Here is a 272,754-nt window from a genome sequence, read left to right as displayed (position 1 = left end):
AACAAGACTCCCAGGTAATTCTGATTCTTGAGACCTAGAGAAAAAAATGGTGAAGGGCAATTTAGTCATAGATGGAACTCAGGGCTCAAGGGATGGCCAGGCTGGTCTATAGGAGATGAGGCTGGAGAGGTTGACAGGGTCTCAGTTTCTGCTGAGAAATCAGCTGTTAATCTTATGGGAGTTCCCTTGTATGTTATTTGTCATTTTTCCCTTGCTGCTTTCAATAATTTTTCTTTGTCTTTAATTTTTGCCAGTTTGATTACTACGTGTCTTGGCGTGTTTCTCCTTGGGTTTATCCTGTATGGGACTCGCTGCGCTTCCTGGACTTGGGTGGCTATTTCCTTTCCCATGTTAGGGAAGTTTTCGACTATAATCTCTTCAAATATTTTCTCTGGTCCTTTCTCTCTCTCTCCTCCTTCTGGGACCCCTATAATGCGAATGTTGTTGTGTTTAATGTTGTCCCAGAGGTCTCTTAGGCTGTCTTCATTTCTTTTCATTCTTTTTTCTTTATTCTGTTCCACACCAGTGAATTCCACCATTCTGTCTTCCAGGTCATTTATCCGTTCTTCTGCCTCAGTTATTCTGCTATTGATTCCTTCTAGTGTAGTTTTCATTTCAGTTATTGTATTGTTCATCTCTGTTTGTTTGTTCTTTAATTCTTCTAGGTCTTTGTTAAACATTTCTTGCATCTTCTTGATCTTTGCCTCCATCCTTTTTCCGAGATCCTGGATCATATTCACTATCATTATTCTGAATTCTTTTTCTGGAAGGTTGCCTATCTCCACTTCATTTAGTTGTTTTTCTGGGGTTTTATCTTGTTCCTTCATCTGGTACATAACCCTCTGCCTTTTCATCTTGTCTGTCTTTCTGTGAATGTGGTTTTTGTTCCACAGGCTGCAGGATTGTAGTTCTTCTTGCTTCTGTCTGCCCTCTGGTGGATGAGGCTATCTAAGAGGCTTGTGCCAGTTTCCTGGTGGGAGGGACTGGTGGTGGGTAGAGCTGGCTGTTGCTCTGGTGGGCAGAGCTTAATCCCTCATTCTTTTTAATAATTTCCAAAGTTTGGACTTCCCTCGTGGTCCAGTGGTCAAGACTCTGCACTTCCACTGCAGGGGGCATGGGTTCGATCCCTGGTGGGGAACTAAGATCCCGCATGCTGCACGGCATGGTCATTCATTTCCAGAGTATGAATACCATATCAATTACATTATTAGAGAAAAGCAACCCTTGCACTGGGCCATGTAGGCTAAGATCAGGATTTATTTAAAAGAAGAAGGTAATTCCTAGCTGGGGTAATATTATGGTTTACAGAGTTCTTAAAGGCTGGTGGTAGGGAGTTCCCTGGTGGCCTAGTGTTGGGATTCCGGACCTTTGGTGCTGTGGCCCAGGTTCAGTCCCTGGTCAGGGAACTGAGATCCTCTAAGCCACACAGCACAGCCTAAAAAAAAAAAAGGCTAGTGGTGAGACTCAACAAGATCTAGTGATTTGCCAAGGGTCATAGAGAGTAGGAACTTGAACACGGTTTATCTTAACTTTAAATCCCATATTTTCCTTCCGGTTGCTTTTGCCTAAACCAAATCGAAAATAAAATACTATAATTCATTGAGTATCTACTGGGTATCTACTCTGTTCTAGGTACTGTATGTAAATATTTAATCCTCGTAACACTCTTAAAAAGGAAATGGGATTATTCCTGTCTAAAGGATAAAGAGGGACTTCCCTGGTGGCACAGTGGTTAAGAATCCTGCCAGTGCAGGGGACGGGGGTTCAAGCCCTGGTCTGGGAAGATCCCACATGCTGCGGAGCAACTAAGCCTGTGCGCCACAACTACTGAGCCTGCGCTCTAGAGCCCGCGGGCCACACTGCTGAGTCCGTGCGCCACAACTACTGAAGCCTGCGTGCCTAGAGCCTGTGCTCCACAACAAGAGAAGCCACTGCAATGAGAAGCCTACGCGCCACAGTGAAGAGTAGCCCCCGCTCTCCACAGCTAGAGAAAGCTTGCGTGCAACAACGAATTCCCAACGCAGCCAAAAATAAATTAAATTAAATTAAAAACTGAGGCTCAAGGAATTAAGTACCAGAGCCTTGATTTGGACCTTGCTCAGTCTGTCTCCAAGGTCCATGCTCCTTCCACTATACCATGTGGTCACAAGACCTCTGGGACTAGAGCAATTTCATTCAAGGAGTGATTTGTGATAGGGTCAGGTAGACCCAAAAGGACATATTCCAGAGCTCAGAAACATTGAGTCCTAGGAGGTCGAGGTGGAACCTCCAGGAAGTCAGACTAACAAAAAAGGATGAGGAAGAATATAGCTGAGTTCACACAAGTATGTCTCTGAGTTCCCATTCCAGGACTCGTTCTCCTCCATTGCCATCATATTTACAAGCCCCTTTTCACAGGTCTCCAGAGTTGATATCCTCCTGATTGTGATAGATGCAGTAACCCTTGACAGCTGTCCTGAAGTCCAGACCCAAACAGGAGAAGAGGCTAGCTCTCAGGTACCCCAAAGCCTTATCTACTGTGAATGGAATCATCCCCAGTTTGCAGCAGACAAAGGTTTTTTTTCCTTTTGGGTTGAGGAATGCATTCTGGGTAAGGAAGGGTTGACAACCCCCATCTGCAGCACGGCAGGCCCAGGGAAGCTCTGTGCTAGACCTTGTTTCTTGGCTTTCAGATGCCCCCTTGTGACTTCTTGTGAGAATTGCCTCTATTTCTCAGTCCTGGAAAGTTGGCAGTGGCAGCAGCTATTGAGCATATACTGTGTGCCAGGCACAGTCCTCACAATAGCGTTGCAAAGCAAAGGTTTATTTTTCTTGAACAAGTCTCTTTGTGGATATATTTTATATATTTTTCTAATTTACTTTTTATTCTGAAATAACTTCAAACTTGCAGAAAAGCTGTAAGAATAGTTCAGAGGATTCCAGTATATCCCTACCCAGATCTCCCAGTTGTTAACCTCTTATGTTTGCTTTATCATCCTCTCTCTCCCTCTCTCTTTATATATATATATATAGATTTTTTTTTTTTTTTTTTTTTTTTTTTTAATGTGGTACGCGGGCCCCTCGCTGTTGTGGCCTCTCCCATTGCGGAGCACAGGCTCCGGACGCGCAGGCTCAGCGGCCATGGCTCACGGGCCCAGCCGCTCCGTGGCATGTGGGATCCCCCCGGACCAGGGCACGAACCTGGGTCCCCTGCATTGGCAGGCAGACTTTCAACCACTGCGCCACCAGGGGAGCCCTATAGATATATTTTTTACACAGGTTATGTATGCTGTATATATTTTTTCTGAATCACTTGTGAGTAATACACAAATTTCATGTCCTCTTTCCTTTAAATACTTCAGTATGCATTTGCAGAAATCAAGGACACTCCTGCATAACCACAGTACATCTGTCAAAACAAGGAAACCTCACTGATACTATACTATCCTCCAGTTTGCCAGCCCCATTCAAATTTTGCTGGTTGTCCCAACAATGTCCTTTATAATCACTCTTTCCTTTGTGGTCCAGGGTCTAATCCAGGATCATACGCTGCATTTATATGCCTTCTGTCTGGAGTACTTCCTCAGTATTTCCTTTTATAACCCTGATATTTTTGCGGTACTCGGGCCTCTCCCGTTGCGGAGCACAGGCTCCGGATATGCAGGCTCAGCGGCCATGGCTTACAGGCCCAGCCGCTCCATGGCACGTGGGATCTTCCCGGACCGGGGCACAAACCTGTGTTCCCTGCATCGGCAGGCGGACTCTCAACCACTGCGCCACCAGGGAAGCCCAGCCCTGATATCTTTGAAATGTAGGCCACTTTGGGTTTGTCTGGTGTTTCCTCATGATTAGATTTAGGTTATGTATTTAGGCAAGAATACTCCCGATGTGATTTTCCATCCTAAGAGCATGGTATTGGGAGCCACACAATGTCAACTTGTCTCATTACTGGTGATGTTAACCTTTTGTTTTGTTTTGTTTTTTGAGATATAATTCACAAACCATAAAATTCACCCTTTTAAAGTATGCAATTTGGTGGTTTTTAGTATATTCACAAAGTCATGTAGCCATCACCACCAATGCCAGAACATTTCATCACCCCAGAAAGAAACACCATATACTTCCAACAGTCGCTCCCCATGCCCCAGCCCTGGCAACCACTAATCAACTGACTCTCTGTCTCTGTGGATTTGCCTATTCTGGATGTTTTATTTAAATGGAATCATATTATATGTGGCCTTTTGTGTCTGGCTTCTTTCACTTAGCATAAAGTTTTCAAGGTTCATCCATGTTGTAGCATGCATCAGTACGTCATTCTTTTTTGTTGCCAAGTAATAGCCCACTTGTGATGGTTCATTTTATTTGTCGGGCTTCCCTGGTGGCTCAGTGGTTAAGAATCCGCCTGCCAATGCAGGGGACACGGGTTTGAGCCCTGGTCTGGGAGGATCCCACATGCCGCGGAGCAACTAAGCCCGTGTGCCACAACTACTGAGTCTGCGCTCTAGAGCCCGCGAGCCACAACTACTGAGCCCATGTGCCACAACTACTGAAGCCCGCGTGCCTAGAGCCCATGCTCCACAGCAGGGGAAGACACTGCAATGAGAAGCCAGCGCACCGCGGCCAAGGGTAGCCCCCCCCTTGCTGAAACTAGGGAAAGCCCACGTGCAGCAACAAAGACCCAATGCAGCCAAAAATAAATATAGATAAATAAATTTATTAAAAAAATTTTATTTGTCAACGTGACTGAGCCATGTTGCCCAGATATTTGGTCAAACATTCTGGATGTTTCTGTGTTTTTTGGATGACACTGACATTTAAATCAGTGGACTTTGAGTAAAGCAGATTGCCTTCCATAATGTGAGGCCTCATCCAATCAGTTGAAGGCCTTAATAGAGAAAGACTGACCTCCCCCAAGCAAGAATTCTACCAAAGGATTGCCTTTGGACTCAAACTGCAACTGTTCCCTGGGTCTCCTGCTGTACCACAGGCCTACCCTGCAGATTTTGTACTCTTCAAGTCTCCATAATTGCATGAGCCAATTCCTTAAAATAAATTTCTACACACACACACAGTGCACACACACACACACACATCTTATTGTCTCTGTTTCCCTGGAGAACCCTAATACACCATTGTATGGATATACTACAGTTTTTTAATCCATTCATCAGATATGATAGACTTTGGATTGTTTTCACTTTTTAGCTATTATGGATAATGCTGCTGTGAACATTCGTGTACAGGTTTTTTGTGAACATATATTTTTAGTTCTATTGGGTACATACTTAACAGTGGAACTGCTTGGTCATATGGTAACTCTAGGTTTAATGTTTTGAAAGACTGCCAACTATTTTCCAAAGTGGCTGCACCATTTTACATTCCCACCAGCAACGTATAAGTGTTCTGCTTTCTCCATGTCCTTGCCAATGCTTGTTTTTGTCCATCCTTTTTATTTTAGTCAGGCAATGTTAACTCAGTTCAAATGGTATCTACCAGGTTTCTCCACAGCAAAGTTATTAAGTATTTTGGGGGGAGCTACTTTGAGAGTATATAAATATCCCATTCCTCATCAATCTTGTATGAACTAATTTTAGCATTCTTCAATGATTTCTGTCTGAATCTGTTATTCCTATGATAATTGCCAAATGGTGATTTTCTAATTCCATTATTCTTTTTACATTTATAATCAGCATTCTACTGTAAGGAAGAACTTTCCCTTCTCCCTCACTTATACATTCATTCACTCATTCACTCGTCAGATATATTATTATAGATTACTCATGGATTCATCTTTTATTCTATGGATTATAATCCGTTATTACTATTATTTATTTTGCTATTTAGAGTGTCCCATTTGGGCCAATGGGGGCTCCTTCAAGCTGGGTCCTGTGTCCTTTTGACATGTTTCCATCATTCTTTGAGCACTTCCATATTCTCTGGTACCACAAGATATTCAAGCCTCAACTTATACTTTCCAATCCCAGCCCTGGAATCAGTTGTTTGTCTAAATAGCCCTGGTTCCTTTTAGTGGAGAATAGTATTCAGAAACCAAAACCTGGGCAATAATATGCTCTTTACTAGTGGAGTATTATTGCTTCTTGGCCCTATCAGTAGATAGTACGTATACACATCCCTCCTTCTGCATCCATCATTCTATATATATATTAAAAATCATGCATTCACACTGATGTCACCAATTCTAATCCAGCTCCACCTTTTACATATTTACCTCCTTTCTCCAACAATGAGAAGCTTCACTCTCATAATTCTTAGTATATTCACTTATTTGCTCAATACTGCTGTGAGTAACCAATCTTCCAGCCACAGAGGCCACACAGGCCATCTCCTCCCCTTTTACTATGGCCCTTGCACACCTGGTGTCCCTCAGATAGAGTCTCCTCCTTCCTCTCCATTCACCTCAGCCAGTCCCAGACTAAGCAAGGCCTTCCCCCAACGCTCTGAGTTTAATTTTTTTTTTTTTTTTTTTTTTTTTTTGGCGATACGCGGGCCTCTCACTGTTGTGGCCTCTCCCGTTGCGGAGCACAGGCTCCAGACGCGCAGGCTCAATGGCCATGGCTCACGGGCCTAGGCGCTCCGCGGCATGTGGGATCTTCCCAGACTGGGGCACAAACCCGTGTCCGCTGCATCGGCAGGCGGACTCTGAACCACTGCGCCATCAGGGAAGCCCTGAGTTTAATTTTTAACAACACTTTTTTCTGGCAATAAGAGTAAAACAGGTAATTCTCTGGCAGTCCAGTGGTTAGGATTCGGCACTTTCACCGCGGGGGGCCCGGGTTCGATCCCCGGTTGGGGAACTAAGATCCTGCAAGCTGTGTGGCTAAAAAAAAAAAAAGAGAGAGAGAGTAAAACAAATGACCAATACACAAGAAAAAATGTTAAATTTAAGTAATTAAATAAAAATGCAAATTAAATACATAAGAAAGCTCAGAAATGCAAAAAAATATAAAGAGTAATTCCATATTTTCATTTTATAACTAGGCAATTGTAGCTAAGAAATAACTGTTTTAAGGCCATAAAACTAGTAGCTAACAGATAGGATTTGGCTCTGAGTCTACTGCCTCAGTGCTGAGGGAGCATCTTCTATGTGATGCATGCTTTGTATAGTTTTATTTAATATATTTTCACACCAACCCTGTGGTAAAGTTCATGTTAATCCCATTTGTTCAAGGAAACTTAGACTTGAGGCCATTAAGTAAACTTGCTTCAGGTCGCACAAATGGCATGTGAATACAGCAACATCAAGATATGGTCACTCTGGGGCTTCCCTGGTGGCGCAGTGGTTGAGAGTCCGCCTGCCGATGCAGGGGATGCAGGTTTGTGCCCCGGTCCGGGAAGATCCCACATGCCACGTAGCGCCTAGGCCCGTGAGCCATGGCCGCTGAGCCTGCGCGTCCGGAGCCTGTGCTCCGCAACGGGAGAGGCCGCAACAGTGAGAGGCCCACGTACCGCAAAAAAAAAAGATATGGTCACTCTGGAATGGATAAAGAAGATGTGGTACATATATACAATGGAATATTACTCAGCCATAAGAAGGAACTAAATTGGGTCATTTATAGAGAAGTGGATGGATCTAGAGACTCATACAGAGTGAAGTAAGTCAGAAAGAGAAAAACAAATACCACATATATGTGTAATCTAGAAAAATGGTACAGATGAACCAGTTTGCAGGGCAGAAATAGAGACACAGATGTAGAGAACAAATGTTATGGACACCAAGGGGGGAAAGTGGCGGGGTGGTGGTGGTGGTGGTGTGATGAATTGGGAGACTGGGATTGACATGTATACACTGATGTGTATAAAATGGATAACTAATAACCTGATGTATAAAAAAATAAGATAAAATAATTTAAAAAAAAAAAAGGTAGGGTCAGCTCACCCAAAACCTACACTTTACTTCTTAGCTTTTTTTTTTTTTTTTTTTTGTGCTGTATGCGGGCCTCTCACTGTTGTGGCCTCTCCCGTTGCAGAGCACAGGCTCCGGACACGTAGGCTCAGCAGCCATGGCTCACGGGCCCAGCTGCTCCGCGGCATGTGGGATCTTCCTGGACCGGGGCACGAACCCGTGTCCCCTGCATCGGCAGGCGGACTCTCAATCACTGCGCCACCAGGGAAGCCCTACTTCTTAGCTTTGTAATTGATTTCTGTGTCCTTTGGCCCAATTCCAAAAGTGTGTTTTACCACTTCCAGATATACCTAAATATAACTAAAATAGATCTTTTGCCTCAAATAATATGAAAGATCTACTTTAAGGCAGGCCCTCCTCTGTAATAGTGTGGCTTCAGAGGACCCAGGGAAGTTCTTAAATATCTCAGTCGTTAGTATCTGAAGTGCCATCAGGGAACTCTCAAGATTTTCCATCCACAATTAGAGATGAGGTTTAAAATGTAGCACCCCCTTTTCCCTGTACGACTGATACTTGATCCTTTCTTAAGAATACGTTTCCGCAAAAAAAAAAAAAAAAAAAAAAAAAGAATACGTTTCCATTTGAGAGGAGTAAGAAGCTAAGTACTTAGAGAAGATACTCCTGAGGAAGAAGGAGGAGGAGAGGAAGAGCTGTAGTGTGGCGCTGGCCCAGGGATCGACCAGTGGAACAATAGTCCAGATACAAACCCATGCATATATGTAACATTTGTATATAACACAGCAGTCATACAGATTTGTGGGGAAACAATGGACTGTTGAATAAATGGTTCTGGGATAGTGGGATGTCTAAAAGAAAAAAACAATACCTACCTGGCACCATAAACAGAAAAATAAGTTCTAGGTGGATTAAAGATTTTAAAGTAAAATGGACTTTTGGAAGAATATGTAGGTGAAGATCTTTATGACCTTGTATAGGGAATATTTCTTAAACTAGATACAAAAAGATAACCAAAAAGGAACAGATTGATAAATTTGACCCCAGTTAAAAAAATGATAAAAAGACAAGCTCCAAGGTGGAAGGGGTTTGTATTTTATATTATCAACAAAGAAACATAAAGAGTCACAAATCAATTTGTAAAAAAAGAATAGCCCAATAGAAAAATGGACAAAAGATGTAACTAGGCATTTCACAACGAGGAAAAATAATTTCAAATAAAAATGAAAAGACCTCCACCAAGAAATGCAAATTAAAATCCACAATGAGATGCTATTTCACACCTACATTGGCAACCATTTAAAAATTTGACACCAAGAATTGGTGAGAATGTGGAGCAAAAAGGAACTCTCACACACCGCTATTTTGCCGTTGTAAATTAGAATCACCACATCAGAAAACTGTCTGATACTACCTTGCAGAGTTGACACACATGCCCAAATGTTCAGGATCAACAGAGAATGCGATACAACCTCTGTGAAGACAAGTCACCCCCACACCCCCCACACACACATGCACAAACACATACCGTTTGCATAAATGATACCATTTATATAAAGTTTAAAAATATGAAAAGGTCAATATGTTGTTTTGGATACATGCAGTGGTATGTGGAGCTGGCTGTGCCAACTTGGGAGAAATTGGCAAATGCTACAAATCAGAGCTATTTTTTTCCTTCTGGTGAGCCTGTTAAACATTTAGCAGTACACCATCAGATGCATGCATAGTAGTAAAATGATAAAGAAACACAAGAGAATAATAAACAGGTAGGGAGGGGCACACAGGGGCAGCAGTCCTTCAATGACAATTGTTCAAATGCTGCTCTTTCTTGCATGTAAACTATTTCATAAGAAAAACAAGAATGAGTAGGAGTTAGCTGGGCCAAGCAAGGGTTGGTGGTGGGTTTGGTGGGGAGGGTCTGGGTAGAGGTGGCAGCATAGGTGAATGGGAGAGAATGGTTAGCTGGGCATCTGCAAGTGCTGTAGTGAATTCTGACGAGCGGGTGAAGTGTGAGAAGTGAGAGCAGACAGGAGAGAGCAGATCACTGAGCACCTGTGTGCCAGGATAAACGGCCTGCATTAACTCTGGGCAGTGTTACGGAGCCCAAGCTTGCTCTGCTCGCCACAGGACAGGCCAATAAATGGGGAGACCAGTTGTTGGGGCAGGAATAACGACTTTACTTGGAAAGCCAGCAGACCGAGAAGATGGCAGACTAGTGTCTCTTTTACGCAGAGGAAGGGGAGAGTGGGGGCCCACTGCGATGCCTACCAGTGGTTGAGCGGGACTGCTATTGGTCGCGCCTGCCCGGCCCTTATTACAAGTGGAGTGAGGTCTCGGCAGGGTAGAGACAAGGTGGCAGGACAGTGAGGAAGTCGTGGTGACCTTGCTGAAAGATGAAAGCCCAAACAAGGCCATGGCTAGGAGGAGGATGAGCAGGGGAGGAGCCTGAGAGACGTCTAGGAGGTAAAATGGTCTGAGCTTGGTGACTGGGTATAGGATGTGAGTGGAAAACCACGCTGCTGCCCTCAAGGAGGTGGAGTGGAACTCCCCACTCTTTAAGGGTGGACTGTGAAATGACTTCCTTCGAAAGAGTACAATCCAGAAATGGGGAAATTAAAGTAACTTTATAGGGGAGAAATCTGACAAACACTACCTCAGCAGGTGATCAAGGTCAACCTTGACAGTGATGAGTCATGGTGATGGTACCTTTGACCTGATGGCATGAGGATGACACTTTACCTCTGTGGTCTTCCTTCCAAAGCACCCCAACCCCAATCTAAATCATAAGAAAAACATCAAACAATCCCAGTTGAGAGACAGTCTACAAAATACCTGACCAGTACTCCTTAAACTGTCAAAGTCATCAAAAACATGGAAAGTTTGAGAAACAGCTGTAGCCAAGAGGAGCCTCGGGAGACATGACAACTAAGTTTATTTTTTTTATTTATTTATTTTATTGGCTGCGGTATGTGGGGTCTTAGTTCCCTGACCAGGGATCGAACCCGCACCCCCTGCTTTGGGAGTGCGGAGTCTTAACCACTGGACTGCCAGGGAAATCCCCACAACTAAGTTTAATGTGATATCCTGGATCGGATCCTGAAACAGGGAAAAACAAAACAACACAAAACAAAATACGGCATTAGGGGCTTCCCTGGTGGTGCGGTGGTTAAGAATCCGCCTGCCAATGCAGGGGACCTGGGCTTGCAAGCGACACGGGTTCGAGCCCTGGTCCAGGAAGATCCCACATGCCGCAGAGCATCTAAGCCCATGTGCCACTACTACTGAGCCTGCGTGCCATAACAACTGAAGCCCGCACACCTAGAGCCCGTGCTGCACAACAAGAGAAGCCACCTCAATGAGAAGCCCACGCACCGCAGTGAAGGGTAGCTCCCCCTTGCTCACTATAACTAGAGGAAGCCCACGCGCAGCAGCAAAGACCCAACACAGCGAAAAATAAGTAAATAAATTTATTTAAAAAAACAAAACAAACAAAAGGCATTAGGGTAAAAACTAGGAAATCTGAATAAAGGATGGAGTTATGTTATAAATGATGTGCCGATATTGGTTATTATTTGTGATAAACGTACCATACTCATGTAACGTGTTAATGATAGGGGAAACCTGGTGTGGGGCATACAAGAGCTCTACTATCTTCACACCTTTTCTGAAAATCTAAAAGCATTCTAAAGTATTTATTTTTTAAAATTAGCCAAATCTATTTGTCTGAAAACTTAATTAAAACCAATTGCTACTCTCCTTAAAAACTGTTTTCTTTTTTTAAATTTACTTATTTTTTCTGAATTTTATTTTATTTTTTTATACAGCAGGTTCTTATTAGTTATCTATTTTATGCATATTAGTGTGTGTATGTCAATCCCCATCTCCCAATTCATCCCACCACCACGCCCCCGCCACTTTCCCCCCCTTGGTGTCCATACGAAAAACTCTGTTTTCTGAGTTGAGTGATCCTTAGGCTCACAGAATCAGTCCCAGTTTTCTCAATCCCTCTTCTACAGCACAGCTGAGAAGGCAGTTTGCTTAGGCAGGAAGGATTACAACTCCCAGAGTGCCCCTGTGCGGTTGTCAGGAGCAACCACGGAATGCAGACTAACAGATCCGCTGGAGTCAGGACTATCCACCGACTGACAACCAGCCAGCCATGGGCCAGGATTATTACTCTGTGCTCCAGATCACTCGCAATTCAGAAGATACCCAGATCAAGAATGCGTGAGTGGGGGCAGGAGCGAGGCTTTTGGGTTGTGCTGGGACAGGCCCACCCTCATCTCTTCCAAACTGAGCTTTCCTGCACAGCTTAGGGCAGGCAGGGTAGACCTTGTTCCTTTTCTTGCTTCTTGCACACCTACTTCCAGGCTTTGGGCTGGGTCAGGGTTCCCAATCCATCATCCTTTACTCTCTATGCCCTGTCTGCTCTCCTGGGTACCCTGGTTTTCCTAGCAATAAAATGGGAACAAAGGAGACTTTATGCTTAATATTATGGAGACCCAAAGTATTGTGAACAGGAGAGTGACCTGACCAGATGGATATATTACATATTTTATCCTGGCTGTCCACGTGGGGTTTTGGCATTGAATAAATTACATCTCTGAATAGTTCCATCAAGTCTTGGGGACTTTGTGGTGTGTCTAAGACAGGAATCAGCACATTTTTCTGAAAAAATATTTTTTGACGAATATTTACTGAGCGCCTACTTATATGGGTTCGGTGCAGTCTCAGCAGCTAGAGATATCGTGATGTGCAGCTTAACTTTGTTGGTGGATACAGATGTTGAGTAAGTCACAGCAAGCTTGATGAATGTTACAAAAGGGGATGTACAGGACATGTGGAAGCTATCTTGGAAGGAGAGAGACCCCTTCAGAAGCTGTCAGGATAATCAAGGCAAAAGATGAGGCTTGAAGCAGGGCAGTGGGCTGGAGAGAGAAGAGAGAATGGACTTTGAATTGTGCAGATGCTGCTCTGAGAACATTCCATCATTATTTCACTTAATCCTCACAACAGCCCTGAGAGGTAGGTACCATTATTATCCCAAGTAACCGGCAGAGCCAGTATTCAGACACCTTGCCTGCTCTAATTGCCTACCACGGGCCAAGTCCCATAGGGGATCTCAGTGGGGTAAGTGGAGAGAGTCTATAGTGTGGCTGGTGAAACAAGACACAAACCCGTTAATCAGAGAACAATTCGGGACAGTGTGTGATGTCACCCACTGTTCATAGCATTTCATTGGCCAGTGAGACCTGTCTAGGGAAAGGTCTCAAGGAGGGAGGGCAGTTGGAATGCAGAAAGATAAGCCCAACCTAAGCACTGGAAAGAGCCAGGTCTGAACCTAGGTTCTCCTATCTGCTAGCTGTGTGACCTGGGCAAATTGCTTAACCTTTTTGAGCCTCAGTTTTCACATCTCTTAAAAAAAATAAAATGAAAAATAAGAATTGTTGTGGTATTGAAATAGAATTATATGAGGTAATGAGCATGAAAATGCCCAGCAATCATTTGCGTCTGAAACCATGTCTTATAAAGAGTGATTAAAAGAGCCATATATGTTCCAAACAACAGTCCTTAACCTTTCTCCCCTGAAACAACTCTTTTTTAAAAAAAATTATTTATTTATTTATTTATTTTTGGCTGCATTGGTTCTTCATTGCTGAACGCGGGTTTTCTCTAGTTGCGGCAAGCAGGGGCTACTCTTTGTTGCGGTGCGCGGGCTTCTCTTGTTGCAGAGCACGGGCTCTAGGCATGTGGAATTCAGTAGTTGTGGCATGCAGACTCACTAGTTTGGCTCCCGGGCTCTAGAGCTCAGGCTCAGTAGTTGTGGCGCACGGGCTTAGTTGCTCCACAGCATGTGGAATCTTCCTGAACCAGGGCTCGAACCCATGTCCCCTGCGTTGGCAGGCGGATTCTTAACCACTGCGCCACCAGGGAAGTCCCCCTGAAACAACTCTTAAGGCATGAGTCACATGTTTGACACACTCTCCCATGGGAGTACCTAGATTTTTGACCCCTCCCCCCCAAAAAGGCTAAACTTATATAATGAACACAAGCACCACGATGATTCATAGTCGCCCAGCTATTAACTTCTCTCTCACTCATTCATCCGAGGCTGCCACATCTGGGCTGTGACTTCACCCCTTTCTCTCCCACCCAAGAAAGCAGGTGAATGAGAATGATGTTACTGCAGAGCTTAAAACCACTCAAGTTCATATGGAAAACTGAACTCTTCTCAAACCTCCTTACTTTTACTCACTGTTAGAGTTTTCCTGCAATTCTCACACCTGACTCCAACCTTTGTAATTGAGAAGGGCTGGTTTAGAAGTCTCAGGGAGGGTGTGAAAATTGCCTTCAAGTCTGTCAAGGTAGACAGAGCAGATTCTGTCTGTGAGGCCCCGCAGGGCAGAGCCAGGACCAGGACCCTCGTGGATGGAGGCAGAGTCGCAGGACAGCAGACCCAGCTCAGTAAGAGAAAGCTTTGCCTAAAAGTCAGACTGGCCCCATAGTGCAATGGGCTGCCTTGTGGGACAGTGATTTCACAACGTTTACTCGCTGCACTTGGTGCTAGGCACTGAGGACACAGAGAACTGGACACAGCAACTGGAGGGACTCACTCACAGGCTGGTGGGAGAGACAGATCCATCAGACACCTGTGGCACCACGTGCTAAGTACGAGGATCAAAGGCACTTGGGGATGTGGGAAAGAGTATCTCATCTAGACTGGAAACTGCAGTCAGGGAAGACATGCTGGAGGAGTTGACCCCTGAGTTGAATGTGGAAAGATGAATAAATATTTGCCAGGAGGAGATGAAAGGGGCTGGAGAGGGGTGAGCATTCCAGGTAAAGGGAGGAGAATGTCAAAGCCATGAGCAGTGCAGAGTGTGGAGTTTGGAGCCTGGAGAGAAGGACAGGAGAGGTCGTGGGAGCAGGGAGGGAGAGCTGTGAGTGAGAAGGGCAGAGAGAGAAGCGGAAGTTGAATCTCAGAGACATTTGAATTTTATGCTGAAGACAAAGGGGGAACCAGTAAAGGGTTCAGGCAGGAGAGTGACTTGGTCAGGGAGCATTTTAAAAACATCAGATTAACAAAAGAGAGAGAGAGAGATCAAACTGGTGGCAGCACACAGAATAGACTGGAGAGGGGGAAACTGGAAACAGGAAGACATGGTTCTGCAATGGTTGTAGGGATGAAGAAGCAGCAAGAAAACATTATTTAGAAGGAAAAGCTGATGTGCCTTGGTGACTGATGAGATGGGGGTGGAGGGGACGAAGGAGAACTTGGAGTGGAAGATACTCAGCTTTTCCACTTCAGGGTCTGGACAAATGCGGAAAAGTTTAGGGAATGAAAATGTGTGCACGTTTGGGCTCATTGAGGTTGTGGGGCCCGTGAGACACTGGAGAGGAGGTACTGAGTAGGCAGCTAGGTACAGAGGTCTGGAGCCAAGGGAGCGAACTGGTTTGAGATAGAGATTTGGGAATCATCAGCGTGTAGCTGGTGCTCAAAGCCGTCGGCCAGCTGAGCTTGTCCACGGAGTGTGTGTGGAGTGGAGTAAGAAGCACGGCAGAGCGCTGGGGTCACCGGCATGGAAGGTGTGAGCAGGGCTGAGGAGACGCCCTGTGACCCGGCGGACCGTGTGTGGGACCACGTGTACTGAGTGACTGAGGAGGCTGTGCGGATGCCCTCCTTTTGCTCCTGCAGACCCCCGCCCCACCTTTCTGCACCCTGCTCTCTGCTCTGGGAGACTGGCCCATATGAACTGCATCAGTAGACCTCCTGGCCCTCAGGCTTTCAGATGCATCCTGCAAAAGGAGCACAAGGCAGGAGATTGGGAGGGAGGAGGGTGGGGCAGGGGCATTTATTCCCAGCTCCCTTCTTATGGGATCTCTTCAGGTTGGCTATGGCCCTGAATCAAAGATCACAGCTTTTACCAAGGCCCTGTCCACACACTCTCTCCTGTGGGATTTCAGTAACCTCTCCCTCCCCTCACTGCTACAGGCTCATGGGTGGTCAGGGCACCTCAGGACTCGTAGCCTCAAGGGATTGTGCTGTCCCTTGTGGTTTCCTGCCCCACCTCTCACAGCTTGGTGTGTGGTCCATTATTAAACTCTCCACAAATCACCAGCTCGTGCCACGTCTTTCCTCCTGGGATGTAATGATACAGATCCCCAGATGCTGCAGGTGTGGCATTACTGTGTGGTAGGATTGGGCAGACACATAAATGGAGGAAAGAGGGACTTCCCTGGTGGTCCAGTGGTTAAGAATCCACCTTCCAATGCAGGGGATGCGGGTTCGATCCCTGGTCAGGAAACTAAGATCCCACATGCTGCGAGGCAATTAAGCCCACGTGCTGCAACTGCTGAGCCTGCACACTCTGGAACCTGCCACAACAAGAGAGAAGCCTGAGCACCGCAACAAAAGATCCTGCATGCTGCAGCGAAGATCCCACATGCCACAACTAAGACCTGACTGACACAGGCAAATAAATAAACAAACAAATAAATAAATAAAAAAGAAATAGGGGAAAGAATGAGCACAGAGGGGGAGACAGTGAGATGACCTGATCTGTGCTGAGTGCCTCTCTGTGCCAGGCCCACTGACACCTTATTTTACCTAATCTTCCCAAGAAGCCTGTGTGTCAGTTCAGACACCAAGACAGAATTAGATGTGCAAGAAGTGTTTCAGGGAAACAACTGTGAGGATGAAGCGGGACTAGGAATGTGCCGGGAAGCCTTCAGACCATAGTGCAGGTCTGATGCTTGTGAAAGGCTAGAGGGAAGGAAGGGCTGGGTAGGGAGGGCTGCAGTGTCGTCCAGAGAAAATCTCAGCCAGGCTGATGGGGAGGCCTCAAGCAGAGGTTGGGCATTGGAGGAGGCTTGGGTCCTGTAGGGCTGGCCCAGCACTGATACCCCAACAAGCATAGGCATAGGTTGGGAGCAGCTTGGGGCCAGTGCAGCCTCAGCACAAATGGCCAGTGGCGCAGCTACTGGGACTGTCAGTCAACCATGCTTCCGACACTGGGTTCTCTTCCAGGGGATCTGAGTGTTGTGCCTCCCTGGCCACCACAGCCCTGATTTATAGCTGGAACATCAAAGCTCCGAGAGACCACCAGGCAGCAGACAGCAGAGCCAGCTCTGAACCTTGGTCTGTGCCTCAGGATATTAACCCTCCTTGCTCTAGGTACCGGAAACTTGCCCTTAAGAACCACCCATTGAGGTCCACTGAGCCATCCGCAGCGGAGGCATTCAGGCAAATAGCAGAGGCCTACGATGTGCTGAGCGACCGTGAGTGACTGGGACTGAGCATGGAGGGTGGCTCCTCTGTCCCGCGTCTCTGGTAATGTCATCCTCATGTCTCTGAGCGTTGGGCTTTCTGAGGGGGCCTGACAGAGAGTAAGCATTCCTCTTCCCTGCCCAGAATCTAAACTAATTGAGAAAGAAAACATAATGAACTGCCTTTCTCAGTAGACACAAGCTAAGGTGGAGGACGTGGTGTGGAGAGCCCCCAGATTAGGCTGACGTGCTCCCCTAGTCTCAGCAGTGCAGGACCTGGGTCAGGGCCCCCCGCCCCCGCAACATGCCCCATGCCCGACCCGTCCCCTGCAGGACTGCAGAGTGAGATGCTTGCTGCCCAGGAAAGAAGGCTAAGGCTGAGGCAGACACGCCCAGTTATTCCCTGATTACCAGCAAGCTAAATCTCCATCTCCCCGAGGACAGCATATGTACAAAGGGACAGAGAGGGGTCTGTGATTAGGAAATCTCTCTCCTATGGAAAACTGAAGCCTAGGGAAAGAGATCCCCCGCCCCTGCCCGAGGCAATGCCCACATGGGTTCCCTAAGGGCTTGCCCTGGAGTCTGTAATCATGGATACTGTGCAGAAGAATGGCCAGACACTAATGTTTCTCCAGCCCCAAGTTTTCAGGACTTCGGACTCTAAGATTTCAAAGCTCTAGAATTTGGAAGGTCTAGAGTTCTTACATCCTACAATCTCAAGGCTCTAGGATTCTATTTACACCACAAAGGACAGTAGCTGTGATGACTGAGTTAAGCCAAACCCCAGGATGAGAGCCCGACCCTCAGTCTCTCACTGTCTTCTCCAATTCCCACCCCTCCCGCAGCAAGTTTCAGTCTTTGTCATCTCTCCTCTGGGCCATGGAATCATACCTAGGTCCACCCAAGATGAAATGAAATCCCTAACTTCTAGAGTCTGCCAGACAGCAGGCACCTTAGAAATGAGGCTGTTTTCGCCCCGCCCCTTCCTCTCTGCCCCATATCCTTCTGCTTCCCAGCCCTCCAGCTCTCTTAGCCCCTATGCTGGATCCCTCCTCAAGGTGACACTTATCCACAGCTGTGAAAAGAGGCATCTATGACAAGTTCGGAGAGGAAGGCCTGAAGGGCGGAATTCCTCTGGAGTTTGGATCGCAGACCCCGTGGACAACTGGTTACGTCTTCCACGGCAACCCGGAAAAGGTTTTCCATGAGTTCTTCGGGGGAGATAACCCCTTTAATGGTAAGAGGTCCTGCCTGCCCCTTTGCCTTACTGGGAAGGACATAGCTATAGACGATGCTTTTCTCTGAGTAGTCTTGTTTACTTTAAGAAATATATAGTCCATGGTAAAAAAAAAAAAAAAATTTTTGTAAAAGATATTCCAGTCCTCCATTCCTTCCCCAGAAGCAGCCACTCACTGTTAACAGTGTTTGTATCCTTCTAGAAATATTCTATGGATTTATGAGCTTATATTTATTTTTACATAGCCTTTTATTTTGTTAAGGAAATGGGACCACATTATATACACTGATTTTTTTTTCACTTATATCTTGGAGATTATCTTATTATACATTATATTGTAAACAGATCTACTTTATTCATTTTAATGGCTGCATAAGATTTCAATGTACAAGCGTGTGTTAGTGAGATGAATACAGGGATGGATGTGTGAATGATCCCAGGTTTGAGGCAAACTGACAAAAAGAGTTGATTTCCAAGGCTCCGAATCATCATGCAAGGACAGTTCACCTTCAGACCTGTCTTCCTGGCTCCAGTTAAACAACTCACAGAGTCTAGATTTTCATTGCCTGGCTCCCGCAGCCCCTTCTCCCTGGCTATACTACAGCTTGTCTGCATTTCAAAGGTTTCCTCTTCCTCTTCTCCACATTGATATGTTAAGTGGGCTACAGCCTGCTCAGAGGCCCCTCCTACTGTGCATTGCCTTCACCTGTCTGCCAGAGGAAGCTGAGTTTATAAACTCCAGGTGAAACTGGAAAAGCAAGGGACTTGGAGTCAGAGGGCCTGTTTCAAACCCATGCACCACTGCTTATGAGCTGTGTGATTCTGGACAAATCTCTTCACCTCTCTGAAACCTCAGCTTCCTCACTGTTAAACAGCCAGTTCCTCACAGGTCATTATCAAATGAGATGATCTTTATGAAAATGGGCTTTGGAGTCAGAAAAATGCCATACAATGGGCCTATCTCTCCCAGGGACAGGTGCATGGAGAAGAAGCTATTCAGAGGAGCGAAACCAGAGCTTACAGGGGCATTGCTCATTAGGGAAGGTCAAATTCATGGTATGGGGGTCCCTCAGGCAGTGCCCAGGAGTTATACTGCTATAGTGCTTCACCGTAGGGGTTCTTGTGTCCCATCTCCCTGCAGAATTGAGGGGCTTGGCTTCCTGTGACCTGGCTTTTGGGGTGTCTGAGACCTGGCACACCATAGGTGCTGGGAGAACAAATGAATTCAACCATGCAAGAGGGGACCCGGTAATTCACAGGCCTCTTGATGACCCATCACATCTTTTTTTTTTGAATTTTATTTTATTTTTTATACAGCAGGTTCTTATTAGTTATCTGTTTTATACATATTAGCGTATATATGTCAATCCCAATCTCCCAATTCATCACACCACCACCACCCACCACTTTCCCCCCTTGATGTCCATACGTTTGTTCTCTACATCTGTGTCGATGACTCATCACATCTTAAGGGGACAGAGTGTGACACCACCTTGCCCTCCCTAGCCTAAGGTCATTCTAGCCTGCAAAGTTCTTTTTGTGATATTAACCAGGAGGGGCAGAGTACAGAAAATCTTAATTATGATAGTGATCCCTGCAGTTTACAAAGGGCTTCATTAACCATAGTGGTTAAGGGCACAGGTTCTGTAGTCAAATCCTCCTGTGTTCACATCCCAACTCTAATACCACTAGCTGTGGGACTGTGAGCATTTTGTTTGACCTCTCTGGGCCAATAAGATAATATCGCAAAGAGTTGAGAACAGCACCTGACACATAGTAAGCTCTCAGTGAGTTTTGTTTTTAGTTATTTTTTTTAAAGATTTTTTTTTGATGTGGACCATTTTTAAAGTCTTTATTGAATTTGTTACAATATTGCTTCCGTATTATGTTTTGGTTTTTTTGGCTGCGAGGCACGTGGGATCTTAGCTCCCTGACCAGGAATCGAACTGGCACCCCCTGCATTGCAAGGCAAAGTCTTAGCCACTGAACCACCAGGGAGGTCCCTCTGAGCTAGTTTTAGTTCATCATCATCTTGTTATCTGATCCTAATGGTGGAAGGCAGGTCAAGCATGTTACCCCATCCCACAGGCTGAGAAACTGAAGCCCGGACGATTGCAGTGCACCTCAAGGGCAGGGGCTCTTTGCACTAGGATGGAAGGTGGGGCAGCAAGAGGGGTTATGGGTGTAGAGCTGGGAAGGGCTAGAAGAAGTTGAGGAAAGAGGAGTTTGGGAACATGTTGGTGACATCTCTAATTTGTTAGGAACCCTGTCTCTCCCCATCTCAGCTGCTGACTTCATAGAAATTTGAGTCTGGGGTCTCTAGTGGTCTTGGGCTGGGCTGAACAGGGAGGACAATGGAGCCTGGGGAAGGGTGGGGAGGACTGGCATGCTGTGACCCTCCTCCATAAAAGCTAACAGCACATCATTTCTGGCACTACCAGCCACTGCCACCAGAGGACACTGCTCTCTCCTCTGAGGCAGCCAGAGTTGAGGAGCACTTCCCCAGAGGTAGGGGTGGGGTGGGGGAGGGAGGTAGGGAAGTGTGGGTGAAGGGAGTCCAAAGTGGGGGATGAAGCATTAGAGGGCATCAAGAGATGGTAATCCTTGGATCTACAGTTGAGAATGTTACTGAGTCCAAGCTTCTACTGCTTGCTGCAGGACAGGCCAATAAATTGAGAGATGAGTTGTTGGGGGCAAGAAATAGTGACTATATTTGAAAAGCCAGCAAACCAAGAAGATGTGGACTCATGTCCCAAAGGACCATCTTGCCTGAGTTAGAATTCAGGCTTCCTTTATACCAAAAGAGGAGGGGGTAAAGTCACATTTCCTAGCTCCAGTCAGCCTCAGGAGGGGAGGTGTTAATTTCTTCCTCCCTGCAGTCATTCACAGGTGAGCCTGGTCAGGATGTTTCCTGTGAGCTAAACAAGGGTATTTTAGCTTAATGCTCATTACCTGGGAGGTAGGGTTCCCAGAGATGGGCCATTACGTATAATTTAAGCTTATAGGTAACATCCGTTTAGTGATTAACTTGTAATAGAATACAAAGGTTCTTCCCTATTACAAGGACAGCTCGTTGGCCCGGCCAAACAGTCTGAGTCTGCGAGGTGGGAATGGGAGTCTGGGTATTACACTTGGGGACTGAAGAGGTCGGAGGATTGTCTATGAATCCGAGTTTCTGGACACAATTTCTCCTACTCCTCGCCTCTCCCCACCTCCTGCAGAGTTTTTTGATGCAGAAGGAAATGAGGTGGACTTGAACTTTGGGGGACTCCGGGGCCGAGGGGTCAAGAAACAGGACCCCCCAGTCGAACGAGACCTCTACCTGTCCCTGGAGGACTTATTCTTTGGCTGCACCAAGAAAATTAAGATCTCCCGAAGGGTGAGTACTTGGGAGCCACCTTCTATCCCCTCCAACCCTACTGGTCACCTCCTCCCTGACCTTAACTGGAGACCTCAGGTATGGTCTCTCACAGAATCATGGAATCTTAGATTTGGAGATGGTAGAATTCTAAAGTCTGAAGTTTGGAAGGGACAATTGAGGGTATTAGCCTGGTTCTTTCCTAGTGCAGGAATCCCCTCTATGTGCTTCTAACTGGGACGAGGCTGTTCTTCTCAGTTCAGCCCCATCCCTGAGGGAAGAGGGAGGGCTGTGGGTGGGAGGAGTCTCCTGTGAATTCTCTCTGGGCATTACCAGACCATACCCTCTGGGTTTCATCTGGGTGTCTGCCTCATGAGTAAGAAGGAGCTGTGTGGGCATGGGGGGTGGGCTGGGGGACAGTTCCCAAGGGGACTGGTTGAAGAAGACCCTCAGTGCCCCAGGGTCCAGACCCTGCATTGGCCCTGTCCCATGGTCCAGCCCTGTGCTAGGCACATGAGCGAGGCCACCTCACACTTTGCCCAACAGAGGAGGTGCCAGTTGTAGCCATGCTTTCCACAGATGGCATCCATCTGGGTACATGATTGGAGAATAGATGGATGACATAACAGAGGAATGCTTTGGGTGAGGCTGAGATATGTTGCCCTCTGTGGTCTTTCTCCCTTCGGGATTAAGAGACCTGCCAGAGGCTCAGGGCCAAAGCCTCTAGGGTGGGAGAGGAAGTGAGTGCATGTTCACCGTATGTCTGTTAGAAGCCAGGGCCACATGATTTCTAGGGCTGGAGTTGTGGCCTTGATCGACTCATGGTGACTGCTTGGCACCTCAGGCCCTAACCCCATGACACGCCATGCCATCCTGGAATCATGAGCTCTTGGTTCCAGTGGAATAGGGTGGGAGTGGGGATGGCTCAGGGCAAGTTCTCCCCATTGCTAGAGAACTGAGCTGAGCACAGATCCCATGGAGCATCCCTCACGTGTGTAAAGGCCAGCTGGGAAATCCTGAGCAAATCTCCCTCCCCTGTCATCTCGCTACAGGTGCTGAACGAGGATGGGTACTCCTCTACCATCAAGGACAAGATCCTCACAATTGACGTGAAACCTGGTTGGAGGCAGGGCACACGTATCACCTTCGAGAAGGAAGGGGACCAGGTGAGAAGAAGGGAAGCTGCCTAGGGACAGTCACATGGGTTCATGTCGTGGGAAGACTGAGGGGGAAGGAGGCAATGCTTTTTCTTGCCCCTATGAGCCCTGGTCTGGAAGGGAGACCGGTCTGCAGCGTGGGTGAGCTGATCCCTAATGCCCCTTCCGAGGGACAGAGCCTCGCACGATGCCTCGGGGATTGGGTAGCCCAGGGCTTCTCCCCATTTTGCAGAGTGAGAAGCTGAGGCCTAGAGAGGGAAGGGACTTTCCCTGGGCAAGAGCACCAGAACTGAAAGGAGAATCCAGTCCTAACATCAGTGTTCTTCCTGATTTTCTTTAGTGTTTCTCTGAGTAAAGCCCAACTATAGGAGCTACGCAGAAACCATTTATTTATAATAATTTTAAATTAAATACTTACTTAAATAAAAATATAAAATTATTGTCCAAGGCATGCCGAATCCTCAAGTCCTGAGAAGAGGCAGGATGATGGTGTCTTTGGAGCCAGAGTGATGAATTCCTCTGCCTGTACTTCTTGCCCCCTTTCTCACTTATGAAACACCTACTTTCGAAAAACCCTCTTCAAGACCCAGTTCCAATGCTCTGGGCATCCTTCCCTGACCTCCCCTCTGGGTCAGTGCCTTTCTGAGCTCCTGCCTCTGGGTTCCCTTTATCACATTCTTGAGCCTGCTGAGGATTCACTGTGTGCCTGTTTCCTCCACTAGACTGGAAGCCCTTGGGGGTGGTGGCCAGTCTGATCCCTCTGTCCCCAGTGGCCAGAAGAGACCCAGCAGCAGAGCTCTGGAACTTAATGAAGCTTGGCAGGATAGACTTGCAGGCAGTTCTCTGTCCCCAGTACAGTGTTCTGCCCTCCAGCTGCGTGCGTCTACTTGGGCTGCTCAGTAGAGGACAGTAATGGGGATAGAGCAGGATTCTTTGGGGTAGGCTTCTCAGAGGAGGGGCTATGAAGCCAGACTGGAAAGGCCCTTCCAGAAAACCTGGTCTAATCTCCTCATTGTTCAGAGGAAGACATGGGGACAATAGAGGCAGAAACTTGGCCAAAGTCACACAGCCAATTAGGCCTTGTCATCCCTTGGCTCACCCTGTCCAGGGTCCCAACATCATCCCAGCCGACGTCACCTTCATCATAAAGGAGAAGCTACACCCTCGCTTCCGCAGGGAGAACGACAACCTCTTTTTTGTGAACTCCATCCCCTTGGGCAAGGTGAGTGGGCAAAGTGGAGGAACAAGGGGTGGGCAGATCAGAGCGAGGCCCCCCCACCCCGTGGGAGGCCCCGAGGCAAGCAGGCCTCACTCCCCTCTCCCCCTGGTGCATGGCGCAGGCCTTCAGAACGTGATACGTGCCACACAAAACCTTTGTGGCTGTCTTCACTCCTGAGCGTGAGTGACCCCTCTGCGCCCTCACAACACAAGCAAGAAATTGGCACCAGCCTAGACTTTGCCACCCCTCCCCGACCCCACCTGCGGTCAGGCACTGAGTCCTGTTAATTCCACCTCCAAATCTCTTTCCACTTGGTCCACTTCTGTTCAGCCCCACTGTCCAGGTCTGTGCATCTGGGTGTGTGCAGCAGCCCTCTCAGTGGCCTTCCTGCCTTTCTTCTCATCTCCTTCAGGCACTTCCCCACCAGGGTCTTTCCACAAAGTCATCTGACCCTGCCACACTCCTGTCTAAACATCTTTGCATGGCATTCAAGGCCCTCTGCTGTCTGGCCCCTGCTGACCTCATCCCCTGCACTCCAGCCACTGCCACTTAGAGCTCCTGCCCATTGGGTGCATTCTTTTTCACACTCTCGTTCTCTTGCTTATGCTGGGCCCTCTGCCTGGAGTGCTGTCTGCCCACCTTGTCTAACTGGTAGGCTCCTCCTCACCCTTTGAGGCCTTCATCAACTGCTACCACCACTATGGAGCCCTCCTGCCCCACCCCAGAATGGTTTGGTGGACCCGCCACCTTGGCTCCCACCGACCTCTTTACTTCCCTCTGTCATAACATGTATCAACATCACTCTTATCTCCCAGACTGTGAACTCCTTGAGGGCAGGTAATAGCCTGGCTCACTCACCTATTAGTCCTTGAACATCCTTCTGTCTCCAGTGTGTAGGGCCTGGCACTGAATAGTCTCATAAAGTGCCTTCAAAAGAGAGTGGACATGGGGACCTCCCCCACTCCCACCTTTGGCCTTAATGTCCTCTAGGCTCTGACCTGCTGCACCGTGGAGGTGAAGACCCTAGATGACCGTCTGCTCAACATCCCCATCAATGACATCATCCAGTGAGTCCATCTGCTTGGGCCCCAATACGCAGAAGGGCTGCCTGGTCCTTAGAGGGTGTGTCGGACAGGCTGGCCTGGTATAGTTGTTCAGGTTGTACCCAGCACAAAGGGGTGAGAGAGACTGAAATCCAGCCCCCTCTCTGGCCAAGCTGCGGACCACATTCACTTGGCAAATGAAGTGCCTTTTTCTAACTTGCATGAAGCCATTGTGGAGGCCAGAGGCCCCCTGTGTTGGGAAATCCTTGTTGCCTTCATCCTCTAGAAGTTCTAGAGTTCTGAGTTGCATCTCCTAAGCCCTCTTCCAAGCAAGGCCCTCTGCATGGGAATCTCAGCAGCCCAGCACTCCCCCACCCCAACCCAGGGTCTGCTGCTTGTCCTGTTTCCCATCTAAAATGGGATTCCTGGAATCCACCATCAGAGCCTCAGTGTAAACGGTTTTCAGGGAGCAAGTTGTCTGGAAGAAGCCAGTCTCCTCTCCCCTCCCACTGGTTCTAGAAGCTGCTGACTGCCCCACACCTGAGGTTTTCTGGGCAGGGGCGGGTGTGCTGCTCTGGGGTGCCCTCTGAGCCCCCTTCTTTCATCTTCCCGTCTCAGCCCCAAGTACTTCAAGAAGGTGCCAGGTGAGGGGATGCCGTTGCCAGAGGACCCCACCAAGAAGGGGGACCTCTTCATTTTCTTCGACATCCAGTTCCCCACCCGCCTCACACCCCAGAAGAAGCAGATGCTGCGCCAGGCATTGCTGACATAACTCTGGTGGGCTGGGGACGGGAGTAGGGGGAAGAGAAGGCTAGCTGGGCCTGACCCCACCCCTACCCCCAGCACGGGAGCCAGCCCACTGCACAGGCATGACGTGAGGACCGGATGGCATGGGGTTTTAAACTGATACAATAAAGTTTTATTTTCTATCCTCCAGCTACACCCAAGAGAGTGTGTGTTGGAGGGAGAAGAGCTTCATACAGCCCTTCTTGTGGAGCAAGGGGAAGGGCAGGGCTCAAGAAGCTGAGGACCTGGGACCCTGTCCTGGCTGTGTGAGCCTGGCCAGGTCCCTGAGGGTTCAGAGCCTCTGTGCTCCCACCTTGATAGCGTGGGGCAATGCTGCATCGTCTCTGAGGGTCCCCAGTTCTATTTCTCATGACACACGATCTTTGGAAGGGCAGTCTCTAGTGTGATACAGTCACATTGTACTCAGGAAAGCAAAGCACAAAGAGAACAAAACACTTGTCTCAGGTCACACAGGGCTCAGTGGCAAAGCTGAGAACCTTGAAGGCCACTTCCCACAGCCTCACTCTGCTTAGATTAGAGGCGGCACGAGGGACACAAGTGCTGGAAATGACTTTGGCTTCTGCCTTGCCTGGGCGACCTCTAGGCAGGTCTTAGAACTGGGCTCCCAATCCCGCCGCTCACCCTTTGGATGTTATTATCCATCTTGTTAGTAAAGCAGAACCCATAACCCTCCTCAGGCAGCTCATTGGTGTGAGTGCTTAGTGAACTCACTGCTTAGATTATCAGGGTTACAGTATTGCTACCAGTGTGGCCTGGGGGAGTGCCAGCCTCCAAGCCCAGCTGGGCCTTTGCAGACCACACCTGCTTCCCCAGCCTGCCTTCCATCGACAGTGCAGCACGCACCTCTTCCGTGCCAGGGGAGGTGCCCTTCACTTGAGTCTGGACTTGGGCTAAGAGACATCCAAGCTGACAGAGAGGGTGGCCACTCTTGTGAAGTGACTTAAGAGGTGCCAGAGGGAATTCCCTGGTGGTCCACTGGTTAGGACTCCACGCTTTCACTGCTGAGGGCCTGGGTTCAATCTCTGGTCAGGGAACTAAGATCCTGCAAGCCACATGGAGCAGCACCTGCCCCCAAAAGAAAAAAAAAAAAAGAGGTGCCTGAAAAGGGCCCCATAATATCCATACTGCTTGGATTCCACCATTCAAAGCTTTTTTTTTTTTTTTTCTGTACGTGGGCCTCTCGCTGTTGTGGCCTCTCTCGTTGTGGAGCACAGGCTCCGGACGCGCAGGCTCAGCGGCCATGGCTCACAGGCCCAGCCGCTCCGCAGCATGTGGGATCTTCCCGGACCGGGGCACGAACCCGTGTCCCTTGCATCGGCAGGCGGACTCAACCACTGCGCCACCAGGGAAGCCCCAAAGCATCATATTAGCTTAAGGTTTTTTCCTTAAATGGGGGCTCAGTAGCACCAGTCAGCCATTTTTAAACCATCAGGGAGAAAGCAGCAGACCTTGAGACAGAGTCTGACCCAGGGTTCACTAAGAAATGGGGGCTTTGGAGTTAGATGCACCTCAGATGTTCTACTTAACCAGCTGTGTACCCTTGGGCAAATCGCTTCACCTCTGAGGCTATTTACAATCCCTATCTTGCAGGGCTGTGGAAACCAGAAGAGTGAAGCAGACTCTGCCCTGAGGCAGGACCCAGGTGGAGAGGTGGTGGTAGGTGCCCTGTTCTGAGAGCAAGCAAGTGGGTCAGGGCCTGCCTTGTGAAACTCTGGTGCTCCAGCTCTCCTCTAGGGCAGCAGCAAGGCCTGCTCTTAACCTTTTCCTCATGGTGAGACTCTCAGGCCTGTGAGAGCCATTTATGAGATTGTTGTTATTACCTCAGTGTGGTCTTCAGTGCTACCTTGTGAGTCATGTATTTTATAGGCATTAAGGGTTGAGGAGTTACTGAGGCCTCCTGGTATGCTGTCCAGTGGTTCCTGCCACCTTTCCCAGCCCCTCATTGTCTCAGGGTCATGCCTAGAACTGTGATGAAGTCTGGTGGCCTCATGTCCATGCCAGTGTCTGAAACACAAGGCTGGTGAATGAGCCAGCTGACAATGCCTAAGGCAACAAATTGCCCCTCAGTTTTCTCTGGTGCAAAACAAATCCTGCCTCAGAGGATTAATGTGAGAATTAAGGTGCATTAAGTACATTGACCGGGTCCTCCACTTATGCCGACTCCCTGCCACCTTCACCCTGGCTTGACTCAGGGCACCCAACCCTGTCCCTCTTGGGGACTATGAGACCTCAGCTCAAAAGTAAGGTGAGGTTGTAAGTCAACTATACTTATAAAAATAAAAATAAAAAGTAAGGTGAGGAATCCTGGGCCCTCTTTCCTTCTCTACAACCCTAATATCCTGGACCCCTTGCCCAAGCACTGAAGGGCCCAGCCTCCAGCTCTGACCAGTGGGGAAGGCACAGTAGCACCAGCTGACTTAAACAGGAAGGTCATGTTCTCTGGGCTTGGCTCCACAGCTGCCCAACAGGATTCCTGAAGGACCCCAGCCCCTAGGGGAAAAGTGCACAGGGCGAGGGAGGAATCTGAGTCCTAGTCCCAGTTCAGCTGCTGATTTCCTATGTGTCCTTGCCTGCATGACCTGTCTCAGCCTTCAGCTTCTTCAGACATCTATAAAATGGGCCTGGATGGCTTAATTCTAAGGGCCCAGCCCTTCACGAGATGCCTTGGGATTCTGGAACCTCAGAGTCCCCTAACCCTTGAAACAGAAGTAGCCCTGCCCACCTGCTTTCCTGACTGGAGACAGATGGTAGGAAGAGGGACAGGGAGGCTGACACCCCTGGTTTGTCACCACCTCCCTGGGTGAGGGTGAGACTCTAAATGGAAAGACTCCGGCTGAGGCTGGGTGTCTGCTCTACAGCCTGTCCCACCCAATGCAGTTATACCGCCTCCTAAGGGTATGACTGTGGAGGATGGGAAGCAACCTGACTTGCCCTCACTAAGCCTGGGACTTGGGGGAGGTGGATTTCCCATTTGTAAAATGGAATAAAATAAGCCTACAGCATCTAAGGTTCCTAAGTTCCTCTAAATCTTCCAAGCAGCACAGGAGAAGCAGGGCAAACAGGAACACTCATTTTGCAGATTAACAGGCCCAGGGCCAGCTGGGGAGTTGGAAAGGCAGGTACTGGAGTACCAGACACTGGTGAGTGAAAGCTCAAGTGGTCTGGCGAGAGAGCAAGACCACTGCTGACTCCAGGCTGCTCCTTTACTTGCCACCTCAGCCCTGGCCTGGTCTGGAAAGAGAAGCAGACCAGATGACCTCCACCCAGATTGCTGGAGGAAGATGGGTCACACCCCCCTTTCCAAGTCAGGTGGCTCCTCCCCTGCCTACCACGTGCCAAAAGGGCCCATTAGACCAAGACCTCTGGTAACAGAGAGGGAGGAGACCCCAAGGTTGAGCTTGTTTTATGGGTGATGTGCTAGTCAGGCTCAGGGGCAGGAGGCAGGACGAAGAGTCAGGCTGAACTTCTCAAGGGACTGAGGGCTTGAGATGCTGGCTTGTCCAGGCTTCCCACAGTGTCAGCTGGGGTCAACTCCATCAGGACTGTGAGAGGCAACGGGGAGCTGAGGGGTGAAAATGTGGGGAGAGGGAAGGGAGGTGGTGGGAAAGGGAGCAGAGGGAAGGGGTGGGGAGAGAGGGAAGGGAATGAGGGGAGGAGGAAAAGGGAAGCAGGGCCAGGCTGCAGCCAAAGCCAGAGGTGATCAGCAGGGGAGGCTCAAAAGGGAGCATCCTGGCAAGCACAGGCGGCCACGAGGGCCCGTTTTAGCTGCTCGTAGGTGACGAACATCACCACGTTCCAGGAACCCAATCGGAGAAAGGAGGGCATGAACCTAGAGGGGAGAAAACACAGGTCATCTCTTTCACCCTGCTGGGCCCTGGCATCCAATCCAACCCAGATGCTCTGTTCCAAAGGAAGCTGGGAGGGCCCAGGGAATGGAGCTGTGGCCTGTGAGCAAGAGTCCCCTGTGAGTCTCCATTTTAACACCCACAAAGTAGGCATGATAGCAACTCTGAGAGGAAGGAGTTAAGAGGATGAGAATGCCAGGACCAGGATCAGAAATAGTTTGACACGTGGTTGCCACGGCAACCACTCAGTTCTGGGTGGTTCTCTCCCACCTGTGTGATAGGTACAGATGGCCAGGAGGCCTAGAATTGGGTGGGGTGGATCAGAGGCTCACCCTTTGTAGAAGGCTTGGGGACCCTCCTTCTGGAGCATGGTGAGGGCGCAGTGGCCAGCACTGCGGTACTGGCATGGGGCAGAGTTCATGTATCTCGTCTTGACCACGTCGACAGGGGAGGCGATGATGGTGGCGCAGAAGCCCGCCCCGAAAGCGGAAGTGAAGTGGCAAGGGAGGTCATCTGCCAAGAAGGAGGAGCAGGGGAAGCAGTCAGGACTCCTCACCCCATAATTCCAGAAGGAAAGAGATGATTTAAGTAGCTAAGGTCTCGTGGTTGTAGAGACACAGAGACTGCAGCTGGGACCTCTCCCAGTGTCTCTGAGAGTCACTCTGCCAGTCTAGCCTCAGCGCCTCAACGTGCAGAGTGGAAACTTCACCCCAGTTGGCTTCAATTCAGTGAAAGAGAAATTCACTCCATAAGCAAAGGGGAAATGGGATGAAAAGATGTGGTCTCCAGGTATACCCATACTGGCTCCCGGTTTGGGGGAAGGTGAGACCCAGCATCATCTACCCTAACTCACCTGTCATTAGGTTGGCCTTCAGGAGAGTGTCCTTGATGAGGTCGTAGGTCACCAGCTCAGCACAGTTGACAACAGCATTACGAGCGACATTGGGAGAGGTCCCTGCAGAAAGAAAGGGTGCCTATGTGAGACCAAGGAATAGGGGAAGAGGAGGACGGGGAAGGGAAAACACTTGGTACACACCTTTCCAGAGTCCCCGAAACCCCTCCTCTCGGGCAATGGTTTTGTAGGCCTCAATAGTGCTTTGGTACCTCGGGCCACCTCCAGCCCGGGCCTGCGCTTGGAATCGGACCTTTACCACATCCGTTGGCTGGGCCACGGCCACAGCCAAGGCACCTGTGGTGCTGCCTGCCAGGAGGTGGCTCCCGATGCCGGCATCTGCGGGAGAACCATGGGGGTCAGTGGCCAGCTGGGTTTATACTCATTTCCCACCCCTCCTCACCAAAACCACGTCACTGTCATTTCCTGTCTTCACTGTAACCTCTCGGTAATAAGACCCAGACTAGCTCTGCTCTAAGAACTTTTTGCATCATACAATATATCACTGGGAGTGTCTACTACGTGCTGGGCACTGGGACAGAGTGAGGAGCAGGACAAAATGGGACTTAATGCTTTTGTTCACAAAGCATTTTCATTCACTACATTTTACCTACTCAACAGCCCCGAGAAATCAGAATCTTTTGTGTTTTTTTTTTTGGCAGCACTGTGTGGCTTCTGGGATCTTAGTTCCTGACCAGGGATCAAACCTGGGCCCTGGCAGTGAAAGTCCTAACCACTGGACTGCCAGGGAATTCCCAAGTATCATTTCCATTTGACAAATATGAAAGGCTCCGAGAGAAGTGGCTTTTCTCAAGGACTGGGGTTCATAGGACTTGGGTTCTCATCCCTGATCTACTCCTCCCTGCCGTGTGATCTTGGGAAAAGTCAACCTTTTGATCTGGGTTCTCATTTTCCTCACGTGTAAAATGGAGGGTGGGCATGGCATGCTAAAAGGTGAAATGGAAGAGTGCTGGCCTTGGAGGCACAAGTCCTAAGTGTGTTTTCTTTCTGGCTCCCCATTATGTGCCCTTGGCCAAGTCCCTCCCGCCCGAGCAAGCCTCGGCCTCTTCATCTGTAACACGGGGATGATACCACCTGCTCCCGAGGTGGTTGCGAGGGCTGTCATGAGACGATGCCCTACTCAGAGCCTGGCACAGCCCAGGTGTTCAGGAATCATTAGAAGAATCAGGGACCCTTCTAGTTCTCAGTTCCTCTGATCTGAAATTCCTCCTAGAGGTCTTGGGGCCTAAAGGAACTGTGCAGCTAAAAGAACGAGGATCAACCATCACTGAGAAGAGGCCAAGAGGCCTATGGCCCAGCTCCACACTCACGCTCAGAGCCCTTGGTGTAGAACTGCTTGACAGAGTCGTACAGGCCGATGCGGATGGAGGCGAAGCTCATCTGGCGCTGCAGGCCGGCGACCAGCCCTTTGTAGAGGCTGCGGGGGCCCTCGGTGCGCACCATGGTCAGGATGGTGCCCAGCACCCCGCGGTACTGGGCACTGGCCGCAGCCTGCACTGGCCCCTGCCTTTCTCCTTGGATCTGCAAGGCCAAGGCAGGTGGTTGCCCTCCCCATCTCCTTCCATCCCTATGCTCTTAAATTTATAGCCTCCAAAAACCCCACTGGCCCTTGAGGAGTCTGTGTCTTGGGGAGGGAGCAGACTAGCCACCATCAGAACCCCAGGCTTCATCTCCTCACCTGTAGCCGGACTTTAGCAGTATCCAGGGGAAAGGTGATGAGATCTGCAATGCAGGCAGCTGTGCCAGCCCCCAGGAACTTCACAGTGGCAGTAGGGGGCACATCTGTGGCCTTGAACCCAACCATAATGCCAATTCCTGCTACCTCCCAGGAGATGAAGAAAAAAGAAGGGGGCACCTTCAATCAGCAACAAGATGAGACAGAGGAACTCTGCTGGAATCTAAGCCAAGGAGAGAGAAGGTCCATCAGAAGCCGAAGCTCCAGACCCCCCTCCTCACTACCCCACCACACTTTCCCTGATAGCACCACCTCCCTAAGCAAGGACCCAGAGCTGCCCCTGGAGGGCAAATAGGAGTGAGCTCCACAGGCACTCAAACAGGGGCTGGAGAAGCAATTCATTCCTGAGAAGTCCTCCCTTTCACCACAGGCAGTGTCTGGATCACAGCTATCCTAGTGCTACCTCACAGGCACTGGCCCAGCCCTGTGTCTGCTGGGTGCAGAAATTTCACTGATGCCCACGTTCCTGATTCTGCAGATCTGTTTAGAGGGCAGACAGAAGTGGGGAAAAGGTTTCAGCTAGACCAAGACCTGACAGGCACAAACCCACAGGCTTATGCCCTGGATGTCTTAAGCAGGAGAGGTTCCTATGGGTGTTGAACTAAGTCTAGAAGAAAAGGAGTGAACAAGACCTATTCAGCTCCTTCAATTCAGTCTAGTTCTCTTCCCCACCAGCCCGCACACAGCTTGGGCTCTCTAGAGTCACTCTTCCAAGGAGTCTGCTTTGCTGGGCACTGGCTCACTGAGGCGCAGGAGACAGTATCTACCCTAGAGGGTGGCTTATTGTCTGGCACAGGGGATGGACAGGTGATTCAAGCTGCATTTGGGGCTTGCAGAACATAGTCTCAAAGTGCAAAGGAGGGAACATCCAACTCCACTGGGAGAGAAGAAAGGGTGGGTAATCAGAAAAGACTTAGAAAAGGTAGCATTTAGCTGGGCCTTGAAGGATACTGAGCAATTCTCAGGGCTGAGAGTAAGTGCATAAGGTGCTGTACCCACCCCCACCCCGGGCCTACTGTGTAATGCAGGGAAAACTATTCCCTCTCTGGCCAGTTTCCCCTCTTATAGAGGGATCCACATCTTCATGAGAGGTGGGGATGCGGAAGTGCAGGTCAGAGCTATAGTGACAAAGGGATCCACTTCTTCATGAGAGGTGGGGATGCGGAAGTGCAGGTCAGAGTTATAGTGACAAAGGAAACCAAAACCTCCATTTTGTTCTCAGAATTGGAACAACACCTTCCTCCCCCGCCTTGGGAGGAAGTGAGCCCAGCACCCCAGTGGAGGAGGGTGACCTGCTTCTCTCCCCTGAGTTTCTTTCTTTCACTACATAGGAGTGGCTGCTCTGAGCCTCACCTAATTGGCTGCCCCCATTGCTGGGGCCGGGAGGAAAGAGCTGGCCAGCAGAGGAATGATGTGGTGGCAGTCAGTTGTGAACACAGACCCATGGAAACAAAATGCTCAGCAGGCTTCTTCCTCCTGGGCTTCTCATCCCAGGTGGCTGGGCAAACAGGGAAGTCTAAAGGCTACTCACCACTCAGTTCCTGGCCTTATTCATGCTTCCCTGGATCCTGGCCCACATGAGGCTCAGTGAAGACTGGCACTCAAGCAGCAGAAGGGGTTGATGAAGGTGTTCCAGAACCCCCAGCGTCCCTGCCCTGACATCCTCGTTCCCCAGGAACTGCTCCACACCTTTCTTCCCCCCTCTGCCTGGCACATTCTATTAGCTCACTTACTTGTCAGTGCAGCCCTGTAAAGTGGCCGCCCTTACTTCCATGTTTCAGAACAGGGAACTTAGTAAGCGTCCTGTCTGCAGGCTCCAAAGCTTATGCTATTTGGTTTGCACTGTGCCCAGCTCATTTCTTTCCTGCTGTTTTCTCAGCCCCAGGCCTTTCACGAGGAGGTCCAACACCGAAGTTCTCTCATGACAATGTGACAGTTCTGAGAAGGTTCAGGCAAACGGCATTCCCTTCTCTGGGCATCAGAGACACGATGACATGAGTCAATCATGTCCTGACCTTGATCTGGGTTGCAACGTGTTGTGAGGGCCAGAGAAGAATAAGGCCCAGCCCCTGCCCACCTCAGAGACAAGTGCAAAGGCTAAGTTGCCATTTTGAATGTTGCCTTGGGTTTGCCATAAGTCAGGTCCTTCAGAGGCATGGGTATGAAGGCAGAGGTCTCCGTGCTAAAGACCATACTAAGAAGATTAAACTCAGGCCTAACGAGAAAGAGTTAATAATATATTACAATCCCCAGCAAATAACCAGTTTCACCTGATTACTAATTGCAATCTTAAGGACAGTCAAAAGCTTGAGTCAACAATATGTAGTTAGAACAACAGGGTCCTGTCCTAACTCTGCTGCTGACTCCTAGGGTGACCTGGGGCTAATCACTGTCCCACCTGGGCCTCAATATCCTCCTTTGTAAAATGGGGATTACCATCCTTGGATTGTCAGGTCAACTTAAGGGCCAGAATGAGACCAGGGATATATGCAAGTGCTTTGTGAACGCTAAGAGTGACTTTACTGGGATGGTGGTGCTAGTTATTTGTGTTAATGTCCTGCTAAACCTGCCCCCAGACCACAGGGCTGAGGCAGTAGAAGACCCCTCCCTTAGAATGGACTCTTACCTGGCTCTCTTAGCTCTCACACTGAGGCCTTCAAGATCAAGCTTCTCTAAAAGCATCCCATTCTTCAAAGCTGCCAGTGGCTATCATGGCCTGATCCCTTTGGTTTTCCATAGAAAATGGCTGAGAGATGAAACACCTAATGGTCATACTATGTGTCCTGTAGGTGAGGGCAAAGGAGGCGAGTTTAGAAAGGGAAATGGACCTTAAAGGACCACACCCCAGCAAGGAAAGGGCCATCTGTCCAAGGCACATAAGCCCACTCAATCCTTATCAGGGGGGTGTGAGGGTAGGGAACAGGGTCCATTTCCCACAGGGCAGCTGGCGACTAATTAAGTGCACACACTGGAGGAGGGGGACACACTGGAGGAGAGGATGAACCCAGGAGTCCTCCCTCCCCCGTCTGCTCTCTTAGTATCACACATTGCTCTGTTGCAGATTTCTCCTTTAGTGGAACTCAGTATTCTGGAGAAGCGTCCCGCAACACAGTGGACTCTAGTGAGTGGGAGTGGGGCGGGGGGGGTGTCATGATGGGTCAGAGACTCGCTGAGTCAACTAGGGACCAGAGAGGGGCTGCGAGGAGGTTAGAGGGGCTGCAGCGGGCCCTGCTGAGGCTGCATCAAGCAGCTCAAAGCCTTCTGCCAGCAGAAAGAGCCCCAGGAATGGCCTGGGGCCGCCTGGAGTGGCAGAGGTCATCCTGGTCTTCGCTGAAGGTCCCCCACCCCGGCCGAGGAGAGGAAGTGGAAGGGTGAAGGCTTATATTACAGCCATTTGAACGCGAGAGGTAAAGAACAAAAGCAAGAATGAAAAGAGTGAAAGAAGAGAGATAAAGAAAAACAACAAAAGGTAAAATACAAAATAGGGTGGGAGGTGAGGAGTGAAATTAAAGGTGGCGCGCGGGTTCCTTCCGCCGGGGTAGCGGGAGTAGGGCCGGTATAGCGGGCGCAGGGCTGGGGCGGGCCGGGGCCGGGCTCACCGGGCCGCAGGGAGAACAAGCGAGTACAGGCAGATATGTCAGTCGGCGGGCGGAGCGCGCATCCACGGAGAGCAGACTGTACCCGACCCAAAGGCGCGGCCAGCCGAGCTTGCAGAGAGGTAGGCAGAGGGTGCGGCGCGACTTCGATCTATGGGGCGGGGCCTGCTGGGCGGGGGCGGGACCTGCGGGCTCCGAGGGCTGGGAGGCGGCCCTTTAGTTGCCGCATTTCCGCAGAGACCGCCACGCCCAGAGTTTTCTCCGCGCCTTCCTCCACTTCCATTTTCGGGAGCCGATCCCAGCGTCTGCCCCTTCGTTCCCCCATAGGGTTACCCCTCGCCCCGCCAACTTCATTGTGAAGATGGCAAGACGGACTCCCGGAAAGAAGCAGAGGCTGCCCAGGGTCGTACACGCCTCTGGCCCCTAGCCAGGGCTCTTTTTAACAGCGCCCAGGGGCTCGGGTAGAAGAGCACTCTCTCCTTTCAGGGACGCAGTCCGCTAGTCCCAACTCAGCCACCCGTGATTCCGCAAACCGCCCGCTCTACCCAGGTGCCAGCGCGGGACCCCCGCGGGGCGGGGCCTCCCTACCGGCCTCGCTGGCGATTGGTTAAGGGAGCCGTGGGGCCAGAGGAAAGAGCCAATCTGGGCTGCAGCAGCAGGTGGCCGATCACCGCCAACGCCGTTGGGTGCGGCTGGGTTTCCTCTGCCTCCGGGTCCTGTCCTGGGCTCTCCGGGGACTTCAGGACGGGGAGGGGTCACGAAGCGTGACGCTCCCGCCCCCACTTACGGAAGAGCCAATTGTCTGGAGCCTCTCGAATGAGAAGGCCGAACAGGGCGTGGACCTGCTGCGTGTCTAGGCCCCGGCATGAGAAAGGGATGGTAGGTGAACCGGGACTGGGTCACCCTCAGGTTGTTGGTGGTCTTATGGGGGTGACAGACACGTAAACGACCGGTAATTGTGTCCTGTGGCTGGACAAACACGTGCACGTGGAGTGTAGAAGCAGATAGTCTATGTTCGCCCTTGGGCTCTATGTCCCTACTTTTGTGTACCTTCTGACCCCCTCTACCTCTTTTCAGTCTTGTCGACTGTCTGGGACTGTTGTAAGAATTCGTGGAGGTCGTGGAAACCATATCGTTGACTACACTGTAAGCTCTTCTAGAGCAGGAAGCTATTTCCTATATTTTTAGTATCACAACCCTCTAAGGCCCGCTTTAGATGTGGACAGGGACCATTGCCTGCCATTCTAGTAAACAAAGAATGTTGCCCACCATTCCAGTTCTATAAGGATCTGGCCATTAGTCACTGCAGCCTTCCACCCACAGTGAGCCCTGAAAGGAATTCAGAGTGGAGAAAAACAGGAAGTATTCTGTGCTTTGGATTCTGTTGGCCCTAGATAGTTAAGATGCATACCTAAGGAATAATTTAAATGAACCCAGATTCTTGCATCTTCCCACATACAGAAAAGCACTAAAATCATTAATTTGAGATGTCTCTTCTTTGTGATTGACAGTAATCTTTTGATGTTCAACTACATTTTTTTTTCCAGCAAAAAACTCGTATTTATCCTGGCTTCTCTCTTACCTCTTCCGAGCTGTTCCTTAAAGCTATCTGAGAGGCCGTCTCCTGGGCTATTGTCTTCAGTAAGATCCCCAAATAAAACTTAACTCGCTACTTTTAGGTCGTGTGTTTTTCTTCAGTTGACATATAGTAGAGGCTCAATGCATGCTGTTTGGGCTGCTGTTGAAAGTGCCCTTGGGAAGTGTAATGGGAGGATCTGGGAAGATGAACATATAGTGAGTGCAGTTACTACGTTCAGGTTCAGTGTGGATACTTCACATAACCCTGTGAGGCTGGTATTAACCTCTGATCTACAGATGCGTGCCAAAGAGGTTAAATCATCTGCCTAATGTCACACGGTTAGGAATGGTGCGCCATGACTTAAGCCCTGGTTAATCAGCTCAGTGTGTGTATTTTTTGTCCACAAGCAGAAGGAATTGTCAGCCAGGAGACTATAGCTGGAATGGGACTGGATAATTATAGCAAAAAAGAAAAACACACTGAGCATATGATCCTGGCAGAAACAAAGTGGAAACTGAGAAATCAAGCCAAAAATTTATTTCTGGCACTGTGGAGTCTCCCATTCACTTCTGGCCTAGCTTTTGTACGTAAGCTTCTGTCTTTGGCTGTGATGAACGGATTCCCAGGATACTCAGCAAGTTTGTGGTGAGACTACTGAACTGGTCGGTGATCTTTGAGGAGACATGAAAAATAGAGTAAAACAAAGGCTTGGAAATAAATGTGTTGCCCTGATTGCCAAAACAGGGAAGAATCTGGATTTCAAAGACTATATACCTGTGAAATGTTTGTTCATCCCTAGCAAAATTCAAGGGACTGTTAAAAGGATGATGTGTGGATACTAAAAAGAGAAGTAGATATCATCAGGATTCAACATGGATTTCTTAAGAAGTCCTGTTAAATTCTCTTTTTCTTAGGATGGAGCCAGGCAGATCAGGGTGATGCTACAGACACTGTACCTCTGGATTTTTAGAGGTACAGCTCATCCAAATCATAAGATGTCTTATGCAGAAAGTGAAGAATGTTTGGTGTCAACTGAAAAAAACACACAACCTGAAAGTTGAGAATTATATTTTATTTGGGGCATTACTGAGGCCTTAAGCCCAGGATACAGCCTCTCAGATACCTCTGAAGGACTGTTCTGAAGAGGTAGGGGAGGAGCCAGGGTATATAGGAGTTTCTGCAAAAACACCAGGTAGCTGAATATCAAAAGATTACTGCTAATTAAAGAAAAACCAGATATCTCAAGTTAATGAATTTAGCACTCTTCTGTGTATGGGAAGATGCAAGAGTCTGGGCTTAATAAAATTATATCCTGTTTTTCTCCATCATGAATCCCCTTAGGGTGCACCACTGGGGGTGGCTGCAGTGGCTGATGGACTGATAGTCTCAACATCCTTTGTTTACTGATACGGCAGGCAGACATTCTTTGTCCACAATGGGTACAGATAAGTGCATTTTACAAACCTGTTTCACATCTAGTTCACTGAAAAAAATATATATGTATATATATATATATATATATATATATATATATATATATCTGTACTTATGGTTTTGGAACTTTAAAATTTTAAAAACGTTGTTTGAAACAATGAAAATGAAAAAGACACAAGAAAGACACTGATTTTTTTTGTTGTAAATTTATTTATTTTATTTTATTTTTGGCTGCGTTGGGTCTTCGTTGCTGTGCGCGGGCTTTCTCTGGTTGCAGCGAGCGGGGGCTACTCTTCGTTGCGGTTCCTGGGCTTCTCATTCGGTGGCTTCTCTTGTTGTGGAGCACAAGCTCTAGGCATGAGGACTTCAGTAGTTGTGGCTTGCGGGCTCTAGAGCCAGGCTCAGTAGTTGTGGCACACGCGCTAAGTAGTTGTGGCTCGTGGGCTCTAGAGCGCAGGGTCAGTAGTTGTGGCGCACAGGCTTAGTTGCTCCGCGGCATGTGGCTCTTCCCGGACCAGGGCTCGAACCTGTGTGCCCTGCATTGGCAGGCGGATTCTTAACCACTGTGCCACCAGGGAAGCCCCACCCCTGTCCATATCTTTTTGTTGTTTGTTCTTCTCTTTCTTGATTTCTTAAAAAAAAAGGCGGGGGGGAATGGCCATCCAACACGAGGTAGAATTACTTTGAACATTTGCAACAACAAAACTGGATTAAAATCTTTAATGAATCTTTGTTGTCAAGTAAGAAACCCTGCATTTTAAATATTTAATTGGGGGGTTCCCTGGTGGCGCAGTGGTTGAGAATCCGCCTGCCAATGCAGGGGACACGGGTTCGTGCCCCGGTCCGGGAAGATCCCACATGCCGCGGAGCGGCTGGGCCCGTGAGCCATGGCCACTGAGCCTGCGCGTCTGGAGCCTGTGCTCCGCAACGGGAGAGGCCACAACAGTGAGAGGCCCATGTACCGCAAAAACAAAACAAAACAAAACAAAACAAAAGGGGCTTCCCTGGTGGCGCAGTGGTTGAGAGTCCGCCTGCCGATGCAGGGGACACGGGTTCGTGCCCCGGTCCGGGAGGATCCCACATGCCGCGGAGCAGCTGGGCCCATGAACCATGGCCACTGAGCCTGCGCGTCTGGAGCCTGTGCTCCACAACGGGAGAGGCCACAACAGTGAGAAGCCCGTGTACCGCAAAAACAAAACAAAACAAAAATATTAAATTGGGAAAACAATGTTAAGAGTTAAAAGATGCTTCTTTGTGTGAATTAATGTGTGATTGAAATAAAGCTCAGTTCATAAAGCAGAGCATGAACATAGCAGTTGTTCACATTTTGCTCATAGCTCTGAAAATGCAAGTTCTCCCCCAGTTTCTTTACAGCATGATAGGCCTTCAGCTGGTGATCAGATGGCTAACATTTCCATTTTCATATAAGAAACAACTTGATCACATGGTTTTTCAGTGCCTTCCCTAAAATCCATGATTGTTAATAGATTCTATTTTTTCCTCCATTATTTCTGAAAGGAAATATAGCAGCAAATTCATTCACTGCCAACCATTACAAATATTCAGTCCTTTATTAAGGTACATAACATTACAGTAGACTTAGAGTGCTAATACATAGATAATAAAATAACTATAGCTAGTAAAACAAAGCAAATGAAAAGAAAATTAAAGAGCCTTTATCAAATGGAATACTTACAACTTTCAATTGAAACACTGTAGAAATTATATATTGAAAAGCACTAGGAATATACAATAATTCAGTAACAATTATTGAGGGAATAAATGAAAGAATCACAGTGATTAGAACTTATTTTCACATTAATATGTATATTAGGGGGTTCTCCAGAGAAACAGAGCCAACAGGATACGTGTGTATATGTAAAGAGAGATTTTTGGGTGAGGGGAGGCATGCTGCGTGGCTTTCGGGATGTTAGTTCCCCGACCAGGGATTGAGCCCTGGCCATGGCAGTGAAAGCACTGAGTCCTAACCATTGGATCGCCATAAAGAGAGATTTTTTAAAAGGAGTTGGCTTGTGCAATTATGGAGGATTAACAAGCCCAAAATATATAGCATAGACCTGCATATGTAGTTAGAGACCCAAGGAAGAGTTGCAGTTCAAGTCCAAATACAGTCCTCTGGTAGAATTCCTTCTTGTTTGGGGGAGGTCAGTCTGTTCTGTTCAAGCCTTCAACTGATTGGATGAGGCCCACTTAGGTATGGGGGTGGGGGTAACGTGCCTTTACTCAGAGTATTGGATGAGGCCCACTTAGGTATGGGGGTGGGGGTAACGTGCTTTACTCAAAGTCCACTGATTTAAATGTTAATCTCATCCAAAAAACACCTTCACAGAAACATCCAGAATGTTTGGCCAAGTTTCTGGGCAGTGTGACCCAGCCAAGTTGACACAAAATTATCCATCACAGTATGTATTAGTTTTCCTTATATAGATAAGATAGCATATATTTAGTTTCTAGTTCATGTAAGACAAATTAGAAAACTAAACATTATTACATTTACTCCAAGTACAGCACTGACTGAGCCACAGGTAACTTGGTCTAAAATGTTTTTTTGGTTTTTTTTTGCGGTACGCGGGCCTCTCACTGTTGTGGCCTCTCCCATTGCGGAGCACAGGCTCCGGACGCGCAGACTCAGCAGCCATGGCTCATGGGCCCAGCCGCTCCACGGCATGTGGGATCTTCCCGGACCGGGGCACGAACCCGTGTCCCCTGCATCGGCAGGCGGACTCTCAACCACTGCGCCACCAGGGAAGCCCGGTCTAAAACTTTTAATCCTATAAATAGGCCATAGTATTGAACACATGGTTGTGTTAACAGTTCAAAGAAAGACATATTTCTAGAAGTAAGTTAAATGCACATATAGTTTTATAAAGAACAAAAAACCATCAGTAAAAATATTTAGGTTATAATATTCCCAGAGTCTATTTTCCACATTCTTGTTTAGTTAATTTGGTCACAATTTTAAACTGTAAAAAATTACCCTTTAGAGGAACTAAACTATAACATGACATAAACTTCCTAAGGAAGGTAACTTGAAAAATATAAAAAGTGATTCCAATTTTTCTAAGTAACATTTGAGATACTACAAGAGCAAATTAATTAAGAAAACCTTTGAAATTATTCAATTATCTTTAAAATTATACTGGCATAATTTAATATCTAGAATGCCTAAAATAATGTTTTCATAGTAGATTTATCACTAGAGTATTTTGATCTTGAAAGCCTCAGTGCTTCTTTCTTTTTTTTGGCTGCATTGGGTCTTCGTTGCTGTGCGCGGGCCTTCTCTAGTTGTGGCGAGTGGAGGCAACTCTTCGTTGTGGTGCTCGGGCTTCTCATTGTGGTGGCTTCTCTTATTGTGAAGCACGGGCTCTAGGTGTGCAGGTTTCGGTAGTTGCAACATCTGGGCTCAGTAGTTGTAGCACGCGGGCTCAGTAGTTGCAGCGCACGGGTTCAGTAGTTGTGGCTCATGGGCTCTAGAGCGCAGGCTCAGTAGTTGTGGTGCACGGGCTTAGTTGCTCCATGGCATGTGCGATATTCCTGGACCAGGGATCGAACCTGTGTCCCCTGCATGGGCAGGAGGATTCTTAACCACTGCGCCACCAGGGAAGTCCAGCCTCAGAGCTTCTAATGTGTAGCTTTAACCTGAAATCATAATCCTTGGTTTGCAAACATCAAATTCAATTTTATGTTAGTTGATATAGAAACTAAACAAAAAATTCTTAAATCAAGGTGATAGCATGCAGCAACCATTGCTACCAAAATGGAAAAGTTCTATTTTTCCTTAGAGATTCTATGAAAAGAAAACCCACAGTGAGTGACAAAGTCTACACATAAACATTGCTTAAAAATAGGATGTTTGGGCTTCCCTGGTGGTGCAGTGGTTGAGAGTCCGCCTGCCGATGCAGGGGACACGAGTTCGTGCCCTGGTCCGGGAGGATCCCACATGCCGCGGAGCGGCTGGGCCCGTGAGCCATGGCCGCTGAGCCTGCACGTCCGGAGCCTGTGCTCCGCAACGGGGGAGGCCACGGCAGTGAGAGGCCCACATACCAGAAAAAAAAAAAAAAAAAAAAAGAAACAACCTAAGGATCAATTTAAAAAAAATAAAAAGCAGCTCTTTGTTGCGTTAGGATGTGCTATAATGAGCAAGACTCAAGAAAAAATTAAATGTTTGCCAAACTACAATACAACACACTTTTAATATCATCCAAACTACAATACAACACACTTTTAACATCATTAAGTGTAAGTTATATTGCACTAGCAGAATAGTTTTTTTGACTGGCACTATAAAGCTAACTTTAAGAAAGAAAAAAAGACACCAAGTGTGAATAACAAATGGTGTAACTAAATTACGAAAAAGTTGGCCTCAGTGTGAATATCCAGTGTTGAAGCACCTTCCCTGAATGAGTGAACAAAGTTAATGACATGTAGAGAGAATTTTATGCTGGAATGTCAGAGCCTTTGATGGCTTTCTTCTCTGCAAAAGTTGTATGTAGCAGTTTTCCTACAAACTTCTCATTTAATTCAGAGCTAAATAGTGGAATTTCAAAGCACAGCTTAAGAGAAAGCCAGTCACTTTTGTTGTGGCAACATCAGAGTTGTGTTTTGTTGTTGAATCCGTTGTTGCTTCCTCAATGACCATTTCACAGGATTCTTCATTTGCTCTGAGCCAGAAGTTAAATACGGTAAGTCAGGTTCTCCCTTCTCATCAGAAGCATCACCAAGTTTTCTGTTTACACGTTGACTAGAAGCTTAGATATGGTGACACATTTGCAGAAATCCCTGCAAGCCCACTTTATTCCTTAATATTTGCAGTGTTTCATGAACATCCATATTGATACAGCAAACCTTCCTTATATTTCTGTTTTAATCAAATGGAAAAGGTTTTTCTCATCCCATCATTTAACATCTGAGCTAATCTGAAGTAGGAATTACTTCAGGATTATGACTCCAAAACATTATTAATATTCAGTATTAGCTCTGAAATATATCTGATGGTTTTTGAAGCCTTCTACCTTTGGCCAGTAAAAGAAATAGGGATCTGACTTCCGAGCAGTGGCTTCTGGATAACTGGTCTAATATTCTGAGGAGTACTGTTGCTGATGGGCTGTATTCATAAATGAGAGGAGCCGGGCTTCCCTGGTGGCGCAGTGGTTGAGAGTCCGCCTGCCGATGCAGGGGACGCAGGTTCGTGCCCTGGTCGGGGAAGATCCCACATGCCACAGAGCGGCTGGGCCCGTGAGCCATGGCCGCTGAGCCTGCACGTTCGGAGCCTGTACTCCGCAACGGGAGAGTCCACAACAGTGAGAGGCCCGCGTAACGCAAAAAATATAAAAATAAAAATAAAATAAAACAAATGAGAGGAGCCATGGAAACAAGCCATGTGTAATTTTGTTTAGAACTCTGATGCAAGTCACAGGGTCCGAATCAAGAAGGCTCTCACACCTTATAAGAGATCCAGAAGAAAACCATAATTGATTGTTCTGGCTGTGTAGCTCTGTGACTGTATCATTATTATAATGCAGAGACAGTATGGTGTTTCTCAGAGTGAGTGCCTTATCAAAATATCTCTGCAGTCTGCATTTTTTCTTCATCAGTGTTTTGAACCTTTTCTAGTTCTGTAAAGAAGCTGTCCAGAGACTTACGTGAAAGTCTGCCAACTTTTGGTATAAGATTTCTCATCATTACAAAGGAAAGTGTTGAGTCAAATAGGAAAGCAGTATGCTTTGTGAGTCCTGTAGACAGATCCAAATTGCTTATACTGGCTGTGTCAGCTGGATCTTGACTATTTCTATCAGTACCAGAGCTGACAAAACTTCTTTTCAGGACTCCTACTTTCCTTGACATCTTTTTTTTTTAAATTAAAATTAATTAATTTATTTATTTTGGTTGCATCGGGTCTTAGTTGTGGCACGTGGGATCTTTGGTGAGGCCCGCGGGATCTTCCGTTGCAGCGCACAGGCTTCTCTCTAGTTGTGGCGTGCAGGTTTTCTCTCTCCAGTTGTGGCCCGCGGGCTCCAGGGCATGTGGGCTCTGTAGTTTGTGGCATGTAGGCTCTCTCGTTGAAGCGCGTGAGCTCAGTAGTTGTGGTGCGTGGGTTTAGTTGCCCTGCGGCACGTGGGATCTTAGTTCCCCGATCAGGGATTGAACCCACATCCCCTGCATTGGAAGGTGGATTCTTTACCACTGGACCACCAGGGGAGTCCCTTTCATTGCCATCTTATATCGAATAAAAAGAATATCTTTTGTGGATGGAAAGTACTTTTAAATCTTTTTGCAGATGGAACATTGCACCTTGATGAACGTACTTGCTGCACATTTATTACTTATGTCTCTTCTTAGGGGCAGAGCCCAAGCAGCAATACATGGAAACATTCTTAGCCAGTGATATGTCTATCTCAAGGACATTTGCAAGCTCTGCAACATTAGTATGCTCATCTATTGAAAGAAATCTAAAGTTTCAAAGTAATCACCTAGTCATCTTGAACTCAATTCATTACAAAACCTTCAGGAGAATAAAATTCAGATATTGACACGTTCAAATAAATCCTTTGTTGTATAAACTATGTAGCATATTGTAATATAGGGATTCAGAGAGTTGAGTATATTTCTCAGGCAAAATGCACATCTTTATGTCATTTTTGAGATCTGACCAGCCTATACTACTCACCATGCCTCTTTGGCAGTTTCCACTGGCTTTATTGGTAGAAGATGTGACCATTCCTCAAATTTCAAAAAGAAAAAGTTTGATGATCTACACTGATTCATAATATCAATGTACTGCTCTCTTTTTATTGCCAAGAAAACTTAGACAGTCAGCCCTAATAAAATTGGGCAATGAAGCATAACTTTTTTTATGGCCACGCCAGGCGATTTGTGGGATTTCAGTTCCCAGACCAGGGACTGAACCTGGGCCACGGCAGTGAAAGCCCACAACCCTAACCACTAGGCAACCAGGGAACTCCTAATGCATAACTTTTCTCATTGTTCATAATGTCCTCTATAATCTCAGTATAATATGATAATGGTGTTATCCTCAGACCCTTTACCATAATACCCAATAAATGGTAAATATACAGCGTGAAATAATCTCGACTGTAATAGTTCCTCAAAGTATTTGCATTCAATCTTTCTTGACGTGTTTAAGTTATATTTCTGTATCATAACTGACTGTGGGTATGTAGAGGACAATCTGCTTTGCATATTTCCTCTGTGAATTTCCAAGACCCTATCACGTGTTGGTGGGCAGCCTGTTCCGTGAGTGGCTGTGCCTGATGTGGAACTTCCTATCCATGGTGCGAGGGCCCTGGTTCAGCTGGTGGGGAGCCTGCAGGAGGCCTGGTGCCTTACACTTTAGAATGCCCAGGCTGCCCCATGGTGAGGGCTCCAGACAGCTCAGCATGGCAGAGAACAGTGTCAGGGGTGCATCAGAGGATCTCAGTTTCTTCATTAAATTATACTTTAAGGAAAAAAGAGCTTTTAAAATTAAAATCATCATTCTTGTAAATAATTATGCAGGTTCACTAATCTACTCTCATATGTCACTGTTCCTCAAATTTCAATGAAAGGGGCTTCCCTGGTGGCGCAGTGGTTGAGAGTCCGCCTGCTGATGCAGGGGACACAGGTTCGTGCCCCGGTCTGGGAGGATCCCACATGCTGCGGAGCGGTTGGGCCCATGAGCCATGGCAGCTGAGCCTGCGCGTCTGGAGCCTGTGCTCCGCAGCGGGAGAGGCCACAGCGGTGAGAGGCCCGCGTACTGCAAAAATAAATAAATAAATAAATAAATAAATAAATAAAAAATAAAAACTTCAGTGAAAGGATTCGAGAATGCCTTCATTTTGCTTCTCTCCATTTCAAAATTCTTGCCTATGTGACTCTTTTATTTCTAGGTTTACCATATCCTTTCCAGAGTGATCCCTCCTGCCTGCACCCATTATTCTATGCTCTTCTATTTTCTCGAGGACCTTTCCTCCTATCTTGTCTTTCCTTTCTTCTACTGTGTGTGTGTGTGTGTGTGTGTGTGTAAATTAAAAGATACCCTCAGGACTTTCCTACTCTTTTTACAGTGGCTATTTTTTCTCCTTTCTTTCTCTGCCAAACTTTCTGAACAGTTGGCTGTCCTCTGACATCTCAGCTTCTGGCACAACTCTTACATATCTGATGAATGAATAAATGAATGATCTCACATTCATCTCTTCATTCACTTTAGGCCAGCCACACAGGTCTTTTTTCTGTTCTTTGAACATGCCAAGCTCCTTCCCATAGGACCTGTGGACTGCTTGTTCCCTTTTCCCGGAACACTTTTCCTCAGATCTTTACGTGGCTAGCACCTCTCATCATCCCTACAGACACACACACACACACACTTCTTGGAAATCACCAGTGGTCCCTTCTTCAAGTTGAGTGCACTTTTTTTTTTAATTTATTTTATTTATTTGTGGCTGAGTTGTGTCTGTTACTGTGCACATGCTTTCTCTAGTTGCAGCGAGTGGGGGCTACTCTTTGTTGCAGAGCACGGGCTCTAAGCGTGCAGGCTTCATTAGTTGTGGCTCGCGGGCTCTAGAGAGCAGGCTCAGTAGTTGTGGCACATGGGCTTAGTTGCTCCGCAGCATGTGGGATCTTCCCCGACCAAGGCTCGAACCCGGTCCCCTGCATCGGCAAGTGGATTCTTAACCACTGCGCCACCAGGTAAGCCCTGAGTGCACTTTTAAAATTTTAATAGAAGTATAACATACATATTAAACAGTGCACAAATCATAAGTGTACAGCTTGATAAACTTTCATATAGTGAATGCCTCTATATAATTTGCACTCATCAAGAAACATTAACATTATTTGTGAATTATTCTTCAATAAAGCTAAAACATTTTAAAAAGAAACATTATTAACACCGCAGAAACAACCTCTCATGTCCCTTCTCAGTCACTATTTTCCCAGAGAATAACTACTATACTGATTTTTAAAAATATATTTATTTATTTATTTGGCTGCATCAGATTTTAGTTGTGGCATGCAGGATCTTTTTTTTTTTTTTTTTAGTTGCAGCACGTGGGATCTAGTTCCCTGACCAGGGATTGAACCTGGGCCCCCTGCATTGGGAGCGTGGAGTCTTAGCCACTGGACCACCAGGGAAGTCCCTATACTGATTTTTAACATCAAATATTTGTTTTGCCTGTTCTTAAACATCATATACATGGAATTGTGCTATTTTCTGTCTTTCACTCAACATTAAATTTGTGAGATTCAGCCAAGTTACATGAAGTTGTAGATCTTTAATTATCGTTGCTGTATAGTCTCTACTGTATGAGTATATCCAGCGTATTCACTCTACTGTTGATGGGACATTTCAGTTGTGTCCACTTTTTGTCTATTACAGTTAGTACTGCCATGAACTGTCATAACCTTTTGCACTTTTAATAGCCTTACTGAGGTACAACTTAAATACCATACAATTCACTCATTGCTAAGCGTATGATTTAATTAATTCTTAGTAAATTTATACAGTTGTGCAGTAAAGACCACAATCCAGTTTTAAAACACTTCCATCACCCCCAAAAGTTGTGTTGTGTCTGTTTGCAGTCATTTCCTTCTCTCACCTCAGCCCTGGATGACCACTGATCTACTTTCTGTCTCTACAGCTTTGCATTTTCTAAAATTTTCATATAAGTGCAATGTAGTCTTTGGTGTCTGGCTTCTTTCGCTTAACATAATGTTTTTTGAGGTTCATCCATGTTGATGCATGAATCAGCAGTCTGGTCCTTTTTTATTGCTGAGTAGTGTTCCATCACAGTGATATAGAACATTTTGTTTGTGTACTCACCAGTTGATGGGCATTTGGATTACATATTTCCAGTTTGGGGCTATTATGAATAATGCTGTTATTGACATTCATGTACAAATCTTTGTGTGGACATATGATTTCATTTCTCTTGGGTAAATACCTAAAAGTAGGATGGCTGGATCAGATGGTAAATATATATTTAATATTTTAAAAAATTCAAAAATTTCCAAAGTGGCTCTACCATCTTACATTTCCACCAACAATGCATGAGGAATCTAGTTTGTTTCCTACAAAGTTTACCACTTTTAGTTGACAAAGCTGTGGATTTTTGCTCTCTGTCAAATTACTATCCATGTTTTATAGGTAAATAAACTGAGGCTTAAGGAGACCAAGAATTTGACCATTCACATAGCTAATAAGTATCAGAATGGGGATTCTAACTTTGGTTTTTGTTACAAGGTTCATACTCATTCCATTGACATGAATTGAGATGTATACTTGAATACTCAAGAGATCCCCACCCCCTCTGCAAAAATAGATTATTCATTGTTTTTTACTCTCAAAGGCAAAGCTCTATTTTAGGAAGGGGTTTTCTTTAGCTCTTAAAAATTTATTTATTTTAGAGAGAACTTGGATCCTTACCTAACATCATACACACAAATAAACTCAAATGGATCAAAGACCTAAATATAAGATCTAGAGAACTATATGGACTTCCCTGGTGGTCCAGTGGTTAAGACTCTGCGCTTCTAATGCAGGGGGCATGGGTTTGATCCCTGGTTGGGGAAATTCCTCATGCCTCGTGACCAAAAAAAACCCCACAAACCCCAAAAACCTATAAAACTCTTAGAAGAAAACACAGGATAAAAGCTTCATACCATTGTATTTGGCAATGATTTCTTAAATGTGATACCGAAGACACAGGCAACAAAAGAAAACATAGGGACTTCCCTGGTGGCATGATGGTTAAGAATTCACCTGCCCATACAGGGGACACGGGTTCGAGCCCTGGTCCGGGAAGATCCCACATGCCACAGAGCAACTAAGTCTGTGCGCCACAACTACCGAGCCTGCCCTCTAGAGCCCACGAGCCACAATTGCTGAGCCCGCGTGCCACAACTACTGAAGCCCGTGTGCCTAGAGCCTGTGCTCTGCAACAAGAGAAGCCACCGCAGTGAGAAGCCCGTGCACCAAAACAAAGAGTAGCCCCCGCTCGCCACAGCTAGAGAAAGCCTGTATGCAGCAATGAAGACCCAACACAGCCAAATATAAATAAATAAATAAATTAATTTTAAAAAAAGAAAACAGACAAATTGGAGCTCATGAAAATTAAAAACTTTTGTGCATCAAAGGATACAATCGACAGAGTAAAAAGACAACCTACAGAATGGTAGAAAATATTTGCAAATCACATATCTCATAAGAGGTTAATATCCAGAGTATATAGAGGACTACTAAAACTCAAAAACAACAACAAAAACCCAATTCAAAGTTGGGCAAAGGACTTGAATCGACATTTTTCCGAGGAAGATATACAGATGGCCAATAAGCAAATGAAAAGATGCTCAATATCACTAATCATCAGGGCAATGCAAATCAAAACCACAAGATACCACTTCACACTCATTAGGATGGTTATTATTTTTTTTAATGGAAAATAAGTGTTGGTGAGGATGTGGAGAAACTGGAACACTGTGCACTCTTGGTGGGAATGTAGAGTGGTACAGCTGCCATGGAAAACAGTATGGCAGTCCCTCAAAAATTGAAAAACAGAATGATCCAGCAATTCCACTTCTGGGTATATACCCAAAATAATGGAAAGCAGGGTCTTGGAGAGATATTTGTACACCGGTGTTCATAGCAGCATTATTCACAATAGCCAAAAGGTAGGCGCAACCTAAGTATATCCATTGATGGAAGAATGGATAAGCGAAATGTGGTATACAGATATATATATATATATAAAATGGAATATTTTTCATCCTTTTAAAAGAAGGAAATTCTGACACATGCTATAGGATGAACCTTGAGGACATTATGCTAAGTGAAATAAGCCAGTCACAAAAAGATAAATTCTATATGATTCCACTTATATGAGGTACCTAGAACAGTAAAATTGAAAGACAGAATGTATAATGGTGGTTGCCAGGGGCTTCCTGGGAGAGGGAAATGGGGAGTTATTGTTTCATGGGTATGGAATTTCGGTTTTGCAAGATGAAACAAGTTCTCGGGATGGATGATTGCACGACATTATAAATGAACTTAATGTCACTGAACACATAAAAACAGTTAAGATGGTAAATTTTATGTTGTGACTTTTACTACAATTTTAAAAAATTAAAACATTCATTCATTCACTCATTAAGTTTGCAATATTCCAGGCACTCTACTAAGGGCGAGGGATACAAATGTAAACAATACCCTGTTCATGCCTGCAAGGAACTTATAGGCTAGTGTGACCATCAGACAGGTGGGCACAGTGTGACCAGGGTTGTGGGAGCCTGTCGGAGGGGCACCTTAGTCCCCTATGTATGTCAGACCCAGCATATGTTTAACAAATAACAGAAGTTGGCAAAGCAATAAATGCTACAAGATCTGTGCCTTTGATTCATTATCAGAAAACTCTCTCCTAGGCAGAGCTGGAGATGGTGAGTCTGCTACTACCCAAGTGGTTTGGTTCAGAGGCCAAAAAATGATTTGCTGGGAATATTACTGAGGGTATTTCTAAGTTACTTAGAACATGTGAGCATCGTCCTTTTTTCTCACTACTCCTTCCAGATGGAATCTTCTATTGATTTTATTACTATTCTATTCACTCAACTCCCACTTCCAATACTCTTGTCTGGGTTATGACAACAGCTTCATCTTCCTATGACCAGAGTCCACTCCACTAATTCATTCTCTGCACTGCAGTCAGTCATCCCTACTTAAAACACTTCAGTGGCTCCACATTACCCTCAGAATACTCCAGACTCCTTAGTGTGGTGTCTTAGCTCAGGCTGCCATAACAATATATCACAGACCTGGTGGCTTTAGCAACAGGAGTTTATTTCTCATTAAGGTCTGGAAGCTGGGAAGTAAGATCAAGGTGCCCATCCATTAGGTTCCCTGGTGGGGGCCCTCTTCCTGCCTTGCAGACAGCCTTCCCACTGTGTCCTCACATGGTGGAGAGAGAGCACTTTGGTCTTTCTTCCTCTTCTTATAAGGACCCTAATCCCATCATGGGGGTGCTACCCTCATGACCTCATCTAAACCTAATTACCTCTCAAAGGCCCAAACTCCAAATACCATCACATTGGGTGTTGGGGCTTCAACATATGAATTTTGGGGGCACAAATATTCAGTCCATAATATGTGGCTTCTCCAGCCTTTCAGGGCCCCTGTTTTCCTCTTTATCCCCATCTCTCTCACTGCTTCCCTTTAGTCTGCAACCTAGCCATGCTGATAGCTGGCAATACTTGAATGCCCCTTGTTCTTGCTTCTTTCTAGGCCTTTGTACAAGCCATTCCCTCTACCTAGAATGATTTTTCCCCTCTTTTGCTAGGATAACTCCTATTTGTACTTTAGGTGTCCTCTGCAAAGAAGCTTCCTGGGCCCCAAACCAGGTCGGGTGTCCCTCATCTTGGTTTCTGCTCTTGAGCGCCTTGTGCATTTCCCTGCGGTGGCTCTCATCACACTGCATCGTTGTCTCTCCTGCCCCACCATCCACCACCCCAGTGAACTCCCTGAAGGCAGGACAGGCCTCGTTCACCTCAGCACCTAGTACAATGTGTGGCTAACGATGTATGTACAATGAATACTTTGGTTTGTATAGCGCTCTGTACTTTTCAGTGTCGTGACACAAATTAACTCATCTATAGAGGTATAATTATATTTCCTTACTTAACATTCATTCCTCCTGAATAAAATATTCCTTTAAAAATATTACTTTTACAAACAAGATTTCTGTGAAGTCAGTAATCCACTATGTCACTAATGTGACTGAGTCAGGGGTCAAACTGTCTCATTTTTCCTGATTATACTAGAAGAGTTTGTGAAAAAGCAGATTTCTTTCTATAACCCAGCAGGACCCTATGGGGCCTTCCTGGGACAGACCCCTCTCCTGTAGTCTCTGCTTTAGCTCCTCTGTGAATTATCTAGATAATCGTATCTGATGCACATTTCCTGAGTAGTTTTACAGATGTTAAAACTCCCACCAAATGGAAGAAATTAACTACTTGATGATGATGAGCCCATAGCCCCCAGACCTACTGGCGCCTAAGGATTGATAATGTTACCCCTGTGACATTGTCCTGTTACCTCACCATCAACCAATCAGAGAATTGTGCACAAGCTGTTCACAGACCCTGGGATGCCCCTCCCTCACTTTGCCTTTAAAAATGCTTTGCTGGGACTTCCCTGGTGGTCTATTGGGTAAGACTCTGTGCTTCCACTGCAGGGGGCACTGGTTCAATCCCTGGTGTGTAGGGGGGACTTCCCTAGTGGTCCCTGGTGGTTAAGAATCCGCCTTCTAATGCAGGGGATGCGGGTTCGATCCTTGGTCGGGGAACTAAGATCCCACATGCCACAGGGAAACTAAGCCCGTGCGCTGTAGCTAGAGAGCCCATGCACTGCAACTACTGAGCCTGTGTGCCACAACTAAAGACAAGCCCGTGCACCACAACTAGAGAGAAGCTTGTGCGCTGCGACGAAGGATCCAGCGTGTCACAACTAAGACTCGACCCAGACAAAAACAAACAAACAAACAAAACAAAACAAAACAAGCCATTAGGGAGTTTGCGTGTTTTGAGGACTAGCTTTCCTGAACTCCTTGCTTGGTGCCCTGCAATAAGTGCGGTACTTTCCTTCACCACAACCCAGTGTCCGTAGATCAGCTTTACTGTGTGTGGGCGAGAGGCTTCAAGTTTGGTTCGGTAACATTTTTATTTTTTATTTTTTTGCAGCACGCGGGCCTCTCACTGTTGTGGCCTCTCCCGTTGCGGAGTACAGGCTCTGGATGCTCAGGCTTAGCGGCCATGGCTCACGGGCCCAGCTGCTCCGCGGCATGTGGGATCTTCCAGGACTGGGGCACGAACCGTGTCCCCTGCATCAGCAGGCGGACTCTCAACCACTGCGCCACCAGGGAAGCCCGGTTTGGTAACATTTTGAATGACTTGATGGAGGTAGGTGTCTGTGAGGGTGCAGTGGGGGAATGGGTATTGGCTCAGCTGGTGATCTGACCTTAGGAGTTTGCATCCCTGGCTTCCTGGTGGCAGAAATTGGGAGGCAGGACTAGGAAGGGAATGCCTGTGGCTTGGAGGAAGCTCTTAGTTCTTAGAATCACAGAACTTTAGTCTTAGGTCATTTGGTTCAACCTCTGCCTTGAAGAAGTGGGGAAAGAGATCTAGTATTTTGCCCAGAAAAACCTCAGAAGACCTCCCACCAATCTTGTTTTCTCTCTCCCAAAAGCCTGAAGTTGGAGGTCACTAGGCTTCTGATCTCAATCAAAATATCTCTCAGAAGCATTTATCCCCTCTCTTTCACCAGCAGCATCCGAATAGTATGCTCTGGATAGATGATGGGTTAATATTGCTACATAGAAACTCATGGAAGGCATAGTCCTTGGCCTCTAGGAACTTACAAATCAAGACCAAGTGTATAAAAATGATTTGCACATGCCGTCAAGTCAAAAGAAAGTTTTAACTATAGCTTTTATTTGAAAGCTGAACCAGACATTAAATCAAAATAATTTTTATTTTTTTTGCTTTTGCTTGGACTTTCCACTTCGTATATGTAGATGCTCAAAAATTATGATTTGGATTTAGGAAAGTGCTGATTTCGGAAAGTGGATGTTGGTTTTTCCCCAGGGTGCAGAGGAGTCAGAGTAGGGAAGGAAGGATGACATCACTGAGCACCTCCTGCACAGTGAGGATTGTCATTCCCACTTCTCTGTAGGACTCTGAGGTACAAGGATTCCCCACGGTTAGGTTGCTAATAGTTGTGTGTGTGTGTGTCTGTGGTTTGAACCCAGTTCTGTCATCAGAGCCACACAGGCTGCTAAGAAGCAGAAAGTCTGGCATTCTGGGTCCCAATTATCAATGTGAAATAAGGCCAGTTAAGTTCAGAAGGAGGTTATCTGGTTCAAGCCTGCCTTTTACATATGGAGGCACCGAACCCCTAAATGACAGAGCAGCCAGCCTGCAGCAGGGCAGAAGGCAGTGTATGTGTGTGGGCTAGGTGTGGCCCAGCGCTGACACACAGGAAGCCTGAAGTGAGAAAGGATGATTCCATCCAAGAAAGAGAAGCAGAAAAATGGCTATTCTCATCCCCACACTCAAGGTGTGAATTCCTTTCTTGAGTCATAGTAATTTTCCAAAAATTCTGATTCCTGGTACTTTAGGCTCTCAGCCCAGTATTTATCTTTGTCCCCGAACTCCACACCCTTCAAGGTGCCTCACAGTCCAGCACGGAGTGGGGGGCTCCCGCAGCTGCACATCATTCTCTGTCACCCCTGGCCCCCAAACCCAGGGGTCTCACCTCTAGACAACTGTGTCTTTCAAAAACTTCTTCACTGGCACTTCCTCACTGACTGATAAAATCTTTCCCAAGGCATGGTCCTTATATTTACCTTTGTACACAGCTTTTGCTTTTATAATGTGCTTTCTTGCCCACCTTCTCACTTGATCCTCATAAACACCCCAAGTGAGGTAGGAGGAAAGGGATTATTACTCCCATTTTACAGGAAAGAGACTGAGGCTGCCCTCCTGATTCTCCAGTGTCATCAGCAAACATTTATGGGTCTAAGCCTCACACTGGCTCAGCAGTGCTCCTTTGACACAGGTTCTAGGTTTTCTCCTTTTCTTCTCACGTTTCCTGGAATCCCAGTGGGTTTTACACAGCAGGCACGCTACAAATATAGCTGATGATCCATGGCTAACCGAAGGCTGCAGTCAAAAGCTTTGTGTTGCTTTGGCAGTGCCCCTGTAGACTCCTTAGCTGATTTCCAAGTGAATCGCATGCCACTCCTGTCCCTTTCCTGTTTATAATTCATCGTCTAATCAGATTTTTCAGGGGACGTAAGTTTGCAAACTTCCATTTTATCCAAATGGCTCTGTTTTGTTTTTCCTTGCCTAAATGTTAGGCATCCAACCTGATGGGTTTCACAAATTAATGTAATTTATTTTCCATTTTGTCAGTGCAAAACAAAGGTGTTCTTAAGACAAAGCACTGAAGACCACAGTCCTTCCTCCTCTTCTATTTCTTGAGTCAGCAGCAAGTAAACAGTTCTGTAAACATGTGTGGGTCTATGTCCTTGTGTGTGTGGACCCGCTGCTTTTTTCCATCCTTAACTGGTTTTGTCCTAGTTAAGTACCAAGTGGCCTTGTCTTAGTCAAAATGGAGATTCCCGTAGCATCTGGACTTTCATCAAGGCCCGTTTCAGTTGCTCGTAGGTGACGAACATCACCACATTCCAGGCTCCCAAACGCAAAAATGAGGGTGTAAATCTGATGAGAGAAACAACCACATGGTCAGGTGGGTGGACTGGAGTCCCACAGGGATCTATGTGCTCTCCCACTCGGTGCTGGTGCCAAAGGACTAGCCTTCTGTTAGTCACGAGCATTTTCTGAGATTGTTCAGTCATTTTCTTCTCTACTGAAGGCATTTAGGCAGAAGCTGGAGTTGGGAAAGGAAAGAAAACTCACATTTTGAGCCGTGTTACTGTGTCAGGCAGTTAATTCTCACAGTTCTATCAGGTAGCTATGATTGTTGCCAGTTTTTTCTCTTCAGAAACCGAGGTTAAGTAGCTCCGTTAAACCACCTGACTCCATTCTGCTGCTGGGTGTTTCTGGGCTCATTTACAACCTGATTGGCCACCCCTGCGGAGACCTCAGCCTCCAGCTGGAGGCCCCCCAGGGCAAAAACAACGTGACACCAAATATAGCTACTCCTCTCCGGAGCGCCTGCGGTAGGTAGCGCGGCTGGGCGAGAGCCACCGCTCGGCTGTGCTTCGCAGACTCAGGGAGCGGCCCGGCCCCTGCCTCTTCCTCAGCCTCTCTCTCCGCTAATCCTCTCCTGGTCCTCTCAGCTCCTGCCAGACGCTTCCTCCCACACCTTTGCCCATGTTGCGCCTTCTGCTTGGAATATCTCCTTCTCTCCTCGCCGGGCTGTTCGCTCTTGGCTCCTTGGGACTCAGCTTGGGCACCAGAACCTCCCACCAAGGCCTCTCCTGAATCCTCAGCCTGGGCCCCTCACAGGGCGTATAGCACGGGGACAACGAATGTGAACTCTGGCATTAGACCTGGATTCACATCCTAGCTTGACCAGCTTCTTTTTTTTTTTTTTTTTTTTTTACGGTACGCGGGCCTCTCACTGCTGTGGCCTCTCCCGCCGCGGAGCACAGGCTCCGGACGCGCAGGCTCAGTGGCCATGGCTCACGGGCCCAGACACTCCGCGGCATGTGGGATCCTTCCGGACCGGGGCACAAACCTGTGTCCCCTGCATTGGCAGGCGGACTCTCAACCACTGCGCCAGCAGGGAAGCCCCTGACCAGCTTCTTGAACGTAATCTTTCTCAGCCTCAGCTTACTTATCTGTAACATGAGGACAGCAACACCTACCGCACGGAGTTGTCGAGAGGATTAAATGAGTTAAGGTACAGCACATAGCACAAGGCTCGGTATTAGTAAATCCTCAATAAATGTCCCTTACTGGTTGGCTGCTCTTCAAAGGAAGCACAGCACAGGGCCCAGCACCCGCAAGATGCTCAGTGAATGTTTGCCAAGTGAAAGTACAAACCGAGACAAGTGGCTACAGCTGAAGAGTGAAATGATGGAGGCACTTACAGGAAAAGGACTGTCAGCTGGAACTCAGTTTTGTGACGTCATCCCAGGGTCGAGAACATGGTTGCTTGTTGGGCCCAATCTAACGCTGGGCGCCGGAAAACTGTCCTCAGTGGTGGAGGTAAGAGGGCCAAGCAAAGAGCTTAGCGTGGGATGGACGATGTGCATGGTATCTGATGGTCAGGGTTTGAGCCGTGGCTCTGCCGTTCAAACTTTGTGAGTTGGGACAAGTTCCGTGACCCTTCTGAGCCTCAGTCTCTTCCCCAGTAAATGTGGAGAGCACGGCCCAGTTCAGGGGGGTGAGATAGTATTTGTGAAGTGCTTAGCAAAAGCCCTCATACTTAGGGACTTAGCAGTCATGGTGATTGTTAATGACTACACTATAGAGTGCTGCCTTGGTGCTGGGGACTCTGGGATATGGAAGATGTATACAGTTGACCGTTGAACAACACAGGTTTGAACCGTGAGGGTCCACTTATACACAGATCTTTTTTCAATATTAAATACTACAGTACTGTATGATCTGCAGTTGGTTGGATCCGTGGTTGGTTGAATCTGTGGATGTGGAACCAGGGATATGGAGGGACCATGGCGACGGAGGAGCCTCATGTATGGAGGGCCGACTATAAATTGTCCACGTATTTTCAACTGCATGGGGTCCGTGCCCCTGACCCTCGCATTGTTCAAGGGTCAACTGTAAAAGCCACAGTCCTTGGCTGCAAGGAGCCTGCACTCTAGCATGGGGGATAATTTAAACTTACAAATACTATAATATTGATACAAAGTAGGAAGTGGTAAATCCCATAAAAATGGTGTGGAGGAAGGATCACTGAAGTTCTCAGAGGGGGAAAATTCACCCCTGAGAGTGTTAGGGAGGAGGTGGCATTTGAACTAGTCTTGAAGGACAGCTAAGATGTAGAGCATGTGGATGGCACAGGAAGGGCATTCCATGCAGAGGGACCAGTAAATGCCAAGGCAGAGCAGCAAGAAAACATGAAGCACATCGGGCACTAGGGCTGCCGACTGTGGTATCCACGGTGACGGTGGTGGGTCGGGGAAAAGTCTCAGGATTACCAACCACCTTTCCCTCCTCCTCCCCTGCCCAGGACGTTTGGGAATGGCACTTTGACCTATGCCTAGACTCCTTTTGCTCAGATAAGCCTCCCTGACTCTCCAAATCAGACCTGGTCCACTCTTCCTAAAAATCATTTCCGTAGGTCTTTATACTTGTCCTTTGTGGCATTTACACCTGTGCTGTTCACTAGTGTGTTTCCAGGTGGACCCATGGTAAACACAGTCCACATGGGGGGAAGGGAGGTGGGGAGGGAGGCCTGCTTCTCTAGGAGGGGGGACTGGCAGCAGGAGGGGAGGCTCACCCCTTATAGAAGGCTGTGGGGCCCTCCTGGGTCACCATCTTCAGCATACAGTCGAAGGGGCTGCGGTACTGGCCTGGGGGTGAGTTCATATACCGGGTCTTCACCACATCCACTGGGGAGGCCACCACTGTGGCACAGAAGCCAGCTCCAAAGGCAGAGACGAAGTGGCAGGGGAAGTTGTCTGTCGCAGGTTAGGGAAGAGCAAATACTGGGCTGTGAGATGGGGAGTGCCCTTGCTTTCTGTTTCATGTGTGTCCACTGTTTGTCCCTCATGAAATTGTGAACTCCCTGAGTGTAAGGATAGTGTTTTCCAAATCTCTCACAGTGCCCAGGGCGGAGCTCTTGGTAAGGACTCGTAAAACAGAACTGGGCTGTCCCAGAGTTGGAAGGTAATCCAGTCCAACCACCTAGTTGGAGGAAACTGTAGTCAGAGAAGGTGACCCTTGCTTAAAGGTGCACGGGGACAGGTGGCATGGGGCTGGAAGCCAGGTCTCAGGCCTCCTGTCCGGGGTTCTTTCCTACTCATCATCATCATGTGCTGGGCACTTTTTGCTGGGCTCTGCGCCTCCCTCTACTTCTAAAGCCCAGTTGCCTGTGGGTAGTGCCCACTCTCTGGTGTCCCAGGTTCCCTCTCTGCTATGGGAGGGCCGTCTGCCTGGAGCCCAGGGCCTCACCGGTGAGCAGGTGGTAGTCTAGCAGCTTCTCCTTGATGATGTCGTAGGTCACCATCTCAGCACAGTTGATGATGGCGTTCCTCGTGATGTTGGGCAGAGTTCCTGTCAGGGAGCGGGTGGGGCTGATGAGTGGGGAAGAGGAGAAATGGAACCCCTGGCTGCAAGGCCCCAGGCCCCAGTTGGGGGGACATGGTGCCCCATTCCAGGGGTCTCAGAGGAGCCCACCTCAGGTGGGCAGATTCCATACCTTCCTTTCTGATGTTTAAAAACTCTCAGGTTATCCATGTCCATCTTAGAGACAAAAAACAGAGAGGCCCTCTTGTGTTTGTTTGGACCACAGTTCAGAGGATAATCTTCAATATCTATCAGAATTAAAATATGCCTCCCTGAGACCTGGCTAGAGGCAGAAAAGGAAGCCTTTCTTTGTAAGAGGGAGGCTAGGCTCTTGGAACAGCGACAGGATGTAGCCCTGGCGGGGCCTGTGGAGAGCGTCAAGACCATCCCCCTGGTTGCACAGATGAGGGCCGGGCTCCAGGAAGGCACACAGCAAGTGAGGCTGTGACCCAGGTGTCCTGCCTTTAACCTTCACTGGGTCACTGTTTCCTCTGCCAGATTCACGTGAGCCCCGGCCACATGTGGGAGAGACAACAGCATTTGTCAAGGTGGCCACCACTCAGACACGTAGGGAACCCTAAAGCCTTGTTCCCAAGGAAGCCCCCTCCTCATGGCTGCTTCCCCCAGTGGCCTCTGTTTCTTCTCCATGCCCTGCAGTCACCCTCGTCGGCCTTTGCTGGGGAGGCCCTTCCTTCCCTCTCTGCTGAGCCGGTTCAGCCTTGGAGGCCCAGATGGTGCATCACCTCCCCCCGCCCCAGCCCCCAGCCCACATGGCTCCTCCTGCCACCGGCCCTGCCCCTGCCCCTGCGCGTGCACCCAGCACATCCTGCCCCGTGGAATACCTGCTCCTTGACATGTTCCCTCTCCTCTGTGTGACTGTGAGAGCCACGAGGATGTCTTCTATTCATTTCTCTCTCCCTCACAGTCCTGCACGTGGTGAAGAGTTGGCAAACTGAACTGAATTTGGGTCAGGGTAGCGGGTCAGCTGGGATGTTGCAATGGTTGGGATGTTCCTTTAGAGTCGCGGGAATACATGTGCCGGGAGCTCCCCCCGGCCCAGTTCCCTGCTCCAGCCCTAGGGTAGGGAAATCACTGCCCAAGACCCCCTGAACCTGGAGTCCAGACCTACCTTTCCACAGGCCCCGAACCCCTTCCTCCCTGGCGATGGTCCTGTAGGCATCCATTGTCCCGCTGTACTTCCTATTGCTCCCGGGCCCAGTGTGCACGCTGGCCTGAAATCGGATCTTCACCACATCCGTGGGCTGGGCACAGGTTACTGCCATGGCCCCGGTGGTGCAGCCCGCCAAAATCCGGATAGTGATGCTGCAGTCTGGAGAGGAGGAGAGTGAGTGGACCAGTGTTCCGCCACCCAGCACCTCTCTGGGCCTGATGCTGATCTCTGGGGGCTTCCCCTGCTCGATGCCTTACTCTCTTGGGCCAAGGTTCCAGAGCCTCTATAACGGAGGCTCAGAGTCTTCTCGTGAGCATGTTACCAACTTCTCGCGCCCCAGCTCTGCCTCTGAGTCTGCACTGCCCTGGTCTTCTGACCCACAGCCTAGATTCTGCTTCCGCCCACCCCCTCAGCACTCACGGTCCGATCCCTTGGGGGTGTAGAACTGCTTGACGGAGTCGTAGAGGCCGATGCGGACGGAGGCGAAGCTCATCTGGCGCTGCAGGCCGGCGACCAGCCCTTTGTAGGGGCTGCAGGGGCCCTCGGTGCGCACCATGGTCAGGATGGTGCCCAGCACCCCGCGGTACTGCACGCTCCGGGCTGCCTGGTTCTCCCCCTGGATCTGAGGGACACCCCGCAGCGGTGTGAGGAGCTGGGTGGGGGGTGGACGGGGCTGTGTGCAGGGGGGCCTGCTTGGGGCTGGACCTCAGAACAAGCATGATCACAGCGTCACATCCCGGGAAAAATGACAGTTTTGTGTAGCAGTTTCCAGCCCACAAACTGTTGTACACAGTGTGGTGTTGGATCCTTAGGGAAAACAGGGTGGATTGTTTTTCTTGGTACAAGTTGTCAGTGACTTGCCCAAGCTCACCCAGTAATTCCTTACTTCTACTTCTCACTTTTTGGCTTACAAAGTAGGGCAAGGCCATGAAGGGCCCTGGCACGTCCTGCCAAGGAATTAAGATCTTTTGGTCTTGGGTGATGGTGATGGGGAGGTGGCGATGCAGGGTCGTGGGCAGTGGGGTGAGTGGCCTGCTCAGGGTCCGCTGTGAGGAAGAGCGAGCGGGCAGACACTGCAGGTGCCCCGGTGGAGAACTCAGCCCCTCCGCTGATGGGAATAATGACCCTCGGCCAAAGGGCGCCTACCTGCAGGCGGACCTTGGCCGTGTCCAGTGGAAAGGTGAGGAGGTCAGCAAAGCAGGCCGCTGTGCCTGCCCCCAGGAACTTCACAGCCGTTGTGGGAGGCACCTCTGAAGGCTTCAGTCCAACCATGGTCCCAGGGGCTCTGCCCGGTCCCTCCCGGGCCCAGCGGAGGTCCAAGGAGAGAGGCTGCTGCACAGCCCTGGGCTTCAGTGCATGGAGGAGGCTGCAGGAGACAGGCCAGAGGAGGGGATAGAACCCATGCCCTCTGGGCCAATCCCCAGCCCCCCCTCAGAGTCAGGAGGGTGTTTATAAGGGAAAAGCCTGTGCATGGCTGTGCTTAGCTGTGTGGATTTGACTTATACGAACAGGTCACTTTCCTCCCTTATGTCTTGCCATCCTCACCCTGCCCCCTCTCCCCTCCCGGTTGGAGGTGGGTCTTCACTGTATAAAGGCTCAGGCAGGGACAGGCAACCCCCCAACCCCGTTCTCCTTCCCCAGCCTCAGGCTGCTTCCTGAGGTGTATGGAGAGAGAGTCTGCCAAGTCTCAGCGCTTTAGGCCCTGCCATCCCAAATCAACAAAATAAATGTGCCTCATGGCTCAGTTAGACTGCTAGCCATCTTGGATGAGGGGTTGTAGTTGTTGTTTCCTCCAAGCCTGCCTGAATGTACTCTTCTTTACTTAAAACAAACACAGTCCTTCTCAGCCTGTGATTGCTTCTCTGTCACCAAAGACATTTAGCCTGTGACTAGAGATGTTTCCTCCCAACACTGTAGGACTCCCGGGCTGGTGGTCTGCTGTGGAGGGACGGGGTAGGGGGGGCAGTGACTGACTCTGGGCCCCTCTGCTGCTCGGCCTCCCCAGGGCTCTGAGGGGGACTGTGCCCCCTCCCTGCCCCCAGGGGTACACTTGTGCCTGCACCCATCTTACTGCTGGTGGACCACGGGCATGTGTACATGAGGGTCCTGGTTTAGCCTTGGTTACCTTGGGAAGCTGGCACAGGCCTTTGGTGCTGATGCCATCTCTTAGCAGTTCATACCCATGGGCACCCCAACTCACACACTCGGTGCCCCGCAGTGTGCTGGGATCCTGGACCCTTCAGCATTGTCACCCCTGGAGCCAGGGCCAGTCCCACAGAGTTAGCTGTTAAGTGGGCAGACTGTGTGCCCCCTTGTCTATGGTAATAGAAAAACTCTGGTCCTGTGGTGAGGAAACCTGAGTTCCTGCCCTGTCTTCATGGCTTACTAATGGGTGAGGGACATTAGATACATTATTTAACCTCTGTTGGGTAAATGGGAATGATATATTACCTATTCACCAGTGGTGAAATGGATTCCAAAAGATAGGGGTGACCACTTGAGGCTTCTTTCAGGACTGTGGTCTACAACTCTGGTTCTCCCTGTCCTGTCTCTTCAACTCACATGGCTCCCTGGACTCTAATGCTTGCTGTTACCTTTCCCTAGAAAAGTCTGTTCTTAAGGAGCTGATGTTTCTAATTCATGCTAAGGTGTAAGTGACTATCTTAATGATCAGCTATTTCTTGACCACTGTGGCAGGTACTAGGGGAGGAAAGATATGGAATGAATCATGTTTGGCCCTTGCCCCCAAGGAGCTTACATTCAGAAACACAGATAGGTGTAGAATTATCCAAAGGGAATGAAGGAGGTGAGATGGAGGATGGGTTGAGATGGGAGCTCACCAGCCACTGGATCCCAGTCTGGAAGCCTGGGTCATAGTGTGGAGGGATGGCTTTTGAATCCTGCCCCGGGGAAGGGGGTGCTTTTATTTTGATCTCTCCCAGCATGAAGTTGCACTTAACATTTTACTTTTATTTTTAAAACTTTTAAAATTGAGATATAGCTTACATATAAGGATTGTATGCATTTTGACGGTTACTGAGTCATAAAGGGAATTGTGCACCGATTCTGGAATGTTAGGCCTGGACAGCAAATGCAGGAGGAGATTTTCTGGATGGGGACCTCACCTAGTGTTCAAGCATAATTCAGATCATGTCACTCCCCTGTTTTAAAGCTCTCCAACCGCCCCCGCCCCGCCTAGTTATTCAGAACAAAGCCCAAAGTCCTTGTCGTGGCCTATGAACCTCCTTAAGACCCAGCTCATGCTAAGTTCTGTGCTTGGCGCTCCAGGAAATCTGGAGATGAGTAAAAACAGTCTGTGTGACTTGCCCGTGGGGAACTCTCAAGGAGTCTTCTGGGGGCATTAGACACACCCACACGTAACTGCAGTGCAAGATGGGCTGGATCAATGTTGGAAGGAAGGAACCATCAAGAAGGGACCCAAAGGAGGGAGAAACCCTCTCTCTTGTTTGTGAGGTAGAATTAGGACAGTTTCATGGTGGGGGGTGGGAGGAGGGCCTTGAAAGGTGGGCAGAATTTCAGCAGCTGGAGAAGTGGGAGGGGGGTTCCAGGTGCAGGGAAGGGCGTGCGCTCGTGCGAGAGTCCAGGGCACCGCTTAGGGTAGGAGGAGGGAATGGCTATGGGGTGTGAGGCTCTTGCAGTGGAGCTTTACACACAATCTCACTGAATTCTCGCAACTTTCCTGAGAGGTAGGCTCCCCCTTCCTCTCCCTGCGTTTGGATGAGCAAATGGAGGCTCAGAGATGTCGGCTTGCTCAGTGTTACCAGCCACCAGTGTCAGAGCCTGGTTCACTCTGCTCTACTAGGCTTGAAACAGCCCTGGAAAGAGGGCAGGACAGCATTTAAATCCATTTTACAGGTGAGAAAAGAGAGGCTTTAAGATGGAAAGAGACTTCCTCAAATTCACAGAACTCCAACCAGGTTCTTGTGGAGGCAATAAGGCCCCCTTCACCGTTCATTCCACTCAGGGGCCCCAGTGGACGTGGTAGTGTGGAGATCCACCATCTTGCTTTTTTGTTGAGGGCATTCAAAGCCCTTTAAATTACATGCAAAACCCCTCTCTAGGGAATTAAGTGCTAAGCACATAGAACAAGAGCTTGGCGAGGAGGGCTGGGTGGGTGGGCATTGGTGTCCAGTTTGGCAGTGGAAGAAAATGTGCCCAGAGAGGCTGAGACCAGCGCACGGCACACAGTCAGGCCTCAGGCTCCCTCTGCAGTGCTCCTCCCACAGCCTGTCTGCCTGCCTTTCTGTGTTGCCTCCCTGAGACGGTCCAAGGAGGATCTGGCCCCTTGGGAGGCTGGCGTGGAGCTGAGCCTGGCTGAGAGGACAGCACTGCAGGCGTGCGGGGGGGACACTGTCCTCCTTCCCCTTCGCCCTGCAGAAGCCCAGCAGCTGCCAGGCAGGCTCAGTCCTCGGCAGGGAGGCTCTGGCTCCTCTGTCTGGGGTTGGGATCAAAGTGCCTGGTTGTGTGTGGGAACAGCTGCCAGTGCCTGCATCCTGTCAGCCTCTCTTCCCTCAAGCCCTGGCCTTTCCCCTCCTCTGGCAGGAGCTGTGCTGCTGGGAACCTCGGCTTCAGGAATGTGAGGGCCCGACTCTCAGGGCGGGGAGGCCCTTGGGAGGTGTGTTCTCTAGTGTCTCTTGCTGGTTGTACAAGTGTCCCTTTTTCAAAACCTTGGTGGCCACCCAGGCTCTAATAGAAGAATCCTGCAAGTTAGGTATTTTAATTCCACTTTCAGAGTTAGGAACTGAGGAGCAGAGGTGGGATCCCCCCCAGGGCTGTGTGACTCAGTGCATTCCCTGCCATTGGCCCCTGGCGTGGAGTGTTTGCGATGGGCCAGGCCCTGCAGGGAGCACTTGGTGGGCTTTGCCTCATAGGCTGGGTCTGTCTCCCAGGGGGAGCCTGTGTCCTCTGGCCAGAGGGGCTGAACCATCAGGCACGGCTTCCCTTCTGAACCTCCTTTGTCCTCAACTGCCTCTGTCCCACACCTTCTTTAGAATTAGCTCTGGGTTTTTTTTTTTGTTTGTTTGTTTTGGCCATGCTGCACGGCATGCGGGATCTTAGTTGCTCAACCAGGGATCAAACCTGTGCCGCCTGCAGTGGAAGCGTGGAGTGTTAACCACCGGACCGCCAGAGAAGTCCCTAGAATTAACTCATTAATTGCAATGGTTTCCTGCCTAGATGGGGGCGTCCCAAAGCAGGGACTGGGGCTACTTATCTTGGTTCTCTGTGCAGCCTGGTACAGGGACGGCCCAGGGCCAGAGGGGTCCAGGGAGGACCAGTTGACCAAGGGACCCCACTTGCTGAGGTGGGGAAATGGGCAACAAGATCTGAGATGCCTACAGTGTTCTTTGGTGGAGGGCCTCAAATGCCACAGCTGTACTTAATCTAGTGAGAGTGGGGACTGGTTGGTGTTTTCAAGTTGAGAAATGACACCATCAGACCTGTGTTTGGATCAGGCTGGCGCAGGTGTCAAGGATGGCTGGAGGCTCAGAGACAAGTGAGGTTGAAGGGATGGTGTAGCAAGAGGTGTTGGAGCCTGAACTTGGTCAAGAGCAGCGGCCAAGGGTGAAGCTGGAGCCCATTCCAGAGGCTGTCCTTAGCCCCCCACGGGAGGGTGGAGTGGATGGGGGGCGTGGACTCAGGTGGGGAGGGCTCTAGACTTTCACTGGTCAGGTGGGGGCAGGGCAGGGGGGAGGCCACAGTGGTGGGCACAGGCAGGGGCCCTGAGGCCTGTGCTCCTTAACCTCCTTCCCCCTTTACTCCAGCCTCCTGAATTGGTACCCAGGGAGCCCTAGCAGCCAGCAGAGCTTTCCCACTGGCAGAGGTGAAGCGCAGAGCAGACCCTCCTTCCTGTGCTCTGCTGGGGCACGTGAGGGATGGGGCATTTCAGCCTGCACGCCCAGAGTCGTGGTGCCCCATTAACATCGGCTGAGTGCTTCCTGCACCAGGCACCGTGCTGAGGGCTTTACAGGCATTGACTAATTCACCCCCTTTATAAGGCATACAAGGTAGTTGCTATGATTTGTCCTCATAAACAAGGGCCCTGGGGCTTTGGGGGCTTCAGCTAATTGTAAGGCTAATGGGATGGAGCTGGGATTAGAGCCCAGGTCTGTCTAGTACCTGTTCCTGTTCCACCACACAGAGTCTTAGACTTCAGGGAGAGCTCAGGATCCCTGAGCTGCTTGTTTACAGAGTGGATTCTTGGCCCTCTGCCCCGGAGATTCAGGTCTGAGCTGGGGCCTGGGAATCTGCATTAGAAACAAGTTCTCTGTGGTGGCTCTGAAGCAGGGATCAGAAGCCCCTTTTCTGAGATACACTGCCTGACTCCACCCTCCTGGCAAAGCCTCTACTGCATCCCTGCTGAGGAAGCTGTCTGAGCAGAGCTGGGGTGGCCCCCCTACTCAGGAGAGGGGGGCCTCATGGGGAAAGGGCTTTATGCTCTGGGGGAATCCTGGGGACTCTGGGTCAGACTAAGGAGAAAGCCACCTCTTTATCTATGGGGATTTGCAAAATCACAGCAGAGGCAGCCAGCAGGGCAAGGGGGAAGTGAGTCCTGGGTGAGTGACACAGGAGCTGGGGTGGAGTCCCAGCCCCGCCATAGTGCCCTCATCAGGGCTGCAGTTCCCTCATCTTGACTCAACCTCTACCGGCTCTGTCCTGCTATGGTTAGCGACCCCTGACAGCTCCTGGCTGCTATCCGTAGGCTGCTGCGAGGGGAGAACTTGGAGGAGGAAGGTGGGGTGGAGAGTGGGGTCTTACCTGTGAGTCCGGCCGAAGTGGGGGAAGCATAGGGTCTCTTTAAGGCTCCTCAGGGCTCCATCCCAGGAGGTGGCAGCAGGGACCTGATCACCCCTGTCATTTGCTGTCGTCCCTGCAGCCTCTGGCTCGGCACCTGTCTTTATACACTCTGGCTGACCTGAAACCTTATCCTGGAGAAGCTAGTTGACAGCCTGGTCACTTGACCAGAGGCGGCTGGTGAGGGGCAGGGAGGTGAGGGGGAAGGTCGGAGTTCCAGATCTGCTTCAGCTCCCTTGACTTGGAGTTCTTTAAACTAGCCCTTTCCAGCTGATGAAAGAAGAGCTCCCTCGGGTGATGAGGTTATATACGGGGTGGGGGGTTTGGACTTGTCACTTTTGAGAGTCCAAAGGTCAAGGCTTCCACGATAGGCTGGGCAGGGCTCTCCTGGGCCTCCTCTTAATAGTAACAGTGATGATAACTCACTTCTTGGTGCCTACCACGTGCTAGAAACTTTACATACATTATTTCTATCTCTTCACAACACCATGAGGTAGGTACAATTAGGAGTCTAAGTTTTTTTTTTAAAAGCTTTATTGAGATATAATTCCCATACCATACAATTTACCTATATAACTGGTACAATTCAACGGTTTTTAGTGTGTTCACAGTTATGCAACCATCAGTTTTAGAACTTTCATTACCCTCCCCAATATTCCCGAACACATCAACAGTGTCACTTCCTTTCTCCCCTCCCCACAACCCCAGGCAATCACTAATCTACTTTGTCTCTATAGATTTGCTGATTCTGAACATTTTGTATAAATAGAACCACACAATATGTGACCTTTTGTGACTGGCCTCTTTGACTTAGCACAATGTTTTCCGAGTTCATCCATGTTGGAGCATGTGTCAGCACTTCATTCCTTTCTATGGCTGAGGATCCATGCATTTTAATGCTTAGGTTACAGAGGGGAAAACAGAGTCTTAGGGAGGGACAGTGACTCACCCAGGTCGCAGTACGTGGCAGGGCCTGACTTCCAGGCTGCAAACTGTAATGTACGTTGGCCATCTGCTGTTGACCACTGTTCTTTATGATATGACACTTGGGGGCTTCAGCATGGACACCCCTGAAGCCAAAGGGCTCTGGGGAGGGTGTGAGGGGTGGGGCGGGAAGGGTCCCTCACAGCAGCCGCTGAGGCCCTGTTGGTAGACACGGAGGGTAAGGGGTGGGCGAATCTGAACCTGGGATCCAGGTGACTGAGGAAAGAGGAGGGAGGGGCAGGGGGCAGGGGAGGAGAGAAGAAGAGAGGTGGGAAGGGAAGGGAGGTGACTGGGTGGGGCAGAGGGGCAGGCAGAGGCCACTTCTAGACCTGGGCACAGAGCCACGGCCACGGTCACAAGTCCAGACACTCAAGTGCAAAGGTCCTCCTCTTTGGAGCAGTCCCTGTGCCAATGTCAGCAGAACAGGCAGTTGGGTTAGTCCTACGAAGGGAAGGGGCTGCTAGGGCTGCTGAGGTGGGGAGCGTTCTGGAAGTAGGTTCTTGGCTCCAGCTGAAAATGGCAGTCTGGAGGTGGTGGGTGAATTGCAGCCGGGAGGTGGGGAGGGGTAAATAGTCGGAACCCAAACAAGGGGGCAGTGGGCCCTGGAGAGACCCAGAGGGAGGGCAGCTTAGCTCATGTGGGCCTGGGAGCTCTTCGAGGGCAGGGCCAGGTCTGTCTGCTTTGGCTCCGTGTCCCCAGAATCCAGTCTGTGCTAGAAGTTCCAAAGCTGGCTGCCATGGGCTGAGATCAGCCAACCTCTGGGTGATCAGAAGCACCCATTTTCAGGGCTCTGTGGAGGGAGTGCTGAAAGGGAAGTAGGGAGACGCTGGCTAGTTCTGTTGGTGGTGGTGGAACAAACATGTACCTCATGCCCTTACCCGGTGCTGCATGCTTGGCAGGACGTTTCTCGTCTGAGCTGTTACTGCAAAATAGATCCAACTTCTGGGGAGAAGACACTGGTAAATAACACACTCTGTAAGTGTAGGGGGAGGTTTTCAAACCCTCAGGGTGCCTCTGTGTTATCAGAGGCTGCCCTCAGCCTGGTTAGGAGTCATGCATGTCCTTATCCTAACTCGACCCCATCAAGTTATTTACAGGAGCTGGAGCAGGATTGGGAAGGGATATTCTTCACCTGAGGCTTAACCCTTCAGGCCTGGGCCCTTAGCTTCTCTGTGGCCTCAAGGGAGGCGGAGACCTGTGCCTTGAAAGCTCCTGGCAGACAGGCGGCTGGTGAGCTGAGAAGGAGACACTGGGGAGGAGGTGAGCTGGCAGGCCGAAGGTTAGGGGGCCGAGACAAACAGATGAAGGGGGACATGCTGGTCTGAGTGCACTTGACCGATGAGGAGGGCACCCTGCATCACCCTGTACCCTCTGGGGCATGTCCTGCCTCACAGTTAGTGGTGAGCCTGCCTATCTACTGACTTGCTCTGGGTCAGTGGGGGAGGGGTGGGTGGGGCAGACATTTCCTACGCTTCCATTAAGTGCCAATTGCTGGCAAAGCACTTTCACAAACGTCATCTCATTTAATCTTCTCAACAACCCAGTGAAGCTGGGCTTGTTATCTTGCTTTACAGATGAGGCAACAGAGGCTCAGATAGAGGCTCTTGCAGTCAAGCCGGAGGCGTGGCCCGCATGCCCTGCTGGTTCCTCCCTGGTCTCACCCCCAGACTTAGCTCTTCAAGGAAGCCTTCTCTGACTGCTCCAGCCCACGTGGTTTCCTCCATGAACTCCCGGAATTCAAAGCACTTAACTGGCTGTATCCTGGGCACAGAAGCCTTGTGCCATGTCTGGAGGTGTCTTGTGTGATCTGCTTCCTAAGTATGTGAACAGAGGCAAGTCACTTAACTTCGTTGAGCTTCAGTTTAACTATAAGATGGGAATCATAAGATGTGGGTTATAGAGTTGTTCTGAGGACTGAGATGACCTATGCTTGGGGGTGGAAAGCAGGGCCCTCCATGTAGTTCCCTCCCAGCCACTCTGCACATTTCTGCCCCCTTCTCATGCTCCCCACAGGCCCTTTCTATGGTAGCTGCTCGAATGTTTGGAGTCTGACAGTCTAAGCCAGAGCTGTGTACTCCTCCCAGAGAGATGGGGCCTTCTGAGCGGGCCTGTGCCGTGAGCCCCATTACTGTGCTGACAGATCTGAGGTACCAGCAAAGGAAATACTAGGTGTCACCCTGATCTGGATCAACCTAATCTTTGGAGGAGTCAGAAGTCTCATGGTGACCCTGGACCCCCCGTTCCAGATGAGCTTCTCCAAGGGATTGTATGGTCGCAAAGCTTTCTCTCTGGCTGTCAGAGCACAGGCAAATTTCTGACACTGCAGTCCAGTGGCCAACTCAGGAAACAGTTGTGCACAGAATACAAATACCAATATGATTTTATTCAAACACAGGCAGGAACAATGACCTTCAGAGCTGGGTAAAAACAATAAGTTAAAAGCATGGTTAGAGTTTCAGACAATCAGATAAAAAGTTTGAAGGAGGTAATTTCCCCCTCCTCTCCTAGTGATTATTTCAACACAGCATAAAAATAATTTTATCTATAAAATACCCTTGTCCCCAAGCAAATGAACTGGAGGTCGGCCCTATGATTTCCCTGGCTATGCAGATGCACAAAATCTCCACCCACCCTCCCCAACCCTCTTAAGGCAAAAGGGCCTATCATATTCAGGCAGAGGGTAGGCTCATGTCAGCAGGAGGCTCTGGTCAAGGACATTGGGAGGAGTTTCCCAGCCGAAAGATGCCCGCTTGGGTCCCTTGGTCAAAAGACGGGTGGGCCACTTGGGCACTGGAATCCACCATTTCTAGCCTTTGCCTCACCATCAGAGGAGGAAGCTGAAGTCCTGGCAGGTGGACACTGGGCTGGTCTGTGACGCTCCTCTAGTCTGGGCTGACTGGTGTCCAGGGACAAGGCTGGTGGTGGTTTCAGGGCTTTCACAGCCCTGAGGGAAGCCAGACAAAGCTGAGGGTGAGTGGGTAGGTGGTCCTTCCCTCAGTCTCTTGGGCTGCATTAGTCTTTCTGGGAGTATCGGGAAGAAAATATCCGTGCAATCCTGCGAGTTTCTTCCTCAGACAGGCTGGGAGGCAGCGAGTTAGGTCTGGGACGACAAGGCCTTTGGGACAGGGCTCCCCTGGTGGTCTCGCTCTTGCCCTGGAGAGGAGGAGGTCAGCTAGGTTAGCACTGCGCACATGGCACTGCCTAAAGATGACTTTGACTCTTCTTGTCTTTTGGTCCTTTGGCTGATACTGGTATAGAGCTGACTGATTTACAAAGCACTTTACATACGTGAGTGTGTTTAACCCTCACCTCGACCCCACAGGTTGGTACCTGGTTCCCATGTCATGGATGAGGCAACTAAAGTTCAGGTGAAATAACCTCAAGGTCCCACAGCTCGGAGTAGCAGACCTAAGATGTAAACCCCTGTTCAGATTCCTTCTGTGCCTCTGGAGAAGGAGGGGCAGTCTCCTCCAGGACATCCCTTCTCTTGCTGCATGTGTCTAGACAAGTCATTTGTCCTCGGAGTGTGACTGTCCTGTGTGTGACCCTGACAGGGAGAAGATGCTGGTGAAAAATACGCGCTCTCCGTATGGCCCTGGGGAGTTCCTGGAGCTTCCAGGTGACATGAAGCACACACCCACAGCTCTGCTACCAAACATCTCCCTGTCTTGGGCTGACTGGGTATCACGAATTTCCCCTTTAAGGTGCATGCATTTGGGTTATGACATTGTGGTCCTCTGGACTCCTCTATGACTCACCCATTTGCTCCTCCAACCCTTTTGTTTGCTTGTTTCTGTGCTTACTCTGTGCCAGGTTCCTGCCCCGAAGGAGCTCAAAGGATACAGGAAAGCCACCCCAGGCAGATGGCTGACAGCAAGGCCCCAGGGAAGAGGTGGAGGCCTGGCAGAGGAAGAGGTAGTGCTGAAAGGACATGGGAGTTCCCCCGACAGGCAAGCTTGGCTGACTCCGCAGCGTGCAGCCTGTCCCCAAATACTGAAAGCACACGCACCACTCCCTAGGCCCCAAGAATCAGCTTGGTGGAGACCCCAGAGATTAAGACTACTTCCTTGCCCCTTAGTAATTCTGCTAATGGGAAACTGAGGCCCATTGCTTGTGGGAGTAGATTTGCTTGTGGGATCAGTAATATTCAGTAATTCCTTCTTTCCTTTACTTCTTTAACCTTCTTACTGCCTACTGTGAGAGGGAGATAGAGATGAACAGTTCTCGATCTCCATAGCTCAGAGTTAAGCTGCGGAGACAGAGAGAGCTATTCAAAGAATTAGAATAGCAGCCAGGAAGTGATAGGGGGAATGGAAGTCAGGCAACCTTGAGGGTCCCTGCCAATCTGGAATTCTAAATGCCAAGGGAGTGCACACAACCTGACAAGCTCTCAGCACTGACAGCCCACAGGCAGGTTCTCTTTGCTGGAGAACCAAGAGCAAAGCGGAACTAGGGGCTGGACATGCCCAGCAGAGGTGAGTACATACAGCTCCCCATCTTCCAGGCATGCCTAGGCTAAAAGGGGAGAAAGGAAACCCACTCTGTGCTGGTGTTTATAGTTCTTCCTTTCAAAACATGGGAGGCACCTGCACCCCATAATGCCTCAGGCTGGGGAGGACAGCCACCCAGCCACTGCCTGAGGCCCTCTCCCTCCAGACTGGATGCTCCTGCAGGGCATGGCCTGTCTCTGATGCTTGTGACTCCCACTGAGACAGGTCCAGGATGGGAGCTTGGTAGCTGACAGACCAGTGAATGGGTCAAGCCACGGTGACCAGAGGCTTAAATTAATTGGGGAGGAGACTGCCTCTTGGAGCAAATATCTCATTCAGTCATTCTTTCATTCATTCCAGAACTAGTGATTGCTCAAGCTAGAGGGGAGACGAATGCTGACCTACCCAGCAATCCCAAAGAGGAAGCTTAGAGCCCGGGAGCACAGAGAAGGAGCAATTCATGACAGCTGGGAAGGACAGGGCGGCTTCATGCAGAGGTGGGATCGGAGACGCGCAGGGTTTCAGCAGAGCTGTGTGTGGGGTGAGGTCACTGCACTGGGGGGCAGCGTGAGCACACGCCTGCACCTGCTAGCTGGGCTGACATCTGTGAACCAGCCACAGCCAACCTCCCAGTACCCACACCTGGGCCCAGCCACCTAGGGGGCTTTATCTGCATGGCCCAGGGACAGGACGGGGTTTGGCACTGGGTACTGGGCAGGGCAGAGCTGTGGAAGGTCAGCAGCCTGTGGCTTTTGTTGACCTCAAAAGGGTCTAAAAACCATCTTGACTAGTAGTAAAGTCTCTTCGTCAGGGTTGCTATCCCGAGACATACAGCCTTGGCGGGGCTGGGCAGAGGTGTAGCTGCCCACGCAGGGACACCCCTCCATGTACCCACCACTCCTCTGAAAATACTCCCATGCTCCTGCTGGAGCTCTGGGGGCACCAGCAAACTGTCACCATAGCTTATGGTTTGAGGAGCCTCAGCCTTCCTGGGGAGGCAGGAGGAGCCCACATCGAAGCAGGACCATCAGACTGAGGGGCTGCAGGGGCCTTGGAGTCTGGACAGTGGGTGTCATACATGGGGTGAAGTCCCTGGAAGGGTACTTTCAAGAAGATGGACTTGAAACAACATGAAGGTGGAATCTGAACAAAGAATATGAGAGAGGATGTTCCAGGTAGAGACTAGCTTGAGCAAAGGTGCAGAGAAGGAATTTATTTGCTGGGAAAGCCAAGGGGATGGAACTGGCTGACTGCAGGTATGGAGAGCAGAAGACAGACCCAGCAAGGGAGGGGCTCAAGTTCCTGAATGTCTGGGGAGGAACTGACCATATTCCTCTTGGACTTTCCAATGATCCGGGGGCATGGGGCTGACCCCTGTCCTGGGGTGAAGGACAGAACAGGCTTTACTGTGATCTGGGTGTTAAGCCTGGCAGGACATGAGGGGCTCTGATTGATTGTCCCATTAAATCCATCCAGCTCTCCTATTAACTTCTCCCACTTCCAAATATGGGGACCTGCTCTTTTCTGGGCACCTGGACACCCAGGCTTCTCGGCCTCTTGTTTGAGACAGATGTCTCAAAGGAGCCTTCAATATCAAAGGCAGAACTCCACCAGGGAGAAAATACAGCATCAGGGGAGGAGTAAGGAGCAGTGGTGGCAGGAAAACATGGGGCTTCCAGGGGTTCCTCACTCCAAGAGGCTAACCCTGGTGGGGGAGCGCTTCTAGTCCTGGCTCTGCCACTTAGCCAAGTGGCTTTGGGCAAGTCACTTCCTCTCTGGGCCTTGGTTTCCTCATCTGAAAACAGATCAGGCTGAGCAGGTAATACAGGAGGCGGTGCTCTGTAACCCAGGGACTTAGCCCGGCCCGCGGCTCCCTCTTTGGCCAGCTCCGTGTGATAACATCTTCTCCAAACGCTCTCTTAGGAGGCCCCAGCCCTCTTCTTTGGCCTCGAAATGTGAGCTGATTCAAGCCACTGTGTTCTGGGTTCCCTCCATTTAGTCCCCAGAAGGATATCCCTACATAGGCCACGTGTTTCCAGGAGGGTGGTAGGTGCAGGCACCCCCATTTACCCCTGCTTCTGGGTGTCCCTGGGACTTTGTCAGAGGGGAGGCAGTGGGGTGGAGTGGAAGGAACACTGGTCTGTGGCCCAGCCCAACTGCCCCACTTGCTTGAGGCCAAGACACGTTGTCTTTCTGGGTCTCAGTATCTTCATTACCAAGTGGAGCTGAGAACCTGTTTGCCTCCTTGCCCCAGGTCTACCGTGAAGCTGAAATACAATTCAGATGTGACCAAGGCTCTGGCCAGATACAAAAGCACAGGGGCTAAATAAGCTGGAGACACCAGCTGCGGAGAGCAAAATGAAGCCCTGCTGTTCTGAGACCTCACTTCAGCTGGAGTAGAAGTGGGGTACAGCACCCCCAAAGGGATGCCCAGGGCTAGGCCAGGACTGGCCATGCTCTCCCCCTACCATTGCCCCCCACCCATTAAGCCCCTGGGCCTGGCATCAGGACTGAAGTTTTGTTTTTTTCCCCAGAGCAGATCCCTTACAATGACATAAACACTGCCTCAGGGGCTGGAAGCAAAACTTTCCAAAGAAAACAGCCGGCTGGTTCTGGCCGGCTAGGATAGGGCTGCCAACAGATTGTTGCTTGGGAGATGAGTGAGGCTCAGTAGAGCCGCCTGCCTTGTTCAACTTTCATCTCCTCGGCTGGCTGCCTTCCCCTGTCGTGGCTCCCAGAGTCCTCTCCAAAGGCTGGGACTAGGACTTCCCTGTGCTAAAGAGAGTAGCAGACTCAGCAGCTGCAACTAGGAGCAGCGGGGAAGCGAGGACAAGACACGCAGACCAGGGGCCCGGCCTTGAGAGGCCAATCCTAAATCTGACCACCTAGCCCAGCCGCAGTGTGGCTGGGCTCCACGCTCTGAGCTCACCCTCCACTCCTGCCTTAGAGCTCTGGTCATGTGGTTCTCACTACCTACATGCTGCCTCTGTTCCTCCCCACCCCCCATGCCTCCCTTTCCTTCCTCCGAGAAGGCTTCCCTGACAACCAGCCTGTTCCGCAGGGCCTGGGTCGCCCCCCAGCCTGGGCCGCAGTCTCCCAGTCTGCACCGTGAAGACGCCAGACTAGATTGAGACTCTTCAACCTCTGAACCCACTCCCTGCCAGTGAGAGGGAAGGGTTAAAGTGACACTCTTGGAATTCTTGGCTCCTCCCAGACTCTGGCCTCAGCGCTCAGGCCACTTGAGCCTAGCAGCTGCCCAGCAGACCCGTAGGCCCTTTCCCTCGCGGTGCCGGCCAAACTGCATCTGGGCCAAGGTGGGAACCAGCCAATTCTGGCTGCTACCCCTGACTTCTGTACACCCTTGGCCAGAGAGCTCATCTCCTCCTCAAAGCTTTGTGTGGCCTTAATCAGAAGCTCTTTGACCTTTGGGACTCCTGGGGCTCTGCAGAGGGCTAGGGACTTGGTAGCTAAAAGAGGTGACATAACAGGTCAGGGCTTCTTGCCCCAAGATGGGCAGCTCAGCCATCAGGCCTGGACCACAGGCTGAGAAGAGGACACCAGGCTCAGGAACTTCTCTTGGACTCCAACCACCTGGTCTGGTGATTTTGTGGAGGACTGGGCTCCTCTACCAAGACTGTGTTTCTCTTAGATGGCTCTGGGCTTGGGGAAGGGAAACCAAGGGACAGAAGAATTCTTTGGGCTCCTGGGAGAAAAGCAGCAGCCTCAGGCCTCAAAGGCAGGCAGGCCACGGACTTCTGAGGCTAGGGCTCTACCACCCTTAGGTGGGGGCAGTGGGTCATCCTGGGCCTCTAACTCAGGGTCTGAACTGAGCACAGGATCAACTGCTAGGGCCCTGAGCAATGCTCTCCATCCTTCTGGGGCTGCCCTGTGGGGTCTAACTTCCCGGGTCTCTGCGGCTCCCTGCACCTGGTGCTAAGCTTTTGATGATGTCTCTATCCCTTAGCATTTTTTTCCTACTAGTTCCCCCAGAATGTAACAGCACAAGAGGGGAAGTTGTCTCAATAATAATGATGATAAAAATAACAATAGTTAACATTCATATAGTTCCCACTATGTCATGTGCTAAAAACTGCTCTAAGCACTTAACATCTTACTCAGTTAACCCTACACAAGCTCTAGGAGGCAGGTACTGTTTCACATTTTTCAGATAAAGGAACTGAAGCACAGAAAAGGTAGGTAACTTGCACTAGGTTACACAGCTAGAAAGTGGCAAAACTGAGCTCTGAACTTAGGCTGTCTGGATTCAGAGGCCATGTGCCTAACCTCTATACAAAACTGCCTGGTAGGAGAGAAGAGGGACGTATAGCCACAAATTACGTCCGTGTTGCCTCCTCAGACCTTGCTCAGCACCTCAGAAGGCCAGCAGCAGAGCCAGGGCAAGAAACCAGGTTTGGGCTTCCCTGGTGGCGCAGTGGTTAAGAATCCACCTGCCAATGCAGGGGACACAGGTTCGAGCCCCGGTCCGGGAAGATCCCACATGCCACGGAGCAACTAAGCCCGTGTGCCACAACTACTGAGCCTGCGTGCCACAACTACTGAAGCCCGTGCACCTAGAGCCCATGCTCTGCAATGAGAGAAGCCACTGCAATGAGAAGCCCACGCACCACAACCAGAGGGGCCCCCACTTGGCGCAGCTAGAGAAAGCCCGCGCGCAGTAACGAAGACCGAACGCAGCCATAAAAAAAAAAAGAAACCAGGTTTGCTGACTCAGCTCCCCAGCTGCCTGGAGTGCCTCGATCCCGATGATGTCTGAAACACTGTGGTCTGGCCAAGTGGAGGTGAGAACTCTAAGGTGGGGGGGTGGGCGGGTTGGACAACTCAAGGCTTTCAAGGGGACACTCGTGCCTGGCCTTGTTGCCGACCTCCCACCTCCTACACACACTCCTCATGAACAGCAGCATCTGGCCCCCGGCCTGTGGTTAGTCCAGGAGCTCGGATGACAGGTTGATTCTTGCTCTTTACTTCTGATTCCTATCCTGACTGCTTTGGTCCAGGCTGATCTCTCCCCAGCTCTGACCTCCTCTCTAGCACATACTGTTTGTACTTCCCAGTTACCACATTCTGTTGATCCTCGGAGAGGTTTCTTTTCTCCAAATCCACAGCCTTCAAAGCCTTTCCTTCATCTTTGCTGAATTCTACTCATGCCACCCTACATGGCTCTGTCTTCCTTTCCCTGTATGCATTCTCTTTGTTTTGTTTTACTTAAGTGTTAATATAGGCTAATGTCATTTGAGAAAGTTAGTGAGTGGTTTGGTGGCCAGTGCCTCGTAAGGAACTGTGACCTCCCTGAAGAGGGTCCACGGCACCACGTCTAGCACTTTAAGCACGACGGGCGCTTGGTGGAGTTGGTGGAACTTACATATAAAGCTTGGTCCCCTGGGGAACTTTGAGCTTTGGCGGGGGAAGGGACCACAGCTCCTTCTCTGTCTACTTCTGCACCTAGCTCAGGACTATGGTTTTGTAATTTGCTGAAAGATATACATTTCAAGTTTGAGGCCCAAACTACTTTCCTACTCTCTGGCCTGCCTGTCCTCAGACCCACCTCGGGCCCTCCTAGTCATCGATGGAAAGTTACTGGAGGGTTCTGAGTGGAGAAGTCACATGATTTATTTGATGATTTACTTAACGTCTTAAAAACTTAACAGGATACTGTATGGGGAATGGGGGCAAGGGTAGAAGCAGAAAGGCAAGTTAGGAGGCTCCTGCAACAATCTAGGCGAGAGATGATGACAGTTTAGACCAGGTAATGGTGGGAGTGGTGAGCAGTGGATGGATCTGAATTTAGAGGTAGAGCTGCCAGAATTTCCTGGTGGATTGGAAATCAAGGCATCAGAGAGGATTCCAAGGGTTTTGGCAGGAATAAGTAAACTAGAAGGATAGAATATCTATTAACTGAGATGGGGAAGACTGAGGAACAGAGCTGAGGAATAAAATCTGGAGTTGAGTTTGGATATATTGAGTAGGCAGCTGGACATATGAGCCTAGAGTTAGAGGAGAGGCCTGGGCTGAGATGATCATTATGAGTCTTCGGCATATACAGGGGATTTAAAGCCTGAGATGAGACAGGATCATCTAGAAAGTAAGTGTAAATAGAGAAGTCTAAGGACCACACCCTGGTCACCCCTATTAACAAGCAGGGGAAATGAAGGAGAACCAGCAAAGGCGGCTGAGCAGGAGCTGCCAACAAGGGAAGAAGAGAACCAAGAAGCACTGATGCCTTAGAAACAAGTGAAGAAAATGTTTACAGGAGAGAGATCAACTGTGTCACATGCTGCTGAGAGATCAAAGAAACTGGGCACTCAGTCAATAACTGGTTTAGGAATATGGAGGGTTTTTTTGGATTTTGACAACCTTGAAGAGTCCCTCCCTCCTCCGGTGGTAGAGTGGGGGTAAGAGTCAGATTACAGTGGCCAATCACACTGGCTTCAGTATGGAGACGCATGGTGGTGGGAAAGTGTGGTTTTGAGTAAGCGTAGTTAGAAACAGCTATGGGGGAGACGACTGGGGCTAGATAATGAAATGGTGAGAAGTGAGTGGATTCAAAGGTATTTAGGGGACAGAATTCACAGGCCTTGGTGATGGTGGGTTGTGGGGGATAAAGGTGTAGGAGGAGGGGAAGACGACACACATGCTCTGGCAGGAGTAACTACATGACCGTGGTCGTGTTTACTGAGATAAGGAATGCCGGCGGTAGAGGGGGTGTGCAGAGGAAGATGACAAGCTCAAGGTCTGGATGTGCTGAATTGTTTGTAACATCAAGTAAAGACTTCTAGGATGTAGGTGGATCCACGTGGCCTTGTCTGCAGCATGGCAGAGAAGTCTGGACTGAAGATAAGGATTTGAGAGTCATCAAACTGTAATAATAACTGAAATAATTGAAGTGGTTGAAATCTTCCCAAAGAAACATCTACAAGAGCAGAAGACATAAGTCTGCGGAAAACAACATGTACGTTAGTGCTGTCTCATCCTCTACCTCCCCTCTTAGAGAAGTTGATAAAACTAGTTTGCCCCTGGCAGCTAAGCAAACAGAATCAGAAGTTACTATAAATAAAACCAGGGAGCTGTCCCACTGAAGAGTTACTTTATCACAAAGAGGAAAGAGAAAGCAAAAGCAGCAAAACCTGACTGATTCATAAGGAATTTCAAATGTGCCACTGGATGGCTGTTCGATGGTCCTGCTAGACCCGCCATCCTCCTCCCTCCTTTGCTTCTTGAAGAGGTGACAACCAGAAGATGCAACAGTCATGAGGAAGGGGGCCTGAGAGCTGGCCTCTATACCCTATCTGTGTGACACCTGGTGCTCTTCAGTGCAACCATTCTTTGAGGCCTGATAACCCCATCTGACAGATGACACAGACTCAGAAAAATCGGAAGACTTGACGAAGGTCACACAGAGAACTGTATCCACTATACTGTGGGGAAAACACCTGTTTCACAAATGGTAGAAATGGAGATTGGGAGGTCCCTGGGTTCAGGTGCATTTTTTCAGTGTGGCTGAAGGATCAGGCCTTCCCTTAGATCTTGTGGTAGAGCCAGGTGAGCTAAGTATAGCTGTCCCAGGACACTGGGTGAGAAGAGTCAGCCTCTCAAAATGCTCCTCTACAGCCTTCAGAGCCTTAGGAAGAGGCAAAATAGATGGAATCCTCAGGTTGGGGGTACAGGACAAGGCTCCTGCCCTCCCCTGCCTACCTCTCACTTGAGCTGTTGACTCTGCCTGAAACATAACCACAAATAGAAGACAGAAGAGAAAACAGGGACTTCCCTGGTAGTCCAGTGGTTAGGACTCTGTGCTTCCAATGCCAGGGGTGTGGGTTCAATCCCTGGTCAGGCAACTAGGATATCGAATGCCAAATGGCATGGCCAAAATAAATAAATAAATAAATAAATGGACATAAGAGAAAATAGAAGCTTCCATCAAATGGGAAACTCTATCACCAAATCTAATCCTATCTGCTTTAGCACCCATCTTCTCTGTCTGCCTGTATGCTTGTATGCTATAGGGTGAGTTTTCTTTTTCTTCTCAACAGGCTAATATCTCCACATGTGCTCTGGATCCAGGGACTAGTCTTTCTATTCTCTCCCTCTCCTGCATCTTCCCCTTCTTCTTTTCTCTACTGGTCACTGCACTGCCATACAGAAAAAGCTGAAGGCTTTCCCATATAAAAAAAAAACAGAACAAAAACCCCAAAAAAGTACCTTATCTCAGATGCTACCCCACCCGCTATCCTATACTTCTGATCCATATGCACAGCCAAATCTATGGAAGGACTTGGTGTCTCCATTTTGTCACCATTCAATCATTCTTAAAATTTAAATTACATATGATTTTGTGATTTCATGGTGTAATATACCAAAGAATACTAACATATTTAAATTATGAAGCATGATAAAAATGAACATCAATAAACCCACAACCCAACCTAAGAACAAAAACATTGTTAATACTGTTGAATAGACCTATGTGCTCTTCCTCCCCCATCCTATTCCCTGTCTCTACAACTGTGAACATTGTAGTCAAACTGTTGAAAACCAAAGAAAAAAATCTTAAAGGTAGCCAAAGAACAAAGGTCACATAACATTCTGGGCAACAACAATAAGAATGATAGCTGCTTCTCATCAGAAACAATGGAGGTCAGTAGAATGTGGAGTGATAGTTCTAAAATACTAAAACAGGTAATACCCTGGCCGTCCAGTAGTTAGGATGTGGAGCTTTCATTGCTGAGGCCCAGGGTTCAATCCCTGGTCAGGGAACTAAGATCCCACAAGCTGCATGGCGTGCCCCAAATTAAAAATGAATGAATGAATGAATGAATAAATAAAATGCTAAAACAAACACAATTCAAGTTAGAATTCTATATCCAGTGAAAAAATATCTTTGAAAAATGAAGGCAAAATACATTTCAGCCAATTGAAGCTGAGAGCATCAGTTCCCAGTATGTCTGGACTACATGAAATTCTAAAGGAAGTTCTTCATGCTGAAGGGAAATGGTAATAAACTGAGACCAGGGTGTGAAGAAGGAATGAAGCCAAGAGCATAAGTTGCAGAAAACGTGCTGCTACAAACACATCAGGTAGTGAGAAAGGCTCATCACCAGTGAGGACGATGAACACCCTGATGTTTCCTGGATCGTGGGACTTTCAATGCTGAAAATGAGACAGCTCTGGGTGAACTGTGATGACTGGCTACCCTAACTAGGACCCAGAATAAGGCCCCGAGGAGGGAGGTGTTCCTGAGAGCAGCAGACAAACAATGGAGTTTTGCTGTGGGCAAGAAAGAAAAAAGGCTACAAAGTATATGAGACTTTATCTTCTCAAAACTAGACTTGCCCTTTAACTGAAGTAAACATTATTACATCCCTCTCCCACCCTTTGTATCTTATGTTTAATAGATCAAAGATAATAAGTCCCCCCAGGAGCTGGCACATCATAAAGTCAGAAACACAAAAGCAGGAACAGCTGTTCCCTTTGGCAGTTGAGAGTTGACAGCTCAGACACAACGACTCACAGACCTCCCTTCCTACAAGGCACATCTCACTCACATTTCACCCACTTGGCTGGGAGGGGAAGAGGGAAAGGAAACTAACAGTGTCTGCTTTTTTCCTCTAGGGTAATTCTTGTCATCCTCTTATTAGGTAAGAATTCTATTAGCCTGATGTTGCTTTAAAAAAAACCAAGACTCAGAAAGGTCAAGTCACTTGCCCAAGATCACTTAGCCACGTAGCAGATTCAGTATTTCATGTCATAGATGTCTTGTTCAAAAGCTTGTGCTTGGTGCTGGACACAGCCCTGCTACCCTAGCGTAAGTGCTGACGTGAATACATGGGGCATGCAAGGGAAGATGCAGAGTAGAAGGAGATGAACTGGTGACCTGAACCAGAGTAGAAATAAGGCCACGGAAATGCAGAGCTTCTGGTGGGGACTGGCACCTCTCCTCCTCTAGGACAGGAATACAAATTTGATAAAAACTGAGATATGTGGGAATTTAGACTTATCAATGTGCCAAAGAAATGAGGTGTCCTCAAAATGGTGCTGGGGAAGCTGAGGGAGAAGTGGGGAAGGAAACCAGTAAAAGAACTAGACATCTTATGGCTTCTCTTTAGGACTATACCCCTAGGTTCCCAGGATACTTCTGGACTGACCCCATCTGTCATTAAAGTAGGCTCTGGAAGAGCATAAAAAAAGTTTAAACATTAACTGCAAAATGAAACCTATATAAAGAAGGCAAATTAGCTAGAAAAATATACCATAAGCCAAGTGTCATGATTTTAAAGTGGTGCAATGGAAAGCACAGAGTTTGGAGTCATACTGGTTGGGAGACCCTGGGTAGGTGACAACCTACTTAACCTTTATGTGTCTCAGTTTCTACAGAACAGAAACTATAATACCTTGTAAGTCTGTATGGGAAGTTCTGTATGGGAACCTCAGTTTTCTCATCTATTAAATGGGGATAACAATAGTACCCCTCTTATTGGGTTCTTGGGAGAATTAAATCAGTTTACACATGTAAAATGCTTGGAATAATGTCTAGTGCACGGTAAGCGTTACATAGGGGTTGGCTATTATAATTAACAAATATGCTAATACATTTTGCTCATAGCATGTATTATTCTCTGAAATTGTTTTTTTCAAAGCTCCACAATCCACCTCCTAGGGTAATGAAAATAAAACAAAAATAAACAAATGGGACCTAATTAAACTTAAAAGCTTTTGCACAGCAAAGGAAACCATAAACAAAACGAAAAGACAACCCACAGAATGGGAGAAAATGTTTGCAAATGAAGTGACCGACAAGGGATTAATATCCAAAATATACAAACAGCTCATGCAGCTCAACATCAAAAAAACCAAACAACCCAATCAAAAAATGGGCAGAAGATCTAAATAGACATTTCTCCAAAGAACACATACAGATGGCCAAGAAGCACATGAAAAGATGCTCAACATGGCTAATTATTAGAGAAATGCAAATCAAAACCACAATGAGATATCAACCTTACAGCGGTCAGGATGGCCATCATCAAGAAGTCTATAAACAACAAATGCTGGCGAGGGTGTAGAGAAAAGGGAACCCTCCTACACTGTTGGTGGGAATGTATGTTGGTGGGAATGTAAATTGGTATAACCACTATGGAGAACAGTATGGAGGCTCCTTAAGAAACTAAAAATAGAACTACCATGTGATCCAGTAATCCCACTCCTGGATATATATATATATGTATGTATGTGTGTATGTATGTATGTGTGTATGTATGTATGTATGTATGTGTGTATGTATGTGTGTGTATGTGTGTATGTATGTATGTATGTAGGTATGTGTGTATGTATGTATGTATGTATGTGTGTATGTATGTGTGTATGTATGTATGTAGGTATGTGTGTATGTATGTATGTGTGTATGTATGTATGTGTGTGTGTGTGTGTGTGTGTGTGTGTGTAAGTAGTGCTGCAGTGAACACTGGGTTGCGTGTATCCTTTCGGATTTCGGTTTTCTCTGGAGATATATATCAATATATAGTGCAACGGTACCTCGTGCTGCAATATATATATATATACTGTAGCACTACTTACAGGAGCCAAGACATGGAAGCAGCCGAAACATCGATCGACAGAGGAACGGATGAAGAAGATGTGGTACATATGTACCATGGAATATTACCCAGCCATAAAAAAGAGTGAAATAATGCCATTTGCAGCAACATGGATGGACCTAGAGATTATCATACTAAGTGAAGTAACTCAGACAAAGACAAATATCATATGATGTCACTTACATGTGGAATCTAAAAAAACCCAATACAAATGAAGTTATTTATAAAACAGAATTAGATTCACAGACTTCAAAAACAAATTTATGAGTCCCAAAGGGGAAAGGTGGCAGGGGCAGGGGTAAATTAGGAGTTTGGGATTAACATACACACACTACTATATATAAAATGGATAATCGGGACTTCCCTGGTGATCCAGTGGCTAAGACTCTGTGCTCCCAATGCAGGGGGCCCAGATTCAATCCCTGGTCAGGGAACTAGACCCCACATGCCACAACTAAAAGTTCACATGCCACAACTAAAGATCCCACATGCCTCAACTAAAAGATCCTGCACACAGCAACAAAGATCCTGTGTGCTGCAACTAAGACCTGGCACAGCCAAATAAATGAATAAATATTAAAAAAACCCCAAAAATGGATAATCAATAAGGATCTACTGTATAGCACAGGGAACTCTACTCAATATTCTATAATAACCAATATGGGAAAAGAATCTGAAAAAATATGGATATGTGTATATATGTATTACTGGATCAGTTTGCTGTACACCTGAAACTAACATTTTAAATCAACAATACTTCAATATAAGATAAAAATTAAATAAAAAGAAAAAAGTCTTCATTGGACTGTTGGTGAGATGAGATAAGCCTAACCATCGCAACTGTACAACCAATAGAAATTTACTCCAAGATTTCATTTACTCTTATAAACTGCGTGCCCAAATAATAAAAAGGGGAATTAAAAATAAAATAAAATAAAATAAAAGCTCCATGAGGCAGGGGCTTTGTGTCTTCTCCTCAGTATAGCACAGTAGTTAGAAACACAGATTTTGAAACCAGACTGCTTGGGTTCCAATTCTGGTTCTACCACTTAACTACCTGTGTGAGGCAAGTTACTTAATTGCTTTGTGCCTCAGTTTTCTCATCTTAAAATAGGGATAAAAGTGTGTACTTCATCAGGTTGCTGAATTAAAGGAGTTAACCTAAAGTGCTTCAAACAGTGCTGGGTACCTGGCAAGCACCACCATGATCATTTTCAGCTTAAACACTGCCTCCTCAGGGAAAGCCTGTTCTTTCTCAGAGCATCTAGGACTCATCACAATTTGTAATTATTTTTTGTTTACTGTTTGTACTCTGTTAAGACAGGGAATTTGCCTTATTTACTACTGCATGCTCAGCACCTAGCACAATGCCTGATACAGCACAGGTACTCAGTAAATATATGCTGAATGATTAGAGAAGCAGATATTATTTCCGAGCCACCTGCGAGAAAGGTCCGGTGCTGCGTCAAGGCAGAAGAGAGCACAGCTAGGATTTGCGCCAAGGTTCCAACCACCTAACTCAGCTGCATGACTAATAGTTATGAGGTATTCTGTAAACAACAAATAGGTCTAACACTCTGTTACTCTCTTCATCCAGACCTTACTCATCTGCTACGGTCTCCCGAGGTGGCATCTCCTGTTTGAAGCTTCCTCCATTCAAACCCATCCTTGTTTAGTTGGAGCTCCCACAGCGCTCAGTATGCGTTTCTTAGCTGAGTCCTGTTTTTACCCTTCTGTGCTATTTCTTCTACCTGTCATCTCAGCTGATGATGCCCTTGCTCTTAACACATTTGCTCTTCCTCACTTTTCCTGAGCTCCTCCCACTGCTGGGCCCACAGGATACGCTCAGCACAAGCTTGGAGAGTGACCACTGCTGCTGCCTTTCCAGGAGCATGGCCGGGGCCACTGCATTCTGCATGCTTTCATGAAAGAGATGATGACTCTATAGGAAACAGGAGGTCGGCCAGGTGTCCTCTTACCTGATCTGCTGTGGCTGGTGGTGGCAAAGCTGTAGAGAGAGAGAGCATCCGCAGGGAAGCCTCCAACTGCTGGGGAGGTAAAAAGAAGTTGGGCACCACAATGGGCTCTGGGCTATAAAGGTAGTTAAGGGACACAAATACCTAGAAATCTTCCCCAGACCAGCATCTCCTCTGACCTCTACCAGCCCTTTGTTTCCCTCCAACTTATTCCTGCCAAGAATCCTTTGCTCAAGTGGTTCCCTCTGCCTGGAAGGCCCTGCAACTCCTAACAAATTGGTCTATACTTTATGGGTCACTTCAGATCCCGCCTCCTCCCGGAAGCCTCCTCTAAATCTCAGCCACAGTGACCCCTCCTTTCCTAGTCTAGAGCCCAGCCTGAAACACCGGCTAGTGCTTTTATTTATTTATTTATTTTAAATTTTGTTTTGGCTACGTTGGATTTTCGTTGTTGCGCGTAGGCTTTCTCTAGTTGTGGCGAGCGGGGGCTACTCTTTGTTGCGGTGAGCAGGCTTCTCATTGTGGTGGCTTCTCTTGTGTGGAGCACGGGCTCTAGGCGTGCGGGCTTCAATAGTTGTGGCACGTGGGCTCAGTAGTTGTGGTTCACGGGCTCTAGAGCGCAGGCTCAGTAGTTGCGGTGCATGAGCTTAGTTGCTCCGCAGCATGTGGGATCTTCACGGACCAGGGCTCGAACCCATGTCCCCTGCATTGGCAAGCGGATTCTTAATCACTGCGCCAACAGGGAAGCCCGGCTAATGCTTATTTAGTCTGATATGATTCTCAGTTTGTTTCCCTCAATATTCCCTAAGCTTCTCAAAGGCAAAGGCGGTGTGTTTCCTTCAGTCACCTCACTACTTCCCCAGAGCCCCATGAGGCTGGCAGGTAGCAAGCACTGGATGATACTTGCCGAGGGCCTGCTGGCCAAAACCTGACAGACAGGGTAGGGGTGGGAAGGTGGCTCCAGGGCAGCATCTTAGGCTGGAAGGTGCTGCCTGGCATTGAAGGAGGGCCTGTCCTCCTGGGTGTTCTGTGCTCACATCCAGAAATGAGGGCTCTGTATAAGTAGGCACAGCTGATCCACCACCTGGACGTGAGCCCTAGAAGTCAGGCGCTGTATCTTGCACTTCTCCATATCCTCTGGAGGTACCCAGTACTGTGTTGAGAACACAGTGTTCCACAAATTTTTTCAGTCAAAGCAGTGATTCAGTTTGGGAGGGGAAGGAGGGGACTATTTTGATGGTCTATTTGTTTCTGTTCAATAAGCTAAGTATGGTTCTGATGCAAATTGGTCTATCACTGTTCTTCCATGCTAGACTTCGAACTCGAGGAGGGCAAAGATGAGCTCTTTTTCATACTATATTCCTGTCACCTAGCATAGTACCTGAGACACAATAAATGTTCAATAAATATCTACTGAATGAATGAAATTCATCATTTCCTGCTTTGGCTCAAGTCCCTGATTTTTCTACAGAGAGGTGGGGACGGAGTTGGAGATCCTGAAGGGAAAGAGCCCTTTGACCTCAGCCTTCCTCAGAGGCCCTGGTGAGGTAGGGCCTATTTGCTGTTGCACTCTGACTACTGAGGACTCTCAGCCTGACAGTCAGCTGGGCTGTGAGGTGCCCAGGGTGTGCTGGAACACCGAACTCCCCTGCTCAGCCCAGCACCACCTGTCTTTCTAAGGGTCCTGCTCCAACAGTAACCTCTGTCACTTATTAGATGGTACCTTCACAAAGGTTCACACTTTGTGCCTGTTTCTTCACCTGTAAGATGGATATAATAATTGTACCTTTTGAGAATTAAATGACATTATATATACAAAGTGCTTAGAATGGTGCCTGACACATAGCATGTACTCAGTAAATGTCAGCCCTTCCTGTCTCCCCAGTTGAGGGGGAAGTCACCACTGGTTCCCTCACACCTACTGAAATCTGCTTTCCATCCCCACCTCCGCACTGTCCTCCTACTGCTAAGGCCAGCGAATACGTGTCAGTCCACATTGTGCTGGACTTGTCTTAAGCATCAGGGTGCTGACCACCACTCCCTGAAACCCTGCTGCTCCCATCTCTCTCGCCGGCCCTCCTCCACCTCCGCTGTGGGCACGTCTGCTCCCCCTGCCCTCCTATATTGGTGATCCTCAGGGCTCTGTCTTGTGTGGCTCTCCCTTTCCCTGTCTCCTTGCTGTTCTTGTCTGTTTCCAGAGATATCTACCTTTATGGCTGATCTCATCCTGAACTCCAGGGCTGCATTTCCTCCTGGACGTCTCACAGGCACATGTGCAAAATAGAAATCTGCCTCTTCCCTCCAAACTGTCTGTCTTTATGTGCTATTTCCTACCTAGTAAATGACCTAACTTGTGACAGAAATCTCTCAGTCATACTTTCTTTTTTCCTCTTATCCCCTGCCCCTATGTAATCCTCTCAGATCCCTCCTCCTTTTCCTCATCATAAAGCAGTCTATGCTTTAGGTCAGACTTTCTTCATCTTTCATTATTACTGCAAGTTTCCTACCTGGTCTCCTTGCTTCTGGTCTCCCCTGACCTAATCCACCCTCTACAAGGCACTGGGAGAATTTTCTAATATGTAAATCTGACCAATCATATGCTTGCTTAACATTTACTGAACACTATTTACGTACCAGGCACTATGCTAGGTAGTTTACATTGTTAATTTAATTTTCACAACAACCCCACAAGAAAACTACTGTTATTACGTATTTATTTAAAGATAAGGAAACTGAGGTTTAATCTGCTAACAAGACAGAGTCCAAGTACCTTAGCCAGATATAAAAGGCCCCTTAAGATCCAGCCCAGCTTCACCCCTCACCACCCCTCTTATCTGGGGGCTCTAACCACAGTGACTCCTGCCCACAGGCCAGGCTCCTTCAAGTGGCTACGCCTCTGCGCACACAGTTTGCTGTGACTAGAATGTTCTTGTCCCTGCCTACAGAATGGCTATTCACCTTTGAGGTCCAGCTCTATTGTCTCTTTCTGGGGTACCTCCAAACAGTTATGGCAGTTTCCTCCTCTTGTTCCCTAGCATTTTGTCCATGCCTTAGAAAAATAAAGGCTATTTATCACTGCCTATTTACTGTTACTGTCATTACCTGTCTCCTACCTCACAATGGGAACTTCTTGAGGTAAGGTCTGATTCAAATCTCTGCCCTCGTTACACAGCACCGGGCCTGGCAATACTCACTTTTTGGAAGAATGAGCAGTTGGGAAGGCCCGAATTAAAGCAGTGCCCTTAGGACCTGGCACATGTGACGGCTCCTCCACTGACCATAAATTCTGAGCACAACTAAATCGACTGTAGAAGCAGAAACATCAGAAGCCAGGAAGAATGAGGCCAGGAAAGAACACTGAGGCACTCTGCTTTCAGTGCTCAGCCTCTAGCCATTTCACGCTTTAAGCCTCTCCTGAGCCCATACCCCCTACCCTCAGGTTTCTCTCTGCCTTGCATCAAGAATCACGTCTGTGTGGTATGTACAAATGTTCCCACTCATTTGATTTTCTCAAGAATCCTGTGAAACTGATAGCTCATTTCAATCTATATTTACTGATCCTTTCTGTGTGCCATGTCTGGGGACATGGAGAAAGACGAGGTCCTTGACCTGCCTGGCAATGTACAGTCTGGTGGGTAAGGGATTATTACCTCCATCTTATAGGTGAAGAAATCGAGGCTCAGAAAGGTTAAACTATACGCTTGATGTTACACAAGAAGTAAGAGCTGGGTCCGAATGGTCGAAGTCAGGCCCCCCGATTTCTAGTGGAGAAAGAACTGCAAAGCACCACAAAGGCAGCCTGCTTCACCCACCAGCCCTGCAATAACCCCTGCTTGTTGTTGGGATATCAGGTGAGCTGATGTGATCAGCTGGTTAGGCTACAGATGTGAGGGCTACTGATGGTCCCAAGTGGTTTCCTTTCCCCATAACATGCCCATCTGCATTTCAAAGGAGGAAGAGGGGGAATGTCAGATGCCCCTCTCCCCATCAACACTGCCATCCTGGGGGGGCTTGGGTAAGACCATTTCAACAGTGCCCACTTTCCCCTTCCCTTGGACCCATCACTTGCCTTTAAAAAAAATTAATTAGGCAAGTCACTAAAACTCTGAGTCTCCATTTCGTTACATGCAAAATAGAAATGATACCAACTTTAAAGACTTGTGTGACTGAATGCAAAATGTACGTAAAGTACCTGGCACATGGTAAATGCTCAATTCGTGGTAGGACTCTTCTTTCTCTATACCCTCCCCTGAAATTTCAACTGAGATTAATGGTCTCATTCCTTAGATGCAGAACTTTGCCTTCAGGTGTAAAATACCCAGAGATTAATCAGATAAATCAGGCTAAGAGAGGCTAATGAATGTACTACCAACATCTAAACCCAGTTCAAAGCATTATGCTTCAGAGGCCTGATGATAATGGTAGAATCATAGCACCTGATCAGTACAGATGAGTCTTCAGCAGGAAGGGGCTCCCCACACCCCTGAGTGCATTCTATGAGGGGGGACACTGCTCACGCTCATGCGGCTGGCCTAAGCACCAGCACCCAAAATGCCTAGAGATGGCTTAAGGGGCTACCTGGGGGAAACACCAAAGGATACAGGAGGATGCTCTGCTTCGTGGACACCTCTGACCCAGATGTCTGCTGCTTCTGCCTGATGTCAGGGCAGTTGATGGGTGGCTGTGTATGGTTTTCCCTTCTGCTCTGGGAGGCTGGGTGTAGAGGGAGCTTCTCAGAGCTATCAGCAGAGTCACTTAGCTCATCGGAGACCACCTCCTTCTCAGCCTGGGCCTCTGGCTTGGGCTTCTGGTCCTGGCCTGCCTTTGGTGAGTGCCACCCAACACAGGTTTTGCTCTGTTGGGCTCCTGAGAGTGTCACATGGGAGCTGAGCTGAGGGCCTGCTGTGGTGGGCTCTCCAACCCTGGCCTTACAGGCCACGCCCTCACAAGGAACACTCCTTTGGCTAGGAGAGCCCTGCCTGTGCAAGTGGGGGCCAACAGTCCTTTCCGGGCTGGACAGAAAGCTACCTCTGACCTTGAGCTCCTCTCCGGGCAAAGGCTCTGAAGGACAAGAGGGGCCTTCCCTCTGCCCCTCATCAGGCTGAGGGCTGATGATCTCACTTGCATCTGACATGAAACTGGACCAAGGGCTAGTTTTGTCTGTCACGGTGGTGATCTCATTGAGGGCCCTGGGCTCAATGATGTCTTCTTCATAGTCCTCATCACTGTAGGCCGGGCCTGCCTCGGTGTCCTCACTGCTCTGCATTCTTGTGGTGGGTACCGTGTGCCCCAGGGCCTCATGAAGCATTCCTCTTCCACTTGAAGTCTCCTCAAGAGTAGAGGGAGGTGGGGAGTTTCTGCCCTCATCTGGAGCTCTTGCCAATGGCAGGTCTGGAGTTATGCTTCGTCCTTGCGTGGCTACTGTGTCCTGAGCATCTGGGAGGGTGGTGACTTCTCTGCTTCTACTCCTCGCTTGGTGAGAATACAAAGATCCTTGAGAGTTCCGGGTGATAGTCTGCAGATCTAAACAGTAACAGATATCACTCTTACTACAAGGTAGGGCCACAGACCACTCAACTTTCCCACATTAGCTACTAGTTTCAGATGTAGTCTTGCAATCAGACCTTTGAACAAACCTTAAAGATAATAGTTAATTTGCCCCCAAGAGTCAGTGAAACTATATTCAAGGCAGTACAATTTCTAGCATTTTATTCTAATATCAGAGGACCAAAATCTAATCCATTTATAGCTGTGGAAACACTTTCAGAGACTATCTGCTCATGCTCAGGAATTCTTGGGAGCTGGGAGTCCTGGTGGGAATGTTCATGCTTCCATTTACTTCAGTAATTACCTATATTAAAAACCAAAATAAGAATCCACTTATTTACCTATTTGATGACAGTTATTAGAACTATTTTATTTGGAAAATAAAAGCAAAGAAATACCCATCACCCAAATGATAAGGCTGTGGAGATTTGTGAAGAAAATGGAGGCAGCATGGTGTGCTGGAAAGAGCACAGGCTTTGGAGCCAGTCAGTCTTGGGTTCAAATCTCTACTGTCACTTGTCAATTTTGTGGTTATGAGCAAACTATCCTGTGTCTGTTTATCTTTAAAATGTGATAAAACACCACCTTTTTCACAGCGTTATGGTGAAAAATATATGAGATAAATGGGCATACATTGTGTAGCACATATATAGGCATTCAGTAACTCCTTTCAAAATTCATCCTCTCCTTGTGAAAATCAGTTCTCCTTCTGTCATCCCCTTGCTTACAACTCCCCTTTTTCTTCCAGGATAAAGATTAAACTCCTAAGCTTGCCTTCAAGGCCCTTCGGCTTCAAGCCTTTGACTCTCCTCACTCTCCTCTTTTAATATGACCTTTAAAGGGATTCTCCTTATCCACTCTCACCTCCACCCCAAACAAGCCTCCCTCTGTTTTGCTCTTATGCTTTCGTTTTGGAGGGGCAGTTTCTTTGGTTGACTAGAGAATGCATGCTTGATGAAAGCACAGACAATGCCTGTCTTGTCCACCACTCTATCCTGCCAGAACTAGTGACACAATAATGCCTGGCACAGTTGGTGCTCAATAAACAGTAAGTGGAAGCCAAACACAGAGTACACTTCTGTGGTCCTGGCTACCAACAGGTTAGGTGTCTGGGAGAAGAGGGTAGGAAGGTTTGTGTCTAATATCAACCATGGTGGCTTTTTTTCCCTTTAAAGAGAAAAAACTGAACTTATTCATCCCTGTGTAGAATCTATACATTCTGCTTGAGAAAAATGATCCCGGGAATTCCCTGGCAGTCCAGTGGTTAGAACTCCGTGCTTTCACTGCTGAGGGCCCGGGTTCAATCCCTGGTCGGGGAGCTAAGATTGCGGTGTGGCCAAGGAAAAAAAAAAACCTCCCTCAATGATATCAATACAGTCAAAGTGAGAACCACCACTTAAGGGGGCTTTTCAAAGGGTAGACTATGGACCACTAACACCTAGAATCATCTGGGGTGCTTGCCAAAAATGCAGTCTTCTGGCCTCTGAGAATTAAAATCTGAAATATGTTTGTAGCTGAGTTTTTCTGAAAATAGAGCGGCACGAGTTTACAAACTGCCACTGAAGAACTCATCTAATCCATTCCCCTCTTTTTCTGGTTGGGGAAACTGAAGCTCAAGAAGGGAAAGGGTATGCTCAGAGTCAAACAGTTAAGTCTGTGCCACAAACCCACCAAGGACTCGACTTGGGTCCCCTGCCTCTCAGTCCCATGTTCTTTCCATTGCACGTGTCCCAGTGCCACGCTGCTATGTCTCTCCTTTCAAAAGGAAGACAGTAAATAAATAAGTAAGAAAGATGGTGAAAGCTGTTGGTCTCTATTTGCCATAAAGACTCGTCTGAAGGCACACATTCAAATGCTTTTTGAATAAGCACCCATGACCATAACTCCTCAACAAGAGTGGCCCTGAGCCATACCTGTGATTAAGGAGCTGACTTGCAACACCAGGTTATTGGATTTCTCCAGGATGCAATGGCTTTTGGGGTCTAGGCTGCTGGCTCCTGGCCGAAGATGGTCCCTCTGACTCTCTTGGCACTGCGAGATGGCAGTATGGGTCTGAGGACTGAGGGGAAGTAAAGGCTTGGTGAGCTTCTGGCTGAAGTACCGCTGGATCTGATCTAGCTCACTCATATTCCTCCTGCAAAAGAAGGGGAGAAGAAAAAAGGGTCATTCACTGGGATTATGAGCATCTTTTATGTTCCCCTGACTTTCCATTGCTTGAGCTAGGACCTTAGCATCTCTCACTTGGTCTATTAACAGCAGGGCCCCTCTCTCTCCAATCCACCAATTCATCCTTCACCTCTCTGACTACAATCCCACTGCCGGGGACAACATTTTCCCCCTCTGTCTGGCTAATGGGATTCCTCTTCTGATGTCCGGCAAGTATTCTACCTCCTTATAGGGAACCATTCTTATCATCATTCCAATCCTCACTTCACCTTACTCTGGGCTAGCACTGACCTCTGCTATCTTTTAACCATTCCTGATGGAATGGTTCAAGCAAGTGACCTTCAAGCAAGTGACCTCTTCCAGCAAGCCTTCCCTGACTCTCTGTGTTGGTTTAAGGGCCGCTCCTCTGCGCTCTAGTCTTTCTGTACTCTTCAACCATATCATCTGTTTGTTTCACATCCATTTCCCCTGATGTGATGTGAACTCTGTGCTGATTCCTTTATATCTACTGCACCCAGCACAGTGCGTGGCACAAAATAAATGAATGCTGAATGGATAAATAGACATGAATAAATGAGCTTTAAAAAAATCTTCTGTTCAAAAACCTTTAATGGGGGCACATTCATTCTTACTACTCCGAAGAGAAATCACACCAACTATTACCACCTTCACTTGCATAGGATTTTACGTTTTATGCTTTCAAACACATTACCTTGTTTAATTCTCATCCAACCAGCTGAGATCAGTAATTACTGTTTTACAAATAAGGAATGTGAGGGTCAGAGAATTTAAGTGATTTGTCTAGGGTAAGTAGTAGCATGCAGCTACTCGGAAACTGGAACTCCAAGACTTATGCTTTTTCCATTATAGTAGATGGGCTCTGTCCCAACTGGGTTCATTTCTGCCTCACACCCCTGCAGGCTAGAACCCGAGTTCAAGCTGCTCCCTGCTCTGTCCCTGTCCTATTCACTTTTTAAGGTGCAGCTCATATTTCTCCTTTTCAAAGTCCACTGCCCCAAGTCATTAGGCCACCTCTCCCTTAAACTCCTTCACTCTTGGCATCTAACCTTCTGCCTTAGCTTTTCCCTTAGTTTTCTCATTATGTGTTAGTTTAGTTTCCCTAACTAGGCCATGCGCGTCTGGTAATAGAAGATAACATCTCAAACTTCTCTATTTCTCTAGTATACTCAGTGTGCCTGGCACAACTTGCACAACACAGACACTAAATAACTGTGAAGTAAACAGAAAGTCTTTCTATCCTTTTGTTAAGAACAGTCTGCATATCTTAGAGTCAAACGTAAATTAAATGAGAGGACAAAGCTGATCCTTATTCTATCACTAGAAGCCACAACTCTATCAAATCATAGTGGATTTACTTAGGTGTCTATATCTGGGTTTATGCCACATAGATAAATACCTGTAGCAGGAACATGCAGAAAAATGTCAACTTGGCGAAACTTTAGAAAATATGCAAACCCAACTGGCCTTGTCAGAGATTCTGGGTATAGAACCTATTAACACCTAGCTGCAAATTCCTCATTTGTGGGAAAAGTTTGGTAATACTTGCCCTGCAGGCCTCACAGGATTGCTGTGACTCAAATGAAACACTGCTTTAGGGCTCCATGAACCCAAGGAAGTAATGCAAAATTGACATTATCTTGTTTCATCTCTGTTTCGTAGAGAATTTGTCTACGGCAGTGGTTCTCAAAACCTGGCTCTAGGACTGGCAGCATCAGCATCACCTGAGAAGTTGTTAGAAATGCAAATTCTCAGGCCCTATCCTAGACCTACTGAATCAAGAACTGTATGGGTGGGTCCCAGCAATAACTATTTTAATAAGCTCTTCATGTGATTCTGACACACACTAAATTCTGAGAACCACTCCTCCAGGGCAGTGGTTTTCAGCCTGATGGTTTTAGCTCCAACGGGACATTGGGCAGTGCATGGACACATTTTTGGCTGTCACAGCTGGGAGAGGGGTGTTGCTGCTATTTAGTGAATAGAGACCAGGGATGCTGCTAAATATCCTACGATGCGCAGGACAGGCCCCCACAGGCAAAATATCTGGCCCAAATGTCAACAGTGCTGAGGTTGAGAGAAACTGCTCTAGGGTGAAGGAGAGTTTCTTTCTCTCTTTCCTCAGTGGGTGCTAAAGTATGTCATGTGAATGGACCAATAAAATGCAGCCACACTGTTGATGGTTTTACTTAGCCTCCAATCTCCAGCATCTTCCTAGAATGAGAATCTGAACATATTACTTCCTTATAAGTTTGAGCAATTTCCCAGTCTATAGCATGACTGCTCAGTCCTTTCTAACCCATGTCCCACCAAAAAAGATTTTGCCAATCTTTCATTCTGAGCTTGTTTTATGAAATCAAATAATAGATTAGTTTTTTCAAAAAATAAAATCCTTTTTTATTTGTTTCCTCAAACTTTACACATTCTCTTCCTCCCGACCCCATCACTTTCCATTTGAGAATCACTGTTGTAAAAGTGCAAACTCTTGGCCTGACATTCAAGGCCCTTCAAGAACTGACTCCCACACAGCTTGCCCTGCTCCTTACATCTTACGCTCAGCCTCACCCTAACTGCACTGCTGGTATCTCCCCAAACTGGGCTTATTGTTTCATGCTCCTGGGCCTTAGCACATATTTTTCCTCCACATAATGCCCTTCATAGTTGTTGACTTGTTCCTTTAAAGACCAGTTCAAATGTGACTTCTTTATATCTTTCCATGACCAACCTAGAATGTTACTCATTCCTCCATGTACCCTTGGCCAGGAAACCTGGAACTCTTATCATACATGGTTATAATTATAATGGCAACATGGCTGTCTCCTCTGCTGGGAATGGCAGAGCCAGGATTGGAAATCAAGTCTATCTGACTCTGGAGCCAAGTCCTTTCCACTGCACCACACTTCTTATTAGGTAATCCAGGGGCTGATCCAAATGATCTCTAATGGTCCTTTCAATTCTCACAGTGCTTTTCTGGCTCAGATGCTGACTAAACTAAGAAAGAGATAGGGAAGCATTAACAGGTCAGATGCTGGTCTGGAAGAATCCAGTGGTTGTGAGGATAAAGATGGTGAGACAGCAGGCAGGATCAGGCTCCGTAAGTTGTAGAGTAGATGTGAGGGTGGTTATTATTAAGTTTGATGACCAATCTAAAGTTTCTATATTTATAGGTGGACCAGAAATATAGCCCCCTGAAAGACTGGAAGCCCTCAAGCTGAGACAGATTCATCTGTGAGGACTCCTGTGAGGCTCCAGGTCCACTTCGAAGCTAACATACACGAAAGCCCTTGCTAAACATCCCGGAGCAGTGGTAGCTGATAGAAAGCAGTACTGCAGGTTGCCTTTGCCCCTTCACCTTGCGCTCCACTATGGTTCCCTGTGTGTCTTTACTCAGCACAGAGCCTCACCTGAGAGAAGTCAGAATGGAAGTATGGGAGGACAAGGGTGATGTGGTCAGTTTGTCATCACTTGGCAAGATTGCCTCTCCCTGCTGCAGGGATTCATGGAATCGGCGGATGTTCTGCACATGCTCTTCATGGCGTGATGCCTTGCTTCTTGTGGTACTGCTTCTATCAGGAATAAATGGGGGCAAAAAAAATTCCCAACCAATGAGAAAACAAACAATAAATTTGTGACAACAAACGAATCACCCTCCTGACATGGTACTGCAAATCCATCCCCACTACCACAGTTTTAGCTTCATCGACTCAATTGCTTGGATTATAATTATCTCCTGAATAATTCTGTCTTCAGTCTTATTCATTCCCCTTTTTTAAATTCTCTACATTATAGCCCCAGTGATTTCTTAAAGACACAGAACTGAAATAACAATAACAACAACATGTATGGAGTCCTTATTATGTGCCAAGCACTGTTCTAAGCATTCAACATATACTAACCTATTCAATTACTATCATTCCTTTCTAGCTTTGGCTGCTCTTTTTTTATCTTTAGAACAAATTTCAAGTTCCTTAGCATGGTATTCAAGAACTTGATCCCAGCAATAATCATCTTCTTTTTGCTTTTTAATTAATTAATTATTATTATTATTTATTTATTTAAAATTAATTAATTTATTTTTGGCTTAGTTGGGTCTTAGTTGTGGCACACGGGATCTTTCGTTGTGGCGCACGGGCTCTTCATTGCAGCGCACAGGCTTCTCTCTAGCTGTGGCGCGTGTGGGCTCCAGAGTGCATGGGCTCTCTTGTCGTGGTGCGTGGGCTTAATTGTCCCGTGGCATGTGGGATCTTAGTTCTCCAACCAGGGATCAAACCTGCGTCCCCTGCATTGGAAGGCGGATTCTTAACCACTGGACCACCAGGAAAGTCCCTTCTTTTTAAATAACAGCTTCATTGAGATATAATTCACAAACCAAAGAATTCACCCATTTAAAGTGTACAATTCAATGGATTTTAATATATTCAGAGCTGTGCAACCATCAGCACAATTAATTTTAGAATATTTTCATCACTCTAAAAAGAAATCCTACACATAACAGCCATTACTCCATACTTCCTCCTCTCCCCTGACCCTCCACCCAAACCTCCCAGCCCTACGAAACTGCTAATCCACTTCCTGTCTCTATAGATTTGCCTAATCCAGATATTTTATATTAATGGAATCATACATATGTGATGTTTTGTGACTAGTTTCTTCCATTTAGCATAGTGTTTTCAAGCTTAATCTATGTGGTAGCATATATCAGTACTTCATTCCTTTTCATGGCTGAAGAATTTTCCATTGTATAGATATATCACATTTTGTTTATCTGCTTATCAGTTGATAGACATTTGGGTTATTTCTATTTTTTGGTTATTAGGAATAATGCTGCCACAAACAATCATGTACAAGTTTTTGTGTGGACATATGTTTTCATTTCTCTTGGGTATATACATAGGAGTGAAAGTACTGGATCATATGGTTACTCTATGTTTAACCTTTTAAGGAGCTGCCAGACTGTTTTCCAAAACAGCTGCACCATTCTACATTCCCACAAGCCATGTATGAGGATTCCAATTTCTCCATATCCTCCCCAACACTTGTGATATTTGTCTTTTTGATTACAGCCGTCCTAGTGGATGTGAAGTGGTATGTCATTATAGTTTTCATTTATATTTCCCTGATGGCTAATGACATCCATCACCTTTCATGTGCTTATCGGCCATTTGTATATCTTCTTTAGAGATATATCTATTCAGATCATTTGCTTATTTTTTTTATTTTTTATTTTTTTGCGGTACGCGGGCCTCTCACTGTTGTGGCCTCTCCCGTTGCAGAGCACAGGCTCCGGACGCGCAGGCGCAGTGGCCATGGCTCACGGGCCCAGCCGCTCCACGGCATGTGGGATCTTCCCAGACTGGGGCATGAACCCGCGTCCCCTGCATCGGCAGGCGGACTCTCAACCACTGTGCCACCAGGGAAGCCCCATTTGCTTATTTTTAATTGAGTTATTTGCTTTATATTATTAAGTTGTAAGAACTCTTTATATATTCTGGATACAAGTCTCTTATCAGATCTATGATTTGCAAATATTTTCTCACATTCTGTGGGTTGTCTTTTTACTTTCTTGGTATCGTTTGTAGAAGGAAAGTTTTAAATTTTGATGAATCCATTTTTTCCTTTGTTGCTTCTACTTCTGGTGTCATATCTAAGGAATCATTGCCTAATCGAAGGTTATAAAAATTTACTATGTTTTCTTCTAAGAGTTTTTATAGTTTTAGCTCTTATAATTAGATATATGACCCATTTGGAGTTAGTTTTGTACCTGGTCTGAGGAAGGGGGTCCCACTTCAGTCTTCTGCTTGTGGATATCCAGTTGTTCCAACACATTTCTTGAAAAAAGACTATTCTTATTATTAAACCATCTTGGCACCTTTGACATCTTGGCACATGGGTTTATTTCTGGACTCTCAATTCTATTCTGTTGATCTTTATTTCTATCCTTATACCAGTACTGTATTGTTTACTGTAGCTTTGTAGTAAGTTTTGAAATAGGGAATGTTTTTCTTCCTTTTTAAGATTGTTTTGCTTATTCTGTGTCCCTTAAGTTTCCATATGAATTTTAGGACTAGCTTGCCCATTTCCATAAGGAATCCAGCAGGGACTGTGATATAGGGAGTATGTTGAATCTACAGATCAATTTGGGGAACTGATCTTAACAATATTAATTCTTCCAATCCATGAACATGGGATATTTTTCCATTTATTTATAACTTCTTTAATTTATTTCAATGGTTTATAGTTTTCAGAGAACAAGTTCTGTACTTTTTTGGTTAAATTTATTCTTAAGTATTTTATTCTTTTTGATGCTATTGTAAATGGAATCTTTTCAATTTCATTTTGGATTATTCATTCTGATGTACAGAAACACAACTGATTTTGTATATTTTGTTTTAAAAGTTTCTCAGTTTGGCGGGGGTTGCAGGGAGGGATAAGTTAGAAGGTTGGGATTATAACATATACACACTACTATATATAAAACAGAAAACCGGGAATTCCCTGGTGGTCCAGCAGTTAGGACTCTGTGCTTCCAATGCAGGGGGCACAGGTTTGATCCCTGGTTTGGAGACTAAGATCTTGCATGCTGCACAGCACGGCCGAAAAAATTAAAAAATTAAAAAAAAAAAAGATAACCAACAAGGACCTACTGTATAGCACAGGGAACTATACTCAATATTTTGTAATAACCTATAAGGGAAAAGAATCTGCAAAGGAATATATATATATATATAAAATCACTGAATTGGGCCTCCCTGGTGGCGCAGTGGTTGAGAGTCCGCCTGCCGATGCAGGGGATACGGGTTCGTGCCCCGGTCTGGGAGGATCCCATGTGCCGCGGAGCGGCTGGGCCCGTGAGCCATGGCCGCTGGGCCTGCGCGTCCGGAGCCTGTGCTCCGCAACGGGAGAGGCCGCAACGGTGAGAGGCCCGCATATCGCAAAAAGAAAAAAAAAAAAAAAAAAAAAAATCACTGAATTACTGTGCTGTACACCTGAAACTAACATGTATTATAAATCAACTCTACTTCAATAAAAATAAAAATAAAAAAATTGTAAGAAATTAAAAAGTATCCCCATTTAAATTTCTAATATGGTAAAAACTGATAGCTATAACCTACAGAAACAAACCTCTTGGAGGTCATCAATAATTTTTAAGAGTATAAGGGGGTTCTGAAGTGGAAATGTTTGAGAACCACTGCTTTATTAAAGTATAACCGGTATATAATAAACTTCACATATTTAAAGTGTGCAATATGTATTTTGACATATATGTACCTCTAAGGAAACCATTACCACACACATTAATGAACATATCCATCACCCCTAAAAGTTTCCTCCTGTCCTTTGTAATTCCTCCCTCTTTCCCGCTCCATTCATCCTGCCTTATCCCTAGGCAACCACTGATTTTCTTTGTCACTATAGATTAGTACACATTTTCTAGAATTTTATATAAATGGAATCATATACAATGTACTCTTTGTCTAGCTTCTCTCTCTCAGCATAATTATTCTCTCTCTCAGCATAATTATTCTGAGATTCCTTTGATTGTCTCACTGATTGGCTATGGTCAACGTAACACCTATAAAATAGATATTGGGATCTAGGATTTCACATACACATGGGCTCCCTTTATGCAGAGGGCAGAGGCTCTCTTCTTGTGGTAGGAAAGCTACATAGCACTGAAATGGGTCTTTGAGTGGCTAAGCAGTATTAGAGTATCTTTCTTGGAATAAAGGGTCTACTCAGTAACTGCTGCTGTAGGAGTGGCTCGTATAAGATCCCTTGCCTTCTCCCTGAGGTGGAGAGAGAGCCAAGGAAAAGACTGATGGAGGCAGGGGGATGCCAAATGACACTAGGGCCTGAGGGGAATGGGGTGGGTGGAATGAAACAATCTTAGTCTTAGATTCTACCCTTTGACAGGATGGAATATGCTCTAGTCCTGATATCCATATGCATATCCACAGTTGGCTAGGTGAAAAGGGTGGGCCAACTGCTTTTCACAAAATAACCTGGCCTGTAGGTTTGGGAGGGGAAAGGTCATGATATGTTTCTCACACAGCTGATGACTGATTTTAGGGCTGAAGGTTAAAGGCCTCTGAGGAAAAGAGAAAAGAGTCCCTTGCACTGAAGCTACCCTTTTGATAGCAGTAAAACTTCCCTTTTTTAAAAAAATATTTATTTATTTATTTTTGGCTGCGATGGGTCTTATTTGCAGCATGCGGGATCTTTCATTGCGGCATGCAGGCTCTCTAGTTGTGGCGTGTGGGCTCCAGAGCACGTGGGCTCTGTAGTTGCTGCGCACAGGCTCAGTTGCTCTGCAGCACGTGGGATCTTAGCTCCCCGACCACAGATCGAGCCTGTGTCCCCTGCATTGGAAGGCAGATTCTTAACCACTGTACCACCAGGGAAGTCCCTAGTTTCTATCTTATAAAAACTGTTTTCAGGGCTTCCCTGGTGGTGCAGTGGTTGAGAGTTCGCCTGCCGATGCAGGGGACACGGGTTCGTGCCCTGGTCTGGGAGGATCCCACATGCCGCGGAGCAGCTGGGCCCGTGAGCCATGGCCGCTGAGTCTGCACGTCTGGAGCCTGTGCTCCGGAACGGGAGAGGCCACAACAGTTAGAGGCCCGCATATCGCAAAAAAACAAACAAACAAAAAACGGTTTTCATAGGATCTTGGGGTTCCCAGGGGTTATGAAAGAAGGTCAATTGTCTTTCCCTGTCTCTCATTTCTTCCTCTAATAAAGGAAAGAGAGAAATGAAAAGCTAGTTTGCACATTTCCACTCTTGACCCCATTTCCTTCTATCATAAAGAAATCACTCACCTCTCAGGAGAGGAGAAATCAACTTCCTTTGATGAGGTGTGAACAAGTTGTTCTGGAGTCTGTCCTGCAATGCAGCCAGGGAATGCACCATACATATCAGAGGCAGGGAAGGAAAAGGTACTGTATACTGGGATCTGTAGAAGCAAAGTGAAAAATGGCACACTTGTTGCCACAAATCCTTTTGGAAAAAAGCAGTACAAATAAATTTGTAAAATTTATTGTATGGGGCTTCCCTGGTGGCGCAGTGGTTGAGAATCTGCCTGCCAATGCAGGGGACACAGGTTCGAGCCCTGGTCTGGGAAGATCCCACATGCTGCGGAGCAACTGGGCGCATGAGCCACAACTACTGAGCCTGCGCGTCTGGAGCCTGTGCTCCGCAACAAGAGAGGCCGCGACAGTGAGAGGCCCGCGCACCGCGATGAAGAGGGGCCCCCACTTGCCGCAACTAGAGAAAGCCCTCGCACAGAAACGAAGACCCAACACAGCCAAAAATAAATGAATAAATAAATAAATTAAAAAAAAAAAAATTTATTGTATGCATATAATTTATTATTTTCTGTGTATTGAACACTGTACTAAGCAAGGTACATGCATTTTCTCATTTAAACATCACAATCTTATGAGGTAGCTACTATTATTATCCCCATTTTACAGACTACATTATCAGACTTTTTTTAATTTTTAAAAAACATTTAATTAATTAATTAATTAATTTTTGCCTGCATTTGGGTTTTCGTTGCTGCGCGTGGGCTTTCTCTAGTTGCGGCAAGCGGGGGCTACTCTTCATTTCAGTGCGCGGGCTTCTCATTGTCGTGGCTTCTCTTGTTGCGGAGCGCGGGCTCTAGGCACGCAGGCCTCAGTAGCTGTGGCTCGTGGGCTCAGTAGTTGTGGCTCATGGGCTCTACAGCTCATGCTCAGTAGTTGTGGTGCACAGGCTTAGCTGCTCCACGGCATGTGGGATCTTCCTGGACCAGGGATCAAACCCGTGTCCCCTGCATTGGCAGGCGGATTCCCAACTGCTGCGCCACGAGGAAGCCCTCAGACTGCTTTTAAAAGGCTGCTTTATTTTTATTTATGCTCTTGTTTCCTCCACTAGTTTGTGAACTCCTGGCTGGACATCTTACATTTTCCTTACATGTGAGGATAATCTGGCTGTGATATTTCTTGTCTCATGATTACCAGGGTTGATGTAAAGAAGAGACCCTCCTATATGGGGACTATTTAAACTCTTTGTCATTTTCTCACGCATGCATTTATTCACTCATTCATTCATTTGATATTTACTGATGCTCACTTTACCAAACCCTGGGCCAGGCATGCGTGACAGACAGATGAGTAAAACACGGTCTTTGCCTTGATAGAGTTCTCCTATCTGGGACAGCCTGGAAAAGTCTTCTTTCCTTTACAGTTAAACTCTCTGAAAGAGTTGTCTGTACTTACTACCATCAATTCCCCTCTTCCCATTCTTTTTTAATTTTTAATAGACCAATGATTTTAATGTAAGAGTTTTTTTTTAAAAAAGTTCATCCAATGTGGTTTCAGATTCCACACTGCAACTAATCTTACTTTATTTAAAAATTGAGATTTAATTCACGTATTATAAAATTCACCCTTTGAAAGTGTTCAATTCAGTGGTTTTCAGTATATTCAGAATTGTGCATCCATCACCACCATGTAATTCCAGAACATTTTCACCCCAAAAAAGTCATGAGGTCATTATGAGACACAAATGTATTCTGTATGCTGGAAAGTACCAAACACATGTAAATTATCTTCTTATAGGTTTTGCTCAGTAGAACCCTTATTGGTTAAGGATGTGAATCAGGATACATACCAGTGATCCTGAGGTCTCCATCCTACGTCTTGCTTGCCTTTCTTCTCTGAAGTGCATCAAACTCTCCAAAGGGGAGATGGCAACTTTTATCTGCCCTTGGCACTCTCCGCTGAAGTCTGTGATGTTGTACCAGCCACAGACAAACTGGAAGCCAGAGAGAAGCGGGGAGAGGTCCACTGAGGCAAAGCCAATCACCCTCTCCTCATCTGTGGGGGAAAGAGAAGAGCTAGGCAATGTGGCTGGGCATGTCCTGCCACTGAGATTCGAGGTGGCACACAGAGAAGCTGATTTAGAGGATGGGAAGGGGTTCAGTGATTCCACAATCAACAGAAAAGACAGATAACGAGGATGAGAGACTGGCAACCACAGCCTGCTTTCTAACTACTCTAAGTTCCCTAACTGTATGGTAGGGAAAGGCTGGCAGGGTTGAGTCCTGTCCTCTTGATACAGGCAACTAGAAAACATAAGAAACACTTGTTCTTTTCCCTATGTTATCACGTCTCACTGATTTTCCTTAGGGCAGTGGCTCTTGAAAGAAATCATTTGAAAGACCATCACCCTTGGAATTATGAGGGACTGGCATTTTCTTATTTTTACTTGTCTGTATTTTCCAAATTCTCTATAACATACATATGTATTATATTTAATTAAGAACAAAGGAGACATAATTCACAAAAAAAAAGGACAAATAACCCCCTAGAAAACCAGTACAGGGTACAAAATGAGCTTGGGCTATGGCCGCTCATTTTTTGGTTTTTTTTTTTTTTTGGCTGCATTGCACGGCTTGTGGGATCTTAGTTCCCTGACCAGGAATTGAACCTGGGCCACAGCAGTGAAAGCTACGAGTCCTAACCACTGGACCGTGAGGGAATTCCCTCAGACCGCTCTTAATGACAGAGAGCGGGTAATCTGTGGGATTACCTCTAACATACATATGTGTTCCCAGAACCATCAGTGCCATGGTTTTACTTGGTTAAAAAAAGAAAAGGATTGGCAAATTGTCAACATGATGTGAACTTATTTTTACAACCAAGTAAGACAGAGTTCATACCTCCTTTATGCCAAACTTTGAAGACCAGAGTTTGTTGTGGGTCCAAAAGAAGCTCTTTTGATAGCCTATTAAGAAAAACAACCACCATAGATTAACTGCGTAGGAAGCTCCTCTAGTATGAAACTTAGACATGAAGAACATCTTATAGTTGCAAAACACTTTTCTAACATTTTCATTTCATGCTTAGGATCATCTTCTAGGATATATTTTTATCTTCACAGTTAAAAGGAGGGACTGGAGGCTCAGAGAGGTGAAGTAACTAGGAACTTGTCAAGACCTAAAAACAAGCAACCGTGATGTAGTATTCTTCCCCCTACCCCCCTACCCCGTTTTATTGGAGCAGGTAAGGATTCTTCTTATGCCTTGTGGTGGTGTGTGGAGATAGTGAGAAGAGAGGAAAAAGTGTTCATTGAGTACCTACCTCGGGCCAGCCATCGTGCCAAGTGTTTCTTATACATGTAATCTGCACAAAAACCTATGACATGGACATTATTATCCTTGTTTTACAGATGATGAAGCTGGGCTCAGAGATGTGAAGTCAGTTTTTCAAGGTCACATAAGAGTCAGTAAGTGGCAGAGCTGTGATTGGAACCCAGTTTGCCTGACTCCAGAGCCACACTGTGCAGAGGCAAGGCACCAAAATAAGAAAGTATCCAACTTTCTTACCAGGTTAAAGAAGTCAATGTGGAATTCACTGAGCACCTCTAATATATTTTATATGAAGTGAATTATATAGTTTTAAACTACAAAGCAGGTACCCTTGCTCCAGGGGAGCAAGATGGAGAACCAGAGAAAACTAAGAGACTTAATTTCCTTCTCCAGACTCCAATGGGGAAATGAAGAGAGCCGACTTCAAGACCAGTGAGAGGCACTGTGCTAACTTGGAACAAATACTGTGTCAGAGATTTGAATTCTAGCCGGGGGTCAAAATATCCACCTCTGAATTCTAGCTCTCCTAGTATTACCTGAGTGACCCTGAGCACTCAGTCTCTCTTTTTTTTTTTTTTTTTTAATGTATGTTTGGAAGAAACCAAATTTGTTTTTTTTTAACTTAATTAAATTAATTTATTTATTTTTGGCTTCATTGTTGCGCAGGCCTTCTCTAGTTGCGGCAAGCAGGGGCTACTCTTCATTGCAGTGTGCAGGCCTCTCATCGTGGTGGCTTCTCTTTGCTGCGAAGCACAGGCTCCAGGCGCACGGGCTTCAGTAGTTGTAGCACACGGGCTCAGTATTTGTGGCCCACGGGCTCTAGAGCGCAGGCTCAGCAGCTGTAGCACATGGGCTTAGTTGCTCCATGGCATGTGGGATCTTCCCTGACCAGGGCTCAAACCCGTGTCCCCTGCACTGGCAAGCAGACCCTCAACCACTGCACCACCAGGGAAGCCCACTCAGTCTCTTTGAGCCCTGATTTTCCTACCTGTTAAACGGGATATTATTATCTACCTACAAGGTTTCTAGGAGGATCAAATGAAACAATTTTGTGATAAAGAAATTGCACACAGCACCATCATTCATTTTTCTTCTAATCTTGCCTCTGTTACCAACAGACTATGTAACCTCCTTGGGCCACAGTCTCCTCAACTGTATAGTTAGGGGATGAAATGAGGTGATTGTTAATGTTGCTTTAACAAGTTAGTAAAGTTAGGTTCTGAATGAACAAATCACCCTCACTTAGAAGCTCAGCCCTCTGGTCACCTATCTTTTGAGGCAGATTTTATATTTCAGTACTAGCCACTATGGCCAGAATATCTATTATTTCCAGTAGCTCACCATAGAGAGTACTGAGTTGTCACTGCAGTTATAGCTCCTGACTCAAGTCAACCACTCAGATTTCACAACACTGAACATGTGAGCAACTGCTGAGACTCGATTAGGTACATAAACACTGTGAGAAAACAGCAGATCAGATACCATGTGGCATGGCTAGTGTTGGTGGACAAGAATTAAACTTTGCAAAAGGTAATGCAGTGTAAAGATAATAGTAACAATAATTAGTAATAGAATCCCACTTTTAATGATAATGCAACAGGTAACAGAAGAAAAGGGAGGAGAGCCTGGTACCACAGCAGTGGGCCTCTGTACCAGCCCCTGACCTCCGAGCTGCACTGCCACATGGTTGACAGGACTCCATCTCCCCCTTTTTTTGAGCTTCCAAAGGAGATCTGTCATTTGTTATGTACCTACCACGTACCAGGAGGTAATTTCCCTAAATGTCATGTAATTTGGACCTCCTAATAACCCTGTAAAAATTACCTCCACTTTACAGATGAGGAATCTGAGGCTCAGAGATGTTATGTAACTTGTTCACACAGCTAGTAAATGACAGAGATGGGGTATGAGGCCAAGTCTCTCTGGTTCCAAGCCCTGGCTCTTTCCACTGCACCAGAAATCTTTTCCAAGGATGTATAATCCACAGCCTTTCCTGAGATCAGTCCTCTCTGCCTTCTTCACCTAGGTAGCTTGCATACTTTCTTCCACACTTAGCTGAGGGGTCTTCAGGGACTGTCTTAATTGATTACCTTTAATTCCCACTGCCCAGAACAGAGCAGAGCATATAAGAGGTCTTCACTGAAAAATTTTTGAGTTGTACTGAGCAGAGTTAAAAAACACCACAAATAAACCTTTAAACCACCACTAGCTGTGAATTCATAAGCACTAGGATTAAAGGAAAGCATTCTCCAACTCTGCTCAATATTGTTGTGTCTGTTACATTCCTCACTCTGAATTTGTCTCTTGGAACAAAAAGCAGATTTTGGAAGGTTGATGGAAAATCATAAAATACAAACCTTGATTGCTGTTGAAAATTCCAGATGGGGGAATCTGTGTTTTCAACCACTGGGGTGTAGATAGGAGATGGCTCATCAGCTGTTGTGAAGGATACACAACAACTGGGTATTGATACTTTCCTCTGTGTCAAGGGGCTCCCTGAAATAGAAAAGAGTGGAGTGACTATACTTTAGGGTACTAAAAAGAATGTGTTGGAAGCCTCTCATTATACAGGTACAAGAAGAACCATTCTTAGCTCTCTCCTACCTTTGGGTCTTTCTTTGAGCTATTCCCTGTGTATGAAATGTTTCTGCTACTGAAACTGTCCTTTCAAGGTTCAGTTCATAAATACTACCCAGCAAGAAACAACTTCTCCCATCTCCTTGTACTCTGTGGGATGATGGAAAATATTGGGTTAAGAGGCAAAAGACAGAACTGCAAAGAGCCTGGACTTACAAGTCAGATGATCAATGATTAGCTCTGCCATACACATTCTGTGTAACCTTGGGCAAGGCCTATCTAGGCCACCGCTTCCACAAATGGGGCATATGATACTTACACCTCCTCAGATGTTGTAAACATTAAAAATAAATAATAATAGTAGGTAACACTTATATAACACTTACTATGTGCCAGGCACTATTCTAAGAACTATACATGTATTAACTCATTTAATCATTACAACAAACCTATGAGGAAGATATTATTATTATTCCCATTATATAGATGAAAAAACTGGGGTACAGAGAGATCAAACACTTATTAAGTGGTCACACATTTACTAAACGGTAAACTGAGAGTCAAATTCAAGCATTCTGGCTCTAGAGCCCAAGCTCTCAGCCATTGCCTGTATTGCCTCCACTAGAGTTAAATGAATGTAAAACACTGAGTACTGTGCTGATGCTAATTTTACAAGATCGGGTTTCCAATGTGGGAGACTCAGTCATTTATTTTCTCTTAAAACAATGTAAAATGAAGACGGATGACAATACTAGATAGTCTAACTCAGCTGTCCAACAAGATAACCACTAACCACAGGTGGCTATTTTACTTTAAATTAGTGAAAATTAAATAAGATTAAAAATTCTGTTTCTTAGTTACACAGCTATATTTCAAGCACTCAATAGCTACATGTGGCTAGTGGCTACCATACTGGACAGTAAAAATATAGAACATTTCCATCACAGTACAAAGTTCTTTTCGACAGTGATGAATAACACAGACTCTATAATGAAGTAGACTCTATACATTCCATAAGATCCCTTTCAGCTCTAAAATGCTATGACTCAGGATTACAGATGAAGGAAAGAGAAGAGAAGAAAATAAGTATGTCTTAAATATTATTTACGTGATCCAGAGGAACAAATTCTGTATGTGGATTCTAAATGGTTTGTCTTCTTTCTACCTGACTAGCTCAAGGCTTCCCCAAATGCATACTCCCACTTTACTTTGTAGGTGAAGTTAATCTTTGAGGCTCCACCCTGCTCCTTCTCTGATTGCTCCTTCTCTGATTGCTCCTTTCAGTAACTACTCTTCCAAAGACCCCAGGCTGTCCCTGTGGACAGAAAATCCGATGAACACATTTATACTCAGGAATGCTGATTTTACTCCCCTCCACAAGCAGTGTAACATTTAATAAGTAGCCTTTAAAAGACAGACTCTAGTACCTTCTACTCTGAGAAGCCTCTCTTGACTCTCTAGGCAGAATCTCTGAACGTTATACCCCCATCATTAGATCTCTCCAACTTCAACATTCTTTAGGGAAACAGAAGTGCCTGCAATTTTGCTTTGCTATGTTTTCCTCAACCAAAAGAATTTCCATTAGAGTAGACCAATTTTTTTTTTTGTAGTTTTATTAAGTGCTTTTTAAAAAAAAATTATTTTATTTTTTATTAAAGTATAGTTGATTTACAATGTTGTGGCAATCTCTGCTGTATAGCAAAGTGACTCAGTAATACACACACAGACATTTTAAAAAATATTTTTTCCATGATGGTTTATCACAGGATATTGAATATAGTCCCCTGTGCTCTACAGTAGAACCTTGTTTATCCATCCTACATATAATAGTTTACATCTGCTAATCCCACACTCCTAGTCCTTCCCTCCCCCACCCCCCTTCCCCTTGGCAACCACAAGTCTGTTCTCTCTAATTTCCATTAGAGTAGACCAATTCTTTTCAAATTTTCCCACCAAAGTAACAACTTTTAGAGATAAGTAAATACTAAAATCTGGAGCATTGGGGTTCTTGTTGCCTTGAAAGAGCAACAACACACATGACATCTATTAACTGGCTTGTATATTATCTAAAATTTCATGAGGATTTTACATTATCTTCCATAATATAGCCGTATTTGTTTAAACTAAAAATGATATTTCCCCCCAAATCTTGGTTAAAAATTTACGTCATGTTATTTAATCTAGTGACTTCTAACAACCAGACCAGATGGCATTACTTTTTAGTCCCTCTTACTGGGGATAATTAATAAAGAAAGAAAATGGGTGATGAACAGAGACAAAGGAGTGGAGATTTTGCAACAAGGCCTTGGGAAAGAGAACTGAAGAGGAGGAAGAGGAATGCTAGCCTTAGAAGTGAGAGCTGGTAGTGGCTGCGAGGCAGGAGGGAGCTGAGGCGTGTGCAAGAGTTGCCAACAAAGCAGGACCCTGAGAAAGGCTTAACCAGGAGGCAGAGAAACACTAAGATACACAGAAGAACTACAGGAGGAACAAAATAAAACAAAAAACCACTGGCTACAACCTGGCAAAACCAGTTTACAAGCATATTCTTGAAAGAGCAGGAAAAAATGATTCTAATAAAATGGTAGTAAGCAAAGAATAATTAGTGGAAATCAATAATACAGCACCCGTTGTTACTAATGTAAAGTGTACAGAATAGCACTAATGGTACCTGTATCTAGTGAGCTATCTTCTTTAAAAAGTTTTATTTTTGTGAAACTCAACAGTATTACATGGACTGGCTTGCTCAGCATCCACCCCCACTAACTTTTACTGTATTGTATTCCTTTAATGGGGAGATTGAAAGGGTCACAGACTCTTTTGTGCTACAGTATGGATACAAATTGGTCTCTATCTGTTATATGCCATGACAACAGATCTGGAAGGCAGACGTGAGGCAGAGGACATACACGTTCCTTTCCCTTTTGCTTTTGCTACTAGCAAGGATGACACTGAGTTTTCTACTCAGGGTTTGGTCCCTGAGGCCCCAGAGGCCCGATGTCAATAGCGCTGATGAGAGTTTCCAATCACTGGGCTGCAGTGTTGGCACTGTATTTCAAACTTAAAAGATCTACTGGTTCTCTCCTGAAAGCTTAGCCTAGAGCCCACTCCCTGAGCCCTTCCAATAACTTGAAGTACCTTAGTCATCTATATTAAACTCCTCTCTGTTTAAAATGGCTGGAGTGGGACTTCCCTGGTGGCGCAGTAGTTAAGAATCTGACTGCCAATGCAGGGGACATGGATTCAAGCCCTGGTCTGGGAGGATCCCACATGCCGTGGAGCAACTAAGCCCGTGCGCCACAACTACTGAGCCTGCGCTCTAGAGCCTGCGAGCCCCAACTACTGAGCCCACGTGCCACAACTACTGAAGCCCGCGCGCCTAGAGCCCGTGCTCCACAACAAGAGAAGCCACTGCAATGAGAAGCCCGCACACCGCAACGAATAGCCCCTGCTTGTTGCAACAAGAGAAAGCCTGCGCACAGCAATGAAGACCGAACACAGCCAAAAATAAATAAATAAATAAATAAATAAATAAATAAATAAATAAAAATAAGTAAATAAAATGGCTGGAGGGAGTTGTTTCCTGTAACTGGACTCTCCCTGACACAGCTTCCATCTCTCTCTCAATCTCACCTCTCTCTCTCTGTCTCCCATTTTCCTTAGTATTAATAGGTCTCAAGCTTCTCAACTGATTTCTTCCAACAGAATGTCATAAATCCTCACAGCTAGGGAGAGATAATCTGCCTCTATACTGACAGCTTCCATAGTATTCTACAATAATCTGTGTGTGTCTGTGTTTCCCTCACTAAACTAATGCACAGAGTAGGCCCACGGCCCTTATTAAAGGTTTGTAGACTCCCTGCTGCCCTTTGTCTACAGACGATTGCCAGGGTTGGAGAAGAGAGAGAAGCTGCCTTGTGTGCGTGCTGTGTGCGCCAGCAGAGGACAGCAGCATCTGCCCAGGAAAGCTCTGAGAGAGATCAGCAGAGAGGACCAACTATAGTTCTGAGAGATAGGACCCCTCAGTTCTGGTGTACTCTGCCACTGATTTAGTGTGACATATTGGGTACTTCATTCTGGCTCTCTGGGCATCAAGTTTCTTCAGAAACATGTGCTCTCAAATTACTTCCTACGATAAAATTCTATGATTCTAGATATATACCAATACTGCTCCGATCTCTCTCTCATACCTCAACCCCCCCACCCCCTTTTTTTTTTTTTGCAGTATGCGGGCCTCTCACTGTTGTGGCCTCTCCCGTTGTGGAGCACAGGCTCCGGATGCACAGGCTCAGCGGCCATGGCTCACGGGCCCAGCCACTCTGCGGCATGTGGGATCTTCCCGGACCGGGGCACGAACCCGTGTCCCCTGCATCGGCAGGCGGACTCTCAACCACTGCGCCACTAGGGAAGCCCAACCCCCCCTTTTAAGGTTCGTTATTATTGAGGCTGCTATTAGCTAAAGTCCCTGAAAGAGAAGTACTATTTTTACTTTGGAAAAAAAGAGTACCTTATTCAGTCTTGAACAGAAATACTCCTTTCAGCCAAAGAGGCAGGTGATAAAGAAATCTGCTTGGGTCTATCAGGTTTCCCTGGCTCTCCCTTTGTGCTTGGAAACTTAGCTGGGCCTGTTTACCTTCCTGGAAAAGGTCAAGTTCTAATATACTTTTGGAGGCAGCCAAGATGAAAACTGCTATACTTCCTACTGGGTTGGGACACACATTGAGAGCAGTTAAGAGGACTTGAGATGAGCCAGCTTTACCATTTTAAGAGTTTTCACTGGATTTCCTGTGTTTTACATAAGTATGAAAGTAGTAGTTTTATGCATCAAAAATGGTATGAATGCTTCAATGAGATTAAAATAACCACCCCTTATTTTTAACACTTTACAGCTTACAGTTTTCTTATCAGCACTAAACTTGTGCTGATGACATCCCTGATAATCACACAAGATGGGTGTCTCTGTCTCTATTTTACAAATAAGGCAACCAAGGAACAGAGAGGTAAAGTGGCTTGCTTGTCACACATCTGGTAAACTAGCATTTGGAAGATCCAGCCAGGTTTCCTAACTCCTATTCCAGGGATATTCCATTGCAATACTTCTAATTAATTCTACCTGGTTAAGAGAAAAGCTCTCCCTCTGGCCTGGAGTGAACAGATGGAAACTTTCCCTCAAGCAATGCCCAAATTTTTATGTTAATAAAAACCTAGTTCAGTTTTGTTAAGCTAACATTAACTGACAGCTGCTCTGTGGCACACCTGCACAGATGAGTCAGATCTGATTCTTGATCTGGAGGCAGAGACACAGATAATTATAATACAATAAGATAAAGACTATGCCAAAAGCACAGGGGACTGTGGGAACAGAGAAGGACCTGTAACCCTGCCTGGGTAGTTGAAAGAGAGCCTCTAAAGGATGATGATACTGAAGATGGTTTTGATTTTCACTGAGTATAATTTAGATTACCTCAAATCACTTTATATTTCTGTTCCTTGATTGCCTCATTTGTAAGACAGGGCTAGAGATACCGGTCACGTTGAGTATAAGTACACAAGTCTTATGAGTACTGAAGCTGATTCTTGAAGGCTCCTTAGAGCCTTTTCTAACAAAAGTATCCAAGAAACTCTTGTATTTCAGAACCAGGACCACAGTGGGGACTATGCTGCCTCAGGTTTAAGGCATAATTCAGGACTGTTAGTGAATCCTCTGCATGCAGGCTTTGCACTAAGGAATCATTCGTTTCCTTCCTCAAGGAAGAAGCTTCTAAGGCATGAGAGGGACAGACACACAGAGAACACTGTTGAAGGCAGGAGGACAGCCAACCTGGATACTAAGGAAGCATCTACATGGTTTTCACAAAAGCTTGGCCATTTATAACTGACTCAGAGTGTGGGATATGCTGCCCTCAGCTCCGTATTCTTAGAAGATGAGAGGTGAAGAGAACCTTAGAAATGATTTTATATGACCATCACATTTCACAGCTGAGGAAAAGAGAACTGGGTTTGCCCAAAGTCACTAAGCAAGTTAATGGCTTAGCTAGGGCCAGAAGTCAGTCTTCTGACTCCCATTCCAGAAGTCTTTCTATTATATCATCATTTGGAAGGCAATTTCAGAGAGATGATGGGCAGGTCTGTACACTCAGGTCCAGGCACAGGGTCTGACTGAAGCATAAATATTTGCAGGGCGAAGGACTATATGGGCCTATCACTGCGAGGGTAGGACTTGGGAGACAAGAGACCTCTGAAAGTGTCCACTCTGAAGCTTGATCTACCCTGGCTAAATGGAAAGAGGCCAAATAACAAGTGATTTACAGATTTGTAACTCATACCAGAAATATGAGAGGTGTTGAGCATCATATTCACAAACAAGAGCAGATTATGCTTGCTTAGTTGCATCAGGAAGACCCAGGTGTTGAGATACAGAAATAAACTCACAGTCCCTGTCCCCAAGGAACAGGCAGCCTAGTGGAGAGACACATTAAGAAACATTTTCAGTACAAAGTAATAAGTATAACCTCAGTAGTATAATGAAAAAGATATTGAAAGAGAATATTGTTCGCAGCAATCATTGAAAGGGCTACCGCATTAGTCCAAGTTTCTGAAGGCTGAACAAGCAAGGAGGCAGTGAGAATAGAGAAAACGTGACAGAAACCTTCTGTGTAAGAGGACATGATCCTATACCCTGTATTAGACACAGTGGAAGCTTAATAACTATTTGTTGAATGAATCTATTAATCCCTGCAACTTCTCCTCTGCTAAATTTCCACATAAGCAACTTTCCTGCAGGAGAGGCAAAGCATAAAATCAGAGTACGTATTAAAAGGAGAAAAAGGGCATTTGAGCAAGGCCTCATATTCATCTGCTCCTCATTTAACAAATATTCACTGCTTATTATGTGTCAGACACAGTTCTAGGTGTTGGGGATTTAGCAGTAAATAAAACAAAAAATTTCTGTCTCTGTAGGACTTATCTTTTTCTAGAAAGACAGAAAATAAACAAAATACACTATTTAAAGGCCATAGGAAAAAATAAAGCAGGAAAGAGGGACAGGTATTGTTGGAGAAAGGCTGTAATTTTAGATGGGTGACCAAGGAAGGCCTTGCTGAGCCGGTGATTTCAGTAAAGACAGGCCAGGAGTGAAGAATATTCCAGGCACAGAGAGAACACCAGATTCAAAGGCCCCAAGCAGGAGTCTGCCTATACATTTAAGAAAAAGCAAAGAGGCCAGCGTGGCTGGAACAGGGTGACTAAGAGGAAGAGCAGGATGTTGGGGAGAATTTGGTAACTGGGGAAGGGAGAAAGGAATCCTGGCTAAGAAAGGTGCATGAGCACAGGCCCAGGGAATGGCTTGCCATATGTTACAATTGGAAGGGAAAGGAAGCCAAGCACTGCTGGAAAAAGTCAGCATTGTGCCACCAGTATGTCCACTGCCACTCTAAAATCATGTCAATTAGTCTTAGTTGAGCCCTTGCTGCAGTTCAGCAATTTTCTTATTTATATCTTCATGATTCTCTATAGATCCCTTGTAATGACCATGAACTTCAGCCAAAGAGGATCAACTGCCACCACAATTCCCCATGTTTGCTCCAAGGAGGCCTAGAACATACACTTTCCCACTTCAATATCTTTGCTCAAGTTGAGATAACCACCTGGAATTTCATTCCCACCTTTCTGAAATCATATTCATTCTAAAAAGTTCTGATTTCTCAGACATGTCTGATTTCTCTGTTTCTAAACTCTCTAGACACTAGATATATATATTTTTTGTGCTTCTTTTTTCTTGAATTTTATTTATTTTTTATACAGCAGGTTCTTATTAGTTATCTATTTTATACATATTAGTGTATATATGTCAATCCCAATCGCCCAATTCATCACACCACCACCATCCCCCCCGCCATTTTCCCCCCCTTGGTGTCCATACGTTTGTTCTTTACATCTGTGTCTCTATTTCTGCCCTGCAAACCGGTTCATCTGTACCATTTTTTCTAGGTTCCATATACATGTGCTAATATACGATACTTGTTTTTCTCCTTCTGACTTACTTCACTCTGTATGACAGTCTCTAGATCCATCCATGTCTCTACAAATGACCCAATTTCGTTCCTTTTTATGGCTGAGTAATATTCCATTGTATATATGTACCACACCTTCTTTATCCATTCATCTGTCAATGGGCATTTAGTTTGCTTCCGTGACCTGGCTATTGTAAATAGTGCTGCAATGAACATTAGGGTGCGTTTGTCTTTTTGAATTATGGTTTTCTCTGGGTATATGTCCAGTAGTGGAATTGCTGGGTCATATGGTAATTCTACTTTTAGTTTTTTTAAGGAACCTCCATACTATTCTCCATAGTGGTTGTATCAATTTACATTCCCACCAACAGTGCAAGAGGGTTCCCTTTTCTTCACACCCTCTCCAGCAATTCTTTTTTTTTTTTTTTTTTTGTGGCATGCGGGCCTCTCACTTTTGTGGCCTCTCCCGTTGCGGAGCACAGGCTCCGGACACGCAGGCTTAGCAGCCATGGCTCACGGGCCCAGACACTCCGCAGCATGTGGGATCTTCCCGGACCGGGGCACGAACCCGTGTCCCCTGCATCGGCAGGCGGACTCTCAACCACTGCGCCACCAGGGAAGCCCCCTCTCCAGCAATTCTTGTTTGTAGATTTTCTGATGATGCCCATTCTAACTGGTGTGAAGTAATACTGTATTGTAGTTTTGATTTGCATTTCTCTAATAATTAGTGATGTTCAGCAGCTTTTCATGTGCTTCTTGGCCATCGGCATGTCTAGACACTAGATATTGTACTACCTACCCTTCTGGTCCTTAGAGCATTCTGCTTTATACACCAATAATCATGTAGTTGCTAATCCCCTTATCTGGGTTATCAGCTCTTGGAGGACAGAAACCATGTGTCATTTGCTCTGCACTTTCTTTACCTGGCACTGGCCTGGCACAGATTTACTACCTGATGAACTGAACCACCATTCTTGCAATATAAGCACAGGACTGGGTGTATAGTACATAAGCACCCTTTTAAATACAGAGAGTAAACAGGACTAACTGGTAAACACGGTTTATCTCATACCTAAGAGTCAGGATGGTATAGAGGAAAGAGCACGGGTTTTAGGTCCAGACATAGCTGGATTCAAATTCCAGCTCTGTAGAGCTTATTAACTATGTAACTCAAGTCATTTTACCTTTTTGAGCTTCAGTTTCCTCATTCATAAAATGGGTATGTACTGTAATCTGTTCATAAAATAACCCCACTGTGGTAAGGATTAAATGAGATAATTAATGTACAAAAAAGAGAATAAAATTTGGCACAAGGAGATGCTCAATGAACTATTGTCAATTGTCAAGCCGTATTTAAAAAATGTAACTCTGGGGGCTTCCCTGGTGGCGCAGTGGTTGAGAGTCCGCCTGCCGATGCAGGGGACACGGGTTCGTGCCCCGGTCCGGGAAGATCCCACATGCTGCGGAGCGGCTGGGCCCGTGAGCCATGGCCGCTGAGCCTGTGTGTCCGGAGCCTGTGCTCCGCAACGGGAGAGGCCATAGCAGTGAGAGGCCCGCGTACTGCAAAAAAAAAAAAAAAAAAAAAAAAAAAGTAACTGTTTAATTGAGAAGTTACAAGTATAGTTGCTTTTTGCAATATGGGGGCAACCCCTAAAATGGAACATAACCATATTTTTGCACATTAAATTTTATTTTCAATGCAAAAACAAAAAACCAAAACAGTTCTTGTAAAAAATCAAAGCTTTTTTTGTGCTTTCCTTAAATTCATTCATGTATTGGTTTTTCTCTTTTAAAAAAATTCAGTTTTTACAAATCAGACTTGTCAAAAATGGGCTGCTTTGGTAGGGCAGTAAAAAAGCAAAAACTGTTTCCCAACTTTGTGACTCATACAGTATGGACCTCAGTATCTCTAACACAGCACAGCAAGACTATGTGGAGAAGACTTTGTCCTGAGATAGAATGTTTCAGGGTCTCTGACACACAAAGGTTATGAGAAGGATGAGAACCTCAGAGTCTTTGTAGAAGCTTATAATCCTGGAAGTAATGTCTGTTGGTAGTGTGTATATGGAGAAACAGAAATGAAAGACAGACAACAATTACTAGGAGCATGAATTCTGTTTCTGTTCCAAAGTAATAAGGATACACAGAAAAACTGAGGCAACACAGAATTGATAGGAACTGAGTAGGGAGGCCAAACCAGAAGATGTATATTGAAACCTTCTGGACTCATAAGGCTATGGTTTTCTGGCTCTCAGAACCATCACACATCTCAGAACTGTTAATCACAGCCATTTACAGATGAGAAATTCAAGACACAGAGAGACAGTAACTTGCTCAAAGTCACTAACACACACAACTTATTAGAAATACAGGGCTGAATACATTCCTACTAGAATGTAAGCTCCACAAGGGCACTGTTTTGTCTGTTTTGTTCATTGTTTTATCCCCAGCACCATGGACAGTGCTCACATATAGCAAGTATGACAAGTTTTGTTGCTGAATGAATGAATAAATGAATGAGATAAGGTCTTTTCTCTTAAACAGCCCCTACCTAGTGGAGAAGAAAATCATGCAAACAATGTTAGTACATGTGATATATGCTATGATAAAAAGGGCAAAAGTGCTAGGAGAGCAAACAGGAGGCAGCCTTTATGTCAGAGAAACTGGTAAATGGTGATGTTTGAGCTGAGTCTTGAGAGAGGAGTGGGAATTAAGCAAGCGGAAGTGAAGGGTGATGGCAAAAGGGAAGATTTTAGGAGAGATTACAGGCTGACTAAAAAGTAGGGCAGAGGTTCCTTGTGCCATGGATTACTTTGGCTGTCTGGTGAAGTCTATGGGCCTCTTCTAATATATACATATATATTTTTAATGCTACTTGTAAAATACATAAGATTACAAAGAAATGAAATTATATTGGCATAAGTTATCAAAGCATTAAAAAACAGTGACATAGTAATCACTATAGTTTTATTAATGCATAACAAGATCTAACTGTAGGTTTAATAACTACTGTAATTTTAAAGTAATGACAGGTATAAATGATATTCCAAGATATCTGCAGTAACTAAAATGTGATATGAAAATACCTGTGATTTCTATTGTTGACAACATCACAGGTACTGTTAATATTACTAGGGTCTATTGTCTACACTCACAACTGGAGGAAATGTTCAATTTTAGTTAGAGATTAATAAAAATAAAGATGTAATTATTTTCCTATCCAAATTCACCTACCCTGACTTTAATCCTTGGATCCCTGTGGGCTTATGGATCCAATGCTAAGAAGCCTTGGCCCTAGGTACATAATGAAGAGGGCCTGAGTTGGAAGGAATGGAGAAGAAGGTAGAGATCTAAGAGAAATTTAAGAGATGCAACAATTTTAATGGATCTGATGATTTGATGGTGGAGAAGGAAAAGAGAAGTATCTAGGTTGATACTCAGGTTTCTGGACTGGGGAATTTATGATATGCAAAATTAGGATAACTGACAAGGCCCACTTAGGGCCTCAGAAAGGCTTTCACTTGGCTTAAACCTTTAGGCTTGAGGAATATAATTATGATTAAGATGATTAACAATTCTTCCAGACCCTGTCATGATTAGAAAGATTTGTGAAGACAGGACCATAACCTGTGGAGTCACATACCTATTTACGGATAAATGAGCAGAACATACCTTTCAAGCTCAAGTGCATTGCTCTTTCTACCAGGATACTGACTGCAAAAGTTCCATCCAATGCAGTAGGGCCCTCCTGGGCCAGGCAGACTTCAGCTGTGGTGCTGCTGCAGGGGACCTGGGTGGAGGCCGGAGACTTCTGGTGGTCATGTGGTGGAGAGAGCTGGAGCTCATCATTTCCTCTGGGGAGCTGCTCAGACTCACTGGGGCTGCTGCAGTCCATGGAGTCCAGCTCATTAGTGGGCCCAGGGTGTGAAGAAAGAGAGGAGAGAACCACATGAACTCTCAAGGCAGCTCCTGAGAGGTTGGAAGCATTTCGTCCAAATAGAGGATACACACCTGCAAGAGGATGAAGGAGGATAAGCCTAGGCAAGCAGGGACACTCTCTAAACCTGGAGATGCTCTCTGAGGGTGCTTGCGGCCCTCTCTCCTTTGGCAGGGCTACAGGCCCTAATATACCAATTTGCAGAGAAACTGTGAAGTTAACACACACTGTGAGAGTTTTTACTGCCTCCCTCCCCCATCACTACCTGCAACAATGGAAAGTAGTGAGAAGTCTGATTTCAAGGCAAGAGGATAAAAAGCTGGTGGGAGTGGAAAAGTATGAGGGAAAGGACAATCTGAAAAGTTGAATACTGCCTTTGGTATCTCTCAATAAAAAGAGGTATTTGTGTTTGAGTTCTGATCCCTAAATCTATATTCAGTTTCCCAAACCTACTTGCTCCAGCAGAGTGAAGTTAAAAGCCTGTCTTTAAGAACTTTAGTTCAAGTGAGGCTTGCACACTTCGAGGACTTTTTCTGTAGTCTCTTTGAAGTGACTCTAGGCCAGCCCAGATAAAACAGGGCACAAGGCATTTGATGAGGTGCTCAACAGAGCCAGAATTATACCTGCTGGGTCCAGAGAGAACCAGAGAATCTGGGACGATCACCCAGATGCTCAGTTCTCCTTCTTTAGCTTGGGCCACCCGCTCAACAACAGGGTCAGAGCACAAGGCTAACAGAGCTAAAATAGGGTTGTGACTCAGTTTCTTCAACCGTATAGTGGGGGAAATAACTAACCTTACAGGAATGTTAAGATGAATAAATATGACGTTTGTAAAGGGTCTAGTCTGGCCGTCTCCAATTCAGTCTGTACTATAGTTGCCAGCCTTATTTATCTAGAAAGCAAAGCTGTGTCACTCTTCTCTTCAGAAGCCGTTAAAATAGCTTTCCATAGCTCTCACAAAAAAGTCCAAACTCTCCTGCTTAGAAGAGGCCTTCAACATAGTACTCCTGACCAGCTGTCTAGCTTCATCTCCCATCATCTCCCAACCTATATATCCTGTGATCCAGCAGTACCAAATTATGGCACCTAATTGCACCTAAAATGTATCAAACTGCTTCCTGCCTCTGTGCCTTCACCCACGCTGTTTCCGTTTAGAAAACCCTTCTCTCCCCCTTTTCGTGACTTACTCCTAAATCCTCTGTAACTCAGGTCAAGCATCATCACTTCCACTGGGATGCTGTCCTTGAACCAAAGAGATGTTGTGTCCCTGTGCTCCCACAGTGCCACTGAGAATACCTTTTTCACAGTTCTTTTACTTCGCTGTAATTGTTTATTTACCACCCTACTCTCCCATTAGACTATAAGCTCATTAACTATTTCTGACTCATCTTTGAACTCCCAGGGCCAAGTACATGTAGCAAATACTGAACAAATGTTTGAAAGAAAAGCACCCAGAGTGCCACTTGCAAAATGTTACCTTTCTCCTTTCAGACCAGTTTATTACCAGTAGATTTTATGATTCCAAGATGTGCTGACCAGAGAGAGAGGATACCCTAATCTCATTAGCAGGTATGCTTTTCAATGTATTTTAAAACCAACATTCTAGATTATAATATAGGCTCTTATACAGGTGGTTAAAGGTAGTCTCCTAAATTCACTCATTTTTATTTTACATGTATTAACTGAGGGCCTACAATGTTCTAGACACTATGTTAGGTGCAACAACCTTATGAATTTGGATGTAGTCTAAGGCTACAAAGTTCAGCACCAGTTCTTAGATCTCAGATAGTATACCTTAGATTCCACTAAGGTATACTGTCACTAGATAATGCCCTTCTTAAAGCATGCAGCGAACCTCTTTCTGAAATCTCTGTAGTTTTAAGAAGCATTACTAAATTACTATTAATCTTTCAACATGCAACAATGGAAAGAACACTTACTAACATGTGACCCTGGGCAGTTACCCAACCTACCTGAGCCTCCATTTTCATGACTGAAAAACAGGTTTCATACCTACCTCACATGATTGCTGGGAGGATCAAAGAAAATAATGTCTGAGAGGGTGTCTCACACCCTCATGGAGCAGCAGGTGCTCAAACCACAAGTGCTAAGGCTGGTTCCTCACTTACCACTGACAGTTAGTGTCCTTGCTGACCTCTCCCCAAGTCTGGCCAGGTCCACATAGGCTGAGCCAATCCAGCTGTCTGTCTGATGGGGCCTCTCCACACTGTCATTGCCATAAGCCCGCCAAACCTGGATCTCTAACCTCTCCTCTCTGAAGTACCAAAGCAGTGATGGGCTCCTAGAGACTTCTGCTCTTTTGGATGCCTTGAAAGTAACCATGACCTGCTTTTTGTTTGCAGATTCCTTAGGCTTCTTGAGAGGTGTCCAAAAGCCTTCATGATCGTATAGCTTGTAGCGGAGGTAGCAATATGTATTCTTGTGAATGTGCTTCTGGCCAGCAAGCAGCACGCAATGGATGGGCAGCCAGAGCCTCGGGGTGGAGATGGTAACAGTGGCTGGCTCCTCTTCATCCATCTTGACAAAATCCTTCAGATTATTCTCAAAGCTCCAGCCCAATAGCTCAGCAGCTTCCAACACTCGCTCTCTGTCTCCAGGATGGGTGAAGGAAATGGAAAGCTCCAGACCACCCACAATCTTCTGCATGAGCTCCAAGCCGTGAGGCAGGGCCCCCTCTTCTGGTAAAATGATAGGATACCATCCTGTGATCCCTTATGAAAGAAAAGGAAGATTTTTAAATTATTGTTTTAAAAGTAAAAAGACTTAGCCACTTTCCACCCCATAGCCACTATCACCCTGGTCCAAGACAGAAGAGAAAACATATACCCACAGTGCGTTGAAGTTTGTTTCATCTGACCACTGAAAGACAATGAGATCAGGTGGAAGAACAAAGGCTAGGAGCTGGAAGACCTGCATTTTCTTCTTGGCTCAGCCCAAAACTAGTGGTTCAGTCTGGGTAAGCCATTAATTTCTCTCAGCCCTATTTCCTTACCTGACAAATGGGAAAAATAGTGCTGATCTTGCTTACCAGACAACCTTATTATAATTGTCAAATGAGATAATGATTTTGGAAGAGCTTTGAGAGAAAATAAAAAATGTGTAATATTATTATGGTACTATGAGTACAATGGAGAAGGCATGGGATAAGATCAGGAGATCTGGGGTCTAGCCCCAGGTCTTTCACCAAGGGAATTGCCACTTAGTGAACACATACAAAGGACCAGGCACTAGATTTCAAAATAACAATTTAAAATATTAGCTACTTGTTACTGAGCATCTATTATGTGTCAGAAATTCTCTTATGCTTTATATATATTACTTCATTTAATTCTCTTAATAACCCTGTGAAGTTCTGAGGATTAAATGGGATAATAATCCCTATTTTGCAGATGAGGAAATGGAAGAGACCTGCCCAAGTTGTTATAGCTACCAGGTAGTAGAGCCAGGATTTGAACCCAGGCCTAGCTGGCTTTAAAGTTTACACACCACCTATTATAGGTTCACAATATCTTTTTTTTTCCTTTAAATTTTATTTATTTATTTATTTCTGGCTGCATTGGGTCTTTGTTGCTGCTTGTGGGCTTTCTCTAGTTGTGGTGACCAGGGGCTACTCTTCGTTGGTGTGCATGGGCTTCTCATTGCAGTGGCTTCTCCTGTTGCGGAGCACGGGCTCTAGGCACACGGGCTTCAGCAGTTGTGGCACGCAGGCTCAGCAGTTGTGGCTCGCAGCCTTAGTTGCTCCGCAGCATGTGGGATCTTCCCAGACCAGGGCTCAAACCCGTGTTCCCTGCATTAGCAGGCGGATTCTTAACCACTGCGCTATCAGGGAAGTCCTGGTTCACAATATCTTATCTAGAACCCTTAGGGTCAGATTTGTTTCTGAATTTAAACATTTTCAGATTTTAGAAAGATACTGTGGTACATAAATTATGAATATTTTTCATAATGAATATTATGTACTAGTCAGTGGTCACATAGATCAGGGATTGGTAAACTTATTCTGTAAAAGGCCAGATAGTAAGTATTTTAGGCTTTTGGGCCACATGGTCTCTGCTGCAACTATTCAGCTATGTTGTTGTAGTGAGAAAGTGGACACAGAAAATATGTAAATGAATGGGCACAATGTGTTCCAATAAAGCTATATAATCAGGCAGTGGCCTAAGTCAGAAAATAAAGACTAAATAGTCTCCTGTCAGTTGAGGTCAGGTTTGGCTGCTTAATGAGTTAATAAAAAACTTTTGACTTTCTGAGCTTTTTGGATTTCATAATTATGTAAAACAGATTGTGGATTGGTATAATATTCACAGCAACTTTCTGAGAAAGGTTTTGTATTAATTAAAATTATAGATGGGAAGATTCAGACTTATTGAGATTAATTTGCCAAAGGCCACTTAAGGTGTTATGATTTTTGGAAAAGGCATTTAATTTTTTTGGGCCTTCCAAGTTTTCATTTATAAAACGAGGACACTGAAATGAGGAGGTTGATCTCTATGACTCCATTTGACTTGGTCGGTCTAAGAACCTATGGCTTTGGCTTTAGTAATTTCTCATCACTTGGGTATTAATTTCCTCACAACCTAGTGCTTCTTAGCTTATTTGGTCACGGGCCCCTTTGGCTCTAATGAAAGTTATCCCCAGAAAAATGTACAAATACAAATACATAAAAAATTTCACACCACTTCAGCATGTAAGTGAATTAGATCATTCCTCTTGCTCTGTGATTCTGTAATTGAGATTACTGGCAGGAAGAAACAAAATAGAATGTTCACTTTAGAATAACTCAGAATATAAAGACCAATGATACATTCCAAACTGTCTAAAAGGTTTATTTCCAAGGGGTTAAATTTAATTTGTGAAGGTGGGATTTCTCAGATGGTGCCTATTCTCTGACAAACTCTGTAGTAAGTTTCAGAAGGAAGGAAACTGAGGTGTCCTATGTGCCCAGTCCTGTGCAAAGATCTTTCACATGTATAATTTCATTGAATGCTTCGATAATCTTGCAAAGATCTTATTATTTCCATTTTTAGAGATGAGGAAACTATGGATCTGAGAGATGAAGTGACTTGTTCTAGATCACAGTTAGTGACAGAAGTGAGATTTGAACACTATATCAAGTTGTAGAGACTTCTCTCTGGCAGGCACATAGTACCTGTTTATTGAGTATTGCTCAAACTTCAATTCACAATTAAATTTGGGAGATGTGTGATAAAATTTTGGAAACTAGATTATACAATCCCAGGGAGGAAGATGGGCAAGAGAAGGAAAACTAACATTTACTGAGTGCCTACTATGTGTCAGGTACTTTATATAGCCTATTTCATTGATTCCTACCTCGTAGACTTGTCAGCATTAACAGTCTCCATCCATAAGGTAAGTGGGGCTCAGAAAGGTCAAGGTCACTCTGTCAAGGTCACTGAGCTAGTAAAATGTAGGACGGGACCAATATTTCCAGACTACTGCCCTGGTGGTTGTGCCTTCTTTTGGGTCTTTACCTCATACCCTTATTCCTTCTTCAGTGAGAGAGGATAGTGAAAAAGAATGGGCAAATCTGGACTTGATTTCTAGTACTCTACTACCTGGCTGTGTGGTTGACAAATCACTTAACCTCTGTAAGCCTAAGTTTTCTCATCTGTCAAATGAAGATAATCCTGTATCCCCATCAGTAAGAGTTACCATGAGGCTCAAAAAAGATCTGAGAAAATATTTTACAAAGTGCTATATAATGCAATGGGTATTGCCATATTTATTATAAATAGTATCATTATCTTTCCTGGAGTAAGATGACAGTACAATGTTTTGAGCTTCTTTGCTTTATTAGAAGGCCTTTGAAATGATTAGGAAAGGACTTAAAATGTTTTTGAGAAAACCTTTGAGGTATCTGGGAGAGTTCAGAAGCATGTGTTAAGGTTTTTTTTTTTTTTTTTTTTTTTTGCATATCTTGCAAGAGAGCCAGACAAGATGATCTCTTGCAGGGAAGTGAATGGGAAAGGGTAGGATTAGAAAGTGATAATCCAGGATCCCTACCAGATCTCTTGATCAGCAGATCTTTTGTTGGAATCTTTACTACTCCAAGCAGATAATCTTTGAATGAGCGGATACTGGTTATATCACTGGCTGTTAAATCGAACAAAGAAAGAGAAATTATTTGGTGGTCTGCTGACCAAAGGGCTTGTATTACAATATAGCCATATAATCCTCCACTTACACTCAGTGAATTTCAGTGTTGGAAGATGCATTAGAGACCATCTTGCTCCAGTCAAAACTTGAATGCCCTCCAAATCATTTTAATTAAATCATTAAGTATGTGTATGCACACACTTAAATTTTGAAAAATTCAGGCATACAGAGAAGTTAAAAGAATACTACAATGAACTCCTATATACCCTTCACCTAGATTCACCCACTAACATCTTTTTTTTTTTTTTGCGGTACGCGGGCCTCTCACTGTTGTGGCCTCTCCCGTTGCAGAGCGCAGGCTCAGCAGCCATGGCTCATGGGCCCAGCTGCTCCACAGCATGTGGGATCTTCCTGGACTGGGGCACGAACCCGCGTCCCCCGCATCGGCAGACGGACTCTCAACCACTGCGCCACCAGGGAAGCCCATCACCCACTAACATCTTGACACATTTGCTTTATCTCTCTCTACATTCTCTCAAACACACTCAATACATATTCTACATATTTCTGCTATACCCTTCAGAAGTAAGTTGCAGAGAATGACTCCTCACCCCTAAACACTTCAGCATGTATCTCCTAGGAAGTGCTATACCATTCAAAACAGTGCCCTTTTTAATTTTGATTGTGAGTCATTTGGTGCTCACCTGACTTGGTATCTTCATGATAAATAGCAAAAGTAACTTCTGCAAACTCCAACAACTCTGCCAGGAAACAGGCTTCTCCACTGCAGTGCTGAGTTACCAAGTTACATGAGAATTCACTGTGATGGGAGAATTCAGGGCAGAAGGAACAGGCCACAGGGTGGGTTTGGCGCTGTTCTCCCTTGGGCAGGAAGGACAGATGAGTGGTGACAAAGGCATTGACCCCGACTGTGGCACTAAACTGCAGAGCAGGTTCCTGCTCAGCCAAAGCCCTGTAGGGGAGAAGGGTGGGAATGAGAAGGAGGTAATATCAGAAATCAGCTTGACTACCTAGAAAACATCACCACCTCTACAAGGCCACCAAGAACACTAACCAACCATGTGTTTCCTATTTAGGCTTTTGGCAATGCCACTATGTGTTTTCTTAGTAATCTCGATATCACAGTGTACATGTATATGAGGGAGACAATATTCATCTGCCTACTAGAGTGATACTACAAGGACACTCCATTGTACTAGTCTGGCTTCTTGCCCTTTTTTCTTAAAAGCGCAACACAGACCAAATGCGGGACTTACAAAAAACTGCCTGCCATCTAACCTGACTTTCCCTGTGAGTTCCCAGAGAGAAAAGCAACTGAGTTTCTTATCTATTACTCAGTCTCTCTGAGGTCTACTGAGTATCGGAATTCCAAGTCCTTCTCTGTCAATTGAACAGTAGTTAATTTAACACCATGTTTAAGAATTCTGACCTGGGCTGGGTCTTACCCAGAACAGGTACTCCATTATACACAAGTTTCATGCCTCCATGGCCTTGGCACATGTTCTTCTCTTTGACCAGAATAATCTTCAGCTCTCTTGGGCATTATGATTAACTCCTACCCTTCTTTCAAGACTCAGATTAAGATATTTTGAAGGGTCTTGAATGCCACGTTGAGTAAGCAGGTTGCACCTTATCCTGTTGTGGACCACTACCCTAAAGTGGAGTGAGTACAATCTAGGCGGTTCATAGGGTAAACTATTTGAGCATAGGAAAAAATTATTAAAACTTCTAGAGTTGTTATCTCATATATTAAAGTTTTACTACTCTCTGGTATATTTTATAGTGTATATATTAGTGTAGTAGTACATGAAGATGACTTATACATGAATAAGTATACACATATTTAGAGAGTCTGCTAAATTTTTATTTTTTTATTAATAGGAATGTAAAATTAAAACTAGGAGACCACTGCTACTGACAATGAGAAACCATCAAGAGTTTGAATATATGGGAAAACATGATTAAAAAACTGCCCTGGCATCTCACTAACACTAAGATGTTCTCAAGCAATTATTGGAAAAGTCTATTTGGAGAATTTAGTGAGGAAAAATATTAATTAGACTGAACATTTTACCAGCTACTTCAGTGTCAGATCTCACACGGAAGTAATCCCATTAGTTATTTAGCGACTATGAAGTTAAAGGTAAATAATCTGACTCTAAGTTGTAACAAGGGAAAAAGTTGTCTCTTTCTTGAACTCATGTCCAAAGTGAGCTAGTCTGCCTCAGGATCGTGATCTAGTTCTCCTTACTGGGCACCTGATATGTGCTGGAACTATGCTATGTGGTGGCGGGGACAGAGAGGAGTTCAGGCAGTATCTGTGTCTATAGGAACTCACAGCCTAGGTGAGGAAAACTAATGTATGCAAATAATTGAAACAGAGTGATATGTGCTGCAACCAAGGTGCTAAGAGACAAAGGACAAAGCACCGATTCTATCTACATGTAGGAGAGACAGAGGAAGGCTGCAAAGTCTTGAAGAAAACAGAAGCTTGTTTAGAGGACAAAAGGAGGAAGAACATCCAAATTAGAGAGAAGAATGAGTGAAGACCTGAAGGAGGGAAGAGAAGGCCATGCTGTTTATACACAGAAACAGTGTTTCGGGCAGAGAAAATAGCAAGACAAAGGCCTTGAGGGGAAAAAGAGCATGGTGTGTTCAGAAGTAATAAGAAAGCCAGTGCCTGGAGTGGAGTGAGTAGAGCAGCAACTACCAGGAAGAGAGGAGGTCATAAGGATAACGGGGTCAGATCATGTGGGGTCTTACAGCCATTTTAAAGACTATGGCTTTTACTCTGAATGAGATGGAAAGGCATTGGTGGGTTTTAAGTAGATGCGTGTCAAGACCTGATTTAACTTTTCATAAGATCACTGGCTTCTGTATTGAGAACAGACTAAAGGGGAATAAGCTAGGAAAATAGGAGGTGGTACTCAGAGATTGAACATGAGAGACTATTGAGTAGTGGTGATTGGTCCTGGCATGGTTGGTGGGCATAGGGTCTGACCTTGGGAATAAGAGGGTAAGTAGGGTAGAGGATAAAATCGCTGGACAAGGTCAAGGAACTAAATTGCTAATAACAGTTAAAACAGCAAAATTTGCAAGTGATTTATTCACTTATATTCCTATATGCTTTCTTAAGAGAAAAAGAGTAGAGTTGTGTTTAATAAACTGGAAATTGTACGCAAGAAAGTTTTACGTTATTTGGGCATCACATATCATGTGGACTGCAGTGGAGAAAGGTTTGCTTTGAGAATTGCTTTTCTAAGGTGAACTTACTTGGCTGCTGCTTGCAAACCACAGGCTCTGATAATCTGGACTGAGATGCAGACGGCTCGGGATGCAAGAACTCCCTCTGCTGCCCTTGGAGTACACCTGTATCTTAGGCCCACATCCAGTAAACCTAAAGAATGAGGGCAAAAGGAAAAATGAAAAGAAGGTTGGTTGGAATAATCTCTGTTCTACCAAACCCCAAGTCTAGTCAGGAAGGAAGGAAGAGGATAAACACTATAATCCTAATGAACAATATGGGGCCTTAGCAGTGAAACAATCTGTCTGTGGTCAGAATCACATTATATTATTGTACTTTAGGATTAATAAAGCAGAACAGACGTCACTATTTTCACTTTATATCCAAGAAACTATGGCTCAGAGATTCAACTGCTTGCCAAAATCACATTAACTATCAGAGGCAGAACTTAATCCCAGTTATTTTTATAGAATTGAGATGGACTCTAACCTTTCTTCTTTTTTAAACCTTTAAAAGGTTTTTGCACTCATATATTTCTGTCACCCTCCTACTGCCACCACCTTAAACACCTTCACATGCCATCTTTTTATAAAAATTCTATCACATTTCAGGGAAAGCTTTAAGGAACAACAGAACAAGCTGATCAGTGAGGGTCAGGAGGAACAACTCAATCTTAATCATAGCAAGATAAAACCTTTTGTTTGGGCAGATACTCTCCAGTAAGAATGAACAGTAACTTGATTTAGAAGGCTAATTCTAGTTATTCATGATATATTTGGAGGGTGGGTCATACAGCTGGAACCATTAGGATATAATTCAAAACTCCAAATTCTAACTAATCCCTTCTAACTTTAAATCCTGACCTCTTCCTCCCTCACAGTGAATTCCCAGTTCATGCTGACTATATTCTTCCAATCCTACATCATGTTGCCTTGGAATGATAATTCTCTGAGTACACCTATATGATACTTAGGTTTTATGCCATGAGGGCTTATCAAATGCCTGCTGAAGTTAAAGGTGAGATGAGACAAGCAACATTTATATACAAAGTCTACATAACTATGAATTTTCTAAAATTATATGCAAAATTTGCAGTGTATATTCTACACTCATTTTCTAAGAGAAGGTATCTCATAGTTTTTATCAGATTCTTAAAAGGGTAAGTACCACAAAATGTGAAGAACCACTAATTTATGAGAGAAAAGGGATATTTATATATACTAGGGAAAGATAAATTAGTCTTCAATTACCTGATGATTGGTTCCTTAGTTCATTCCTATTCTCAAGCCTGGGGGTTAAAGGGAGATTAAAGGTCTGCATTCCCACATCCTCACGGTGCTGCATAGTTACAATGGCACAGATCCTTGATAATGGCAAGGTTCCTTTGGCGACCATCTGGTCTCTCACATTAGGATAATAGTACCTGTAAGCCACAAAAGCACAAGCTGTCAGTTGAAAGAATAAGGCGGATGAATGATTCACTCTGCCCCAGGGATCAGCTTTCAGTATCTAGTTATCTTTGGTGCCTGATTGTTCTCTATTTCTGGTATACAGCTGTGGTTGTGTCTGGCTGGATTTACTGCCCAGTACTCGGAGGAAGAACCCCATAAATTATACCCTGTGTTCAAGACAAAGCCCAGCTTCTCACAGGTTTTCTGTTTGAGGAATCTGCATCTGGCTTGGCCCTTTGGGAGTAGCCTCTCCTGAGAGCATCCATCCTGCAGCACAAGTGGTTCTAAGTAGTGCAGTTCCAACCTCTTCTATGGCTTCAGGCCCATGCCCCTTAAATTTGAAGGGGTGATGTTAGTACCTACTCAATTTCCTCCTCACGTTAAAAGTATTTTAGTTGGTTTCTTGGGGGTTAGGATGCAAAGGGGGAGGTTAAACATCTGTATTCATGCCATTATCTTTCCTGGAAATCTGCCAAAGTCTGTGCCATGAGTGGAATTATATTTTACAAAGGCCACTCTTCTGGTGGTGGGAAGAATGGATTACAAGCAAAGATTCTAGAAGTGGGGAGACCAGTTAAGAGGGTATTACAATAATTTAGGCATGATATAATGAGGACCTGAACTATACAAGGCAGAAAGAGAAGCAGAAAAAAGGTGACTGATACATTTAAGTGACAGTAGGAGATAAAAGTAAAACTTCTCTTCCAAATGTAAGTAGTGGTTAGAAGTATGAGATACAACTGTTCCCAAGAGCCTAATAACTGAACAGATTTCAGTAAAATCTGGACAAGAGTCATTATCAAACCTAAATAATATTAAACAGGGCAGAAGGGGACTCTTTGCTTGCTTATAATTCAACCTGGGCTAATTAAGGGAAGGATGCTCTGTGACTGTGCACTTCCTTCCTAGGCACAGGCATGGGTTCTCCACACTGTACCTGCACCAGATTTCAAACTGGACTCCACCTCCAGGTACAAGCCCGTATGCAGAGAAGGCACTGAGTAGGTGCCTTTGCACTGGAATTTCAGCTGGCAACAGGAGAGAGTGACGGTGCTCACTATTAAAGATGGGGTCTGGAACGCAGAGTGTGGTTGCAGACCTGAAAGGCTTCAGAGTGAATCCTTTGGAAAAGAAAAGCAGTTCAGAATAATCCAACACATCATTTAGTGTTTTACAGGGACTTCCCTGGTGGTCCAATGGTTAAGAATCTGCCTTCCAATGCAGAGGACGTGGGTTCGATCCCTGGTTGGGGAACTAAGATCCCACATGCCGTGGGGCAACTAAGCCCGGGCACTGCCAACTATTGAGCCCACGCACCACAACTAGAGCCCACGTGACACAACTACAGAGCCTGCATGCCCTGGAACCTGCAGACCACAACTAGAGAGAAGCCCACATATCGCAACGAAAGATCCCGCAAGCCGCAGCTAAGACCCGATGCAGCCTAAATAAATAAATAAATAAAAGAAGTGTTTTATATGTAGTTTTACAGTATGTTAATATCCAGTATTGTTCAATTTTATCCTCACAATACTCCTGTAAAGAAAACAAAGCAGGTATTATTTCTCCTACTACACAGATGAGGATATGATACCTTGATGTCACATAGTCAACCCAAAGGTCTTGGAGCTAGGAGGTCACAGACCTGGAACTGGAATCTGTATCTTCTGACTGTATTGTTCCTACCAAGGTCCATTTCCCTAGCAGCTCTGGTCCCCCGAGATGCCATGGTAATACAGAAGACATTCCTTTGTTGGTAGACAACGTGTAAGAGTTCCAACTTCTTCACTTCCTTACCAACACTTATTAGTCTGTTTTTAAAAAAATTATAGCCATCTGAGTGTGAAGTGGTATCTTGTGGCGGTTTTGATCTTTATCCCCCAAATGACCAGTGATGTTAAGCATCTTTTCATGTACTTATTGACCATTTGTATATCTTTAGAGAAGTGTCCATTCAGATCCTTTGCCCATTTTTAAATTGGGTTGTCTTTTCATTACTGATTTGTAAGCGTTCTTTATATCAATATATCCTGGATACAAGTCCATTATTTGAACCTCAAAACCAATACTGGCAGCACTTTCACGGTTATTCAAAGACAGGCTCAGAATAGCAGAAAATCTGAGTCACCCAACTTGCTCATTCCCAGCTGAGATCAAACAAGGTGACACTCTGTCTTCTTGTTTTAGCTCTCAGAGATGACCAGAGGGTGGGATGGCAAGGGACAGTGCAATGTAGTGCAGGGGCTCTGGCTCTGGGGCCAGTTGGACAGGGTTTGAATGCCAACCTTGGCACTTGTTAGTGGGGCCGCCTCAGTCACTAACACTCTGAACCTTGTTTTCTCTTCTGATGAGGATGAATTGTTTTAGGATTTAAGATTATGATCTATGTGAGATATGTATATGTACATATTTCCCCCAGGAGCAATGGTTTGGTATTCTCTTAATTCAGTGCTCTTGATGACTTTATAGAATATAACTACAGTGGATAATGAGAATCAACTGTATGTTAATAGATGATAAGAGTGAGTAGGCATGTAAATGATACAAAATGAGACAAAATGTAAATAACTGATGGACCTAGGTAAAGGGTATACAGAAGTTCTTTGTACTATTTTTGTAACTTTTCCATAAATTTAAAATCAAATCAGAATAAAATTAAAAAACAATTTAAGAAAAGTAAAAACTCAGGCTATCTCCTGTACCTCCCAGGTAAGGCTGGAAATACTGAGGAACATAAAACTGACTCAGGAAAAAAAATTCCTAAGCATATTCAATAAAAGAGCCCCACAAGAATGAGAAAGCCTCATCTCCCAAACCTACCATTTTCAAGGAATTCAGGTCCTTTCAGCACACTGGGTTGCAAGTCTTGAACTGGAAAGTAGTACTGGACATAACAATCTGCTTCTCCCCAGACTGTTGCCTGAAGAGGAGTGAGCCCTTTAATCTTGTCTATAAGGAGTTCAAAGTGGTGCTCCATCAGTCCATTTCCTTGGTCCCCTGCCTATTAAATGAAACAGAAATACTGGGGAGCTTTAAAGAGTAATTTGTATAGCGTATTCATGCTTCTCTATGAAGTCTGAGAACAGACGAAGAAATAAGCATAATTGGCTGATACTAAAACAGATACTTAATTTTCATTATGTATAAATCTCACAACTGTTCACTGTAATCAGATCAGGCAGGACTTACTCTAGGCTGTGAGACTGGGTCAATATTAGGAAATCCATAAATGTAATAGAGTGCACTAATAGAGGAAGGAAAAAAAGTGACTATCTCGGGCTTCCCTGGTGGCACAGTCGTTGAGAGTCTGCCTGCTGATGCAGGGGACACGGGTTCGTGCCCCGGTCAGGGAAGATCCCACATGCCGCGAAGCAGCTAAGCCCGTGAGCCATGGCAGCGGGGCCTGTGCGTCCGGAGCCTGTGCTCTGCAATGGGAGAGGCCACAGCAGTGAGAGGCCCGCATACCGCAAAAAAAAAAAAAAAAGTGACTATCTCAATAAAGGCTAAAAAGGCATTTGATAAAATTTAATCAGATGTTCCTGATTCTTCATACTCTAAAAACAGAAGGCTATTTCCTTAATAGGATAAAGAACACATATTTGAAACAAGTTTTCATTTACTTTATTATTATTTTTTTGGCCATGCCACATGGCATGTGGATCTTCCCTGACCAGGGATCGAACCCATGCCCCCTGCATTGGGAGCGTGGAGTCTTAACCCAGTGGTTAAGTGGACTGCCAGGGAAGTCCTTAATTATTATTTCTAATGAAGTTAGGAATAACACTGAGACTGTTTATTAATGGGGAGGTAGTGAATACACTGTTACTGAAGGCACTTCTACTACTAATATGATAAATATATAATAGAAAATGTTTAGGGTCCATAACAAATAAACAATAACAAACAAAACAAAACAAAAACAAAACCAATAACCTACTAATAGGTATTTTCTTAATAGTTCTTTCTCTGTTAGAGACATTAAATTTGTCATTCAGATTAAAAAACATAACATACTTAAATGGTGTGGACACTGAGACTTGGCTATACTAATAAAGACATCAAATGTAAGATAGAGGAGGACATGATACAGTGGATTTAAAGAGTCAGAAGACCTGTGTCTGAACACCAATTCTCCCATTCTCAGCTGTGTGACCCTGGACAAGTAACATAACCTCTCTGATTCTGTTTCATCACCTAAAAAAGAGAATGACAATGACCTACCTCATGTAGTTGTTAGGGGAATAAACATAAAGTATGTCAATGTGCTTTCTCAATTGAACAGCACTGTACAGAATAACTTTTAAGTTATTAGTAGAAAAGCAAGGAACTTCACTTTAACTTTCCAACATGGATTTGGTCAAGAAACAGAATATTTTGCTGGTTTACATTTGGGATCACTCTTCATCTCCATCCCCATTTTTTCCCCCAGATTACCTTTTCTTTTATTTTCATTGAGACTATTTTTTTAGAGCAGATTTAGGTTCACTTCAATTTTTTTAAAAAGGCAATTAAGTTAGTAAATTAGAGGATTAAGATCTGGTTGTCCAATTACATTTTCTTTATAAATTCAAGGAGCTCAGAGGGACACAGGTATCCATTTAAACAAAGAAAGAAAAATACCAATGATTCTTTTGAGCTACAGAAAGCATTGAAGTGCAAGTATGTTCTTTTGTTGAGCCTTTCACTATTGAAATAAGAATTTGGGGCAATGGTTTCATTAAAACACGCAAGATAAAATGAGATTACAGTGCTTGAAATTTGCTAAGAGAGTAGATCTTAAGTGTCCTTACCAAACACACACAAAAGGTAACTAGATAAAATGATGGATATGTTAATTAGCTTGATTGTGATAATCATTTCACAGCATATGCACGTATCAAAACATCACCTTTTAAGCCTTAAAATAAGATTATGTTTTTTGTAAACAATCAAGTGTTTAGTCACTACCATAGCAACAGACGCTACAGATGGCTGGTCCAGGAGATGGGCTGGCCTGGGGTTGAAGGGAGGAAGTGTTCCTTCTTCATTCTTTAATCTTTGCAGTGCTATTATCTGATCTGAAGAACCCATAGCTAAAAAGACTCGAAGACTCCCATTTTGGTGGCCTGAGAACACATCAATCACAGGCATGTAGCTGTCGACAGCAACAACTGGATACTGAGCATCAAGCAGCAGGCGAGAAATCTTGGGATCTCTAAAGGGAGAGAAATTGTGCATGAGTAAGTAACAGTCATCAATCATGTCATAGAGTTGCTTCATTTCTTACTTGGCTTGTTTTCTCAGTTTGTTAAAATGGATCTACAGGGACTTCCCTGGTGGCGCAGTGGTTAAGAATCCGCCTGCCAATGCAGGGGACATGGGTTCGAGCCCTGGTCTGGGAAGATCCCATATGCCATGGAGCAACTCAGCCCATGCACCACAACTACTGAGCCTGTGCTCTAGGGCCTGCAAGCCACAACTACTGAAGCCCGTGCACCTAGAACCCGTGCTCCACAACAAGAGAAGCTTCTGCAATAAGAAGCATGTGCACCGCAACAAAAAGTAGCCCCTGCTCGCCGCAACTGGAGAAAGCCCGCGTGCAGCAACGAAGACCCAACACAGCCAAAAATAAATAAATATATAAAAAAAATTTTTTTTAAACCCCAAAGAAAACAGTATACCAATTCCTCAAAAACAATTAAAAAAAAAAAAAAGGATCTACAACTAGAAAAGTAATGGTGGTTCAAAAAAATACATGATTCTATCCATAATCCATCAAATAAAAATGACCAGGCAGATAAGTTCCAAACTCAGCAATTTGACAGGCGGGGGGACTGTGTCTAACTTATCTCTGTACCATCATGGCCCCAAGGCTTGCTGAATAGCATTATTTTAGAGGCAGGCAGTGTAGTCAGCAGAAAAAGTATAGATTTTAGAGTCTGGCAGATAAGATTTGAGTAGTATTACAAATAATATCGGCCATTTACTGAGTACTTACTATGTGGTAAGCACTTTACAGTGTTTCTATAATCTTTCTGACACAGCAAAGGTTGCTATTATCCACTATTCACAGATGAGAAAAAAGTCCAAATGCTCTTCATTACACCATGCTGAATCTCAGATCTGCCTCTTACTTGCTCTATGACTCTAAGTAATCAATATAAGTTTTAAAAGTGTGTTTCCACATCTGTAAAATGTAGGTAATAAAACTTCCATCAAAGGGCTGTTGTTAGGACTAAACTGAGATAACAAATATAAAATACCAACATGATAAGTGCTTAGTAACTGATAGCTATTATCACTTTATGCTCTCTCAGCAATGAATGGGGTCTAAGGAAGTGAGAAGGAAAGGGGAATACCAGACCAAACTAATACCACAACAAAAAAGGGGAAAAAGCCAAAAGCTTACAGCTGACAATGACATCCATGATTCCAGCAGCACTCCTTAGCCTGACCAGGCTTCCCAATGTTACCATCATATAAGTACTTAACTGTTCACTGAAGGCTTACCCGTTTATTTTCTCACTGGATCCTCACAACTGCTCCAAGAGGGAGACAGGAGATCTGTCATCACCCTCATTTTACAGATGATGAAAACAAAGCCAGAGAGGCCGACATCTCCAAGTTAAATAAGTTTCCTCACTTGTATAATGGGGATAATGACAATACTTCCCGGGGTTATAGAAAGGCTCACATGACAGTGAGCCATTGCTAAACAGTGCCCACAACAGTGCTCTTTGCAAAATGTAAAATACAGCATTTAAAACACAGAACCATGAGAAGGCTGAAAGAGGTCAGTTCTAAAATAATTAAAGATCACTATCTTGAAACAAAAAATGAACAGTCTGTACTGAGGATAGAAATAATCTTCAGATAAATCAATACCCCATCTAGGTTTTGAGTAGTGATAAGCGAGGTACAGCAATCAAATCTGAAGGTCTAAGAAACAATGCTCAGTACAGAAATCTTGCAAATGGCTGATGTGAACAATACTAACTGAAGTTTGTGACAGAGAGATACACCATCAATATTTGAGGTGATAACTTGGCAGCTGAGTTTCTTGGTGAGGAGAGTGGACTACAGAGCCAGACTCTCTGGGTTCTAACCTTGGTTCCACTATTTACAATATATATGACAAGTTATTTAACTTTCCTGTGCCTCTGTTAACTCATGTGTGAAATAGGGGAAATAAAATTTACCTGCCTCATGAAGGACTGTTGTGGGGATTAAAATGACTTGATATATGTAAGGTTCTTAGCTTAGGGCCTAAAACATGGAAAGTAGTATCTGTAATACTGCTATAACATAGGAGAAAGAGTAGCAACTGTGGTGAAATTGAGAAAAGTCCTCCAAGGAATTATTGGGTTGTTCATGTTTGCAAACCACAAAAACTCCTCTTCAGTTCATACAAAGTTAAAGATATAAAAAAAGAATACTTCAAAAGGTCCTATTTACTTGAATGACATGTAAAACTGATGGAGAGGGAGTTTCACCAGCCCGAGCAGCTTGTCCTGTCCTGGGCTCCGCACCTTATTCCAAGTTTCAATTACCATCACATTGTTCTTAAGCCTTTCCAGGCATTTGGAAGACAGAGAGACAGGAATCACCTGGGGAGAGGAACAGCCGGAAAAAAACAAAACAAAACCCCACATCTGAGACAAAGTATTAATTTATACTTTTATTCAACAAGCATTTACTAAAGCCTATTTGTGTGCCAAGCACAGTGCTAGGAGCTGAAGACGTCAAAATAGAACCCACTCTGTTATCCTCAGTCTAAAGCCACAGTCTTGTGTTAGAGACAAACACATAAAGGCCAAATACAAAATGGCATGAATTCTCTGAGGACAAAACTCATATAGATAGGGCTTCTGGGACACAGGTAGGAAAAGAGGATATTCAGGAAATGCAAGTAGCTGAGCACAGCTGGACTATCTAGTGTGAAGAGAAGAGTGGCCCGAGTCGAGACTGGAGAAGTATAGGTAGTCTTAAAGGGTATTGCAGTCCAAACTTAGGGTTTGGATTCTATCCTGAAGGCTATGGGTAATCACCGAAAGGCTTTCAGCAGGAGAGTAAAATATTCAGGTTAGTGTTTTAGAAAGATCATTCCTGTTGGTGCACAGAGGAAGAAATGGACAGGGAGAGACAAGAAACAGGACAGTCTGAAGGCTAGGTGGAGTGAGAGTGAGGGTCTGAATGAAAGCAGTGGCAATGGAGTGGAGATAAGAGAATTTATTCCAGAGATAATTAAGTTTGCAACATCTACTGGATTTGGTAAGAAAGACTCAAGGACAACTTTTAGGTTCTGCTTGGGTTTCTGAGTAAATTATAATATGAATTAGGGCAGACAGGACGAGGAGGAACAGATTTGGAGGGAATAATAAATTCAGATTTGAATACATCTGAATTTCTTCTTCCATTTACACATCTTTATTGGATACCTGCAATTTGCCAGGTGATGTGTTAGGTGCCAAGAGGAAAGTGCTTTTGAGATATCCAGGTGGTGACAACCAACAGGCAGTTAGACACAGAGATCTGAAACTACAGGGAAATGCCTGGCCTGAAAGAAGCATGGATTTCCAAGTCATCTTCACACAACTGAAGCTATGGGAGTAGATGTGGCGACCATGGGGAAAAGAGGGTTGGTTTGGAAGAATGCCAAGGATAGAGTAATGAATAGGAACACTAATATTTAAAAGTAGGAGAGAGGAAGAAGTACTGGGATCACGACTCTTCTCCTAGTTTTCCTACTGGCCCAATGACTGAAAAAAAAACCAGTTCTTGAGTCAGGAAGAAAGAGGAGAGAGTTACGAAAATCAAGAAAGGAAACAATCTAAGCGATAGCATCAAATTCTACTGAGAAATCAAGTAAGATGAGTACTGAAATCAGTGGAGGAATAAATGAGCTTGAGGAAAAATAAATAAATAAAATAAAGAAGGAGAGACTGGAAAAACAGAAAAGAAAGAAGTTCAACTGATCAAAGCCCTAGAGGAAGCAGAAAGGAACAGAACTCAGAATTCAGGCAAAAGAAACAGTGGGAAACCATATCAACTGAGATAGAATAGAAAGAAACAGACACACAAAAAGTTTTTAAATGTTGGCAACGTCTTTTCCTCTTCCCATACAATAGTGGGATTGGATCTACATACCAGATAATTATAAAAGTACCTCCATTCTGAAAATCCTCGTTGTTTTTTATGATGGAATTATGATTTGGGAAACATACTTCTCTCCCCTCCCCAAATCCTGCCTTCATCCTTAATGCATATGGAATGTTAAGACATGTACAAAGTTACCTGAGAAAAGTTAAAGACGGGTTTTGTTGTGCCCCATGCGATGACAGATCTGGTGACTTCTTCTGTGCTGAAGAGCTTGCAATTTAAATAAACATTGCATGATGGTTGTTTCTCAGATTCTCCAGTAATGAAATCTTTCCCATCTGGCACCATCAATAGCACATGCAACAGCAAAGCACTTTCTTTTGTTGACACATTTATCTGATTTATCAAATCGTGAGAGGCTGGCACAGCTGTGAAGGTTGAAGGACTGGGTACAACAGGGCTTGGTGACTTTGGGGTGGGGAGCACCAAATTCTGTGTTTTCTTTACAGTTTCTTCATGAAGTTGATTTAGGTTTTGTGGATTTTTGGTACAGGTAACATGTTGACTACGTTCTGGCAGTGTCTTATCTGGACTTGTAAGAGCCCAAAGTGGGCTATGTTGGGTGTTGCTACTTAACTTTGTATTAACACCAGCGAAATCCTTGTTATCTATAACAAGCTCCACAGTTACCTATAGAACATAAAAGGAAGAGAGTTAATAGGAATATTTTCTAGAATCAGAATTTTGGAGCTAGGAGCAGCATCAGATTGTTAGGATATAAATTAATTCATCCTCAAATACCACAATAGTAGGAACACTAATAGACTGCACATACATCACCTTACCAGGACTAAGAAAAGCTAGGCAGATGATTTATTAATAATACAAGATGAGCCTAAAACATCATCTTGTGCCATAAATAAGTAAGTGCTCAGAAGAGAATGGAGACATATTTAAAGGACACAGAATCCAGTTGAAGGGGCTCTCACTGGACAAGTCCAGGACAAGCTGAGTTTCAAAATGAATAATAATAGTAGTGGATTATAACCTTTTGAATAACATAAGAATCCATTAGTCCATACCAATATAAATAAGGGAGAAGGGACAACTCTTCTATATAGTAGAATGCCAATTAATAAATGCACAGGGAATGATGGAGTTAATGGTGAAGTTAGAAAATCATATTCTTTCAAATATCATAGTAATAAGTGATTCAGATAAACCCCAAATGGAGGACATTCTACAAAGTAACTGGCCTTACTTTTCAAAAATATCAAAGTACTAAAAGACAAAGAAGGGTGGCAGAACTGTTCTAGGCTAAAGGAGATTAGAGAGAGATGACATTTAAATGCAATGGGTGTTTGCTTCTTGAGTCTAAGATACAAACCCATGTAGTATTTCTGACACACTTCCACTTATTAATGACTGTTAATGGCCTATAATCAAACCCTACCCATTAGCTATGCAAATAATAAGACCATTATGTAAACTGAGGTTAATTAATTGTTTAAAGGTTCATCCCTTCTTCAGAATTAGCTACCCTATGACCTTTAGCTCTATCACATATCATATGAATAAAGGTAATAAAATAAATTTAATTCATTAAAAGTAACTAAATAAACGCAATGCATGATCCTGGACTGGAAAAAAAAAATGCTACAAAGGGAAGTATTGGCATAGTTGGTGAAATTTGAGTATGGACTACAGACAGAATATACTATTGCTGTTAAATTTATCTTTATAACTGTACAGCATTATGTATAATGTTGCCTTTGTTCTTAGAAAATACACACAAGAAATTAGGGAGAAAGAGGTTTAATGTCTGTAACATATTCTCAAATAGTTCAGAAAGAAATTGTGTGTGTATGTGTATAGAGAGAGAGTGGGGAGGGGGACAAAAAGAGAGAGAAAGAGACAGAAGAGGTAGATAACTATAAAGCAAATACGACAAATAATTGCTGAGTCCAGGTAAAGGGTATATGAGTTCTTTGTACTACTTTTGTAATTTTTCTTTAAGTTTGAAGTTATTTTTAAAAGCTTAAAATGTTAAAAAGTAAAAAAGGATGTGGGATAAATGATGAAGAATGAAAGTGGTCACTATTACGAGGCTGAATTACTAGAGATAAAGGGGACGTGCAACTCCTTTTATTTAAAACCCACAGCAAAGTTCTTTTGCTCTATTGAATATAGACAGCAATCTATTTAGAACAGTACTTCTCTCAACAAAGCCAGGACAGAAACAATTTCTAGTCCATCAACTCTATTTATTACCCATTTCTGATTATAAACCTTGCAGTCTAGAATGGACTAGGAAAGCAGAAAATAAAACTTCGGTAGTGGAAGAATAATGTGATGTTAATTTTTTGCAATGGTAGTCAAACAAGTTTTTAAAATTAAATGGTATCCATTACTAAGAAGGCCAGGAAGAGGACAGAGGGGGCTTCCAAGAAGAGGAAGCAACATGAAAATCAAGAACAAAAGCATGGATGCATAACCCAGCACAATACTTTAGCAATTCTTTACACAGTTTGACATGGCTATGGGAACAGGGAAGCTGGAACAGAGAAAGCTGCAGTGGTCAGCTGAGGTCATGTGGTATGCCCTGTGTTTTATCCTCTGGGTGATGAGGAGTCATGGAAATGTTTTATGTATGGCTGTGATGATTTCAAAAGCTTGCCAGTACAACAGGACAAAGCTATAGTGAAGCCACACACTCAAATTCTTCCACCTAACGGGAATGTAAATTGGTGCAGCCACTGTGAAAAACAGTATGGAGGTTTCCCAAAAAACAAAAAATAGAACTACCATATGAATGAGCAATTCCACTCCTGGGTATATATATGAAAGAAACAAAAACACTAATTCAAAAAGATGCATGCATCCCAATGATACCAGCATTATTTACAACTGCCAAGATATGGAAGAAACCTAAGTGTCCATCAACAGATGAATGAATAAAGACGTTGTACATATACAATGCAATACTATTCAGTCATAAAAAAGAATAAAAGTTTTGCCATTTTCAACAACATGGATGGACTTACGGGTATTATGCTAAGTGAAACAAGTCAGACAGAGAAAGACAAATACTGTATCACTTATACATGGACTCTAAAGATACAACAAACTAGTGAATGTAACAAAAAAGAAACAGACTCACAGATATACAGAACTACTTAGTGGTTACCAGTGGGGAGAGGGAAGTGGGAAGGAGCAATACAGAAGTAGCAGATTAAGAGATATAAACTATTATGTATAAAATATGCAACAAAGATACATTGTACAACACAGGGAATATAGCCAATATTTTATAACTATAAATGGAGATAATCTTTAAAAATTGTGAATCACTGTATTGTACACCTGTAACTTATATAATATTGTACATCAACTATACTTCAATTAAAAGAAAATGATTAGGGCAAGCTCTAAAAAAAAAAAAAAATTCTTCCACCTAAGAAACTGATGCTTCTGAATAAAGGAAAGAACCCTCTCTCCGATGAATTACACATAGCATTCATCCCACCACACACAAACTCAGCCACTTCTCTCCTTGTTCACTGCCACTACTCTAGTCCAAACTATCAATCATTTCTTTTCTGGATGAACGCAACATTTTCCCTCCTGCACCTTACAATATTCTCTACCTAGTAATCTTTTAAAATGTAAACCAGATGTCACTTCATGCTTCAATGTCCTTTCTTGGCTCTTAGGATAAAAGCTAAACCCTTTACGCTGACCTACAAAGCTCTGAGTGACATGGCTCCCGCCTGCCTGTCTAATCTCCCCCCTTTTTTTTTTGCAGTACGTGGGCCTCTCACTGTTGTGGCCTCTCCCGTTGCGGAGCACAGGCTCCGGACGCGCAGGCGCAGCGGCCATGGCTCACGGGCCCAGCCGCTCCGTGGCATGTGGGATCTTCCCGGACCGGGGCACGAACCCATGTCTCCTGCATCGGCAGGCGGACTCTCAACCACTGCGCCACCAGGGAAGCCCCAATCTCCCTTTTGGCTCACTATCCTGTGGCAACATTCTGCCCCTTGATGAAGTGAAGCCCATTCTCACTTTAGGGCCTTTGCATGTGCCATTCTTTCCTCTGGAACGATCTTTCCTGTGCTTTTTACTTGGTGGCCTCTTCCCATCATTCTTCAAATCTCATCTTAAATGTCACCTCCTTAGAGAGACCTTCCCATCTCCTACTTCCCCCCAGGTACTTACTGTCACATTGTACCATTTAGTTCCTTCCCAGCAGTTTTTTTTTTTTAATTATACACGTGAAATAAATTCATTTATTTATTTTTATTTTTAATTAATTAATTAATTAATTAATTTTATTTTTGGCTGCACTGGGTCTTCATTGCCGTGTGTGGGCTCTCTCCAGTTGCGGCAAACGGGGGCTACTCCTTATTGCGGTGTGCAGGCCTCTCATTACAGTGGCTTCTCTTGTTGCGTAGCATGGGCTCTATGTGCATGGGCCTCAGTAGCCGTGGCATGCAGGCTCAGCAGTTGTGGCTCACGGGCTCTAGAGCGCAGGCTCAGCAGCTGTGGCACACGGGCCTAGTTGCTCCATGGCTTGTGGGATCCTCCAGGACCAGGGCTCGAGCCCTTGTCCCCTGCATTGACAGGCAGATTCCCAACCACTGAGCCACCAGGGAAGCCCCCTTCCTAGCACTTTTGTTGCCCTGTTTTAATATAAGCTGCAAGAGCAATAACACATGCTCTATAAATACTTGACTACCTGAATGTATATCTACATACCTTGAGGGGGCCAAGTGGAGTCTGACCATTTTCCTGTTGCACTGCAAGCTGGTCACTGAAAGAAAGCAGCTCAGACTGAATGACAGCTCTCAAAGGTAGTGATGCAGATCCAATGACTTCAGGCTGAGAAAAGAAGGAAAGAAAAAGTTTAGGTTAAAGTAAAGAGAAGCCACAGGGGACTTTAATTGAAGTGACAACATATGATGACTTATAAAGGAATCCATGCTTTATGAAGTCAGTAGCTTAATTATTTGACTGAGGCAACTCTAAGTGGGAGCCCATATTCTGTCATTTTGGTCTCCCTTCTGGGTTTTACCAATTCTCCCTGGAAGATTAGAAAGGGTTTCATGAGTCACAAAGAGGTCAGAAAATTATCTTTTTCTATTTTTAAGAGTTAGTTTTTACAAAAAATGTTCAACTTCACGCTTAAAAATAAAAAGTGCAATTAAGATGATGTAAATGTTTGCCATTAAAGCTGGGAAAATTATAAAACATGCCTGATGCTATCAAGGTTATGGAGAAACATGAGCTGTCATATGCCTGAAGTTGGGAATATAAACTGGCAACATACTTCTGGATAGGAAATTTAGCAATAAATATAAAAAGCTTTTAATATTCATACTCTTTGGCCCAGTAATTTCACTTCTGGAAATTTATACTGAAGAAATAATAAATAATACATAAGAAGTTTACATACAATGTATATTTTAAAAGTTAACAATGAGAAATAACTATATGTTCAAAATCAGGAATTATTAATTATAGCGCATTCCTAGAATGGAATAATATATAGCTATTAAAATGATGTTTACTAAAATTGAAATAATATGAACAATATTCGTTATGTTTATTAGAAATAGGGTATTAAGTTATATATAGTAAACCTTCACATATTTATAAAATTACGTGGAAAAGATTTACACTTTTGAAAAAAATGAATAAAAATCCTCAGACAATGTTAAATTTAAAAAAAGCAGGATAAAAATTGCATATAAAATTATCCTAATACTGTCAAAGATTTACATATATAATGTATTCATTTGAAAAAGATAAAAGAGATACACATAAATATTAACAATAGTTATTTCTTGGTGATGAGATTACAGGTGATTTTTGTGTTTTAAAAATATTTTTCTATTAAAAACATGTATAATTCTTTTATAATCAGAAAAAAGCCTTAACTACGTGATTCAATGCAAATATACTGAAATGCTTATAGAGGTTGTCTTGAGGTTGTGAAATTATGTTTTTCCTTCTCTTCCTATTTTGCTATATTTTCCAAAATGAACTTGTATTATTTAGATCTCCTGAAAATACAAACAAAAAGAAAACAAGATGCATTCCTCATACTATCCATACCAAAGAGGTCAAAGATTATAAAAGCTACTCTTTTAATTGAAGTAAGTAAAAACTGCTCATGACATAGTTTGATTTCTGTTGTACCAGTTGCAAGTGGATTTTATAAACTTGGAATTAGCTGATAAAACTGCTACCCACATTATATTATTTTGGATATGGATGAATAACTTATGTATTCTGTCTGAAAAAAGAAAGCAGAGCCTCAAATTAAGGCTACTATCCTGTATCAATCCAAACAACCCTCCATAGCAGGGAGCATAGTAAAGAGGTTAAGAACTTAGGATCTAAAGACTCAGGATAGAGTCCTGGCTTTGTCTTTTATTAGCTTGGGTGATCTTAGACAAGTTACTTCACTAAATCTTGGTTGTTTTCATCTGTAGATTGAAGATAATAAGGTATCTAATTCACAAATTGTTTTAATGATTAAATTTGATAGTGTTGTTCACATAGAGCCTTTAGCATAATATCTAGCCTATAACAAATATCAAATAGAAATTTAAAATTATAATAAACAATAATCGTAAGTATTAATATTGTTTGAGCCTGGAGAACTTCCTAGTTTAGGTAGGAATATAATTTTAAGTATGCTCCAAATCCCAAGTGTGAATAAATGGTAAGGCAAAGGTCAAAATCACTTGAAGTACCTTTAACTGTGGGGTTTTCTTTCTGTAAATTTGGAAAGTAAGATTGGAATTCCACCAGTGTTCTATCATTGGGCCACCAAACTGTACCGGAAACACAAATCTCTGCTGGAATTTCACCACTGTAAGGAGAACCAGACACATAAGCACATGTCACACCACCCAACTAGAGCCATCTCATCAATCCATGCCTTGACACCACCCACCTCCCTTTCAAATCTAACTAAGATCTCTTTCAGGAATCCAGTCAGTGTAATTTCACAAAAGTGTTAGGGTTATTAGGACTGAAGGAACAGAGACAAAGAGAAAATCCTGGGTACAGCACAGAGAAGATAAGCAGGGCTATGTTGCTCTGCTTTGCTATGACAAATGAATGTCAAGCATAGGAGCACAGGATGTGTAAAGAGACATACCAAACACTTCACTGGGTGTAAGGTATGACCAGTGTTTTAAAAGACAAGTTGATAGGTAATGTAATGAAAGAAGGGGGCTGGCTGGTTGTGGGACAATGAGGGATAAATGAAGAGAAGAACTGAATCAAAAACTGTAATAATGAAAATGAGTTTATTTTCTGGCTGAAGACCAGGGGACTTCTCCTGTCACACTTGTACAAGGTTCTAAGTACTGATCTTAGTTTGCAGTGTTAGGCAGAATGGAATCTGTCTTTTCATAGATGGAAAGGAAGGGGTTTCTGCTGTAATAGCAAGTGTAAATGGGATAAATTGATGGTAGTATCTGAGTCTGTGCTCATTGCTATGCGGATTTAACAGGTTTAAAAAAAAAGGAATTTGGGGCTAGAATCATTTGATATGAATAAGTTCTGTTACTTACTAATGAACCATTTCGGCCACAATTTACCACCTGTAAAATGATCTTCCAGTCCATTCACTTCTAGACCCTTAAAATGGATCTGAAGAACCCACACAAAAAGGCCCAGTTACAGAGAATCCACTATCTCTGATATTCATTCAAACTGCCCATTTGACCTACTGATCTCTATCCTTGCCATCTTACTTCTTGACTCTTTTTATTTCTTTTGGTACTCATGGGCAGGATCTGGGTCTTGCTATCTGGATCCATCCACAGGAACTGTTAACAAAAGGACTGGGCCCAGCAAGCACACACCCACTAGACCAGTTTACCTGCTTATCCCACCACGGAAAGAGAAGTAAGACAACACCTACACCTCAGTGGTGTGCTGAGAGGATCAACTGAGGTAACAGATATAAAAGCACTTTAAAACACTATAAAATCTTTTATGTACAAACAGAACTGTATTTTCAACCTGGTGCTACTCAGATTTCTCCTTATTAAGTATGTTTTGGTACTATATTATTGTATTTGTCATATAATTCTCTGTTTCTCAAGCTCATTTTTTAAAAAGTAAGTTAAGGCAATAATGGAAGAAGAAATTCATGTAAATAAATTGCTAACAATATGCCAAAGCAGACTTTTTTAAAGTGTTGGAAGGGATCCTGAAAATAACTTGTCCTTTCCATATTATTGTTAAGAGAGGCCCAGAGATGAAAAGTTATTGTGTCTAGGGTCACACAATTAAGTGTGTGGTATAACCAGAACTAGAACTCATCCAATTCCTGGCTTGATGTTTATTCCAGATGTCCCATACTATCTTTCTCAGAAGGACAAAGGGAGAACTCAATCGCTGTGGCCAATAATAATACTAATGCATGAGAAGCAATATAGATGAAGAGCACACGATTTGGAATCAGAAATGTTCTAGTTCAAATTCTAGTTCTACCATAAACCAGTTGTGTTATCATAGACAAGTTACTTAACTGATATATACCTCAGCTTCCTCTTTCTTCATCTGTGTGTGTGTGTGTTTTAAAGGATTACATGATTAATATATATAAAACACTGAGTAGAGTTCTTGACACATAATTTAGTGCCCAATAAATGTGAGCTAGTATTAGTTACATACGACTTTAGAGTTTAATGCTTTTACATTCATTAGCCCATTTGACTGTCCATTAAGCCCCTGTGTAATACAGGCAGTTCTTGCTTTGTAGATACTATGTTAACTGAAACTCGTGCATATCAGAACTGTGTCCTTGCTGTACCTCAATTTTACAGATGGGGAATGTGAGGCTCAGAGAAGTTTTAAGGAACTCATAAATGTCCTGTAGGTAGAAGGAGGTAGAGGGGGAAGACCTGAGAAAAGAATCCAACATTTTTCTTTGCATTGGGGTTTGATAAAAACAGTTTAATTGCATATAAGCTCCTCAAACACATTGACTTCAGCCAGCAGAATCAAGTATACATTCTCAAATGCTTTTAACAAACCTCCAGAGCACCTTCTGTTGCTATCGATAATTTAAGCATACAGAAAATAAACATATGAAAAATTTTAAATGCCCTAATTCTTCCTTATGGTGATGGGGAAAGTGAAACAATGTACTCTAGTAAAAGAGTATATTAAATTATTTTAGGTGCTGTTTTTAAGGGTAAATAAGTATTTATTTTAAATGCTTGTGCTGGATATACTCACATCAAATGAGAAATGCAAGATTATTCACTGAAGTACTGTCTTTAATAGCGAAATATTGAAAACTTAAATATTAAAAGTTGAAAATATTACAGTAAGTCCAAAAAGCCAGTCACAAATATCACATATTATATGATTCCATTTATATGAAATGTCCAGGATGGGAAAATTGAGAGAGACAGAAAGTAGATTAGGAGTTGCTTAGTGAAAGGGGGCAAAGAGAGAATTGAGGAAAGAATGCTAATAAGTACAGGATTTCTTTTAGGGTGGATGAAAATGTTCTAAAATTAGATTGTGGTGATGGTTATACAACCTATGAATATATTAAAAATCACTGAGTTGTATACTTCAAATGGGTGAATTGTATGGTATGTGAGTTATACCTTGATAAAGCTATTTTTAAAAAGAGAAGAAAAGAAAAACGTCAATAGTTGAAAGAACATGATCTAAGCATCAGGAGTTCTGAGTTACAGTTTCAGCTATGTCACTGTCTTTCTGCCTTGCATCAGAATAGTCATAGCACCTCTGGACCAGTGTCCTCACTTGTAAAGTAAAGGAATTAGATTCACTTCAAAATTCTTTCTGCCTCTAAGATTCTATGATAATACAGGAGTATATGAATAATTAGGGATTCAAAAATTCTTCCAAAGCCAAAATATCTAAGGAGCAGAAATCAAGTTCTCTCTTACTTCCATCTGTAATTTTACTGGATGCGAGTCGAACCACCTCAGTGATCAAAGCTGTCTTTGTCGATCCATTTTTGGAAAAGCCCATAGGAAAGTGATATTCCACAAAGAAGGTGCTAAAAAATCAAAACAAGAAAAGTAATTAAAAAACAAACTAAATAATAAACCTATTTTCTCTCTGATAAATCCTACATATATTTCAAGGCCCTATTTTTAGAACCTCAGGTCCTCAGAGGACCGACCTGCTCTTTTCAAAGCCTTTACCAGTCTTGCGTTCCCACAGCACTTTTCATATAAAACATCTCTTTTGTAACATCTTACAAAAACCCGAACGAACTTCTTGGCCAACCCAACAGACAGCCTTTAAATGTTTCTCTTTCCTGCTGACTGTAAGGCATGGAAGAATGGAGCCTGGGTCTTAATTTTCTTTATTCTCATACTTTTAATGCTTGGGACCTAGTGGGGGATTCAGTACATTTTTGTTGATTGAATGAAGCATATGAAAGCACTTTACAAATCATAAAGTACTATGTAATTATTTATTATTACTACCAGACACACTTTCCAGAAATGTCAAATTTAGTTTTCCCATGTTAGAGACATACCGCTTTTTTGTTGTCAGCTTAGGTGGTCTCCCAGGAAAACTTTTTTTGCCAGGGGCCTCCTGAGGACTATCTGGAGGAACTCCCATTGTTTCGATGATGATTCTGACCGAATGTGTTCTACCCAGAAGGGCCAGTCTATCCACACTTAGTGTCATCACTTGGGCATCTTCTGGAGTTTCTGATAGCACGTGTTGTTCAATCAAGTTTCTGAAAGGAGTTCATATAGACAGTGAGGCGGATCGTCAGAAGCCAAATATGAAACGGTCTAGTTGGTACAGGCAAGAGGAGGAAGGAGGAAGGGCAGCAGGCATCTTAATTCACAAGTTATCAAGGATTGGGAAATGGCTTTAATCATTGTAATTCTGGTCCTAATCTACATGAAAGAAATCTCAAAAAATGTAAAAACAGGGACTTCCCTGGTGGTCCAGTGGTTAAGACTCCACACTCCCAATGCAGGGGGCCCGCATTTGATCCCTGGTCAGGGAACTAGATCCTGCATGCCGCAACTAAAGATCCCACAACAAAGATCCCACATGCGGCAACAAAGATCCCGTGTGCCACAACTAAGATCCATGCAGCCAAAAAAAAAAAAAAAGTAGAAACATTCTTGTAATCCAAAGGCTTATTATCTCCACACAAGTACAGAAACTGATATAACAGAATTAAGTTTTCAACAAGGGATACAGACTTTACTTCAGTTATTTACTACTTTAATATAACTACTATCATCACTTTTGTGTATTCCTTTTCACTTGTTTTCTTTATGCATATTTTCTACATTAAGTGTAACAGAGCACACATACAACTTAGAATTCTGCTTTCTCCCTTAACTATTTTATCACATCCATCTTTTCATGTTATTGCATGTTAAAGGACTGCAATACTTAATGAGTTACTGTAACTCAACCAGTCTGACAGTGTTGGCAAACACAGGTGATTTCACTTGAAGAGATCTTGTGAAAATCATCTTCCTTTGCTTTTTTTTTTTTTTTTTTTTTCTTTTTGCGGTATGCGGGCCTCTCACTGTTGTGGCCTCTCCCGTTGCAGAGCACAGGCTCCGGATGCGCAGGCCCAGCGGCCGTGGCTCACGGGCCCAGCCGCTCTGCGGCATATGGGATCCTCCCAGACCGGGGCACGAACCCGTATCCCCTGCATCGGCAGGCGGACTCTCAACCACTGCGCCACCAGGGAGGCCCCCTTTGCTTTTGACTCTAAACAAGCATTCATAAAGAGGCTCACCTATTTTTCTTGCCCACCGCCTTCTTCTTCAACTTATGATTTGACTCTAGAACCTTAGAAGATCTGGCAAGAGCTTTTGACTGGCTCATTTTTTTAGAAGGAACAACATCATCATCTCCACTGAAGACGTCACTGACACTGGTATCAGATTTCTATGGGGGGAAGAAACAAAAAGAGAGGCACTAAAAGATAACTGCTTTGGGGATAGTGGTAATGAAAACATTTCTCTAAAAGTAGTAATCAAAAGAGATAACTGACACCAGGGAGATAATCCTGTTTCTCCTGGCTATACAAAAATAATATGAAGTTCACAAAAATAACCTACAAGTTCAGTTCAAAGAAAATAAGTGAAAATAGATTCTTCTTTCGAATTCTCAATAGTAATAACAACCACTATTTACTGACTGCCTTCTATGTATCTGGTACTATGTTAAATGCCGCATGTGTATTTCTAATACTTAGTACATTCCTGTAAGGTGTCCCCATCTCAATTTTTTTTTTTTTTTTTTGCGGTACACAGGCCTCTCACTGTTGTGGCCTCTCCCGTTACGCAGTACAGGCTCCAGACGCGCAGGCTCAGCGGCCATGGCTCACAGGCCCAGCCACTCTGCGGCATGTGGGATCTTCCCGGACCGGGGCACGAACCCGTGTCCCCTGCATCAGCAGGCGGACTCTCAACCACTGTGCCACCAGGGAAGCCCTAAAGATTCTACTTTTTTTCAGCACTCTATACTCCTAATGATTCATTCTGCTTTTAATCTTGCTAAGACGAACTGTTTATTATACGTCACAAATTTTCGTAATGGCAGAACTGGTGGGTAAACCCCCTGTAATTTTATCGTGAGAAATGGCAGCTGAAATTGACTAATCAGCTCTAACACAAATGCAAAATAAGAAGACAGTGTTACAGATATTTGGCTCCAATTTTTAAAAAATCTTGCTGTTATAAATGCAGACCAGTCCAAAGTAGTTTTAAGCTTATCACCTCCAACTCCCTTTTTTCAGCATCTCAGGGTGTATAACGTATTGACCTGTCATAAGGGTAACAAATTAATAGTTAAATAGGCATGATCAGAATGTCCTTCTAGGAGGCACTGTAACTTTTCCAAGGTGAAATTAAGAGCTTTTTGCTCTTAATTTTTCCTTTGTTAAGTGGCAGCTTCTAAAAATGGTTTTGACAGGGTGATCAAAAGCTAGATGGGTCCACAGCCTGAAGAAAATTAGAGTAAATATAAACCAGGTTGTTCAAAAGCTCATAATTTCAGGAAACAAAACCACAAGGTAATGCTGAATTTCTAAGCTGTGGATGTTATTCAATATTAAGAACATTAAACACTGACCCCAGGGAAGGGCATGAACATTCTAACTCCTTGGTCTTCCCAGTGCCTCAAGGCCAATTGGTTCACTCCTTCTTCCAGTAAACAAACGTTTTCTAAAATTATTTTCTTCAGATAGCATGGGGGATTACTTAGTACCATTTACACATTCATTCGTTTATTTACTAAGAATTCACTGAGTACTCAAATTCTATCAGGCCTTTGTTTTACAGGTAATAAAAAGATAATGAAGACATGTTTTTATTCATGAGGAACTGTATCATACAACATAAGGGCTATAAAAGAGGTATGTGCAGGATACTGTGGACATTCAGGCAACAAACTCTGCTTAGAGGAGTCTGGGATGGTTTCTTCATAGAGGTGATGAGTTGATTTTTAAAGAATGAAGAGAAGTTTACCAGATGTATAAGGGCATTTCAACATCCTTCAACAAGTAGAAGGATCAGTATGAGCAAGAGATATGGGGATGGAAAAAGCTAGACTGTGGAGTGGTGAGACAATCAGTATGACTGGAGTCTCCAGTGGTTACAGGGCAAAAGTGGGAGATGAGGTTAGGGAGGTTAAGTCAAGATCAGATGCTAATGCTATGCTCAAGACTTAGGAGATGGTGTGGTCTAGTGGGAACAACATGGGCTTTTTGCCAGACAGACTAGGGTAAGAATTCTAGTTCTGCCTAATTACTAGTAATTAATGTCTCTAAGCTTTTATTTCATGATATGTAAAAGGAAAACACTATCTCATGGGGCTAGTAAAAGAATTAAATGAAATAATGAACTTAAAACGTTTGGCACAGTACTTAATAAATAACAGGTAACGTAAATTCCCTGGCACACAGAAAATGTGTACTAAATGTAAGTTCCCTTTCTCTTTTCTCCTACAGGTAACATAGTATCAGTGATGACTTTTAAGGTAGAAAGTCATGAAATCCTAACAATTCACAGTATCTTTTAAGTCCATCTCCTCCTTTCCAATCCCACTGCTGCCACTCTCATTCTGGCATGCTCACTCTCTCGCTCTCTCTCTCTCTCTCTCTCTCTCTCTCTCTCTCTGTCTCACACCTCCAATAACCCAATATCTGCTCCCATTATTCTCCCCGCAGTTAACCTCCTACATCATTGCCAGTTTAACATTCCTAGAACACTATTTCAGTCATGTCATCTCCTCCTCACTCGACATTCAAACGCTGTTACAGACTGCTTGCAATGCGCTAGCCTGCCTCGTCAATGTCTCTTCCACACGAATTCTTACCCAGTCAAATTAGATGCCTTGTAGTACACAAACTGTTTCTCTAAACAGGTCGTTCTTTCTATTCCTATTTCATATCGTTTATCTCTCTGAACACTACTTTTCAAGTCTCAGTTAAAATCCCTTATCCCTCATGATGCTCCTTCCTGACAATCTCATGTAAAAGTCCTCCCTGCTTCTTCTGCACCCTGGTCACCCTCATTGCTTTTCCACTGAGCTGGTATAAACTACACTGTATTTCAGGTATCTTTGCTGACCTGGAGAAAAAGAAAATAGGGAATATGACAGCAATCTTCACAAATATGATTATTTGTGGAACAGTGAATGAACTCATTTTGTATACACTCTAGAAGATGCTAAACCAATGAATAGAACATACGGCTTGACATAAGAAAGAACTTTGAAAATGCTAAAACTGCCTGAAAAGAGAATGTTCTGTCTTAAGGGTCAGTAGAGGTATTTGTCCACCATGAGTAGAGGTGTTTCTGGAACACCTGTATCTGAAAAGATACCAGTCGAGGGTGGTTCTGAGGGTATACCTACATTAGCTCTTCCTTGAAAGAGCTCTTAGGAAGCCATATAATATATTAAGATTATAGGCTTTGGTCTCAGGTACACTTGAATGTGAATCCTGGCTCTAACACTTACTTGCTATGATGTGTCCTTGGACAAAATAATCAATCTTAGTAGGCTTATCTCCTCATCTGTAAAACGAGGATAATACTCTCCTCTTCAGATTGTGATTATAATTAAGTAAGGTATGTACAGTGGATAGCTTTCTGTCTGGCAAGTGGTAACATGCCTACACCCACGAATATTATTAATACTCTTGTTCTCCAATTCCTAAAGTTTCAGATTCAGTGACTTACAGGTGCTGTGTAAAACAAGTTCTCCAGGAGACTCTGGTCATACTGAGGGTCACTGGGCTCACTGCTGCAATACACCTCACTCCCAGGAGATGGGGAATCTGGAGGAGAGCCTAGCCCGTCCCAGTAACGACCTTGGGATAATTCGGCACTGCAGAGATAAGAAAAACAAAGCAGGACTTTAAGAGAAGTTTCAGCTGAGCTATTCTTTTTTTATTAAACGTTCTGAAATTCTAAACATGGAAGAAAATATGTTAAACAGAAGACTTACATTAAACAGAAGATTATCTGATAAATAGTTTCATATTATATTCCCCCTCCTCTGGGGTGTCAACAGCTAGCATTCAAAAAATACACTACTGGGCTTCCCTGGTGGCGCAGTGGTTGAGAGTCCACCTGCCGATGCAGGGGACACGGGTTCGTGCCCTGGTCTGGGAGGATCCCATATGCCGCGGAGCAGCTGGGCCTGTGAGCCATGGCCGCGGAGCCTGCGCGTCCGGAGCCTGTGCTCCGCAACGGGAGAGGCCGCAACAGTGAGAGGCCTGCGTACCGCAAAAAAAAAAAAAAAAAAAGTACACTACTGACAGTGATTGTGATCGCATTCATTCATTTAACAAACATTTTACTGGGTAACTATTATGTGCCAGGCATGATGTTAGGTCCTGAATGCTACAGAGATGGCTAACCTAACTTGTTCTACTCTTGTGCTGCTTATGGTCTAGTAGGGAGGAAAAAAGGCAAAGAATTAACTATAATTCAATGAGCTAAATGTTATATACTGTTTTTGTGAAGAACGGCTAATTCGTAAATATGCCTTCTTCTATTAAGCAAAAATATGTGTATTTAGGTTGATTACGGCAAGATTAGTTCTATGTGGGATAGAGAAATAAGTAAAACAGATACTCTACTTATAAAGAGTTTGTAAACTAATAAGAAACATAAGCATACAAATACGTGTATATTTCATTCATTTTTGTTTCTCCTATAGTAACTAGCACTTAATGAACATCTGTAAATGAACTTACTGATTCTTAATGAACATGTTATTAATAATAAAAACAATAGCTATTAAGTACTTAATATGTGCCAAACACTGTGCTAAGCATTTCAATTATTCTTTCAACTTAGCTTCCCTTTCAAGCTAGCTACTATACTTTTTTTCCCTTCTGTAGTTTCCCAATATGTGATCACTACCTTCAAATTAGATCGTGTTCCTATAATTCTTGGAACAAAGAAATGCTCAACAAATAGATGCTCAATAAATGTTCCTTTCTTCACCTTTCCTTAATTTATAGCAGAGTTTCTCAACCTTAGCACTACTGACATGTTGGGTCAGATAATTCATTGTCACTGGGACCTACCCTGTGCATTCTGGATCCCTGGACCCTACTCATCAGAAGCCAGTAGCACTCCTCCAGGTGTGACAACCCAAAGTATCTCCAGACATTACCAAATGTCTCATGGGGTGGGGGTAGGGGAGAACTGCCCTCCAGTTGAGAACCACTGATCTATAGTAATCTCTCTCTCAGAGGTCAAGAACAACTTCCTAACTGCCAAAATCCAACTAACAACTTCCCAATCCACACAGCTTCTCTGCAGCTTGTGAGCACTGCTCCTTTTTGAAGCTCTACTTCTTGGTATTCTACACAATTCTCATTTGCCACTTATGGTTCCCCTTCCCAACCCCCTCCCCAGCACCCCCCACCACCAGTTGCTTTTCTCCCCTCTTTGCACACCCTTAAATTTATGAATTCTGTTCAGTATATAGCCTCTACCCTCCCCCCCCCACCAAATTAACATTTCTTTGAATTTATTCTTCTGTCTTTGACACAGAAAAAGGCATGCCATTTCCCTCCATGCAATATTTAGGACATACTTATAACCAGAAACTGGGAGAGGTCAGAGACATTTTGCACTGGCCAGAGGCCTGGGATTCCTGTTGGGAGGGCAGGAGATATAAAAGTAAAAGAAAAAGGGTGGGGGAGGGGTTGGAATTTGCCTGTATTCTTTGGCTACAAGACAAGTCCATTCTCAGAACTTCCTTCTTTTTCTTTTTAATCATGTTTTAATCAAAGAACACATGTACCTATTTTATATTTTTATTTAAAAATAAATTTATTTATTTTGGCTACACCGGGTCTTAGTCTGCAGCATGCGGACTTCTTTGTTGCGGCAGGCATACGGGATCTAGTTCCCCGACCAGGGATTGAACCCGGGCCCCCTGCATTGGGAGCCCCAAGTCTTACCCACTGGACCACCAGGAAGTCCCTACACATACCTATTTAAAAGTCAAATAGGATTACTAAGACATAATGAAAATCAGTAGCTGCCTGCCTCCTTAGAATCACTTTCAACTCCTTAAGATGTTTCTTCTGGTATTTACCTTCATATTTCTAAGTAACACATGTGTACTGCTATTTTCTGATTTTTCACTTTTCTAAATGATTTATGGACTTTCTAGCATGAAAAATGAAGGATCCACTCTCTTGTACCATTATCCTTGGAAACAGATTTCCCTTTCCCGCATCTTCTCAATTTACATTACAATTTTTTGTTGTTAATCTTCAGGGTTAACATCATATCAGAGCCAAGTATAATTTACTATACTTTCTTTACAACTTCTAGTTTTCCTTGTTTTAATAACTGTCTTAACTTTCATTTACTTAGTTTTCTACGTGCCTATTACTATTTCATTATTGAACTCTCCAAGAGAACGGACAGATTTCCTCTCATTCTGCTCAAACACAGGAGAAATGTGTTTCCACCTACGCTTTCCCCTCCTTAGAAATATCCCTACTGAAGCCCTGTCCTGCTTCCATAAGAAGTGTTCACTCTCTAAATATGACACAGGCCATAAAGCTCCTTTTCTCTTTCTTCTGTTACATCCCCTACTTCTTGGACTCCGTGCCTTGCTCTTTATTCCTATATTCTCTTTGTTGTAGAGAATATCCTATGGTTCCCTGAGAACTAGTGCAAGAGAGGCAATCTTTCGAGTCCCTGCATGTATGAAGATATTTTTACTCTACCCTCACACATGATTGACTGGAAACGGAATTTGAGGTCAACAATTAAGAATTTTCAGAATCCTGGGACTTTCCCTGTGGTCCAGTGGGTAAGACTCCGCGCTCCCAGCGCAAGGGGCCCGGGTTCAATCCCTGGTTGGGGAACTAGATCCCACATGCATGCCACAACTAAGAGTTTGCATGCCGCAACTAAGAAGTCCACATGCTGCAACTAAACATTCTGCAATGAAGATCCCGCACGCCGCGACAAAGATCCCACGTGCCGCAACTAAGACCTGGCGCAGCTAAACAAACAAACAAAAATAAATAAATAAATATTAAAAAAAAAAAAAAGAATTTTCAGAATCCTGAAAGCAATTCTCCACTGTCTTCCATGGAGCTGGTAGAAAACTCTTTTTTATTTCTGGCTTTATTGAGGTATAATTGACAAATAAAATTGTAACATATTAAAAGTGTACAATTGATGACTTGATATACATTGTGAAAGAATTCCTCTCATTGAGTTAATTAATGCATCTATCACCTCACATATTTCCTTTGCCCTTCTTTCTTTCTTCCTTCTTTCCTTCCCTTTATATTTTCTTGTGAGGACATTTAAGTTCTACTCTCTCAGTAAATTTCAGTTATGCAATACAGTGTTATCAACTATAGTCACATTATAACTAGATCCTCAGATCTTATTATTCTTTTTTTTTCTCTTTTTTCTTTTTTTTTTTTTTGCGGTATGCGGGCCTCTCACTGCCGTGGCCCCTCCCGCTGCGGAGCACAGGCTCCGGACGCGCAGGCCCAGCGGCCATGGCTCACGGGCCCAGCCGCTCCGCGGCATATGGGATCCTCCCAGACCGGGGCACGAACCCGCATCCCCTGCATCGGCAGGCGGACTCTCAACCACTGCGCCACCAGGGAGGCCCCTTATTATTCTTATAACTGAAAATTTGTACCATTTTACCAACCCCTCCCTATTTTCTCCAACCCCCAGAAACCACTTTTTGATAATGTTTCAATAAATTTGACTTTATTTTTGATTCCACATATAAGTGATAAGATGTAGTATATCTCTGTCTGGCTTATTTCACTTAGCATAATGCTCTCCTGGTTCACCCATGTTGTCACAAATGACAGGATTTCCTTCTTTTTTAAGGCTGAATAATATTCATTCCATATTTTCTTGATCCATTCATCCACTGATAGACACTTAGGTTGTTTCCATACCTTGGCTATTATGTATGATGCTGCAATGAACATGGGAGTACATATATCTCATCAAGATAATGATTTCAAGCAAACTAAATGTCCATCAACAGAGGAATGGATAAAGATGTGTTACATATATACAATGGAATATTACTCAGCCATAAAAAGGAATGAATAATGCCATCTGCAGTGACATGGGTGAACCTAGAGATTGTCATACAGAGTGAAGTAAGTCAGAGAGAGAAAGCTGGGCTTCCGTGGTGGCGCAGTGGTTGGGAGTCCGCCTGCCAATACAGTGGACACGGGTTCGTGCCCCGGTCCGGGAAGATCCCACATGCCGCGGTGCGGCTGGGCCCGTGAGCCATGGCCGCTGAGGCTGCGCATCCAGAGCCTGTGCTCCGCAACGGGAGAGGCCACAACAGTGAGAGGCCCGTGTACCACCAAAAAAAAAAAAAAAAAAAGAGAAAGTCAAACATCGTATAATATTGCTTATATGTGGAATCTAGAAAAACGGTTCAGATGAACTTATTTGCAAATCAGAAACAGAGTTACAGAATAGAAAATAAACTTATGGTTACCAAGGGGGGATGGGAGGATGGGATGAATCAGGAGACTGGATTGACATACATACACTACTATATATAAAATAGATAATTAATGAGAACCTACTGTATAGCACAGGGAGTTCTACTCAATGCTCTGTGGTGACCTAAATGAGAAGGAAATCTATACAACAGTGGATATATGTATATATATAACTGATTCACTTTGCTGTACAGCAGAAACTAACACAACATTGTAAAGCAACTATACTCCAATTAAAAAAAAAAAAGATAAACAACAAGGACCTACTGTATAGTACAGGGAACTCTACTCAATACTCTGTAATAACCTATATGGGAAAAGAATCTAAAAAAGAATAGATAAATGTATATGTATAACAAAACCACTTTGCTGTACACCTGAAACACAACACTGTAAATCAACTATACTCCAATATAAAATAAATGTTTTTTTACATTTCAAAAAAAAAAACCAGACAATGATTTCATTTCCTTTGTATATACAACCAGAATTGGGATTGCTGGGTCATATGGCTGTTCTATTCTTAATTTCTGGAGGAACCTCCATACTGTTTTCCATAATGACTATACCAGTTTACATTCCCAATGACAGTGTACAGGGTTTTTTCTCCAAATTCTCACCAGCATTTGTTATCTCTTTTCTTTTTGTAACAGACATCTTAATAGGTGTGAAGTGATATCTCATTATGGTTTTGATGTGCAGTTCCCTGATGATTAATGATGTTGAGCACATTTTCTTGTACCTCTTCGCCATCTGTATGTCTTCTTAGGAAAAAAGGTCTATTTAGGTCCTTTGCCCAATTTTTAATTGGGCTATTTGTTTGTTTGTTGTTTTTTTTTACTATAGAGTTGTATAAGTTCCTTGTATACTTTGGATATCAACCCCATATCAGATATGTGGTTTGCAAATATTTTCCGCCTTTGCATTTTGTTGATGGTTTTCTTTGCTGTGTTTTAGTTTCATGTGGTCCCACTTACTTATTTTTGCTTTTGTTCCCTTTGATTTTGGTGTCAAGTCCAAAAAATTATTGACAAGACCAATGTCAAGGAGCTTACCCCCCTATGTTTTCTTTCAGGAGTTTTATGATTTCAGGTCTATGCTCAAATCTTTAATCCATTTTGAGTTGATTTCTGTGTACAGTGTAAAACAGTGTCCAGTTTCATTCTTTTTTTTTTTGGATTTATTTTTTAAATTTATTTTTAAATTTTTTTATTCAAAGAGAAACAAAATTTATAATCATCCTCATCAGTTCACTCAGTCCCATGTAATTAATTTTTTTTATCTTGATCTTTTGTTAGCACTTTTATGAATTCATCAGTTTTCCGTTAGAGTTCTGAAAATGCTTATTCATTCAGTTCAGCAGTATAGTCGGTTACCAGAAACCTGTGCTTGTCAGTCTTTTCCATGAATTCCTTGAAGATGAAACCGTTTTATAGGAACATTTTTGCAAAAGCATGAGAGTACACCCAGAACTGTCTGTAAATGACAAAAGACTTAAAAATGACCACAGTTAAAGATCTGATGAAAGTTCATAATAATGCAATTGACAAGGAAATTTAGTTATTTCTGAGATACACATTTTAAAATAATAACTAGAACTATGACTTATAACATTATACCAGAACATATAAGATTTTTAGGAATTTCGTGTAATGTCTGAAACATTTATATTAACATATTTCCATACAAATAACCCGAAGAAAGTTTAGTATTAGTCGTTTTTTGGTTTTTGGTTTTTTTATATTTTAATTTAATTTAATTTATTTTTTTAAACAGCAGATCATTATTAGTCATCCATTTTATACACATCAATATATACATGTCAATCCAAATTGCCCAATTCATCACACCAGCATCCCCATCCCCGGCGGCGTTCTCCCCTTGGTGTCCATACGTTTGTTCTCTACATCTGTGTCTCAACTTCTGCCCTGCAAACCAGTTCATCTGTACCATTTTTTTAGGTTCCACATACATGTGTTAATATATGATATTTGTTTTTCTCTTTCTGACTTACTTCACTCTGTATGACAGTCTCTAGATGCATCCATGTCTCAACAATGACCCAATTTCATTCCTTTTTATGGCTGAGTAATATTCCATTGTATATATGTACCACAACTTCTTTATCCATTCATCTGTCGATGGGCATTTAGGTTGCTTCCATGACCTGGCTATGGTAAATAGTGCTGCAAAGAACATTGGGGTGCATGCGACTTTTTGAATTATGGTCTTCTCTGTGTATATGCCCAGTAGTGGGATTGCTGGATCATATGGTAATTCTATTTTTAGTTTTTTAAGGAACCTCCATACTGTTCTCCATAGTGGCTGTATCAATTTACATTCCCACCAACAGTGCAAGAGGGTTCCCTTTTCTCTGCACCCTCTCCAGCATTTGTTGTTTGTAGATTGATGCCCATTCTAACTGCTGTGAGGTGATACCTCACTGTACTTTTGATTTGCATTTCTCTAATAATTAGTGATGTTGAGCAGCTTTTCATGTGCTTCTTGGCTTCTTTGGAGAAATGTCTATTTAGGTCTTCTGCCCATTTTTGGATTGGGTTGTTTGTTTCTTTAATATTGAGCTGCATGAGCTGTTTATATATTTTGGAGATTAATCCTTTGTCCATTGATTCGTTCGCAAATATTTTCTCTTTTTCTGAGGGTTGTCTTTTCATCTTGTTTATGGTTTCCTTTGCTGTGCAAAAGCTTTGACATTTCATTAGGTCCCATTTGTTTACTTTTGTTTTTATTTCCATTACTCTAGGAGGTGGATCAAAAAAGATCTTGCTGTGATTTATGTCAGAGTGTTCTTCCTATGTTTCCCTCTAAGAGTTTTATAGTGTCCGGTCTTACATTTAGGTCTCAAATTCATTTTGAGTTTATTTTTGTGTATGGTGTTAGGGAGTGTTCTAATTTCATTCTTTTACATGTAGCTGTCCAGTTTTCCCAGCATCACTTACTGAAGAGACTGTCTTTTCTCCATTGTATATCCTTGCCTCCTTTGTCATAGATTAGTTGACCATAGGTGTGTGGGTTTATCTCAGGGCTTTCTATCTTGTTCCATTGTTCTACGTTTCTGTTTTTCTGCCAGTACCATATTGTCTTGATTACTGTAGGTCTGTAGTATAGTCTGAAGTCAGGGAGTCTGATTCCTCCAGCTCCGATTTTTTCCCTCAAGACTGCTTTGGCTATTCGGGGTCTTTTGTGTCTCCATACAAATTTTAAGATTTTTTGTCCTAGTTCTGTAAAAAATGCCATTGGTAACTTGATAGGGATTGCACTGAATCTGTAGATTGCTTTGGGTAGTATAGTCATTTGCACAATTTTGATTCTTCCAATCCAAGACCATGGTATATCTCTCCATCTGTTCATATCATCTTTAATTTCTTTCATCAGTGTCTTATATTTTTCTGCATACAGGTCTTTTGTTTCCCTAGGTAGGTTTATTCCTAGGTATATTATTCTTTTTGTTGCAGTGGTAAATGGGAGTGTTTCCTTAATTTCTCTTTCAGATTTTTCATCATTAGTGTGTAGGAATGCAAGAGATTTCTGTGCATTAATTTTGTATCCTGCAACTTTACCAAATTCATTGATTAGCTCTAGTAGTTTTCTGGTGGCATTTTCAGGATTCTCTACGTATAGTATCATGTCATTTGCAAACAGTGACAGTTTTACTTCTTCTTTTCCAATTTGTATTCCTTTTATTTCTTTTTCTTATCTGATTGCCGTGGCTAGGACTTCCAAAACTATGTTGAATAATAGTGGTGAGAGTGGACATCCTTGTCTTGTTCCTGATCTTAGAGGAAACGCTTTCAGTTTTTCACCATTGAGAATGATGTTTGCTGTGGGTTTGTCATATACGGCCTTTATTATGTTGAGGTAGGTTCCCTCTATGCCCACTTTCTGGAGAGTTTTTATCATAAGTGGGTGTTGAATTTTGTCAAAAGCTTTTTCTGCATCCTTTGAGATGATCATATGGTTTTTATTCTTCAGTTTGTTAATATGGTGTATCACATTCATTGATTTGCATATATTGAAGAATCCTTGCATCCCTGGGATAAATCCCACTTGATCATGGTGTATGATCCTTTTAATGTGTTGTTGGATTCTGTTTGCTAGTATTTTGTTGAGGATTTTGGCATCTATATTCATCAGTGATATTGGTCTGTAATTTTCTTTTTTTCTACTATCTTTGTCTGGTTTTGGTATCAGGGTGATGGTGGCCTCATAGAATGAGTCTGGGAGTGTTCCTCCCTCTGCAATTTTTTGGAAGAGCTTGAGAAGGATGGGTGTTAGCTCTTCTCTAAATGTTTGCTAGAATTCACCTGTGAAGCCATCTGGTCCTGGACTTTTGTTTGTTGGAAGATTTTTAATCACAGTTTCAATTTCATTACTTGTGATTGGTCTGTTCATATTTTCTATCTCTTCCTGGTTCAGTCTTGGAAGGTTATACCTTTCTAAGAATTTGTCCATTTCTTCCAGGTTGTCCATTTTATTGGCATAGAGTTGCTTGTAGTAGTCTCTTAGGATGCTTTGTATTTCTGTGGTGTCTGTTGTAACTTCTCCTTTTTCATTTCTAATTTTACTGATTTGAGTCCTCTCCCTCTTTTTCTTGATGATTCTGGCTAACGGATTATCAATTTTGTTTATCTTCTCAAAGAACCAGCTTTTAGTTTTATTGATCTTTGTTATTGTTTTCTTTGTTTCTATTTCATTTATTTCTGCTGTAATTTTTATGATTTCTTTCCTTCTGCTAACTATGGGTTTGTTTGTTCTTCTTTCTCTAGTTCCTTTAGGTGTAAGGTTAGGTTGTTTAGTTGAGATTTTTCTTTTTTCTTGAGGTAGGCTTGTAGAGCTATAAACTGCCCTCTTAGAACTGCTTTTGCTGCATCCCAAAGGTTTTGGATTGTTGTGTTTTCATTGTCATTTGTCTCTACGTATTTTTTGATTTCCTCTTTGATTTCTTCAATGATCTCTTGGTTATTTAGTAACGTATCGTTTAGTCTCCATATGCTTGTGTTTTTTACGTTTTGTTCCCTGTAATTGATTTCTAATCTCATAGCGTTGTGGTCAGAAAAGATGATTGATATGATTTCAACTTTCTTAAATTTACTGAGGCTTGATTTGTGACCCAAGATGTGATTTATCCTGGAGAATGTTCTGTGCACTCTTGAAAAGAAAGTGTAATCTGCTGTTTTTGGATGGAATGTCCTATAAATATCATTTAAATTTATCTGGTCTATTGTGTCATTTAAAGCTTGTGTTTCCTTATTAATTTTCTGTTTGGATGATCTGTCCATTGGTGTAAGTGAGGTGTTAAAGTCTCCCACTATTATTGTGTTACTGTCGATTTCCTCTTTTATAGCTGTTAGCAGTTGCCTTATGTATTGTGGTGCTCCTATGTTGGGTGCATATATATTTATAATTGTTATATCTTCTTCTTGGATTGATCCCTTGATCATTATGTAGTGTCCTCCCATGTCTCTTATAACATTCTTTATTTTAAAGTCTATTTTATCTGATATGAGTATTACTACTCCAGCTTTCTTTTGATTTTCATTTGCATGGAATATCTTCTTCCATCCCCTCACTTTCAGTCTGTATGTGTCCCTAGGTCTGAAGTGAGTCTCTTGTAGACAGCATATAGATGGGTCTTGTTTTTGTATCCATTCAGCAAGCCTGTGTCTTTTGCTTGGAGCATTTAATTCACTCACGTTTAAGGTAATTATCGATATATATGTTCCTATGACCATTTTCTTAATTGTTATGGGTTTGTTTATGTAGGTCCTTTCCTTCTCTTGTGTTTCCCACTTAGAGAAATTCCTTTAGCATTTGTTGTTGAGCTGGTTTGGTGGTGCTGAATTCTCTTAGCTTTTGCTTGTCTGTAAAGCTTTTGATTTCTCCATCGAATCTGAATGAGATCCTTGCTGGGTAATCTTGGTTGTAGGTTCTTCCGTTTCATCACTTTAAATATGTCATGCCACTCCCTTCTGGCTTGTAGAGTTTCTGCTGAGAAATCAGCTGTTAACCTTATGGGAGTTCCCTTGTATGTTATTTGTTGTTTTTCCCTTGCTGCTTTCAATAATTTTTCTTTGTCTTTAATTTTTTCCAATTTCATTACTATGTGTCTCAGCGTGTTTCTCCTTGGGTTTATCCTGTATGGGACTTTCTGTGCTTCCTGGACTTGGGTGGCTATTTCATTTCCCATGTTAGGGAAGTTTTCGACTATAATCTCTTCAAATATTTTCTCGAGTCTTTTCTGTCTGTCTTCTTCTGGGACCCCTATAATGTGAATGTTGTTGCATTTAATGTTGTCCCAAAGGTCTCTTAGGCTGTCTTTGTTTCTTTTCATTCTTTTTCTTTATTCTGTTCTTCAGCAGTGAATTCCACTATTCTGTCTTCCAGGTCACTTATCCGTTCTTCTGCCTCAGTTATTCTGCTATTGATTCCTTCTAGTGTAGTTTTCATTTCAGTTATTGTATTGTTCATCTCTGTTTGTTTGTTCTTTAATTCTTCTAGGTCTTTGTTAAATGTTTCTTGCATCTTCTTGATCTTTGCCTCCATTCTTTTTCTGAGATCCTAGATCATCTTCACTATCGTTATTCTGAATTATTTTTCTGGAAGGTTGCCTATCTCCACTTCATTTAGTTGTTTTTCTGGGGTTTTATCTTGTTCCTTCATCTGGTACATAGCTTCTGCCTTTTCATCTTGTCTATCTTTCTGTGAATGTGGTTTTTGTTCCATAGGCTGCAGGATTGTAGTCCTTCTTGCTTCTGCTGTCTGCCCTCTTGTGGATGAGGCTATCTAAGACGCTTGTGTAAGTTTCCTGATGGGAGGGGCTGGTGGTGGGTAGAGCTGACTGTTGCTCTGGTGGGCAGAGCTCAGTAAAACCTTAATCCGCTTGACTGCTGATGGGTGGGGCTGGGTTCCCTCCCTGTTGGTTGTTTGGCCTGAGGCAACACAACACTGGAGCCTACCTGGGCTCTTTGGTGGGGCTAATGACAGACTCTGGGAGGGTTAATGCCAAGGAGTACTTCCCAGAACTTCTGCTGCCAGTGTCCTTGTCCCCATGGTGAGTGACAGCCACCCCCCGCCTCTACAAGAGACCCTCCAACACTAGCAGGTAGGTCTGGTTCAGTCTCCCCTGCGGTTACTGCTCCTTCCCCTGGGTTCCGATGCGCACACTACTTTGTGTGTGCCCTCCAAGAGTGGAGTCTCTGTTTTCCCCAGTCCTTTCGAAGTCCTGCAATCAAATCCCACTAGGCTTCAAAGTCTGATTCTCTAGGAATTCCTCCTCCCATTTCCAGACCCCAAGATTAGGAAGCCTGACGTGGGGCTCAGAACCTTCACTCCAGTGGGTGGACTTCTGTGGTATAAGTGTTCTCCAGTCTGTGAGTCACCCACTCAGCAGTTATGGGATTTGATTTTACTGTGATGTCACCCCTCCTACCGTCTCATTGTGGCTTCTCCTTTGCCTTTGGATGTGGGGTATCTTTTTTGGTGAGTTCCAGTGTCTTCCTGTCCAAGATTGTCCAGCAGCTAGTTGTGATTCTGGTGTTCTCACAAGAGGGAGTGAGAGCATGTCCTTCTACTCCACCATCTTGGTTCCTCCGGACTTATTGCCCATGCAGTTTCATTCTTCTACATGTGGTTGTCCATCGTTCCCAACAATATTTATTGAAGAGAACATCCTTTCTCTATTAAGTATTCTTGGCCTCTTTGTTAAAAACTAATTGACCATATATGCATGGGTTTATTTCTGGGTTCTCTATTCTGTTCCATTGATCTATGTGTCTGTTTTTATGACAACGCTATACTATTCTGATTACTATAGCTTCGTATTATACTTTGAAATCAGGAAGTGTGATGCCTCCAGCTTTGTTCTTCAAGATTGCTTTGGCTATTTGTGGTCCTATACAAATTTTAGGATCGTTTTTTTTTCTATTTCTGTGAAAAATGCCACTGGAATTTTATAGACATTGCACTGAATCTAAAGATTGCTTTGGGTAGTATGGACATTTTAACAACATTAACTCAATCCATGAACATGGAATATCTTTTCATTTATTTGTGTTCTCTTCCATTTTCTTTCATCAATGTCTTATAGTTTTCAGTAAACAGATCTTTCATGTCCTTGATTTAACTTATACCAAGTATTTGATTCTTTTTGATGCTATTGTAAATTAACTGTCTTCTTACTTTCTCTTTCTGATAGTTCATTGTTGGTGTAGAGAAACGCAACTGATTTTCATATACTGATTTTGTATCCTGCAACTTTACTGAATTCATTTATTCTAACTAGATTTTCGGCAGAGACTTTAGTGATTCATGTCATCTACAAACAGTGGCAGTTTCACTTTTCCAATCTGAATGCTTTTTATTTCTTTTTCTTGCCTAATTGCTCTGGCTGGGACTTCCAGTACTGTGTTGATTAAAAGTGGTGACACTGGGCTTCCCTGGTGGCGCAGTGGTTGAGAGTCCGCCTGCCAAAGCAGGGGACACGGGTTCGTGCCCCGGTCCGGGAAGATCCCACATGCTGCGGAGCGGCTGGGCCCGTGAGCCATGGCTGCTGAGCCTGCGCGTCCGGAGCCTGTGCTCCGCAATGGGAGAGGCCACAACAGTGAGAGGCCCACATACCACAAAAAAAAAAAAAAAAAAAAAAAAGTGGTGACACTGAGCATCTTTCTTTTATTCCTCATCTTAGAGGAAAAGCTTTCAGTGTTTCATCATTGAGTATGATGTTAGTTGTGGGCTTGTCACATATGGCCTTTGTTATGTTGAGGTACATTTCCTCTACACCCAGTTTGTTGAGAGGTTTTATCACGAATGGGTGTTGAATTGTGTCAAATGCTTTCCCGCATCTATTGAGATGATCACGATTTTTATCCTTCTTTTTATTAATACGGTGTATGATATTTATTGATTTGCAAACGTCAAATCATCCTTGCATCCCTGGAACAAATTTCACTTGATGATGGCATATGATCCTTCTAATGTATTGTTGAATCTGATTTTCTAATGTTTTGTTGAGGATTTTTGCCATTTATGTTCATAAGAGATATTGGCCTATAATTTTCTTTTCCTTGCAGTGTCTTTGTCTGGCTTTAGTGTCAGAGTAATGCTGGCCTCAAAAAATGAGTCTGGAAGCATTCCCTCCTCTTATGTGTTTTCAGAGAGTTTGAGAAAGATTGTATTAGTTCTTTAAATGTTTGGTAGAATTCACTACTGGAGTTTTTGGGACCTCAAATTTTTTTAATTTAATTTATCTTTTTGGCTGTTTTGGGTCTTCGTTGCTGTGCACAGGCTTTCTCTAGTTGCGGTGAGCAGGGGCTACTCTTCGTTGCGGTGCGCAGGCTTCTCTTGTTGTGGAGCACAGGCTCTAGGTGTGCAGGCTTCAGTAGTTGTGGCTCAAGGGCTCAGTAGTTATGGCTTGCGGCCTCCAGAGCACAGGCTCAGTAGTTGTGGTGCACGGGCTTTGTTGCTCTGCGGCATGTGGGATCTTCCTGCACCAGGGCTCGAACCCATGTCCCTTGCATTGGCAGGCAGATTCTTGACCACTGCACCACCAGGGAAGCCCTGGAATTATTTTGTTGGGAGGTTTTTAATTATAATTCAGTCTCCTTGCTAGTAATCAATCTGTTCAGATTTTTCTGTTTCTTCATGATTCAGTTTTGGTAGACTGGATATAAATTTATCCATTTCTTTTAGGTTTTGCAATTTGTTGGTGTATAATTTTTCATAGTAGTCTCTTACAATTCCTTGTATTTCTGTGATGTCAGTTATAGTATCTCCTATTACATTTATAATTCCATTGAAGTCCTCTCTCTTTTCGTCTTAGTAAGTCCAGCTAATGGTTTGTCTACTTTATCTTTTCAAAATACCAGCTATTAGTTTCATCGATCTTTTCTATTGTCTTTTTAGTCTCTATTTCATTTATTTCTGCTCTGATCTTTGTTATTTCTGCTCTGATTTTTGTTATTTCCTTCCTTCTGCTAACTTTGGGCTTATTTTGTTGTTTTTTTCTAGTCCCTTGAGGTATAAAGTTAGTTTTTTAGTTGAGCTCTTTGTTTCTTAATGTATGTATTTTTTTTATGTCTTATGTGTTATGTCTTACAAAACCTTACATGTTTCTTTTTTTTTTAATTTTTATTTTATATTGGACCATAGTTGATTAACAAGGTTGTGTTACTTTTGGGTGTACAGCAAAGTGATTCAGTTATACACTTAAATGTACATGTTTACTGCTATAACATTCCCTCTTAGATATGCTTTTGTTGCATTCCATAGGTTTTGGTATGTTGTGTTTCCATTTTCCCTTGTCTTAAATGATATTTTTACATTTCTTATTTGATTTCTTCTTTGGCACATTGGTTGCTAAGGAGCCTGTTGTTTAATCTGTATATATTTGTCAATTTTCTAGTTTTGGTTATTGACCTTTAGTTTTATACCACTGTAATCGGAAAAGATACTTTATATTTCAATCTTCTTAAATTTATTGACTTATTTTGTTGCCTAACTTATAATCTCTCCTGGAGAATGTTCCATGTGTGCTTGAGAAGTGTATGTATCCTGCTGCTGTTAGATGGAATGTTTTGTATATGCCTGTTACGGACATCTGACCTAATGTGCCATTTGAGTCCGACGTTTCCTTACTGATTTTGTTTTGATGATCTATTCATTGTTAAAAGTGGGGTACTGAAGTCCTCTGTATTGCTGTTTATTTCACCTTACAGATCAACTAACATTTGTTTTATATATTTAAGTACTCCTAGGGTGGGTACCTAAATATTTACAGTTGTTGTATCCTTGTGATGAATTGACCAACTATAATTATATAATGACCTTCTTGATCTTATTATAGTTTTTGGCTTAAAGTCTATTTTTTTCTGATATAAGAATAGGTACCCCCCCACTCTCTTTTGGTTTCCACTTGCATGAAACATCTTTCATATCCATTCACTTTGAGCCCTGTGTGTGTCCTTAAAGCTGAAGTGAGTATCCTTGTAGGCAGCAGATAGTTGGGTCTTGTTTTTTTATCCATTCAGCTACTCTCTATCTTATGATTGGAGAATTGAGTCCATCTACATTTAAAGTAATTAATGATGGGAGTGAACTTATTACTAGCATTTTGGTAATTGCTTCCTGGTTGATTTGTAATTCCTTTGTTCCTTTCTTGCTCTCTTCCTATAGGATTTGATGACTTTCTGTAGTGGTATGTTTTGCTTCCTTTCTCTTTCTCCTTTGTGTATCCACTATAGGCTTTTGCCCTGTGGTTACCATGAGGCTTACATAAAACATCTTACATTTATAACAGTCTATTTTTTTTTTTTGGTACGCGGGCCTCTCACTGTTGTGGCCTCTCCTGTTGCGGAGCACAGCCTCTGGACGCGCAGGCCCAGTGGCCATGGCTCACGGGCCCAGCCGCTCCGCGGCATGTGGGATCCTCTCAGACCGGAGCACGAACCTGTGTCCCCTGTATTGGCAGGTGGACCCTCAACCACTGCACCACCTGGGAAGCTCTAGGATTTTTTTACATACTAGATCATGTCATCTGTGAATAAAGATAGTTTTACTTCTTCCTTTCCAATTTGGAACCCTTATATATTTTTTTCCTGCCTAATTGTTCAGGCCACATAGGTAGTAAGAGACAGACCTCAAATTTCAACTTGTGTCTGTTTAAAATCCATGTTCTTTTCATTATAACCTGCTAGGTAACATTGGTGTTGGGGAGAGAGATGAAAAATAAGAATGGAAAGGTAGATTGGAGACCATTCTGTAAGTGAAGCTAAGAATAAAAGGCTAAATATTGGATTTTTATTTAGTAGGTAGTGAATAACCAAGGGAATGACTTGGTTATTCTAAGGAAGTGTTGCTTTAAGAAGATAAATCTGTTAACAATGTACACAATGAACTGGAGGAATAATTTAAAAGGAAAGAAAGCTAGTTAAGAGCTCTTACCTGCCCAATAGCAGCTGTATGGCTCTGGTATCAGCTTTTGTGTCATGTTTCCAAAATGTATTCTCAGTTGGAGGGAGGAGGTGATCTTCAATGTGGTCTTTAAATTGATTCCTAGACAAGGCTTTGATTCTAAGGAATGAAAAAATACTTTTTCAGTGGCTAACATATGGGAAAAATCTAAATCAGAATTAATTGAACATGGAATATTTAACATACTTCAGCCTTCACCTTAAATATATATAAAACTTCACAATTTACAAAGCCCTTTCCTATATTAGAATCTCATTTCATTTATGTAAGAGAGGGAGGAGAGAATATACCCATTTTTTATATAAGCATGCTGGTTCAGAAGGAGTTAAGAATTTAGCCATTTACATATTTAAAGTAAGTGTCAGTGCTAGGTCTAGATTTTGGGTATCTTAACTCCTAATTTAGGCTTCTTTATCACCACATTAAGAATTACTTGCTGAACATTTCCAAGATTATTCAGTCCATATCTTGACAAAAAAACACATGTTAACAACTATCAAGAAATTAACTATTGGGGTTCATGTTTATCCAGTAACTTACTTACTGTGTAGATGCTCTAAGAAAATCTTCCTTCATAGAAGGATGAACTTCTTCCAACAACATGCTAGTATCTGGGCTTGATTTCATTGCAGAAATCACCATGGCATTACGCAGTTTATTGCCTTGTTCTAACAGAGCTGAGGAGGGCAAAACAGAACACAGAAAATCTAAAATCCAACAGAAATACTTGAAATATTTAGCACCTTTCCTTCTCTCACAGGACTTACCATAGTATACTATAATTGCTTACTTGTCTGCCTTCCCCACTAGCTTGAGAATCCCTTGAGGACATTCACCTTACAACAAATGTTTACTGAGCTTCTATCACGTGGACCGTTTTAGATGTTGGCATTATAGCAGTGAATGATGTAGTGACTGACCACCTTACTAGAGTCATTATATACATGCATTGACTCTTCCAACTGGTGTTTGCACATAATAAATTTAGTAATATCTACATAATATATTATTTTTGTATCCAGCTATCTTACTGAATTCTCTTATTTGTAACAGTTTTAATGTCATTATTATTTGAGGAACACTAACAACTATATCAGCTAAACTGTTAGGAGTCATAGTGGTAATCTAGTCCAAATGTATACTTTTATGGATGAAGAAAAGAATACCAAAACATTTCTACGACTTGTCTAAGATCATACATCAGGTTAACAGAAAAGTCAGGATAAAGTCTTTAAACTTTCTGATAGGTAAAATTTCTCCCATCCCTAAGCAACAACAAGAATTACAGAGGATAACATTTATTGAACCCTTACCACTTCCTAGGCACTACTCTAAGTATGTTATGTATAGGAACTCATTTAATCCTTACAACAATCCTCTGAAATAGGTACTATCATTTCCTTCATTTTCCAGATGACAAAGCTGAGGCACAGAGGATATGTAACTTGCCCAAGTTATGCATGCAGTATAACCAGGATGACTCTACATCCTACGATTTAACCACTATACATATATGACCCCACTTTTTCTTAGACTTCTTTTTAAAAGCTTAGGACCAGTGGTATTATTTCAAGGAACACTGGGAAGAATTATTATTTTCTTGAGGTTCCACAGTTGCTTAGGAGGTAGGTAAGACTAGATACCAAATGGCTGTCTATCTTGGTCTAGAGTTTTATAGCTTCTAAAAATAAAGAAGATATGGCAGTCAGGCCAAGAAAATAATAAGCCAAACAGATCCATAAACGTTCAACATTTGTTAGCATAAAGAGTTCAAAATATAGCTTAAAAACTCAAAACCCCAAACCCGAAAAACACTGAAATATCGTATGTTCAATGTGTTACGCGAAAGTATAAGTAAAGAAAATAAAGATCACCATCTGTGGTAGGCATAATTCTACACTTGATCTTAGCCAAAAGGCAAAAACATGATGTAGGCAGAATTCTAAGATAGTTCCCCCCAAATTTCCAGCCACTGGTAAATAAATACCTTCTCCCAGTGATTCAGTCATCTAGGTATTGCCATAAAGGGATTTTACAGATGTAATTATGGTTCCAGATCAGTCTACCTCAAGACTGGGAGATTATCTTGGTGGTCCCAAACCTTTATAAAGCAGAGTTTTTTTCTGGCTGTTTGTAGGATATGAACTCAGAGATTTAAAGTATGAGAAGGATGTAATGTTTCATTGCTGTCTTGAAGATGGAGAGGACCATGTGGCAAGAAATGCATGTGGCCTTATGGCCTTTAGGAGCTGAGAGTGGACCCTGGCTGACCGCCAGCAAGGAAATGGGACCGCAGTCCTACTGCAAGGAACTGGATTCTGTCAACAAGAATGAACTTGGAAGTGAATTTTCCCTCAGAGCTTCCAGATGAGAATTTAGCTTGGCTGACACCTTGATTGTAGCCTATCATACCCTAAGCAGAAAACCCAAGCATACCTTGCTGGACTTCAGATCCACAGAACTGTGACTAATAAATGGGTATTCTTTTAAGCCATTAAGTTTGTGGTTACTTGTTATGCAGCAATAGAAAACTAATATTCCCATTAATGCCACTACCCACAAATACTGATTAACATTTTGATATATTCCAGATAGTTTTTTTTGTGTGTGTGTGGCTACGTTGGGTCTTCGTTGCTGTGCACGGGCTTTCTCTAGTTGTGGCGAGCGGGGGCTACTCTTCGTTGTGGTGCACAGGCTTCTCATTGTGGTGGCTTCTCTGTGTGGAACACAGGCTCTAGGTGTGTGGACTGCAGTAGCTGTGGCTCGCAGGCTCCAGAGCGCGGGCTCAGTGGTTGTGGCGAATGGGCTTAACTGCTCCGTGGCATGTGGGATCTTCCCAGACCAGGGCTTGGACCTGTGTCCCCTGCATTGGCAGGCAGATTCTTAACCACTGCGCCACCAGGGAAGTCCCCCGGATAGTTGTTTTTTTTTTTTTTTTTTTTTTTCTTTTTGCAATATGCGGGCCTCTCACCGTTGTGGCCTCTCCCGTTGCGGAGCACAGGCTCCGGACGCGCAGGCCCAGCGGCCACGGCCCACAGGCCCAGCCGCTCCGCGGCACATGGGATCCTCCCAGACCGGGGCACGAACCCGTATCCCCTGCATCGGCAGGCGGACTCTCAACCACTGCGCCACCAGGGAGGCCCCCTGTTTTTTTTTTTTTTTTTCTCGGTACGCGGGCCTCTCACTGCTGTGGCCTCTCCCGTTGCGGAGCACAGGCTCCAGACACACAGGCTCAGCAGCCACGGCTCACGGGCCCAGCCGCTCCGCGGCATGTGGGATCTTCCCGGACCGGGGCATGAACCCGTATCCCCGGCATCGGCAGGCGGACTCTCAACCACCGCGCCACCAGGGAAGCCCCCCCGGATAGTTTTTAATCTATGCATACATACACCTATAGATGTATGTGTGTGTGTATATATATAAAGTTTTTCTTTTGCAAAAATGGTATATTATGTATACAGGTTTATTTTGAATTTCATTTTACTTTATTTTATACAGCAGGTTCTTATTAGTTATCTATTTTATACATATTAGTGTATACATGTCAATCCCAATTGCCCAATTCATCACACCACCACCCCCACTTTCCCCCCTTGGTGTCCATACATTTGTTCTCTACATCTGTGTCTCTGCTTCTGCCTTGCAAACCAGTTCATCTGTACCATTTTTCTAGATTCCACGTATATGCATTAATATACGATATTTGTTTTTCTCTTTCTGACTTACCTCACTCTGTATGACAGTCTCTAGGTCCATCTACATCTCTACAAATGACCCAATTATGTATACTGTTTTATAACTGCTTTTTCACTTAATAATATGCATTAACTTTTTCTATGTAAATAATGGCTATATAAGTATGTATTTTTGTTTTTACTTATTTAAAAATAATCTCTTTGGGATTCAGTCAGAAAATGGCTGTCTTGTTTATTCAGTGAGAAAGGGTGAGGAAAACATGGTCTGCTAGCATTGGAAATTTGGTTAAGGAAGCTTGCTATGTGACAGGAAGCCCTCCTCCTTTTAGTTTCTAGTTAATACTTGGCTTAATTTGATATGGTTTAAAGTTCTTTAATGAGGTGGGCACACTCAATAAATGCTTTATGAATAAAGTATTTAATGACAAGCAGTGTCAAGAATAAATTTCATTTGATTTCAGGGCCATGTAGAAAAATAGTTTTTCTACTGATACCCAAAGTGTCTCTAGAGATATTTGGTACTTGGTACTTTATAATCTAACCACACACAACTATTTTTAATTCCTTAAACACAATACTTCCTTTGTGCTCTCAAAGTTCTGCGTATCTGATTCCATCAAAGAATTACCATGCAGTATTAAAATTGTCTATCTCACCCAAACAACTGTGAGACAAGAAATTGGCTTTTGTTGGCCTTCGTATGCTCAGTGCCTAGTATGTATCAGGAATTTGATTAAATGTTTCAATAAATACTTCTACTGTTGCATATATCATACAAAATTGTACTGTATCTGCTTTAGAGTCTGTTTCCTTTACTACAATGCATTCATTAAGTCAGGGACTATCTTATTTATCACTGTAACCCCAATACTCAAAACAATGGCTGACACAAAATAGGCACTCAAAAGATATCTGCTGAATTGAACTGAGCTTAAAGTTTTCATCCCTGCTAAATAAAATTTCCCTGGGAGAGCTCCCCTGGTGGCACAGTGGTTGAGAGTCCGCCTGCCGATGCAGGGGACATGCGTTCGTGCCCCAGTCCAGGAAGATCCCACGTGCCGCAGAGCGGCTGGGCCCGTGAGCCATGGCCGCTGAACCTGTGCGTCTGGAGCCTGGGCTCCGCGACGGGAGAGGCCACAACAGTGAGAGGCCGGCGTACTGCAAAAAAAAAAAAAGAAAGTTCCCTGGGAATAGTAATATTTTAAGAGTGACTTAATTAGTCATTAACATTTGAATAGGAATAGGTACGGAAGATACTTTACAATAACAGGTTTTAAAAAAGTAAACATTGAAGACAACAAGTAGGACAAATCTGAGTGAGGGTGGTCTGTTCACTGGCCTCCAAGTGGTTTCTTCCTTGAAACAGCCATTCTTAGAATAGTTTCTCTAAAGTCTAAGGAATGGCAACAACAACACCTTAACTCCCCTTCTTAAGAGGAAGCTGGTTCCACACTAAAAGAGCTGTCATGCCATCTTCCTGCACCTCAACTCAATAATTATTTTTTTTAACACAAGGGAAGGGCACTTAGTTGAGTTCATGACAAATGTTTCCCTTGTTTATTTCCTACATGCCTTGGGCACAGCCCCTGCTAAACAGGGAGGTATACAGCTTCTGGTTTTTGTTCCTACTCCTTGTTATCTATTCTAAACCCCAACTCTTAACAAACTTATGGTTACTGGGCGGGTAGGGATAGGGAGAAGGGAGAGTTAGGGAGTTTGGGATTGAAATGTACACACTGCTATATTTAAAATGGATAACCAACAAGGACCTACTGTATAGCACAGGGAACTCTGCTCAATGTTATGTGGCAGCCTGGATGGGAGGGGAGTTTGGGGGAGAATAGATACATGTATATGTATGGCTGAGTTCCTTTGCTGTGCACCTGAAACTATCACAATGTTGTTAACTGGCTATACTCCAATATAAAATAAAAAGTTAAAAACAAAAACAAAAAACCCACCAACTCTTATAAGCAGGACGTGTAGTTAGTGTTTCATAAATTCTAGCTCGATGACTAATTCAGCTCTGCACCCCCCTTACTGGTATGATGTCAGTATAATAAAGGCCTGGAAGATAATTAGGTTTATGTATTTGTTATAAACCTCCATGACTAGCTTTAGACCTACTTACTAAAATGACCCACTTAATCTTAGTGCTCCACGGTCTTGTGGTTGGAAGGGATCTTTAAAGATCATATCTGTCTACTTGATGATTTAATCCCATCTGTAAGAGTCCCATGACAAGGTTATCCAGCCCATACTTGACCATTCCCAGTGATACAGAATTCACTATCTCTTGAAGCTATCCCTTCTCACTTTTGCAAGGTAGAACTATTAACCCAGACTGAGTCACAATCTGTCTTGTTTTATCTTTAAACCCAATGATCCTAGTACCTCTTACGGAAGAGATTTGCACATTGGCAGCCCACGGGTTGCACCTGGCATATTTTATTTGGCTTGAACAGTTGGCCAGCATAGTCTTGATTTTTAAAAAAAGCAGGCCTAGGTAAACAAGGAAACTACAGTAGGATGAAGCAAAGGACTTTGCTGTACAGTTTAAGATAATGATGAACTGGAGCTGAGAAGCAGGTGTCCCGTTTGATAGGGCAGAAGCTCCCTAACTATGAGCCTGTGTCTTCATTTTAAAATGGGGATAACAATCCCAACCTCACTTGGTTTTTGTGTATAAGGCACTTGGCATAGTAGGTAGCACATAATGAACGGTGAGTAAATGGTAGCTGTTTTCTTGAGGATAAATATCTCTTGTTGGTCCCTTCCCCAGTCTAGGGACTCTCCTTAGAAGGAACTCATCGTCTATAGATCTTTAATATTAACTTCTTAAAGAAGACTTCCTTTGGGACTTCCCTGGTGGCACAGTGGTTAAGAATCTGCCTGCCAATGCAGGGGACACGGGATCGAGCCCTGGTCTGGGAAGATCCCATATACCGCGGGGCAACTAAGCCCATGCGCTGCAACTACTGAGCCTGTGCTCTAGATCCCATGAGGCACAACTACTGAGCCCATGTGCCACAACTACTGAAGCCTGTGCCCCTAGAGCCTGTGCTCTGAAACAAGAGAAGCCACCGCAATGAGAAGCCCACGCACCGCAACGAAGAGTAGTCCCCTGCTCGCCGCAACTAGAGAAAGCCGGCACTCAGCAACAGAGACCCAATGCAGCAAAAACAACAACAACAACAACAAAATTTTAAAAAAATTAAACACTCCCATTTACCATTGCAACAAAAAGAGTAAAATATCTAGGAATAAACCTACCTGAGGAGACAAAAGACCTGTATGCAGAAAACTATAAGACTGATGGAAGAAATTAAAGATGATACAAATAGATGGAGAGATATACCATGTTCTTGGATTGGAAGAATCAACATTGTGAAAATGACTATATTACCCAAAGCAATCTACAGATTCAATGCAATCCCTATCAAACTACCACTGGCATTTTTCACAGAACTAAAACAAAAAATTTCACTATTTGTATGGAAACACAAAAGACCCCAAATAGCCAAAGCAATCTTGAGAAAGAAAAACGGAGCTGGAGGAATCAGGCTCCCTGACTTCAGACTATACTACAAAGCTACAGTAATCAAGACAGTATGGTACTGGCACAAAAACAGAAATATAGATCAATGGAACAGGATAGAAAGCCCAGAGATAAACCCACGCACATATGGTCACCTTATCTTTGATAAAGGAGGCAAGAATATACAGTGGAGAAAAGACAGCCTCTTCAATAAGTGGTGCTGGGAAAACTGGACAGCTACATGTAAAAGAATGAAATTAGAACACTCCCTAACACCACACACAAAAATAAACTCAAAATGGATTAAAGACCTAAATGTAAAGCCAGACAATAATAGAGAAAAACATAGGCAGAACACTCTTTGACATAAATCACAGCAAGATCCTTTTTGACCCACCTCCTAGAGAAATGGAAATAAAAACAAAAATAAACAAATGGGACCTAATGAAACTTAAAAGCTTTTGCACAGCAAAGGAAATCATAAACAAGACAAAAAGACTACCCTCAGAATGGGAGAAAATATTTGCCAATGAAGGAACTGACAAAGGATTAATCTCCAAAATTTACAAGCAGCTCATGCAGCTCAATATCAAAAAAACAAACAACCCAATCCAAAAATGGGCAGAAGACCTTAATAGACATTTCTCCAAAGAAGATATACAGATTGCCAACAAACACATGAAAGAATGCTCAACATCATTAATCATTAGAGAAATGCAAATCAAAACTACAATGAGATATCATTTCACACCGGTCAGAATGGCCATCATCAAAAAAACTACAAACAATAAATGCTGGAGAGGGTGTGGAGAAAAGGGAACCCTCTTGCACTGTTGGTGGGAATGTAAATTGATACAGCCACTATGGAGAACAGTATGGAGGTTCCTTAAAAAACTAAAAATAGAACTACCATACGACCCAGCAGTCCCACTACTGGGCATATACCCTAAGAAAACCATAATTCAAAAAGAGTCATGTACCACAATGTTCACTGCAGCTCTATTTACAATAGCCAGGACATGGAAGCAACCTAAGTGTCCATCGACAGATGAATGGATAAGGAAGATGTGGCACATATACACAATGGAATATTACTCAGCCATAAAAAGAAACAAAATTGAGTTATTTGTAGTGAGGTGGATGGACCTAGAGTCTGTCATACAGAGTGAAGTAAGTCAGAAAGAGAAAAACAAATACTATATGCTAACACATATATATGGAATCTAAAAAAAAAATGGTCATGAAGAACCTAGGGGCAAGACGGGAATAAAGACGCAGACCTACTAGAGAATGGACTTGAGGACATGGGGAGGGGGAAGGGTAAGCTGGGACGAAGTGAGAGAGTGGCATGGACATATATACACTACCAAACGTAAAATAGATAGCTAATGGGAAGCAGCCGCATAGCACAGGGAGATCAGCTTGGTGCTTTGTGACCACCTAGAGAGGTGGGATAGGGAGGGTGGGAGGGAGGGAGACGCAAGAGGGAAGAGATATGGGGACATATGTATATGTATAACTGATTCACTTTGTTATAAAGCAGAAACTAATACACCATTGTAAAGCAATTATACTCCAATAAAGATGTTAAAAAAAAAAGAACTCTAACTTAAGTTAAAAGCAAAAAATAAAATAAAATAAAATAAATTTATAGGGCTTCCCTGGTGGCGCAGTGGTTGAGAGTCCGCCTGCCGATGCACGGGACACAGGTTCATGCCCTGGTCCGGGAAGATCCCACATGCCACGGAGCGGCTAGGCCCATGAGCCATGGCCGCTGAGCCTGCGTGTCCGGAGCCTGTGCTGCACAACGGGAGAGGCCACAACAGTGAGAGGCCCGTGTACCGTGAAAAAAAAAATTTATAAAAATAAAAAAAATTTTAAAAGAAAGAAGCCTTCCTTTGCCAACATACATAAAACAGCATTCTATCCTCTCTCCTTCCTTGCTTCATTTTTTTCCCATTGACATTATTACTATCTAACACTACATACTTACTTACCTAGTTTATCATTGGTATTCCTATCTAGAATATAGGGGAGGATTTTGTGCCTTTTTTAAAAAAAAATTTAAACTCTATATTCTTAACACCTAGAAGACTGCCAGACATTTAGTAAGTGCTGAATAAATAACTGCTTAATGAGTGAACAAATATTTTATCAAAGTCTGGTGCCCAGGTCTACACAAAATACTCCAGGTGTGAGAATGACAAGTGCTGAGTATAGTCAGACAATTTTCTTTCTTGTTAATGTAGCCTAGGGTTGCATTGAAGTCTAAAATTAATATAGGGATTTCTCTGGTGGTGCAGTGGTTAAGAATCCGCCTGCCAATGCAGGGGACACGGGTTTGACTCCTGGTCCGGGAAGATCCCACATGCCGCAGAGCAACTAAACCTGTGCGCCACAACTACTGAGCCTGCGCTCTAGAGCATGCCAGCCACAACTACGGAAGCCCATGCGCCTAGAGCCCATGCTCCGCAACAAGAGAAGCCACTGCAATGAGAAGACTGTGCACCACAATGAAGAGCAGCCCCTGCTCACCGTGACTAGGGAAAGCCCATGCGCAGCAACGAAGACCCAACGCATGCAAAAAATAAAAAATAAAGTAAAAAAAAAAATAAAAAAAATAAAATTAACATACCATAATCGAGTATATTTTTTAAACTAGGGGATCATAGACATTTCCGCTGAAAAAATATTAACACAATGTCTTTCTTCATTAAAAAAAAATCCTTACGAACGTAAATTTTGTATCCAAGTAGTTTTTTTTTGTCTTTAAACTAGAATTTATTGGTATACAAAACTCCATTTCATAGATAAAGTGGCACATCATTGCAGCTTCTATTGCACCAAGTATTGAAGATTAAAAACACACAAAAAGAAACATTTGGTTTTGAAAACACTGCAAATAGCCAAGTACAGTACTTTGGTAAATAAAAAATAAAATGGTTCAGAGTAACGCAATCTGAGGAAATAAACATCCTGGAGGAAATGAACTATGGATATCAGACAATGGTCGCATTACCCCCATCCAGCTCCACAGATAAGGCAAGACTTGCTAAGTCTATGGATCATGACCTCACAGAGGTCCAAGTAGTTTTAATTTAAAAGAGTTTTCTACTAACGCTACAGATATTCTACTTTGGAAATTTTACTTGTGAGGATGGAGACAAATTTATGTCATGCTCTTGATGTCACAGAGATATATGGCTGACCATTACAGTGTAACATAAGGTACCAAAATTGCTTTTCATATAATACCACTACCTAAAATGAGGTAATATAACCTCGTTCCTATTTCCTTTTTAAATTTCAGTGTAAGCCCTTACACAGGTAAACTGACTCCTTTCTACTTCTGTTTGGCTGTCAGTCACATTTAATACCCAGGCGTAAGATCAGCAGTTTCTGTGCACTGAATGTTCCCACTGAAACCAACAGTTTTCAGAATATGAATTAGGTTTAGTACTAGTCTCTGCACAACGGTATAAGTAAATTCTGATGATGAGACAAAAATCTTATTTGTTTTGAATTATCTTGGAAAAAATCAGGACTGATATTTTTCTATGATAAAGGCTTTCCTCCCATACCCAGGTTCACTTTAAATGGTTCCTTCCCTAAACTTAAAATTATAAGTGCCCAGTAATTATTTAGAAGAAACTCAGTGGTTTAATAGAGCTGCCCTTAAATGGTTAGAAATTCTGGACTCTAGTAAGATACTCACTTTTATTTGGTTATTTAGTTCAAACAGAAGTCTTGGTTCTCTTTGTAGGTTGCCTATTGAGCAGAGTAATCCCAATAAATATAGCTTAGTCTCAGTTCACAAATATATACATACCTAAAAGAAGGTCCTTGGTAGGAGGGTTGTTTGAAGAAAGAATGCATGAGTCACTGTGACTCTTGGCAACTGTCCTAATTTGAGGCTGGAATTCAGAACTGTTGAGAAGGGACATCTGCTTCTGTGGGGCTTTGCCTTTCAGAGTCATAGACTCTAAACTCTGTCCTGAATTAAGATGGTGCTGTAGTCCAAAGACAGAGTCCTTCATTGTATCAGAGTTCTCTGCAAAGTACAAGTGGTCCTTTCCCCTGTTTTAAAATAAATGAGAACTTCAGCAGTATATTATCCATTATGGTAACATTCCACTTTGTCAGAGAAAGTGGATCAGTGGTGTATAGCAGTGTAGCTCAGACTTTGTAAATATGTTTTTCATTTCCCAAATTAAATAAATAATAGATGTTTTACCTATCATTGTATGGTTGTGGCTAAAGTGAGACAATGAAATAAAGAGCTCAGTGCTGAGCCTGACACAAAGCAAACGCCTGATAATTATTTAAAATCAAAATCTGTTTCTCTTACTTCATTCCATTTCACAAAACACTGCCTTTTCCCTTTCCCTTCATGTAACCTATCATGGCATCTCTATGTGACTTAGACATACTTATTTATCTGTATATTGGCCTCCTCACTAGATTGTGAGCAATCTTCAAAAATAGGAATTGTGTCTTATTAATTTCTATGCCTAGCACCTGGTACTGGACCAGGAACATAGTGAGTACTTAATACTTATTTGCTGAATGAATGACTACCTTTAACCTTTTACACAACCACAAATGAAAGACCGAAATTATGAGTACACTGGGAGTTAGCAGATAGTCTGACTGGTATTAGGTGTGGTAATTACCTTGGAGTGGTTGACCTACTGCTGTTGGCTGCTAACTCTTTTCCATCAATTTTGGTGGTAGGGATCCTCTGAGGCCTTGATGGAACCAGAAACTGAGTATTGCCTGCTTCAGTATATTCTCTGAATCCTTGTTCAGATAAAAGCACATTTTCTGTCATGTCAGTGGTAGGAAGAGGATTGTAGCTGTCATAAGTTTCTGACAAAGGCTCCAGGGCAAGTGAGACCTGAAAGGGACATGTAATGTATCAGAAGTCTTTTTTTATAGCATTGATTAATTTTAAGACTCTCTAATATAAATTAATGGCCCCGTTCCTTATAGGATCTAGTACAAATTCCTGCCTACCTCAGAAGCCTCATCTATCACTGTGTTCCCCTCCTCCATCTCTCTCTCCTGGATATACCAATTACTTAGAGTTTTCTAAATGACCTCATATCTCATTCCCTTATGCCTTCATGTGCAAATTTCCTCTAGCATTACTTCCTCTGTGAAAACTTCTTTGTGTCCAGGCAGAGATGTTATGGCCACTCCGTTTTTCATGTTTCTACTTACTTCGTATCTATCCATTAATATAACCACCATTTATTGAGCACTTCACAATAGGCCAGAAACTGTGCTACGTTCTTCACATAGAGAAGCTGATGTGATGATACAACTGTCAGGAAAGTATATTATCCTAATTTGAAGATTGAAGAAAAAAGCAGAGGCTTAAAGGAGGTATTTGTACTTCCAGTTTATTTGTTATCCTGATCAGATTATGAATTCCTTGAAGGCATGAACTATCTTATTCATTTTTCTGTAGACTAATCAGTGTAAGTATACACTTAGTATACAAGTATGCATAATAATGACTAATGGTCTGAAAAATAAAAGAATGACAAAGCACCTGTTGCATCCTTATTGCTAGCTATTTGAGAAAAATAAGGCCCTAGTTCTATGCTGGGGATGAGGCAGGGTGAAGAGGGAGGAACATTAAGATGAAAAGTAATTACTTGAAGTTTCCTTTATCATCCAACTCCTCTGAATTCAGGCACTCTACTAAAAAGCTTTCCAGGTCTCTGAAAAGCCCAATGGAGAAAAGCCTAATGTAGGAATAAAAAATAAAACAGAGCCTAAAGCAAAACTTTGGAGAAGAAATTGAAGAATGTACTCCAAAAGAAAAGAAGAGCAGTGTTGAAAGTTCAGTTGCAATGACAGACAGCAGAAGGAATTGTTCAAGTAGCCAAAGAGAGTCACATAATGATGAATGGCCTAAGACAAAAATGAAAGATTGCAGTTAAATATTTTAAGAAGTCTCTGGGAAGGTCAATGGAATAATTTACGTGGAAAAACTGCCAAGGCACAGACTCAATAAACACACTTGAGTCTTGATGAGGAGAATTTTGTTCATGAACCAGGTAGCATAAAGTCCTTTAAATCTATTCATCATTAAGATTTTCTACAAAGACAAATGACTGGAATGCAGTGGGATAAATACTTTGTGCAGTCACTGCTATAAGAGGATCACATAAAATCCTGGCTGCCCAAATGTAAGTGTCAGAAAATCGTCCCTTGCCATTCATCACTTGCCAAAAGACTGCCACTTTATTCTAGAAACAAAGGAGACACTGAGAATAAAGGCTGCGTCCCTGGCCTTAACAATAACCTGCTGGCTGGCCAGACTTTTGCTTTTTCCCTAAGCAAATTTGAACTAGTCTCAAAACAACTCAAAGGCCTTTACTACCAGTGAGAAAGAAAAGGAAAGTCCAGTTACCTGCCACACCCACCTTACAATCAAAATATAGGTGCTGGCCTAACTCCTTTGTTCAATTAACAAATATTTGTTGATACTAGTTCAGTGCCAGGCTCTGTGCTACCTGCCTGGGGCAAAGAGATGAATAAAACATGGAACCTGACCCAAAGGATCAGAGTATCTTGTAGGGGAATTTAAAAAGAAGTAATTTTAATATAAAATGGTGAGTTCTGGGATTATCTACTACATTTATAACATCTGATATTGGAGAGAACATATTAGTATGTCTATTTTTCAGACTTATGTTAGTCAATATAGCATTTAAAAAGATTTCAAAATTATTTAACAGTGATTAAGAAAACAGATTTTATGTAAAAATTTGAATTTCTGGCTTCTCTTGAAAAATCAGAAGATCCAGCAATGCTGGGTTTCCATCCCATTGTGGCAAAAATTAGCTGGAGTAGACTAGTGGCTTTAGTCAGGGTATGTGCTCCAGTTTGCAAAGTCCCCAGCCATGTCCCAACAAGAGGTAGAGGGACAACTTCTGTTTATCATCACATTTGATCTGCTACATTAAAAAAATATTAACATAGTAAAATGGACATTTTTGTAAATATACACTTCTATGAATTGTAATCTATGTTTAGGTCCATGTAACCACCACCATAATTAAGATATGGAACACTTCCATCACCCCCCAAAAACTCCCTTTGTAGTCATGCCCTCTTCTCACCTCTAACCTCTAGCAACAGTTGAATTTGATAAAATTCAATACTCATTTATGATCAAATCTCTCAGAAAACTTGGACTTTCTCAATGATAAAGGGCATCTATGAAAAACCTGCATCTAATACCATATTTAATAGTGAAAAGACCAAATGCTTCCCTCCCAAGAACAAGAACAAGGCAAGGATATCTGCCTGGTTTCATCCAAGGCAAATGGATGAAAATTGTGTAATATCCATACAATGGAACACAACTCTGCAAAAGGGAATTACTGATACACAAAGTAATATGGATGAATCTCTAAACCTGGCTTCTTTCCGTTATTCTATTAATATTTCTTTTTTTCCTATTAACATTTCTTAACCTAGTTGAGGAGCCAATAGGTGTTCACTGTATGGTTATTTTTATATCTTATACATCTAAGATATTCTTTTACATATCTATCTCTATTTAATAAAAACAAAAAAATTAAATGAAATAAAACATGTAGTGCCTAACATGTGGTAGGCATGCATATAATAAGTGTTGCTAATGGGAATTCCCTGGCGGTCGAGTGGTTAGGACTCCGTGCTCTCACTGCCAAGGGCCTGGGGTTCAATCCCTGGTCGGGGAACTAAGATCCCAAAAGCAATGTGGTGTGGCCAAAAAAATAAATGTTGCTAAAAAAGTTATCAGCATGAATTCCTTCAATGTTATCCATCTCAAAATGTTTCTCCTCTTTCCCTCCTTGTTATAATTCCTCCATTCCAAAGGTAACCACTATCAGTTGTGTTCTTAATAGAAATTCATTCCCATCTAATTCTCTTCATGACCTTACTTGCTCAATTATCCTCTTTTATTTTCAAAATCTTTCTTCACTTGCTTTTCTCTTGGTCTACAAAACAAATCAGGTCTCCTATACTCTAAAAGAGGCTCAGCAAACTCATTCTGTAAAGGGGCAGAGGGTAAATATTTTAGGCTTTATTGCACATTCTTCTTTTTTAAAGTGACCCTTTAAACATATAAAAACCATTTTTAGTTAGAAGGCCAGATTTAGTCCACTGGGCAAAGTATGCCAACTCCTCTTCTAAAGTAGCAACAAACGCCTCAATTCTGCTACCCACTATCAATACTTTCCTCTCCAATTCAAGTAGATTTGGCATGTCCCTGTCATGTGCCTAAGTACCATGTTAAGTGCTTCCATATTTTTTTCATATCATTTAATTCCTACAAAAATGCCGTATGGTAGAAGTTATTATCTTCATCTTATAAAATAGGATACTGAAGCTCAGAGAGTACAAATGAACACCAGAAATGTTTTCATAACCAGTTTTTCCATGCCCAAGTCTTATGCTATTTCCATTAGGTCACACTACGTCTCCCTCTCTTCGCTGCCATTTATGTGGGAAACAGAGAGAAATCTCTAACTGTTATTTCTACTTCTTCACTGTAATTACTACTTATTTACTTATTCCATAATCTTTCAAAATCTGACCTCTGTCTCCAAGGCTCTATTAAAACAGTTCTCTAAAGAACCCAATGACATTTAAATAAAAAACATACAAGTATTATCGTATCAACTGACATTTAAATAAGGGGGGAAAAAGATGCACCACCTTAGAAAACAGTCCAGTAGTTCCTCAAAGTTAAACATACTTACCATATGACCACAATTCTACGCCTAAGTATATACCCAAGAGAACTGAAAGCATCTGTTCACAAAAAATTTGTATGCAAATGTTCATAGCAGCATTATTCATAAAAGTCAGAAAGTGGAAACAGTCCTAATGTCCATCAACTGAAGAATGGATAAACAACATGTGCTATAATATATCCATACAATGGAATATTATTTAGCTATAATAAGGAATAAACTACTGATTCATGCTACAACATGGATGAACCTTGAAAACATTATGCCAACTGAAAGAAGCCAGATACAAAAGGTCACATATTATATTACATCATTTATTTGAAATGTCCAGAATAGGCAATATATAGAGACAGAAGGTAGATTAGTGGTTGCCAGGGGTTGGGGAAAGGTAAAAAGGGGAATGACTACTAATGGGTATAGTGTTTCTTCTTGGGGTGATAAAATGCTCTGGAATTAGATAATCGTGATGATTGTACAATCTTGTGAATACACTAAAAAATACTGAACTGTATACTTTAAAAGGGTGAATTTTATGGCATATGAATCATATCTCATTTTTTTATATAGGGAAAAAACCTACCTAGAATTATACACTCCAACTGTTTTGTTTTTTTTTTGCAGTACATGGGCCTCTCACTGTTGTGGCCTCTCCCGTTGCGGAGGACAGGCTCCAGACGCGCAGGCTCAGTGGCCATGGCTCACGGGCCCAGCCGCTCCATGGCATGTGGGATCTTCCCGGACTGGGGCACGAACCCGTGTCCCCTGCATCAGCAGGCGGACTCTCAACCACTGCGCCACCAGGGAAGCCCCCAACTGTTTTTATTTTCCCTTGTTTTTTTTTCCCCAGTCATTAATCATATGTATATATGTGGGTATAATTTTAATTCTCTTTTGTCATTAATCCAAAATAATTTTCCATGTTGCTACACAATCATAACTATATAATTTTATCTTTTATGGAAACAAAATAGTCCACTAATAGATGATTTAAATATCATTGAATAAACTGTTTTCATTTTTTCAATATTAAAAGTGCATTTCCAGGGCTTCCCTGGTGGCGCAGTGGTTGAGAGCCCACCTGCTGATGCAGGGGACACGGGTTCGTGCCCCGGTCCGGGAAGATCCCACATGCCACGGAGTGGCTGGGCCCGTGAACCATGGCCGCTGAGCCTGCGTGTCCGGAGCCTGTGCTCCGCAACAGGAGAGGCCACAACAGTGAGAGGCCCGTGTACCCCCCCCCAAAAAAAAGTGCATTTCCATAACCAGTCCAAAGCATATAACTTTCCTCTCTTTTTATGGTATTTCCTTAATATAAGACCCCAGGGGTAGAATTATTGAGGTAAATGATATATGCTAATTATTATGGCTCTTGAAACATAATGCCAAACTGTTTTTGCAGGTCTAATGCAAATCTGTGCCATTATCAGAAAAGGAGGAGTAAACCAGTCCCATTTTACCATGAAGTTACCACCATAAGGTGCCACTATCTTTCAATATATTATAAATAAAAATATGATAAATAGAATATAGAAAATGTTCAGTTCTTTTACTTAGTTAAATCTATTTCTGGACTTTATTCTCTTCCTTTGACAATTATGTGCTTGTGGTTTTATAATAGGTTCTTACATCTGGTAATGTTATATGTTCTTTCCTCATCTTTTTTGAACTGTTTTCTTAAATACCTGCTTAAATTTCTATACATATTTTAGAATACATTTGACAAGGTATAAATTTCTCAAGGATTTGAATATTCAGAATTCTCTAGGAAGAATTCCCAGAGTCTCCCTCAGAAAGAGACCCTTCTATGTTCTTTCCCACCATCCTGTACATATCTATAGTATATGTGTATCAGTATCACACTGCATTCTACTTGTTACTCTCTTCTATTTCCTCCTACCTGACTTTGGAAAACTAACTGAAAGGCCCATCTCTTATCTTTGTATCTTAAGTTAGTGGCACATAACAGCATATCAAAAAAATGTAGGCTGAATCAATGAATGAACAATCAACAACTGGTTATGGAGATGCACTTCTAATACTGAAAAAATGAAAACAGTGTATTCAACAATATTAAAATTGTAGTCTATTGACTCATTTAAGATACTACTTAAATGAGTCAAACAAGCCATTACTGCTTGGCACTATGTTAGGAGCTGTGGGAAAAACAAAGAAAGTAGAAAACACTGTCCTGTCTCCCAGGGAATCTAGAAACTAAAAGGAAGGGAAATTAAAGGGAAACTACAAATACAAAATTTTGGAGACTATGTAGGATTATAACTGAACAATGATCATGTAATTCATGTTATTCTGAATTTAATAAAAAGTACCGAGAAGAATGAGTGCAGTAGGAGCTGCAAAGGTCTCTTGGAACTTGAGATGGGCAGCAAAGAACTAAGAGGATATGGATAAGTGGGAAATAAGTACATGACAGTCTGGGTAAAAACATGAACAAAAGCATGAAGTGGGAATTTGCATGGTATGTGGGAGTCACGTACCTACCCATTCTACAAACAGACTCAACTATTTGTGCCCCCAAAGTTTTATTCTATGTAGCAGATAATTATAATATTTTTACCTGGAGTTCTCCAAGTTTCTTAGATGTTGGTGAAACAATGGTAAAAAATCCATTGATGTGATGGGTTGGAGAAAGCTGGGCTAGTCCACTGATCTGAACTCTACCAACCGGAAGATGTTCAAGTTTGGTGATTACTTCCAGCACCAGCACAGCCATATCTAATCAGAAACAATTACAACATAGGCAGACATTTTTCATTTACTTTTTTTTTGGAAGTGGGAAGAGTAATATACATTACAAAATTTTTTTACTTAAAAGAATCATTTTATTTTCAAATAAACTATGCACTTACCATATCATTCGGGGGTGTGGAAGAGTGAACCCAAGATCAAAAGAACAAAGTTTCAGAGAAAAGCAATGACAAATAACTCGAATGGAGAAAAAAATTACATAAAAATATGTAGAATATCAAGTATTTGATAAGGAAAATACCTTTAAGAGAGTATATATATATATTTTACATATTTGGCAAGGACTCAGACTTTAGTTTTGAAATAAAGACGCAACAATAAAAAAATTCTCGGGCTTCCCTGGTGGCGCAGTGGTTGAGAGTCTGCCTGCCGATGCAGGGGACACAGGTTTGTGCCCCGGTCCGGTAAGATCCCACATGCCGCAGAGCGGCTAGGCCCGTGAGCCATGGCCACTGAGCCTGCGCGTCCGGAGCCTGTGCTCCACAACGGGAGAGGCCGCAGCAGTGAGAGGCCCGCGTACCGCAAAAAAAAAAAAAAGAAAAAAATTCTCAGTTTTTAAATTCTCACCATTTCTAGTTTTGAACTGGACAAAGGGCATCTCTTGTATAGATGCATGGGTTGGTTCCTGCCTCTCAGGAGTATTTTACTGCTTATTTCTCAATAATATCTGGAACACTGAAAGGCTGAGAGCACTTAGAACTAAAAGGAATGGAAATAAACTCCTTAACTGTATTCGTCAATTGGTTGCTTAGACTTAACACCTTCATGGTCCTAATTTACAGCAGAAATAAAATGCATGCATATGCAATCTGAGATTATTTCAGGACAGTGTAACTTCTGAATATTTTCTTACCAAAGTTGAGAAAGTGGTTCATTTTCACCCTTTGTTCAATGCTGTAGTGAAAAGAGTACTGGATTTACAATTAGAAGATTTGTGATTGTGTTGTGGCTCCAACATTCACAAGCTACTGCTCTGTAAGCCACAGCTGTCTATAAAATAGGCATCATAATACCTATATCATGGCTGTGTGAGGAATGGGAGTATTGCAAGTAAAACTCATAGCACAGTATCCTTTTACATGGCAGTTGCTTAATGGTTGTTATATGACTTTAGGCAACTTACTTAACATATCACCATCCCTGTCTTACCTAATCATGCAAGTTCTCTGAAAATTCTATGAGCTAATATGTGTAAAAGTGCTTTGCAGACTATAAAATAACGTGCATATATAGAATAAGGGAAATGTACCAACATTTGTTGGTTATTTACTAACAGCCAGGCTCACCCATGTCTCATTTATTTTCTTAATGAAATATCTCTGTGTATCTTTTAAAAGTTCTTATCACTTTCTACCTACTATTGTAACTAAACTTCTTTGTGCATTTAGTTAGAATTAGATACCATTCTGATTTTTTTGATTCATTTTTGTAATCTCCACAGTGTCTAGCACAACGTCTAGCACATGCAAAGTGTTCAATACATATTTTTTGAATAACTGAACTTTTTTTCTTTATATTTTGATGTCTTCAAAATTTTCCTCTTGAAAGAATGCAAACTTAAGGACAAGTTAATCTTTTTTTTTTTTTTTTTTTTTTTTTTGTGGTACGCGGGCCTCTCACTGTTGTGGCCTCTCCCGTTGCGGAGCACAGGCTCCGGACACGCAGGCTCAGCAGCCATGGCTCATGGGCCCAGCCACTCCACGGCACATGGGATCTTCCCGGACCGGGGCACGAACCCGTGTCCCCTGCATCGACAGGCGGACTCTCAACCACTGCACCACCAGGGAAGCCCAGTTAATCTTTAATTCACCTCTGGCTCTCCGGTATTCTTAGCCCAACAATATTTACATGATAAATGTTTAATTTTTACTGACTTGAACTGAATTGATTTGATAAGTCTACCATCCAAAATGTGTTTATATGAAAACTTGACCTGAATAGAGAAATAACACAGTACATTCAGAATGTTTTCCTTTAACAGAAATGAAGAAATTTTGGCTCCTGGTTCCAGTAGAGGGATCCTCCCTTCTCTGAAAACCTGTACTACAGTTGGCATTTAGCATGTATTATCTTGTATTATTGGTAAATTTTATATCTATATCATCTTTCCTTGAGCATAATGTAAGTCCCAGAGTAGAGACTACAGTTATTCCTTAAAGAAGCATGGTGTGGTGACAAGTGCATGAGTTTTGGTGTCAGAGAGAAGTGGGTTCAAATCCTAGTTTGGCCATTTGTCAACTATTTAACCTTATAGAGGATTCATTTTATTTCTCTGAACTTCAGTTTCATTGTCTATAAAACAGAGAAAATATCTATCTTGCAGGGTTATTAAAGGTTAGAAATAATATGTATCAACTAGTAGCACATAGTATACTCTCAATAATGGTGGCTATTATAAAACCTCTTTGACTCCTCAATAATTAACAATGCCATAGATACTAAGTACACAATAATACCTATTGTTAACAACATAATCACATGCTTCTTATTAGGCCTACAGTTGAAATGATAAGACAAAAAGATACCTGTTAGATAAGAGGTAAACTGCTTTGGACCACAGCGAATAGCATAACGTGTAGTTGTTCTAACAGCTTTTGGTTCGGTCTGCAATGCATCCCTGGGACAAAAGAGTGTTCCTTCTGATGTTTCTCCCCACCATCTCACTCGAACAAGTACACAAGCAGGAGGCTTTGTAATCTTCCATATGACTTTATTAACAGTAAGTTTCAGAAAGCAGCGTAGCTGGCCTTCAACCAGGGGTGGTAGGCTTGTAGATGGAGAAATGTCACTTAAACCTGTGGAGGAATCCAAGAATACTAAGTCGAAATTTAGTCTAAATACAGAAAACACATAATCTGCTTTTTGAATGAAAACACACAAACATTTTCGTCTCTACAGAGAGAAGACTTATTCTATTTATTCTAATACATGAGAAGTAACTAGCAAACCAGACCATAGAATAAGCTATCTGGTCACTTAAGCCATCCTGACAACTAGTTAGTATTCAGGATTTGATTCAGGTTATTGTAAGTAAAGAACATACCAACACAAACTCCTCTTTAACTGAAAGATATTAAATGAAAAATACAAATACAATGATACAGTATACAGGTTTAAAAAAATCTATGAAGTAGTTGAAATTTTTCTTCCAAGTACTGTTGTTCTGATTATTGTAATGTCCAGTTTTTAAGATATGTTATCTTTACCTACTTCTCTTACTTTAAAACCATCACTAAACATAAAACAGCAACAACTCCTGTCAATCAGTTCTCAAATGAAGTCTACACTTTACAACTCAGCACCTCAAGACCACCTTAAACTGTGTCTTTTCTTCCTGCTGATATCACACAATGAGGACAGAAACTATCATCTTCAGATTATGCCATTATCTTTTAGCACAGTGCTGGGTTCATAATATTTATGGCTTTTAGACAGATAATAAAATGTAAATGAGGCAATTCATCATGGCTTTCTATAAAGCTTTCCTTTAATGACCCTGATTGTCTTCTATTCACGGTATCTTCTAACCATGACTTAGAGGAGATTTAAGAAGTCATTCCAATATTACACACACCTTTCTAGTCCTCTCACTTTTCCCTGGGGAGTGGTCATGCCTCACAAGAAAAAAATATACTGGAGTCTATCAGATCAGGAATTTATATAACTAATTCTTTGGATTTCTAAAGTGAACAGCCTCTCTGCTTTCTTTAGTGAAGACAAGACCCACCATAATCATTACGGATAACTAGTTTCAATATAAAAATTATACACAGGTGTGTACATGAGTACTACAGTATATGCACATGGTATAATGAGAACGACATTCTTATGTTATTTCTACTTTGATTTTCCTCCTATCAACCAAATATGCTTGACTGGTTTGACATAGGCAGCACCAGCACTGAACACTTCCACACTTCTGTTTCATATCCTCCCATCATTCCTGGAAAGGCATTGCCTCAAAACTGCCTTAGTTACCTTTAAACAGTTTGGATAAGGTTTATTCCCAGACTGCAACTTTAGTCCTCAATCCAATGGCCTAATGCACTATCACCATTCCTAATACCTCTTTGCCTATACTATAAAATGCAGTCACCCAGTTTTTGTTTTGTTTTGAGGCAGCCCTGTAGAGATTCCATTACATTTCATCATCTGCCCTGGGTTCCCAGGGTGACTGTTCTTGCTGCAGCTCACATTTCCCTGGTCTCTTCATAAGCTTCCTTCTTTTTGAGCAGACTAACCTGATGAGGTCCTCTTGCTACACACTCTTCCATCATCTCAAATCCTTCAGAGATCTTCATGCCCTAACCCCCCCACCCCACTTCAACCCTACCACACCGTCACTCCCCAGTCTTTCTTCCTCTCTCCTCCACAACTATCTTTTCCCTACTCCCACCTGTAGCCCTTCATGATTCATGACTGTCTCATGCTTCAGTCATTCAATTAACATTTACTAAGTCCTGCTTCGTGTTAGTTCTTGGGGATTCAGTAATGTGTAAAACGTGATCCTTGCCTATTAGGATTATTGACATACTCTCCAACTTATTTTTCTTCCAGTTCTATGTGGACCTGCAAAGCTATACCTCCCCCCTCCCGTCCCCACACATTTAACTTTTATCAAAAACACCCCTAAGTCATGGGGATTTAAAGTACAGCACAGTGACTACAGTTAATGATAGTGTACTGTATATTTGAAAGTTGCTGAAGAGTAGATGTTAAAAGTTCTCTTCACAAGAAAAAAAAATGTAACTATGTATGATGTGGATGCTAATTAGACATGTGGTAATAATTTCGAAATATATACAAACATTATGTTGTACACCTGAAACTAACATAATGTTATATGTCAATTATACCTCAATTTTTAAAGAAGTAAAACCAAAACAAAACATTCCTACAATTTTTTTGTTCCCTTCCTCTGGAAGGGTCCCCTTTTAGCCCTCACTTCGTCCCATTTATTCACCCACTTTGCCCCCTACTCCAGCCCCTATATCCTTTCCATTCGCGGGAAGGCCAATTGACCTCTCTTTTAACCTTCTGATTCCCTGGTTCTTCTCCCTTCTCAATCCCTCTTTTTTTTTTTTTTTTTTTTTCTTTTAACAGGCGGCTGTGGGAGGTCTCCCTAGAATGCTTCGCGTCCTGCTCCCCCAACTCCGCCCAACTCCGCTTTCCTCAACCTTTGGTCGCTCATATTACCTCTCTTCTTGCGGCTACCGCCGCCCCCAGGCCCCTGGGCTTTCCGTTGTTTCATGACGAACCCCAGCTCTTCTTCACCAACTCAACTCCGGCCCCAGCACTTAAGCCGTACCCTCCCGCCATCCCTTCCCAAGGCGCTGGCGTTCCCCGGCAACCGGCGCCGCTGGGCAGCTTGGGAGGCAGGAAGAAAGCGGCTCTTCCTTTAACAGCCTCTAGGAAGCCATGAGAAAGGAAGGCGCCAAGACGCCTTCCCTCCAATAGACTACAACACCCAGGACGCTTTGCTACAGTACCTCTGCGGGTTGGACGCGGTCTCCTCCAGCTGCGCAAGCGCAAAGGGATAAGCCCTTTGAGGACTCCATTGCCCAGGGTGCATTGCCTTCAGTAACGCTTCTCTTTCCGGCGAGGGTCGTCGAGTTCTCCGCTTGGGGTCTGAGGGATCAGAAACTCCGTTACCCAGCTCCCTTTGTGGAGGCTGGTGCGCACTTCCGGTGGAAGCACTGGGGCGAGGGGGTGGAGTTTACGGAGCCGGTGGGCGGTGCTGCTGGTAGCTGGGTGCTATCCAAAGGCGACGGGGCGTCGCTAGGGGAGCGAGCTGTGTGACCGGTTGGGCCGCACTTAGCGTGGGACGAAGCTTCGGCTACTGTTCGACTGCCTGCGGCCTTCCCTTCATGTCGGCCCTCGAGAAGAGCATGCACCTCGGCCGCCTGCCCCCTCGCCCTCCTCTACCCGGCAGCGGGAGCAGTCAGAGCGGAGCCAAGATGCGAATGGGGTACGTAACCCGTACCCCTTCTCCCGAGAGGCCAGGCCCCGGCCATTGGAGAATGGTGTCTCTGGGCGTTTCGAGCGGCACGTCAAGGGAGGCTAAGGATAGGAGAGAATGTTGGCGGCGGCCTGGAGACGTTTAGATGAAGTAGAAGGCAGATCTGGGGACTAGGGGAGGCGCCAAGTCAGTGGAAATTGGAGAATAAATAGTATTGGAGGGAGAAGGGAATGAGGCAAAGATTGAGGAAGCTGAGAGGATAGTTTAAGATATGTAGGAGGCACCTCCAGAAGAAGGGGTGGAGGAGGTTTGAGAAAAGGGAGAAGAACGGTGACAAAGGTGGAGGGGAAATCTGCCAGGGATGGTTGAGGGAAATGGGAAACGACGGAAAGAAAAGTTGAGGGGAATTAGGAGAAGAACTCGGAAAAGATTTGGGAGGAGTAAATCTTTATCTAGTTTCTCTGAGAACTAGATAATAGAAAAAAGCTGTGGGAAACAGAGAACACCTGAGGCAGGGGTGGAGCGGAAAAGACAACCAGGGAGCAGAAGGTTCTAGAGAGAGTATCTAGGGGTGTAAGAGGCAGATTCTGGGAGTGAGGGAGTGACTTAGAGATTAAGTCTCTTAAGGGGTACTGAGAAAGTGTGGGGATTAAGGGGTACTGAGAAAGTGTGGGGAACAGGCCTAAGGTAAGATGGAGAACACAGCCAAGAAGACTGTTAGGGGTGATAGGAATGTGCTGAGAAGCGAGGGTAGGGAATAAGGGGAGGAGTGAGGAGGGAGAGGGCTGAGGGGCTTAGAGAGTAACCATGGGCTCCAGAGATTGAGAAATGACTAGGAATAGGGTCTAGTGAATGGCGTGCTGCAGAGGTAAGGTCTGGGAAGCTTAAAGAGGAAGATTTGGGAAATTGATTTTTGCTGGGCAAATAGGTCTGGTGGAAGCTATGTACTGATCTGATAAGATTCAATTAATGAAACACTGAGAGGAGCCACTTAAAATGTTTTGAGGGAATCCATCGTTTACTGGAATGGGAGGAGCTGTGTTGGCTTTTGGAATTTAGGTTGCTGAATGGCTTGGGCCAGGTTGGGGGATGCTAAGGTGTAGGAGAGAGAGTGTAATGAGTTGAACCTGGGAGAAGTAGAAGGCAGAGGTAATTGAACAGGCAGTTGGTTTTGAGGGGTATTTGTAGTATCAGGATTCTGGAGACTAGTGACTGAAAAGAGAAAAGGGGTAGGAAAAATACTTAGGTATGTGGTAGTCAAGAGTGTGTGTTTGGGATTCTAGAGATAGGTTGGTAGACATTCTTGGAATAAAGAGTAGAGAAGAAAAACCTTAGGTTCTGAAGATTAATATGTACAGAAACTGATCGAAAAGGAGATTTAGATAGGAGATACAATACTGTGAAAGCAGGTCCTAGGAATGAAGAGAAAGGAGAATCTTGTAAATTAAAACAGTGGAGTAGAGGGGTGGTGAGAATGGTTGGAAAAACTGGGGAAGGAAACTAAGAATTGAAGTGAAGACCTGACTATGAGACACAGTAGAAAACTGAGAAAACCTTGACAAGTGAAGATAGGTCGATGGATGCACAATACAAAGAGGTGGTAGAAGCCTACATGTAAGGTAAAATGAAGACCGTTTTGGCTTTGGAAGACAAAGGTAGGACTGTAACATGATTCAGGAGGATCTGGAAGCTGATCCATAGGAGATTTTTTGGGAAAATTAACCTGGACTATAAAATTAATGTAACGTTTATTGTTGATATGTATCTTAGTTGCCACCTTTCTTAAACTAAACTTTGATCTTTCAGTATTCCAGCACTCTTCTTTAAAATATATATAAAAATACTAGCTTTTTAATAACCATATATCCTTCAGATAAGTTAGAGCTTAGCTTCTCACTTTATCAGAAGTTCTCTGAAGATGAAGAACTGAAGAAAAATACTAAGAAAAAATAAAATCTACTGATTAGATTATTAGTAACTTAACCTCTTTAAATAGATGCTTTGGTCCTCTTAATTTAGGTTAACTGCTTATCCTGGAAGATAAAGTTCTTTAGAAGAATGCTTCTTTATAGTACTGTGAAGAGAAGAGCATATATTGGTGAATTTTATGTGGTCCTCAAGTAGCTTATTTTCCTGTATTTTTATTTTCTACTTCCTTATTGGAACATAGACATGCCTCATGTAAGCCTAATGTTAATGATAATATAGACTGTCTCCTCCCCTAGAATCATAAAGCTGGAAGAGAGTCTCTGAGACCTATTGTTTTTTTTGGATTCATAGTTGTTATCATTGGCAATACTTAATTTGAGTTGTGTATCTTATTCCTTTGCATATATCTTATTCCTTTGCATATACTCCAGGATTCAGTCTTCCTTTTTCCTCAGTCAGTCCTGGTTTATGAAGTCTCACTTCTACCAATTTCAAATCATCCTTCTTTATTTCTAACTTCTTCTCACTTGCTTTTTTTTTTTTTTTTTAAACTCTTTCTATCTTTTCCACTCCCCAGTCCATCTCTTACTCTCAGGTTGGACCTGTTCCTTTGACAGTTTCTTATATGACTTACTCTTTCACCTATTTTTCATAATCTCTTGCCTTCAGTTTCAGTAAACCTTATTTAGATGTGTTTGCATATTCAGGGTGGTTTTAAGTTTTTGGTTTTTCCTGAGTTTCCATAGTTTTGTTTTTCCAAATGGATTTAGTAATTCCAGAGTATTGCTGGATAAAGCAATAATAACAATTACTTTTTTTTTTTCTTTTTTTCTTTTTTTTTTTGAGTGAGTACTATGTGCCAGGCATTGTGATAGTAGCTTTATGTATGTTATTTCTCGGGTAAGGCCTGAAATCCTGGTTTTATTATTCCTTGATAGATGCCAGTAGATGATACCCAAAACAGTGGTTTTGAACTTTTTAATTAAAGCTTTTGGAGCTACTCTGATTTTAGAGCCCTACTTGCAACTGGTATTAGTCTGTTAGCGTTGCCATAACAAAAATACCATATTTTTTTTCTCAAGAGTTCTAGAGGCTGAGAAGTCCAAGATCAAGGCACCAGCAGATTCCATGTCTGGTGAGGACCACTTCTTGGTTCATAGATGGCAGTCTTCTCACTGTGTCCTTACATGTGGGAAGGAAGAAGAGAGCGCTGTGGGGTCTCTTTTATAAGGGTACTAATCATATTTATGAAGGCTACACCCTCATGACCTTATCACCTCCCAAAAGCTCCACCTTCAAATAATGTAGAGGTTATTGGAGATTAGGATTTAAAGTGAATTTTGGGGGGCACAGACTTTCAGTCTATAACACCTGGTGTGCTTGAGGGTGTTTTTATTTTATTTTATTTTTTTATATATTTTTTAATTTTTAAATTTAATTTTATTTATTTTTTATACAACAGGTTCTTATTAGTCATCAGTTTTTTTTTTTGTTTTTTTTTTTTTTTGCGGTATGCGGGCCTCTCACTGTTGTGGCCTCCCCCGTTGCGGAGCACAGGCTCCGGATGCGCAGGCCCAGCGGCCATGGCTCACGGGCCCAGCCGCTCCGCGGCATATGGGATCCTCCCAGACCGGGGCACGAACCCGTATCCCCTGCATCGGCAGGCGGACTCTCAACCACTGCGCCACCAGGGAGGCCCTAGTCATCAGTTTTATACACATCAGTGTATACATGTCAATCCCAATCGCCCAATTCATCATACCACGATCCCCACCTGCGGCTTTCCCCACTTGGTTTCCATATGTTTGTTCTCTACATCTGTGTCTCACCTTCTGCCCTGCAAACCGGTTCATCTGTACCATTTTTCTAGGTTCCACATAAATGCGTTAATATACACCGTTTGTTTTTCTCTTTCTGACTTACTTCACTCTGTATGACAGTCTCATGATCCATCCACATCTCAGCAAATGACCCAATTTCGTTCATTTTTATGGCTGAGTAATATTCCATTATATATATGTACCACAACTTCTTTATCCATTCGTCTGTCGATGGGCATTTAGGTTGCTTCCATGACCTGGCTATGGTAAATAGTGCTGCAGTGAACATTGGGGTGCATGTGTCTTTTTGAATTATGGTTTTCTCTGGGTATATATGGTTTTCTCTGGGATTGCTGGATCTTATGGTAATTCTATTTTTAGTCTTTTAGGGAACCTCCTTACTGTTCTCCATAGTGGCTGTATCAATTTACATTCCCACCAACAGTGCAAGAGGGTTCCCTTTTCTCCACACCCTCTCCAGCATTTGTTGTTTGTAGATTTTCTGATGATTCCCATTCTAACTGGTGTGAGGTGATATCTCATTGTAGTTTTGATTTTCATTTCTCTAGTAATTAGTGATGTTGAGCAGCTTTTCATGTGCTTCTTGGCCATCTGTATGTCTTCTTTGGAGAAATGTCTGTTTAGGTCTTCTGCCCATTTTTGTATTGGGTTGTTTGTTTCTTTAATATTGAGCTGCATGAGTTGTTTATATATTTTGGAGATTAATCCTTTGTCCATTGACTCGTTTGCAAATATTTTCTCCCATTCTGAGGGTTGTCTTTTCATCTTGTTTATGGTTTCCTTTGCTGTGCAAAAGCTTTGAAGTTTCATTAGGTCCCATTTGTTTATTTTTGTTGAGGGTGTTTTTAAAATCACTACTTTAGTACATTCCATTACCATTTGAGAGACTATAAGTTATTAAAATCATTTGACCATTTTTCAACATGTTTTTGGTTCATCAATAGTACTGTTTCTATAATTATCTCTTACATTTTTATAGTGCTTTAACTGACATATATTAGTGCTTTTTTGTATTATTCCATGAGGTAAGTTAGGGCAAGGGTTAATATTTTCTCTTAATGAGGAAACTCAAATGTTCATTGACTTGCCTAGGATCACAGAATCATGAAGTGGCAGAAACAAGACTTCAGAAACCCAGACTTTAGATTTGTAGTCCGTTGTTGTTCTTGTTATTCCTTGGTGCAATGAGACTGGTGTTTGAAGTGATAATGATCTGAGTTTGAAGGCTAGCTTGAGTATTTATTTTAGTTAAGTCATTTAACCTCTCATAGTCTGTTTCTTATCTCTAAAACTGGGATACTTCTGCTTACCTTAGAGGGCTGTGAGAATGAGATAATATGTGAAAAGCAGTTATGCCTCCTGACACATAAGCTCTTAAGGAATGATAACTAGTAAATTATTATATGTTGAGAACAATGAGAAAGGCTCATTCTTTATGAAGTAGAAGCACTCCTTTCAGTATCTTATAATGTCAACTCTTTCCCCTCAAGCTGTGTATTTATTCATATCTGATCAGATAGTTTTTCATTCAACTTCTTAAGTTTATTACGGATATCAGGCCTCTTAGGAAGGCTTTAAGAGGCTGTTCACACAGATGGAGAAATAAAGGGCAAAGTGGAGTGATTTGCTCAAGGTCACATATTAAGTTACTAAAAAAATTAAATCTTCATGTATCTGTTTATGTTGATTATCAATTTCAAAAAATTAAGTTATAATTCACATACCATAGAATTCACCCTTTCAGAATATACAGTTCAATGATTTCTAGTATGTTCAAGGTTGTACAATCATCAGCACTAATTCCAGAACATTTTCATCATCCCATAAGGAAACTACTTACCTGTTAGCAGTTACTCCCCCTTCCCCTAGCCCCTGGCAACCATTAATCTATTTTCTGTCTCCATGAATTTGCCTATTCTGGAGATATGTAAATAAAACCATACAGTACGTGGCCTTTTGTGACTGGCTTCTTTCACTTAGCATAATGTTTTCAAGTTTCATCTATGTGGTAGCATGTATCAGTACTTCATTTTTTTTTTTTTTGGCTGAATTATATTCCATTGTGTAGGTATACCACAATTTATTTAGTCATTTATCAGTTGCTGGACACTTGGGTTGTTTCCAGTGTTTTGCTATTATGAATAATGCTGCTGTGAATATTCACATGCAGAGCTCTATGTGGAAATAATGTTTGCATTTCCTTGGATAATTACCTAAGAAAGGAATTGCTGGGCCATATGGTAAATTTATGTATAACTTTTTAAGAAACTGCCAAATTGTTTTCTGGAGTGGCTCTTTGAAGCTTTTTATGTATCAGGGATATTTTTTTCCATATAAGTGTTAAAAATATTTTTCCAAGTTGCCTTTTTACTTTGCTTATGATATTTTTTGCCATGTAAAAAAGTTGTTTTTAAATTTTAATGTACTCAGATCTATCTAGCAAAATCCATTGCTTCTGGATTTTGGATTGCAGAAAGACGTTTCCTTCTCCCAGGTTGTAAAACGATTCATATATTTTTCCCCCCAGGACCTGTATGCTTTGTTTTCTTGCATCCATCTTGTTTATCTTGATGTGCAAAGTGAGGAACAGATCTAATTTTATCTTTATCCATATGCTATCCAGTTGTTGTAACACAATTTATTAAAAAGTCCTTTTCCCATTATGTGAATTTCTCTTCTATAAAAATTAGTCCTTTTCCCCACTAGTTAAAATGACATTTTTATCATACACCAAATTTCTACATAGATTTGGGTCTGTTTATGAATTTTCTTTCCTTTTCCCTCGGCCTATTTATTTATGTGCCACCACTATGCTTTAAATTGGAGAGACATTATTATGTTTTAGTAACATAGATTTGGGTCTGTTTATGAATTTTCTTTCCTTTTCCCTCGGCCTATTTATTTATGTGCCACCACTATGCTTTAAATTGGAGAGACATTATTATGTTTTAGTAAATGGTAGAGGTAGCTTCCCCTTCATTCTTTTTCAGGGTTTTCCTGGCTCCTCTTACTTGTTTATTCTTACAAATAAACTTTCTAATCAACTAGACTAGTGCCTAATAGTGTTTTTATTGGCATTATATTAAATATGTAAATTAACTTAGAATAAACATTTTTATGATGTTGAGTCTTCCTTGAAGAAATATGTTTTTCAGTTTGTATAAATCCCTTTTGAAGGAAAAATATTTCAGATCCCAAGTACTAACATGTTATATTTAATGTTCTACATTATATTATGTAATGTAAACATAATGTTTAGCATTGTATTTAATGTTACTTAAATATGTACAAAATAAAACTAGGGATAAATTCCTGTGTATAGAGTAAATTCCATATTAGTCTTATATAATTATAAAACTCAACAGATTTACTATTTAAATACAACTAAACCTACAAAATTCCTCAAATTCACATTAACAATATTACATTAATGTGAAATAATCTAATTTTCTGTTAATAGCTTGTGATTTAAACAGAAATATTATGCATTGAAATAAGTAATATTTTTTATAAATAAGTTCAGAGTTGATTCAGTTATTCAACTGTATCAATCATGACCCAGGCTTTTTGTATCCTTTCTTTTTCCATCCTTAGAAATGTTGACTTTTCCTTCTCTTGCTTGTCACCTTATGGTTGCAGGATGGCTGCTGCAACTCCACTTGCACCTTACCTTTATTCTGTCTTTTTTTTTTTTGTGGTATGCGGGCCTCTCACTGTTGTGGCCTCCCCCGTTGCGGAGCACAGGCTCCGGACGCGCAGGCCCAGCGGCCATGGCTCACGGGCCCAGCCGCTCCGCGGCATATGGGATCCTCCCAGACCGGGGCACGAACCCGTATCCCCTGCATCGGCAGGCAGACTCTCAACCACTGCGCCACCAGGGAGGCCCTATTCTGTCTTTTTAAATAAAAAGGGAAGGAACAAGGGCAAAGACCTTTTCCTAGCTTAGCTTGTCCCTGTTTTTTTCCCCTAGAATGGGAAACTCCCCAGCAGGTTTTTCCCTTAAATCTCTTGGTCCAGAACTGGTTCACATGTACATCCTAAATCCAATCACTGGCAGTAGGGGATGGGATTACTATGACTGGTTTAGACCAATTCTGATTTATTCCTTTGGGCTGGAGGAAAGATAACAAAAGATCTCTACTAGCTACCGAAACAATTTGGAATTCTGTTAGGGAATACAGAGTGGTGGGAAGTGGGAAAGGAATGTCTGGAGTAGAGAGTAAACAGCATCTGTTCAGAGTCCTGACATTAACAAGTCGGGGAGACTAATCTGACTTCAAATTCCCTACTGTTTTCATTGCTGCACAGGTATAGGAAGTGATTTCTTTCTTTCCTTCCCCCCACCATTTCCTCTTTATGCCAGGTTTGAGCCGCTTGACCTGAGCACTTCTGAGTGAATGTCCGTTTTTCCATTTTGCTAGACTTATTGCCAGCAAATCTATTTCTCCAAAATTCAGTAATTGGAATTTTTTTTAACCTAATGAGCCTTTCTTGTCATGTTACTTGATGTCAGATTTGAGGAAACGCCTCTGGTTAGTGAGGGAAAACTTTTTCCTTCATGATGTGAAATAGTTTCTTGTAGAGAAGAAAGTTTTAAGTAATAGCACTATTAAGAGGACGGTCCACTTATATACCACACTTAGTTCTTGAAATACAGTATTGACAACTAGTCCCAAGCACATACTACCAATATAGTTGACCCTTGAACAACAGGGAGTTAGGGGTGCCCACTCTCCCCACAGTGGAAAATCCAGGTATAATTTACAGTTGACCCTCCATGTACCATGGTTCAATGTCTGGATTCAACCAACCTCCAATTGTGCTGTATTTACCATTACAATTGTGTAGTATTTACTATTCAAAAAAATCCTTGTGTAAATGGACCCATGCAGTTCATACTGTGTTGTTGAAGGGTCAAGTGTACTACACTACTACAATTGACGATTGGTTGAATTCATGTGTTTGAAATCTTGAATACAGAGGGCCCATGGATATGGAGGGCCAACTGTAAGTTATACACAGATTTTCAATTGCTCGGAGGGTCTCACATACACACACCCTACTCCTCCTCCCATGTTGTTCAAGGGTCAACTCTATATTTTGAAGATTGAATAAGAGATTAAGTTGAAAATTCTAGTCATTCCAAACCGTAGCAGAAGGCTGTAGTTGTTTACTATCAGTCCTTTTTCACTGTGCCTCTGTGTGTGTCCTTTGCCATGGACTTTTTCCAGGTGTAAGTGGGAATCCCATCTCTGCCACTAATAAGCCATGTGGCTTCGTCAAGTTTTCCTCTTCCTGGGCCTCAGAAAGAACTCTGAGGTGTAGTAGAAAGAACTCTTTGGCACCAGACATGCTTGAGTTTAAATCCAAGCTCCAGTGCTATGGGAAGTGGCTCTGGGCAATGTATCTATGTGTCTGAGCCTGTATTTCTCATTTTTAAAGAGAATATTTTTCTTGCAGAATTCAAAATCCTACTTGATACATAATAGACAGCTAATTATTCCCTTCCATAAAGTAAGGTTTGGGTTAGATGATCTCTAATAGCATGATCCAGTATGTAGTTTTTAGAATCTAAGTCTGCTGCTTTAATAAGATGCCCTTATCAATAGTAATGAATGTACCAAACTATCATGACCTCAGACAGCCATTTGGTTGCCTTCTTTCCATTCTTTCCATCCTCTTCAGTGTTGCTAATGAGGACTTTTTTTTTTTTTTAATCAGTGGTGCCTTGATTTAAATAGCTGGCTGCAATTAAACTTCATTATTTTGTCTCCACTACAAGACTCCTAAACTGGAGAATTTGTGACAACAGTGATTAGGACTGCTACTGTGCAGCTCATGACTCATTAATAACTCTCCTATCAGACTTAAGCAGCTTAGTAGATGTTGAAGTATATTATGTCTTTGGATTTGAGACATTCACTTAAAAACATACAACTTATATTTCCTATTCTTTGTTCTCTAAGTAGGTAGGGAAAATTTTTCTTCCCTCCTTTCATCCTTCCCCTCCCTTATTTCCTTAGCAGTTGATATATAGCAGTCATATAATTTTGTTGGTTTTGGTTATTATTGCCTAGTAGGCATCATCACATAGTAGTCAATGAATACATCCTCTATGCCCCCATAACCTTCTGTAGATATAACACTTATCCCTCTGACTATAATTATTGGTTGACTGTCTACTCAAGACTGTGAGCTTCTTAAGGGTAGGAATTGTGTCTTAGTTTCCCTGGTGTCTAACATGCTGACTACTTAAGTGCTAACTGAATGAGCAACCGAAATCCTAGACCTATTTAGCCTCATTCTATAAGGAAAATCTTACTTCCTTACCAGTTCCATTAAGATGACGTAACTAAAGCTATACTCCCTTTCTTCTGAAAGCTGTTTTTCACTTCATAAAATTATAGAATCCGTACTTTATTTTGACATCAACATTTAGGTAGAGTGTGTTGTGAGTGTTTACAAATACATTGTCCAATTTGAGATTTAAAATACTCATATGGTTGAAACTCATGCTTGGAATTAGTCTCTTGTATGTGAAGATTCATGCCTGTTACTTAGTTTTACTTTATTAAAATTTGACAATCCATATCTTCCTCTCTCATTCCCCAAATCTGAAAGCAAGTCCATTACTATAAGGGAGCAAATGTCAATTAGTAATTATTTTCAGCCCAGCTGCATTTTATAGGATTGGGTTTTTCTGCCCTTACTCAATTTCTCTGTTACTCTCTAAGAAGCCTATTTTCCAATGAGGCTGTATCTACACACTGGTGACTCTAACAAGTGTAGGGATGAGAGCAAGAAGTCTACTGTTAAAAGTAGTTCTCCATAGTCATGTCCCAGGCAATGTCAATTTTCTAAATGTTTCTTGTACTTACCAACTGCCAAGTTTATTTTACTTTCGAGGCCTCCCATATCACTTTTCCAAGTCCTTCCCATCCTCTAAAATCCATGAAGCTCTTTCAGACTATTCTAGCTCATTCATTTGCTCTGTCCCTCCTCTGAGCATCTGTAGCACTTTCTGTCATTTCTTCTTATTTGCCAATTATTATGCATTACTACTTGGTATTGTGTTTTTTAATTGCTATGTCAAATTTATTATGGTCATTTTATGGTAATTTAAATGGGTGATTACCATAAACATTATCATAATTTATATTTTATGTTTTTATTTTGTTTTTGTATTTTTGTTTTTTTTTAGCTTCCCCAATAAAATTGGAGGTCCCAGAGTACAGGAGCCTTTGTTTTTATTTCTTTATGTATTCTACAGTAGCACAGTTTAAAAAATGTTCTCATAAGGTTTGATTTAATAGACATGTGGCACACAACATTCATATAAAATGAGATCCTGAAGCTTTTCCTGATTATCCAGCCTGCACTGATCTTTCCATTTTCTATCCTTTTGTAGCACCTATCATTTATACCAGGGCTTGGCAAATTTTTTCTGTAAGTATTTTATGCTTTGCAGGCCATAGTTTTTGTGGCAACTACTCAGTTCTGCCGTTGTAAGGTGAAAGCAGCCATAGACAATATGTAAATGAATGTAATTGTATTCCAACTACATTTTTTTTGGTGTCACTGAAATTTGAATTCTAGGTAATTTTCTCATGTCTTTAAATACTCCTCTCTTCTTTGTTTTTCCCCTCCACAACCTTTAAAAATATAAAGACCATTTGCAGCTCATGAGCCACACAAAAACAGGGGGTGGCTGGATTTGCACACAGGCCAACCCCATAGTTGCCATAGTTTGCCAACCCCATGTCAGTATGATTAGCTCTGTACTTCTGTTGTCTTGTAGTAGAAAGAATATAGGTTTTAAATAGGCAAACTAGAATTCTCTTCCGGGTAATACTAACCTCGCAGTGTTGTTTTTGAGGAGAAAGATATACATATGTGGAATTATTATTTAAATAGTAAAACTATGTAGTGGAAACTTATTTACTGTATTTCATAAATTCTAAGATACATTTCTTTTCATATTTGAAATGATAGTTTCTTAATAATTGCTCTTGGTTAGGTAAGCTGTAACTTGGTTCTCATTGCCTATACATGAGTGAACACCAAGACCAGTATCAAAACTTACAAAATAGGTGTTGGCAGCTTGGAAGAAAATCCTGGAGACAAAAGTGGAGCACTCTTTTAATCACTAAGAGCTGAATGGCTGTGAGGAGGGGTGGGTGTTCAATCAGATGAGTTAAGCAATATTCCTAAAGTGAGAGTCAAAAGTAAGATAGGTCTTTCTACATAATGGTAAAGTCAGCATATGAGCTGGTGTTTAGTTAGTTTTGTTTTTTTTAATTATTGAAGTACAGTTGATTTACAATGTGTTAATTTCTGCTGTACAGCAAAGTGATTCAGTTATTCATAATACATATATATATTCTTTTTTTAAAATTTATTTACTTTTGGCTGCATTGGGTCTTCGCTGCTGTGCGCGGGCTTTCTCTAGTTGCGGTGAGCGGGGGCTACTCTTTGTTGCAGTGCGCGGGCTTCTCATTGCAGTGGCTTCTCTTGTTGCGGAGCACGGGCTCTAGAGCGCAGGCTCAGTAGTTGTGGCGCACAGGCTTAGTTGCTCCGCGGCATGTGGGATCTTCCCAGACCAGGACTCGAACCTGTGTCCCCTGCATTGGCAGGTGGATTCTTAACCACTGTGCCATCAGAGAAGTCCCCAGAAGTGAAATTTTAAAACTGTGATTATTAACAATATATTTATATCCTTCTATGATTCCATTTTTATATCCCTCTATCTTTATCCTACTAAGAAAATATAGCCCAGGTTGTTGTGAGGATTAAATTTAGATAATGCTTGTAAAGTGCCCAGCATAAATACATGTGTGTCTGGTTTGTTTAATTTAATTCTTCTCATCCTTTTAATTAAACCAGCTTTTCCTTAAGCATAAGAACCATGGTTCAAGATATATTAATGTCACTTTATTTTATTATTTTTAAAATAAATAAATAAATTTATTTATTTATTTTTGGCCGCGTTGGGCCTTCATTGCTGCGCGCGGTCTTTCTTTAGTTGTGGCGAGCGGTGGCTACACTTCGTTGTGGTGTGCCGGCTTCTCATGGCCGTGGCTTCTCATTGCCGAGCACGGGCTCTAGGCACACGGGCTTCAGTAGTTGTGGCTCACGGGCTCTAGAGCACAGGCTAAGTAGTCGTGGCACATGGGCTTAGTTGCTCCTCAACGTGTGGGACTTCCTGGACCAGGGCTCAAACCCGTGTCCCCTGCATTGGCAGGCGGATTCTTAACCACTGTGCCACCAGGGAAGCCCAATATCACTTTAAATTCAGTTTTCTATGTTAATCACCTGAACTACATCATTATTATTAGCTGAATTTCATCACAAATAGCATTTTAGTGTATTATGGCTAAATAGACTTGAGAATGGAGCTTCCCAGAGAATCTACCAATATTTCATTATACTGTTAATCAGGGGAAATGTACTTCAGTTTTTCCAACAACCTACTTTACAAACCTTTGGAATATAAACCCATTTTTAAGTTGGAGAATATGCTGACTTTTTTTTCACTGAATATTGGGAAATTGTATTCTTTACTGGTAATTAGAGGATTTGTACTTTTGCCTCTTCCCTATCCAGGTCATTGTTTAATAAAAATAGTACTTCAAATTTTTATAGCATTTGGTTTAACAAAATCTTCACACCAGACATAATCTTTGTGAATCCTTCTCTGACATGGTTCCCTCCCCGTAAGTGTCCTGAGCAAGATTGAATGTCCCATCTGTGAGCTCTCATGGTACGCTAGGCTTATTTCTGTCATAGCTATAGTATACAGTGACTGTTTACTTCCTATTTACCTCCAGACATGAGCTCTTTGAGCTCAAGAACCAAGTTTTATTCATCAGTGGGATTTTCGGGCCTGCTGATTTCCCTAATGCCTAGGAAGTATATCAGGGCCTACAATACAGGGCATAGCCAAATGTCTCTTTAATTGGAATTAAGTTACCTGTTTATATATAAGCAAGTTGTGACTGGAAAGAATCTCTCAGATAATTGCCCTAAAGATATTTGCTCTTTGTCTTTTTTCCTGGATCATTATGGCATTCAGGTGAGTCTGGGGAAGGTGTTATGTGGCCATTGGTTCTGAAATATACTTCATTAGGATTTTCTGTATGGATTTTACTGACTTTTAAACTCTGACCTCAAACCTGATTGCTTTCTTCCTATTGTGATATGTCTAAGCAGTATAGTAACTTACATGCGTTCTGATGACTGAATATCGCCACACACATTAAGAGAGTGAACAGCTCCATTTGGTCCTTGCAAAATATGAAAAAGCCTTGTATTCTGTCTGCTTTTTTGCTTTCATTACTGATGTCTCACTGGTTGTATTTTTGTTTGAGCCCAGATCATTCTAGTAGAATTGTCATTATATCCTTTTTTCTATTTACTTTTAGAGTTTTGGAAAAAGAAGTTATTAATTATGCTGTTCTGATGTTAGGTGAATGGTAGAAATAAAATTTAGAATATTTTCTAACTTGAGTAAAGCAGAATTTTTTATTATCAGAGGTATAAGATTACAGTTGTTCTTGTGCTGCAGCAGTCTGTCCACATCCATTTAAAACAAAGCATGGGGATATAGTAATAAAATAATCATGTGCCTCTTATGGAGCTGATATTCTCATGGGGAGAGGCCAACAATAAAGAAAAAGCATAGAGGGCTTCCCTGGTGGCACAGCAGTTGAGAGTCCGCCTGCCGATGCAGGGGACACGGGTTCGTGCCCCGGTCCGGGAGGATCCCACATGCCACGGAGTGGCTGGGCCCGTGAGCCATGGCCGCTGAGCCTGCACGTCCGGAGCCTGCACTCCGCAACGGGAGAGACCACAACAGTGAGAGGCCCACGTACCATAAAAAAAAAAAAAGCATAGAGAATATGGTGTCCACTACAGATATAAAAAATTTGGTAACCACACGCCTAGATATTTAAACATGCTCCTTTGTCATGGATGTTATTTTGAGGGAAAAGTTTGAGAGGTATTAAGATTAAACCTAACTCCAAAATAATGATGGCTTAACACTCACCATCCTCCCAACCCCTACCAATGCTCACTTCGGTTCACCCTTCTTCTCTTGTATTATCTTGAATAAAATAAAATTCCAAGAAAAATAAAAATAAAACAAAGTATGTTTTTGTGTGATCTGACTCAGCAGGTTGGAAGTTCCCATAAACTAAGTATCTTATCTGAAAATAGATGTAAGTGAGGTTAGGTTTCATTCATTTGCTTGAAACCACATTGTATGTTGGGCCAATGTCTAATGCAGGGCTGTGTGAAATGCCACTATTTCCATTTTTGGATTCCATGATACCCAGTTAACATTAACGCTCTCATCAATGGCCAACAGAGAAAAGTATTAGGGATAGGATGTAGAATTTTCAAGCACATGGTAAATCAGTATATAGTAAGTTGGAACTCTTTTTAAAGGTCTCCTCTGTTCTTTCTTTGTGGATGACATCAGAAAAACTTGAGAATTGTCTTTGATTCTTCCTTTCCAGTCTGCCCTTCTGCTTTCTCCCATCATTTTCATTACAGTTGTAAACCTTGACTTTCTTCTTAGTCTCCACGGTACTTCGGCTTGCTGTAAGGATCCTCTACCAATCATTTTCCCTACAGCAGGAACCAATCCTCTTTCACCTCTTCCTGGGGATTTCTGGGTGCTCATTCTTAGCTTTGATGATTTTAAGAATGGAGAGAGAACCTAGTATTATTTTGAGGGTAGTATTGAAAACTGATAAGGAAGTGACCCTAAGAATAAGATTCTAGCTGATCTGCTTTCTATGCTGTTGGATGAGTTATTGATATTTAACCTCCCTTGGCTTTACTTTCCTCATTTGCAAAAGAGGAATAATAGTAGCTACCCTAGAGAGTTGTTGAAATTAATTCATTAATTCATCTCCATTTTCTCCCCAAACCCCATGAAATTAAAGTAATTCGGAAAAAGGAATATTATCAAAGGACAAAGAAGAGGAGGGAAGATAAGATACCAAGATTTAGGAAGATAGCAAGTTGAAGAATGTTAACTCACTAACAGAGAAGAGCAAACTGAAAACTACCCACAGAAGGAGAAAGTGCAGACTAATCCATATCACAACCCCATAAATGCTCAGGAATTATAGGTGCTAGGTACCTCTGAAAGGGTGCTAAAAACAGGATTGATTGACTCTATTAGACTCCCAGATCTTTTCCTTTCCCTCAATTTATTGAAAATAAATTTCTCAGTAATGGGAGACAGGTTAACTTTTGGAGGAATTGAACCAGATGGCTCTGGACTCAGTAGGCTTATGCGGGCAAAGATAAAGCAACTGGATGAAACAGGTATTAAGTGAAGGTACGTGTTGTGTCTTCTAAATATATTCATAGCTTTCTCCTTTACGTCCCTCAGGTCTTTGCTTAAAGATGCCTTTCCTGATCACTGATTTAAAATTACATTCCTTTCCAACCTGATATTCATTGTCCCTCTTCCTGGCTTTACGTGGCACTTATTGCTACCTTGAAAATTTTTGCTATGTCTCCTTCTACTGAGTGTTAACACAAGAATAGCGGGTTTTGTCTTTTGTTCACTTCAGTATTCCCAGTGCCTAAAATAGTATCTCATAGGTGCTTAGTGCATATCTGTTGAGTGAATGAACAAATGAGACTATTCAGTTTCTTTTCCCGAAGGCTCACAGCTAGTTCTATGTCCCCAGGCAGGAGATTGGAGGATTCCTCTCTGGAGCAATGACTGGCCTAAGAGAAAAGACACGCAGATATTGATATTTGGTGGAAGAGTCCCCCATTTAAAAGGCTGGGTCTCTACTTGATAACTGTACAGTGATATTCAATAGTCAACAAACCCTGCCTTTTCATAGAATCACCAGCCATCCAGGGAAATCCTCTAACACAAAAGACGGGCAAAAACAAAATGGGAAAAGGAAACAATAATGCGTAGAACAAAAGAAAATACTAAAAAACCTAATATCTCTCGTCAGAGGCAAGAGACAGTATGGCATCTGTGAAACAAGAACAGGATGCTCTTTTACAAAAAAAGGAACCTTGTTTCAGAGAACAAAATGTAAATGTTGGGAATGAAAACATGTATAGTAGATATAAATTCAATAGAAGAGAAAGTTTAAGGAATCTCCTAGGAAGAAGCTTGTCCTACATTAAGATTAAAATTTAGAAATATGAGGGATAAAAAGATTCTTAAAAAGAAATCTCAACAGCTATACTCCAATATAAAATAAAAATTTTTTTAAAGTGGTAAGAGATGACCAAAAAAACCCCTATAAATTAAAAAAAAAATCTCCACAGCAGTACCTCAATTAGAAGTTGATAGAAGAATGCCCTAAAGTTTGAGAAAGAACATCTAACCTAAAATGGTTTTGGCTAATATTTGCCTATGTCTTTGTCTATTTTTTAAATTTTGTAACTTTTTGTCTCTTTTTAAGTAGTATATAGCTGGAATTAAAAAAAAAATCTCATCTGCGGGTATTTCAGACCTAGAGTATTTAGTCTACCCTTGATATATTTGGATTTATTTCTGCCATCTTATTTTGTATTTTGTTTCATCTGACCTATGTTCCTTTTTCTCATTCCATTTTTTTTCTCTATTAGTGTACTAATGATATAATCTATTCTTTGAATGTTCCTCATCATTTTTTGGTAACAACTTTATTGAGATAGAATTCACATACCATACAACTGAGTCATTTAGAGTGTACAATCAATGTTTTTTTAAGCATATTCCCAGAGTTCTGCAGCCATTACCACAATTTAGAACATGTTCAGCACCCCAAAAAGAAACTTTATAGCCATAAGCAGTTAGCCCTCACTTTCCCCCAAACCAACCAATCTGTTTTCTGTCTCTATAGATATACCTAATCTGGACATTTACAATAAATGGAATTAAACAATATATGTGCTCTTTTGTGACTGACCTTTTTTGCTTACCATAATATTTTCAAGGTTCATCTATATTGTGGCATGTTGTAATATTTCATTCCTTTTATTGCCAAATAATATTCTATTGTATGGATATATACCAAATTTTATTTATCCATTCAACAATTGATGGACATTTGAGTTGCTCCTACTTTTTAACTATTATGAACAATGCCGATATGAACATTCTTATACAAGTTTTTATGTAGAAATATGTTTTCATGTCTTTTGGGTATACCTAGGAGTGGAATTGCTAGATCATATGGCATCTCTCTGTTTAACCTTTTGAGGAACTGACAAACTGTTTTCCAAAGCAGCTGTACCATTTTATATTATCATCAGCAGTGTATGTGGGTTCTAATTCTCTACATTCTTGCCAACACTTGTCATTGCCAGTCTTTTTGTTTATAGCCATCTTAGTGGTGTGAAGTGGTTCTTTGTGTGGTTTTGATTTGCATTTCCCTAATAACTAATGATGCTGAATATCTTTTCATGTCCTTATTGACCATTTGTATACCTTCTCTGGAGGAATGTCTATTCAAATCCTTTGCTCATTAAAAAAATGGGTTGTCTTTGTATTGAGTTATGAGTTCTTTATATATTCTAGATACAAGTTCCTTATCAGATCTATGATTTGTGGGTATTTTCTCCCATTCTATGGGTTATCTTTCATGTTTTTAATGGTGTCCTTTGTTTTTGTTTTTATTTCGGCTGCGCCGCAAGGCTTGTGGGATCTCAGTTCCCCAACCAGGGGTTGAACCCCGGCCTGGGCAGGCACCAAGTCCTAACTACTGGACTGCCAGGGAATTCCCTTTAACGGTGTCCTTTGAAGCAAACAGTTTTAAGTTTGATAAAGTTCAATTTATTTTTTTTCTCATGCTTTTAGTATCATATCTAAGAAGGCTTTGCCTAACCTAGGGTCATGAAGATTTATGCCTATGTTTTCTTCTTAGAGTTTTATAGTTTTAGCTCTTACATAGAGGTCTATGATCCATTTTAAGTTAATTTTTATATATGATGTGAGGAATGGGTTCAGCTTTGTTCTTTTGCATGTGGATATCCATTGTCCCAACACCATTTAATGAAAAGACTCCTCTTTCCTCCTTGCATTATCTTGGCACTCTGGTCAAAAATCAATTGACCATAATGTATGGGTTTATTTTTTAACTCTCAATTCTATACCATTGATTTATATATTTGCCTATATACCAGGATCACACTGTATTTATTGCTGTAGCTTTGTAGCAAGTTTTGAAATCAGGAAGTATGAGTCTTATAGCCATGTCTTTCGTTAAAATTTGTTTTGACTCTTCTGTGTCCCTTGAATTTCCATGTTAATTTTAGGATTAGCGTGTCAATTTCTGCAAGGAAGTTAGATACAATTTTGTTAGTTATTACTTTGAATCTGTAAATTAGTTTGGGGAATATTGCCATTTTAGTAATAATAAATCTTCTAATCCATGAATATGGGATGCCTTTCTATTTGTGTATATCTTTTTAAATTACTTTCAGCAATGTTATATCAATGCTATTATAAATGGAATTGTTTTCTTAATTTCATTTTTGGATTGTTTATTTCAAGTGTATAGAAATACAATTGGTTTTTGTATATTGATCTTGTATTCTGCAACTTTACTGAAATTATGTACTAGTTCTTATAGTTTTTTAATGGTTAATGTAGGATTTTTGCCTTAGACATTTTAACATGCATACTTAATATATAAAAGTGCAAGTTGAGGGACTTCTCTGGTGGCTCAGTGGTTAAGAATATGCCTGCCACATGAAAAGTTGCTCAACATCACTAATTATTAGAGAAATGCAAATCAAAACTACAATGAGGTATCACCTCACACCAGTCAGAATGGCCATCATCAAAAAATCTACCAACAATAAATGCTGGAGAGGGTATGGAGAAAAGGGAACCCTTTTTGCAGTGTTGGTGGGAATATAAGTTGATACAGCCACTATGGAGAACAGTATGGAGGTTCCTTAAAAAACTAAAAGTAGAATTACCATATGACCCAGCAATCCCACTACTGGGCATGTACCCTGAGAAAACCATAATTCAAAAGGACACTTGTACCCCAGTGTTCATTGCAGCACTATTTACAATAGCCAGGACATGAAAAAAACCTAAATGTCCAACAATAGATGAATGGATAAAGAAGTGGTGGTACATATGTACAATGGAATATTACTCAGCCATAAAAAGGAACAAAATTGGGTCATTTATAGAGGTGTGGATGGACCTGGAGTCTGTCATACAGAGTGAAGTAAGCCAGAAAGAGAAAAACAAATATCGTATATTAATGCATATATGTGGAATCTAGAAAAATCGTACAGATGAACCTATTTGTAGGGCAGGAATAGAGATGTAGATGTAGAGAACGGACATGTGGACACGGGGGGAAGGGGAGGGTGGGACGAATGGGGACATTAGGTTTGACACAAATACACTACCATGTGTAAAATAGATAGTGGGAACCTGCTGTATAGCACAGGAGCTCAGCTCGGTGCTCTTTGATGACCAGGATTGGGGGGGTGGGAGGGAGGTCCAAGAGGGAGGCGATATAGGTAAAGATATAGCTGATTCACTTCATTGTACAACAGAAACTAACACAACATTGTAAAGCAATTTTACTCCAATTAAAAAAAAAAAGAAGAAGAATCCGCCTGCCAGTGCAGGGAACACAGGTTCAATCCCTGGTCCAGGAAGATCCCACATGCCGGGGAGCAGCTAAGCCCATGTGCCACAACTACTGAGCTTGTGCTCTATAGCCCGCAAGCCACAACTACTGTGCACGTGTGCCACAACTATCGAAGCCTGTGCGCCTAGAGCCCATGCTGCGCAATAAGAGAAGCCACCGCAATGAGAGGCCAGCTCACCGCAATAAAGAGTAACCCCTGCTCGCCACAACTAGAGAAAGCCTGCGCGCAGCAATGAGGACCCAATGCAGCCAAAAATAAATAAATAAAATTTTTTAAAAGTGCAAGTTGAATCAGTATTTCTGCCATTCTTCTGAAATAATACAAAGACTTTAGAAATCTGTGGCAGACAAAACAATGATATCCCAAAGATGCTCGAGTCCTATCACTGGAACCTGTGACTGGATTATTTTACATGGCAGAGGAGAATTAAGGTTGCAGATGGAATTAAGGCTGCTAATCAGCTGACTTTAAAATAAAGAGATTATCCTGGATTATTTGATTGGGTCCCATGTAATCACGAGTGTCCTTTAAAGAAGAGGGAGGCAGAAGAGTAGGCCAAAATCTGAGAGAACTTTGAAGATGCCACATTGCTTGCTGGCTTTGAAAATGGAGGAAGAACCTGTGAGCCAAGTAATACAGGCAGCTTCTAGAAGCTGGAAATGGTATTTAAATATCTCAGTTTAGGCACTAGAGGAACTCATTGCTACTAGGTTGATTATTGCTATAGGCCTTTACAGGATAGAGGTAGCATATATTTTTTTAACACAAAGGGAATCATGAGTTCATGTTGATACTTCCAATTCAAAATTAAGATTACAGGGTTTTTGGGAATTCCCTGGTGGTCCAGTGGTTAGGACTCTGTGCTTTCACTGCTGAGGGTGAGGGTTCAATCCCTGGTCAGGGAGCTAAGATCCTGCAAGGCGCACAGCATGGCCAAAAAAAAAAAAAAAAAAAATTACAGGTTTTTAATTTCTTTGACTTTATATCATCTCTTTTCTCTTACAGTGGGAATTTTGGTTCCTCATGATATTAACCTAACTACCTACTTGCTTTATATATGTATATAAATATGCACTTATGTGATGTTCAAAATAACCAATTATACCACCAATAAAAGCTACTAACGGGGGCTTCCCTGGTGGCACAGTGGTTGAGAGTCCGCCTGCCGATGCAGGGGACACGTGTTCGTGCCCCAGTCTGGGAAGATCCCACATGCCGCGGAGCGGCTAAGCCCGTGAGCCATGGCCGCTGAGCCTGCACGTCCGGAGCCTGTGCTCCGCAACGGGAGAGGCCACAACATGAGAGGCCCACGTACCGCAAAAAAAAAAAAAAAAAAAAAAAAAGCTACTAACAGGGACTTCCTGGTGGCTCAGTGGTTAAGACTCCTCGCTCCCAATTCAGGGGGCCCGGGTTCGGTGTCTGGTCAGGGAACTAGATCCCACACGCATACCACAACCAAGGAGCCGGCAAGCCACAACTAAGGAGCTCGCCAGCGGCAACTAAGACCTGGCACAACCAAATAAATAAATTAATTAAATTAATTTTTTTTAAAAGCTAGTAACAATGTGATTACTGAATACTGTTTAAGACTTCTATTCAGTTGTTTTTTTCCCTTAAGGTATATCCCACCAGAGATACATAGTCAAATAATTATGTTTTAAAGTCACTTGGAATAACTGTTAGTATACCATTAGGTTAATTTATTCCCTTTTTTGTTGTTGTTGGTGATTGGTTTTTACTAACTTTTAAACATATTTGTAAAACAAAAGTAAAATTATTTACATGACTCCAAAATTGGAACTATAATAGTGTATTCAGAAAAGTATAGCATCTGTCCTTTTTCCCTCCGGTACCCTACAGATTAACTGTTTTCATTATTTTTTGTTTAATCCTTCCACTTAAAAAAAGTGTATATATTTATATCCCCTTCTTTCTTAGATAAAAGATAACATATATACCATTCTGCTTTACTTTTTTAAAAAAAATAAATTTATTTATTTATTTTTGGCTGCATTAGGTCTTTGTTGCTGTGTGTGGGCTTTCTCTAGTAGCGGTGAGTTGGGGCTACTCTTCATTGCGTTGCATGGGCTTCTCATTGCAGTGGCTTCTCTTGTTACAGAGCATGGGCTCTAGGTGCGTGGGCTTCAGTAGTTGTGGATTGTGGACTCTAGAGCGCAGGCTCAATAGTTGTGGCGCATGGGCTTAGTTGCTCCGCGGCATGTGGGATCTTCCTGGACCAGGGCTCGAACCCGTGTCCCCTGCATTGGCAGGTGGATTCTTAACCACTGCGCCACCAGGGAAGTCCCTGTATATTACTTTTTAAAATTTAATATATCCTAATCACTCCTTAATAGTATATAAAGATTTCTTATTCTTTTTTTTTTTTTTTCTGCAGCTGCATAGAACTCTATTGTGTGAATATAACACAGTTTATTCAATCAGTTTCCCTATTGATGGATGTTGGGTTCTTTTTATCATTTTCTATTTCAAATAGTACTGAAATGAACAAATTAATGTATACGTCATTTTGCATTTTGGGGAGTAGGGACTGATTTTAACATAATTGTCTTTAATGTTGTGTACTTTTACCATAATATGGTAATTCTCTTAAAATCTTGTGTTTTGTTGACCTTCAGGAATCTGTGATTGGTAGTTTCAGTTATGAAAACTTCAGCTACTACTCTTCAAACCTTTATCCATTCTCTAATTTCCTGTTATAACTCTGATTTGACATATGTAAAACGTATTTCTGTTTCCTGCATATCTCTTAACTTCTTCCATGTTTTTCATCTTTTGTTTTTATGTTGCATTCTAGATGTATCCAGATATATCTGAATGGATGTATTAGTTTACCTTTCTCCTTAGCTGTTAAACTGATCATTTTCTTTTTAATTCTATTCTTTTTTTTTTTTTTTTTTTTCGGTATGCGGGCCTCTCACTGTTGTGGCCTCTCCCGTTGCGGAGCACAGGCTCCGGATGCGCAGGCCCAGCGGCCATGGCTCACGGGCCCAGCCGCTCCGCGGCATATGGGATCCTCCCAGACCGGGGCACGAACCCGTATCCCCTGCATCGGCAGGCGGACTCTCAACCACTGCGCCACCAGGGAGGCCCTATTCTTTTCATTTTAGAAGTTGTATTTGTTTCAAGTTTCTATTATTTTTTAAAAATACGAAACAGTTATTTTATATTCTACCATATAATTTCAATATATGAAGCCTTTATACATCTGTTTCCTCGCATGTTTTATGGTTTTTGACTGTGAGATGGTCATGTGCTTTGGAACTTTATCCGTGGGAGTTCTTGGTCCTGGAGTGAAGGTTGATTCCTTCAGAGAGGATTTGCCTTTGTTTCTGTTGGTCTCCTGAGGGCACTGCTGGTCTGGGTTCACTTTAAACTAAATTCTCAACTTGAAACTTATTCGAATATTTAAGTGTATGAATTTAGCTAAAATCAGTTTAAGAGTTGTCTGTGGTTACAGTTTCATCAGAGAAGGACTTTTTTTTTTCTCTCTCTCTTCTCCCGTTCATTCAATGCCAAGTTTCAAGACATGTATTTTTCTTTTTCTTTTAGTCCTGGGATCAGAGTAGGGAGCAGAGCATTACTATTTTACCCTTTCACTGACGATATGATCCTTTGAGATCTCAGCTTTATGGGAAAAATAACTTCTACTGGCCTCTCCACCAAGGATTCCCACCTTGTGCTTTGTGTCTTGTTCTGTGTGCCCCAGGAAACCCCCAAAACCTCAGATTCAGCTGGTTGGCAAATGCCATCAAGACAAAAACCAGCTTTAATGGACTGAATGCCTCTCTGAGTTCCCATCTTCACTTAACTTTTGGCCTTAGTATTCCATATTCCTTACTTTCTTGCCAGCCTCATTTAAAAAGAAGGAATGAATATAAGACCATTTATTTATTTATTTTCTTTTGGCTGCACAGCTTGTGGGATGTTAGTTCCCTGACCAGGGATTGAACCTGGGCTACGACAGTGAAAGTGCCAAGTCCTAACCACTGGACCGCCAGGGAATTCCCTATGTATATTTTAAAAATATAATCAGTATAATTACATAAATATGATCTTATATATAATTATTTTTATATATTCATATTTTTATACACACATACATATAATTTTAGTCCACATTTCCCAAGTTGGATCTACCAAGGCGCCTAGTTATCGTTGATGGAAACAGTCCCTGACAAAATTTCTATACCAGAGAAAGCTGTCAGTCAAGTGTAAAAATGGGTAACAGCATTTCCTGACATGCAGAGTTTCAAAATTAATCCCTCTTTCTCAGAAAGCTAATGGAGGATGTGTTCCATCAAATGAGAGAGTGCATCAGGCTTCCCTCGTGGCGCAGTGGTTAAGAATCCGCCTGCCAATGCAGGGGACACGAGTTTGAGCCCTGGTCCGGGAAGATCCCACATGCCACGGAGCAACTAAGCCTGCGCGCCACAACTACTGAGCCTGCGTACCACAACTACTGAAGCTTGCACGCCTAGAGGCCGTGCTCCGCAACAAGAGAAGCCACTGCAGTGAGAAGCCCGCGCACCACAACGAAGGGTAGCCCCTGCTCGCCGCAACTAGAGAAAGCCTGCACGCAGCAATGAAGACCCAATGCAGCCAAAAATAGAATTAAAAAAAAAAAAAGTGCATCAAGAAAAATGTGGGATATGGGAATCAGGGATTCAACACAGAAGAAAGGCAAGGGGAATTCAATTCCAGGATGATGATGAAATGACAGGAATTCATTCTTTCCAGAGAGCAAGCAGTCCCATTTGGAGCAGATGAATAGAAGGTGCCAGAGAAGGGAGTTTCCAAAGAAAAAAATGAACCTGATAGATCATTTAATGTGGTTGACCATATTAAGAGAAGTTTTATAGATTTCTCAAATTATAAATTTATATAAATTTTATAGATTTATGAATTTCTCTTAAATTAAAAAATGTTTAATTATGAAATATAAAGAAAAGTTTAAAAAATATGTACAGTTTAAAGAAGAATAAATTCCCATGTATTCACCACCTAGAATATGACATAGAACCTTTTTTTTAATTAAAAAAATTTTTTTAACATCTTTATTGGAGTATAATTGCTTTACAATGTTGTGTTAGTTTCTTTGTCAGCGCTTTAGAAGCTCATTGCCTCTCCACAAGAGCATTTCCACTCTCCACAGCCTTGAATTGCATGTTTATCATTCCCTTGCTTTTCTTTATATTTTTACCACCTATTCATATATTCATAAAAACATATTATTTAGTTTTGCCTGTTTTTGAACTTTATTACTAATGGAATCATACTGCATTTATTCTTCTGTGCTTATATCTTTTTCCAAATATTATACTTTTGAGATTCATCCATGTTATTGCATGTAATTCTAGCACATCCATTTTCACATCAGTGCCATATTCAACTGTCTGAATATATCACAATTTATATATTCCACTGATGGTGAACATTTAGCTTGCTTGTTATTCTTTGCTTTTATGGAAATGCTTCTGTGAACATCCTTTTATGTGTATCTTAGTACTTAAGTACAGGCGTTTCTCTGTAAACTGAAACTGCTAGATTGAAGGACACCTGTTCAGTTTTACCAAGTGATGCCTCACTGTTTTCCAAACAGTTTTCCCCATTTACACGCCCACCAGCAGTGGATGACAGTTCCATCTGATCTGTATCCTCCACGGGATGTGGTAATGTTTGGCTTCTTATATTTTGTCAACATGCTGGATGTGAAATTATACCTTACTGTGACTTAAAATTTTATGTCTTTTAGAGTGAGTCACTTTTCCTGGTCTCTCCCCTATATACATGTTGTTAAAGTTTGATTTTCTCCAGTTTTTAAAAAAATTATGTCTCTTGACTATGAATGAAATTGGGAACCTTTTAATGTGTCTATAGGCTATTTGTGTTTCCTCTTTTGTGAAATGCCTGTTAATGTCTTTTGCCTATTAAAAGGTTTTGGGAAGCAATTAATGATAGTTTTATAGAAACCTCAGTAAACAAAATAAAAGACAGTTATTAATTCTGGACAAAAGTTTTACGAGAAAGAAAATATCAGTATACTGTGTGGCTTAGCTATGAACAGTATTTCTGTGATAACTAACATTTATGAAGTACTTATATGCCTGCTTGTAATCACATTTCAGAGCTTACAATTGAGGAAATTAAGGCAGAAATAACTTGTTAATAATGGTCACAAAGCTTATAATTATTGGAAATAAAATTTAACCTGAGGTAATCTGTACATAGCCATACTGTTATATAGTGTTTTTTAAATTAAATTTATTTATTTATTTTTGGCTGCGTTGGGTCTTTGTTGCTGCATGTGGGCTTTCTCTAGTTGTGGCGAGCGGGGGCTACTCTTCGTTGCGGTGCGCGGGCTTCTCCTTGCAGTGGCTTCTCTTGTTGCAGAGCACTGGCTCTAGGCACGCGGGCTTCAGTAGTTGTGGCATGTGGGCCTAGTAGTTGTGGCTTGTGGGCTCTGGAGCACAGGCTCAGTAGTTGTGGCACATGGGCTTAGTTGCTCTGCGGCATGTGGGATCTTCCCGGATCAGGGCTCGAACCCGTGTCCCCTGCATTGGCAGGCAGATTCTTAACCACTGCACCACCAGGGAAGTCTCTATATAGTTTGTGATGGTTTTTTTTTTTTTTGGCTGCATTGGGTCTTTGTTGCCGCGTGGGCTTTGTTTAGTTGAGGCGAGTGGGGGCTATTCTTCATTGTGGTGCGCAGGCTTCTCATTGCAGTGGCTTCTCTTGTTGCAGAGCATGGGCTCTAGGCATGTGAGCTTCAGTAGTTGTGGCACGAGGGCTCAGTAGCTGTGGTTCGCGGGCTCTAGAGTGCAGGCTCAGTAGTTGTGGCATACGGGCTTAGTTGCTCCGTGCCATGTGGGATCTTCCCAGACCGGGGCACAAACCCGTGTCCCCTGCATCGGCAGGTGGACTCTCAACCAACTGTGCCACCAGGGAAGCCCAGGCCAAGGGTTCTTAATTTGAGATTCATAGATGGGTTTCTTGAAGCCAGGGAATTGTATACAAAATATATATGTATGCATTTTTTTCTAGAGTGAGGGCTCATCGGTCATCAGATTCCAAACAGGGTCTATGAGAATAGCAAAAGGTCCATAAACGCACTTGATTCACGTGGTTTAGGTAGAAGCCATATTTCTTGTGTGTCTCTTATAGTACTACTTTGTTCCTTGGCTGCTGAACTACTTCCTCTGGTAGCAGGAGATGGGAGGAAATGATACATTTATTTTGTTAGGTTTGAAATAAACTTTTTTCTGACATCAAAAATTTTGTATACATTTACCTCCCAAAGTAGATTTTTATTATTTTTTTAATAATTTTTTTTCTTATTTATTTGGTTTTGCTGGGTCTTAGTTGCAGCCAGCAGGCTTGTTAGTTGCGGCACACGGGCTCCGTAGTTGTGGCATGTGAACTCTTAGTTGCAGCATGCATGTTGGGTCTAGTTCCCTGACCAGGGATTGAACCTGGGCCCCCTGCATTGGGAGCACTGAGTCTTAACCACTGTGTCACCAGCGAAGTCCCCCAAAGTAGATTTTTATTTATAAATTGTTGGACTTAATAATTCATCTATTAGTTCAGAACTTTAGAGTGACTTTGATTCTACTGTCAGTCATCTTCCATATCTTGAACATTCCTGAGATTTGTTGATTGCCTTTTTGAAAGTTCTTTCTGTGTTTTCCTCCTTTTAAATTCCATTGTCAGTCTATACTCCCATCTTTTCCTACCCAGGTTATTGCAACATATTGTTTTCCAGAATCAAGTCCATCTTGTACCTCTCACTACATTGATCTTTCTGAAATACTTTAATCTGTGCATTTTATTGGCTGCTCATTTTCTACAATACCATTCAAACCCTATCTGGCTTTTGGGACCCTGACACACAAATAGCAGAAAAAGATCATATATTTTGTACTTTATTATTATTCTTTCTCCACTATCTGCTTTTACTTGTATCAGCTCTTAGTTTTCAAAACTGCTGTACTTATTCCCACCTTATTGCATTTATTTTTTTACTTTGTTTTTTAATAGTATCCCCATGACAGGCATCATACCGGGTGCTTATTTGTGCCCTTCTCTCTCCCTGAAATGTCTGCCTTACCCCTCCCCGTTTCCCTGCTTCCATCATCAGTCCAAATTCTATTTGTCCTTTAATGCATAGCTTAAATATTATTTTTTCTTTGAAGTCTCTATTTCCCAAGCTGAAAGTAATCTTTATTCCCTCTGAACATTTACAGCACTTTAGCTGTACCTCTTAGGCTATTTAAAGTATTTATCTGTACATTATGTTAGATATTTAGGTGTTTGATATTAGCTTCGTGAGAGCAGAGGCATTGTCTCACTAGTTTTATGGTAATCCCAGCATCTCCTACCACCCCACCTCAGTCACAAGCCTGATATAATAGGTTCTTGGTGAATAAATCCTTATTTTTAAAGTATAACTTAACCTTGTTATGCTTTTGAAAGTTCTTTTCTTATTTCAGAATTCTTTCATTATGACTCCATGGAGAAAAAAGTCAGTAGTTAATTCATTTAAAACAATTATAAGTAGAGAATTCCCTGGAGGTCCAGTGGTTAGGACTCAGTGCTTTCACTGCCGTGGCCCAGGTTCAACCCCTTGTTGGGAACTAAGATCCTGCAAGCCACGTGGCATGGCTAAATAAATAAGTAAATAATAAAATAAAAAATTATAACTGAAAAGAGCCTACACAGGCTGTAATGACCATAAAGTAGCTAGGCATAAAAGAATAAGAAACTATTTTTTAAAAGAACCAAAACTTCATCTCTAAAATACAGAGTATTCTTTCTGACTAGAATATAAAGATTCATATTCTACTTCTTATCTAACCTTGTGCAGAATTTCCTGAAGTCATGGAGTGTATAAACAATTATGTGTTCAAATGCAGATGCTAGGAGTATGCCAGAAAAATCTCCGTGGGAGTAGGAGCAACATTTTGAGGTATAGATTATTGGCTTTTTAACTAAATGGGAATTACTCATATGTTGTATAAGTTGGGTAGTCCCTGAAAAAAAATTTTTTTAAATGAAGATTAGAAGTGGAGGCTGTTTTCCTAGGAATGATTTCTGATGGTAGGAAGTAATTTTTCTTTAACTAGTGTCTGGCCAACTTGGAAAGTTTCTGTGGCCTTGGCAAAGTCAGTCATATTTAGACTCTGAAAAGGAAACCTCTGATAATATGCCCTACATAAAGCCTTATTACTTTTCAGAAGTATAAATGAGAGTGAGAGACAAAAAAAATCTGAGAATTAATGTAGCATTGGAGTAAAGAACAGAGACTTCGAAGAGTGATGGAACTGGATTTGAGTCCTGTCACTGCTACTTAGTAGTTGTAGAACCTTTGGCAAGTTGCTTCGTTATCTCTAAATCTGTTTTTTAATCTGAGACATGGGGATAAAAACAACTCAAAGTTTTGTCAGAATTAAATAGAATCATGCCTGTAAATTGGCACAGTGACTCACTGTTGCGTACAGTAAATGTTAGGTACTATTACTACGATATCCTAGCTCTAGACATCAAAATTTCATGCATGGATTCTTAGAATCTATTATAATAGGTTTGGCAGGCTATGTTATGATTGTTATATGTACTCAAACTTTAGTATATGCATAGATGAGTTTGTGAGTGACTGATAAGTAGAATTAAGAGTTCTGCTTTTAGAATGAAATTCTGCCATTTGTAGCAATGTGGATGAACCTAGAGAATATTATGCTTAGTGAAATGTCAGACAAAGACAAATACTGTATGGTATCACTTATATATGGAATCTAAAAAATAATACAAATGAATGTATATGCAAAATAGAAACAGACTCACAGATATAGAAAACAAACTAGTGGTTACCAAAGGGGAGCAGGAAGGGGGAGGGACAAATTAGGGGTATGGGATTAACAGATACAAACTACTGTGTATAAAATAGATAAGCAACAAGGATATATTGTATAGCACAGGAAATTATGGCCATTATTTTGTAATAACTTATAATGAAGTATAATCTGCAAAAATGCTGAATCATTATGCTGTACACCTGAAACTAATATAATATTGTAAATCAACTATACTTCAATAAAAATAAATAAATAAGTGACTAAAAAAAAATAGGTCTGCTTTTAGTTTTGCAGTAGGAATTCAAGTGCAACCAGTAAACCAAAAAATAGGTCTAGGCTAAAGTTGTAGTTTACTTCCACAGAGGGACTTTTTCTATCAGAAGATAGGTTTACCCATTTACTGAGCAACTACCAAATGCCAGATGTATTAGATTATTTTAAAGGATATCTTATTTTACTTAGTGATTATAATCCAAGGCAGGAGGAATTTAGATAATTTGAATTTGCCCAAGTCCATACTGCAAGTGTTAGGAATTATAGGGAAATGGTATGAACTGTGAGGAATTTGAACTTCTCTCTCATTCCAAATCATATACTCTACCTTTGTATTTCTAGCACCTCTCTCTCAACTTGGGGAACTTTAAAAATGATCAGTACCTAGGCCACATCCCAGACCATTTAAATCAATTTCTAGAGGTGAGATCCAAACATCAGCATTTTTAAAAGCTCCCCAGGTGACTTTATTGTTACATGGATTGAGACCTACTCACCTGTTTCAATGCCTAGTAGAAGGTAGATATTCGATAAATACTTGACTGGTGAGAGAATACATTCCTTACTGCCCAGCTGCCCCACTGTAATTCTTTCCAGTATTATAGTCAACCTAGAGTGCTTTTGTATTAACTTAAGTTTTTAAAAGTAGCTTTGTATTATGCTTGTACATATTCTCAATTCGGTCCCATAGCATATACAAGAAGTTGTCAGGCAGGAGTTAATGTTTTGCTGCTGATGGAATTCTAAATTTCCTACATTACTGGAAAGAATCTGTGTGGAAATAGAGGAAGACTCAGGGTTTCTTTCTTGTGTTCCATCTAAGGTTGAAGACATAGGTTGTAAACAGATATTTATCAGTTATTTTTGTTTTGTTTCAAAATAGTTTAATATAATAATTTAAAATAACAATAAGTAATAATTTAAAATAATACATGGTTCAAAGATCAAAAGATAGAAAGGGATGTAAAATGAAAATTGTCCCTCTCACCTCCCAGTCATAGTTTCCCTCCCAGGTTACCATCAGTGTTATATCAGTATTTGTCCAGAGATATTCTAAATATATATAAACAATTACATTTATGCATGTTTCTCATTTTTACCCAAATGGTAGTATGTGCATCATGTTTGTTTCTTTGTTTACTTAACAGTGTATCTTATCCATAAATAAGGAATTTTATCAATATATAATTGCTCCCTTCTTTTTACAATGAAATATTATTTCTCTGTGTACCAAAATTTATTTTAATTAGTCACCTGTTGATATTTAGGTTATTTCCAATTTTTCTCTATTACAAGCAATGCTACATTGAATAGATAACTCATTTCACTTCTGTGTGAGCTTCTCTTCAGATAAATGCCCAGAAATTCAAGGTATTGATACGGACAGTTTGCCTTCTATGAAGCTTGTATATTGATTGGTTGGGAAATGACAAAGAAGCATGAAAAAATGTGAAGGATTAAAGGTATGAAGAAACAATAGTGACCAAAAATTATTGTAGCAGGAACAATATTAAAGTGGATTGAGAGGATAGGAATGAGCCTATAGCCAAGAACAAGGTGAGAGAACTAGCAGGTTTTGTTGTGTGTATATACACACAATATATTTATGATTAAAACATACTAATGAATTTCCTAAAATCCTTAAATTTTATACGTATTTGAGCTTTTTAAAACAGTTTAATGTAATACTTTGTGTATGAAAACTCTTCATATCTTTACGAGAAAATATCTTGCTATTTTCATTTCAGATTTACGTTTAATATTTGTTGATGAAGATTTTACCTTTTCATGCATAACTATATTTTACTTGAAATCTCTCTCTTTCTTTTCCCTTAGCCCTGGAAGAAAGCGGGACTTTTCTCCTGTTCCGTGGAGTCAGTACTTTGAATCCATGGAAGATGTAGAAGTAGAGAATGAAACTGGCAAGGATATATCCTTTGTAAAATGGCTTATTCTTTAGTAGGCTTATAACGTTGTCTAAGAAGATTTGTGTAGTTTCTAAAATGTTCTTTATTCCTGCTATTTATTTCATTTTCATTCTCTACCTGTTCCTTGTACAACATGGAATATTTCTTGTAAGACTGTGCCAATATCTTATTTGGCTATAATTGTCTCATGCATGGGGAAGGGATTAAGAATTAAATTCTTAAAACTGATATATCTTTTGAGGGCCCAGATTTTGAGGGGAAGGTTTCATGAGTCAAGTGAGTTGAACCAGTTTAGCGTCTAGAAACCAGGGACTGTGTCCCCATTAGGGCAAAGGGAATAGTTTTTTTTCCCATTGAAAAAGTGGTGATGGGCATTCCCTGGCGGTCCAGTGGTTAGGACTCAGCGTTTTGACTGTGGAGGGCCTGGGTTCAGTCCCTGGTCAGGGAACTAAGTTCCCACAAGCCATGTGGTACGGTCAAAGTAAAAAATAATAATTAAAAAAAAAAGTGGGAAAAAAAACGTGGTCATACTGGCTCCATGCCTCAAAAACAGGTTTGGTGTCTCAGAAACTTCTACTTAAGTGCCTCTTAGGTTTGGAAGTCTGTAGCTTTGCTTATAGCTTGGTCCTGACTGAGTTTTCTGATCCAGTCATTATGACTAAGTAATCAAAAACTTCAGTGAGCAAAAGCTTAGATATGTTATCTTTAACTATTCATACACTTTTCGAGTTTACAAGAGTGGCTCAGAGGGTCCAGTCCTACTTCTTCTGCATGGAGGAGGCCATTCTGCCCTTTCTTGGGCTGTGTTCACGGTAAGTAAGCAGTTGATAGTGGAAGTTAATGTTAGTTAGCACAATCATTATTTACTTGGGGATGAATTTGACTAGCCTAACTTTCTTCTGTGCTCACTCACTTAGCTTCATATAAGATGGTTAGGAATGTAAGTCGATTTCAAACATTTATCATCGTAGTCCAAAATCATGTGTTCTTTAAACTAGAGAATTTTAACTGGAGTGAGCTTTAGCACATGAATTCTTCAGTTTATAAAATGTTCTATATATATTGCACTGGGATGAAGGGGATGGAATTCTCCAAAGTGGGGGACTGTGTCTCAGTGATTTAAGTAATGGATAAGCAGGCAGTCTTTTTGGGTGCTTTCGATAGAGATAATGTCTGTCCTTTGTCTCCCTAATAGAGCCTGCTATAGTACTTAACACATCAAAATGTCCCGTATATATTTGGAAAGTGTTCCTTCTTTTTTAAATAATGTTTATATTTTAATGGTACTAGTGAGCTACTAGGAAGTAATATTTGGTTGATGATACCTTGGTCTAGAGTACAGAATATGTGTCTATGTGAATACTGCCAGTTGTAGATCTTCCCAATATTCTTGACTCTGGGGTAGGGTAGCCCATATATAAGGGGAGATACTGTTGAGGAAGATACTGGCAACATTCCTATCTAAAATGAAATTGTCATCTCTTCTTGTGTGTATCAAGCAGATATACATATGTCTTCTACTTACCACTAGTGAGTCTGAAGGACAGAAAGTGGGAGCAAGTGGGAATGCAGCACTATATACCTGGAGCCAGATAGCTGTGGAGTTGAGGAGGGCCCTGAATATACCATTTTGTTCCTGGCAGCAGGATTATTGGAATTAAGTATAAAGGTGCCTTCTCGTGTCTTCTATTAGACCATGAATTCCTTGAGAACAGGGATAATGTCTTACTTCTTTGTTTCCCAAATTCCTGAAACAGTTCTTGACACATAGGCACTTACTTAACCATTATTAAATTATTGAATGATTTGGCCCTTGTCTTGTTTGCAACTTCCTTTCTCTTACTGTGGAATGTAGCTGTATGATTTGCCCGTAAGTGCTAGACTCTTTCATGTCTCTAGACCTGTGTTATCCGGTAGAAATATAATGTGAGCCACACATGTAATTTTAAATTTCCTAGTAGGGACATTAAATAGGTAAAAAGAAACATGTGAAATAATTTTTAATATATATTTTATTTTATCCATTGTACCCCAAATATTATAATTTCAACAGATAATCAATATAAAAATTACTGTTGAGATATTTCACATTATTTTTTATACTGTCTTTGAAATCCAGTGTGTATTTTATACTTATAACACATCTCAGTTTGGACTAGCCACATTTCAAGTCCTTAGTAGCATGGCTTTAGTCATTTACATCCCTCAACTAGATTGTGAGTTTTTTTGGAGGCAATGGCCAGGGTTTATTTATTCTGGGAACATACTGTATACTCAAGGGATATTTTTTTTTGCGGTACACGGGCCTCTCACCGTTGTGGCCTCTCCCGTTGCGGAGCACAGGCTCCGGACGCGCAGGCTCAGCGGCCATGGCTCACGGGCCCAGCCGCTCCGCAGCACGTGGGATCCTCCCGGACTGGGGCACGAACCCGCGTCCCCTGCATCGGCAGGCGGACTCTCAACCACTGCGCCACCAGGGAAGCCAAGGAATGTTTTTTGAGTGAACAAGTAACAGCAACATGTGGCTGTTCCTAATGTAGCAACTATAGTATCAATAGTAAACTTTGAAAAGTAGTGAAAATCAGCCTTCAGTCCTTTTCAATTTTGGTACCTCTGAAGGACCTGGGACCAACCAAGTATGAACTGATTGAAGCCAAGAATTGAATCTGTAGTATCTGCTGATGCCTGTTTCTTCTCCCAGTTAATTCAGTTCATGTTAGCAAATATTTATGAATGTATTCTGTATTTCAGGTTTTGTGCTGGGTTACTAAGGACAGAGAAATGAGAGTTCACTCTTTAATAAGATCAGCCAATCAGCAAATACTTAAACCGCTACTTTGTGCCAGGCATTATGCTAGGTGCTATAGATACATTGGAGAATTAGATGTATCCTCTTGTTTTTATATGATGTTTTAAGTCTAATGGGGAAAATAGGAAAAATGGAGATAACACATATATATAGATAATACAGCAAAAATTTTAAGAAGCTTTTATCTCAGACAGACTGGGATTTGAATCTCAACACAACTTAATCTATCATGCTTTAGTTTCTTAATTTGTAAAATGGATATAATACTACCTAGTTAATAGAGTGGTTATGAGAATGAACAAAAGATATGAGGTTCTTGATAAAGTGCTTGACTCAAGCACTCAGTTGTCAGGACTGCCCTGGTGGTCCAGTGGTTAAAAATCCGCCTTCCAATGCAGGGGATGCAGGTTAGATCCCTGGTCAGGGAACTAAGATCCTACATGCCACAGGGCAATGAAGCCCACGCACTCTGGAGCCAGTGCACCACAAATAAGACCCGATGCAGCCAAATAAATAAATAAATATTTTTTTTAAAAAGCACTCAGTTGTTAGATGAGTTTATAGCATCTATGTACAAGATACAAAAGTAACAGAGGAGGGAATTATTAACTCTGATGATGGTTGAGGGGGGAGATTAAAGAAAGTTTCATAAGAGAAGGGACATCTGGGCTTTAAAGACTGAATAGAAGTTAGATTAGTAGAGAGGCATTTCAAGGAGAGATGAGTACAAAGGCAGTGAAGAGTGTAACAGTGAAGTATGTTTTGGAAGTTATAAGTAGCTCGAGTATAAAGTATAAGGGTAGGGAGCAGGGGAAGAGGTGACTAGAGAGATCACAGGAACAAAATTATGGGAGGGCCTTGTATGCCTGGCTAGGGAATTGCACCCCTATCCTTTAGTTCAGGGTAATAGAGGGAGCTATTTTTAAACACAAAGCTTCTCCTGTCCATAAACGTATTTTAGGCATGTCAAAATTAGAGAAGGGGTATCGAAAGTCTGATTTGCTTGAAACAATTGCAAACACACCGAGATTGTAAAGTTCTGGGAAACTGAGCATTATGGTACGCATCTACCTACTTGTGTAATTGAGTATTGCTGTTTTAGGCAATGGGAAGTCATTGAAGAGCTTTAGAATAATCAGGATGCTAGTATAGATGATGGGTTGGGCAGGAGACACAAATGGAGACAGCGAGACTAGTTAAAGGGTTGTCTCTTTCATTACTTAATTCTAAATATTTGATATTTTATGGAATGTTAGTTTCTTCTCCAAAGGAGAAAGTTTAATTAAAATTTTTCACCATGTAAAAATACTACTTAGAGTAGTACTGTTTTAAGTTACCCAATTCATTTGTGAAGGTAACATCAGTCTAATACCAAAACCAGGCAAAGACTGCAAGAAAACTGTGAGCCAATTTCGGTTATAAAATAGATGCAAAGTCCTAAATAAAATAACAGCAGGTCGACTCCAGTAGTGTACTAAAATAGTAATACATTGACCAACTAGGTTTTATCCCAGGAATGTGAGAATGGTCCAGCATTAGAAAATCTATCAGTGTAATTAATCTCTCGCCTCATTTGATATGAAAAAAGGACTTGATGAAGTACAACACCCAGTATGTTGAAAACTCTTGGCAATTAGGAATAGATGAAAAACTTTCTTAACTTTATTAAGTTTATATACCAGAAAATTACATAAATATACCTAGTGGTAAAACAGACACTTTTAAAGTCAGAGACAAGATAGGGCTGCTATTTTCAACAGTATACTGGAGCTTCTAGCCAAACAATAAAACAAGAAGGAAAAATGAGTTTTAAAGTTTTGAAAAGAGTGAGAACTGTCATTACTTGTAAATACTGTCTCTCTAGAAAACCAAAGAAAATCAACTGGCAAACTACTAGTGAAGCCATAGTTTACAAAGTAAATATAAAAAAATCTACTTTTCCTAAATATTAGCAGTTACTAGATTTGGAAATATAAGAGGAAAAATTATTCTATCCATAAAAGTGACAAAACTATAAAATAACTGGGAATAAGTCTTATTTGTTTTAACTTATAAGACATTTATGGAGGAAACAATACAGAAGAGTGTAAAGGAAAGCCTGAATAGAGAAATAAATCATGTTCCTGTATGAATCTAACTCCCCTAAATCTCAATGGGATTTTTCATGAGACTCTAAAATTCACACAGAATAAATGCCCAGTGATTGCTGAGATAATTTTGAAAAAGAGCAAGAGGGAAGGGACTTGCCCTCTCATATATCAGAACATATTCTAAAACTCTATCAATAGTATGGTTATTGGCAGAAAGAATCAAGAAATAGGCCCATGTTTAAAAATAAGTTAATATAAAAAAAACCCAAATGGATTAAACTACTGAATTTAAAAAACAAACTGTAAGAACATTCATATATGACCTTGGAGCAGCCAGAAGAAGAAAAAGCCATAAAAGAAAGGTTGATAAATTCAACTTTACCAAAATGAAAAACTCCTACTAGACAAGATATCTTAAAATTAAAGCACAAGCTATGTGCTAGGTAAAAAGTATTTGAAATACGTGCAATAAGAATAACAGACAAAGAGTTAACAGTTTCATTATATTAAAAAAAACTACCGGAACTTCCCTGGTGGTCCAGTGGTTAAGAATCCGCCTTCCAATGCAGGGGACACAGGTTTGATCCCTGGCCGGGGAACTAAGATCCCACACACTGTGGGGCAACTAAGCCTGTGTGCTCTAGAGCTCGTGTGCCACAACTAGAGAGCCCGCGAGCCCACGTGCTCTGGAGCCCACACGCTGCAACTACCGTGCCTGCGCGCTCTGGAGCCCATGTGCCACAACTAGAGAGCCCGCACGCTGCAACTCCTGAGCCTGCGCTCTCTAGAGCCTGCGCGCCACAACTAGAGAGAAGCCTGTGCGTCGCGATGAAGAGCCTGCGCGCTGCAACGAAAACCCCACACAGCCAAATAAATAAACATTAAAAAAAAAAAAACTCCCAAAAAGCAGTAAGAAAAAGATAATCCGGTAGAAAAATGAGCAAGAGATATGATGTGGTAGTTCACAGAAGAGGAAATATAAATAACTGATAAACTTATAAAAAATAGGTCTACCTTACTATTTTTCTAACGTTTTTATTGGAGTATAATTGCTTTACTATGGTGTGTTAGTTTCTGCTTTATGACAAAGTGAATCAGTTATACATATACATATATCCCCATATCTCTACCTTACTATTAATGAGTAAAATATAAACTAAAATAAAAGAATACCACTTTTGGGCTTCCCTGGTGGCGCAGTGGTTGAGAGTCCGCCTGCCGATGCAGGGGACGCGGGTTCGTGCCCCGATCCCGGAAGATCCCACATGCCGCGGAGCAGCTGGGCCCGCGAGCCATGGCCGCGGAGCCTGTGTGTCCGGAGCCTGTGCTCCGCAACGGGAGAGGCCACAGCAGTGAGAAGGCCCGCGTACAGCAAAAAAAAAAAAAAAAAGAATACCACTTTTCACTTATCAGATTAGCCAGCATTATAAAGTTTGAGGATTTTATGTGTCTGTGAGGATACCTATTTCTCCACACCTTCACCAATACCTCTTAGAACCTGTTTTGTCAGCAACAAAATTTGGGCTAATATTTTCCCAGCCTACTTCTCAGGGAGATAATTTAGTGAGATAATAAAGTGGTACAGAATACCCAGATCTAACTTCCAGTCTTGACTCTTATTCTCTACTCTAGAGCTAGGCTAAACTTTGTACGTTAGAATCACTTGGGGAATGCTAAAATGCGTTGATATCCTGGACCCCTACCCAGATCACTTAAATCAGAATTTCTGGTGGATTAGTACCTGGGTAGCAGTATTTCCTGAAGCTCCTTATGTGATTCTGTTATGCAGCCAGGGTTGTGAACCACCTGGAATCAGGCTGTTTGGATTTTAATTTTGGCCTCACCACTTATTAGCTGTTTGACTCTGGGCAAGTTACCAAACCTCTCTGTAAAATGTTCTCACTTGTAACATGGTGAAAATTGTATCTAAATAAAAGAGTTGTGAGGAGAAAGTTAGATAATTCATTTGAAGCAATTAGATTGGTGCCTGATACATAGTAAGATTTAATAAAAATTACATTCTACTGTTGTTGCTGTTGTTACTAACACCACAACTTCTATCGAGAAAATGGTTGGATAAGTCTAGCTCTTAAATAGCTGCTTTTTACTCAACCATTCCAGAAGTGGCAAAGTTGTACTATTTGAAGCAAGATCTAGAGTGGCTACCCTCCATAAACATGCTCTCACAATTTTTCATTATCTATAAAATGTATTACTTTCTGAATTTACTTTGCTCATTTATTGATTACTAGTCTTCCTCCACCAAACTAGAATGTAAACATCATGGGAGCAGGAACATTGACTGTCTTTTTCATACTGTAACCCCATTACTCAATTGGTGTCAGACTTTTAGCAGATGTACTTTAGATTTGTTAAGTAAGTGAGTGAAAAATCTGTTTTTAGTATTATTGTCAGTGTTTTCTGACAGGCACATAAGATTTTGAATTCTTGCTTTCAATTTAAAATTGGAATTGACATTTACTGCCTTCAAATGAATATTTTGTTGCTGTTCTGTGGACCTAGTTTTACCTTTTTTTTTTTTTTTAAAGTAGAGCAATCAGGCAAATTTGACAATATCTTTGCCACTTAATTTTATTTCCAAAATACAGATTTGTTTTTGGCATTGAAAGCTTTAGTACCACCGTAATACATTAAATAACTCCTGTAAATCAGCTTTCAGGAGCAAATAGCAAAGTATATTAGAATTTTAGTCCTTTGTTCTCTTTAAAGATATTCATTAGTTATAATGGAAGTAGAAACAGACTTGATTTTCTAGGTGATTTTAAAAATATGATTAAATACACTAACAATGAATTATCTGGAAAAGAAAGAAAACAATCCCATTTACAATAGCATCAAAAAATAAAATGCTGGGCTTCCCTGGTGGCGCAGTGGTTGGGAGTCCGCCTGCCGATGCAGGGGACGCGGGTTCGTGCCCCGGTCCAGGAGGATCCCACATGCCGCGGAGCGGCTGGGCCCGTGAGCCATGGCCGCTGAGTCTGCGCGTCTGGAGCCTGTGCTCTGCAGCGGGAGGGGCCACAACAGTGAGAGGCCCACGTACGGCAAATAAATAAATAAATAAATAAATAAAATGCTTAGGAATAAATTTAACCAAGGAGGTGAAAGATCTGTACATTGAAAATTATAAGACATTGATGAAAGAAATTGAAGAAGACACAAACAAATAGATAGCCCATGTTCATGGATCATGAGAATTAATATTCTGTACTACACAAAGCCATCTACAGATTCAATGCAATCCCTTTCAAAATTCCAATGACATTTTTCACAGAAATAGAAAAAACAATCCTAAAATTTCTGTGGAACAACAAAAGACCCCAGGTAGCCAAAGCAATCCTGAGAAAGAACAAAGCTAGAGACACAATTCCTGATTTCAAACTTTATTACAAAGTTATAGTAGTCAAAATAATACTGTACTGGCATGAAAATAGAAACATAGGCCAATGGAACAGAATTGAAACCTCAGGAATAAACCCACACATATACAATCAACTAATAATTGACAAGGGATCCAAGAAGACTCAATGAGGAAAAGATAATCTCTAAAATAAATGGTGTTGGGAAAACTGAATAACTCCATCTAGAAGAATGAAATTAGACCCCTATCTTACATCACTCACAAAAATTACCTTGAAATGGATTAAAGACTTAAATGTAAGACCAGAACCTATAAAACTACTGAAAGAAAACAAGGCAGTGATTTTTGGATATGGCACCAAAAGTGCAAGCAACAAAAGCAATAATAAGTTGGGACTACATCAAACTAAAAAGCTTCTGCACAGAAAAAAAAAGAAAAAGTCAGCAAAATAGAAATGCAGCTTACAGAATGGGAGAAAATATTTGCAGACCATTTATCTGATAAGGGATTAATATCCAAAATATATAAGGGACTCATACAATTCAATAGCAAAAAAAAAAACAATTTAAAAGTGGACAAAAGACTTGAATAGACATTTTTCCAAAGAAGACATACAAATGGCCACCAGGTGCATGAAAAGATGGTCACTATCACTAATCATCAGGAAAATGCAAATCAAAGCCACAATGAGATATCACCTCACACCTATTAAAATGGCTATTAAAAAGGCAAGAAACAAGTGTTGATGAGCATGTAGAGAAAAAGGAACCCTTCTGCACTGTTGATGGGAATGTAAATTGGTGTAGCCAAACTATGGAAAACAGTATGGAGTTTCTTCAAAAAATTAAAAATAGAACTCCCATAAGATCCAGCAATTCCACTTCTGTATATCATCAGGAAATGAAAAAATGATCTTGAAGAGATACCTGCACCTCCATGTTCACAGCAATGTCATTTGCAATAACCACAACATGGAAACAACCTAAGCATCAATCAGTGGATGAATGGATAAAGATAATGTCACACACACACACACACACACACACTCTCTCTCTCTCTCTCTCTCTCTCTCTCTCTCTCACTAGAATATTCAGCCATGAAAAAGGGAATCTGCCTTTTGCAATAACATGGAGGACCTTGAGGGCATTATGCTAGGTGAAATAAGAGAAAGACAAATAATGTTATTGTGGAATCTAAAATGTATATGTGGAATCTAAAAATGCTGAATTCATGAAATAGAGATTAGAATGGTGGTTGTCAAGGGATGGGAGGTGGGGGAAATGGGGAGATGCCGGGGAAAGGATACAAACTCCCAGCTATAAGATGAATTAGTTCTGGGGATCTAATGTATAGGATGGTGACTGTAATTAATTATACAGTATTAATACTTGAAAATTGTTAAGAGAGTAGATCTTAAATGTTGTGTCCCCCCCCACACACACAAATGGTAATTATGTGAGGGGATGGAGATTATTGCGGTAACCATTTTGCATATACACATATATCAAATTATCCCACTGAACACCTTAAACTTACATGTTATAAATCAATAATATTTTGACAGAGCTGGGGAAAATGATCATAGGAAATATCCAAAGAGATGACATATGGATGGCAAATCAGAGGAGTTTTTTCTCCTCTCTTATTTTCTAAATTTTCAACATTTTTATAATGTGAATATATTCAAAATGTTTTAATCAGTTAAAAATAAAATGAGGGGAAAATGTGGTTTAAGAGCTCTGATTTGTTTTATGGTATACATTGACTGTTATGTTAGTAACTTACCTTGATTCTGGTCTTATTTTTGCTACTAGTTGCATGACCCTGAGCAAATAATTTCCTTTCTCTTGACTTCAGTTTCCTCATTCATAAAATGTAAGAGTTAGCCTAGATAGTTTTCCTATCTTATTCTTAAAAGTTAAAAAACTGTTGATGACATTTACTAACACTAATTGTGATATATTATTGTCAAAGAAAATAGTTCATTTGAGGAAGAAGATCCTCAATTATTTCAGGTTTGTTTAAACCTCTGAAATTATACTTCCTCATGATATTATTTCTTTTTCAATATATTTTTGTTTAACTGGTACAAACTTATGTGTACTCCTGCTCTGTCTTAAGTGAATCTTTGGTAGATTTCATGACTTGTGCTGCTTTCAAGGTTATTTCATGATCTGAGTGTCACATTTGTGTGATATCCTGAGCCTAGATATAAACCTGACTCATGGTCCTTATCTAGAGAATTTCCCTTCCAGATTAGGGAAAAGATAACCAGTGAGTATGGATGAAAATCATAAGTAATAGCAGAGCTCAGAGGGTCATTGTATAAAGGTGCATATTCTGTTTTATGAAAAGCTAGGAAGAGTTAAGTTTTAAAGAGGGATTTAGGTGGAGAAAGCCATATTTTGAAGTTGGGATATAACCAGAATGTGCACACAAAAAGCAGAGAATCATTATTTTTAAAATTTTGCTTTAAAGTGGAAAGTCTCTTGATTCTCTTGAGATCCTTGAATTCTGATGGCAGTTCATCTGACAAAGTTATCATTGGTAATGGGGAAAGATTTGCTAACCCAGATGTATCTGAATACTTTTCCTTTTCCTCTTCCTCCTAGGCAGCAATCATTAGTAGGGTTCAATGTAGGATTGTGGCTTTGGATCTTCGAGGTCATGGTGAGTGAAGTTCTTAATTAGTCACTGACTCAATGATATATTTGCCAAGCCCTTTGAATAGTGTTAAATATTACAGATTTCATTGTGGCCTGGGCTGTTCCATTTGTGCATTTGGAGGGAAGTCCTAGCTTTCAGTTTTTATAAATATTTTTATACACACATATACATATATATTGTTGTTAAGCTAAGAAAATGTCCACTAACGTAACCAAATTCTGATGCTGGTGATGTATGAGGAATGTGGAAAAATCTTTGCTACTGTAATTATCCTTCTTCAGATGGCCAACTATAAAGATACGTCTGTAACAGAAAATCCTTGCTATGCCCATCATATACCATTATAAAATTCCCATTTCATTATCCCAAGGTGTGATTTTTGAAAGCAAATACTCTTGCTTTTATGATTTATCTTCATGGGAATTTTATTTTTTAAATATTTTCTTTTTAGGTGAAACAAAAGTCAAGAATTCTGAAGACCTGTCTGCAGAAACCATGGCAAAGTAAGTAATCTAATACTGTTTATACAATCACCTGGCTTCCATTACTATTATAAATAATAGTATATCTTTATCGCTCTCCTGGTGAGATTGTGGAACAACAAATAACACAGAGAAAATTTTACTTCTTTTCTCTTTCCTCTGTATCTGGTGTTTCTTTACTATTTAATCTTGAAAGAAACCTCCATCTTCCTTGGTATATTCAGTGTGATGGTCATCACTTAAAGCACTTGAAAATTCTTCAAGGCACAGTTTAGTTTATGTTGGCTTTTGAAAAGTTTTCTTCTGTTGACAGAGTTGAATAGAATCTGATTATCTACTGGGGACCCATGCTTGAAAAGTAGTTGTATACAGAAGGCTCTGTAAGACGTTCTTAAGATATCCTGCCCACATTCTTTGTCAAGCGTTATAGTGAGACAAAAACAGGGTATTAAAGAATAACTGATTATACCCTGGGCCTCAAAGTAAAAGATGAGTATAGCACATGCAGTGGCTCTCAAACCTGGCCACTCATCAGAATCATCTGAGAAGTGATTAAAGTACAGATGATTTGGCCCTACCCCAGACCTATTGAATTAGTGCTTCTACCAGTGGGTCTGGGCATTTAGATTCTGATAAATTTCTATAAAGGAATCTGATGCAGCCAGTCCCATGACTGGTGTTTGGAGACCACTATTCTATATTGTAAACAGGATTTTTCCAACCACCCTGCTTTTAGTACGTACTCTCTCATGTGCTTAATGCATGTTCTCTCAAGTGTATTTTTGGCACCAAAAATAGCTTGTCCCTTTTTACTTTAGTAGCTTTAATCCATGAGTAAACTATTTTTCCTTCAGAACCCAAAGTCATGTGACCATAATTGTATTGTTATAGTAGGTGCTATTTATGTGCTTCATTAAGTGTAAATTAAACATTCGTTAAGAATAAATTAATTATTTTAATTAGTCTGTAGTGTAAATATTATCGCTTTTTTACCAATGAGAAAACTGGCTCAGATGGGTTGAATAATTGCCTGAGGTCACACAGTTAATAGACCAGAATTGTGATCATTCAACCATAGTGCTTGGCAGAGAGAGAGAAACAACACTGTGGGAGGACCATTCCACTCAATAAACATGTGCCTGAGAAACCATGAAAAGAGAGCCAAGAATCTGCTCCCTCAGTTGTTCCTTTGTAATGTGAGAACAATAAAGCCCAAAATAATCAAGCTTGTTAAGTGATACCTATAGAAAGATTTGTGAATAATTTTTAAAGCGTTTCTTGACTGTTGACAAAAAAGTGAAATACATCATCTAAGTGGCCAGGCAGCCAGACAAGGGTGATGATGGCTTGACTGACATTCAAGAAGAAATTAAAGAATTAATTGATGACCTTAAGGAAACATTGCATAATAATGTATCAGTCTGGGACAATCAGGAGAGAGAAACCACACAGTAATTTAAACAAGGAAAGTTTAATATAAAGATTTGTTAACTGTAACGGGATTGGACTAATGAGGAATTGGCTAGTAAGAAGTAAAGAATAGAGGGTTAATTAACTTGATTGTGGGAATCATGTCACAGTGTATACATATGTCAAATCATCACATCGTATACTTTAAATATATTACAATTTTACTTATCAGTTATATCTGAGAAAGCTGGAAAAAAACTTGAAAAACAGAGAGAAGTATAGACTAGGAATAGCAGATGTAAGAAGCAGCCACTTCATATTTCCCCTCAGACTGAGATGGAACCTGAGTGGAAGAGGTTGAGATCTAGACCTTGTTGGAGAAGGCACAGTGGTGGCTTACTGAAGGCAGAGAAGTCACTTGGATACTATGTTACATGGCAGAACTTGTCAGAAATCTGCCCTTTAGGGTGCAGGAGAAGCTGTTCACAGGAGGTATCTCACCAGTGGCACTTTGCAACAAAAATATTGGGGGTGGTTCCAGAGATCTGCTGTACAACATAATGCCTACAGTTGTTGTTGTTTTGTATTTATTTATTTTTGGCTGCTTTGGGTCTTCGTTGCTGCTTTCTCTAGTTGCAGTGAACGGGGGCTACTCTTCATTGTGGTGCGAGTGCTTCGCATTGCGGTGGCTTCTCGTTACAGAGCCGGCTCTAGTGCGTGGGCTTCAGTAGTTGTGCACACGGGCACAGTAGTTGTGGCTTGCAGGCTCTAGAGCGCAAGCTCAGTAGTTGTGGCACACGGGCTTAGCTGCTCCGCAGCATGTGGGATCTTCCCGGATCAGGGCTCAAACCTGTGTCCGCTGCATTGGCAGGCAGATTCTTAACCACTGCACTACCAGGGAAGTCCCAATTATGCACCATTTTTAATATACCAATTATACTTCAATAAATCTAGAAGGGACCAACAAACACATGAAAGGATGCTTAAATATCACTAATCATTAGAGAAATGCAAATCAAAACTAAAATGAGGTAACACCTCACACCAGTCAGAATGGCCATCACCAAAAAATCTACAAACAGTAAATGCTGGAGAGGGTGTGGAAAAAAGGGAACCCTCTTACATAGTTGGTGGGAATGTAAATTGATACAGCCACGATGGAGAACAGCATGGAGGTTCCTTAAAAAAAAACTAAAAATAGAACTACCATATGACCCAGCAATCCCACTACTGGGCATATATCCTGAGAAAACCATAATTCAAAAAGAGACATGTACCACAGTGTTCACTGCAGCACTATTTACAACAGCCAGGACATGGAAGCAACCTAAGTGTCCATTGACAGATGAATGGATAAAGAAGATGTGGCACATACATACAATGGAATATTACTCAGCCATAAAAAAAAACCAAAATGGAGTTATTGGTAGTGAGGTGGATGGACCTAGAGTCTGTCATACTGAGTGAAGTAAGTCAGAAAGAGAAAAATAAATACCATATGCTAACACATATATATGGAATCTCAAAAAAAAAATGGTTCTGAAGAACCTAGGGGCAGGACAGGAATAAAGACGCAGACGTAGAGAATGGACTTGAGGCCAGTGGCAGTGGGAAGGGTAAGCTGGGACAAAGTGAGAGAGTGGCATGGACTTATATATACTACCAAATGTAAAACAGATAGCTAGTGGGAAGCAGCCACATAGCACAGGGAGATCAGCTCTGTGCTTTGTGACCACCTAGATGGGTGGGATAGGGAGGGTGGGAGGGAGACGCAAGAGGGAAGAGGTATGGGGATATATGTATACGTATAGCTGATTCACTTTGTTATACAGCAGAAACTAACAACATTGTAAAGCAATTATACTCCAAGAAAGATGTTAAGAAAAAAAGAAAGAGGGGCTTCCCTGGTGGTGCAGTGGTTGAGAGTCCACCTGCCGATGCAGGAGACACGGGTTCGTGCCCCGGTCCGGGAGGATCCTACATGCCACGGAGTGGCTGGGCCCGTGAGCCTATGGCTGCTGAGCCTGTGCATCCGGAGCCTGTGCTCCACGACGGGAGAGGCCACAATGGTGAGAGGCCTGCGTACCACAAAAAAAAAAAAAAAAACCCTTATTCTAAACGTTAAAAAAAACAAAAACAAAGATGAACCTCCCATTAGGTTCGAACAGCTCCCTATACCCCTCCTTCATAGTTTTATCCCAGTTTATACTTGGATTTTCAGTACCGCTTTGCTCACTTCCCCTTCCTGCAAATGTAAGTTCCACGAAGAAGGGGACTTGTCGGCCCTTTTTACCACTGTACCCCCAGACCTGCCACAGTACCTGGCCTGTGTAGAAACTCAACAGACAATGACTTAATAAATGGATAAGTGAGTCCTACTACAAAAAAAAAAAAGCTAGAGGGGATAAAGGAACATTGGGGATGGAGGGATGGAGTGCTTGGAGACACCTGCTGTGTTGCAGGAGCTGGGCCCTGGGGAAGCTGTGTGTGCTTCAGGTCTTGGGTGCTAGACAAACTACAGGAGCTTGTGGAGTCAGTGCAAACCAGGAACAAAACCCTCTTTTTCTGCAGTATCTCTCCTTTGCCCTCTATTGGCATCGCTTAACATCTTGCTGGCTGGCAAAGGAAAAATATCTAAAGGCCTCATCCAATTTTGCAGAACATGAAATAAAGGGTGCATGAGAGCTAAGAGACAATAAGTTGATAACTCACACAAAAAGTTAAAAAGAAAATAAATGATTAAAACTTCTATAATAGATGAAGATAATTACTAAGAATCAGAAGAGCCAACAAGTTGGTTTCTTGCTGAAATAGCTGAAGCAATAAAACATTTACATTGTTTCTGAGTTCAGTCATTCTGTGAAACAAAAATCTCAAAATGGGCATCTTAATGGGCAATTAGAGGGGTTTTCAAGTAGCACTGACAGCATGATTTTTGCCTTTGACATCAACTTCAGAACCTAAACTTACATAAAATGCAACTCCACTGAAAGTAGAAGAGCCAAGATTTGAGTTACTCTGATACTCCTTTTTCTGTTATGTCTGTGATATGCTATACTGCTTCTCAGGAAATGAGCTAGTATTAATAAATATGATAGAATCCCCCTAGAAGTCATCTACCAAAATTGTGGTACATCCAGTTACTGACTAGATAATCTTTCATAGCATCCTTTTATTTTACTCATTTCTGTTATGAACCAAAAATTTTAGCCTTAAATTTAACTCCAAAGGAATATTAAACTATTATTTGTTTTCGCTTATAAAATTGCGTGGCTTTATCTCCCATTTAGATTGTCTGCAGATGCTACCACTACCCTATTCACATCTGTAATTGTTGTATGAGATTTTTAAGATTAATTCCTTCATAAATAATTAATAACATTTATCTTTGCCATTCTGAATACTGTGGAGACCGTATCTGAATGGCTGTGTCCCTACATTCACAACTGCTGTATTTGGCTAACATTGTGTGAGTGCCTGAGATATGTAGTGACACTCAACAAGACAAAACTGTCTTTTGAAGTTGACTGACTCACCCACTCACAAAAGAAGACAGTAGAGACAGTGGTCTCTAGAAACACACCTTACTTACCTATTGCTATAGCATGGAAGGCCCATATGGAAATAAAAACCAAAGTTCCTGCTTTACTTCTCATTTTCTAAGCTTTGAGGTTTGACTTTGTTAAATAGATGCACTCATAAAGACTGGAACAGAAGCCAATAAAAATTAGCTCTGAACATCTTTCTAGTTTCTCAGAACACTAAATTTGTGTTCATACTTCAAACAACTTTACATAACAAATTGTAAATAATAGTTAACGCTTGAATAGCACTTTACTCTTTTCAAAGTAGTTTTACATTCAGTGTCTCAGTTAATCCTCAAAGCAATCCAGAATAGTAACTGATATTCTTATCTTCATTTTATAGATGTTGAAACTTTATCTGAGAGATTAAGTAGCTAATCCAAGTCCACATAGTAAAATATAAACTGGGGCTGCAATTCATCTTGTGACGTCAAACTTCACTACATTACAGTGCTTAAAATTGTCTTCCTGTTTTATGGATGGGGAAACTGAGGCATAGAGCAGTTAAATGATTTGTCCAGAATTTCAAGCTTAGGTTTAAAATAAAGGTATATGTTTATGTAATTGTACTAAATGTGTGGAATAGTGAAGGTGTGATGTAAAGGAAAATTAGAAAATTTTGGTTCTTAGTCCTTAAACTTCCATTTATCGGAAGAGCTATAGCTGTGTGGCTACCCTGGGGGGGGGGGTGTTAGGAGGTTTACATAGGTACATTTGCAAGATGCTCCAGTAGACCTTTACAGTCCTAGGACTGTTAGTTACAGATCAAAGGAGAGAGTTAGGAAAGAAAACTGTCTTTACAGTGTTGTCAGAGTACATTCCATGCTTTTTTTCCTTCTCTTTGCAGAGATGTTGGCAATGTGGTTGAAGCCATGTACGGGGACCTTCCTCCTCCAATTATGCTCATTGGACATAGCATGGGTGGTGCTATTGCAGTCCACACAGCATCATCCAACCTGGTGCCAAGCCTCTTGGGTCTGTGCATGATCGATGTTGTGGAAGGTAAGTTTTTTTAGTGCTGAGCAAATCAAAATCTTTGACTTACAGAGACATCCATGGTAGATTATTGTTATCTTGTTTTTATTTATTATTGACTTCTCTCATCTCGAAGTATGTTCCTCTGTCTTTTATATCTTTTTTTTAATGTTATTTTGTGGCAGAGGCATTCCCAGTCTTTTTTTATTGGGATACAATTGACATATAACTTTGCATTAGTTTCAGATGTACAAAATAATGATTTGATATATGTATATATTGTGAAATGATCACCACAATATGTCTAGTTAACATCTATCACCACACATAGTTACATATTTTTTTTCTTGTGATGAGAACTTTTGAGATCTATTCTCTTAGCAACTTTCACAGTATTAACTATAGTCACCATGCTGTATGTTACATCCCTAGGACTTATTTATTTTATAACTGGAAGTTCGTACTTTTCACACCTTCACGCATTTTGCCCACACCCCACATTATGTAATAATGTTACATGTCATCAAAAACTCTTCATAAACATCTTTCATGGCTGCATAATATTTCAGTAGTATGTATGTCCCATAATTTTATTTAACATCTAAAAAGAAACTGCCATGTCTTTTATGATCCAGCATCAGAAGTCACACTATTGCTCATATAAGTCAGCCAGCCCTATTCAGTGTGGAGGGACTGTTGAATACCAGGAGGCAAAAACCATTGGAGGTCGTCTTGGAAGCTGGCTATCACATCAGTCTTCTGAATTTTCTTAAACTGCTTCTTTTCTTCCCCCCAAGTGCCACTTAATTCTGCTGTCATTGAGGGGAGATGTATACAGTTGACACATTAAGTATAAATGCTCAGAATATCTTAAGTGCTGTGGTTAAAATTTTTTGTTTAACATCTAGGTACAGCCATGGATGCACTTAATAGCATGCAGAATTTCTTACGTGGTCGTCCTAAAACCTTCAAGTCTCTGGAGAATGCCGTTGAATGGAGGTAACCCACAAATCTATATTGTCTATATTTTAAATGTTAGATTGTAGCTTTCCTTTTTCATCAGCTCAAGCACCAAGTTGAAAGGAATATTTTAATTCCCATGCCTTAGCTTTATTGTAGTATCATGTATGGAAACATTTACATAAGGAGCAGATTTTTTAAAAAATATTTTAAATGTTTCAAACTTGGCTCAGTTCTCTAAAACCCATCCTTTTTCCAATACACTATAGTACCTCCTAGAATCTTAACAATTATGGATCATCTGTCTAGCTGTTCCCATCTCTAAGGTGGGAGTTTGGACTAAATGAGATTCTAAGGCCTTTTCCATCTCTGATGCTCCATGGCTCTAGTTTCACTTTCTGTGTTCCAGAGAAGATGAAGAAACAGATGGTTGTGGGTTCCCTTTACAGTTTTTATTTGGATTTTGCATAAATAAAAACCCTTTGGCTAAATGGTTCTCATAAAAATTACTGACAGAATTGGCTATGGCTTCCACTTAAGTAAAGGCTGTTCAGTTATTAAGTATACACTAATTCAATCAATTATTTGAATATTTATTAAATGCATTTATATTTATTGAACACTTTGTGCTAAAGGGTAATGATTCAAAGATGAGTAAAGCACTATCCCTCCCCCCAGGATATCAGTCTTGGGATAAAATATCTTCAGTGTCCTGTCTTCCTACCTATCCCTCAAAATCCATTTCTAGTCCCCTCTCCAGAACCCTTCCTATAACTCCTACAAACCACCCAGGTCCCTCCTTCAGCAAAATTGCTGAAGACCTTTAAGTGTGTATTATATTGTACTGTTTACCCCTTAAGTCTTCTAATCCTCCTGTAAGGGATATGCTTATATTGTTAATTTTCATTTCTGTCTTAATGCCCTTCCTGCATCATAAGGTCAGAAGCTATTCTCTGTTTCTTTTGTACTTTCATATAGCATATAGCATACTGCTGGCTGCTTTAGCAGGCAGAATGTATCTGTTTACTGAGTCAGAGATATCTAGTGGAAATTAAGGACCTGGTAAACATATCCTAGGGATTCCTCCTAGGACAGAGGATCTCATGCCAAATATGGCTTGCCAGAATGATATTTGTGTTTGATATGGTTGCTTTTGCCTCCCCTGTTCACTACTGTGATGCAAGATGTACTCTTGGAAGCACCAAAAATCTCTCCATCTTGAGCAGCCACACTGAGAATGCGGCTGCTGCCAGCTCAACATGAACCTTGGGCACCCTGCCTGCTTCCCCAGTAACAACTAGTGAGAAAATTATTCCAAATAACTTAAAATTTATTCAGTAAACATTTTTTTTTTTTAGTACCTAAGATGTGTCAGTGCCTGATCTAAGAACGGGGGATGAATCAGGCTTAGTTCCTATCATCAAAAAACTGGAAACATACATACAAGTAAATGCATAAACACAATACAATGAAGAAGGTACAGAAGACAGGCACCCAAACCAGCCTGGGGGTCATGATGAACCTTTTGTTAAGGGGAGATAGAGTCTTGATTCTAGTGCCAGATGTAGGGTAGAATAGACATTCCACTTGTTGAATGTTAAAATGTTCTGGGTTCTATGAGAGCCACTGATTTCTAGACACTTTGTGAGCCTAAGAATCAGAAAGACTACAGTGAAGTTTTTGGTAATTTTGTTTTGTGTCTGCTGGATATCTGAATCAAGTTTATGACTCATGGCCATTTTGGTTATTCTAGATAATTTTTTTTTGGAAAAAAAAGGTGTTGAAATACAAGACCAATCTATTTAAATTCAGTAAAGATTTAAAGCAAAGTGAATTTCTGCTTTTGCCCTCTTGGTCATCCAAATGAGAGGCAGTAGGGTGTAGTCATTAAGAGCCTGGGCTTTAAAATTTGAAAAAGAATAGATACAGGTGTATATATAACTGAATCACTTTGCTGTACACCTGAAACTAACACAACATTGTTAATCAACTATACCCCAATTTAAAAAGTAAAAAAAAAAAAAGATCCTGGGCTTTGAGGTCTGATATGGATTTGCATCTTGGTTCCACCACCTGGCTATTCTGAGGAAAACAGAATAGGGGAAGGAGTGGGGAGTAGGGGTGATAACAAAAGTGAGAAATTGGTTAGGAAATAATTATAGTTGTAGGAAAGAGTAATGATGGTAATCATAGACTGTGATGGCAACAGAGGAAGTTATGTGGTCATATTTGGAATGTAGTTTGAAGATAGAGCTGACAGAACTACCTTATGGATAGTGTGTTGGGAGAGGGGGTTGGGGAGATGCCGTATTCAAGGATGACTCCTAGGTTTTTAGCCTAAACAATTGGTGAATGGTAGAGACAAAGAGCAGCAGATTTGAGAGCAGGCAAGGGGCAGGGTATCAGGATTTTTGTTTGGATAAGCTGAAATGCTTATTATACATCTAAGTGAAAATGTTAAGTAGGCACTTGTATACACTAGTTAGAAGAGGTTGAGCTAGAGATAAATTGGAGAATCATCATCACATAGATAGCATTTAAAGCCAAAATATTGAATGTAGTCAGCTAGTTGATAGAAAAAGATCCAAGAACTGAGCCTTGTGTTACTCTACAATATTGAGAGCTTGGGAAGGAAAGGAAGATCCAACAAAAGAAACTGAAAAGACACAGTTGGTGAGATAGAAGGAAAGCAAGATAGCAGCATAGCAAGTGTTTATAGAAAGAAGGAGAGGGGATCTAGGTCAAATGCTGCTGAGAGATCAAGTAAGGTAAAGAGTAAGAAATGACCATTAGGATTGGCATGTTGGAGGTGACCTTGACAAAGGAAATCTCAGAAAGTAGGAGATAAAAACCTGATATAAGTTGGGGATATTGGTTGAGGAAAGGATGGGAGGTGACAAAGTGGAGAAAGCATGTAAGATAACTTTTTTGAGAAGTTTTGTTGTATAGGAGAGCAGAGAAATGGGGTAGTATCTAGAAGTGAATATGGGGTTGAAAATGTTTTTAAAGTCTAGAGAAGGTTTTTATTTTTATTTATTTTTTGATGTGGATCATTTTTTTAAAATATTCATTCATTCATTTAGCTAGCTAGCTACCTGTGCTGGGATCTTTAGCTGCGGCATACAAACTCTCAGTTGTGGCATGTGGGACCTAGTTCCCTAACCAGGGATGGAACCCGGGCCCCCTGCATTGGGAGCGCAGAGTGTTAGCCACTGGACCAACAGGGAAGTCCCCTAGAGGATGTTTTTAAAGGATGTTTTATAGTATTCACTAGAGAAAAAAATAATGACATAAGAAAGAGACAGGATAAGTAAAGGAAACGAGGTCTTCATAAACAAGAGAGGATGGGAAACCAGTGCCCAGCATTGGCCTTGAATAGGAACAGAGATATTTCACCTATTAAACAGTCTTCAAAGGCAGAGTATATGATTATAAATACTAGTGGATTTGTAGATTGAATTTGTGGTAGAAAAATGACGTAGTAGTTCTCATTGCCTCTGTTTATCATTAAAATAAGAAACAAAGTCATTATCTAAGGGGGGGGTACACTAAAATTTTATGTGATTTTTGTTTGTTTGTTTTAAGCTAAAAAATGAGATTTGAAGAAATGTGTTCTTGTGGGCCTGCTTCAGGTGGTGTTTTCAGTTCCCCCTGGGACATGTAGTCTTTTTGCTTGGGCCTTAGCCAACTCTGAGAAGACTAATCTATATTTATAGAGTCAAAGCTCCTAAGTTCCATCCTGGCATGCCAGACCCTCTAGGAGCTGGCCCCTGCATGCCTATCCTTATTCTGTCACACTCCTCCTTTACCCTCCTCTGCTCCTCCTTGCACTCTGCCTTCTAAAATCGTCATCCTGCTGACCTTTTCACATCACAGTGTCTTCATTCACAACGTGCCTTCTGCCTGTTTTGCTCTGACCACCGGCTTTTATCTTCCGCTTAACGTATCTTCAGTCCTCAGTTTAGGCAAGACATTTGGGAAGCTTTCTCTAACCTCATTTAGAATAAAGTGGTTCCTTTGAACCTTGCCTTATTATATTAAAATTATTTGTTGTATTTCTTTCCCCCACTGAATTATGTGCTTCTTGAGCGCAGGCCTGGCACATAGTATCCTACTGGTAAATATTTGCAGAACTGAAGTGATTTTAATGCCTTTACTTAATTTTTACTGCTTGGCTTATAGCCATAATAACCAAGTAGGAAGTAGTGGTAGTCTCCATGGTAAGCTACATTAGTAACCACACCTTTTTAGTAGATCGCACAGAATCTGAAGAATTATTGATTTGACCCTGGTGACATGATAAGATAGATGCTGAATAACCTCCTCTCTCCTGTCTCACTTTTCTCTTCTAGTGTGAAGAGTGGCCAGATTCGAAATCTGGAGTCTGCCCGTGTCTCAATGGTTGGCCAAGTCAAAGAGTAGGTCTTATTTTGCCCCCTTGGGCTGGTTAGAGGCTGAAACATGGTGAGGGAATTACAGATTGCTTTTATTGTCATATACCTATTCTACCATCTTTGGTGAATGCCTTCATTATTTTAGATAATTTTTATAAGTGAGCTCACTAGGGCCAGCTATATAGATATTCTTTTTTTCTTTCTTCTTTTTTGAAGAAATCCCAAAGCCAAATAATGTCTTCTATATAATACTGGATTACCTTATTAGCACAACTGTAGGTGTTAAAAGGTGAAGAATACCAGAGAAAGGACGTTAAATTAAGTGTTCACTCTAGTGCTGGCAGCTATGGTTTCATTCTTTTGTTTTTTAACATCTTTATTGGAGTATAATTGCTTTACAATGGTGTGTTAGTTTCTGCTTTATAACAAAGTGAATCAGCTATATGTATACATATATCCCCATATCTCCTTCCTCTTGCGTCTCTCTCCCACCCTTCCTATCCCACCCCTCTAGGTGGTCACAAAGCACCAAGCTGATCTCCCTGTGCTATGCGGCTGCTTCCCACCAGCTGTCTATTTTACATTTGGTAGTGTATATATGTTCATGTCACTCTCTCACTTTGTCCCAGCTTACCCAGCTTACCTTTTGCACTCCCCGTGTCCATTCTCTATGTCTGCATCTTTATTCCTGTTCTGCCCCTAGGTTCTTCAGAACCATTTTTTTTTTAAGATTCCATATATATGTGTTAGCATATGGTATTTGTTTTTCTCTTTCTGACTTACTTCACTCTGTAGGACAGACTCTAGGTCCATCCACCTCACTACCAATAGTTCAATTTCATTTCTTTTATGGCTGAGTAATATTCCATTGTATATATGTGCCACATCTTCTTTATCCATTCATCTGTCGATGGACACTTAGGTTGCTTCCATGTCCTGGCTATTGTAAATAGTGCTGCAGTGAACACTGTGTTACATGTCTCTTTTTGAATTATGGTTTTCTCAGGGAATATGCCCAGTAGTGGGATTGCTGGGTCATATGGTAGTTCTATTTTGAGTTTCTTAAGGAACCTCCATACTGTTCTCCATAGTGGCTGTATCAGTTTACATTCCCATCAACAGTGTAAGAGGGTTCCCTTTTCTCCACACCCTCTCCAGCATTTATTGTTTGTAGATTTTTGGATGATGGCCATTCTGACGGGTGTAAGGTGATAGATACCTCATTGTAGTTTTGTTTTGTTTTGTTTTTAATTTATTTATTTTTGACCGCGTTGGGTCTTCGTTGCTGCGCATGGGCTTTCTCTAGTTGGAATGAGTGCGGGCTACTCTTCGTTGCAGTGCGTGGGCCTCTCACTGGGGTGGCTTCTCTTGTTGTGGAGCCCAGGCTCTAGGCACGTGAGCTTCAGTAGTTGTGGCACGTGGGCTCAGTAGTTGTGGCTCACGGGCTCTAGAGCGCAGGCTCAGTAGTTGTGGCGCACGGGCTTAGTTGCTCCGCAGCATATGGCATCTTCCCAGACCAGGGCTTGAACCCGTATTCCCTGCATTGGCAGGCAGATTCTTAACCACTGCGCCACCAGGGAAGCCCTCATTGTAGTTTTGATTTGCATTTCACTAATGATTAGTGATGTTGAGTGTCCTTTCATGTGTTTGTTGGCAATCTGTATATCTTCTTTGGAGAAATGTCTTTTTAGGTCTTCTGCCCATTTTTGGATTGGGTTGCGGTTTTTTTTTTTGTTTTTTTTTTTTTTTGCGGTACACGGGCCTCTCACTGCTGTGGCCTCTCCCATTGTGGAGCACAGGCTCCACACGCGCAGGCTCAGCGGCCATGGCTCACGGGCCCAGCCGCTCCGCGGCATGTGGGATCCCCCCAGACCGGGGCACGAACCCGTGTCCCCTGCATCAGCAGGCAGACTCCCAACCACTGCGCCACCAGGGAAGCCCTGGGTTGGGTTTTTTTGATATTGAGCTGCATGAGCTGCTTGTATATTTTGGAGATTAATCCTTTGTCAGTTGCTTCATTTACAAATATTTTCTCCCATTCTGAGGGTTGTCTTTTCAACTTGTTTATAGTTTCCTTTGCTGTGCAAAAGCTTTTAAGTCTCATTAGGTCCCATTTGTTTATTTTTGTTTTTATTTCCATTTCTCTAGGAGGTGGGTCAAAAAGGACCTTGCTGTGATTTATGTCATAAAGTGTTCTGCCTATGTTTTCCTCTAAGAGTTTGATAGTGTCTGGTCTTACATTTAGGTCTTTAATCCATTTTGAGTTTATTTGTGTATGGTGTTAGGAAGTGTTCTAATTTCATTCTTTTACATGTAGCTGTCCAGTTTTCCCAGCACCACTTATGGAAGAGGCTGTCTTTTCTCCATTGTATATTCTTGCCTCCTTTATCAAAGATGAGGTGACCATATCTGTGTGGGTTTATCGCTGGGCTTTCTGTCCTGTTCCATTGATCTATATTTCTGTTTTTGTGCCAGTATATGGTTTTATTCTGATAAGAGTCTCCTTCTAAGCCAAACCTGATTGTGAGGAAATTATATTATAAAAGCTTTGTCATAGCCTGAGTGAAAGCCAGATTTTAAGGGTGAGCTAAGATTATTTAGCCCAGTTGATCCTAAGTTCACCCTAAGAAAACCCCCACTTAACAAAACACTTGTGAACATACAGGTCACTGAAGGTTTGGTAGAGGAGACAGAGAAGGAGAAGTTATTCTTAAAAATCCACCACTGAAGCTTGACTGACCCTTGAATTTATCCCAGTCTCTTTTTGTCTTGCTTGTTCTCTCTCCTTTCCTCCCTTCTCTCTCCCTTTTCAAGGGCAAAATAACATTATCATGCAGAGCAGACCTTGGCCCTAGCTGCTGCATAGGCTGTTGAGGTTTTACCTTTAACACTTGTCAATGTATTTTTTTCCAAGTTCTCTTTAAAAGGAATTATGGTACCAGCTGTTCCTATAATAATTTTTCTACCTAATTACATAATAGAGATAATAGTTTTAGATGAAAAACAACAATAATTGGTTGCATCAGATGTGCTGATCTCTAAGGTTTATCTGGCTCTGGTTATTGTTTTATTTTATTTATTTTTTATTTATTTACTTATTTATTTTTATTTTTGGCTGCATTGGGTCTTCATTGCTGCACATGGGCTTTCTCTAGTTGCATCGAGCAGGGGCTACTCTTCGTTGCGGTGCGCAGGCTTCTCATTGCAGTGGCTTCTCATTGCAGAGCATGGGCTTCAGTAGCTGCAGCACGCAGGCTCAGCAGTTGTGGCTCACAGGCTCTAGAGCGCAGGCTCAGTAGTTGGGGTACACGGGCCTAGTTGCTCCGTGGCATGTGTGATCTTCCCAGACCAGGGCTCAAGCCCATGTCCCCTGCATTGGCAGGCAGACTGTCAACCACTGCACCACTAGTGGCCCTGGTTATTGTAATTGCCAGTTTCTGTCAGTTCATTAAAAGTGGGGGCCTTTGGGCTTCCCTGGTGGCGCAGTGGTTGAGAGTCCGCCTGCCAGTGCAGGGGACACGGGTTCGTGCCCTGGTCCGGGAAGATCCCACATGCCGCGGAGCGGCTAGGCCCGTGAGCCATGGCCGCTGAGCCTGTGCGTCCAGAGCCTGTGCTCCGCAACGGGAGAGGCCACAACAGTGAGAGGCCCGCGTACTGGGAAAAAAAAAAAAAAAAAAAAAGTGGGGGCCTTTTACCAATCTGTTTGAGCCTTGTTCTACTACAGGCAGGGTACAGTAGAAGAGCACTATGCTTTAGAGTTAATTGGGCCTGGATCTGTCTCCCAGCCTCATCCACTCATGAGCTAAGTGATCCTGGACAATTTTTTTAACTCTTCAGAGCTACTTTATGGGATTGCTATGAGGATTATATAAGATAATGCCAATAAAACTCTTGTCACCATGCCTCAGGAAACGGTTACTCCCTTCCGTGGGTCAGTATTGATTCAGGAACTGGAAACCAGCCCTTGGAGTATAGTCAAACATTGGTGATGACTTCCACAGTCCTGGTCAACTTTTGTACATTTTAAAATGCACATTTTTCACACCCTCCTTCTCCCAGGAGCACTGTTAAGTTTTAACTAATATTTGATTTAAAAAGGCCATAAATATCAGCATCTCTAAGGTAATTTGTGTGTAGAAGAGAGGTGTGTGATAACACTTTTTTTTTAAAAAAAAACATAGGTGTGAAGGAATTACAAGTCCAGAAGGCTCAAAATCTATAGTAGAAGGAATCATAGAGGAAGAAGAAGAAGACGAAGAAGGAAGTGAGTCAGTAAACAAAAGGAAAAAGGAAGATGACATGGAGGTGGGTGAAAGCCTGTATTCTTGGAAGGATGGGTTAGGGAATGGTTCAAAAGTGTGTAAGGTGTGAAAGGGAGGTAACATTGTTCTTTTTGTCCATCGTTAGGAGAAGAAGATACCATCGTAATAGATACTTAGATTAACTGTAAGATATAAAGCACTGCTGATGGCTCTGACAAATTGGAACATAAAACTTACAGTACTACCCTACCCTCAAGCAGACTGCTTTCTCATCAGGCCCTTTCTCACCTCTGTACTTCCGTTCCTGTGATTTATCTCATGAGAAAATCCCATTTCGTACCAGTCTACCCTAAACTTATCCAGATCCTGCCCATCTTTCAAAGTGTATCTCCTTGGGGAAGCTTTCTGACCCCGTTTATATTAGTCCCTCTGCAGTACAGCACTGAGAGTCTGTAGGACACACCTTAGCACTTTCTTTTCTGAAGTTGTGACCAAGTCATAGAACTGATTTTCATAAGCCACATTCAAAATATTATGGTTTTCTTTTAGTCATCCCTAGAATGCAGATTCAGTGTCCTCTAATAACATAAGAATTGTCTCCCAACAAAAATAACCTATGTATATTGAGGGCAGGAACTGATGTTCTGTGTGAATTTCCTTCAGCGTATAGCTCAGGGTTGTGTGCATAGTGAGTGTTTTGTGAGAACTTGCTGAGCAACTGATTTGAGGACAACAGTGGGAAGGGGGGTGCTTTTTCTGGGAAATGATGAGTGAGTGTGAGCCACAGACTTTCTGGGATGGATTATGAACATCTTACTAATGACGGAATTAGTAAGATGTTACTAATCTTACTTACGTATACTTGGTGTATACCACATATTCCTTTGCATTTGGAGGTGCTAGTGTTAGCAAGGAGGAGAGTGCATTTTTTTAAACAGTATTTTTAATTTAATGAGGATCTTCTTGTCATCCTTAAGATCAATGAATAATCCTTTGTACCTCTTTGGAGTTTACAAAATTATAAATAATACATGATCAATTTGCCCTCCAACACTCTGTGAGGCGAGGGGAGACCTTTTCTCACATGTTAACACTATAGAAACTGAGACTCAGAGATGAAGAGATTTGTTCAGGGTAATCAAGTAGTGTTTAGTAGATTTGAGACTGATACAAACGATCAGTTACGTTTTACCTTTTATGTGCTAGGATCTATACTGAATGCTTCACATTAATATCTCTAGTTCTCATTTTGCCTCTGCATTGTAGATATTAGCACTGTTTTACAACTCAGATGCAGATACTTGCTTATGGTCACATATAAATGTTAGTGCTAAAACACATCTAGATCCTCTGATTTTTAATTCCAACTCATTTTTTCCTTATAATTTTTTATAGGGCCTATTGTATGGGGTTTTATGAACTCCAGCAGTTTTGTTAGGAGGACAAACTGAGGCATATCAGTCAATGAGGAGCATAGCTAAACATTCTCCACCTGAGGAAGGACACAGAGCAACTCCAGTAGTCACAACTTCTTGCAACTAGTAGATAAGTCCTGGAGATCTGATGCACAGCACAGTAATTATAGGCAACAGTACTGTATTATAAATTTCAAAGTTGCTAAGACACTAGATCTTAATTGTTCCCACCACAAAAAAATGATAATTATGTGACATGTTAGAGGTGTTAGGTAACACTGTGGTGGTAATCATATTGCAATATATAAATGTATCAGATCAACATGTTGTACACTGTAAACTTAAACAATGTTGTATGTCTGTTATATCTCAATAAAGGAAAAATAAATAAATAAAAATGGAGAAAATGTTAATAATGCCAATTAAACTTAACAACAACACAAAAAACCGGGCAAAGCTTCATAGGGGCATCTCTGTTTAGCACAATATAAAAAATTGTGTTTCAAATGACCCTGAGGCATACATAAGAGGTCAGTTGCATCCACTCTGCTCTGTAAAAGAAAACAAGCTATACATTTTTATTGGGGATGGGGAGAATCTAATACAAAATGGTTAAAATACAGAAAAGAAAGGGAAAACATTTAAGCTTTGATCCTTAAAGGAATAAACTTCACTTGTCCAGGAGATATTCCTTTATGCATAAATCTCTCTCTTTTTCAGACTGCTTTATTGAAAGGTAACTCATCCAAAGTTTACCATTCAGTGCTTTTTAGTACAGTCAAAGTTGTGCAACCATCACAACAATCTAATCTTAGAACATTTTCATCACTTTTAAAAGAAATATCTTACTCATTTGCAGTCACTTCCCATTTCTCTCCATCCTTTCCAGATCTAGGCGATCACTAATCTACTTTCTGTCTCCACAGATTTGCCTAATCTGAGCATTTAATATAAGTGGAATTATGCAATATGTGATCCTCCATGACTGGCTTCTTTCATCTTCGCATAATGTTTTCCAGGTTCATTCTTGTTGTAGCATGTATCAGTACTTCATTCCTGTTTATGGCTGAATAATATTCCATTGTATAGATAGACCTTTTTTTTCAGATTTGAGGTATAATTGCCAATTAAAATTGTAAGATATTTAAAGTGTACAATGTGAGGAACAGAGGCATTGTGAAAGGATACTCCTCAATGAGTTAACACATCCATCACCTCACAGATTTACCTTTTTTGTGTGTGTCTTTTTTTTTTTTTTTTTTTTTTTTTTTTTTTTTTTTTTTTTTTTGCGGTATGTGGGCCTCTCACTGTTGTGGCCTCTCCCGCTGCGGAGCACAGTCTCCGGACACGCAGGCTCAACGGCCATGGCTCACGGGCCAAGCCGCTCCGCGGCATGTGGGATCCTCCCAGACCGGGGCATGAACCCGTGTCCCCTGCATCGGCAGGCGGACTCTCAACCACTGCGCCACCAGGGAAGCCCAGTGTGTGTGTCTTTGAGGACATTTAAATTTACTCTCTTAGCAGATTTCAGTTATATAATACATTATTGTCAACTATAGTCGCTATAATTGTGTTTTATATTAATTAGATCCTCAGACCTTTTTCATCTTATAACTGAAAGTTTATACTCTTTTACCAACTTCTATCTATTCTTCTACCTTCTAGCCCCTGTCCTGGTAACCACTTTGATAGACCACACTTTTAATCCATTCATCAGTTAATGGACATGTGGGTTATTTCCACTTTTTGTCTATTACGAATAATGCTGATATAAACATTCGAGTACAAATTTTTGCGTGGGCATAGGTTTTTATTCTCTTGGGTATATACCTGTGAGTGGAATTGCCAGATGGTAACTCAGTTGAGGAACAGCCATTCTGTTTTCCAGAGTGCCTGCATCATTTCATATTCACAGCAGCAGTGTATGAGGGATCCAGTTTTTCTGTATCCTTGCCAGCACTTGTTACTGTCCTTCTTTTTGATTATAGCCATCCTAGTATGAAGTGGCATCTCATATTTGTGGTTTTGATTTACATTTTTCTAATGACTATTGATGTTGAGCATCTTTCCATGTGCTTACTGGCCATTTATCTATCTTCTCTGGAGAAATACCTCTTCATATCTTTTGCCCATTTTTAAATAGGGTTATTTGTCTTTTTATTATTGAGTTGTATTTGTGGATGAAATCTAGTATGCATTTGGGAGCGGCTTGTGAGATTATGCTGTCTCTGTGGAGCTGATCTCTTATAAATGACTCATAAATGGGAAGCACTGCATGCAGTAGGACAGGCTGAGGTTCCAAGTTGAAATGACAATTAGTGTTCATTTCAAAGTGTCCTGTGCCTGGAAAATATTAATAGAAGAGAATAGAATGAGTTGTTTAGTGAGATCTAGAATATCTTAGTTTCCTGACTCCCCATCCAGTGATCTTTTTCTTTTTTTTTTTAATTGTGGTAAAAAACACACACAACATAAAATTTACCATCTTAACCATTTTAAAGTGTATAGTTCAGTAATATTAAATATATTCACACTGTTGTGCAACCAGTGTCCAGAATTTTCTTATCTTGCAAAACTGAAACTCTGTACCCATTAAACAACAACTCCCCTTTCCCACTTCCCCCAACCCCTAATAATCACCATTCTACTTTCTGTTTCTGTGAATTTCACTATACTTTAGATACCTCATATAAGTGGACTCATATAGCATTTGTGATCATTAATGATCAATGTAAATCAAATCAAATGTAAATCAAAACCATAAATATCACTTTGTACGCATTAGGGTGGCTACTGCCAAAAAAACCCTAAAATAAGAAGTATTGGCAAGGGCGTGGAGAAATTGGAACCCTTGTGCACTATTGGTGGGATTACAAAATGGTACACTCACTATTAAACATGGTATGGCAGTTACTCAAAAAATTAAAAATAGAACTACCTTATGATCCAGCAATCTCACTTTTGGGTATATAGCCAAAAGAAATGAAAGCAGGGTCTTGAATAGATATTTGCACACCTATGTTCATAGCAGCTGATCTCTTAATAATAAGTGCTGTTGGAACATCTTTTCATGTACTTATCGGCTGTTTGTACATCTTCTTTGGAGAAATGACTGTTCAAGTCCTGTGCCCATTTTTAAATGAGGTTATTTGATTTTTTTGTTGTTGAGTTACAGGAATTCTTTATGTCCTTTGGATATTAACTCCTTATGAGTTACATGACTTGCAGATATTTTCTCCCATTCAGTGGTATGCCTTTTCACTCTATTGATTGAGTTCTTTGATGCACAAACGTTTTTAAGTTTGATATAGTCCATTTATCTATTTTTACTTTTGCTGTCTCTGCTTTTGGTTCCATAACCAAGAAATCAATGCTAAGTCCAATGTCGTGAAAAGTTTCATGACGCTTTCTTCTAGAACTTTTATAGTTGTAGGTTTTTATATTTAGGTTTTAATCCATTTGAGTTAATTTTTGTATGTTGTCCAACTTCATTCTTTTGCTTGTGGATATCCAGTTTCCCCAGCACCATTTGTTGAAAAGACTGTCCTTTCCCCATTGGGTGGTCTCAGCATCCTTATCAAAGATCATTTGACTATATATGTGAGAGCTTATTTCTGGGCTCTCGAAGTTTTTATTCCATTGCTCTATTTGTCTGTCTTTATTTCAGTATTATGCTGTTTTGATTACTGTAACTTTGTAATATATTTTGAAATCAGAGAGCATGAGTCCTCCAATTTTGTTCTTCTTTATTAAAATTGTTTTGGCTATTTGGGGTCCCTTGAGATTCTATATGAATTTTAGGATGAATTTTTCTATTTTTGCAAAAAATGCCATTGGGATTTTGATATTGTGTTAAATCTGCAGATCATTTGGGTAGTATGAACATCTTAACCATGTGGTGATCTTTAATACAATATATGCTGTCTCATGCTCACTTCTAGATTTTCATATTTTGGTTGATATGTGGTCATCTAATTATTTATTTCAGTTATAATATTTCAAAATTTTGATGCAGAAAAGTATAGAAAACCTTTTATTTGTTCAGCTTGTATTTGATGAGTGCATATTCTGTGCCATCTACTTTATATCGAGATTTAACAGATATTGACATTTTGTCACATTTGTGTCAGATTTCCTTTTTTAAATTACTGTTGCAGGAACATTATATCATTGTCATAAATAAAAATATAAGAAAACATGTTCTATGAACAAATCAACATATTTTCAGTTTTCCGTTCCAGTTCTTTCCCAAAGTATACCATATTTTTCCAGTAGTAATCCTAACTTAGATGACATGTTGTACTCTGCTTCTTTCACTTAATATTATATTGTAAGCATTTTTCATACTACATTGTGTTTTTTTAGTTATTCTTGTGATGATGTGTTCTTTTTGCCAAATGAGTATAAGAAGCTCAATCTTGGCCTTACCATTTACTAGGTTTGTGATCCTAAGAAAGTTTCCTAGGTTCACTGAAACTAATAGAAGTTAAAAGTAAACTTCTGATTATCTAAACATGGAAATTACAACAATAACCTATGTCACAAGGCTGTTATAAGGATTAAATGTATATTAAAATGTCAGGGACATGGTAAGCTCTTAATATGTGCTAGTTTCCTTCCCTTTCCTTCTCCCAGGGACCTAGTTTTTATCCTGTTCCTCCAGGGGTTGCCCTCAGAGACTCAAAACTTGCTCTTATTCCTCCAGACCAAGAAAGACCATCCTTACACTTGGAGAATTGAACTGGCAAAAACAGAAAAATACTGGGATGGCTGGTTCCGAGGCTTATCCAATCTCTTTCTTAGTTGTCCTATTCCTAAATTGCTGCTCCTGGCTGGTAAGTGTGTATGTGTTTTTATTAGTCAGCTTGGGCTGCCATAACAAAATACAATAGACTGGGTGGCTTAAACAACAGATTAATTTTCCCACAGTTCTAGAGGCTGGAAGTCTGAGATAAGGGTTCCAGACTGGTCGAGTTCTGCTAAGAGCTTTCTTACTGACCTGCAAACAACCACCTTTTCACTGTGTCCTTACATGGCAGAGAGAGCGAGAACAAGCTAGCTCTCTGCTGTTTATTCTTATAAGGACACTAATCCTGTCCTATGAGGGTCCTACCCTTATGACCACATTCAACCTTAATTACTTCCTCATTTAACCTTAATTACTTCCATATGTCCAAATATGGTCACATTGTGAATTAGGCCTTCATCATATAAATTTTGGGGGAACACAGTTGAGTCCCTAGCAGTGTATGTATATTGTCATCTCAGCATGTCTTTGTTAAAACTATTTACCAAATGGGTAGCGACTTCTAAAGTGAAGTACCATCCTCACTCATTTGTGCCCTTTCTCCTCCCTTTGCCGAATCCCTAAACCTAACTAAGCATAAGCATCCACCTGGTATGGCCGAATTCTGGCCTGGCCTCTACCTGGTCAAGCCCAAGTCCTTCTCCTTGAGTGGTATAAGGATATTCTGAGTATAATGGAAATTTGAAAAGTAAAACCCTATTTTCAGAAACCAGCTTAAACAAGCAAAGTGGTTACGGGGAACCTCAGCCTAGAAAGCTTCATGTGGTGAGAATATACCCTCAGGTTGGCATTAACATGAATTGAGAATGTCATCATGTTTACAACTCTATAGCAATTTTTACTTCATTATTGAACAGCAAAGCCTATTTCACACAGCTTTTTTCTAGCAAGCTACTTATGGATTCTCTTATTTTGTTCTAGGTGTTGATAGATTGGATAAAGATCTGACTATTGGCCAAATGCAGGGTAAGCCATGAAGAAATTATGTTCCTAGATCCCCTGAGGGCAGAGAAATGGGCAGAGTCATGTGGAAATTTTCCATCTAAAAATGGGAATTATACTACCACATATGCCTCAGAGTTGTAAGGATTAAAGTGAGGCAATGTCTTTGAAAGGGGCATTATAAACTATAAAGTACTCTGTGTAAATATACAATATTGTGAAAGGAGATATTCTGAATACTGATCAGTATTTTTATTATTGTTAGAATTCTTAGGAAAGGGAAAGGTCCAAGATAACCCAGATACAAAAAGGTTGAACTCTATTTAGAAGACAGCATAACAAGGTGGTAAAAGCAAGGACTCTAAGAACTGCGTCTGAGTATTGCTTCCTTCCTACTAATTTTTTTGACCTTGGGCAAGTTACTTGACCTGCCTTAGCTTTAGTTTTCTCAATCTGTAAAATGAGAAAATTGATGGCAACCTCACAAGGATTGTGAGGTATAATGAGTAGGAAAGTGACATGTTGTGCTTAGGTCCAGGTGTGTTGGCTAGATGACTGTGGAGGTAGTGGAACCAATTTCATGGAAGTTTTTGGCTTTAATACAGATGAAAGGCCTGGTGAAGGTGAAGTCAATAGGCACTGGCAACTTTGGGTTATAGGAAGAAGAGGTGCCAACTCCAAGGCCCAGGTTTAGAGCTTAAGCAGATTCTGTTCTTGACCTTCCTTCTTTTCTACTTACTCTCCCTGGGCAATCTCATGGCTCCCATTTATACCCTGATAACTCCGAAAGCTAAACATCTGACTCATACCTCTCCATGTATCAAACCTGCTGGACATCTCTACTTGGATGTCTCATGGGCCCCTCAAACTGTTCCTTGAGCTGTCCTCAAGCTCTCCACAGAGAAGGGGGCTATTTTCCTTGATAATAGTTGTTCAAAGGCCTCTGAATGATTTATCAAACTCTGACCTTAGACCCTCATACCATACCCTTCCCTTCCCCCAACTAATAGTGTCCTGAGGCCTTGAGCAGGACCATGGGCTGGGACTATGTGATTTTTTTGGCACTGATGTTGGTAATTCTATTTTATTTTATTTTATTTTATATATATATATATATATATTTTTTTTTTTTTTTTCTGGTACGCGGGCCTCTCACTGTTGTGGCTTCTCCCGTTGTGGAGCACAGGCTCTGGATGCACAGGCTCAGTGGCCATGGCTCACGGGCCCAGCCGCTCCACGGCATGTGGGATCTTCCCAGACTGGGGCTCGAACCCGTGTCCCCTGCATCGGCAGGCGGACTCTCAACCACTGCGCCACCAGGGAAGCCCCTGTTTTATTTTTGAATTTATTTTCGGCTGCATCAGGTCTTTGTTGCTGCACGTGGGCTTTCTCTAGTTGCAGCGAGTGGGGGCTACTCTTCGTTGTGGTGCATGGACTTCTCATTTCGTTGGCTTCTCTTGTTGCGGAACACGGGCTCTAGGCATGCGGGCTTCAGTAGTTGTGGCACGTGGGCTCAGTAGTTGTGGCTCGTGGGCTCTAGAGTGCAGGCTCAGTAGTTGTGGCGCACAGGCTTAGTTACTCCGCGGCACATGGGATCTTCCTGGACCAGGGCTCAAACCCCAGTCCCCTGCATTGGCAGGCGGATTCTTAACCACTGTGCCACCAGGGAAGTCCTGATGTTGGTTATTCTGAGCTTAGCCATTTTCCCTTAAATTCAATTAAGCAAACCTTTTCTAAGCACTCTTTCTGTGTAAGACCGGTGCTTGATGCTGGGCGCACAGAAGAATCAGACATAGCTCTTGATACTATCTGAAAGCAGTTAATCTCGACTAGAATAGCAGTTGGAATCAGTGTTGATCACCAGCCTTGGAAGCAGACAGTCCTGGGTTTGTATCACTCTTACTGGTTTTGTGGCCTGAGTGGATTGCTAATAACTTCCTTAATTCTGAGTTTCTTCATCTATCAAATGGAGATAATGAAATATCTCAATTCAATTGTGTGAGGTTTAAATGAGAAAATGTGGGTGAAGTAAAATAAATGATGGCTTCATTGTGTCCAGGAGGCACTCCTGATACCTCATTAAATCCCTCCTGTTTCCCTAGTAAGGTTTATGCCAAGACCACCTTCTCTTTCAAAGCATCCCAGGAGTATGTATAGAGAGTGATGACATCCATAAAACAAAAGGAAATGGCTAAATCACCACAGATTCCAAACCACAGCCTTCCCAGCACTGTTTAAACCAGATGAAGTAGTTACTGAATCCTAGAAATCCAGCACTCATTGATGGTGCAACTTAGGTGAATGATTTAGGCTCTCTGAACCTAAAGTTCCTCATCTGTAAGATTGGCGGGGAGGGGCTTTCCTGGTGGCACAGTGGTTAAGAATCCACCTGCCAGTGCAGGGAACATGAGTTCGAGACCTGATCCTGGAAGATCTCACATGCCGTGGAGCAACTAAGCCTGTGTGCTACAACTACTGAGCCTGCGCTCTAGAGCTCGCGAGCCACAACTGCTGAGCCCACATGCCACAACTACTGAAGCCTGCGCGCCTAGAGCCCACGCTCCGCAACAAGAGAAGCCACCGCAGTGAGAAGCCCACACACCGCAATGAAGAGTAGCCTCCACTCGCAGCAACTAGAGAAAGCCCACATGCAGCAATGAAGACCCGACGCAGACAAAAATAAATAAATTTTAAAAAAAAAGATTGGCAGGGATTGGAAATATGCCCACCTCATAGAATAATTGTGAGGATTACCCATGATTACATTATTTTATGTGTACTGGGTACAGCATTGTTAGTATGTGTGAGTTCTCCCTGATTCCTTATACCCACTCTTCCAAAGAGGAGTGAAAAATGCAGCCCCAGTCATCAAAGTTTGAGTTGTAAGTTTTATCAGGTTATTTGCTCAGTCGTTCATTCATCCAAGACTTACTAAGCACTTATTTAATATCTAGCCCTGGGTTGGGCCCTATTAGGGATATAGAGCAAGTAATGATATTAGCCCTGTTCTTATAGAAATGACACACTCCTGGGGAGGCAAGCACCAGTGGCATATAGATATTAGCTTACAGAGCAACAGGGGCACAAGCTGCTCTGTGTTTGGATCCATTAAATGCATTAACAGTAGTACATTAGGAGATACAGGGGAGAGGGGACTAGGCTGGAGCACCCAGAGGCAGCTTACTGCAGGAAGAGGGGCATAAGCAGGACCTTACTGGAGGGAATGGTCTTAGTTCCTCTGCTGACTAATTAAGTGGCCTTGGGCAAATCACTTCACTAATCATGGCCTTGGTTTCATCATCTCAAAAAAGAATTTCAGTATTTGTCCTGCTTAATTTTATAGGGTAAATTTGAGAATCAACTTAAAAAATGGATAGATGAGTATTTTGAAAAAAAATTTTAAAGCACTGTGTAACTGGGGCAAGAATCCCAGATTGTGATAACCAGGAGGACTTCCAGAGCTTACTCCCTTATTTTGAGGCTCTGAGAGTCTGCTCTCTCTACCTATGGGAGCTCTGGGTCCCATATTCTTTAGTCTCCTTAGAGATCTTGCTTTATCAATCATTTCTGTTCATTCTTAATAACTATCACATTAGTTGTGAGCTTACAGTGTTCTACAGGACAGTGTGAGAAAGTGCCTAGGACCGTGTCTGGCACGTAGTTAAGCACTCAAATGGTAACTTATTATTGTAATAATATATTTCAAAGTCCTTAACATGGCCTACAAACCCCTTAATGGTATGGTCCCTGCTTACCTCTCCAGCCTCGTTGTTAATTCTCATGAGCGCTGTGCCAAAGTTTTTCTTTTCAGGAGCAAATACCATTTCATCCTTCTTTCTTTGTGTAAGTTATTTTTTCTGTGTGGGAAGCCTTCCTGGATCCCTATTTGATTGCAAAGCCCCTCTTCCTGTGTTTTTCCAGTTCCATACTGTGTTTTTCCAGTTCCATATGCCCTGTGTTATCATAGGAACAACATGCTGCATTAAAATGTTGGTTTTTATGTTTTGCTCTCCCACTAGGCTATAGCGTATACAGGAACTGTTTCTATGTGTCTGGCCGAAAGTAAATGCATACTAAATAGGTGTAGAAAGAAAAAGTGAAGGGAAAATGATTTGCTCAAGGTTATAATTTCAAGTATTACCATCCTCCTCAAAGGCTAGGTGTAATTGGGTCCAGAGTATTGGCAGGGAGGGGATGGGGGAGTCCTGGCCTCCTGGAATGACCTGTGAGGCTGCAGAGATGGTAAGGAGAGGACCATTTTAGTCCCTGAGGTGGCTTTGGTTTGTATCTTCCCCAGGGAAGTTCCAGATGCAGGTCCTACCCCAGTGTGGCCATGCAGTCCATGAGGATGCTCCAGACAAGGTGAGTCTGGTGCTTGATGAATGTAAAGGGACAACGTGGAATAACTGTGGATCTCACAGAAGATAGAACCAGCCTCTGAGTCAGCCTGTGTCACCTGCAGCAGCTGCTGTGGGGCCTACACAGATGGGACTCCACCAGCTCCCCAGACCTCTTCCTGGCAGCTGCTTCTGGTCTTGGCTTTGTGTGTATGGGCTGAGGAGTTACTGGCACCCTGCTATTTCACCCAGGGCCCTATGGTTAAGATCTTAAGCTCTACTTCTCCGTTGCCCCCGAAAGCCAGATGGTAGAAGGGATAATCGGGTAGAAACTGCTCCCTAAACCACAGTCACAGTTAGGAATTAATATGTGCTCCTCCTGTAGGAAAAAAGTTCTTTGTAACTCTAAGGGGATAAATAAGCCTTCACATCATTCCTCTTGACTTCTCTGGACCCATCCCTGGCAAATGGTGGGGAGGAGTCTCCCAGCCCTGCCAGGACCCAGGTCCTTTTGATTTCAGGCTCCTCAGAACTGTAGGACCCATGAGTCCACCAGAGAGCCTTACCTTCCAACAGAAGCCCACCAGACCTCCAAGGATGAACCCCGTTGCTACCCTTAACATGGCCTGGAATATCTCTCCCTTTTCCAGGTAGCTGAAGCTGTTGCCACTTTCCTGATTCGGCACAGGTTTGCAGAGCCCATCGGTGGATTCCAGTGGTAAGGAAGTACAAAGGTTTAAGGAGCCCAGCAGTGCTCCAACAAAGAGATATTTGCAAGGTTATAGGTATTTCTGCCTTACCCCTGCCTGGTTTAGGTCACCTTGCCTTTCTTCTTCCTCTTCAACACAGAGCCCAGCGTGTGTGTTTCTGCAAAGCCATGGTTGGTTCTTTCCATGTGCTCTGGTTCAGTGAGTTGTTGCCTAGCTGACATCAAATGATGCCTAGTCCCCCACCCTCACTGTGATGCATACTTCTTGAGATGCCCCTTCCTGTGGAGGCTGGGATGGGAATCCGTCCTTTTCCGGGCTCTTAGAGAAGTTCTATATGCCTTCTCCTGCCCTGCTGCCAAGGAAGGTGGGGCAGGCCTTGAGGCTGTGTAGAGATCCAGAGCAGGGTTTCCAACCCCAGCACTAGTAACATTTGGGGTGGGTAATCCTTTGTGGTGTGGGCTGTTCTGTGCACTGTAGCATGTTGAACAACATCCTTGGCCTTTACGTACCAGAAGCCGGTAGCACCCCCGAACACACACAGCTGTGACAGGCAAACATGTTTCTAGATTTTACCAAGTGTCTCAAGAGAGGCAAAGTCATTCCCAGTTGAGAATGGGTCTAGAGGAACAAGGATGCCCCTCATCCTAGGAAGCTCTCTGTGTGATTAGGCAGACATAGTAGGTCTCTTTGTTGAGGAGGAGGAGGAAAAGAGGCATGGTGACCCAAACCACAGGGTCCCGGCCCCACCTCAGGGAGCTCCCAGTCTTTGCTACAGGAGGCCCCCGATCCTCAGAGAGCCCACAGGCCTGATGAAGAGTCACACCTGCCAGTTGGGAAGTCTCTTATCTGATTTTGATCATGGTCTAGGGGAACTTGTTCCCCACCCTCAGGAAGTTTGAAGAAGAAAAAATGTTGAAGAAAAAGAAAGGGTTTCTGCATTAGGGAGTTCTAAATTCCAGGGCCTAGGAGGTGTGGATGACAGAGCAGGGTAGGCATTGGAAATGAGGACAGGAGCCTGGTACAGTGAGCCACACACGTGATTCCCTTATGCCAAACCACCCCTCAAGCAGCTGACCATTGATGGATCCCAGGAATCAAAATAAAGACTTAGTTTGGCTTAATAAGCAGTGTTTGGGGCCCCTGGCCCATTTGGAGCTGTGGTCAAATCGGCAGTACCCTGAGAGCAGACCCTGTGTCTAGCCCTGGACGGGGCTGAGAAGAGGTGGGAGAGATGTACAAAGGCCTTTGTGATCATTAGGGTTTCCTGGATGAGACAGGGTAAGCAAGCGGAAAGCTAGTGACGGTCACATTGTTTTCCACTCTCTACTCTTCACAGTGTGTTTCCTGGCTGTTAGTGACCTGCTCTCCTTCCCTCCCTCAACACTGAGCTCTGTTGTAAATACATCGCACCAGAGGCCACTGTGATGCCGCTGTCTCCTCCTCACCATCCTGCCCGACCATGTGACACCGGCTTCCTATAGACGGGCATCCCCAGATGTACAAACCCTTTCGTGTATTCCTGCCGAAAGCATTGTTTTCCAGGGCCTTTGACCAACATTGGTCTCCCCAGTTTAAGGCTCCCCAGCTCCTGTCCCTTCCCTGTTCAGGGGTAGCCCCTGCCTGTCCTCCCTGCCTTGCCTAGGGTGAAGCCTCCATCAGAACTGCCACCCTGGGCCCCTATTCCTGGCATTAGGCAATGCACCTGCATCCATATGTTTCCCCAGGCTCAGGGACCTCCATTCCTTGAGATTGTTCTTGCCATGGTCCTGCCCTACCTCATGGGATGGACCACGTGTGGGATGGTCCTTATTTTTCCCTTTTAAATAAAATACCAGTCAGGTACCTTTTTATCCCCGTCTTACTATTCTAGGCTTGGAAGACCCAGGGAGGCCAGGATCGCATCCTTAGGTACAGGGGTGGGGGGTGGATAGCATCACAAGAAACCAGCCTGAAAATCAGGCCCGGCCAGTCCAAGCACATGGCCTCCCATCTGGGGAGGGCCCACGGTCCCACTCCCACATGTCTGGGCACCTGCCCTGGGCTGAGGCCAGGCTGCTCCAGGGGTCTCTTGAGCTCTCACCTGCCACAGGGCAACCCAGGTTGAATACAGCCCACGCACAAAGCCACAGGCTAAGGCCCGTGGAGTTGTTTTTAAGAATCAAATTGAACCATTTTCATAATTGGTCCCTGGAGGTGTGCAGAGTGCCCGCTTGCCTTTTCTAGACCCACAGCTTATCTTAGCCATTTGTGGTTTCCATGTTACTCTTCATAGAAACAGTACAGCCCAGCATCCTCAATATTTGCCCTCTTCCAGCTGCCTCATCACAGCACTTCAGCCTTCCCCTGCTGCCCAGGCACGCCGTTCCCAAGGGCAGGGAGGGGCAGTCTCCTGCAGCCCATCTTTTCTGTGACTGTCTTAGGTGATGCGTAGCCCCCTCCACCTTTGGACCCAACAACTTCCTATCCCTGTCCTGCTGCAGGGTCTGAAGTCTGGGACCTACTTTGTTTCTTTGTTATTTATGATCTTGTTTAAAGAAAATAAATCTCCTAACCTTTATCTATCTGGTCTTTATGGAGTTGTCCTTATTTCTGTTGATCTGGGGGCAGGGAACATTTCACTGGATTTAGTCACCATAGAGCACCAGAAAAACCTCTTTCCTGTAGCCTATCAACATCTTATGCTCTGCCTGCTCCCCAGATCCATAATGCCCAGTGGAATGGACAGAACCAGCTTCCACTGCAGCCCAGGAGACCATATTCCAGTCCCATCTCTTCCAGTTATTTGCTGTGTTGACTTTGGCCCAGAACAGGACAGTCTGTACACCGTCCACATGACCTCAGGCACTCAGGGCTTCAAATATGCCAACACCCAAACTTTGTCTACAACCTAGATATCTCCTGAACTCCGGATACTTCTAGAGTTACTAGATACCTACTCTAGGTCCATCTACTTCTCCATATCTCCCAGATGTCCAAAAGCCGCTCATTGACCATTCCTAAAACCGAACTCACCTTCCCCCTAGAACTTGTTCTTCCACCCACGTTTCCTAGCTCAGTAGTGATAGATATCACCATCTCTCCACTTGTCCAAACCAGGCAGC

The 272,754-nt window shown here is 42.5% G+C and overlaps 5 protein-coding genes across 9 annotated transcripts; 2 read left to right on the top strand and 3 right to left on the bottom strand.

The window, feature by feature from the left end:
• The first annotated feature begins 11,829 nt into the window (after window positions 1–11,829).
• Window positions 11,830–29,200, top strand: DNAJB13 (DnaJ heat shock protein family (Hsp40) member B13). 2 transcript variants are annotated; one of them, XM_082626554.1, is made up of 8 exons: window positions 12,003–12,085; window positions 17,034–17,137; window positions 18,201–18,362; window positions 21,584–21,741; window positions 22,773–22,886; window positions 23,986–24,099; window positions 25,087–25,163; window positions 25,758–29,200. In XM_082626554.1, exons 1-8 carry the CDS (start codon window positions 12,018–12,020, stop codon window positions 25,909–25,911), a joined length of 951 nt encoding a protein of 316 aa, XP_082482680.1. In that variant the 5' UTR covers window positions 12,003–12,017; the 3' UTR covers window positions 25,912–29,200. The 2 variants fall into 2 exon arrangements, with proteins under 2 accessions (XP_082482681.1, XP_082482680.1); XM_082626555.1 differs by lacking the exon at window positions 17,034–17,137 and having other exon boundaries at window positions 11,830–12,085.
• Window positions 29,201–29,333: 133 nt separating this feature from the next.
• Window positions 29,334–36,752, bottom strand: UCP2 (uncoupling protein 2). Of its 3 annotated transcripts, none has more exons than XM_082626557.1 (8): window positions 36,624–36,752; window positions 35,066–35,222; window positions 32,383–32,602; window positions 32,015–32,225; window positions 30,828–31,022; window positions 30,645–30,746; window positions 30,124–30,304; window positions 29,334–29,775 (listed from the first exon to the last, which is right to left on the bottom strand). In XM_082626557.1, the coding sequence occupies exons 3-8, from the start codon at window positions 32,506–32,508 to the stop codon at window positions 29,661–29,663; spliced, it is 930 nt and encodes a 309-aa protein (XP_082482683.1). In that variant the 5' UTR covers window positions 32,509–32,602; window positions 35,066–35,222; window positions 36,624–36,752; the 3' UTR covers window positions 29,334–29,660. The 3 variants fall into 3 exon arrangements, with proteins under 3 accessions (XP_082482683.1, XP_082482682.1, XP_082482684.1); XM_082626556.1 differs by lacking the exon at window positions 36,624–36,752 and adding an exon at window positions 36,039–36,186; XM_082626558.1 differs by lacking the exon at window positions 36,624–36,752 and adding an exon at window positions 36,039–36,186 and having other exon boundaries at window positions 32,383–32,522.
• A 19,044-nt stretch (window positions 36,753–55,796) lies between these two features.
• UCP3 (uncoupling protein 3) lies at window positions 55,797–62,287 on the bottom strand. The gene is made up of 6 exons (XM_082628196.1): window positions 62,147–62,287; window positions 61,421–61,622; window positions 60,959–61,159; window positions 59,716–59,817; window positions 59,042–59,222; window positions 55,797–56,331 (listed from the first exon to the last, which is right to left on the bottom strand). The coding sequence occupies exons 1-6, from the start codon at window positions 62,270–62,272 to the stop codon at window positions 56,217–56,219; spliced, it is 927 nt and encodes a 308-aa protein (XP_082484322.1). The 5' UTR covers window positions 62,273–62,287; the 3' UTR covers window positions 55,797–56,216.
• Window positions 62,288–69,354: 7,067 nt separating this feature from the next.
• C2CD3 (C2 domain containing 3 centriole elongation regulator) lies at window positions 69,355–197,419 on the bottom strand. The gene is made up of 33 exons (XM_082626709.1): window positions 197,175–197,419; window positions 194,504–194,773; window positions 191,788–191,945; window positions 185,124–185,347; window positions 184,280–184,527; window positions 173,762–173,894; window positions 173,188–173,316; window positions 156,431–156,578; window positions 152,980–153,131; window positions 151,741–151,947; window positions 151,139–151,251; window positions 147,947–148,065; window positions 145,944–146,066; window positions 141,384–141,878; window positions 139,545–139,696; window positions 137,058–137,304; window positions 134,931–135,111; window positions 133,048–133,231; window positions 131,910–132,082; window positions 130,689–130,812; window positions 128,099–128,367; window positions 127,302–127,391; window positions 123,386–123,988; window positions 120,992–121,330; window positions 109,091–109,229; window positions 106,305–106,369; window positions 105,254–105,459; window positions 103,420–103,553; window positions 98,008–98,169; window positions 94,333–94,553; window positions 91,474–92,395; window positions 86,876–86,987; window positions 69,355–71,950 (listed from the first exon to the last, which is right to left on the bottom strand). Exons 1-33 carry the CDS (start codon window positions 197,227–197,229, stop codon window positions 71,810–71,812), a joined length of 7,038 nt encoding a protein of 2,345 aa, XP_082482835.1. The 5' UTR covers window positions 197,230–197,419; the 3' UTR covers window positions 69,355–71,809.
• Window positions 197,420–197,713: 294 nt separating this feature from the next.
• On the top strand, window positions 197,714–272,214 carry PPME1 (protein phosphatase methylesterase 1). 2 transcript variants are annotated; one of them, XM_082626713.1, is made up of 14 exons: window positions 197,715–197,946; window positions 230,339–230,433; window positions 231,151–231,242; window positions 241,321–241,378; window positions 241,827–241,878; window positions 247,699–247,853; window positions 248,735–248,825; window positions 253,139–253,204; window positions 257,362–257,485; window positions 263,563–263,692; window positions 264,586–264,630; window positions 268,904–268,968; window positions 269,594–269,661; window positions 270,990–272,214. In XM_082626713.1, exons 1-14 carry the CDS (start codon window positions 197,846–197,848, stop codon window positions 271,006–271,008), a joined length of 1,161 nt encoding a protein of 386 aa, XP_082482839.1. In that variant the 5' UTR covers window positions 197,715–197,845; the 3' UTR covers window positions 271,009–272,214. The 2 variants fall into 2 exon arrangements, with proteins under 2 accessions (XP_082482840.1, XP_082482839.1); XM_082626714.1 differs by lacking the exon at window positions 253,139–253,204 and having other exon boundaries at window positions 197,714–197,946.
• The last annotated feature ends 540 nt before the right edge of the window (window positions 272,215–272,754 follow it).

This window comes from Mesoplodon mirus (genome assembly GCF_964341445.2).
Source record: "Mesoplodon mirus genome assembly, chromosome: 7".
Lineage (NCBI taxonomy): Eukaryota > Metazoa > Chordata > Mammalia > Artiodactyla > Ziphiidae > Mesoplodon > Mesoplodon mirus.
Note: the sequence above shows the minus strand (reverse complement) of the source record. Positions and strands in the feature narration are given on the sequence as shown.

What these genes read in the sequence shown, in the direction of transcription:
- C2CD3 (XM_082626709.1), bottom strand. Translation starts at nt 197,229, where the DNA reads ATGAAACAACGGAAAGCCCAGGGGCCTGGGGGCGGCGGTAGCCGCAAG. An exon ending in TACCAAGGACCTTCTTTTAG is followed by an intron (nt 173,895 to 184,279) that starts GTATGTATATAT and finishes TGCCCTCCTCAG; the next exon opens with CTCTGTTAGAACAAGGCAAT. An exon ending in ACTTGTTTTACACAGCACCT is followed by an intron (nt 153,132 to 156,430) that starts GTAAGTCACTGA and finishes TTCCCCCCATAG; the next exon opens with AAATCTGATACCAGTGTCAG.
- UCP2 (XM_082626557.1), bottom strand. Translation starts at nt 32,508, where the DNA reads ATGGTTGGGTTCAAGGCCACAGATGTGCCCCCTACTGCCACTGTGAAG. An exon ending in CTACACCAAGGGCTCTGAGC is followed by an intron (nt 31,023 to 32,014) that starts GTGAGTGTGGAG and finishes GTTCTCCCGCAG; the next exon opens with ATGCCGGCATCGGGAGCCAC. An exon ending in CCCCAAGCCTTCTACAAAGG is followed by an intron (nt 29,776 to 30,123) that starts GTGAGCCTCTGA and finishes TCTCCCCTCTAG; the next exon opens with GTTCATGCCCTCCTTTCTCC.
- DNAJB13 (XM_082626554.1), top strand. Translation starts at nt 12,018, where the DNA reads ATGGGCCAGGATTATTACTCTGTGCTCCAGATCACTCGCAATTCAGAA. An exon ending in CTACGATGTGCTGAGCGACC is followed by an intron (nt 17,138 to 18,200) that starts GTGAGTGACTGG and finishes ACTTATCCACAG; the next exon opens with CTGTGAAAAGAGGCATCTAT. An exon ending in GGGAGATAACCCCTTTAATG is followed by an intron (nt 18,363 to 21,583) that starts GTAAGAGGTCCT and finishes CACCTCCTGCAG; the next exon opens with AGTTTTTTGATGCAGAAGGA.
- UCP3 (XM_082628196.1), bottom strand. Translation starts at nt 62,272, where the DNA reads ATGGTTGGACTGAAGCCTTCAGAGGTGCCTCCCACAACGGCTGTGAAG. An exon ending in CACCCCCAAGGGATCGGACC is followed by an intron (nt 61,160 to 61,420) that starts GTGAGTGCTGAG and finishes CCTCCTCTCCAG; the next exon opens with ACTGCAGCATCACTATCCGG. An exon ending in AGACTACCACCTGCTCACCG is followed by an intron (nt 59,223 to 59,715) that starts GTGAGGCCCTGG and finishes AACCTGCGACAG; the next exon opens with ACAACTTCCCCTGCCACTTC.
- PPME1 (XM_082626713.1), top strand. Translation starts at nt 197,846, where the DNA reads ATGTCGGCCCTCGAGAAGAGCATGCACCTCGGCCGCCTGCCCCCTCGC. An exon ending in GAATGAAACTGGCAAGGATA is followed by an intron (nt 230,434 to 231,150) that starts TATCCTTTGTAA and finishes ACTATTCATACA; the next exon opens with CTTTTCGAGTTTACAAGAGT. An exon ending in ATGGTTGGCCAAGTCAAAGA is followed by an intron (nt 253,205 to 257,361) that starts GTAGGTCTTATT and finishes AAAAAAACATAG; the next exon opens with GTGTGAAGGAATTACAAGTC.